The sequence below is a fragment of the Perna viridis genome, chromosome 4, assembly GCF_037379345.1.
Source record: "Perna viridis isolate PV_CMFRI_1.1 ecotype Kerala chromosome 4, ASM3737934v1, whole genome shotgun sequence".
Taxonomy (NCBI): domain Eukaryota; kingdom Metazoa; phylum Mollusca; class Bivalvia; order Mytilida; family Mytilidae; genus Perna; species Perna viridis.
The window spans coordinates 21061054-21304846 of NC_142448.1; the positions used below are offsets into that span (position 1 = coordinate 21061054).

A 243793-nucleotide genomic window follows, 5' to 3' on the forward strand; every position below is an offset into this window, starting at 1 on the left:
TGTAGTTGAAGCGACCTTCTTTGGGGGTTCCTTTTTCTTTTCTGAGGTTTCATGATGTGGATGTTTCGTCAAACTTCAGAATGTCGACGATTTTTCGATATGATTTGAATCAATGAACAAGTGTTTGCTTTGGCGAAACGCTAAATGACGTCACGCTTTGTGACGTATAAATTTAGGGGTTTGGAATCAATCCAGAAGAGAAACGAATTTCCGTAACGTTAGCTTTCATTAAATTGGTTTATCTAAAATAGTGATAAACCGTATTAAATTATAAATATTGACGAAAAGGAATGCTTAGTTAGACTGGTCTTCCGTATTAGCGGAGATTAACATTGTTGATCATCATAACACTCATATCAAAATGATGCCTCTTTGACCAGGAGCCGTTGATACGTATTTTGCATTCGATTTGCATTATCTACTGCGCGAAAGATGAGTACACGACTGATTAATTACACAAGAAACATTTCCCATAATTCAATATTCAAGTGATTCCAAAAAGTATGCGTTAACACGACTGTAGAGTGTGCATTCCTCAAGGAAGGATAATCAATGGAACCAAGTTTCGAACGGTAATAAAAAAAACATTAAACTGTGAGCTTGAACCAGGTGCACCGGTAGGGTAAGAGTGATCTGCTTTTTTTTAGAAACACCCGCCGAGTTGCTCATGAAATGTCACGTCCGGGGTAAAAGAATAAGCAAAGAAAAACTATGACACGATAAACAATTCGGTCATCTTGGTGCAGATGGATACACCATATCTATCCACGAGTTTATGGCCGTATAACTTCTGTAGTGATGATTTCGATCCTGTGGCAGTATAACCCCGTACCTGAAGCCTTATTGTAAGAAGTCTTGCAAGTCCGCATAGTTACAGCAATCTCTTGTCAAATGAAAACTACATGCGAAGTTACTGAAGGGATGTTTTCACAGATGAAAAGTAAAGTTGACGATACAGAACTAGAAGTCACCGCGTTTGTCGTATGGTTCGGTCGTGAATTTTCCCTTTAAACGGATTCCTACGGTTAGGTCAAGATATGAGGTTGAATTCATAGTGTCTTGAGTGTCCTTTACCTCAATTTTTCTTTACTGTGGTAGATGCGATGTATAAAGTCCCTGAATCTAGGATTGTTTAAAGGCTAGAAACCACTAATTCCACTTCCCATAGGCTTCTATGCTAATTTCACAATATTCAGTGGCTTCTCTGGACTTTACCTTAACTTTAACCTGCAGAGGACTATATATCAGCATGATTCTACATATGTCAGCTCACAATCCTCAGAATGGCATGTGGGGTTAGCAGACTTGCAGTGCAGTACTGGTCACCAGAAGTAAAGAGTCTATAAATAGCATGGGAAATCCCAGTGTTTTCACAAGATAGGGGTATATTTAGAAATCATTATGGAGATTAGGCTTCACATTACAAGAAGCAAAATGCACCTATAAAATGTACAGAAATGTTTTCCCTTTCAGAAACTGTTCAAATTTTTTAAATGAGATGAAAACTTTTTTCACAGCACTATGAGGAACAGGGGTAATTTCTTCGTAGGACTATTTTTGCGTACGTTCCAAATGCTCATTGGTTGAATTGGTGGTCTGTAACCTAAAGCCAAAACGTCATCATTAAGTAAAGAACAAAATGGTAAATGATGAAGAAATATATGGACAAGGAGTTACCAATTTTTTAAGAAAAATAAATCGGGTGGGAAACAAGGCAAATGACGAAATGGATTGTTAGATTTTAACCTAAATTGCTTAAAGACGATGCTATTAAAGAATGGCTTGGATTGTTTTTCTTCATATTTGATTACTCGTATCAAAATTGCAATACGTAATACGTCCGTGTGACTTAGGGTCGGAATTGTGTCTAAGATAGGTTATGTAGGGTTATATAGAAAGGATTGATATTCAAGATATACATGTTACAAGGTCATAGAATAAGAAAAAACAGAAAATATAACAACATTTAAGGGGAGGAACTAGTAAACAAATTACACAAGGACATCTCACACAAATTGAAACGTTACATTCTTCCCAAGCGAGTGACGGATAAAAAACTCTTTAAAGAATTAATCTTCACACTGGTCATTACTGAGAATGCAAAGAATACTACCATCAAAAACATATTTCTTTAGATGCAGTTAGAGAAAATATTGTTTTAAAAATGTAAAAAAAAACTATGAAAATTATGTGGTTGATTTAATATTTTTGAATAAAAACTTTGAGAGAAAGAAAAAGGTAAAATGTTAGATTGTAAAAAAAATATAACGCTGTGCAAGATAAGATTTTATGATCTCTGGAAAATTTTATTTATGACGACACAATGAATTTTATATGCAACTGTCAAAGAAGATCGTGTTTTCTATGTATAGTGCAATATTGCATTTTAAACTTGCGTTCCCACATTTAGATCGATTTTTGGAATTCAAATATTTATTTTTAATTTTATCTATACCGCAATGTTTCTGGAAATTTTTCATCTACCTAGAAATATAAAAGTGTCAGAAGTTCAAATTCTATTTAAAGAATGAAATAAGTGACAAATTAAATCCCTGATATTTGAAGGTAACGGATAAGTAATATCAAAATGGTAAGATTGTAAATTTCTAATGGGCGTGAAGAGGAAATGTTTTTTTTTGTTTTGTTTTGTATTGTTTGTTTTGTTTTTTTTTTTTAATTAAAATCACATTTAACTTGATTCTGTCTGAATATTTAAAACCACTACAATAGAAAACAATTGCAGAGTAATTTTGTAAAACAAGAGTGAAAAATATAGATTGTTTTCGCTTCGTTAATTCATTTTTGAAATTAACAAGAGGTTACAATCTTAATTCAATTAACATCATTAGTCATCAAATTTCTATTTCTTATACCTACGCACAAAAAAAATTGACAATTTGTCTATATAAAACATTTTTATGTGATTGTACAGATGTTTAAGGTCGAACTTAATTATTCTTACTGTAGTCTTACAGCACCTACAGGGATAGGATCAGTCATATGACAATTAATGATATTATAAGAGATTACAGACACACTTTAGACAATACCTACCGACGTAAGCTGCGTGAAGTCCGGAACCATATTGATGGCTATCTTGATGGAGAAACCAATGTTGAAGTCGTTATTCAAATCCCTGACTTATTATGTGAGCCGATTCGGTACCGTTCAGGAAGTGGAGAAAACCGATTAACTATAGATATTGGGCGTTACTATGTCGATTATACTTGGACCCGTCGTACTTTCACAAAAAGAGCAAAGGACTTTTTCGGGGGTGTTGTAAAAAAAGTCGCTGGATTTTTTGGATCATTGTGGGGTGGCATCAAGTCCATTGGGAGCTCAATGACGAAAGCGATAGGATGGTATTAAATGTAAAACCATGTCAATTTTGAATATATATTATTTTTTTCAATACTGCTCAGCTATACGCAATGTAGAATAACTTTGTTCAGACCGACTGTATATCAGGAGAAAAAAGTCTGTTTAGATGGAATAATAAATGAATTAAGGAACATAGTAGTGTTTGACAGTAATTTTGTACAGTTTAAGCAATGAAATATACTTTAATTAACTTCTTTACTGGTAAAATATTTTCATATGATTTTCCCATGATTTAATGATTTTCACTAGAATTAAACAATTAACATTTAAAGTTTTGTGTTAGAGTTAACATGCAGTTGATATGAATAAAGTCTTCAAATTAATTTTTGCATGAGTGTTTTACATAACCATAATGTTAGTGAGGTTAATGTGAACGCGCATTACTTTCATTTTAAATCCGTACAAATTGTAGTTAGGCTCGGTTGTAGGATAATATTATGTTTTAATATGATATTCATATTTTATCTAGCCAACATTTACATATGAGAATCATATGACTATTCATATGTGAATCAACACATGTAATTATCATATGTGGACCTTTTTGTTTAGTTAAAAGGAAAGAACGAAAAAGTATTGTTTTAATTTTTTTTTTCAACATTGCAGACGAACATGCACGGAAGGTTCAAAAAGTAATCAAGGGAACCTAGATTCTAGCGGAAATCAAAAGAATGTAGTCTAGGGACAAAGACCAGACATGGCAAAACAAACAAACACAACGAAGAGCATAAATCAACCAAAATAATATATACATAGTAACAGAAAGATAAGTACATTGTTTAAATACCCCCCAAAATATCATTCCACCACAAACAAGCATATTCGGAGCAAGAAATCAGTATTATAATGTAAACGTTCTCTTAATTCGATAATTGTTTGTTTGTTTGTTTGTTGGGGTTTAACGTCCGAGCAGCAATATTTCAGCTATATTCAGACAATGAACATGAAATGAAAAAAAAGGATGGGTCACAAGGATAATAGGGTCGACAAATTTTGATTTCCACTGGAGAAAGGGGGGATGGGTAAGGTCGGGCAATTTAGCCTCCTGTGGCGGAGCGCAAAGGTTCCTACTCCTATCGAATACCACAGCAGGGTTCTTTAACGTGCGAGGAACGTGGCATCTTTCCCAACACGGTTCACCACTATGGTTTGCGGTCAGGTTTTCCGTATTATAGCCTGACAACCCCAGCATGTAACACGCCAGGGGTACCCCATTCCACCACCTGGGACACACATCCCAGTTGCTCTGTGGGCAGAGCGCCCTAGCCCCCGGCAAGCGTTCTGAGCACTATTTAGTCGCCTTTTACGACAAGCTTAGCGCTGCTGCAGGCCTATTCTTTTAACACCCGGACCTGCACGGGGCTTAATTCGATAATTAGGTGAAACGTTTTGTTAAAGAGATGGTCCATGAAAGACCCAGGCAATAGGTGGTACATGCAAAATGTTGATTTTAAACACTTGCCACGAATTTAAAAATAAAAGTGCTGTTTGGTAATTTTCAGAAATGGCAGGTATGAAAATTAATTACATAGGGAGCAATAGAGACTTTAAAATAAATGAAAAAATATTTCTTTGAACTGTTTATTATTTAGTGGACAGTCTTTTAAAAAATTGGCCAAATTCTTGCAATTTAAATGGTAAATACCAGCAGATACCAAGTTAATTGATATAGGATTGAGAGAGCATGTAGGTCGTACGAAACATTTTATAAACATTTGCATGTTTTATTCAAAGCAAATTATCAAGTTAGTTAACATTTATTTAAAAAAAGTATTTGAAGATTAAAACAAGTGAGACAACCTCACACAATAAATTTCTAAATTATTTCGCTCTTGATTTTAAATTATATCTTTGCCTTTAAATGGAATCATGAATATGTTGGTCATTCAATTTCTGAATTTCGATTCTGTTCAGCAACATATAAATTGAAACTAAAAAAAAAAGAGAGCAATGCCCTCTTCTTAATTGATACCCCGCTCCTGCATTTAATAACATTCACTTTTTGACTCATGGCCTTAAAAACAAGAAATGAAGATCTTTATAAGGACTACCTTTGAACCAACTATACTTGATTGTTTTTAAAGAATATTGATTCTAGCGAGCCATCAAGCATATAATATTGAGTATAAAATTAACTATTCCTTACCAAATTGGTGGTACCTTATATCAAAGAATCCCAAAGATCTAAACCAAAAATAGAAGGTTCACATATTTGATATTTGATTATTATTATGTGAAAGTGCCACCTCAAAATTCCACTTAATGGTGTTGAGGGTGCTCCGAATATGCGATGGATACCCTATATTTACAAAAAAAGCCAGCCAAGCTAATGTTTTGCCATTGAGAAACCCTAAAAAGCGTTCTGATAAAATCTGAAATAGCAAGTGAACGTCTTCAATATATGATAAATAATTTGTGCCTTCAAATTCCATGAAGTGGTATTGTATGAGTTGCGGATAAGAGATATGTACTATTTATTCATAAAATTCTTAGTTCATGTTTTGTTTTAGACCTCCTCACCCACAACCCCCCAAAAATCATAAAAGCTCGGGAATACACTCACTATGTTATTTAGTTTTATTCTTTCATCCGTTTTCTTTAACGGGTCTGCAAACATGATTTTTACTGATGATGTAGAGTCAAACTCATTTTTTAACGTTTTCAATAATTTATTTGACATACACTTTCGGAAAGATAATTCAGTTTTGTTTTAAAGATTTGAAATAGGATTATAATGTTTCCTTTTGAAGAGTTTGAATTTTTCCTTGGTTACTTACGTTTTCAATATTTACAATATTTAATCAAATAACGCCATAAAGGCTATCAGTTAAATGTTTGCGATGATATGTTGCCAATATTGACAACAATCAATTTAAATTTCAAACTGTATCGAAAATCAAAAACTATTTAAAGTATCCATATATCTGTTCAATACTTGAATACGTTCTTTGTGTAAATTCGGAGAAATTGTCATAAATTTCTAATACATATAACTTGTTTCGCGGAATTATCTAGAAGGAAGTATCAGAACTTTGATTTTTCATTTGCTGTCAGAAGTTATTTGCTGATTGAAATGATTACGGAAGCCGAAAAAGGACCATTCAAAATTCAGGATTCAAAGTTCAGAATCCAAAATTCAGGACTCAAGAAATTAATGACTGGTAACTTTCCCGTGTTCTGTTTTTACAATTTTCAGAATTCAAAAATCGGAACTTGAGAAAACTGGTACTTTCCCGCTTGTTTCAACACGCCATGACTCTTCACATAAAAAATCAAATTTTCTTGTCTTAAATGACTTGCTCAACAAACCATTTAAACGTAAACAACATCTTCTAGCAACCCGATCACTGTAAACATGGCCGACTTTTTACAATGTAAATATTGGCACCGAGAATATAAATCTGAGCAAGTCATTTAAGACAATTTAAACGACGGTAGGTGTCAATAAAGTCGTAGAAAATATTTTTATTCAAATTTTAACAGTATATTATTTATGTGACGCCGAGTATAGTCAACATTAAGAATGAAAAGTGCACGCATTTTAAGAAAATTGTGTTTGTTTCTTTAGTTAATGATGATAACTAATATACTTCAAACTAAAAACGTTTTATTCCTTTGCAAATACGGTGTCATATCTATTTTGTCATTTCTTTTCATAACTGGTTGTTGTTTATCTTATGCGCAGTGTTTGGTTCGTCACACAATCATTTGTCCAATTTAAAGAACATTTTGATTCGCACTCTTGTACTTCCTTATTCTTTATTTAGTTGTTCCACGAAATGATAAAATCAATACCTCATTCCAATCTTTTTTTTCATTGTGATTCCATATTGTATTTCGTCATACATATGTATAGACATACTTTATGCAATGGAAGTTTTCAATAATGTTTCAAACTCAACTAATCAACTATAAAATTACAAACAGTTATTAGTTAAAGAACTGTTCTGTAACAAAATGGTAGATCTTATGTTTTAATCAGAGACAAAACTTTACTCATCATACAGAAACCCCTTCTTTGATGTTCCAGATTATAAACTTGAAAGAAAAGATAGAAATTGGAATGGTGGATGTATTGCAGCACTTATAAGATCTGAAATACCAGCTAGAAGAAGGTGTGACTTAGTAAATAAAACTTTTGAAAATATTATTTTTGAAGTTATATTAAACAAAACAAAATTGGCAATCATATGTATTTATAGACCACCTTGTATGAAAGACTCAGTATTTAGTAAAGAGTTTTCTAATACACTAGACCAATGTATTACAAAATATGATCATTATATAGTTATTGGAGATCTGATAACTGATCCACCTGCGTATAGAGTGTTCATATCTCAACTCATACGTAATGCCAGAGCTTACCGAGACTACGCAGACTTTTTGTACCGCGCTAGAATTCTAACAAATAGGATTCTGGAGCAGGGTTATGTTGCTACAAGATTGAAGTCATCACTACAAAAGTTTTATGTCCGTCATCATGAACTCGTGGATCGTTTCGGTGTAACCATCCGCGCCATGAAAACTGATTTGTTCAATGTGTCATAGTTTTCCTTTCCTCTTTCGTCTACCCCGGACTTGACTTTTTATGAGCAATTTGGGGGATGTTTCTAGAAAAGCAGAGGACGCTTACCCTACCGGTGCACCTGGTCCATTCTTCCAGTTTTTAGTGGAGTCTGAGTTGCTCATTTGCTTTTGTTACTTTGTATGTATGATTTTAGTTACTCTATGTTCTTTGTTGTGTATGTCTGTTTTCTTGGATTGCATTCTTTTGATTAGCTTGGTTCCCTTGATTACTCTGAATTATGATTTATCGAATGATTCAAAAGGGAAGACACTAGCAGATTTAATTGATATATTTGACCTAAAAAATTGATAAAAGAGTCAGCCTGTCATATGAAAAACTTTTAGATGTTATCTTGACCAACTCCAAAAATTTATGCATGAAAACATTAAATGTTGCAAATGGTATAAAATGTAAAACCATTTATTCCTTCATCTGCAAGTCATGGTTCAGATTCTATTGAAACACAAGTAAACCAGACTTAGTTTGAATAAGATATTTGCAATATCTTTGATCAACATGTACCAATCAAAGAGATGTATGTTAAAAACAATCAGTTACCCTATATGAATAGAGAATTACGAAAAGCAATCTATGAAAAGAAAATGCTTTATAATAAATATCTCAATGTAAAAAATGCAAAAAAATGGGGAAAAATATAGAACAAAAGGAAAACCATTAAGCCATATTCTCCAAAAATCAAAAGGTACACAAACAAAATTATATTACAAGAAGAAAATGAGATAATAACAATTTTTTTTGTAAATGTCGCCAAAGAAATAGGTAAAGATTATAAATTTGATAAGAGTAACCACCCAAGCCTTCAGAAGATTGAAGAAAAGGGTTTTAAACAGAATAACTGTTGTTCCAACAAGTGAATCTTTTGTATCAAAGGTCATAGACAGATTTAATGTGAAGAAACAACAGCAGTTGATAAAATGTCAGTTAAACTCATGAAATATGGCAAACCATCTTTATGGCCAACAATAACTAAACTAGTTAACCATTCAATAAGTCACTCATCCAGTCACTCCATTATTTACAAAGAGCAACTACAGACCAGTCAATTTACTACCTATTCCATCAAAAATATTCTAAAAAGTTTTAGCTGAACAGTTGTCTACTTTCTTTGATTTGCTATTTTTCATAATTTTTTATATGCATTTCGAAAAGGCCATGGTTGCCAAACAACATTATAAAGTTTATTAGAAGACTGGAAACAGGTGTTAGATAATAATGAATATGTGGCAGCCATTCTTATGGACATGTCAAAGGCATTTGACTGTCTGCCACATGATATTTTAATTTGTAAGTTATCAGCATATGGTCTCAACAAAAAGTCTACTGACATGTTATTATCATATTTGTCATGGCGTAAGCAACAAATAAAGATTGGCTCTTGTGTCAGCAGCTGGGCAGAAATTCAGAAGGGGGTTCCGCAAGGATCAATTTTGGGTCCTTTGATGTTCAACGTGTTTATAAATGACATTTTCTATTTATTTCAAAAAAGAGATTTATTCAACTATGCTGATGGCAACACATTTTCGTTCGCCAAATTTTAATGAAGTATTAGATGTACTACAATCAGAAAGTACAATTTTGATAAAGTGGTTTCACTTTATTTGTATGCAGGCAAATCCTGAAAAGTTTCAGCCCATAGCTGTTGGCAAAAAGACCTTTGATAAAACACCTACTTTGGCCAAATACTGACAACTTAGTGGCGTTCGAAAAAAAAGCTGTATCGAAATTTGAAATTGCGTGTCATGTGTTATTTCCTGAATGAAATGCAGAAAATTTTAAGTTAAAAGAAAAACATTACTGCGTCGGCTATCTTTCTGTAACTAGTTGTTTATGATTTATTTTAAATGACATTGGATCTGAATTATTTAGTGTGTGTCTGTTATTGAAACTTAAATATATTAAACATATATATATATATATATATATATATATATATATATATATATATATATATTATACGTGTATGTTAATTATTAATGTGGGTGTGTGTTACAGTGGTTGAAACCTAGTCATAAAGTTGATATTAGTCGAAAACATAAGATGTTTATAGTCAAAGGCAATCGTTCAAAAGCCAAGTATTTCGTCTTAAGAAACCATAGGAAACAAAATTTCCGCTTGTTGGTACCTTTGATGTAGCTAAATTCTCTATCTTAACGTGGGAAAGTATTACTCTGGACGATTTTAAATCATTGTTTTTATATTACTGTATTCACAGTTATGATTGGTTTTACTTTCGTGATGGAAGCGTTTAAGAAAATTAAGGTAGCTAAATGTTAAATGTATTTTTTTTTCAATTTCAAGCATATAAATGAAAATCAAATAACAAAACTTTCAAAACTTTTAAAGGAAAATGCATTATCTGACATGAAAAACCATTCCTTAATAAAATACATGCCAAATATTCATATTTCGGAAATTTACCAGAATCGCGATGCATGTACTTTAAGTTATTAAACTGTTTTTCTTAAAAGAAAGATGACATGAAAGACGCTCGAAATAAAAATCAATTGTTGACAGTTTGTTTAAAAGCATTTCGCTGAGACGGGTCGCTTTCAGACGAGCAAATTCCGGAAATATTGTCACAATGGTATTTTATTTAAAAACAAGTTCATCATATACTGTATACATGCATACATGTATATTCCATATATTAATAATTGCCAATTTACTCTCTATTTCATAACTTAATGGTCATATCCATAGATCTACCTATCAAACAATGAATGTATAAATAATGTACATTTATACCATGCAATGCAACATGTTTCTCGTAGATGAATAGAGTCCTACCAAATGCCTATTTACTTTTAGACTTACCACATTGTGGACCTAAATAAAAGTTTACATATTTATCATTATTATTGCAAGACCTACAAGTACGTTATTAATTAGGTTCGAATGATGAAGAGTATAAAATATAGCGAGAAATTATAGCAATCTTACATGACAACTACCTTGTGCTATTGCTTTAGTTCCATGTTTAAATGTAAGAAGATTTTTTTTTCCTTTTTTTTTTTTCTTTTTTCTTTTTTTTTTTTTTTTTCTTCTTTTATATATCTCTGATTGAAGAAAGGCTCAACGTAGTTTTCCTTTCCTCTTTACGTGACATTTTATGTGCAATTCTGCAGTTGTTTCTAGAAAAGCAGAGAATGCTTACCGTACCTGAATACATCGTCTATGCTTTCAGCTTTTAGTGGAGTTCGAGTTTACTTCTATTTCTTTGTACGCGTTGTTATAGTTATTTCATCTTCTTACTGTTTGTGTCTACTTTCATTGTCTAGTTGTAATCCTTTATTACCATTCGAATCCTGGTTCCTTTATTTTCCTTTCATATTTATGAACATGTACATTAATAGTGGCAAACGTGTATGATTATAGAATATTTTCTGTGTTTGCTTAATTCGTTTTTAAATAGTGAAACCTTGCCATAAAGTTGAGGAGAAGAGGAAAACATGAGATGTCGATAGTCAAAGGCATTGGCCATAGATCAATTGTATAATTGTTTTAAGAAACCAAATGTTTAACAGAAATAAACATGTTTTGTCAAGGAATAATAGTCTAAAAAGGTTACGACAGCACTTGAAAACAAGTAATATCTTTAAAAAAAAAGATAGCTGATGCAGTTAATTTTTTTTCTAAGTTTCTACATTTCTTACAAGAAAATAAAACATGACACGCAATTTCAAATTTTCGATACAGTTTTTTCGAACACAACTTAAAATTTCCTATTCTGTATTTTGAACGCCACCAAGTTATCAGTATTTGACCAATCGGGAAACATAATTGCTATCAGGTGACTTGCGTTTCCATAGAAGATCTTTAAGGTTAAAGTAAAAAGCGAAACTATACCGACTGCGTCGGAAAAAACATACAACAATGTGTCGCATCATGTACATTTATTTCATATTAGTATGAATTGTGTAAAAATTAATCTGGTTGGCCATCAATTTGATATGTGATTGTCATTAAGTTAAGATTGTTACAATGAATGTGAATATTATTTATGGATGTCAAATTTTAACTAGCACACTTATGTTGTTTAATTACATTAACAAACCAATAAGAGGGCTTTATTTTTTGGTTTGATGCCGATTCCATTCTTCTTCTGGGTGTCTAGTTTTTTTTAATCCCACTGTAACGAACAAAAGTGAAGTGAATATTTTCGTCATTGACTAAAATAACTAAAAAGTTTTAACCACAAAAATAGCACGTAAAAATGTTTAATGAATCCTACAGGTGGCTTACATGTTTGGCGGTTTCTACTAGAATCATTATCCAAACCATGTAATAGCCTTCATGGCAGTTCCAGCAATACTTTTTACGTGTCCCCATAATTCACTAAGACCTTTAAGAATTTTTTCTGCCGCTTCTTTAAAGAAGTCTTTAGTTTTTTTCCACCATGTCTTCTTTGTCCAAACAACTTCAATGCCTTCTTCTTCTATATCTATAAGCAGTTCATTATCTCCAGCTCCTGTCTGCAGCTTTATGGGTTCGTCCAGCTCGTCTGATATATATATGTAGACTGTAAGATTTTCTTCTCCTTCCACTGCCTTATCTATTATTGTTCTAAGTTTTCTTAAATTCGATCTAACTGGAACTGACAAATTTCCTTTGTTTTGTTGAATAATTCTGTTGATGTCTTGATGTGAGACACGCCCATTAATTGTGTCTGTCTTTAACGAAATAAAATTAGATAAGTTAAAAAAAATTGGTTGAATTGTTTGTAATTGTTGAATTTCAGTTGTATATAAATCGTGTTAATTTGGAATATTCAGTAATATTAATTAATCCATCTATTACTTCTAAACAACCCTCCTTGTTGAAGATTTGATCGCAGATCTTGGCAGATTTGTTCTTGTCATTAGTTGTTGGAAACTATTTCAACTTGCGAATCTTTTCTTACAAATGAACAATAATCTAAGGTAAAGAATATGCTTACATTGTACATACATGTACATTATTTTTTTTTATTATATTTGAAAGTAGGATGCAGATTTCATCTTAAAAGAGAGCATTTTTTTTATATCCGGAATAAATTATCACTCGGCCTGCCGGGTATATAAGGAATATCATTTGCTAGTGGAATACCAATGTTCGGTATTTTCGTGGTTCGGTGAAAACATGAATTTCTTAATTCACAACGAAATATAAAATTAATTTCCATCGAAAACTAAGTCTTATTCAAATACCCAAGAACAGACGTAATTGTGTCGCACAATGCAAGTTAATACTTAATTTTATTATGTAAGGGTTGATTTTGTGTTTTAAAAAAAATTAAGAGGACTAGAGGACTAGACTTTCGGAAAATTATGTTTATCATATAGACAAGCCATTTAGCAACAAATTGAATGAACACCTTTCTAATTTTACAGAACTTCATTAGATAACGAATTTTACTGTAATACAGTAATCTCAACAAAAGACAAGTCTATATTTTGACAATACTCACCATTTTGGCACTGCTTTCCTTCTTGTAACTTAATAGAATCCCGTAAGAAACTATACAGAAAGTAAAAGTACATATATTTGGTCTATTTTAAGAGCATATGAAATTTAAAGTTCTACGAATTATAGAAAAATCCCAATTCAAATGAATATGTATGTATATCTGGAAAATTTATTCTTCTCGATATTATTATAATTTATCAATTAGAGTTGCCAAGTTCAAACAGGGAAGGAGCAGCCCAGACAGACCTGTTAAGCAATGGCACATTTAAGTCCGGTAAGACATTATTGATATTTAATCTTTAAACTATTAGATTATAAGAAATTTACAGTTAAATTTGTGAATATTTTTAGACAAATTCAGAATGAAATTCAACCGCATCGTTTTCCGTTATTGCCTTTTCTTTAGTAGACTTTTTTTACTAAACTGTTAATTTAGTGTAACTTCAATTGTAATTTGAAAAGTAGTTTGAATACTACAAAATCAAAGTAACTGTTTGCATCTTTCAACCGACAAGTTTCTTAATATATCGTTTTAGAGGCATGGCATGGCTGAGAATAACTATGATGAAATCGACAAAGAGGTAAGATATAAGTATCGAGTGTCATCAAAAATTCTTCGGCATTCTAAAGTGTATAAATTCTCTAGTATACCATTTGTTTTTCAAAATACAACGCGTGCCATTAAATTCAAAGCTTTTATGATACAGACTATTTGATATATTATATGTAATCTATACTTAACTACTTTCCTTGTAAGATATATGCTGCTCACCGGAAGAGACAACAGAAAGTCGGGAAAACTGTTGAAAGTGAGGTAAGAGGTTAAATTAAATTAATTCGACTATTATAATATTATTTTGGGGGGAGGGGATCTCACGTTTATTTTCATTTCTCTAAGATGTAAAAAGAAGTTATTTATTATTCTTTCATTTTGTGACTTTAAACTTATGAAAATCTACTCAAACTGGTATATTTATTCTGAACTTTTTACATTGATACAATTTTTACATCGTATTCCTCATCAATCAATCCACCATTCTGATTCAACAAAATTTGTAAAAGCTTTGAGATGTAGGATCTTTTTCATATTGCTCAACCATTGAACGAAACTCGTCTAAAATCGCTTGACAGATTTCTGCCAAATTTGGTAGATTATTTTTTTCCGACGCAGTCGGTATAGTTTCGTTTTTTTACTCTTGACTTTAAAGACGTTCCTCCATGGAAACACAAGTCACCTGATCGCAAGTCTGCTTCCCGATTGGCCAAATACTGAGAACTCAGTGGCGTTCGGAAAAAAACTGTACCGAAAATTGAAATTACGTGCAATGTCTTTTTTTCCTGAATGAAATACAGAAAATTATAAGTTAAAAGAACAAATTTTACTCCGTCGGCTATCTTTTTTAAAGATAGGGCTTGTTTCAGTTCTCTAGATTTGCATACTCTATCACCATTTTTAACGGACTTGTCTAGTTTTTTTTTAACATTTCTTTCTCAATCGTAAAAAATGTTTTATGACGCTTCTCCTTCGAAACTTTAGTGTGTAAAATGTATTAAAGTGTAGATGTAATTATTGATCACTTTTTCTATTAAACAAATTTTGTACGGGTATTGAAACAAAGACAACTTTAAATCTCATTAAAAGCTGGGTCATTCGGTGACGTGCAACAATCTCATTTTTATATTTTTATTCGAAATATAAGATAGTAGCATTTTAATAATCAACTTATGCATTACAGTTTCTGGATGAGATCATAAAAGCCAATGATATCAATAAGAGAGTGATAGGGAAGGTCATGGTGACGTACTGTGGCAACGAAGGGGCAGAACACGATGAGAGGACGGCGTCACTGCGTAAACTCCTTCAAGCAGTTATTGATTATATTCAAGTTAATCCAAAGGTGAACTGGCATAATGCTGAGATTACTGTCTATGATCTTGATGATAACTCTTTCAGAATAATTAGTGGACTTGGGAAACACCAGTATGTTGTTAGTGATGATGGTTCTGGAAAAGCAGACATTATGAATACATCCAACAAAATACAAAAAGCTCCAAAAACTCCGACAAAAGAAAAACAATCGAGAGATCATCCATATGGTTTCCAACATGGGACGCATTCAGCGAAATACCCCGGTCGGCACGACGGGTTTCCTCATCATCCAGGACAGCATGGGAAGCATCATGACCCTCGTGGTCACCATCACAACGGACAAGAAGATTCTAGCTGTGTTCTATGTTAAGCCAATGTTATTTGACTACTTGATTTTGTTTTATAATTAACTCCTTTCGAAACATTATCTGAATTAAGTTACTTAAACTATTATGGTATTGCTGTAACTTGTTGAACATTTGATAATTTTTTTTCCATATGTTGTCATTTGTATACATTTTGTAGCTTGTCAATGAAATTGATAATGCATCAGTATTGATAATTGAGAATAAATAAATAAGAGGAAGTTCGAACATCAAAAGAAACGGCGTCTCTCCTGTAAGGTACGCTTTTTTACCTTTAATATCACAAATTTTAAAAAAATCGTAAACCCACAATGAATTATGGCTTAAATGAGCAACAATTTTTGTAAGAAAGAAAATTGAAGGAACGAGGAAAGCCTACTGACAAGGAAGGTTAACATAAACCCATTGTTCACTTTATGGGTAAATTGCTTTCACATATAGAGATATTCGATCCCCAAGTTATTTTTTTTATATCATAATACATCAATTCTTTCCCATTTAGTGCTTGGCGTTGCTATTTTAAACCCAGCCAGAATTGAAGTGCCTGATTTCTTTTAATGCTGGTAGTGTTTATGGTTTCATCACTTTTTAATACTTTCTGAGCTACCTTTCAGAAACTCAAATGCTGGTAGTGTTTATGGGTTTCTTTAATACCTTCTGAGCTATCTTTCAGATACTGCGAGCATTAAATTCTTTCTCTTATATGTCGAGATATCCTCGAAGAGAACTGATGGAATTTCATTGTTTTTTTTTTTTTTTTTTGTTTTTTTTTTTTTGTTTTTTTTTAATTTTTTATTATTATTTCATTTTTACCTTACTTTGAAAGAGAATGTTTAATGCCTAATAAAACTAGTTAAACTCCATCACAGGTTTCATTCGTCTGTCCACAGTCAAAAATGTGGTCGTTTTTGTCGTTAAATTACCGGGTTTATTACAGTAACTCCTGTTTTCTGGGCATTTCAGAGCTCCTGTTGTCTGGGCCTTTCAGAGCTCCTGTTGTCTGGGCCTTTCAGAGTTTGCCTTAAGATGTGTTTATACCAGTTAAAGACCTTAATGTAACCTCTGAAGATATTTACTGTTAAATTTACCTTATGAGCCCATATATTTGTGTGTTTCACCATATCCGGGCTTTTTTCAATTTTATGTCGTAAAAATGGTATACTGTAACTGCACTTAATTAAAATACAAATGTATGGCTCATAGTCCATGGAAAGTTGGATGCAGTATCAAAAAAAGTCATGTCAACAAATGAAAGCAACTAAATAAAAATACACAAAAAAAATCTTCAATTGCTTTTAAGACTATAGCAAACAGGGATTAGATAAACATCAGGTGCATTTCAAAAACACAGAGAATAGTTTTGTCATATGTGGTTTTAAACGAAAGAGGAAACAAATTAAAAATAGAATCTACCTACCAGCTGTTCTTAAAGTGGCGTGATCATGAATTTCGATTACAGGAAATCGCTCTACGAATGTTGTCCATTATTTCGGTTTAAATGGGTGTCCCGATCTCAGTACATTGACTTGACAAAAATATGGTCATATCATTCTCTACAGCTTTACTTAAAAGGTCTGTAGGTCTTCTGGTAATAATCACCGCTTTAGGGTTTGTTTTTACCATGTCATGCAAAAAAATAAACAAAATGCAGGAAAAGTATAGAAGCATAATCTGTTCCAAATTTGGTAACAAATTACCCTAGCTGATATTTTCAATCAATAGGAGTTTTCAAAATCAAAATCATTATATTGTTTTGCATTGGGCTATTTGAATCCAGGTTTTATTTATTTAATTATTTATTTTTTTGTTTGTTTTGTTTTGTTTTTGTTTTTGTTTATTTGTTTTTTTTTTATTTTGGCTTTTTGTTTGTTTGGTTTTTTTTCTTTTTAAAGTTTAAACCGTAATTTATGTTATAATTGCATGAGCGCAACAATACATAATATTCCAATAAGAATTAAGAAACAAGTTTTCGAATATAAAATCTGTATGTTAGTTTACATGATTAAAGTATTAACAGCATCAGTAAAATTGATTAATATTTGCCTAGTGAAAGGAAGATAACTCGTATTGAAAATACTTAAGACATATACTTTGAACAACTTTTGAACAACTTTATTCAGAAAAACACTCAGCCGTAGTTCATGCTACGGAACAGGAGCGAATATATATATACAGTTTACAATGGAAACGAAATGAGTAGACAACAGACAATATTTTTAAATACACAAAAACAAAATACACTAATTCATTGTCACACAAATGTATTGAAATTCAAAAGTACATTTAGCCTTATCATCACCGGAAATTATATCACGTGGTTTGTATTTTACAACACGTTTATAAAAGAAAGTCAGACTCTCATATAGGTTTAACGGATTAATGTGACAATATGTGTACTAGTATACAATTTAAAAAAATATATGTATATATGGGATTACTGTGTGCCTACAAAAGTTTTGCAACTTTTGCGATGAAGATAGAAAGGTTAGTCAATACATTTGTGTTACAATACATTATCATTCCATACAATTTATTAACATTCGGATTGGCTGTATAGTAACCTGGAATATACTTATTTCTAAGTTCGGTTACAAGATCATGATTGCACAAAGCAACATAATGAAACTCATCCCCCAGACCTGTTCGACATAAAGTGCAGACCCGTTCATGTTGTGGTGTTCCGTACCATCTTCCTGTTTCCATAGGAAATTTTATATTGCATGTTCGAAGTTTACATATAACTGTTCTGTGATATTTTTTGAGTCTCAGTAAGTATGGCTCGAGACGAAACTCAATTTTAAACTTCGAATAAAAATTTCCTCTGGACGAAGCATCAATATCAGAATACCATTTCTGTATGAACTGGTCTTGTAAGATCTGTTTCACAAGAAGTTTAAGAAAATTGATATTAACATTCCCTTGTATATTCCAAATTTCACTACATCCAATATCATCAAAAACTGATTTTATGTAACATATCCATTTGAAAGATCGATCACCGTTTTCATACATATTGAACATAAGATTATACAATTTACCAGATAATTTATCTGTGTTATTTACAAGTTTAAACCAGAAACATATCATTTTAAGCTTGATGCTGATTTCAATAGGGTATCGTCCTAACTCTCCATACACCATAAAATTTGGAGTAGATGAACGCAGATTTAGGATTTTCTTGCAAAATTGAAGTTGAATTTTTTCTATATTTGACTTATTTTCAAAGCCCCATATTTCTGAAGAATAGGTTAAAATAGGGGCTACTAATGAGTCAAATAATTTCAATTGCAAATCTATGGGAATACTTATGTTATTTACCTTGTAATAAAGAGCATAAAGAGCTTTTTGTGCCTGCTCTACGAGTTTGTTTCTGGACTTATAAAAATTACCATTATAATTGAATATAAGACCCAGATATGTATACGAATCACATATTTCTATATTCTGCTCAAAAATATTAAAATGTACCCTTCTAGTAGATTTCCGCTTAGAAAAAATTATAATTTTTGTTTTTGAAACGTTCACAGTCAGCTTCCAAGTTGCACAATATTGTTCAAATACATCTAAAGCAGTTTGTAATTCCTCAGGTGTATCCGCAAAAATTACAGTGTCATCTGCATATAGAAGCATAAACAATTTAATATAAAATCCTATATTTTCTAAACTTTTTGTATCTAGATATTGTAAACTTGAAATAGAGTTTTCGGTAAAAAACTCTTCCAGATCGTTTAGATACAAGGCAAACAGAAAAGGAGAGAGTTTTTCCCCTTGACGGACCCCTATTTCACATGGGAAATATTCTGTTTTGAGTTCTCCCATTTTAACACATGATTTAATATTAGTGTACATGTTCAAAATAACATTAAACACTTTCCCACTAATATTATTTTTTAATAATTTTTGAAATAATCCAACTCTCCAAACTGTGTCAAAAGCTTTCCTGAAATCAATGAAAGCACAGTACAATTTTTTACCTGATGAAAGATATAGAGAAATGAGGGAGTGAAGAATAAATATATTGTCCTGTGCACTATAACCTTTCCTGAAACCACCTTGAGAGTCAGATATAAGTCGAAATTCATCAGACATCTTATTGAGTCTAGTGTTTATCACAGAGGTAAACACTTTACCCAAGTTGGATGTAAGACAAATTGCTCTATAATTATCTAAATCATCCCGATCACCTTTGTTTTTGTATATGGGTTTAATAATTCCAGACAACCAAGTATCAGGTATCAAGCCCGTATCTAAAACAATATTGAACAATTTTACATATATTGGCAACATATTGGCAATAGAACTTTTTATAAATTCATTGACAATTTCATCGTCACCTGACGCTTTACCATTTTTTAAAGATTTAATTGCCAACTTGATTTCATCTTCAGTAATAGGACAATCCAAAATGGCAATCACATCTTCATCAACATTAAAACTATCAGCATCAGGATCAAACTCCGTATCATCGTCATTTTTATTTAACGATTTAAAGTATTCGTACAACTGCTCAATAGTGATTTTATTATGAGCATTTGTTCCTCCTTTTCTTACTCGATTCAAAATTTTCCAAAGTTTTTTTGAATCTTTCTTGGAGGTTAGACGTAAATCTTGTTCGAATCTGTGCTGATAATTTTTGTAACTCGTATTCATTTGCGATTTGTACTGTTTACTCGCATTTTTAAGAGCCTCCCAGTTTTCTCTATTCTTAATAAAACTATACCGATTCCGTGCCTTATGAAATTTTGCACGTGATTCGGCACACTTTTTATCGAACCAAACTTTACGATTTTCTTTTTCGGTACTACGGCGCTTTGGTTTGCCAAATGAAGACAATGCCGATTTTTTAAACAAAGCAGCAATTTGACGGACAACTTCGTTTAAACTATCAACGGACACTTCACCTTGACCCTGTGACCGAATTTCTTCCAATTTTGTTTGTAACTCAGTTAGACATGTGACGTCATTATTAATCGATTCAATAAACCGGTTCTCCTTATAACTCACCCATCTAGGGACATGCGTAGGTGAGTTATAAGGTGGAGGCGTGGGATTTATAGTAACTGTGCTCACTGAAGCATTGAGACAAAACGTAATACAATTATGTACGTCAGAAAATAACGGATCAAAGTCATTCACATTAAAAAAACTAAACAATTCAAAACAATGCGAAGACAATAATACATAGTCAATTAATGAAACATTTTTACAAGTTTTAATACCGACTTGGTAGTCATTTCCTGGTAATCTACCATTACCTATATACAAATTATTTCTTTTACAAAACTCAATCAATTTATACCCAAAATTATTTGGAGCTGACTGATCTGTAGAATACCTTTGTAAAGGAATATTATTTTGTACTAACACCTGATAATCATATACATAAGACAATAGGTCATCATCATCTACAATTTCATCTAATATTTCAAAGAGAGAGTCTTCTGGTATAACCACATCATTCAGAAGCTTAGTTTTAGCATTAAAATCACCAACAAGACAGACATTACAATCTGTTTTACTGTTTAACACCAACATTTCATTTTCTATATCTGTAAATGCTTCATTAGAAGCATACTTAGTATTTTCAGGAGGTATATAAATTCCACCCAATAATAAATTTTTGTCAGTACTCAAAATTTCTGATTGGATTTCCACCCACTGAACAAAATCACAATTTGTAATATGAAATTTTAAAAAATCTTTTAGCCCTTCTCGATAAACAATTACAATTCCACCTGATTTCTTTACAAATTTCGACCTATATTTTGAAAAACATAAATAACCATTTGGCAAATTGCCTTCAATATCATCATAACTATCAGTTTTTGTTTCTACAAAAATTAAAATGTCATTTGTCTTTATTAAATTACAAAATTCTGGACACAACAATTTGGACTTGAGCCCACAGACATTTAAACACGATACGTGTATGTTTTTTAACACATCACTACCAACGTTCACAGTTCGACTCCTGTTAGCGAGTTCCTAGCTGCCCCCAGCGGGAGGGGGGATGCAAAAGTCACCACGTTGGTTTCCGGGCTGACCAAAGAATTGCGGAGGTGGTTCCCTGGACACTTGAGTTGGAGGAGGTATAGTAGGTTGTCTACCAGTAGATGGACGTTGATTGTCCATAGGAAATGCCTGTTCATTAAGGGGGTTGTTGACTAACTGGTTCCCAACGTACAGTTTATCCAATACTAGTCGTACATTACGATTACCCTGCTGCTTAAGCTCAATCATTTTCGGGATAAGTTCTTTTCTCCTGTTGCTTATTTCAGTGGGGTATTGTTGGAAAACTGCAACGCCCCTTCTCCCTTTGAGTTTATCGATGGCAGCTGACCTTACCCGTTCATGGTCACTATACTTAGAAAACTTGGCAATAATGTTCCTGGGCTTTCTGTCAACCCTTTGTCTAAGCCTATGAACATTACAGAATTCAATATTTTGAGCATTGTTAATACCAAGTTCAGTATGTATAAAGTTTTTAACAACTTCTTCTGCATTTTCATTTTCAGGATCTCGAGACTCCTCAATGCCATTAAAAATGAGGTTATATTTCATTGAGTGAGCCTGCATTTCAAGAAGTTTTTCCTGTAGCATACCATTTTCAAACACAAGTTTATCTCTTTCAGTTTCTAAGCCAGACACCCTGTTTTCAACTAAATTATAATGGAATTCCTCATTAGTTAATCTATCTGATTGCTGTTTTAAATCATGCCTTATATCTTTTATTTCACAGTTCATTTTGGTAAAATGTGATTCCATAGCTGACACTCTGGCAATAAGTTCATCTAGCTTATCAAGTTTATTCAACCTTGTATTCATGAAGTTTATGGTTTCTAGAATTGTTTGTAGTGTGGAACTATCACATGTAGATATGGGTTGCTGATGAGTAGGTTGTGGAACTTGAAGAGAGTTATGTATAGGCAAATTTGGTACACTTGGGCCTGGCAGATGTTGAGTCATGTTGAACATGGGTGTAGTAGAAAAATTGCTTATAGGTGTGCTATGTTGCTGTTGTTGAATGGAGGGATGAAACATGGTTGGATTGGTACTTCTAACACCGTAAATAGACTCATTTGCATTCGCAATGACTTGAGATAGCTCGGGTGAACTAATGTTTACATTCGGTATGGGCGCCGCCATATTGCTATCGGGTGGGGTCTGAGTACTTTTTGATTTCCTTTTTCTCTTACGTGCCATAGAATAAATCCACAAAAATGTCTCATTTGATATTCATATTGATAACAAAAGCACATAATGTTATAAGATAATAGATATCTAACCAAAAAAGTCTGATATATAAAACATATTGACGGAGATCTAACTCGTCCGTCCACTCACTTCGCCTCCATTTCTCCTCTCTAAAAATATCTGATAATGTTTGTTTTACTCAAAAGGTCATTTCCATGTAGGGCAGCTAAAAGATCAAAATTATTAAGCCTTCCTAAAGTTTCATTTCTAATAAACTCCTGATTTGGTCATGAAAACGGGAAATGTGAAGTGGTTTCTATCTGACCATGTGTGCAATAGATTAGAGTTTACAATATTTGTGCGTGTATATGTACATTTAATAAACTACACTCCATTCGTAATCGCAATAGTTTAATTTGGTCTTTCCGAGAACCAAAATGATAGTAGTCAGATATTTTCTTAACGTTGCTAGAGAGGTGTTTTTTCATTTCGGACTTAAAATGGTTGTTACGTATCTCACTGGGTAAGCTATTCCATCGCTGAATTGTTGATGGTTAAAACGACCCCTGGTAACAGCTGGTTCTGCAACGGACGGCTTGTAAATTAGACGCATTACTAGTTCTATGTTCATGTAAATTGAACCGTTTTGAGGTAACTAGGGAGGATAAATATTCAAAGCTATGATTATGAAACTGCTCATTATATTTTATCAGTTTATTGTTGTTACGGCGGGTTTGTAGGGTTTCCCATCCCGTTTCGGTAAGCAGCAACCGTAACGATCCGGGCAGCTTTGTACTGTAAGTTTTCTAATCGATTGTTTTAAAAGTCAGCCACATCATCCCATATGACATCCGCACATCCATTAATGGCTGGCCTAATAAAAGAAAAATATAGTTTTCAGGTGCTACCTTTAAAGCTCAAATTTCATTTCTGTTAAATGGTCATCTCAGCTGAAACTTTTTCAATCATTGTTTCTACATGGATATTCTAACTTCCATCCTCAGAAATTACGACCCCAAGATGTTTATGATTTTCAACCTCTTTGAGCTTAATACTATTCATATAAATTGGTGGATAGTATGGTTTCGCAATTTGTTTTAGATGGTCATAGCTTCGGTCTTGTTTGGATTGAAATTGACGAGCCAATTATTTTACCAAGAATAAATTTTATCGATATCATGGTTCAGCAATTCAGTTGCCTCATACTCGTCTTCGATCTACAAAAAAGTTTAATTTGGCATTCAGTGTCTTGAACAATATTGTTAAACTAAATTTGAAAAGAGGACCCAAGATTGATCCCCGAGGAACCCCAGTTGAGATTCCAATAGAATTTAAATTTACGCCATCTAATACATCTTATTGTTTTCTGTCGGAGAGATAACTTCCAAACCAATTTGACAAATGACCCTGAATTCCAACATCTCTTAATTTATGCCAAAAAAAAACTTAATGCCAAACTCGATGACATCACTGTACACCACCCATCACGGAAAAAAGACGTCACAGAAGAAAATATATATGTACAAATAAGATCTTGCCCGATGTAAACAAACCAATCAGATGGTGTATTGAACTATTTTCCATTAACACTATTCTCCGTCGCATCTATCCTGAAAACTAATATGAAAAATACTTTGTTTTCTTCCGGAGATGACCCTTTTCGAGTTCAACCTGACACATTACACTCTCGGCACAACCGCACGACCGACATCAGTAGGACTGGGAAGAAAACTCGTGAACGTTACGCGTACTTTTTGTACATGCTTTAGTAAACCTCTTATTAAAGTTTTTTTTTGTGGGGGGGGTATGCTTTTTTTAGGTTTATCATTATACTACTGATGATAATAATAATTATTATTACTATTATTACTATTATTATTATTATTATTATTATTATTAATTCTATTATTTTATTATTATTCATTGATTTTTCATATCACCTTTCTAGATGAAAACAAACGCACAGAAGAAATCAACACCTAATGTAAATCTAACTACATGGTATTGTACAACTGGTTCGTGTTTGTAAATATTGAGATAATAGATTTAACAAAAGTAATGTTTTATAACCAATTAGATTTGCATAATTGTAAATTTACAATAAAATTATTGTTATCTTTAGGTTCAAAGCGAAATAACCGTGTTGGTTTTGTTTACACGACGTAATAACGATGAAGTTAAATACCTTAATGGCTTTCAATGTACAGAAAACAAACTAGGTAACATGAATGCCGCTATTGAGTCTTGTCTTGTCTTTCTGGTTCCTCTATTCATCCTATTTTTGTTTTTGTTTTGTTTTTTGTGTGTGTGTGTGTGTGTGTTCATTTATTTATTTATTTATTTATTTATTTATTTTTTGTTCACTAACATGCAACACTAGGAATTATAGAAATTAGTCTTGAACGGTATTTATAACGCTTTTTATCATTATCATTTTGTACAACGAAAAGAAAATGTTGCATGTGCATATTTTAGATGACAGGATGTTTGATGAAATGATAACCATCGCAAAATAATAGAAATGTCATTAAAGCTTTTTTCCTAATTTTACCAATTTTAAACACGTACATCAACTATGATAGTAAAACTGAAGTAACGTGTCACTGCTTCATCTAACAGATTGGTTGTAATAATTTGTAGAAACTCTACTCATGTTACTTAAAGTCACATCAAAATGTCCTAAATAACATTGGGTTTTTTTTATGGTTTTTTTTCCTTTTTTTTTATTTTTAGACGCATGTGTATGACAGCAAAAAAAAACCAGATTATTTATCATAATTCCGTTTTGATCTTAGAACGCCCCTTATCTTTGATATTTTTCTGAGTATTTTGTTTATTTGAGAGAATGGTATTTGATCTAAATGTCTAGAATAATTTTTAATTAGTGGATGGTGACGAACAGGTGATTTCCTGCATAAGAACTTTCGTACTTCGCTCTTCCCTTGCTTTATACACTTTTATTTTCATTTACAAGCGGAAAACTGAGCTAAAGACGATACAGTGACAAACGGAATATTTTCGGTTGAGAATCGCACATCGGCCTTGATATACAGTGAAACTTATCGTTCACAAAAAAATAATATATAAAAAATTACAACACTCCGTCGCTAAGTAGACATTCTCAATCTTCTTTGCTGGCCCTATGACAAGTCGTCATTTTTATAGATAACTTACTGGTACGAGAACACAATTAATTCCCCTTGATTTTTCGTTGTATTTACGAATATAGTTCCAACTTTGGTAGTAGGTACCTTCCACATTTTTTCATATTTTTACTGGAAACTTATTTGCTGAAGTTTTGCCTCTAATTGGTAGAAAATAGGTTAAAATTACATGGGATTCTTTTCCATTAATCAATTCTGACTAAAAGTTGTGATTTGGTTCAGTGGAAGAAGGTTAAAATTTAGGACTTTTAACTCAGTTCATTTGTCATGTTTACCCCATCTCCAAATTATATGTATTAATTTCAGAAAATGATGCCAAAATTTTCTACAATTTATATATAAAATCCTGTTTGTACATATCTTTAGGCCAGAGAAGTTTTATTCAGTTTGCGCCGGTGGAATTTTTTTAATCTGCTCAAATGTGTATATTGAAATGCACTTGAAAATTAATTGCGGTCTCGTGCCTACTACCATTCCTTAATAAAATCTTTAATGAGGTTTTAGTATAAATTTCTCGATATTTGACAAATTACTTTTAGCTACTTCTGTCATCACTTTTTCTCTTAATCTCTTGCAACACCAGTTCCTGTCTAATACATTTTCATTCATCTGTACGCTATACACGATGTTGCTGAAATAATGCGGATTATGCCTTTTAGACCATGATTTTTTTTCTTTAAAACAACGTTCACTCAATTAAGTTCAAGTTTCAAGTTTCACTGATACACCTGACAGTAATTAGTGTGACAAGAGGCTGATCAACGATCGCATTTAAATATAGTTTAAGTCTGACGAAGTAGGTAGACAAATAAACAAAAATAAACAGTATGTAACATAAGTAAGTGATCATCCTTTTTATTCCCCGCCACACGAAGTGGTGAGGAATTATGTAATACCTCTGAAAAATTGCGTGTCCGTCCGCCTGTTCATCCGCCGACAGTTTGCAGATGATAACTTAAGAACGGATCATTTTTTTAAACTTTGTACAGTTGTTTAGTACCCTAAAAATACAAGCAAAATCCAAAATGCAGTTTTCGAGTTAGGCCATTTCGAACATATGATTAGACAATTAATCAAATCTCTTCTAATTTCGACTGGTCTTTCCCGAAACCTTTACCTCACCGATGCATTTTTATATATAGAAAGTGCACTATATTTTTATAGCATCCATGTTTTGACGTACACCTGCTCAGGGATATGCAATACGATACTGGTACCTATTACTAATAAACATTTCAATATAATCATAAAAGTTGTTGTTTTTCTGCTAGAGTATTCATTTTCATACTGAAAATTCAGAATATCATTGCCCTGCTATAAACATGAGTTTTCTATTAAAATTTTTATATAGGTACCCTATTCCAGGCATGAGACTAATATCTCAATGTTAGCCAGAAAATATTACTTTTGATAAAAAGCTGCTGCATTAGTCAAACTAAGCAAATTTGTGGTTTATTCTGACATGGTAGATACATGAGCTGTACTATGAGTTCCAAATCATTATTTAATCCCCCCTTGTGAGTTCCATATATGGAAATATTAATATCCGAACCTCCTTTTTTGTCTTTAACTCAAGGGAGCCTCTTGTTTAAAGTAAAGTATAATGACCGGTACAACCAACTGTTTTAAACTATAGATATGGTCATTTCAATTATAATAAATCCAAAAAAAATTATACCAATATTATAGTTTTAAAAAAATATAGCTTTTCATATGCAGAAAATACAGAATTTAAGCCATTTTGGTACCCCAGGCAGATACAAATGGACCTCAATATGACAGGAAAAGGACTTTTTCTTTAAAACAGATAGCTATGATGCAAGAAAAATAGTTTATTGGTATAAATATTATAATAACAACTGTCTGCTTTAGATACTTTTTTGAAAAAAATCAGTTTTTATATGAAAAAACACTTTTATTTTTCTTGCCGCATTAGAATCTGTCCATTTGAACCACTAAAAAAAGTCCACTAAAAAATTGGCTGTTGACTTTTGTGACATTTCTGTGTTTAAATCAACCACACAGTTATATGGCAACTCATTTGAGCTATTTATTTGAAAGAAAAACAAAAAATTAAAAAAATATTCATTTTTTCATATATAAGAGGCAATGTATGGAAAATGACTATTTTCAAGTCCTAACCACATACTTAAATTGTGTTGTAACTTGAAAACTATCCTTTATGCAGGAGTATTACTTGCTTTAGGTTACATGAATATAGATATGCTCATCATAAACAGTCAAGATAATAATTTTATTGAACTGATATTATACAAATTCATGAAAACAAAATGCATTTCCAAATTTGGTAAAGATTAACCATAAATGCAAAAAACCAGAGCTACCATAAAAGGTTCAAAAGTTGGCTAATTCATCTTAAAAGTGTTACCTGCATTGGGGTACTACTTTTTTCAGCTGGTAAAGACCACTTGCTGAATATCCAACTTTACTTGAAAAACTGGCCTCAGAATCGTATTAATTTTCCCATAGACTTCTATAGTGAAGTGCATATTTTTAAGATTTTTAAAAAAATATGTAAATTGATTCAATAAAACTTTCACTTATGTAGCATTTCTAAGGACATGTGAAAAAATAATTTCCCACAAAGCAAATACGGTGAGTCCACGAAGATCGGGCAGAAAAGTAGTCTCGAACTATAAATAGCCATTTTCCCTACTTTCACTTTCGTTTTGCACTCACCAAACCAACCTTTTCAGTGGAACATTTTTATGATATTATGTTATATTTTCTTTTAAAAAAGTTCTTCATTTTACAGTGTGATGTTTGCTCTATTTTATAAGTCTTTGTTCATATCTTTTGACAAAATATTAGTTTGTAGAGAGGCAAAAAGAAAATGCACTAATTTTTTATAGCATCCATGTTTTGACGTACATCTGCTCAGGGATATGCAATACGATACTGGTACCTAAAATGTGATTCATGTTTGGAAGGCCTACACATTTTTATTTTTGATACTTTGTTAAAATGTTATTGTAAACAGAAATTAACACGTGGCTTTTCATATAACCCTTGTTCTTACGATATAAATATAATATACAATGTATATTATATAGAGAGTACTGTATAATTCAAAATTAAGGGAGATAACTCTGTAAATGACACTAAAATACTATAGAAACTGTTGGATTTTCAATGTGGATTATCTCCTAAGAGTAGACAGATTGGAATGAATAATTGTAAATTTCATCATAAAGACTTATAAAGCAACTTAATAATAAAAATAATAATGTGTAGTCTTTTTGGGGTGTATCACATATTACAGAATTTACATGATCCTTACAAAGACTGCTACTTAATAACACAATGTATAATCTGTAACTAAACGCTGTCTCTGTCGAGGGTATATTAATACATATAATATTTTAGTTATACTTAATAAATTTATTGGTAATGGAAGCATAAAATAAAAAGCGTCTTTAGACCGCGCAAAATTGATCACTTGTACGAATAACTTTCTGCACCTCCACGACCAAAACCTGAAATAAACAAGTCTTAAAGTGACATAATTTAAGAGGTTTTTGTAGTACGTTTTGTAGTAGGTTTTTGAGAATGTCAAAAAATCAAGAAACTCATTCAGAGAATTGTATTTCGATTACAATAAACTCAGTTTTTAATAATTATCCTAGCAATTTCTTGCACTTATAAGCAAGGATATTTTTGGTTATGCATTGTCTACAAATAGAAAATACAAAATTCTAATGTTCACATGGCACTAGACGCTAGATCAGACATTTCTAATGTTCACATGGCACTAGACGCTAGATCAGACATTTCTAATGTTCACATGGCACTAGACGCTAGATCAGACGTTTCTAATGTTCACATGGCACTAGACGCTAGATCAGACATTCCTAAATTACAATATAACATAACTGCTACAGAAACTTAAGGGGATTATTTTCACGTGATTAATGTCAGTGCTTTTCCACTACGACAAGTAAATAACAAGTAAATAAGTTACCAATGCTCCATTAAATTAATGACAAAACAAACATGATATAACATTTAACTAAAGGCTCTAAAGAGCCTGAATCGCTCACCCGACAATCTGTGCCAAATCAGTAGGTAATCATTTTCATCATTATCGTTTAACTCAGAATACCGTTTATATAATATTAAATCCCAGGCAAGTAAAAAATTGGCGAAAAAATGGCAGCCATTTAAAAAATAAATGGTTATCTTGACGAAATTTCGCCATCACTGTTCAACTCAGTATATCATGTTTTCTACGGAAACCAAATATCATTTAAATCTGACCAAGTAAAAAATTGGCGGAGAAAAGGGCAGCCATTTTGAAAATTGCTTCATAAGTTTCATATAACTGAGAGAAGATTTTTTGAAAAATTGTCAACGGACGACGACGACGGACGCCAATTGATGGTCAATTGAGCTAAAAACACAGAGGGTAAATTTATTCATTGCCCAATGGAAAATCCAAAATGTTGGTTATACATTCACGAAAAAAAAATCAGTCGTATATCACAACTTTCAATGCATTTATTGTACTCTTACATAGTTGTAGTAATTCAGAAATATAAAGACTGATCATTTTTATTTAGGTTTATAATGTTTTTTATAATACAGTAAACCTGCCTAAACCGAACCCTGAATAATCCGAAAACCTGTGTAAACCAGGCACATATTAAAGTCCCTTTATATCAATTTAAATGCATTTAAACCTTTGTAAAATAAATACCTGTGTACACCGAAACACTTTCAATGGCCAAAAGAGGTTCAGTTTAGACGGGTTTCACTATGTAACTGAATAAAACGACAATACGTTTATATGAAATAATCTTACCTCCAGGTCCGAACATAGCTGAGTAACAAGGATTGTTACAATAAGGCTTTCCATCATGCTACAATTCAAAACGATACAAATGCATTTAAGATTGTCTATATTCTAGATTTAAGCGACCAATGAAAACTTTGCATAGAGGGATCCAAGTGACGGGGTCATGGTCCGTCCCGTATAGGGTCGAAATATTTTTAGATAAAACAAAATGGAACTCACTGGCGCACCCTCACCTAAGAGGCCAGTTGGCGCCCCACATTTTCGGAATTTCTGGATCCGCCACTGTTTTACTTTTGTTGAATAAAATGACTACTTTATTTTAAGTTAAGTTTGTACATAACAGTCTCTAGGCGTTCCACTGGCCCTCCTTAGAAAATTGCAATTTTTCAAAATTGTTGAAAAATTGTTCAAGATACCCTCAGAATGCAGGATTTAAGGTTTAGTATTTCAAAATTTTTGGGGGGCATGCCCCCATACCCCCTACCGAATTCGGATCACTTCGTGATCCTTACCGGTGATCCTGTCAAGAATTTTTTTCGGCCCTCCTTACCTAAAATCCGCCACTGTTTTCGTATTAGGTGCGTGGCATTGCAAGCTCGAGTATTTAGCACCAATAAAGATATGGACCTCCGGAAAAATGTAAAAAGTTACAGTTAACAATTGATAGTGATTAAGGATACAGGGATGTTAATTCTGAATAGAAGAATACCTCAGCATGGCTTCCAGCTGCCAGTGTTTTCTTGCATTTCTCACATCTCAGACATGGACGATGCCAATCCTTACCAAGAGAAGTAACTTTCTCGGCTGAAAAATGATACTATAAAAGTGAAGGGCTTTATACTTAGTCATTTGTTGAATCTGTAATATTAGAAACTGGAAGTCAAGTATAACGCTTAATTTCAAAATTAAAACAAAATGAAATACATATTTTTTTTAAAAAAAAACGTTCAAATATATACGGAAGCGTATAAGAGCCATCCTATTTTTTAATTTTGTTCAAATTGTCGACTTTAATCTTGAAATTATCAATATTAATCTTGGAATTATCAATATTAATCTTGGAATTATCAACATTAAACTTGGAAATTCCTACTTTAATCTTGGAATTATCATCATTAATCTTGGAATTTCCAATGAGCGTCGGACGAATGAGTGTCGGATTTATGACGTTATTAATCTCGGTTTCCTTTACTTTAGGCTAGAAACCACTAATTCCACTTCCCATAGGCTTCTATGCTAATTTCACAATATTCAATGGCCTCTCTGGACTTTACCTTAACTTTAACCTGCAGAGGACTATATATCAGCATGATTCTACATATGTCAGCTCACAATCCTCAGAATGGCATTTGGGGTTAGCAGACTTGCAGTGCAGTACTGGTCACCGGAAGTGAAGTGTCTATAAATAGCATGGGAAATCCCAGTGTTTTCACAAGATAGGGGTATATTTAGAAATCATTATGGAGATTAAGCTTCACATCACAAGAAGCAAAATGCACATATAAAATGTACAGAAATGTTTTTCCTTTCAGAAACTGTTTAAATTTTTTAAATGAGGTGAGAACTTTTTCACAGAACTATGAGGAACAGGGGTAATTTCTGCGTAGGACTATTTTTGTGTACGTTCCAAATGCTCACTGGTTGAATTGGTGGTCTGTAACCTTTATATTATACAAAGGTTTCCGTCACTGGATAGCTGAATATTATGACGATTCAACCATACCTATGTATTCAGGGGCGGATCCAGGACTGTAAGGGGGGTATAATTGACCGGGGGGAGGGGTTAGTTTATCCTTGACCTAAAAATAGGAAGAATAGGCAATAAATAATAAATCGCCTGTAAAAATATTGATAACTTAAAACATATAAAAATCTGCATGCCATTCGGTACATCTGTTTTAAAAAGAAATGAAGTATAATTGACGGCAAAACGTTTTTTCGCGCTTGTTTTCGTCATGAAGATATTGATGTAATATATATGTTTTATCATGACAAGTTTGAATTTTGTTCCGGTTTGATTATGTTATGGAAAACATCAATAGTCTAACACTCATAAGTCCGACGCTCATTGGTCCGACATTCATAAGTCCGACATTCACTGGTCCGACGCTCATTGGATATTCCAAGATTAAAGAGTAATCAAGGGAACCAAGGTTATAGCGGTAATCAAAAGAATGTAATCCAGGGACAAAGACCCGACATGGAAAACAGACATACACAACAAAGAACATAAAGTAACTAAAATCATACATACAAAGTAACAAAAGTAAATGAGCAACTTGGACTCCACTAAAAACTGGGAGCATGGACTAGGTGCACCGGTAGGGTTAGCGTCCTCTGCTTTTCTAGAAACACCCGCCGAGATGCTCATAAAAAGTCAAGTCCGGGGTAGACAAACGAGGAAAGGAAAACCATGACCCGTTGAATAAATCAGTTTTCATGGTGCTGATGGATACACCATAACGATCCACGAGTTCATGATGACGACCATAAAACTTCCGTAATGATGACTTCAATCTCGTAGCAACATAACCCTGTTCCAGAAGCCTATTTGTTGGAGTTCTAGCGCGATACAAAAAGTCTGATAATTCCAAGATTAATTTGAAAACAAAAGGGATGGCCTTTATACGTTTCCGTACATACCGTACATATCCTTTAAACAACCTACGTTAAAGACTTGTTTAGTCATGTTTTTCACTACATGCTCAAGTCTGAATAAATATATGGGTGTATAAAATCTGGAGTTATTTCCGGTGGTTTATAGGCGTTCCCGTGATGTAATGTAAATTCGATTAAATCAGTATTTACAGCGATTTATTCAAGTTATCTAAAATAATAGTAAAATGAAATCATGCGACGGAATGCAATAATTTCTACATATATTGATCCGTGTAACACCTGAGATGTATAGCGTGTTATAACTGCACCATGGTATTTTGTTTCCGTGGGAAGTATCCGGTATTATATAACTTGTTTAGTTGGTTTCCTATAGATATGAACAGAAAATCGTATCAGTTTATAAATAGCTGTAATATATGGGTTATACATCAGATAGTTTACGCTTATTTGCACACAATTCAGGCCTTGTCAACATAGCATTCACCGGTACATTAATCAACCGTCTTAATCCTCTTTTCAATTTGAATATTAGGTAAAAAGTACATTACACTTTCAAAATTTTATTCTTTTATGACTGAACCATTTTCTCCTCTGGATGTAGTCAACAGACCTAAGTTATTATCTCATGTAGATGACTCTTCCGACCCTATCGTAAATGTAACGCTATTGACAAAACAAATAAAAAGGTCTTAAGTAAACAGGGTGTGAGGGTAGTTGTCATATATAGGTAAGGTAAAATTAGACTTGTTCCAACGACAGGGGTACCACCCACACATTTGGATATTGACTGTTATCGTAAGATATTTGAAAAAGTACATAAACTTTTTTATGTAGTATCTAAATTAAAAACAGGATTAAGACGGTTGATGTCTGTACCCGTGAATGATATGTTGATAAGCCCTGAATTGTGTGCAAATAAGTTTAGACAGATTATGTTGTTTTGACCAAATAAAGAAAAAAAGTAAACAACAACGGCAACTTGTAAGTTCAGAAAATTGTTCATTTTTACAAGAAATCAAAAGCAGCGATGCGATGTTCAATTATTCATATTATATAAACCACCGTTGAATTCAATCATGATTAAGATGCTTCGCTGCAAAGGTAAAAAAGGGAAATCAAGGTAGGATTCGAATGGTAACAGAATATAATAAAAACTCAAGGTTAACCACACAGACACAGCGAAGGACATGAAATAACCAAAATAACAAGTACAAAGAAACAAAAGTAAATGAGCAACCCAGCCTGGGTTTCATAACAAAAATTTCAACTTGAGAATTTCTTCAAGTCCTGTGTTTTCCTCAAATCTTCGATTTCAAGTAATCTGGTTGGTCGAAATATGAGTGGAGGGAAGTTATGAGGAAAATCTAAAACTGTAAATGTCGCCTCCGGAGTAGAAAGAGGAAAGGAAAATTCTAACACGGTGAACAAATCGGTTTTCATGGTATAAATAATGAAAGCCATGGCTCAGTTCGTCAAACAGCACAAAAATATTGAAACTACAACCGCAAATAACTTCCGATTACTAGTATACACTTATAACCACAATATTCCCCTTAAATAACCCCATGACTAATTAATATATTTGTTTTGATGACATTATCCTGTCGTAATTCTTTTCCTATTACGTTAGCCTTTGTAAAATGCAAATTTAAATACAACAAAGTTTCGAGCAAGTCAGATAGGATGCGTCCTGTTAAACAAAACAAAACATTAGAACTCTTTTAGATATTAGTCAAGTTATCCATGTTTAAGTAAGTACAGTAGTAAATCGTCACTGAACTGCCTACAGTTTCTAGCCGGCCGTTCGATGTTATACAGTGATGTAAAGTAACACACGATACATATATTACTATGGATAGCGAATAAAATACTTACCAAAGTATACTTCTTTATTGCAGTTAGGACACTTCGGCATGTTTTAAAGATTTCTTGGGTATCAGATCACGACTTCTACTAGGTTGTATAGCCTCTTCTTCCTTATACGGTGAATATGTATATGTTCATAGTTTGCACACGACACCAAAGGAACCCTCCCATTTTAATAACATTATCGATTTCATATCTAAAAGCTACATTCTTTAGACAGGTATGTTAATGTTACCGGCTAATAAGGACATTTTTCCGTAATTAGTGTCTTGCATTAATTTAATTGTATGGGCGCATATATAAATACAAAATACAAGTACAAGCTCAAAAAATGTGACAATTATTTAGTTTGTAAATTTACTGTTGATATTATATGTTACTATATATGTTGAATGTAAAAAAATTGTATTGTAATCATGCCCTTTATTGGCCCTTTATTGGTGAATAAACAGTTCTTTTTCTTCTTCTTCTTTTTCTTTTTCTTCTATATATGTATGCTTCGTCTTCAAAATAAAACGTTACCTACATGTTACACTATTGTGAATTTTTAGTTGAATAAAAAGAGAAAAATGCAAATCAAAATTGTTTAACAAAACCTTAAAAATTTATAGTTTTTATGTGTATAGGCTAAAAACCACTAATTCCACTTCCCATAGGCTTCTATGCTAATTTCACAATATTCAATGGCTTCTCTGGACTTTACCTTAATTTAACCTGCAGAGGACTATATATCAGCATGATTCTACATATGTCAGCTCACAATCCTCAGAATGGCATGTGGGGTTAGCAGACTTGCAGTGCAGTACTGGTCACCGGAAGTGAAGTGTCTATAAATAGCATGGGAAATCCCAGTGTTTTCACAAGATAGGGGTATATTTAGAAATCATTATGGAGATTAGGCTTCACATCACAAGAAGCAAAATGCACCTATAAAATGTACAGAAATGTTTTTCCTTTCAGAAACTGTTTAAATTTTTTAAATGAGATGAGAACTTTGTTCACAGCACTATGAGGAACAGGGGTAATTTCTGCGTAAGACTATTTTTGCGTACGTTCCAAATGCTCATTGGTTGAATTGGTGGTCTGTAACCTAAACTCGACGTCAAATTTTGCTCGATATTGTGTTGAATTTCTAGTTTCGTAACACTTGCGATTCGCAACTAAAGTTGTCTTTCTTACAACTCATATTGTGTTATCTGACCTATGTCGAATAGTGGGCGGTACTCACGGAACGTTTCTGCACTCTAATCAGCCGATAAAAATCCTTACGGGAAAATCCTATACAAAAAATCCGCCATATTGTTTTCTACAGGATCTATTTGTTGACAAACAATGTTCGTAACTTTTCAGAGATCTCCGGTGAAAACCGTCAGTTTTCCCGCGGAATCGGATTCGTATGTGACAAACGGGTAATACGTCCGAGAAGGCACGGAAGTGCATGCTGGAATCATTGGTCTTTAGACAAACAACATAAAATAAACAACATCTCCGTAGCAACCAATCCGAACGAAAATGGCCGACTTTTTCAATGTAAATATTAATCTGGTTCCATGGTCAATATCATAAGCGACCCTAGGATCGCTAAAATAAATTTGAGAGAAACTTATGATATGAAAATATTACCCGGGCTGCCAGGTTATGTAAATATTGCCCAATCGGAAGTACTCGGCCATTCCCGCTACACTAAAAATAACGTTGGATGCAGAAAGGAGAATTTCATCTTGAAATATTGCCGGAATCGCAGTCATGCACGACTCGAATTAGTTCCATCCTCCAGTTGGAGCTAAAAAAAAATTAAATATCACTAGAATTAAAGAACGATAACTCTGTCAAGAATTTTGGCGAAGTTTGTTTATAATTTTAGAATTGGATAGGTCAAATTCAGGACAGATTCTTCCGCCTAGTGCCTCCGAGGTTTTTCTTTTATGTAACTAGAAAGGCTGAGGAGTTCCGATTGAATATTGCCATTCAAATTTACCAACTCGACGGATTCGGATGATTGACTTCATAGGGAGATACTATATCGTTATTTCAATTGTGTCATATAAAATGAACATTTAAAACACAAGTAGGTGACAATAAACATGTTTCTTAGCCTTTTTGAATTATTTTTTTTTATGGTTGCAGCTGGGCAGATGTCGAGTATAGTACAATATGATTTGTGAGATATGTAAGTTGTGGCTTTCGCTTCCGATGCTGTAAAAGCTGCTGAAGTAATCTGTAGTCAACACTTTTAATTCTCTTTTGATATCTTCCAAATTACATCACAGTCTTAGTGCTCTCTCTTCGAGTGCGAAATGTTGTGAGATCCACAGTCGGTTCCATGCCGAATAGTTTGAAATTAGTAGTCACTGCTCCGCCAACCACGTCAAAACAAAGTATCAGATTAAGGTGGCACGTCTAAACCTGGGAGCTGTGGCTTCTGGGAGTAGCACAGTAAATGTAAAAGCTGTCTGTGATATTTTCAAATTAGTGCTTATAAATTGACAACAAAATAAAAATTTACAGTAATTAATGGATTATGAAATATACTTAAATGGGTACGTTTGGACTAAGTCTTCGTCATGACAATGGGGTAAAATATCTTACTTAAGAATCAAGTAATCAGATGTCTAAATAAAAGATCTATGTAACTCACAGTAGATCTGTATTAGTTTTATAAAGTCATTCTCTAACCAATAAATATATTTGTGTACCGAATGTGTTTTCTTCGGCAGTTTTTTATCGTTTGCAATATCGGCAAAAGACTTCAGAAGCATCAAAATGGAAGGACAGCTCAGAATCTTTAAAATTCAAATACATGACCAAAACAGAAATAGGATACTGTCAAATAGCTTCAAAGCATATCTGAAATGAATGAGCAAGTTATTCAACAAATTTTAAATATCGGTAAGTGTCAATAAAACTGTAGATCATTATTATATTTACAAATATGTGGATTTCTAAGATATTACCGTCGACAAAAGTCAAATTGTTGATATTTAAGCTATAATAACATACTTTAAGTGTCGCAACATCTCTTCTTTTTTTTGCAATTTGAAAAAAAGAAAAAGAAAAATTGATAATGTCACTCGTAGCCATTTTTAATAGTGTTTCAAGAACAATCTAAAATTTCCACTACAAGGACTGGCACTGAAAGTACGTTTCAATAAAATTCAATTAGTTGGATAATGTCCACGTTTTCTAAAATTGAACACTTTGTGACGTCATATTTACGAGATGGCTAATTACCGTGTATTTGTTTAAACAAAGCATACGTGCAAGTACATTACTAAATTATAAGATCTAAATGGATTGCAAATTGTAAGTCTTATCATCGCTTTAATCAATTATTTTGAACGACCTCGTTTCTGGTTGTAAGTTACTTGGTTTGGAATCAGAAAAGATTTTGGGTTTTACTAGAGATAGTGGTACAGTGAATTGATGTTGGGAGTTAATTAATGAATGGACGATACACCACATGGAATATGTTTATAATAATTCAGTAATTAAAACAGAGGATTGAAAGAATGTATATATATGTATCAGTTGCATGTAATGTTGCTTTGATAAACAAGGCAGTGGAATAAAAATTATCATTATGATTACTCTGGCGTTCTGCTGATGAAGCAGATATACATCTCAGTTCAGAGAATCTTGAATCTCGCTGGTAAATATTCATAAAAATGCTTGAACTGCTTTAAGATACAATATTTAAAATTGTATAGCTTAACCAAAGTACTTTCGAAAAAAGATGTGGTGTCATTATTGCTATTTTTTAAAGAATGCAGTATTTGTCTTACTCCTGCATAGGTGTGATTTTCTATGAGATTCTTTTTTAAATAAAATTCCAAATAGAACTCTAGAGAAATGTTTTTAGTGAAAACTATTTTCATTATGGTACCGTAAGAGTTGATTTATAGTCAGCACCATCAATAAAAGATGGCAAATTTAACCGAGGAACAGTTTTGGAATTACATTTCTAACCTTACCGATCCTGGTGACATATTACCCGAAGATTTGGACGAGGGATGGAAAACCTCTTTGTTGGTAACCTATACTATCATTATGATAGGAGGAATAATAGGAAATATATTAGTTATAGCAGTCATACTACTGAACAAGACAATGAGGTCAGTGACAAATGTATTACTGGTGTCTCTAGCTATAAGTGATACTCTGATAGCCTCGTGGAATATCCCAATTCAACTCGTCTATTACACTAAAAACGAATGGACCATGGGGGAGACTCTATGTAAGAGTGCCAGCTTCCTACAGAATGTTAGTGTTGTGGCCAGTATAACTACTCTGACGGCTGTCTCTGTTGAAAGGTATGTATGTTAGTGTATGTTTCGTTATTTCAGATTTGAGTGATCGCAAGTACACTCTACAAACATGCAAACAAAATAAATACTATTTTGAATAATAATAATAAATTATTTTTCCTATTCGCAGTCAGTTATCGAATATTCGAGAGAACTCTAAATTATGTCCAACTCCCTTTTAATGATTAGTCTCACAAGCCAGGTTATACTAAGTGTATTCTGGTATCGTTCTCTTTCCAATAGGGTATGTAAGTCTCGTCATGCGACCCCATGATTTCACGAGAATGGGTCCTAGTCTACCATTCAAAAGCATGGATATTTGTCATTTAGAGAGCGTTGAGTTCAGTGTTAAGGGCAAAACATCTTTTTGTATAAAATACCGGTAAAAAATGACAAATATCTATTTCTACATGATAAAGGTATTAAGAAAAAATAATAAACTAGAAGATTTTACATTATAATACAATGTTTCGAGTACCCGGAAGTAAACAATAAAATGCAGGTCGGTCTTCGGTTTTCAATACTTTCTACGTCAGAAATTCCGGTAAAGAAAATGAAACTAGAACGAGACTTACATACCCTGTTAGAGGCAAGTAAGCACTATCGTCATTTTCCAAAGGCCTCAATGAGTTTTTTTAATGCAATGTGCAATGGAATTTATTCCTTAAGTTTAATCTGAAAGGGGACTATAATTTATAACCTATAAATACAGCATAAAAATCTTATGAGGTTTACTACATTTCAGTGCGACAATGAATTCAGTAGGTTAATGGGCTAAATATGGACATTGAACCACTGACATTTTAAAGAAAGGGGGTCTCATGGGACCCATTCAGAATTAATCCGTCCGAACGCTGCTTAACAAGTTGGAATTCGGTTATCACTGTATAACCAGCTATAGTTTATGACAGGGAGAACATTTTTAGAGAAAACGGACACACCAGACGCAAGAATAAAAATTAAAGGGGATTACAATGTTGATGCTGATAAATAAGTAAACAATACATACTAATAATCAAATCAATGAAACAGTAAATGGGATTGAAATTAATATGAGCAAATATAAATTAATCATTTTGTGTTTTGCCGGATGGAATGTCAGAATTGCTGGTTATATAAATACACGAGCTACTCAGAGTACATGGATAACGTGCAGTTTTCAACATAACATCCTTATTCAATTTAGATTCTCTCTGAAATCCATTTTCCCGATCACCTGTCACGACCGTTCTACATTGATATGAAATGTATTTTCATATATCATATGATATAACATGATAAGTAGTCACAGTTCCCCTGTTAAGGGTAGCTTCATTTTTCTCCTGCTTCACCCAGTAATGCAGGTGGTTTATGTGATAAGTAAAGAACGCCTTTGTTTATCATACAGAGTGTATCTAACAATATCGCTATGTCTGGGTTTATTTAAACACAAAAGCTAATTTCCGTTGTATATATGAGGAATTCAAATACAGCCAAGGTGCCAAATCATCTTTGTAATTAAACTTAGATTAGTACGGAGGCTCATATCTGTCACAACTGCACTGAAAAAAAAAATATATATACAATGAATGGCTGATATCGGCTTCCGTAGATTAGGATACATGTGCATGCTTCTTCTGAGTAAAAGTTGTTTTTACCGCCTTTTGGAACGGAAATAATCCATTGAAATGATATACAAGTATTAATTATAATTATTTTACATATACAATTACGTAGTCAGCTTTTTCAATTGTCACTTCGTATATATTTTTATTTTTTATCTTTTGATAGATATTATGCCATATGCCATCCCCTGAAATCACGATACATTAGAACACCGAAAAGAGCAGCATTTCTAATCGTTGTCATCTGGATAATAGCCCTGGTAGTCTCAATCCCGATGCTCTTGGTACAAAGAATTGAAGCTAGGCTAGAAATATTCTACCCAGACATACGCATTGTGTACGTCTGTGCAGAATACTATTCGGAACAAATATATGACATTCTGCATACCACATTCACCTTCGTAGTTTTTTATGCTATACCAATGATCGTCATGTTTTGTGCATACGGCAGGATAGCTTACCAGTTATGGATACGGAAACCAATCGGAGACTCTTTAGGTTCACCACAGTATGTAATAAAAACCCGCCAACAGAAGAGAAAGATTATCCGAATGTTAATAACCGTTGTGGTTCTTTTCGGTATATGTTGGCTTCCTTTTTTCGCTATTCAGCTTCATCATTTACATAATGAGATAGATTCATCATATAGATCTGCACAAACCGTCGTACACATAGTAGGATATCTCAATAGCCTGTTAAACCCCATAGTGTATGGTATAATGAATGAAAAATTTAAACAGTGTCTAAAATCCGCCATTTTAAAATGTCGCGGTATGTTTCATAATACGAAAAGACCGTCAATCCATGCCGTCAGTATAACAGTAGAAAGTGCGATATGACAGTCTTAGACTCTTTATCTCGCAGTCTCGCAGTACCATATTTTTTTTTCTAAAAGATGTAGTCTATTAAGTACACAATTTCGAATGACAAACATAGTGGCCTGTAAACAAGACAATTATTTATGAATTTTAGTACAATATAATACAAACACTTCTTAGAGCTCTAAGATCATTTCTTTTTGGGGCATTTTGTGTTGCTTATTAGTTCCATAATGTCGATTTCTTGCTCCGCTATTTAATATATAAAGAATTTGGATAGATAATGACTCCCATCCCCGGAAAGATAGAAATTGTTTAAGAAATAAATCACAGAAACTCCAGTTTATCATTGTTTTACCACGGACTGACCATCTATGCCGCATCATTTTACCCCGAACGATATGTTGTCCTGTATAAGATGGGATGTGTTGTATTTTTCATTATTGATATAATTATGCACTAATTTGTTATAATACATAGTTCTAAATGTTGTTCTTTGCATTTCTGAAAAGGGAGTCATCTAAATGATATACCTAAAACTACGTATCCTATGCAAATGAGTACATCTTTGAATGTCAAAGTTTTGTTGAAATTATCCAAAAAGTCAGTGACAAAATTTGTGTTAACGATCGTGAACTTGCTCCATTATAACGATCAAGCTACAATATTTAACATATACATGTATCATCGATCAGTGACCGATCATGATGTACCGTTTCTTCAATATTTAATATGCCACTGATAATCAAGATAACAGAGACCAAGTCAACTGTGTTACCTACAGTTTATTCGAAATCATCGTCACCAATGTTGTTATTTTTCTGATTTGATGGGTAATGATTTAATCTATTCATTTATATATTTGCAAATTACACCCATTATAGGTCAAAGAAAAACCAAATGTACAAAATAAAAATACATGTTTAACATGTCGTCGGCATATAAATGTAGCAACCAATCAATTTTACTATTTTAGCGGTGTGATTCCTAGTTCAATTGTCATGATCGGAGTTAGAATCTATTTTAATTTTTCAAACGAAAACATTTTCAAAATATGAAATTATATATTTACATAACTCAAAAAGTTCAGCTTGATAATGTTGCTACAAAATTGAAGTACAGAAGTTTTATGGTCGTGATCATGAACTCGCGGGTCTTTACGGTGTATCCATCTGCACCATGACAACGTGTCATAGTTTTCCTTTCCTCTTCAAATATTCAACATCAATTGAATCATGCAGTACTTTGGTTTTACTTCTCTCCTAGCTATATAAACCAGTTTGAAGTTTTTCATGGACGATTTAGCGGCGAGTCCAGAGAATATGCTAAAGTTTCGGAACAAAACCTGCCTAAAAAAGGTGGCGGGCAATCCAATGATAATTGTTTTGATTTTCGAGTATTTATAAGCCCCGTCGCCAACAGTTGGATCAGCCTATGTAGTTTAGTATTTATTATTTCTAATGATTGCCTAACAAAATGACAATGTATTTGTCTGTCCCATTACCCTGAAGCTTTATTTTCTGATGTTGGCATATTGAATCAGTTTTAAAAAAATCTGGCCGGTTTTGGTTTCATAAAAAATCCTATTCCAACTAATGTCAGTGTTGTCAATATTTGTACTGTGTACACGTCAGGGAAATATATACACAGTGCATAGGTAGAGCTGCTGTTCATAGTAAAAACTTTGGAAATGTGTTACTGTACTTATACTGACAAACGTAGTACTGAAACGATACTGTAAAACATTAAACATGTACTGAAAAGCTTCTGATACAAACAGTAATGAAATGTATTGTACAACACAATACTGAAAACGTACTGTAAAATTCAGTAATGGAGCAGCACTGTAAAATTCAGTAAAGAAACGGTACTGTAGGAAACAGCACTGTAACGTTACTGTTAATGACATAACTGTGACGTCACTCAAATACAGCTCTGTTTCAGTAGTCATTACAACAGCACAGTTACAGTACAAAATAGAAATGTAATAAGCAGAACGTTTGTAAATTATTGGTAGTGTAGGAGATAATTCACATTGAATATTCGATATTTTCAGTGTTATTTACAGCTTTCTCCCTTGATTTTGAATTTATAGTACATTCTTTATAATTCATAACTCCTAGGAACAGGGGCAATATGGAAAGCCACCTGTTAATTTATGTTTATTATAACATTTTCAACAAAATATCAAAAATAAAAAAATCTGAAGGTTGTCCAACTATGTATCAGATTTTGCATGATTATTAGCTAGTGAGCTACTTCTTAATATTCGACTTCTTTTCGGGTGAAATATTTACTGCACGTGTTATTTTGATGTAATTTCTACAGGCACTATAAGAACACGTTGGTTTTAGTGTTAAATGTATTATTGTTAATTAGCACACTCAGGATAAAAATCATCTATAGCTTGCGTATGCTACATAAGAAAGGGTATAAAGTAAAAGATGTAATATCAATTCATTACTTCCTTTGATACAAACAATGCTCATTTTGTTGGACTGCGAACTGGTTAGGTGTTTAAATCCTGGCTGCAAGAAAAACAGCCTTTTCAAGGAAACAAGTTGAACCTTAAAATACATATGATGCTTTTCGATTCTTTTGCCTTCACAAGATATCATAACGTTGTATTAAAATGTATGCTTGAATTTTAGACCTGTAAGGAGGCGATTCTCTGTGCATTTAGTAGAAATAATGATTGATGATTTTAAATAATGATTTCCAAAAAGTTCTAAAGCCAGGAATGTACTCTCTAGTGAACATACAGATTTTACAACATTACCTTAAATAGATATTGTTTTTTTGTTTTTGTTTTTTCATGCATGTTTTTTTTTTCAAAGTTCGAAATATATATATAACACAATGTTGTGCGTTGAGAAATATTACATCATCATCCTGGAAAGACTGCAAAATTCATATCACAAGCTATTATAAAGAGAAAACTTTTTCTTTATGTAAATAATAGTAACTATAATTTTCTTGCTGTTAACTGATTTGATCTTTTTGATATACTAGTTTTGGTGACTTATAGGTCAAAGGGCCGGATGTTATAAATCTGAATATTTCTTAATTGATGTACAAATGTTAAAACACGTGTCACTATAATAAGCAATTTAGTTAGTTAATTAGTTATACTAGATGTAAGTACAAATACCAGGTAATAAAAATACTGTATAACTAGAGTTATCTTTCTTTTTCTGATATATGTGGAACAAGGATTTTACTATTAAATCATTTTTATCAATTTAGATCGAAGATCAGAATTGATATGGCAGTCGCCAGAGCCTTCGGATTTGTAAAGCCTGTTGGCATCTGCAATTATCTTACACTACCACAGGTAAATAGTCCCATTAGCATACCCCATTAAGGTTTAAATGCAGATAGTTAGATCCACTTCAAGGGTCTTTCTAATGTATCATATTTAATTCTATGGTATTTACGCCAATAAACAATCCCAATAACTATTACTGCGAACTAAATATGCTGATTAATCAACGATCCAATTAAAAATAGTTTACCTCTAACTTCATAGCAGTACTTGTTTATTTCTATGCATTTACCCGTATAAAGCCAGTCGTTCACTATATCATATTTTATATATCTCTATATACAAGTTGCCTACAAATGCTTTATTCTTAGACGCATAATTAATCATGTGATGTTGTCAGAATGATGAAATTCAATAAATCAAAGCGTTCAATATCAACAATTTACAACAATAAGCTTGTGTTTAGATTCATTTGAATTCCATTCCCGTACTTGCCTTTTATCCCTGCTTTTAGCCCATACTTTTACAATTTGACGATTATTTGAAGCGTAAAAATTCAAACGATCGATATAAATTGATTCAGTACATGAGTACTTTGATTATTATTGTTACCGCCTCGTGACATCGGAGGCCCGGAGATGACAAATAAAAATGAAACTTTACTTATAGACGATAGAATAGGAATTTCGGTAATGCATTTCTCAAGAATTGTGTCAGTCTGTGGTCTGGTGATATTGTATTTTTGTAATACTAGTAATAATTCTATTCGGCTATATGGCCATGTGCTATTATAATAGAGCTGTAGGTGCTACAGGGCCTTGAAAGTGTATGGCAAGTTTTTCTGCTTCAGGCATCACTGTTGAAATTATATTCTAAGACTTTGGCGTTTATGTAATGTATATGTGTCTGGAACTAGGATTCCCAGTAACTGAGCGCTTAAAATGACACATACGTGTCTATGCGATAATTGTAGCACTTGAGTAATACAGCTTATCAACCGAAGAGTGTAGGTAGTTTAGAGGGGCATGTATCTTTTAGGACATGATTTATTACAATGACTGTTTAAATGATTTGACTGACAGTTGAATTTTTACTTGAAAATTTCAAACTGAGAAAGGCCAACTAGTGGATAGTAGTTTAATTACGCTGTATGTCGGATAGTTTTTTGTTCATTCATCTAAGTGTTCCACGTAAACTGACATCGAATTTGAATATTATGCAAACTGGCACACTGCTGCGATGCATCATGAATTTGATGTGTTTTTAATGTCCTTCGTAATCCCCCTTTTTGTAATTTGACGATCATTTTAGGGGTACAGATTCAAAAGATCGATATAAGTTTATTTAGTACATGAGTTCTTTGATTATTCTCATCGCCACACGTCTCTTCTATCACTACTTTATCTACGCATCGAACAGCACTTGTTTCAGAAATAAAATATTAACCATGTTCATTGGTACAAGTAAATGTAAGTAAGAGAATTTAACGTTTCCATTCTCTTTAGAATGTTAAGATTAACTAATAAACAGCATTGACCCTTGCTCAGCTTATCCTAAAAAATTAATTCTATGTTAAAGACTGAGCTTAAAATCGAATTAAACTGTCATGCTCATGATTAAGTGAGAACACATTTATATGAATAATTTCAAGATAGTTACAAATTTTTGGTAATACAAATGCATATCACACTTGACGGGATTAAGCTATTTTTCATAAATTATTTGATCTTGAATCAAGTAAATTAATTACGGACTTAAAAGTGTATGTGTATTATACTAGTAACGTTATAACAGTATGAAATGCTATAATTTGTTCACATTTTCGAGATTTCATAATTGTCACGTGCATCAAGGTTATCTTAGGTACAGCCATGGAAGTATCAAGAGTCTGATTTCAGTCTCACAGGATGTTAATATACATACGTCTCGTGGAACTCTTTGGATTTCTGAATTAACTGTAGCCAATAGAGCCAATTAGTTTTGAAAATACACGATTTTAAAGTTTCGTATCTTAATCATTAAAACAAAACGTTTATAAAAGTTTTGACTGTTGTCTTAAAGTATGACGACATCTATTTTCATTTTAAAAAATAACCCCAGCTACTTCATTCATTATTTACATTGGAATACAGCTGTTTCAAGAAATAACATCACGACTTGTCAGACATATGGAATAACTTGGTTCACAAGCATTTAAGATCCGAAGACACGTTCATCATCTTCAGCTTAAAACTTTGTCCTCTTACAGATTTCAACTGCCCCATATTACGTGTAACAAGAATTGTACAGGGCATAACATATTTTGTTTATTTTTTAACGAGATGAAACGACCACGATTGTATATTACAGCAAAAAAATCTTTAAATTACTGAACAGTCTCATCTTCCGCAGAACTGTCGTGTCGAGATTTGGAGACCTGAATCAGCACAACACTTTGTTCTGAGGTTTTTTAGAATGTTCAAAAGAATTCCAGAAAGAAGTACGTTAAAATATGTTAGTAACTTTTTCCGCTTGCATATTTGTTGATCATATAGCAAATAGTTTGATAAGTGAAGTGGATCATTTATAATTTATCAAAAGTACTCATTTGTACCTCAAACTAGTCTTCAAAAGATTCACTGACGACGGTTAGAGTCTGAACGATATTTAAACTCAACTCTCATGGTATAGGCTAAGCATAATGTAAATGGCAAATAAAACCTGAAATAAGAAGAGAGTATAAAAATTATACCCCTGCTTCCGAAATGAGCATAGTACTTTTGACGTATAAAAGACGGGAAACGGAAATATTATACTAGTAATGCTTCCTTCACACGGACCCACGGAAGAGACTGGCTTACCCTAATCCTTATTTTGATGGCTGTGCCTTCAATTCATATTAATTGATCCCTGTAAAATTCTTGATTACAGAATGCTGTTGCGGTTATTCATACATTTGTATCAAACTTTTGACAGCTTTTGTTGAGAAAAAAGTAACTACGGGAAGCAAATTAGACTTGTTCATGAATTAGGCTGTATTTAAATCATTACAGTTGACCCATTTGTAAAAGTTCATAAAAACTGTCATTAGGTTTTATTACACGCCCACAGGAAAGTTCCTTTGCATTGTTAACTAAAATTAACTTTGTTATAAGATAAGACTGAAAACTCAACACGCGTCAAAGAGCAATTTTTGTTTCATGGACGATTCTAGAGCTATAGTCATAGAATGATTGAACTGCCATGGGGCAAGAATTTTTAATAAAGTAACGGATCTATGAATTCCCGGTTTTATGCTATTCTCTTCTCTTGTAATTTAGTGACAAAACTGACATTTGGTTCAAATAAAACAGAATATGAACATACTTGAAGAAAACTCATATGGAAAATCGTTTCTTCTGACCTCGACCCCTAAACATCTACATTAATATATTACCATTAAGATAGAATAAAAAACAGACTTTAAAACAAAGATCAGATGGTCTCTAGTGTCCGGTATAGTATTCGCTAATACAGTGTCACAAATAGTTTTCACCAGTACAGTGTCACGTATGGTATTCACCAGTACAGTGTCATGTATGGCATTCACCAGTACCGTGTCACGTACGGTATTCGCTAGTACAGTGTCGCGTATGGTATTCACCAGTACAGTGTCACGTATGGTATTCGCTAGTGCAGTGTCACGAAAGGATTCACCAGTACAGTGTCACGTATGGTATTCACCAGTACAATGTTACGTATGATATTCACCATAACAGTGCCATGTATGGTATTCGCTAGTAGAGTGTTCACTAGTACATTATCACGATGACATTCACTAGTAAAATGTCAGCGTATGGCAAGCCTAAGTGGACAAAAATCAATATTTTGTAATATTAGAAAATGAATTTTTAATATTACAAAATCATTTTTTTTAATATTAGAAAAGATTTTTTAATATTAGAAATTCATTTTGTAATATTAAAAATTCATTCTCTAATATTACAAATTCATTTTTTAATATTAAAAATTCATTTTCTAATATTAAAAATTGATTTTCTAATATTACAAATTCCTGATTTAGTAATATTATAAAATATCACACATTTTCTAATATTACAAATTGAATTTGTAATATTAGAAAATGCTCATTTTTGTCCACTTTGGCTTGCCATACAAGTGTTTGGTATTCAGCAGCACAGTGTTATGCGTGGTATTAAGTGTCATGTATGGTGTTCACAAGTACATTGTCACGCATGGTGTTCATTAGTACAGTGTCAAGTATACGGATTTCACTAGTAGTGCATTGTCACGTATGGCATTCACTAGTACAGTGTTACATATATGGCAGTAACTAGTACAACGCCAATTATATGGTATTCACTAGTATAGTGTCTCATATATGGCAGTCACTGGTACAGTGTCGTGTTAAGTACAGCGTCCCGTATAGTATTCGATAGTACAGTGTTACGTATGGTATTCGCTAGCGCTGTGTCAGGTATGGGTCCGTATCCGACTTGTAAAGAGTATCTAACTACCAATTGGTATAAGTCTACACAGTATTTAGATAAATAACTTTGTAGCTTGTTGTACATAGTAATATTATAGCGAGCGCCGCGAAGCGGTGTGAGCTCTACCGTTATTACGTGTACATTCTAAATTTTCCTTAAGATTCCCCAATATACTAACGAAAAAAAAGTAATGTCCCGGAAGTAACAAAAAGTGACTGTCCTTACGGAAAAAAATCATTTCCTTCAGTCAAACAAATAAAAAAATATAGGTTAAGATTACGTATCAGTAAAAATAGATTCATCTTTTCTGATAGTTTTCAAGTCTTTTCTAATTTGTTTTACTCATTTAAAGAAGTGAATGTTATGTTTATGAAACACTTCGGGAAAAACCACGTGGATGCACCTACGTGTATCTCCGCTGTTGTCAAGAACCTAACCCACCTCGGAAAAAAATATAACTCCAATTATTTTAACAAAATCGAAGCATAGCTTTTCTAAGATAGGAAAGGCAATCATTTTCTTGTGTGGAATTTGCAGCTGTCGTCTGAATTTTGTTTATGTCACATGATATGTGTAAAATATTCCCACCATCCGTGGAAAACTGTAATATTTCCGTTATCTGTACAGATTGATCTGACAGGCCAAAAGTAAATGGATGTTGCTAGAGATGCCCTTAAGGGATAAAAAATGTAAAGCATTGCGAAGTGCTATAAAGTTATTGACCATTTTGAAAGCGAGGGGAAAGGGGGGTATGGGGTTGGAATATTGGGGCAAAAATTGTTCAAGTTATTCATTTATTGAAAAGAACTCTCCTATCAATTAACAAGACATATCTTCAAATAGAAATATTGATTTTAAATATAAATTAAAATATTGCACTTGCGAAGCAAAAATTTTCTTCCGGGTCGCCCCCTTCCTTTGTAATGTCCATTATTGTTTTTACGAGTCTCCGAGACGGTACATGTATAGTAAAGCTCACGGTGCTCGCTGGTTTAGGCAATGCCTACGCCATATTAATGAATTTGATTAAGGGTGCAGCTGTATTTTTACAAGGTTGTTCCTTCCTTGTTTATATTAAGGTTTGACTAAGTGATGATGGGACTTATGATGGATATAGGCAGTATTGGAATGGAAAGATAAGTGGGTGTATAATAAATATATAGTAATGTACTTTATTCTGATTTAAAAATATTGAACTTGCACGTATAAGAGAGTAATCAAGGGAACCAAGGTTAAAGCGGTTATAAAATATGTATATAACTTAAGTATAAACTAGTAACTATACTTACGTGCTGAAAAAAAAATGTTACAAAAGCCTGCTCTTTAACAACATAAGTAACGCTTTAAGTAGCAGTCTTTTTAAGAATCATGCAAATTCTGTAAAATGTGATACATCTGAAAAAAAGACTACATATTTTTATTTTCTTTAATTAGTTGCTTTATAGGTCTATATGATGAAATGTATAATTATTCATTCCAATCTATCTGCTTATAGGAAATAACCCACATGGAAAATCTAATAGTTTCTATTGTATTTTAGTGTCATTTATCAGAGTTATCTCCCATAATTTTGAATTCTACAGTCTATTCTATATAAATTTTATCTCCTATGGATATATACCACGTTACTTTTGTTTACTATGAAATTTTAAACAAAATATCAAAAATAAAAATATGTAGGCTTTCCAGTCATTAATCACATTTTGCATGATTCGTATGTGGGATGATACTTAAATGTCATGTTAAGTAAAGTTTTCCTTATTAAAGCAATTCTTTGAAGAAATATCACTTGCACAGTCATTGGAGAGATACATTGAACACTTACATCAATATTTTAGAACACATATCGAACATGGACATCGCCTTGAACTTAATATTTTCATAGTCACGAAAATATAATGGTTCTAAATTCAAATTTATCATTGAAATCTACTGATTCACCTGTTTATCAGATGGTATTTCTTAAAAAAATATATCAAATTGTCAAATTATCCAAAATATGAGTCATTTCTAAAACTAATCGCCCATAAAATTATTAATCAATTTTCGTGTAACTTCATGCCTTTAACTTCAAATCGGCTATGTTATCATAATTTTCTTGTAGTAGATTTCACACTTTTGGAGATAAAGAGATAAAATACTTCAAAGAATTATTACAATATTTGGTGTCTAATATAATATAGATTTAAATCTTGGCCTTAAGGAGTTGTTAATTTTAAATCTCCTGCAGGTTTTAAAAGAATTATCTTTATCTTGTCATTTTTTAACGTTGGCGGTTGGAAATATATAATAAAGCAATTACGATTTTTAAAAGTGCAATATAATTAAAAATATTAGCTTCATTCACAAATCCATCAAAGGATATCGTTTGATACCCTTTAAGCTGTCAGTTTGATTTTATAATTTGGAAAATTTATTACTTGTTGGTTTTTATGAAAAAAATGGTGCAATTTATATGAAATCAAATAGCAGCACCTGGACGACGATAATGACATCTAGAGTCACACAGTACTTAGGTTTTCAGTGGCGGATCGGGGGACCAGCGATTGGACCCTTTTTGTTTTTGGAATTTTTTTTAAAATTTTGTTGATTTAGGCAAAAATCAGCAAATAATAGCCTTGACCCCCCTCTTTTGTCTGCAACTCCCTTTTATAACCTCTGTACCCGTTCCTGCCTTTAAACAACAGTCTAGCTATCAGAAATATTTAACTAATTGTACACATTTAATAATTCCTTCCAAATACGTCAACAAATTTTAACTAATGATGAAAATAATATCCTAACATATAAATGAAATTTGTTAATTTTTTAAAAAGGTGCTACTAATAGGAAACTTACAAATGGTCTGAATAGTGTTATTCTACAATCTTGACAAGCATTAGAACCATATATACAAATCACAATTGTATGAAGGGTTATAAGACGGATTGATTGTATGGTCGTAATTAAGAAATACTCTAGGACTTATTAACCCAGACTAACAGATTGGTACTCTGGTCCACATAGATCGTCTTACTCAATGGAAAGTAAATACCCCATACACCTGCCCCGGGTCACTTAGACTGCATTGTTTTACATGCACAAAATGACAGAAAAAATTAAAATAAAACTGCCATAGTTAAAAACGAACATCTTTATCAATGAAATTGACATCAATTATACCCCTAACGGTCAGGATAAATTTCACAGACATTTTAACTGCTCGTTCATTCGACACATTTTATGAATGAAATGTTCAATGATCTGATTTGAATAAAACATGGTCTTTAAAATGCATTAAATCTTGCGCTTCTTCAATTGTCATAATCTAACCCCTGTGTTTCCCGAGGCGAATCTTCATTCAATAAAGACCGACACATTATCCAGTACTAATTATTCTAATATTCTATTCTGTCAGATAAACAACCTATATCAGGAATGATGACTTTATATTATGTGTGGATTTATTTTTCATATTTGTTTCTTTGTAAAATAGAAATATCAAACGCATGGTAAGCCATATTAAAAGTTATTATCGTAATTATTATCCTTCTATTTTTATGATAAAAAATAATTATCGTTATCATCATCATTATTATTCATAATGCAATCATCATCATCTGTCACTATTTTTAATGCTAATTCCCTGTCAAAGGAACAGCTTTTCCGATTAAAAACAAATAAACTAGCAGTACGTAATGATTTTCTTGGTTTTATTCATTAAACAGATAATAAATTAAAAAAAAAACAATCGTTTGGAAAAAAGGAAAACTGTGGATTAGTGACGATAATATTTATATCATAACAGATGATTCAAAAGTTATCCAATATTTTATACATAACAAAAAAAACAACACATTTGCACATAGCTTATTAACTTTCAAACCAAAATGATTTAGGGGAAAGTATACTTTCGAGGAGGAATAATATAAAGCAATACTTGGGATGTTAATATCGACCCAAAGCTGACAAATTTTATGTTTTAGCTGAATACAATTCGTCTGTAGTTCGTTATATCTCTTCGATGTTTCCAATGCAATTTGCAAATAATTACAGTTCTAAAAAATTTTTTTCATTTTTACTTTTAGTATTATTTTCATTATTATTATTATTTTTTGGTAAATTAACATATTGCCGTTTTTGCGAATCATTCAAGTGATGGTGTAAATGTTTCACAGGAGATAAGTTCAGTGAATGATTTAAACAATTTGCATGTCTACAGAAGTTATCTTGTGCGAATAAATTTCTACTATTTATCATTATGAGAAATCTTGGACGATACATATCACTTGAAAAATACACGCAAATGCCTTATACCGTCAGTTTAAAGCCAGATGGACGGCCATGATAATGAACCCTTCACAGTCTTGCCACTCCTGGGCTTCCATAACATATTTAGAGGACGGGTATCTCAAACATTTCGCGTGTTCAAAACATTTATGCAATCTAAAGAATTTGCAGCTATTGTGTCATGTATAAAAGTTGTGATTTTATCTATTTCAACTTGCAACAGTTCTGTATTCATAATAATTGTTTTATTCATTTGAATTATCATCAATTAATAGGTTATTTTCACGCCACCGACCGTGTTTGAGATATTGACGTGACATTACATGCATAAGGGCATCGGATTTATCTGACTCCTGCTACATGACACGATTGTCAAATATATCTCTGTTGTTGAAGACAAAGACAAACTGATAACATCACAAACATACGTGCCAACAAATGTACTTATGCTATAAAGTATAAAAACTTCTGTAAAATGTGCACGATATTACATCGTCTATTTTGTCAAATCATTGCCCATCAGACATGATAAAATTTCAAGTTTTGAGAGAATTCATTTTTACGCTGCTCTCCGTACTTGGATGAACTTAGATTGAACAAAAAATTCTTCTTCAACAATAAGATTAAATGGCTCCATTTGATCTTTACGTTCAAAGGTTATACCAAACATCTTGTAATTAATAGATTTATTAATTTCTATCCTTACAGGATTTTGAATGAAATTCTAATAGCAGGTCCTAAGGTCGGACTAACGGCGACTAACTATACCCGTAATTCTGACTTCATTGAACAAGATCCGGTAAGCTTTGATCTATTAAAGAGATAATCTTAAAATGTTGAAACGTCAGTTCTTTAAATCTCTGTCTAACGATCACGTGATATCATAAGAAGGGCTTAGCCCCTATGGGATTGGTTTTGGTTACGACTTTTACATTCTTAAACGTTGTGTTAAAGAAGCCAAGAGGAGACGAAAATAAATATAATCAAATCTATTGTTATATCAATTATCACTACCTCAATAAAATCATATCGAGATAACGATAAAATGAACATATTTGTCATATCAAAATAACGCTTAACAATTTAGTTACGATATAACTGCGTGGAAAAAAAGACGAAAAGATGATATAAATTGGTGTAAATGTTATCTGGGACTCCGTATTATAATGTAATGTACGTAGATCATTTACCCGATTTTCAATCCTTTGCTTTCACATAGTCACAATTTTGGATATTTGCTAATATCAGAACATCCTTGTAAGCGAAATAATTCACATGGTTTATGCCTGTGCCCAACATAAGCATTAATAAACCATTATCCTTGTTCTCAAGATTAAAGCACAGATACTGTCAAGTGTTCGGAAAGGGACACTCAAGGCACAAAAGGAATGTCAGCACCAGTTTAAATGGGACCGTTGGAACTGTCCAACAGAAACGACACCATTTGACCAGAGATTCGGTGAGTATTTCTTCCGCAATCAATATTGAGACGGTAAGGTTTTGATACAGCAAGGTATACCGTATAAATCAACTAGGAGTTGTAAGTAAACAAGACATTGACTGGAAGAGTCATGCTTAATTGTTATAAAAGTACGAGCTGTCATGCACAACGCTAGCAGTTTATGTTGAGTATTGTTTTATTTCGTTGTCATAAACAATTTACTATTTTGTACTTGTGCAGGATATTTCGGAAACCCAACTTCATCATTGTCTTTTGTATTATTTTGCGAAAATTGTATTCTCATTACTTCTTTATTACTTTGCCCTCGGCTTTGATATCGAACTAGAATAAGGAAATACTATCAGGGAACTGAAATAAGATTTCCATGATGTTAAAGAAGTTGATATTACCTTAGGCTGTGGTCAAATCAGATAAAAATGGTACATTCATCGATAGATATGCTACGTTGACTGCTAGGTAATTTGTTAAAAGACTATGGGGTTGATTTTATACAAACTGTACATGTGCCATTCGACACGTATAGTTTATGGAAATGTATTTATGGACTAAAGAGGTTCATGATTTATTTATTAACATGATGACAGGATATAGTACACGAAAATTAGGAGGAACAATTGTATATCACAAATCGACTTGTCCCTTGTGCAAATCCCGCTCTCTGTTAAAGGCAATTTTTGATATATGCAAATCAATTATTTATCCTGTTTTATCTTTGACCTTGATTTTATATACCCCTTCCGGGTGAGAACAGAACTGCCAGATGCACTGTAAATTATTGATATGCTGACAAAACATACACAGGATGTCCGCCATACCGGAAGTGGCCGTCAGTCCAAATTCGGATTTCTTTTTTATCTTTCCAGAACATGGATCATGGGTCTCTGTAATTTAGAGAGTGCAATAGTATTTTAGAAAATCTTTGTTCCCATCGTAAACAAAGATCAATTGTGTATACATTGTATTATGATTACTTTAGAATGAATTATTAAAATTTGAAACCTGTATATATTTGATATTAAATTCGATTTCACATTCTAAGAGGAAACTTTAAACAGTTCAAAACTGGGTATATTTATATTCGTACGTACCTCCTCCGTCGTCAAATGACAACATCGGCATCAAATCGGGGTCACAATCTACATCCTGTGGTGTTTGTGGGTATTGTTGTATAAGGTATCCCTTCTGTGGTAAATATATTTTGAACTGCCTATTAGCATCATCCGATGTGTATCCTGTCTTGAAATACAACACGGGGATCGCATGGACTTTTTGAGGAGAGTTGTGGTCTACCACTGGTATGGCGCCATATCGCGGATCCCATAAGAACTGGCGCCCATACTGATCCCTGAATAGATGTTTCTGATATTTAAGTCTTGCTCTACTGTCCTCAATGCCAGGCATCATAGCCTGAGGATTTTGTTTGAAAGCAGTGGCAAGACTATTCCAATATACGTTTTCGCTAACATGGTGCACTTTCCCTATAAAATAAAATAGCATTTTTGTAAAGTATTGAGTTATTGGAATACTAGCTGCAAAAACATACTTGATCTCACAGAGAATGGGTACTAAATTTCCAAATTTAAATATAGGGGGAAAAGAACAATCCGTTTCCGTCTTCTTGAATATAAAGAAGTATCAAGTTTATACCAGTTTTGTTACTTAGCTAGTTTTTGGCCTGAAGATTAGGACGATTTACAAGGATGTTACTCACCATTGGTAGGAATATCCCTGTTGTATATCCCATAAACAGGAAGGTCAAATGTAGTCATTGTTGTTTGTTGCGCCAAACATATCTGAACGTAAAGCAAGATACAACACAAACATCCAAGTTTCAGTCCGAAACACATGCTAAATTTCATTTAGAATGTCCGGAACAACAGAGAAAATTCACAGATAACGGGTAGATCATTTCCCATGAAATATATCAGAACTCTGATGTCAACAACATACTACTAGTAGCCCGGAGGATATTTTTCTCGAAGTTTGTAGATATATATTTACGATTCACCTGATGGATTGTAAGTCTGAGAAGTGAATGGAATTTTGATACAAGTAAATTGGTGTACTTTATTGCTGTTAAGTGAACGCATCTCAGACCATATAGGTAGTGCCCATTCGTTTTACCCACGATGTGGAATAAGCAATTGCTTCTTGAAAATATATTTGTATAGACTAAATATCAGGGCACAGTTTCAAAAAAAATCTTTTATTTCAGCAACGCGAGAGGCTGCTTTTGTGCAATCAATAAGTGCTGCTGGAATCATGTACAGTATAACACAACACTGCAGTTCTGGTGAAGAGACATTTTGTACGTGTGACAAAACAAGAAATGGACGATCAGGTACATAATTACTTAAAGCTTGTGGAGAATTCATTTTAAAACTACTTCATGTTTGCTGTGAATACTTATAATAATACTCGCGCAGAGAAAAGAACTGTTGAATCTTTATATCTTTTTTTTTTTTTTTCCATTTTACTAGTGTTTTATCTTGATAATACTGGTTTATTGATGTGTTATGTACAGTGAATTATGATCAGTGACGGTTTTAGTTTTGACAAGTATTAATCTTTTATAATGAAAGATATTGTTTTGTAAGACTATGTATTACGTTTGGGGATGGATTCTAAATAAATATATATAAAACAAATTAAAATAATACGCATAATTGAAATCGCATCTGGATATGTTTTCGTTCTTACGAATTCAATAATGCGCATTTAATTCGCATTCAAATGCGGTATGAACGGACTATTTTGGCCAATGCGAATACTAAAAAAAAAACAAAGAAACAGATAAATATGACGGCGTTACGTCTCATTACAAAATTGCGAATTAAACGTTATTCCATATCAGAGTAGAATAAGATATATATATATAAACATCGACAATGTTGCACTAAAAATGTAGCCCTTTTTAGGTCTTAAGTGTGTTTGTTCTGCATGTAATACCTTGTTTTTCTTTAGGTGGCTACAACTGGAGATGGGGAGGATGTAGTGATAATATCAGATTTGGTGACAAGTTTACTAACGAGTTCCTGAAAGGCCTGACTTCCGGTAAAGAACCAGCTTATGCTGCGATGCAGCTGCAGAACTTCGGAGCTGGCCGAAAGGTTATTATTCCATTTAAAATTATACTTTATAGATTTTCATATGTAGAGTCACTTAAATCCACATACATGATTGACTTTGATGATAAATGTCAAACCATATTTTGTTTTTATTCTTATAAAACTTGACGACAACTATCCAGAATTTAAAGAAGCTTGTTCGTGAATCAGGTTAGCGTTATCTTTTGCTTCCATATCTGTTAGCTAAGGTCGATGATCTTTGACTTGTGATTTTTAGGCTGTCGGGAGGAACACAAAAATGGTGTGTAAATGCCATGGATTGTCGGGTGATTGTTCTATTCGGACATGCTGGCAGCAGGTCACAGGATTCAGGGACATTGGGAAATATTTGAAACAACGCTACAGACGGGCCAAATTTGTAAATTATTTTGACGGGGAACTACGACAAGGGAACACCGCCCGGGCCCGAGAATTAAACATTATTTCCAAAAAACAATTGGCGTATCTCCAAAAGTCTCCAAATTACTGTAAAAAAGACTCATCGTTAAATATTCAAGGAACCGAAGGGCGAGAATGCGTTCGGAGCAGAAACAAAAAGGGACTTTCTATTTCTGAACGAAAGAGTTGTCGTTCTTTGTGTAAATCTTGTGGACTGAAGGTTCGAAAAGTAACGGCGGAAGTCAGCGGTACTTGCAACTGTAAATTTCGATGGTGCTGCAATGTACAGTGTGATAAATGCGTTACGAAGCAAAATAATTATTTCTGTGTTAAGTAAAGGCACTCAAACGTTCATTATCTTTTCATTTGTTGATCTCACGTGGTGCATACCCCAATTTGCCTTTTTTTGGAGGGAGATAAATTGTACGAGACTTATGTATTTAAGACCATTTTATACATTTTTAAAACTTAATACCTAAGAACATCTGTTTAAGCAATTAACATACTAACTTGTCACTTACAATTATAAATACAGGCGAAGCATGATCAATTTTTATCTTATCACCACGAAGACATTAGCGCATTTGCAGACAAGATATGTTAAGAAAAAATGAGTTCTATGTGTATCATAGTTACGTGTCAGAACTTCAATGACAGGTGGTTTATTATAAATATCCATGTTCAATAATATTTGTTGTAATGTTTATATTTTGCTATTACTTTGTTGTTTATATTTTGTTGTTATTTATTTTATACTTTTTAACTAATTAAACAAAAGAAATCTACAAAATAGAGTGAATTCTTTAATGTCCATATTACAATGTATGTTCACCAAAAACGTCAATCATTCCTACTTGCTATTACTTCTTTATAAAAGCAACGACAGTGACTGTTCATTTCCCATATTTACAGGACGGAAATGGAAGGACGAAAAATCCAAAATTACCAATGAAAACAGCCAATGGCGTAATGCTAACCGTTTACTTCTCCGTCAACATTAGTTAATACTTCATAACTAATTTCTAATGCTATTCATGGTATTGAATTCCTGGGACAGTACGGCAGTTTACTGTTGTGAGTTATATATTTGAACGTTCCAGGTTGTTCTTCGGCGAGGCCCTCTAAAGCAGACGTTTTAGATCCTCTTCTGGACTCCATTACAATGCTTACTGTTTCTGTTTTGTTACGCTTTCTTTGTCTGGTTTCATTAGGCTGTGGTTGTCTTTTAAACAAAGTTTTCATGGCACTGCGGAAGTTACCTCTAAAGTTTTCATTTAACCCACTGTACAGAATAGGATTCAAAGCACTGTTAGTGTATAGCAGTGTTACAGCTACAAAGTAGAGTGGATTATACCAGTCTGGAAGCTACAAAAACATCGTAACAGTAATAATAAAATACATTATAACAAAGAGTTCATTTAATAATCTAGAAATTTGTTTTATGTTTAGGACGTACCCGCTGTGATAGAAATTACATAAAAAAGCATGTACCATCGAGTCCGTTATCAAATTACCAATGATATGTTTTATTCAATTATATAATAGAAATGAAGGTCATAAGTTGACTGAAAATTTTGCTCCTTTATACAATCTTATAACATACAATCCTTTAGACATGTACATAAATATATATATATATAAATTTATGAACTTTTAACGCAGTCAATACGTTACATATGGACCTGTTTATATTATATAGACCAAGGGCGAAGTCCGAAAGTCCGAGGTCAATATAATCTAACATGTCCATATTTAAGGTATTTATTGAAAGTCCTTTATTAATATATTACATATGTTACAGTAGATTATGTATTTTCTTTTTGTCTGCTTCGTCTGCAGCGCTTCCGCCGTGATTGGCTGGAAGTAATTACGGAACCTAACTGTTTATATCCGGGTCTAAATTGAGAAGTATATCGTCAATATACATATAAATAGAAACATAGCGTCAATATATTTAAAAATAGAAAAAAAGGCTTCATGTACGTGGAATGTCGTTTGCATGACGTGATCATAATAACCAATGATCAAAGAAGACTGTTACACCATACGTAATATATATATGTATGGTTTTAGTTTATATCGTCATGGTATTTTTTATTTAAAGACCAAGATTTTTCTACTTACACTCTTACTCTTATCCTTTCTAAACAGTTCAAACAACTTTGTGACTTGGAATGGAACAGCACAGACTATGAAGGCAATTAAGATAGCAAACAACATCATAACAACCTATAAAATGACGGGTATCATAATTAAACTAATGATACATTGATCGATGCTTGTTATGATTTACATGTTTTATCTGTACCTTTTTAAGTTGCTAATATTGTTAGCAATTTCTTGCATTCGTAAATTCAGTACTGTGCATTCGTATATGATTTGCATAAATATATATTACTACACCACCTTATGCTGCTGATCGGTGCCATTGAACCGTCAATGTTAGTTTAATACGAGATCAAAATGTACCTCTTAAATACTATACGTGTACATGTGTTCTACTTATGTTTTTACTTGTATGAGAGCGAGGTTTTAAATCAAAAGATGAAATGATCGATTAGCATTGAACTCTCTGTAATATAGCTGAGAAACTCCTAGTCTCCGAGTTGTTTTGATTGAGAAACATTGGGGTCATCACGGTAAATGGGTTGTACAGTCACCCGATTAGTTTAAATAGAGCATATAACAACTTCGCTTGAAGTTCCGAGTGACGAACTGTTGCGTTACACAGCAAAGTTCAAAGTCCCAAAGCAAAGTTGGTACATATAAAACACAATCTCTAATGAGCTTTTAAAACCAACATAACCTTTGAAACGTTCTTAAATGTCAAGTATAATTATATCATTTTCGAAAAAGGAATATAATTATTTTACTAGTGATGTACAAATGTGCGATTTGTCAAAAGATGTGAAATGGAAAAGAGCATGAATTAAGTTATCAATCGACCTAAAATCTTTAAGTTTCAACTTATTAAATTTTTTCTTTTATTTTTTTTTTAATCTGTACCAAATCCATACATTAAGAACATCACTGACTGCGGGAGTTAAGTTCAGTAGACCAGTGAATTGAAAACAAGCCAAAATCAGTGGCATAGAATATTCAATGATTAGCCACTTTGAATACTTCAGTCTTTGATATAAGTAGTAAATACTTCTGATAAATAAAATAAGGATTGTAATGAAAAGTGAGCAACAATATCTTTTAACGAGTACGCAAACTTAATATAGACTACTATATAACACTCTTTCGTATCAAAACGGTGCGGTTTTGTTAAACATGCCTTTTGTTTAGATCTTTGTTGAATCGCCGAAGAAGACAAAGCTCCAGAACTAGGTATGATCCTTTTCTTTCCAAGTCTAACCAATATTATGGTGTAGACAACCAGCATGATAACCATCGGGAACCAGTTGAGAACAACCAGAACAAAGATCCAGTACGTACTCTTGGACATGTAACCCTCGTCACAATCTCCGTCTGAATCCCGTGTCTGCGGCCATACATCCGAACAAAATCTTTCCCTAAAGTCTTTCCATTGGCGTTCTGTGTATTTATAAAAGAACAAAGCAGGAGTACCAATAGCTGCTGAACTTGCCCAAATTATACACATGATTAGGCTAACTCGTCTTTGAGTAATACGTGATTTCAAAGGAAACATGATGGCATAGAATCGATCACTTGCTATTGCAACCAAGGTAAATATACTGGCACACATGGCAGTTACTGGAAAAGAAGTGCTAGAAATTAACCTTAAAGTTTTTCATGCGATTTGTTTATTTTCTAGTTCTAGTAATTTGGTAAATGTTTAAGTAGAGGACTATTGTTTATTTGAAAACTGATATTTCTTATACAGCAATGAAGTTTGCTATGGAAAAATGAAAGTTAGTAAAAAAAGAACTTGCAGGTTTTATATGGAATAATACACAAGAAGTCGGTTTTGACTTTTTATATATAATATTTAATTTCTTACTTCAAATATTTCTCAAAAGTGACAAGCTGACTTTGAGTTTGAATTAAGTATTCTTATAAAAAAATGGAAGTTATAATACTTTGTACGCTCTATTATATGTACTTACTTTGGATAAATGGATTGAATTTACAAAAGTATGCTCCAACAACCCATCCCTCCGTGACGTCATCCACCAAGTGTATCCAAATTGGGAAACATGCTACCAATAGGTCTGCTATAGACAGATTCATAATATAGAAGTTCGTAACCGTCCTCATCTTTTTAGAGTGACCAACGATAAAAATGACCAAAATATTGCCAACTATAGCAACCAGATCAACAATAACGACTACGGTGATCTTCACGGCCATTTCCCATGCTTCGATATGTTTTAACTCTCCCGGAAATTTGGTGTTTGACAGGTCAACGTTTTCTAGTGCAGAACTGCTATCACAACTCCCAGTCATTTTTAAATGAACGGCAAAAAATAAGAACAAACTTTGCTTTAGAATGAAGTTATTGGAACCGGATGTTGATTGTGAAAGGGAAACAATGACAGGCTATTCAACGAGCAAGTCAAATATTTGTAAATTTCGTAATGGTTAAAATCTGGTCAAGTCTCATCTTTTATCTTCAGTAATGACGTTATGGGTCGCATTCGTTACATTTGATATGATATATTGGTTTATTTGGAAGATAGAAAAAGTCAATAAAAGGCAAAAATAGGATTGCATGGAATAGTTTTGTTTCATACGACAATGTTTTCAAATCTATATGAATGCACATCGGCCTTAAGTTATTGTATTCCATTCATACTATATGTATATATTTTATGATGCCATTGCTTTTAGGCAATGCATGACACGAGCGATATGTGCTACAGAACTCCGTCCCACGTAATCATTTATTTTTTGTCAACAATCAAAGTGTGAACTTATTTCCATAGTTTTTCCGTTTTTGTGCATTTCTCAGGCAATTATCGGAACGTATACATCGAACCGACCTGGTTAATGTTGATTTGGAATCGAGATTGGAATTCGGAATGATAACATCAGTTTGAAAATGGTCACTTTTTCGACAGTTGTTTGAAAAAGCCCATTTATACGGAAATATTTAAGACCCTAGATATCGAATGATTAATTGTTACCCGAACAGCGTTCTACAATCTTGATGTAGTGAACCGTGCGTAGATGCTATGAAACACGAACGGCTACAATCGTTCTGTCGGAAGTGACGCATATCGGAAACTGATTTTGGTACCCCCCTTTCATAGTTTATCGGTCAGGAAAGGTTTGTTAAGTCCCGGCCGGGTGAACAGACGGACGGACGTACAACTTGGTCATCTTTTCCATCCTGGCACGATTAAAGCGTGGTAGTATACAAAAACACGATTGTAAAATATCGGGCATTGTTAGCAAAGAGTACATGTAATCATTGGAACCAAGATTGTGTGGAAATCAAAAGAATATATTCCAACGTTAAAGACAAGACAAAGAAAACAGACACACTAAACAAAGAACATGAAATAACAAAAATAATCTAATGAGACCAACTTTAAACTGCTAAGGGTGCACTATACAGTTTAGGCGCACTGGTAATTTCGTAAACAAAATTTTGTAAAACTTAAAATTAAAAGTTGGAGTTTAGTGAATATATTAATTAAAGGTAGTAAAGTATTTATTTAACCATGGACAAATGTGTAGTAAACAGATGTAGTTAAAATGAAGAAATGTATCTGGAATGTTCAGTCCATTGTCTTATAAGGTTCTATAACCCTATGGTTTTATGTGCAATGCTTTATTTTTAGTTTCATTACGTTTCCAGTGTGTTTCATAAATATTCGTAGAAAAGAAACAAATGGCGGATTTCCTGTTTCAGTCTGTAGAGAACGATGAACTTACAAAATCAGTGAGCAGTTGTAAAGATGGTTTGGTGTACCAGGACCTTCGAAGAGTGAAATCACATAGCAAAAACTTGCAGAAGGAAATACAAAATATGAAATCGCAACAATTAAGTACTGAACCACTGAAATCGGTCAACACGGAATTATTAGACGATCTGAATAGACTAAAATTTGTATGTCGGAGACTAAAGACAATGTTAGATGAAAAAAAAGGATTACACTATTCGAAAATTCGTGTCCGAACAAAAGGGAATACCAATTTCTGAAAGAGGAAATGTACTTATGAATTACTTGAACCTCCACACACAAAGGATTAGAAAAATATGCACTTTTTAATGAAAAAAAAATACTGGAGTATTTATGTTAAATCAGTAAGGGCTAGACATTGATTTATATAATCAGTATAGTAACCGTACGAACCATTTTTTAACTGCTATTTGATATTAATGCAATTTTATTTTCTGTAATTGAATTAAAATTTGATTTGATATGCTATTTTTTTTTAAATTTTATTAATCAACTCACGTCTAAACCGTTTGAATGAGAAAAAAAAATGGACTTCATCTTCAATTTGATTTGTATTGCATAATTTGCAGCTTCTGTCATTTACTGGCAGGGATATCTTTATACCACCCTCTCTTAATTGCAAGAGAATGGGCACTTATTCTGAATTTACAGAATGTGGATCTATCTGATTTGTATTTACAAGCATCTACAGCTAAGAAGGTTTATGGTTTAACTTTAAAATTTTATTAAACAATATAAGTTTTCTGCTTCCATTTAAATTGCTGTATTGAATTTTAGTATTGGCGTAACTCCTTAGCTAATTATACAATTTTCTACAAATTCGAAACTAATATCAAAGCACTTGTAATAGTTCAAAGTATAAAAGCGTGGAAACATGGGTTAAAAACAACGAAAAGGAGGTTAATGGAGATGCATTACAAAATTTAAATGGCATTAAATAAGCAGAGTTACCTCCCTTTCAAAACACTGGAGAGAATGGCGTCCCCCATGATCAAAGATGTAAAAGTTGAAATAGATGAATTGTTGAAATGTACAATTTGTTTTAAGACACTTAAGGATCCAAAGTGTCTCCCGTGTTTACATACATTTTGTGAATCATGTATAAATCGGCATATAGTTTCCCCAGTCGTCAAACAGGAGAAGAAGAAGACGAATGGTGGATTTAATTGCCCACTTTGTCAACAGTTTGTTAAAATGGAAGACCCGACAGCTTCAAACAACTGGGCTGACTCATTGCCGAACAATCACTTCATTAACTCTATGCTAGACTTAAAAGACAGAAGGGGGAGGAAGAGAGTATGTACACCATGTCAAGCTAACGATTCTGTTAAAGATGCAATGTCTTGGTGTACAGTGTGTTCTGAGGCTTATTGTGAACAATGTGATAGCTGCCATAAGAAGTTTCGTATGTCATCCGATCATGAAATAATCCCAATAAAGGAGTTAGAAAATTATAAACCTGTCTCAACAGACGCCACCTACGTGAGGTGTGACAAACATCCAGATAAAACTGTAGATGTATACTGTGTCGATCATGAGGACCCATGCTGTACAGTTTGTGCCACGGTTGACCATAGGAAATGTGACAGTATTATAGCAGTCAAGGAGGCGGCCCTGAATGCAAAAGAATCTACCAAGACTTTAGACTTCTTTCAAGTACTAAAGAAATACATGGAACAAATAAACAGTACAATTAAAACTAACAATGAAAATAGGAAATCGCTGGAATCCCAGGCACAGGACATTTCTAAGCAAATATCTGACTTCAAAGCTATATTTATTGGACATTTAGACAATATGGAGAAAGAGGCTAATAATGAACTAAAAGCATTGATGAATTACACATTAAATGAACTAGGACAGGAAGAGACCGAATGGTTTAGAATCAATTCAACCCTAACCAACTGGAAACGACTCTTGGATGCACTTGTAGAGCATGGTTCTGATGTTCAAGTTCTTGTTGAAGTGGACAAAATGATTGCCAAAAAAGTGCAAATTGATGAGCACATACGGTCTAATTTTCCTAAGATAAGAAGTATTCAGTATAAACCATCAAATGCGATCAAGTATTTCCGAGAAAGTGTTCCAACATTTGGGAAGATGATCGTAAATAGTTGGCGCGCCGGAATGCCTCGAGTTGATATGCGTACAGGCACTATAAAAGTCATCCATACACTTGATATAGGCGATGGAACTATGGGGATGTCTTATGGCAGTGGTGTATTCTTGGAGAACACTATTGTGTTGACTCATTATGCCAGTCAAAGATTATTGAAGTACAATCAAGATGGCTCTCTAAAAGATCAAATGAAGCTAGCATGTCGCCTTTTCGATGTTGCTCGCGCCGAGGATACTAAGGTGGCAGTGTCAACGGAGAATCGAATAATTTACTTAGTTGACATTGATCATATGTTAGTGAGCTCTATAATCACATCTGAAGAACCCTTACTAGGCATACAGTCTTCTTATCGAGAATTTATTGTAGCATACAATACCTCATTGTCATGGCTTGACTCTTCTACGGGCAGCAAGAAAGAAAGCGTGACAACAAAGGGAGACACTTATTTTGTTCACGCTACAGGAAGAAAAGATTACATATATGCTGATGGCAAAAATGCGGTGTCTCGGGTAGTCAACGGGAAAAAAACCTTGACTTATAGACATGAACAGTTGATAAACCCTCGAGGGATTGATACAGACTTTGAAGGAAACATATACATCTCTTGTCTAAGCTCCAAAAACATTCATCAACTGTCTGAAGATGGACTGCTAATCAGAATTTTCTCAGCCAAGAACATCGGAATACAAGCTCCGTGGGTAATAAGGTTTCAGGAAAGGAGGAATCGGTTTCTTTTTACAGACTTCAATCAACCAAAGGTTCTGATATGTGAAATTGAGTAGTTGTAATACTTTGTGAATTATAGTTTCACAGTTTGTGTATACATGCACATACATGTATAAACCATCCCCGTGCAGGTCCGGGTGTTAAAAGAATAGGCCTGCAACAGCGCTAGGCTTGTCGTAAAAGGCGACTAAATAGTGCTCAGAACCCTAGCCGGGGGCTAGGGCGCTTTGCCCACAGAGCAACTGGGATGTGTGCCCCAGGTGGTGGAATGGGGTACCCCTGGCGTGTTACATGCTGGGGTTGTCAGGCTATAATACGGAAAACCTGACCGCAAACCATAGTGGTGCACCGTGTTGGGAAAGATGCCACGTTCCTCGCACGTTAAAGAACCCTACTGTGGTATTCTCCCGGAGTAGGAACCATAGGGCTCCGCCACAGGAGGCTAAATTGCCCGACCCTACCCACCTCTCAGTATCTCCAGTGGCAATCAAAATTTGTCGACCCCATTGTCCTTGTGTCCCATCCGTTTTTCATTTTATCATCATTTCATGTTCATTTTATCATCAATTTCATGTTCATCGTCTGAATATAGCTGAAATATTGCTGCTCGGACGTTAAACCCCAACAAACAAACAAACATGTATAAACCATAAAAATGATACAGAAATAAACCTGCATGTATACAGTGTTCTATCTAGGATTTGAAAATAGAGGGGCACAAGGAAGAGGGCACTTTAACGCGTAGCATTTTGTTTTTCAACAAAAAAGGGACATTGATTTTGTATGTTTGCGTTAAGTCAGTAATTTGTATTCTTATTGCTTACCTACCAACTTTCGAAAATGAAGGTCGCGTCATAATTTGCAAACTGAGTAAATTTGACTGCATGATTAATATATGCATGTTACTGATTTTGACAAAGCATTGATGGGACAGTTCAAAATTTTGTCTTTCTCATGAGTAACCCATTATTTTTAGTGTATGGCCATGGGTTGCTATAAAACCTTACTTCTGAGGACATTTTTGCAATGTTAGTTAATTGACTAGGCCCCATCAGAGTGTCCCGCCCAACTGATCAAAATTGTCGGTTACTAACATAAAATGTCATGACAAGATTTATAATCAGTCAGAAGCTTACAGTGTTAGTATTAAGTAAACCCGCTGTACAAGATTTAAAATTTAAAAAGTCGAACAATTTATAACACGAATTGCAATATAAAATGAATAAAACTTAACGGGAACAACAACCATAAAGCACATAAACCTGGCAAGCATGATCTGTGAGGTTTCAGAATATCACATTGACGTAGCTAGAAAAAAAATAACTACTTTGAAACAAGTAATGAATACGAAAAAAGCTCACTACAACAAAGCTTTGGAAGAAATTAAAGAATACTGGTATAAATTCACTGTTCAAAATATAGCCAACCCAACCGAAGTACACCATTACTTTGCCGTCTCAGTAAACCTTTTTGCACGTCTAGTACAGCTGTAACATGCATGTAAGCCTCCCGTAAACACTTGAAAATTGAGATCAACGAACGACATGTATTAGAAATCTTTCGTAAGTTGGAAATACATTTAATCTGACTACGTCGAGAAGTCGTTGCCTTTTTAGCTCACCTGGTCGTAGGCCAGGTCAGCTTATGCCATCGCTTGGCATCCGTCGTCGTCGTCGTCGTGGACAAATTTTAAAAAAATCTGCTCTGAAACTACTGGACTGACAGGTTTTAAACTTTGAATGATTGTTCCTTAGGGTGTACTATGCAGTTACATTAAGGCGCACTGTTTCGAACACCAAGTTACCCCGGTCAAATTTTGTAAAACTTAAAATTAAAAGTTGAAATTTGGTGGATATATTGTTTAAATGTAGATAAACATTTATACATAGACAGGTGTAATATATGTTATGGTAAACAGGTGTAATTTAAATGAAAAATGGTATCCGGAACGTTTCAGTCCCGTGTCGTATTAGGTTCTTTCCTCAGCATCAGAAGGCTGATTTCCAAAATACCTAATTTCGCATGAACGTTTGGGACTAAAATTATGAGAGAATGACTCGAGAAGGGTCAATTTATTTTTACCGTTTTTTTTTTCACCTACTCCATGCATGCTTTCATCGTGTGGTAGTGTCTAAGTGCCTGATATTTTATAAAACATAGTATTTGGCTGTTAGTTTTGGAAAGGCACCCCTGATTAGTACTATAACTTGGTAATATTTTTTTCAGTATATTACTATGGAACGCCTAAACTGTCTGATGAGATACACATTTGTTTACGTGTTGTCAATTTTATATTACTTGTTGTGGTTTTATAATTACATGTGGTCATTTTGTATTTACGTTATGTAGGGACATCTTTACATTATGTCGTTTTGTCTTTATGTTCTGCCATTTCGTCTTTACGTTCGTCGTTTTATGATTACGTGATGTCAACATATATTTACGTTATGTGGATTTATCTTTACGTTTTGTGGATTTATCTTTACGTGCAGTGGTTTTCTTATAACGTGGGGTCGTTTCATCTTTACGTTATGTCGATCTCTAAATACTTCATGTGCATTTTCTTTTCTTTACGTGCAGTGATTTCTTCTTTACGTGATGTGGACAAAAATTTCATGATGACGTGTGACCCCGGAACTTTTCGATCCGGTGTAACTTCAAATCAGTCCGTAAAAGGCAAAACAGACGTCACAACGCTGATTAGAAAAATGCTGAACGAAATATACTTGGGCAGTCTATCCAGTCATCCTAGAGTGTTTATTCTATAGTAAAAATAGCTTATTTGTTATTTACGTTCAATATTATCACAATTGATACACCTGGGACTCTGTTGGTGACTTTTGGCGATTTTCGTAGTCAGAATATATTTTTTTAAATCACTGCACGTAAAGAAAAGAAATTGCACATAAAGTATTTAGAGATCGACATAACGTAAAGATGAAACGACCTAACGTTATAAGAAAACCACTGCACGTAAAGATAAATCCACATAACGTAAATATATGTTGACATAACGTATTCATAAAACGACAGAACGTAAAGACAAAACGACATAATGTAAAGAAGTTCCTACATAACGTAAATACAGAATGACCCCATGTAATTATAAAACCAGAAGAAGTAATATAAAATTGACAACACGTAAATAAATGTGTATCTCATCAGACAGTTTGGGCGTTCCATATATTACCATGGCTACTGTATTTTATAAGAATAATAACTAAATTACTTATAAATGACTTGAAACTCAACACACCAATGATTTAAAATTATGCACTTTTTATGACAAAACACTAGAAATTTCAGTGTGGACTGCCTCAAAACAGCTTTATTTCAACAAAATGAGACCAAATTTTCAGAAATGACCTAACTATATCGTACTACCTTCGGGTGTTCTGCACAAAATGACCGTTGGGATTTTTTATCCATGAAGAAACATGGCCGCTGTTACTAAAAATAGAACATAAGGGGTCAGATTGCTGTTTTTTGCAATTAACTCAACAACCGTTGCATTTAGCAAATTTCTGGCATGAGTAAAATTGTTAAGCGTCGTGAGAAGGACCAATGCCGAACTTTTCAGAACCATGCATTGACTAATGTAGGAGTTACGACCCCTGAAACAGTTTTGTTGTTGTTGTTGTTTTTTCACATGTAAAACTTTGAAAATCTTCACTAAAACCATTTAATATCATTGAAGAAAATAAGCATAATAGTTCTTTAGTGTATTGTGCTCGAAATGACTGTTGTAATTTTTATTCGGTGAAAAGATATGGCTGCCTATACTAAAAATGGAACTTAGGGGTCATAAGACAGGTTTTTGAAAAAAATTCAAAAATTGTTGCCTTTAGCAAAATTCAGGTTCAGGTAATGAAAATGCAAAAGCATTTCTTGCATTTGACAATTTGGCTGATATAACTTAACCTGTCTCATTCCTCAAGTTTTTCAAATAAGCAAATGGTTAACCAGGTGAGCGATTCAGACTCTCTTGAGCCTTTAGTTTCTTGTTCGTATAGATGTTTCTTTGTTACAAACGGGCCTGTACTATGTTCCAGTTCCTTGGGCGCTCTGCCCACAGAGCAGTTGGGTTGTGTGCCTCAGGTGGTGGAAAGGGGTACCCCTGGCATGTTAAATGCTGGGGTTGTCAGGCTATAAAACCATACCATAGTGGTGCACCGTGTTGGGAAAGATGCCACGTTCCTCGCACGTTATAAAACCCTACTGTGGTATTCTCCCGGAGTAGGAACCATGGGGCTCCACCACAGGAGGCTAAATTGCCCGATCCTACCCACCTCTCTATTTCCAGTGGCAATCAAAATTTCTCGACCCCATTATCCTTGTGTCTCATCCCATTTTTAGTTCACCTTGCCAAAGGCCAAGTGAGCTTATGCTATCACTTGGCGTCCGTCGTCGTCGTCGTGGACAAATGTTAAAAACTCTTCTCCTCTGAAACTACTGGACTGACAGGTTTTAAACTTGGTATGATTGTTCTTTAGGGTATCCCACACAAATTGACAGTTGGCATTGTTGATTCATGAAAAACATGGCCGCCGTTACTAAAAAATAGAACATAAGGGTCAGATGGCAGTTTTTTTTTTGCAAATAACTCAAAAACCGTTGCCTTTAGCAAATTTCTGTCAGGGTAATATTGTTCAGCATCATGAGACGGACTTATGCCGAAATTTTCAAAACGATTGGTGAACTGATGTAGAAGTTACGGCCCTTGAAACAGTTTTTTTTTGCATTTTTCGCATGTGCAACTTTGAAAATCTTCTCAAAATCCATTGCACAGAATTCATTGAAAGTTGGCATTTATGTTCCTAAGGGTATCCCACGCAAAATGGCCATTGGGATTGTTGATTCATGAAAAAAACAATGCCATCGTTACTAAAAATAGAGGTCAGATGGCAGTTTTTTGCAGATAATTCAAAAACCGTTGCCTTTAGCAAATTTCTGGCAGATGGTAAAATTGTTAAGCATCACGAGACGGACCAATGCCGAAATTTTCAAAACCATTCATTGACTAATGTAGGAGTTACGACCCCTGAAACAGTTTTTTTCACATGTACAACTTTGAAAATCTTCTTCTCTAAAACCATTTAAGATCATTGAATGAAAATAAGCATAATAGTTCTTTAGTGTATTGTGCTTGAAATGACTGTTGTAATTTTTATTCGGTGAATAGATATGGCTGCCTATACTAAAAATGGAACTTAGGGGTCATAAGACAAGTTTTTGAAAAAGAATTGTTGCCTTTAGCAAAATTCTGATTCAGGTAATGAAAATGCTATGAAAAGCATTTCTTGCATTTGACAATTTAGCTGATTTTAACTTAGCCTGTCTTATTCCTCAAGTTTTTCAAAAAAGCAAATGGTTAACTAGGTGAGCGATTCAGGCTCTCTTGAGCCTCTAGTTAATTTCATCATCATTTCATGTTCATTTTATCATCCACTTCATGTTCATCGCCTGAATATAGCTGAAATATTGCTGTTCGGGCGTTAAACCCCAACAAACTAACAAACTGACCAGCATGAAAAGCAAGGCTGTACTTTCCAAGGAATGTTCACATCGAAACTAAATTTTTTCAGTGCATAGCCAACCTTTCGTTTATCACGTAAGCTGCACATGTTCACATGTGTACGACTCAAACCAGAGTTGTTGTGCGTGTTATACAACTTCTTCAACTGAAATCCCTGTCTATTCTGTGCTGAAAGAGCACACTTTACTTATTGTTTTCAACTGATGTTCCGTGACCGAATGTTCTAAAATGACATCAGACACTCTAACAACTAAGGTTTTCTTTTGCATACAATACCATGGAATGGGGTTTTCTTTTGTTTGAAAAGTTGGAAGGCGATTCGTCCATCAAAGACTTCAGATTTACTTTGCAAAGACTTAATTCAATACCCGTTTTCGGTATTTTTCATAAGATATTGTTTTGCATGGCAGCTAAGTGAGTGTGGTTGTTTACGTTCTTGGTGTTGAATCAATTATAGAGCCATCACAAAATGTGGTTGAAAACAAATTTTCCAACTCTTCTTTTCTGATCGATGAAGAAAATTTCATCCTTTAAAAAAGCTATTAATTATATAACAATGTAGAGGTGCCTATATCAACAAAGTCAAATAAAATTATTAAAGTGCAAATAGCTCCGTGTAGACAAAGCCTTAACTCCTATTAGTTCTAAATATGAACGGAGTAATAAACATATAGTTCACATCACTCAGGGCATTATCAAAATAATATTGTCAATTTGTAGAAATTGGTCTAAAAGTTTGTTAAATAGTTGAGTGTAACCATGATATACTGGGGTAATCTTGATTAGTAAAACAAAATGCATTTAAATTTTATTATCTAGATCCTATAACGTTTTACATTTTTCCCAAATTCACAGTCAGATGGAAACTGGTTAGATCAGGTCCGTACGTATTTGCCAAAAGGTAATCGATGATTTTTAATCAGGAATACATTTTGGACCACATATATTATTGTTGGTCATAGAAGTTTCAAACTGTTTAGACACAAAGAAAGTTGTGCATGAGATAAGCTTCTACCTGTGTGGCAAGCCAAAGTAGACAAAAATCAATATTTTGTAATGTTATAAAATATCACACATTTTGTAATATTACAAATTGAATTTATAATATTAGAAAATGAATTTGTAATATTAAAAAATCGTAACTGAATACGACAAATCCATTTTCTAATATCAGAAAATCAATTTCTTATATTAAAAAATCGTTTTTAATGGTAGAAATTAAAATGAATTTTTAATATTAAAGAAGTGTTTTGTGATTTTAGAAATTTAATTTGTAGTATAAGAAAATGAATTTGTAACATTAAAAAAATCATTTTTTAATATTAGAAAACACTTATTTTCTAATATTACAAATTTATTTTCTAATATTACAAAATCATTTTCTAATATTAAAAATTCCTTTTCTTATATTACAAATTCCTGATTTAGTAATATTATAAAATATCACACATTATGTTGAATTTGTAATATTACAAAATCACTTTGTAATATTAGAAAATCACTTTGCAATATTGCAAAATCAGTCACATTACAAAATGATTTTCTAATATTAAAAAATCGTAATTGAATACGACAAATCCATTTTATTGTATTAGAAAATCAATTTCTAATATTAAAAAATAGGTTTTTTTTAATATTAGAAATTCAAATGAATTTTTAATATTAAAAAATGATTTTGTAATATTAAAAAAGTGTTTTGTGATATAAGAAATCTAATTTGTAATATTAGAAAATCATTTTTTAATATTAGAAAATGCTCATTTTTGTTCACTTTGGCTTGCCATATACCTGTCCAATGCCAAAGAAGCTTGAATACCATTTCCATCGGTATCAAGTAATTTTGACCATTACTGTAACTTATGTTAAAAATCAATCGGTGCACAATATTAGTGTCCAAGTAATTCAAATAGCAAATACGTGTTTAAATTCACTGGATGCAGTAGAGGACTGTACTAGAGTATTGATCAAATGAGAGCAAGAAGAGACTCTATACGAGAGGATAAAATGTTGTAGATCGCTGATTCAAATGAATAAATGTTCTTCCAAAGTCAACTATCTAATATTTATGAAAAATATGCTGCTCTCCTTGCAGATAAAGCACCCATTTCCAAGGTCGACTATCTCAAAAGAAACGCCAGAATATATGTTCTTCCAAGGTCAACTTTTTCAAGAGAAAGGTCAAGGTGTTGCTTGAACACCTAGTCTACTACTATTATTTATGAAAAATGTGCTGCTTTCCCTGCAGATAAAGCACCCAATAACATTATGGGGTGTCTTGAAAGATGCACTAATTACTGACCCTCCGGAGAACCTGGTCATCCCCGGGTTTTGATGCGGTTCGTTCTGTTCGTCTCTGTACATGTGTATTTTTATCTTTATCTATTTTTTCCCTGTTTATATAGTCTCGAACATGTTACCTTCTTCAATATCCTCCATTCTCATTAGCATTTCAGTATTTTTATAAGCCAAGGATAAGAACTTTGCTTGTATGAAAGTTAAATTTCACGATCGCCTCTGTTTCCTGGTTTCACGATTTGGCCTTGTTACTTGGGTTTTGATGTCTCTGAATTGTCCTCCTATTTTAATGTTTTGGTATGTTTTTGCCGATACCTATATTGTGAGCACGCTATCACATCTGATTTTATATGACCATTTAAGCTGTATTTGGAAATCAATTTAAGTTGAAGAATTTCCAATTTACGCATGACCACGTATAAAGCATGCTTTCTTTATTTTATCTGGATGAAAACCAAGTAAGAATATGACTCATTCGCTATTCCGAATACCTCAATATAGCAAAAAAAAAAATGAAAAAAAAATACTCTCGCAATTGCAGTTCATTTTTTAAATGGCACTTTTATTGCTGTCTTTTTTTTCTGTCTTTTTTTAAAATACAGCTCTATATTACATAATCTTTTTTCTAATAATTTTAAAAGTGGTTTGCACAAACAGTTTAAGTTATAACTTTATTATTGTATGCCAAGACGTTAGGATAATTACCCTTTGCGTGTCCTGTAGTGTTGAAATAAAAGATTTCCCTGTAGATCATTAGCTTTTTGTTGACTTGTATAATGATAAGTAATACAAAAGGTACACATTAGTTGTTCTGTGGGGAGGAGTTATCATTGTTTTATTGTCATATTCTTGTCATAGTCGTTATTTTTACACAATGTATAAAGAATATAGGTATATTTATTGATGATAACTGCGATGTAAATACTAGAGACGGGTCAAAGGTTAGCAGTGATAATCAGTGTACTACTCGGAGACGAATTTCACACTTTTCTGCATTGAAAATCTCGTTGTTTTTGGATAGAATAAGGAATTTAATGAAATATGGAACATACTTTAATTGTAATGGAACTGCTTAGACATACGTAATGGAATCTTCAGGGTTAAGATCGGTTGATCGTCAGCAATTTGAGAATGAGTTAATAAGAATCAGAGAACCCAGTGCAGACTTATTTGGAGTTCAGTTAGAGGTTAGTAACAACTATGTTAAATAAACAATATAGACATATAATTGAGTAAAATCAGTGTGCACCAGGTGTGCATTTCTCTATGATTCATTCCAATAATTAGTATACCAGGTAAATTGATTAGAAATGTGTATTGACACTTGTATATGTATATTGACTACTATGTCATATTTGATATATTGATGATATCCCTTACTAAATAGATAAAACATACCATTGAACCTCCCTAAAGATATTTAAACCGATTAAAACTTCCCTTTAATTGAATTCTCATTCACTTTTTGAGAAGTAAGAAAAATATCTAAATTTGAAAGGGCAACCTTCCGCTAAGTCAAGTAGGATTATACCCTATATATTTTAAATAGTTCTTAAAATCTCATAAGCGCCGACCATAAATGACCCCGTGAAGTTAAAGTATAAATCGGGCCAAATTCGTAAAACAGAAGTGAAATGTAAAAAAAAAAGTGTATTCGGAGATAAATATAATACTTGTCATTAAGAAGAATCATATCAGCAATAAATACGCGGAGTTGTGATGTTTTTATGTGAAGTATTTTGTAGCGAAATAATCTATTCTTTGGTCGAAATGTCAAGATTTGGACACATGAATAATTATCTTATGGACTATGGTCATCTTAGAAGCCATCTATCAAAGGATGTCGACTTTAGTCGAAAATATATATCAAATCCCCATGGCCCAAATCCCAAGCAACATTCGCATTAAATACAAAGCTTGAATTCGCTTTGAAAGGGATAAATGTGGCAAATTGGGACAGAAACATACAAGATCACCACTGTGAATATCACAACCAGTCATGTAGTTACAAAGATGCAACAAGAAAAACTCATTTAGATGTCAAAGTTGTCTGCAGTTGAATAATGGCATCTAACTGGATTTCCTCTGTCGAAATTGTGTTTTTGGTAAATGATGCATGGAAATCGATTTAACAATGCATAAATAAAAATCTAATTTTCAAGGCGGACCCGCCCCGTGCAGGTCCGGGTGTTAAAAGAATAGGCCTGCAGCAGCGCTAAGCTTGTCGTAAAAGGCGACTATATAGTGCTCAGAAACCTAGCCGCGGTCTAGGCGCTCTGCCCACAGAGTGTGTCCCAGGTGGTGGAATGAGGTACTCCTGGCGTGTTACATGCTGGGGTTGTCAGGCTGTAATACGGAAAACCTGACTGCAAACTATAGTGGTGCACCGTGTTGGGAAAGATGCCACGTTCCTCGCACGTTAAAGAACCCTGCTGTGGTATTCTCCCGGAGTCGGAACCTTTGCGCTCCGCCACAGGAGGCTAAATTGCGCGACCTTACCCATCCCTCCCTTTTATCTTGTGGCAATCAAAATTTATCGACCCTATTATCCTTGTGTCACATCCCTTTTTTTCATTTCATCATCATCATTTCATATTAATTTTATCATTTCTTTCATGTTCATCGCCTGAATATATCTGAAATATTGCCGCTCGGGCGTTAAACCCCAACAATCAATCATTCAAGGCGGATCCAGGATTCAGTGCCAAGCGAAGAAAGGCAAAACAATTTTTGGAGGAAGAATTTGTGAAAAATCAAGATTTCAAGCAAAAAAAAGAGAATTTCATCTAATTTTAGGGGCATGTTTGTACTTGAATCTGTGCCTGTGTTTGTTAAACGTATATATTTTGTTAAACGGTCGGATTTATTCCGGGTCCCATCCGTTTATCATTTATACAGGACAGAGTGCTGTTTAGTGTCAAACCCGATAGTGCTGGATAAATAACGAAGAGTTTTGTTGGTACCAGAAGACATTAGGACTATCACTGCACAAAAACTTGTAGTTTTTTGCATGAACAGGAACTTTATATCCCTTTTCGTGATTGACGTTTGCTTTTAGCTTACTTGTATTTCATTTGTGTAATTTTACAGAGTTTTTAACGAAATTAAAAATAAACCAACCATGTTGATACAGCAAATAACTATTTTACAAGACTGTCACTATCAGGAATGCCCCCAAAGGATTTTGCTTGGATTTTTTTTTTATGACCGGGTAGTCTTCTGCTTCCCTGCAGTGGCACTTGTTCATTGCCAGAAACCCTTTTCCAACCAATCATGCAGAACTTTTTGGGACCTATATTTACAAAAGAACCATAATTTTTAATTGACTGTTTCGTACTTACCATATAACTCCATATGGAAAGAAACAGTCATATTTTTCACAGTTGCCCTTATCAAAGCTGTAGAATGTGTTTTTTTCCAGTGTTGAATCCTATCACCATATTTATAGAAAGTGTCCATACCCTGTAGGATGCAACTATAATGTTGACTTAATACAAAAGTGTGATAATAATAAAAAAGTAGATAAATAAATTGAGGCAAGTATTTATCTTTTCAAGTGCAGTTTTTTTTTTTTGCTTTTGACAATATTAAATTTTACGTTGATATGGTGATCAAACTCATTCTTAACCTTGGCAGATATGTACAGTTCCTCTGGTTGCTCCCTTACTCAGTTTTTTTACATAACTTTCCTTGCTATGTTGATTTCTGTATTCATTTTTAGGTCACATGGCCTATTGTCATCACTTGGTGTCCATTGTCCGTCATAGTTTACAATTTTTCAAAACTCTTCTCCTCTGACACTACTTGACCAATTGGAACTGAAGTTGGTATAAATGTTCCTTGTGGTATCCTGCATAGAACTGATGTGGGGATTTTTGATCTGTCGAAAAGCATGGCAGTTGTTACCAAAAATAGAACACAGGGGTCAGACAGTAGTTTTTTGCATATATCTCCAAATTTGAGGTTTAGCCAAATTCTGACGTATGATTAAAGTGTTCAGCAGAATTCAGAAATTATGATACCAGTTAGGTTTTTGATATGTCTTTTGCGTCCATATTATTTTTCAGGTTACATTCAAGTTGTTGGAGGCTGAGAAGAGAAAATTGTCTGTGCTTCAGAAAGAACTTGGTCAGCTAAATAACAATGATTATGGACACGATATAGCTCAGGTAAGTTTGTCTTTATATTAGGCCTATGACAAGAGCTTCAACTCTAATATGAAAATGGAGAAGGTCTCACTATGAAAGGCAAGGTCTTTTTGTTGCTATGTATAAGGTAAAAAAAATGTGATAAACTGTAGTACAATAGTAGTGTAAGTCAATATTCATGCAGCCACAAATTGTTTAGTTTCATGGGGCAGTAACCCACTAATATGGTAGCACAACTTAACTTTCCTATAATATTTGAAAGAAATACTAAAGTGAAATCATTTTAACACCTAAATACACTCAGTGGCTGGGTAATGGGATCAACCCTTAATAGAAATAGCATAGGCATCAGGTGGACCCTCTTTTCTAATCGGAAGATCTTGACTATGCCTATGATCTGGCTTTATCATCAAATCTTGAAGCACATATGCAGAATAAGACATCAAAACTATGGCACAATGCCAGCAAGGCCTGACTAAATATTATCTTGAATGGAACTGAAGTCATCTCACTGAATGCAAAACATCCACACAGGAAGCGGTTTGATGGGAAAAGCCTAGTGAATGCAAGATCCTTCAAATATCTTGGAAGCATTGTTACATCTGATAGTGGTGCAGAAGATGATATCATGGTAAGAGAAGTGCCTTTATTAACCTTCTAGGTGTCTGAAAGTCCACCAGCATAAGTAGGAACACAAAGACCAGGCTATACAACAGTTGTGACCTATCAATAATGTTCTATGGAGCCGAAAGTTGGAGGATGACCCAGAGAGACATCAGCAAACTCTCTAGTTTTCGTAATGATGCCTAAGAAAGATCTTGAGGATATTCTGGCCTGCGAAAATTACAAACCAAATTTGCACGAGAGAACAAACTGCTCTGACATAGGCACCATACTTAAGAAATATAGATGGAGATGGATTGGGCATGTTTTGAGGACACCAACAGCATCATCAGAGTGCCTCTTAGATGGACTCCAGTAGATGAACAGAATCAGGGTTTTCCAAAGACCACCTGGAGGCAGAAATGAAAGATGTGAGAATGAACTGGAGTGAGAAGGAAAAAAAGCAAAGAATAGATTAGAGTGGAAAAGGCTAGTTCTTTCCCTGTGTGCCTTCGGGTGCAACAAGAAGTAGGTAAGTAGGTAGGATACTCAGTGAAATAATGGGGGAATTTTACCTTTCTTTACAATAACTTCATTATTTTTTTTTTTCAGAAACGAGCTGCTGTTAGCCAAGTGAAGTCTAGTGTCACGTAAGATATATATTATTTATTGTACTGTTATTGGCTACCCTATATGCATTTTCTTGGTATAGTCGTTTTCCATATTTATGGAATGCAAGCCATTTCAGTTAGTTTTTCAAAGGGATGTCACCCACCAACACCCGACAATCTGGTTGGCAGTCTCATTGGGGAAAGGGAAAACTGTAAACATTTTTCTTGGTAACTATTTTCACTTCGCTAGGTACCTGAATGGTTTGAAGTTATTTAAAAGTATCCAAGTACTTACCAGGGCTCTAATAAATTGAGTATTTGAATTTGAAGTCTACTGCTGTCCATTGCTCCAATTGTACAGTAAATCAATCTGTCGGATGACAAATTTGTAGAAAGTTACTCCCCTTTGTTTGAAATCTTAACAAACGAAGCCAAAGTCGGGATATGTAAAAGGACTATTGAATTGCTATAGTATCAGTCCTTCCTTCTGTTCTCTTTTCTATTTATTTTTTTGTGAATTTGTTCAGACCTATAGCTATCAATGGAAGACTTCATGCTATATTATAGTAGTACAAAATAATGGAAACTACACATCATTTAGCTAGCCAAAATCTTGTTTTACTAGACCTGGGGTATTAGCTAGCTGCTTGAAGAAAGCACTATATTTCACTTTAAATGTATATCAAGGATTATTCAAGCTGGAGACAGGAATGGCTAGCTTGTGTTTCCCAAAAATTGTCATAGCCTAAGTTGAAGCAATGCACAAATTGATTTAAATGATACATTTAGTTAGCTAAACATGCATGAATGAACACCCATACTTTTACAAAGTTAATCAAGTTAAGAAATCCTCTTCAAAGAGTTTTGCCTTGTTTTGTTCTGCAGTCACAAAAAATCTCCTGTTAGCCTGTGCCAACAATATTTTTAAAAATTTCTAACTTTGAAAATATAACAAGTATTGCCATGTGAATTGGAGGTAGCACCCTATTGATAAATCAATCTTTGTAAAGCAATGCCATGTAAAATTTACAAGAACACTTGTGAAAATAAGAAAAATATATTTTTTAATACTATATATACATTTTTACATTTATAAAGTGAAAACCATTAGTATCAATTATTTCAATGCATATTTTAGGGGCATACCCAGGATTTCAGGTTAGTGGCAGGCAGAATAGAATTAAAGGCCCTTCTGTAAAGGGGAAGAATTAATAAAAAAAATCAAGATTTCAAGCAAATAAAAGTTTGTTAGCTTGAAATCCTGATTCCCATTTTCAGAGGAAAGGGGATCCGCATCTGTGTTAGGAAAAGTTTAATCTCCTTACAGTTCAAAAGTTCAATACACAGAAAATGTTATTGATTTCACTAATAGCATCAGCTGTCAGAAAGGGTTTGCTTCATTGAATTATAGCCATGTCTTTACAAGGTCAAAGCATTTTTATATGATTAAATCATTTTTGTTATATTGTTGATTGTTTTATGAAGTTAAAAAGTGATTTTTATTAATGTGTTGTGTTCTGAAGACAAAGGTTTTTTTTATAAGTTGATTTATTATATGATATTTTTATTATTAATAATGTGGATGTTTTGCAATGATATATTATGAATTATGAACATATGACTTTTCTCTTTTTGAACAAAAAACCACATGACTGGTTGGATTGACTATTTCAGCTATTACTCACATTTTTCAAGTCTTCTTCTGTTCTACTTAGTACCATCTTATGTATATAATTTAGAATAGATCTTAAGTGTTGAAAGGCTTTTTTTTCTGAGACTCACCACAATATTAATCGTAGGTTTGAATAAAAAATATTGTTTTAAATTAAAGAACATATAAACTTGTAAAACTTGTAAAGCAACAAATGGTACTTACTTTATTGAAGGGACCTTGACCTGTTAGATAATTATCCACTGCTTCTCCACCAAGCAGGAGATAGTGTGAAGATTGGTTAGCTTGTAATCAGAATAATGTGTATGAATGGGGTGGCATGCCTGCCTTCAGGATGTTGCATCTGTGAGCTACACTTTAAAGATCAAGCTCAATCATTCTCATCCTGAAATGTATGAAATGTCAGCCATTGGACTTGAAACCATAATCAATCAATTATTCAATCAGTCAATCAATCAATCATATAATAATAATAAGTATGCTTATATCATGATGTTTAAGTGTCTGTTACCTCATAGAAGTATTATTTTCTACAGGCGATTCCAGTTGAACTATAACAGGTTAGAGCAAGAATACAAGTGTGCAGCTATGGGTGTTATAAGAAGGCAACATAAAAAAGGGGTAAGCTCATATCACTGTTCTTCAGGGTTAACAATGTGTCTTACAAATAAAATAGACTGTGGATACATTATATTGCATTATTCTTGAAAAAATCATTCTGGCTGGTATATGTACAAATATTTTACACAGACTTTACCATTTTAATTTACTAGTCTGAATAATTGGTTTTACAAAGTTTTCCTATTCAATTTTACAGGTTTATACATTGTCTGTCTGTTGACCACACATTGATTCCTCAAATATATCTGTATGGGTGAAATGTTTGTCTATATATTAAAAAAATCTGTTCTTTGTCATTTCTTTTTTTTAGAATTTTGGTTTGTAAGACTAATCACATAAAAGAGGGACATGCATACATAGATCAGAACAGTTTCTTGTACAAAAATACAAATTGCTTGTTCACTTCTTTATCTTTGTGAAGGTTTTCTTAATGTATTTCTTGTTACTTTCTGACTTATCTTTTTTTAACTGTTGATTCGACCAATTTTTTTTTTTTATAATTTCAATGATTACTAGTCATGACTTCTAGTGTTTGTGTAAAAAATCAACTAAATTCTTTGATTTTTTCTCTACATTTAGTAAAACTTAGTAGTGTAAGATTCCATTGATTTAGAAAATTATTGGACTCATGAGTTATCTCTCTTAGATTACTTATACAATTGAACTCAAATTTATTGAAATTAAGTTTAAAAGAATTCATAGCATTTCTTTAGTAGTCCATTTATTTATTTGTTCTCCCATTATTTTCATTCTGGTTTGTTTCCTTGCTATGCAGTACACCTTTTTACCTATATCTATATATTGTTAACCCTTATTAAAGATTTTTCATAGTGATATGGTTCTTTCTTACTGAGTTAAAAAATATTATTGCAGTGTACAGCAAAACCTGTCTAGGCCAAACCTTGAATTAACTGTAAACCTGCCTCAACCAGACAACTTTTAAAGTCCCACTGTGTTATTTTAAATGTATTTTGAACCTGGATAAATTGTACACCTGTCCAAACTGACCGAATTCTACAGTCCAAAAGTGGTTTGGTTTGGAGAGGTTTGACTGTAAATGCATGTCCTTCATTTTCATATGGAACTAGAAAGGTTTCAGTTTTATTTCATCTACCATTGTTTCAGACTACAAAATGTATCTACTTTTCAATGCAAAAATTGTGAACTATCACCTTCTTTAAAAATTACCATTAAATACTTATTGCAATACCATTGGTTTTAAAAAAAAAGACATTAAAAATTTTTAAATCATTTCAAAATTATCTTATTTTTTCTATTAAACTGTTTTAGGAATAGCTTTTAGATCAAGGTTGTTTTTCAATTTTAAAAGTCCTTTGTGAAATAAATCAATCTAGATGATGATGAACAGACATTAATAATGACAACGTCCATCCCCTGGCAAAAGTTTTAATGAGAGAGGACTTAACAAAGTGTAAAATTAATGTTATCCTAGATCATATCTCCACTATAGCCCCTGGGACCTGTGTAACAACAGGCCGTGCTCAGAGTTTTTTTATACTTGGATGGGGTTATAATTATAATTTTTTTACATAAGGCCATCATAAAAAATTCTTATATTCTCATCCAACATTTTGTTAAAATTGGGGCAGGCAGGTGAATTTATTTTATATCAATTTAAGTGAAAATTATTGTCAGTTTGAAAGATATTGAACCTAAATTGGGGAAAAAATCTAAATTAAATTTTTAGGGAAGGTGAAAAAAATTTGGACAGGAGGAGAGGAAAAACAAATATGATTTTTTATTTTGGCCTTATGGAATATTTTTACCTCTGGATTTGATTGATTTGGGGGTAAATTGTATATTTGTCTAATGTTTACTTTATTTAACATATAGTAGCCTGATACTGTTCCACTGTTATGTAGCTCAGGTAAAATAGTTAATAGATGAACAACTGTGTCCCATAGATTTCAGGTCTGATTATTATCTCATAGTTTTATACATGTACTAGTAGATGAATCAAAATCTTATACCATAACTGAAATTTCCTTTGTCTACTGAGCTTTACATGAAATTCACATGAATAGAACACATATTTTATGTGGTTTTTACATGAAATTCATTTCACATGAATATTATTCGAAAATTTTATATGACACATTTGAAGGCTGCCATCACAATGTGTACCACTGTTTATTACTACTTAATATGTCCAACCTAAAAAAAAAATACTGTATTTGAAAAATAAGTTCGGTTTTTTTTTATTGACATTACCTTCTATTATTGTTTCAGTTTTAGTATTTGCTTTATTTTGTCAATATCATTATAATCTTTTTAAATAACACCAAATAGATTTTATATGTTATTCTATTGTTCACTAAGTAAATTTATTGGTAGAATTACAAACAGTTTAATCAATTTTGTTTAGGATTAGAACCATGGGCATACTGTGATATTCTCACTAGTGACATAAAGATAATTAAGTCCAACTGAGCTTGATGGATATTTAATAACCATAATATTTTGTTTGTAAACATTTGTAATTGGGGTCAGTTTTGATCAAGGGGAGTAAAAAATCAACTTAAATTTGATTTAAGTTATAGAAAAATGATAAATATATATATATATGATAGATTTTAATAGGAACTTATTATTGTACAATAATTGTAATAATCAAGATAAATGAAATGTAAATGAAATTTTACATCACTGGTGGATATTAAGTTAAAATTAGAAATAAAAGAAGTCAGAAAATAAGAACTAGATCAGTTAGGTTTATTGGCATTTCTGTTACCTAGTATGTTATTGTATCAATAAATTATATTATCATGTAGCCATAATGTTAATCATATTATCAATTTGTAAGGTACATGTTACCATATTTAACCATTATCCTATAATAGCCAAGCCAACTAGAGAGCAGGAACTCCCTTTAGGCACCCCAGTATATCCCTAACTAATCAGGGATCAATAAAATCCCATGTATCTGGTCTGGCGGACTTTTTAAACTTGACAAGATATAGATCTCTTTGTTTTATGTTTGTGTATACGCTTGTTTAATCGATTGATGATGTTTGTCAGTTTTATATAAAGTGAACAGATTTTAATAAAGTGGATTGTTCATTAAGATAAATTATTGGATTGTGTTTGAAGCATGAGCTCTTCTTTTTCCTCAACTTATAAGAAACTAAGAAGAAGTTTAAGAGGGGTGAGTTTTTAAAGCATCACAATTCATTCTGTTTATATACATATTTTATGTTGGTTTTTTTGGTGTCTTGTTCAAAGCACAGGTTTGTTGAGAACAATATCAATGGCAACTTTTGAGGTCACATTCAATTTTATAACTGTTCAATTGATTAAAGACCAGTCAATGATGTTGTCAATATACATGTATTTTAGAGACCAATTTATTTTTATAATACTCATATAAATATATGGTAAGTACATATGGGAAAAAGGCAAAATTCATTGAGAAAAAGGAAACATGTTTTATTGATATTAATATTTGAGTTATCTCCCCTAATAGTACTGGTATATTCAGGTTTATAGTGGTATGCCATGTCTCCAGGCATAGATGAAAACAATCTTTCTTCTCAAATCAATATAAACATGTACATAGAATGTTTCACAATGTTTTTTAAAGCGTAGGATCTGACGCATATGGATATTAAATATTGCTTTTTTTCAATTAGAAAATATGAACATGTACCAGTACAATACCTACAGAATATGTGATGAACTGAAATAATTTTCAAAAAGCAAAAAAGTGGTATTTTAAAACTCTTTTTAGAATTGATGACCTAAATAAAACTAATTTTTGCTTTTTTGAAAAAATTTTGTTTGTTTTTTTTGGTGTGTAATAGGATGCTAACACTGTGGATATTATTTGATACCCTTTCCCTTCACTGTGAGATTATGATGTCTTTTATTTTCAGTTGTTTGTAAAATGGAGGATTTGTCTTATTTTTCAAAATGAAGAACACCTAGAACTTATGTAGGTGGATCTTAACATGCCTGAGGAACTTTTAACGTTTGTGGAATTTAATTACTTGAGAGTACTTCAAAGTCAAACCCTTCTGTCCAATTACACACCCAATTTATAGAAAATCAAGTAAATAATGGATGGTTTGGACAAAAATAGGTGCCCAGAACCCACACTTTTGTTGTAAAAATTGAAAAACAGGATTTTGTCAATAAAAAACTATTGAAGGGTAAATGTAGATGGTTTTGTGTAAGTTGAGCTGGTTGAAGCTCATAATTAGGGGTGGCTTTTCTAAATGATACAATCTTCAGAATTTGTCAAAATAAATTTCAATTGTTATTCTTGTGACTCCCACTTCTGAGTCAACTTAAACCACAGGTGTTTTACTTTGCCCCAAAAAGCATTTTAAAGTTTACTATAAAAATCTTTGCCCCATTGAATGCTTTTTTTTGTGAGATTGAACTTGTTTTTATACTTCCCCCTCCCCAAACAAAGTTTTGGGAACATTTAGGAATCACCATGTCTGTCCGTCCGTCTGTCTGTCTGCATTACTTGTAAGCACAACTTCTCCTAAACCACTCACAGGATTTTGATGAAATTTAATAGGAAGGTTGGGTATCATATGTAGATGTGCATGAAGGAATATAATTACTGTCTGAGGACTCCAAAGGGAGATGATTCAGATTAAGGGTTTTACATGTTAATACCTCGTAAGTGCAACCAACTCCTGCTAAACTGCTCAAGGGATTTTGATTAAATTGTACAGGAATTTTGAGTATCATATTTAGATGTGCATGAAGGAGTATGGTTACTTTCAGAAGACTCCAAGGAGAGATCATCCAAATTATGGGTTTTACAAGTTAAAATCTCGTTAAGTGTAACTCCTCCTTTATCTCTCAAGAGATTTTGATGAAATTTTATAGAAAAGTTTGATATCATTTGAAGATATGCATTAAGGTATGTGATTAGAGGACCCCAAAGGGAGATAATCCAAATTAAAGGTTTAACATGTTAAAACCTTGTAAGTGCAATCAACTCCTAAACCACTCAATGGATTTTGATGAAATTGTATAGGAATTTTGAGTATCATTTGTAGATGGGTATGAAGGAATATAATAAATGTCGGAGGACTCCAAGGGGAAATAACCTGAATTATGTTTTTTTCATGTTAAAACCTTAGATTATGGGTTTTTTCATGTCAAAACCTTGTAGGTGCAGCTCCTCCTAAACCACTCAAGGGATTTTGATGAAATTTTATAGGAAGTTTTAGTATCATATACAGATGTGCATCATGGAATATGATTACTGTCAGAGGACTTCAAAGGGAGAAAACCTTGTAATTAAACTCCTTCTATATACTGTTCAAGGGATTTTGATGAAATATTATAAGAAGGTTGGGTACCATATGTAGATATGCATGAAGGAATATAATTACTGTTGGGTGATGCCAAAAGAAAAAACCATCATGGTTTTTTATTTAAGTTCATTTGAAGCAGGGGTGTATTCTCTTTGTGAACTTGCTCACAGTATTTCTAGTTTACTTTGTCCAATGTGAACCATACACCTTTGGCACTGTTTAGGTGCAAATTTTAACATCTTTATAAAGAAAAGGTAAATCAGAAATCCTAGCATGACTTTGACATGTTTTATAATTCATCACTGAGCTGTTTATTGTCCTTCACATGATGATATGAAGAGTTACTAGTATGAATACAAGTATGGTCATTCATCTTCTGCGTGATCAGTGTCAAGTTTGAGGAAATTTTTAAAAATAAGTATCACACATTATTACAAGTCATGTCTTTCATTCAGAACAACAAGTAATTGTACATGCAGCAATATTTTATGTTGTCTGCCTGTCTGTCTGTTTTGAAAAAATTTGTCTCTAGTTGATAATTTGAGATTTTTGTATCTTTATATTATATACATGTAATTATAGTGCATGATTGATTACTCTCTTTTTGCTAGAATTTTGGTTCCCTTGATTACTCTTTGACATTTAGAAAATGCTCATGTAATTTGTTATTGATTTAAGGGTCTGTGAAGTTGCTCTTTTTTTCTTTGTGTACAGTTTGTTTGACATTTGTTTAGTAGAGATCAGTAAACAGTGGCAGATCTAGAAATTAGGAGACATCTACTTGCCTAAGATTGGGTTTGCCATCAGTGTTTTGAAGTTTTTTCTATATAAACAAACTTTCCGTGCATCAGGAAGGACCACAACCCCTCCCTCCCTCATCCATCTATGGTTAAATGGGAGATTCAAGGCTGTATGTCACTAGATATTGCAAGGTACCAGTACATTTAAGAACTCTGTATTTCCAGGCCTGAGCTAACATACATGTACTAGTATTGATAATATAAGATGCATTGTAATGATAATGATAAAACACCTGTTAAGTTGAAGATATTCTTGTCAAACTGTGATTTTATCCACCTTAGATATGAATAGTTTCCAGGATAAAATCTCTGATAACAACACCTGAAGACAATATATCATGGCATGCTTTGATAAAGACATGTGTATTGTAGAGAAAAAGTATGATAGAAAACATGTAGGTCATTCATGTTAAGTGTAAAGTATTGTATATATGTTATATATCAGATTTGTAAAATGTATCCCATCAAGGAGCGACTATGATGTATGGCCAGATTAAAACCATATGGAAAGATGCTTGAATATCTTAACGTATTAGGTTTTTCATGAAAACATTATTTGCTGTGCATTACTTATCATCTAAAGTTATTATGAAATTGGTTACTTAAAAATTGAAACAATCATCACAGATAATAGAGATTGTAACTATTTTAACAACTATTCTTGTCCTAAACACCCTCCTCAAGATATGAATACATTGTATAAAATCAGGGTTACTGTTCAAATTTTGCTTACAAATTTATCATGTTCTTATTTCTCACCTCTTTTGGATATTACTTGTACTTGTTATGATAAGCTGCTTATATACATGTACAATTATAATATTTGTTTCTGTATCAGTATGATATCTAGTACAATATAATTTTATTTGTTGATGTATTGTATGTGTGGTACTGTTTGTCTACCTTAATGTCTGAAGACATACTTTTACTTATTATAATCTCTGTTTATTTACTATGAGGATCTGAGGGTTTGTATCTCATATTTGTGTATATTTACATTTAAATTGTTTTTCTTTAGTTATACATATACACAAAGTATATCATAGTCAGTTTATAGAGCTTTTAATCTTTTTTTTCCATATTTACTGTGGTATTTAGTGATTTTCAATAGAATTTTTGGCAGCGGCATAAAATCTTCCTATCAGTAGTAAGTTTATTTACTAAGCTATCAGAAAACATGATTTGCATATTATATTTTATGAATTTAGGATTTTACCGTCTTGTTTTGGTATTGAAATCAAGGGTTTTAAAATTCTCACATATTTAATCAGGAATCTTTTTGTATTAAGCTGTGGGAAAATTTCAAAACCTATCTGCCCATGTTTACTGGGGTGGAACTTAAAAGAGACCTCATCACCTAACACATGTAATTGACCCTCCATAGTGTTAGGTTGTGTAAGTTAAATCAAATCAAATGCCTATAAATATAATTTGATGACACTTGTAGTTTTATTTGAAGATCATTTCCCCACTTAGGTAAAAATTTTGAGATATCAATACTATGAAGGACTATTAAAAGGTATTTAGATTCCAATTTAAGAATTTTTACTCTTTTTAAAAAAATTTCACCTGTTTTGACCCATGACTCTAGACACTTCAGAGGAATGTGAAGATTTGTGATGAAAGACAAATAAATTTGGTAAGGGGTACATTTGCTTTTACTGTTTCTTACCCAGTTATAAATGAAAATTTTTAATTGATTCATTAAAAGGTCTTCTTGGAATATTTTGAATATTTTTGTGTGAGAAATAAAGATAACTGACCTGCAATGGACAAGATTTATGATCTTACATTGTAACCATGTCAAATATTATTGTTTCTTTGAAATGTTTATTGATATCTTATGAAAGAGAATTTTGTGGGTAATTTATATGCAAAAGTATCGGCTGCATGCTTCGACAACTTACATACATTTGCTTACATATATTGTCAAAAGTTGTCTTGGTACACTAGATATATATGGTTAGAATACAGTAGTTAAGAATATATACAATATTTACCTCATAGAATTATGTCATTAAGGCAAATATTGTTTTGGTAATTCGGTCAGGTTTACACATTTTTGTTTTATTTTGCTCTTTAGTTTCTGTGTTATTCTTGTATTAACTGTAAACAATATCATGTTAGCAAAGTGAACACACATTATAACAGATATAATGCAAAACACACTATTTTCTTTCCAGACCAAATATAATACTAACCAAAACTGTCCCCAATAGTTTCTAAATCGTTAGTCTGATTTTGAACTTGGAATTTCCAAAAGTGTCAATGCCAAAACTAGCATCAAATTAATTTGCTTATGTGTAATCACCTAAATTAGATCAGGCCATACCTCAGAAGTGATTACTAAAATACCGTATAACTCCTGGTACCAAATTGTAATAATGTGCATGTTTGCCTGCTTGTAACTAGGTGTTTTATCAAATAAATAAAAAAAAGAACATTATATAGATTTATTCTATAGGTCATGATTTGAGGTCAGTCTCATAGATTTATCTCTATCAATTGCACTAACTTAATCCTGATGGTATATAGTAGGAACTATATTTTCTTCATTCTACAAGGCCATTAAACTCAGTGCAATGTATACTCAATATACTACATATAAAAGCTATCTTGATTTATCTTGCAAAGCTCAAGTCAATTTTTATTAAAAATTTTTTCAGTTTTTATATCTTATTTTCTGTAAAGCAGTCCCATGTTCTGTTAAAGCAGACCTTGGTTCATGTTCCTCATGTCGAAAATTTCACAGGGCCTTGTTTAGTTTGAAACCCAATTTAAAATCTGATAGAATTTGTCACTGGTAGAAGAAATTTGTCATGAATCACAAAAGGTTGTTAAATTTTTCTGTATTTTAATTTTTCACAAATATTTGTTTGAATTGACTTGAGTGAATCACTCAACAAATTTTTGTACAATGGCTGGAGATTTAACAATAATTGAAATTCAGAATAAATTAAAGGTTACAAATTCTGTAGGTTAATCATGAATTAACTTGCTTGAATGCAGCTTTCTTTGATAGAATGTCCATCACACCAGTGTCACAAAGTATAGTTTATTCCAAAATGTCTTCAGGTAGATGCTATGATCACACAATTTGACCTCCATTTAAACTTTAGTCTTTGCATAGCAGTAAAATATAATAATTCATTCTTTTTTTTTGTAATACCAACCTAAGATACAAGTCAATGGATTTCATATTGTTCCTTATTTTTTTGTATTTTTATATTTAAATCGTTGATGTCTACCTGAAAAATTACCTGTAAGATGTTTACCTGTAAATGTGAAATAAACTATAGGTAAGAGGAATGTAAAGAAATATTTGATCAAACTATGTAGTAGTAACCTGGACCTGGGACATCATCGTTAAAACTGTCAGTTTGTAGGTGACAACTGTAATAATCTGTCACATTAAGTGATCAGTATTGTTTAGGAGTACATCATTGTGAAACTTCTTGGACGTCAATGTTTATCTGATCAGAAAAGTTATTGTAAAATGGATGCGTAAGTCATTGTTAAAGTTTTTATTATTTACAAATGGTATTGTAATGGCTTATAGAAATTTTACCCAAAAAATTTTTGCAATATGACTATTTTAAGTTAGTTTTCTGTGTTAGAGATTTTGATTTTTATTTCTGCATGTATGTTATGCATATTTTGTACTGGAATATTTAAGGAGTATATAATTTTTTTGAAAATCCAGGTTAAAAGAACTCGTTTCTAATATATAATATTGAGCATGTGTACAAGGACATGTCTGAAATGTATATCGTATTACATAGAAATGCCATTTTTTTAGCATTCAACATTCAATATATTGACATTCTAATGAAATAAGATTGTGTATTGCCATGCTTCAAGAGTGTATATTTGTTAATTAATGCATCTTCAGGGACATGTATTCTTGCACATGATTTTGTAATGTTATTTGTTGATGCAACTGATACTTAAAGTGTTTGTCACCTAGTGGTACTTCACTAAAGTGGTATCATTGCATGGACTGCCATTTATCTAACTAGCATTATATTCTGTTTATAAAAGTCATATGGTTAAGGAGTACATGTAAGTGTAATAATAAGATTTGGCTCAGTCCAATTATCTCATCAATTATTATCAAAGACTTGATTGGTATCAACTGGAAACAATACAGTTTGACATATTCTGATACACCTTACTGATATTCCGGTTGAGGTATTTAAACTATGGATTGGAGATAAAATGTTTTAGATTTCTGTGGATCTAATTCTTATTGATGGTAGAACTATGCTGTGGTCCCCTAGACAGATAGGATTTCTGCTAATTATATGTCCCTAGTATCACTTGTTTTATAATTTCAGTCTTCTAGAAGTCAGCCTGCCATTGGATTAAAGCAGACTTCTAAGAAAAGGGTAAGTCTTTATTAGATATAATAATGTAGTCTTTGATGTGTCTGTAAGTAAAATTGTGTAGTAATTGGCCTTAGCAGAAAAGACAGAATACTCTCTTTAGTTCTTATATGGTTATTAAGTTTGGTAAATATGATAGAAAATTGAACTGTGTCTTTTTTAGTGATTATTCTTGTTAATTCTGCAAGGACAATTTGAAATATAGGTGTAACAATGAAGTGATGTTTCAGTTTTTCTTTAAATTTGTTCTTTTAGAAGTACATACATCTTTTATTTAAAAACCAAATAGGAAGTACTAGTCTATATAACACTTTTTAACTAGAACAAACATATTTTTGTTTGTCCTTATTTAGAGCAAGTTACCATTAAAGTTTCATGGCCGAATTATGGTATACCCCTGAGAGGCTGACATAACATATTACAATTGAAGATCTCTCATGTGAAAATGAATTATAATAGTCTCCATTAGGTGTCATTTTAGACAACAAAATTATCTATTTCATATTATAAACATTTCAAGCATAAGTAAACAATATGACTATTATAGTACTAAAGTGTTCTGGTATGACAATTGATGTTTAACATATGGCTATGGACTAAAGTGTTAAAGTCTAATTTTGGACCTGTGAATCTCTAAAACAATTTGTTGAAGCTTGAATAAGCAGTGCTATGTTTACGAACATATGTATTATAATGTAAAAATTGACATATAGTCTTGTGAATCTGAAAAACAGTTTGTTGGACCTCAAATTGCTATATTTAAGTAATCATCGCTTTATTAAAAGAAAAACATTTTTTACAGAAATGCTTATAGCAAGAAAAGGAGCATAAGTATACATTAGTTATCATAAGGGTCTCAGTATTGTATTAAATTTCCCATAGTCCTCTATAGTGAAGTGCATATTTTTAGGATTTTAAAAAAAATATGTAAATTGATTCAATAAAACTGTCACTTATGTAGCATTTCTAAGGACATGTGAAAAATAATTTCCCGCAAAGAAAATAGGGTGAGTCCACAAAGATCGGACAGAAAAGTAGTCTTGAACTATAAATAGCCATTTTCTCTACTTTCACTTTCGTTTTGCACTCACCAAACCAACGTTTTCAGTGGAACATTTTTATGTTATTATGTTAGATTTTCTTTTAAAAAAGTTTGTCATCTTATAGTGTGATATTTTCTCTATTTTATAAGTCATTGTTAATATCTTTTGACAAAACATTAGTTTGTAGAGAGGCAAAATGGACTATATTTTTATAGCATCCAAGTTTTGATGTACACCCGCTCAGGGATATTCAATGCATACATGCCAACCTTTTTGGATCCAAAAGTAGTAGGGGGTCAGGGGGGGATTTGCCCTCCCAGAAAATTTTTTTTTCCCTGGAAGCAAAATGCTGCATCTTGGGCACATTTTGGAGGATGAAAGACACCTGATAAGGGGAGTGAAAGAGTAATCAAGGGAACCAAGGTTATAGCGATAATAAAAAGAATGTAATCCAGGGACAAAGACCAGACATGGAAAACAGACATACAAACAAAGAACATAAAGTAACTAAAATCATATATACAAAGTAACAAATGTAAATGAGCAACTCGGACTCCACTAAAAACTGGGAGCATGGACCAGGTGCACTGGTAGGGTAAGCATCCTCTGCTTTTCTAGAAACACCCGCCGAGTTGCTCATAAAAAGTCAAGTCCGGGGTAGACAAATGAGAAAAAGAAAACTATGACCCGTTGAATAAATCAGTTTTCATGGTGCTGATGGATACACCATAACGATCCACGAGTTCATGAAAACTTACCATTTTGTTCATAATATTTGCCCATCTCCCCGAATTTTTTTACGATGAAGAAAAATGCTGCATCCTGCTGGGCTTCATCCCCAATCTTTGTATTGTATCAGGGATTTTCCCAAGTTCAAAATCTAGCACGCCAATAAACTTTTTTAATCGGTGCATATGTATTTAAATAGCCAATGAAAAGGTCGGGGTATATACTATGTCGGACATGCGTTTCACTCCCCTTTATTAAACTCCGCTAGTAATGGCAAAGTCGTCACATTATGGACTCAACCATAACGTAGAGTTGAATTAAATAAAGATGAAAAAAAAATCAGTAATCATTTTTGAAATCGGTAGAAAAGTTTCTGAAGTCGGTAGGCAGTAGAAACACCAGAAAATCGGTAGACTGCCGCCTTAAGCGGTAGGGTTGGCACGTATGGCAATGCAATACTGGTACCTTAGGGTCTATGATAGATCTCTTATGTTATCTTTATAGACAACCAGTAAATCTCAATAATGATGCAGTTGTGATCACTTTGTTTTTTTCAATAGAATCTAAAATCATTATATTTTTGACTTGTGACTTGTTTTTGAAAATTTTAAAGGCATTCCAGGTCACAATAACACTTTTAAAATTATCTACTTAAGAGAGTATTCGCCTTTTTTCAACTCTCCACGGGAGAGATAATCCATGGGACAATTGTCTTTGTTAAGTTAGATAAGCTACAGTTAATGAAGCCTTAAATATTTATCCTTCAGTCCAGTTGCTGGGATAAGCTCTCATATTCATGTAATATTTAACTGAGGTGGGTTATTTTAAGTGGATACAAGTAGGCTTGAGAGACATAAGTTTGAAATCCCATGCTAGTACACATTTTTGTCTTTCCTTATTGTTCGTAAAGTTTTTGGTGCTTGTTTCTTCTCCATCATGTATTTTGTAGACTATATTATCCACATACTATGGATGGGACGTATTCATTTAATAAAAGTACTGAAATTTTTGTTACTGATTCCAAAAAAAAAAACATATTGTATTTGGTTAGATTAGCTGGTAACCAAATATTTTTACCCAAATAAAAGTTTAATACTTCAAAGTGTTCTATAAATGGAACTTCTATGTTTGAGGATATTATTACCATGTCATAGACTCTGTAAAGTTTTAAATTACAATAAAAAATTGTTTATCAGTTTTGTGGTCAGGTTGTATAACTGCCATTGAAAGACTATATCTTTTAAACCACCTTTAATTTTTACCTATGTATTATATAACTGCCATAGCAGGTGCCCCTTACACAAGATTTATCTGGCTGTAATCTTTATACCTTATTACAATATCAAACCATAGCATGACAATTGTCATTTATATTTATCATAATTATCGAGGATTAAAATAGTATTTTATTAAGTGGAAATTATATGATAAACTCTTATTTAATTTCTGTAGATAATTGGTTGCCATTAAAGTATTACCTGAAGAAAATGTCATTTTTAATTGGAAATTATCCTGTAAAACTTTATTAATGTTATATCATCAATCATACCCTGATATCCTGTCCCACCTACAGATAAAAATGGGTTTTACAAGATAGTAAAAATTGACTTGTGGTGAACAAACACCATTCAAATTGTCAAGTAAACATTATTTTTAAAAAGTATAATTGTGACTCATATGTTGTTTGATCTTGTGATTGTGGTTGCCAAGTGTTATCAATATTTTCAAATTTATGCTTCTATGTGTATTTCTACAATATCTTGATTTGTGTATGGAGTTTAATCTACTTGGTAGATAGAAAACTTTTCTTAATTTCATTAGAATTGTCATACATATTTTATTTGACCGTATAAATGTCCAACGAATCACGTCTAGTATTCAAGTTTTGTAGTAACAAATATCTGTGAACTTACAATATTCAATGACTGCCTAATATTTCATTAACTAACCATGCAATAATTGGAATTTTTTGACACTCAGACTCATTGCAAACTCCTTATAGAGTAAAAACAAATATGTTCTTTAGAAAAGTTCATGGCAATATTTTATTTATAGTAGGCCATTTCATGAGTTATGTGGGTTAAAGTTCATGGATTCTAGTTTATAACCAGATCTGCTCAGTAAATATTCTAGTAATGTGTCCATTACTTTTTCTGCAGTGTTGCCTGAGGTTCTTTTACTGTATTATCATTCTCTTCAATCAGATAACTAATTAAAAAAAATATATCTTTACTTTATGGAAGGAAGTTGATGAATTCAATCATCTTTAACAGCCCTTTGGCCTTGATGTATTATTATAATACATCTCTGTTTTGAAATGAAATACTGTGAAGTTTAAAAAGATTTTAAAGAAGAGGTCTTTGGTTCAAGCTAAGAAAATTAGATTCTGGTGCCAATCTTCTTACTGTAAATCAGACAGAAAATTGGAAAAAAAGAGACACTAATTTGGAAAATTCTTGCAGACATAATTTATAATGTTGAATTTCAAAACAGTTTCAAGTTTGATAATTTACAAAGTATGGGTTGGTTATGAGTTTTAACATATAATGAATAAAAAAGGTGTGTGAAGTTGTATAAATTTCTGTATATCTGCGAAGATTTCAGGCATGTTGCCATTATGTTTGCATGATTAAAATCAGAATTCTATTCTGGTTAAGCCAAAGTTGACTCTAAGTTTTAAATTTATGAATGTACATATTGAAAAATCTTTTCTTAGTGGCATATAAATTTCAGTAGCATTGAAATACTTTCCTATTACAATATGATGATTTTGAGCATTTTCCGACATTTAGGTTTACTTGACTGAGATATATTTTCACTATTAAAATTTGATTCTAAAAATTTCTTTAGCTTCAGTAGAGCTATACCTCCAAGTTAATTAGTCTTTTACACTGGGAGGATCCATGCTACACAGATATTTAGTAATCAATATCTGGGAAGCTCTTAAGCTCTTAAGTTAAATAGTTGATCTATTTTTAGATTTCCTATAAAATAATTTCTAAATGCCTTTAATTTTGTGGATATTTTCTATATCCAAAACTTCTGATTCAGAAACTCATGTTCTAAATGAATTATAATGCTGTGTTTATTGTAAGGCCAATTTGATCACTGAGTCAGTTTAACCTGATTGAGATCCTTAATGAAACAGCAAAATGGTGAAAACAAAACTAATTGTCAGTTCATTGTGATGGGCATGTCCTCTGACACATCCTTAAGAAAATCATTCTCCAAGGTTTAGATGATCTGTCCTGGAAGGTATGGGGCATTGACAAAATTGATTTTTTTTTGTGTGTATTTATGAAAAATCAATTTGCTGTTAAACAATTTTTTTTAATTTAAAGGAGGGGAGCATAGTGGGTCTTTTCCTCTATAAAACTAGTCCTGTTCAGTCATCACAAATGTCCAACTGGTTGTAAAATAAAAGTGCCTAGATAACTGTATTGCTATGAAAACCAGCTGTAAAACACCCCTTTTCATCTGAGATGGAACTGTCTGAATTCAAAAGATGGAACCATCCTAACCCTGTAAACATTAAGGAAAAAGTGATTCTCAGAAAATGTGATCTGCAAAATATTATATCAATGGATTTTATGTGATTGTTTTTATTTGTTTTTGGATATAAGGAGAAAGCAACAATTAGTAAATTTGAGGTATGTTATATTCACCAGTAAATCATATGCATATGAGAGGAAGTTCTATGTGAAGGGAATAATATATACATTTAAAGTTCACTTGAAAATCACTAAAGTAGTTCTCTATGTCAATGCATTACCTAAAGGTTTGAATATACATAGCTTATGTTTTTTTTATTTTTTTTTCTCACCCTTGTAGTACCAAGTAGGATTGATATTATTAAACATACAAATTTTCTAGGGGCTCTGGCACTGTTGATTTAATGTCCAGATTGTTGGACTACTTTTTCTTTCATTCTTTAATTTTTAAACAAAAGCTATTAATCATGAAGACAAAAATGTATACACCTGTCCATTAATCTCTTACTTTAGTATACTGTAAGTGTTGTAATGATAGGCCTGATCAGTAGTGAAAATATCACAGGCATCATATAGTTCTATGTTTGGAAAATCAAATTTTGCTAATACACATGTAAATTACCTCAAGCTTTGGTAATATATCAGATTTGTTCTAAAAAATATATGGTAAATACTCAGTGTTTTTACATTGATGTTTTACCACCTGTAGAGAGTTTGGACAATCATATAATCTCTTCTTTGATGTTACATAGAATCAATTGTCCTTGACCAAATCCCCCTAATTAGTACCAGATGTACCTGTTAGATAGCTAATTAGATTATAGGTAATTACGCCTTATCTCACAATTGTTAATCTTCTTTGATGTCTACCTGTATTTTATTTATTTGTTTACCTTAAGCGAAAGTTATACCTGGATATTATCATACCTGTAATCAGTTAAACTCTATAATTATCTACTAATTTATTACCCTAAAGTTTAAATCGCCCAATGAAAAGTTCAGTGATTCCAATTCAGAACTTATTGGTTGATAATATATCCATTTTTGTTTATTCAGAAAAGGGAAGTTATTAATTTTTCAATAAACTATATGTAGAGTAAGTCTATCAAATTTCATCCAATCATACATTCCATAACTTTATCAAATGTTAAAAGAAAACAAAATACATTAAGGGGTACAATTATTTATTATTTCTGTGGTTCCTAAACAACACTATTGACTTTTAGTCTGAAAATTACTGTAGAAATGATTTTTTACAGCATAATTTTTGTATTACATGTATTTTGTATAATTCTGTTTCATTTCAGCCGTCCATATTTGGAACCATTGCTAAAGAAAATCCAAAGAAAAAAGAACATAGACTGGTAAGTTTAACATCTATGTTACACATATGACGAAATTAACTTTGGATTGGACCCAGAAACCTAAGAAAAGTGTCAAGTACGGAAGAGTTAATGTCATTTGAACCATCTTAAGATGTGGTTAATAGCTTATCTTCATCATCATCAAATCTTGACTGAAATTTAGGTCAGTAAGGAATTGAATAACGCAGAAGATGAATTTTTTACGGATAAAAGGGGGCAGGGATAACAGAATAGGTATTTCCATGTTTTCAACATCAAAATTTGCTTTTTAAAGTCATTTATTGTTGGTCAAAGGTTGTTTTTAGTTCCAACTGATGTAGTATTCTTTAAGTCAGTGTAAAGTTCAAATACAATACTTGAACGATATGTAAGATTTTACTCTATATTTTACTGCATAATCATCTCATGTGAGATATGTTTTTGTCCATTTGCTTTGAAATATTGATATAATAAATTACCAATGTTTTTATAAATCCTGTTCAAGTGGTCTCTGAAACTAATCTGTTTTTAAAGGACTTGAATTTTACAAATTTTATTAAATTTTTGACTTGATTCGTTTATGTTGATTGTTTTTGCCAGTACATAAATCCTAACATTGAAGTATAATATCAAAACAAGTATGGACACAGTTTTTGAATTGAAAAAAAATCCAATATAATACTGGTATAGATTTGTTGTTCTCTAGATATGGATAATATTAATGCATGGTCAGGGCATAAATCAGAATCTAATGTGAGATTGTGACAGTAGGAATAATTTATCTCTTCATTACCATAATATGTCAGATCTTCTGTACTTTTCCTATAAACTATCCTCATAGATATATTTGATCCATTTATGTCCTATCTTTATGTAGGTGAATTACATGTTAAAATGCACCCACTGATCAAGTATAAACAATTTGTTATAGAAAGACTTATTTCAGAATAATGATCCTACTAGACTGATTATTATAAAACTTTGTAATATGCTGAAGAATACAAATCTGTTGTTCTATAAAGTAGATACATGAAAATGTAATATCTAGAATCCCTGAAGGAGATTCACAAATATTGCATTTTTTTTATGTCTTACACATGTATTTTTAACAATCGTGTTCTTTTCATCTCATTTTGCAACTCCTCTTGCTGCATGTGGGCTCCTGATTTGGAAATAAAAGATATGCTATGCTATACATGTTATTTTGGCTGTAATAAGATGTGTTCATCCGTAAGTCACATGCTCTGAAACACTAAGTAATGTTTGATGTAAACATTATATGTATATGTTACTTAATAGAAGGATGTATTGTATTTAATTTGAATCTCAGCTGATAATAAGATTATTTTCTGTAGTTGTTAAGCTTAGGTCACTGTCCTATACATGTATTATTGAAGGCCACTTGTCAGAGTTTGGCAATCTACCAGCCACCTTTTATGCAAGAGATAAGATTGTTTTGACTGAAGGAATAAACAGACTGAAGAGTTTTTTTCATCATGTAAAACTAGGTTAAATAAAACAGTGGGTTGGAAAAGATATTTATCTATGGTTTGTTTAAATTTTTATTTTAGATATATTTCCACCCGTGTGTGTCAAATCTCTACAGGTTTCAGAACATAACCATAACACATACTTTGTTATCCATTATATTATCCAGATGGTATCACCATAGTGTGGTCATTAGGGAGGGACATTGCAGACCCTCAATAGAATATACACTCAATACATCTCAATCCGTCTGTTTGCTTGGTCCTTCTCATGTTCTAATTGCTGATGGTTTTTGTTTCTAATTGCTACACCAAAGAATTTAAGATTTGGGAAGAAGTTTACTAATCAGTATTGATATATACTAGGATCTTGAGCTTTTCTTTTGCAATTTGGTGTGTGTCTGAGAATGGGCTGAAGACAGAAGATTAAATGAAATCAGATTAGAAGCCTATAGTGGGAAAGGCAATTTGTGTAAATCTCTTGGTTTAGTAGACATTGAGGCTGCAGTTCAGCTTGGAACTGATGAATTCTTTCTGCCCCTTAAGTCTGTATATTACTGGCTAATGAGGAGAAAAAGTGTCCTTGGTAAACAGCTATTTAGGAAGTGACTTCTCGAGGTGAAAAGTCCAACAGGAAACCAGTTGTACATCACTGTTGACGCCTTCCGATATATATATTTAAACTTTTAAATTTGAAAAATATTCTCAAAACATCTTGAGAAATCTGACAAGATTTTTAAGATGTGGGAGAGTGTGGATGCTAATTGCAACCCAACAAATTCAGGAGCGGAATATGCATTTGATAAAAACTTAAACATGAAAATGTCAAATGTGGACCATTTGGATAATGCTTTCAAGCATAGTTCTAATGATAGGAAAGGAAATATGAATTTGGTTTATTTTCTGCAACAACTACGGGTAGGTGTAAATGTCAGACACAAATCAATCTTTAAATTGTTATTTGATTACTCGACTGACGTATTTTAGTCTGAAAATGGAGATGTTACATGGTAAATGGAAGGATTTGGGTTGATCAATACTCCTTATGGAGTACAGGTTTTCATATGATCCAGCTCTATCTTTGTAAAAATCAATACATATTGCATAATTATAAACATTTGAATGATTTTCATTAAAAATGTCATGCTGATCTTTGTGCAACTTCTATATTTGTCAATATTGTTGCTTGCATTTCATTCTGCTTGATTTCTACATTTTATCGGGTGAGTGAAATCAATGAAATTTTCAATTTTTTCTTATATTTTTCTTTTCTTTTATAAATGATCTCTTGAAAATTAGTATACTTAAGCTATTTAAAAGGTATTATATGTGTAAGTGCATTTGAAAATATTTATTTAAGGCAGTTTCGTTTGTTTTTTTTACATCTATTTCTTTTGTATAATCTATTAACAAAGCAGATCATTTGTATAATCTATTAACAAAGCAGATCATATGATGATTTGTCTGTACCTTTTCTTGAATAAATGTCATGTTTGTACTCAAAATTTGTTTATCTTCAATTGTTTAGTCACCCTTTTACCAACCATAGCCCTCTTTTATTTCATCTGTAGATTGTTGATACTGACGTTTTAGCTTTATGGAAATTGACAATTGCTACATGTTTGGAATTTTGAGTTATACGTAATGCCACTTTAAGATAATACCAAATGAAACCTAAATAATCTTACTCATGATTCTGATTGTAATATAAATTTTGTCCTATAATTACTTTTCAATAGTTAAATTGATTAATTTTCATCAAATTTCCATATATCATGATTGGTTGATTGTATTATTTCACATGACCAAAAAAAGCCAAGCATATATTTTGTCACTTATATTTTTCAAAAATAAATAGGGGAAGTTAAGTCATAAGTTTTAAGTGTGCAGAAAAAATTTCCTCAAAATCTAAATTTGTACAAAATTTACAGTACATCTATTAATAGATTTTAAGTTATAAAAAGGCAACAATGAATAATTATTGTTATATTTTTGTTATCATTGAATGGTTAATAGACATCATACTTGTGGTCAGTATTCAGACAGCTAAGAAAATGTATAATTGATGTGTGTTACATTCAAGTTTTTGGTCAAGGAAACTGTTGATATTGTTATTGGTAATATTGTAATATGCAAGTGTTGCATCTTATTTTCTACTCTAACTTGTAATTGTTTTTATCAAAACTAATTTTATTTTTCAGAGTGTTGGGCCACAGATGATAAGTCTTTCTCACATGTTTGATCTGCGACCATCAGGATACGACAGCCAAGTTCCAAGCCATTACACTGAAGACGAGGTAAGTTTTTCATTGGCTCTACTAACCTGATTCAAAACATGCTTTTGTGCTTGGTCTTTTTAAGACTATGTTGTCCTTGAGGGTGTACAGAACTCAGTTGAATTCTGTGTGTTTTTGTATAGGTGAATCCAAGTTCTCCATCTTCATGCTGAAAAACTTTGATTGTCAATGGAATAAACTGGAGCGGTCCCATCTTTGGCCAGTCACTGCTCCCTCATTTTAGAATTCTTGGTCTGCCATTGTTGTTTGCCTTGAAGCATGTTACTTTGTCATCTCGTCATTGTGGAATTTAATACTTATGTGCATATTAAATGAATTCATTCTTGTTTTTTTCCAAAAGTTGCACAGATTGAACCAGTTTATCCAACATGTTCATCTCACCAGTTTTGATAAGACATGTTATTTCTGGCATAGAACCCTAAAATCTTTGCTCTTTGCTCTTGTTTATGGATAATGCCCCATCATAAATAGCATTTCTATTTTCTTCCCTGATACTAAGAAAAACTTGGCATCATTCATGAAGTCCTAATTCTTTGTAAATTGAAGTAATTTCTTGAATGAAAATAATATATAAGAGGCGGACATAAATTCTTCTCTCTCAGGAAAGATCTCCTTCACAGTGGCAGGGGGTTGGACTATTTCCTCCTTGTAATTGCTTACTTTCACATCTGATGGAGAAAAAAAACAAGGGCTGATGTGAACTTGAATGTGTAAAATTTCATCAAAACAATTTAATTAGACCATCTAATGTATAAATATCAAGGAAATATTGCCAAGTTTTTTTTAGACATACATGTTCAGTTGTTGAAGTAAACAGCCTTAGAAAGAATCTATTTACGTCAGTTGCCAGTAGGTACAGTGATATACCTGTAGCTGGTAGTAAAGTCATGTCAATTTATTGATTGTTTTTCTCATTTAATCAGAAGTAGACTGCTATTAGTCAAGAATATTGGAAAAATCAGGATAACTTTTAATAAGTCCCTGGACATTGAATCCTGTTGATATTATTGGATCATTTATGATTCATCAGATGATGTGTAATAACTTCATCATGTAAACGTATTTAGATCAACAGAAACTGAAAAAAGATCTGTTTATATGGGTGTTTTATAGATGACATTGATGTAAACCTGGATTTATAGTTGACATTTTACAAACTGTTTAAAAAGGTGTTGTGTGTCAAAATTTGGATTGAAAGGACATTTGATTTATAATTCTAGTAACCTATATACATTCTGGAATTCACAGGCTTTAATCTTTGAAGAGGGAAATCTAATGGCAGGGTCATTGGAAGCCTTGATCCAACATCTCGTACCAACGACAGAATATCATCCTGATGTAAGTAGATTCATATAATAGAGGGGGGACATCAGTAAGATCTAATTCTAAAGAATTTAAGTTTATCCAGTAACCTTTGTTCTGAGTTATTATTATAAGTTACGTTACCTGCATAAAATATGATATTCATACTACAGCCAAGTAAAATTTAGTTCCTCAGATTTTTTTATATCTACTGAAATTACTATATAGTCATAAAGGAACAATTTAACGGCTTAGTTTTTTAACGAAAAGGAAAACATTCAAGCTCTGAATATTAAATCATTCAAATATCAAAACCCAGTGTCAGGGATATTCATAGTATTTCAGGTGCCGATCAGGTGACAGGCGTATGTCCCCTCCCCCACTGATATTGGGAATTTCATTTTGCATGAAATCTTGATTTTTCACAAATACCACTCCCAAAGTCTTTTATTGCCTTGCTTTTCCCAGAATTTAATTCTTTATAGGCTCCCCTTAACCTGAAATTCTTGATCTCCCCTTGTAGCTGGCTTCATTGATGGAATGTAAATGATTTAAAAGTATGATTTTCTATGTTGTTGGAAGTCATTAAATAACACTATATAAAACATTTAAAACATTAGCTAACAGAAAATAGCTGCATAGATTATAATGTTGTCCATTTATAAAAGGATGAGAATTGATATGGCATAATATTCTTCAGACACATCTATATTTGTTTTCTATTGATTAGATATCTTGAATATCAGGATTTTCTCTGCTAATGGTAGAAATGATATGGCACACTGTATAGAAACACCAGACATTTCATCAGATATATTACTATGACCAGTAGAGTGGCCTTTTGTCAATGTCTGTTTGAATCTATTAGGAAATGTTTTTTTCCATTTCTTTGTAGTGTTTACTTAATCATTTATCATGGAAGATGCTAGATTATATCAATCACCTTGTCAAGTTAGGTTTTAGGGAATTCAACCTGATTTTTTAGATGGGAAAAACAAACCCTAACGTGTTTCGTGAAGAATCTCCATCAGTGCCAAAGAGACATTTGCCAAGATTGTATTTGGGTTGGAACTAATAGGTTTTCCAAAATCACAATGATGAGAGTCCCATATGATCTTATTAGGGTTAATTGAGATCTGTAGGACAGAAATCCTATTATAACAAAGAGCTTCATGTTGAAATACAATTAGCCCTTTGAGAATTTCATTACTTATCATATTATGCATTGATTGACAAAGCAACTGTAGTTTGTTTACCAAAATGTTGATGTTAATTTATGTCTGACTTAAGATGTTTTCTGGCAATAGTTTTGTCTCTGTAGACAACAGTATTATACATATTATTCATGTTTAAATATTTCAAAAATAAATTGAACAGGAAATGGAACTTATTAGTTCAGCATGTAAGCCTGATGCTAGTGAAGAAGAAAGGAAGTGTCCCTTTTCATCGTATCAGATAAATACATTCTGCTACTTGAATTGAAGTTGTTTAATTTTTTTTGTAGAGAACCTATGTGTTTGCTTTCTTGCTGAGTTCTAGACTGTACATAAAGCCACACATCCTACTGAAAGAGGTTTGCCAGGTTAGTACACCTACCCTCTTCTGGTCAGAAGAATCTAGAGATATGATACAGATGTTATAATATTTATTCAGATGTAGGAGTATCTCTGTATTGCTCTGTCCATCATTTTAAGATGTAGGAGTAGCTCTGTATAACTCTGTCCATCATTCTATTGGTTTAACATTGTTTCACATAATATGTGGTATTGCTTTTCATAACACTTTGGGTTCCCTGTTCTTGCTTTATCAACTTTAAATTGTGGGCTGGCAAAACATCAAATACTTTAAAGTAACCAAACATGTCCTTAAAGTACTGCTTATCAAATGTTCAAGAGTTCTGAAACAAGTCCAAAAAGTGGAGTTCAAGGTGATCCCTTCAGTGTTTTATTCTTCTTTGTCTGTAGAGTACAGATATTTTGCCGAAGTGAATTCAAAAACAATCTATTTTTAGTTAATGTTTAAGTTAATTACTTCAATAAACTATTTACAAAGCATGAAAAAGACAGATCTGTTTATGTTCCATTTGACTTTTATATTAATTACATGTTTATTTCCTGTTTGTAGATATGTGTTTTCCAACAGAATTTGGCAGAAGATGAAGTGAAACGAGAACAGCTGGGGAAATTTGGTCCAAACATTCTGCAGCTGCTTAGGTATGCTCTATTGAATGTTTGTGTCAGTTTTGCTCAACATGAAATAACTCTTTTATTAAACTTAAATTCACACAGCGGGGAAGTCATTTTTATATTTCTTTGTGCAAATTTGTCTCCTTTTTTTTTTATTTTAATATCCTATTGGCAGTTTTCATTATTTGTGACCCCTGTTTTAGCCATAAGTTATCCTTGATAGCCAACATAATACCCTTCACTGTTTGGCTGGTTGACCCTCAATTATTGTGGATTTAGCTTTTGACGACCTGTAAAATCACTAGGTGTACTATTCTTAAAAGTGCAGGTGTTAAAACACCTACTCTTGTATCCTGCCAGTTAATGAAACATGTGACAGTAGTTTAGAACTTGTGATTTGTGTCATATGTATGTGGTTAAAATTGAAAATAGATTTTCCCTGAACAAGTGTTCTTAAAAATATCCTCATTCTTATACATGTGACTAATCCAAGCCAAGGACATCTTTCACTTTCATATGTTTCCCCAAATAAATAGCTCCCTTTATCTTTTGTGATTAAGTTTGAGTCATTTCTTTTTGTGGAGGAGTTATAAGTAGAGTAAAATTTTCCCTCCACCCCAGAATAGTACTGGTATATATTTGTCCCACCACTTCTCAGTCAGGAGATGGGTACTTATGTCAATTGATCGTCAGGTTTTATCGTGGGATAATGTTACTGATCAATGCAGGTATTTGTTGTGCAGTATTAGCCCTGATGATTTCTCCTGCAGTTGTCAGTCTTGATAAATAACACTAACTGTCTGGTTAAGATTAGGCTGACATGTCCATTTCATTATTTATTGTTTCTAATTAAGGGAATTGTTGTCTACTCTTTAGTTACCAAATAACTAAACAGGAATCCAGAGAAGACATTGATGGTTTTAAAATAAGTAAAAGGGAAACATCTACTGATACACAGAAAAAAAAATCTTTTGAGTTACATAAACAAGAGAAAGACATATTGTTCAGTTTGTTATTTTATGAAAGTTGAAGCATGCTCCTCCACTTCAATTTTCTTCTTATTTCAGTGAATGGACAGAAATGTTCCCTTACGATTTCCGAGATGACAGAATGATGAAACAGTTAAAGGAAATTACCCAAAGAATTATCAGCATTTATCCTGAACTTCATACAGATGTTGCTAGTCTTACTCATAATCTAATTAACAAGGTAATTAACAATCTTAATAATAAAACCAGCCAATTTAGTAAGAAATTCCTACCCATAGCAATTGATACTTTAGTTTTCAATATGATTGTACATGTAACCCAGGATCTAACAGCTACATGTAGTAGCAGGTGCTGAAATTTGTTATAAGAAATAATTTGTGTGGCCAAAATCATAAGTAAATCGTGAGCCATTGTGTAAAACACTTACATGTTTAATACTTTAAATAGTTTAACAAACGTTGTGGTCAAGTGTCTAGGACTTGGTCTGTCCGATAAAACTTAATTTGGAATCTCTCTTGTGGTTGTGGTGTAACTAAAGTGCACAAAGATTGGTTTAGTAGAGTGAAATCTGCTTAAATACACCACAAACATGTCTTTGATAAAATAAACACTCAGTTCATAGATGGAGCTTCTTATCAGTAAACAGAGAACTCCATTCATAAAGACTAAGTACTAAAACACAGTTAATGTTTATTTTATCAGTGTACGTGGATAATGTTTAGTGTCTGAAATCAAGGACGACTTCTTGATGTTGTTTATTATTACACAAGAAGCAGTGAATGTAAATTCATGTTTAGGGATCACTTCCTATCAGTTACCACACCTTGTGTGAAAGTGTCTTTTTGATAATGGATGATTCCCCTTTAGTTATTGTTTTTTTAATAATGTCACTTACTATAGGGGTCAATGGCTGGAGATATGTTTTAAAATCCTCTCCTATTACACCAGAGATTTTTATATATTAAACAGCATGGGCTTCCCTTGAAGTTATGATAAATTGTGTAGGTGTGTTTACCTAGGACCTTGATGTACTTTGAGTTGTACCATTTGTATAAACAAAAGCCAGAATGAATGAGCCACTTCCTGTATCATCATTAAACTGTTCGGTTTATTAACTAATTAAAGGTGCACCTGATTTCTACTTTAATTTGTTTTATAGCACAAGTGTCTGATGTTAGGAAGAAGTGGTTTATTGTTGAAGTTTGGCATTTTTACTAGATCTGACATTTATTTGAACTGGTTCCAGATAATCTAATATAACTGCCAATAATACAGTTTTCTGATAATCTGACATTCCAAAAATCTTGAAATGAAGAACAGCTAAGTTCATTCATTTTAACTTTGATAATGTTCCTGTTTTCTTCAGCTATTTTAATTAAATTCTCTCATGTAGTTATTTTAGTTTTGAACATTATACTTTCAGTTGTCTTCATTACATAAATATGAAGAAGAGTTATCTAAGATTAACACAGAGGCAGTCAGAAAATCCAGTGTACAGGAAGTACCCACAGTAAGTTATAAAGATGTCAAACTAACTTGTTTATATATTGTGGAATTAATTCCAGACATGAACCTTTCAAAAATTCTCAAGTACATGTACATGTATTTGCAATATCCTGAAGACCTAACTTAAATGAACATTTAAGTACACAATGTGAACTGTACCTTTGTACTAGTTATCAGTCAATACTGTCCACTTAGGAAATGTAGAATAAAGCACTTGGTTTTTGATCGTTGTTTTTGAAATCTGTTGTTTTTTTATAACCACCACACTTAGTGGCGAGGTATTATTTGATACCTTCCGAAAAGTTGCATGCCCATCAGTCTGTCCATCATTGGTTTCCAGATGATAACTTGAGTACATGTATGGATTGATGCATTTTTTTAAAAACTTTGCACAGTTGTTAAGTACCATAAAATAATGTTCAAGTTCAATTCTGAAAGTAGTTTTTGAGTTAATCCATTTTGAACATTTTGCCATCCTCCTTTTCCTCCATTTTGTGGTAGAGTAACACTAAATGTTTCATTAATGCTCTATTTCTTTTTTTTTTCAGACTGACATTACAGAAATTTGTCCCAGTCCTCTGGAGTGTGCTCAACAGCTTACACATATTGAACTGGTAAGAATTATAACCATTTAAAAATACTGAGAAGAAAATCATAGAAGACAGAAAGTAATACTTATATTTTGAATGATAAATTCAGGAAAGTTTCTATTAAATTGTGATATAAAGCTGTATTAAGATTTCAGTTCCAAAACTATTCTAAGGATTACTGTGAAAGTGTTATTGCTTGTCGAGTACTAATTTTCATGGCTTTCATTGGGTGGGGGAAATCTGATCCCAGTGAAAAGAAAATTTCCCATTCATTTGTATGACAGTATTGTCAAATCCACAAATTTAAGAATCTACTAACTGACAGTTTTCCCCTAAACCATGAAAATTGATACCCACAAATAAAAGTACATTCACAGTTTTTTTTCTTATATATTTAAACATTCTTTTTATTTTATTTTAAAATTGCTTTTTTTCTGCAGGAGAGGTTAGGTCAGATTGGTCCGGAAGAATTTGTCCAAGCCTTTGCTAAAGAAAATGTTGGAACAGAGGTAAATTTCTTCATAGTTAATAAGGGATCAACAAACTTTGAGTCGAAGTTAACAACAAATTGAAATTTATTTTTGTGATATGATAATTTTTAATAATTTATTTGTAGATGTGCAAGACCAGTGTTTTATAAAAGAAAATAAAATACAAAGAAACAGCAGTCTGAGAATTAATGCCCCTCCCCCTAGTTTAATATTGACAAGAACCAAACAGTATGGTAATGAAAGTAAATGCCCCCATAAAAATTGGGTGATATTTTTTGAAACTTTTCTGACACTGTCATACAATTTTACTCAAGGTAAATCATTGTTCAATAATTCAAATGCTGAAAATTTAAATTTTAAGTGTACACGTAATAATTGTCTTTTTTCCAGACTTCTTTCAAAGACATGAAGAAAACCTCCAATTTAGAGGCCTATGTTCAATGGTTTAACAGACTAAGTTATCTAGTCACAACCGAGATTTGTTCAGTAAGTGGAATTCTCTAATAACAATACTGTTAATTTTACAAGAAAGGAATCAATTTGTTTAAATATTGAGAATAAACTGCTTAGAATCACCATTTAAACATCAGAGATCTTTTAAATCTGTTCTTTGTGCTTTATGATATCTGCATTAATTTTTCTACACAAGGCGGTGCTTTATCAGTTCTTACTGTTAAAAAGAATTTGTCTGTACAAGAATGTTTCATAAGAGTTTTCTCTTTTTTTTTAGCATTTGAAGAAGAAGAATCGTGTGAAAGTGATAGAATATTTCCTGGATGTTGGTAAAGAATGTATCAACATTGGAAACTTCAACTCACTGATAGCAATCATTGCTGGTTTAAACATGAGCCAAGTATCAAGGTTGAAGAAAACGGTAAGTTCAATTAATGATCAAAACAGTAATCCATCGCTGAAGCAATCAAGATTCCTTATCATTAGATGTAAAATCAGTTCTGGTAAATATTTGAATAAAACAGTATTATTTCATTCCAAATGGCATTAGCAAGACTTCAATATTTTGTGATCTAAGGAGGATAACTCTGTTTGTTGATTCCAAACTATAATATTTATAATATTTATTTACAGTGGGCCAAGGTCAATACAACAAAGTTTGAGATTTTAGAACACCAGATGGACCCATCAAACAACTTTGGAAGTTACAGATCTTGTTTGAAAGCTGCTCAATGGAGGTCAGAAGGTGCAAGCAATGAAAGGGAGAAGGTATGACATCTGACAAGTTTGTTATGACTCCAATCGATGGGGACACAAAAACATTAAAAATATTGTTAGAAAAAATGCTTAGATGAAAATTGGTTAATCAAAGCATAAAAGTGAGTAAATATTATTACAATTAATTCTGATCCCTAAAAAATATCCAAAGTGGGTTATTAATTGGATGAATATGGTATTGCCAATTATTATTTCCCCATTTATTTTATTTTTTCAGATAGTCATTCCATTTTTTAGTTTGTTTGTGAAGGACCTATACTTCTTAAATGAAGGTCGCTCGAGCAAGTAAGTTTACTTTGATACTTAAGATAGTTTGATAACTAAGTTAAATGATTCCTTAATCATCTTTATGTTAATGATGTTAAATGATTCCTTAGTCATCTTTATGTTAATGATGTTAAATGATTCCTTAGTCATCTTTATGTTAATGATGTTAAATGATTCCTTAGTCATCTTAAATTAACCAACTACTTCCTTTATCTTATTGCATATTTACCAGGATATAATACTTGCTGAAACTTTATAACTTTAAATAAACACATATGTGGAAAACTTGGTGTTTTTACCAAATAGTATTTCTTATATGATCATATTATTATCAGGTTGGAGAATGGGAACATTAATTTTGAGAAGTTTTGGCAGCTAGCCAAACAGATTTCTGAATTAGTCACATGGCAACAGGTCCAGTGTCCTTTTGAGAAGAAGTCTGGTGTTGTCCATTACATTTTAACAAATCCAGTATTCTCTGAATCAAGTAAGTTCATATACTGCTGACTTATAAGCTACAATGACTTTATAGGAAGGTTAAAGTATTTAAAAAATATAATGAAATAAATTTTAGCTTTGTTTATCTTGCTAGTATGACTTCATGTTATAAAATAGAGAAATTGTACAAATTTTCTTTTGAATTAATGATTGCAGGAATATAGATATTTCTCTTTTTTGTGTAGATTTAAGTCTAGCATCCTTTGAGTGTGAAGCTCCAGTCACAAAAATGGAAAAAGAAAGACACAAAGAACTGAAGTAAGTTGTTTAATGGCTGATGAATAGTAATGTGGTCAAGGGGAGTTAATAATTTCTTTTCCCCCGGACTTGACTTTTTATGAGCAACTCGGCAGGCGTTTCTAGAAAAGCAGAGGATGCTTACTACCGGTGCACCTGGTCCATGCTCCCAGTTTTTAGTGGAGTCCGAGTTGCTCATTTACTTTTGTTACTTTGTATGTATGATTTTAGTTACTTTATGTTCTTTGTTGTGAATGTCTGTTTTCCATGTCTGGTCTTTTTCCCTGGATTACATTCTTTTGATTACTGCTATAACCTTGGTTCCCTTGATTACTCTTTTCCAATAATCATACAATAATATACCTTTTGTTTAACGACCAATGCTGACGAACTTCTTCATATATACCACCTCTCTTGAAAAAAATGCAAATTGACAGAAATGATTTACCAATGATTTTAAATAAAGGATGGGTGACATGAAATTGTGTAAATTGCAGCAGTTTTAGTTAGTATAAATCTTTAAATTGGTTTGGTTTTTTTTTAGGTCAAAAGTTGGTGTTTCTTGACAGAATTGACAGGAAAATGTAAATAGAATGGTACCCCTTGCCAAGTATTGATTGAGGAGAGCTGTGCCTTGTAATGATCAGTACCAGAAAATGGACTTTAAACTGGTTTATGATGTGAACAATTCTACAAGGTTTAGTTCGAGCCGTAAAATCAGACAAAACAATGTTGACATTCCAGTCATGACTTGTCATATGCTTGTCATGTGACTGAACCTAGTGCTATATTTTGTCTAGTGCAATGTTTTTCATTTCATTTTTCTTATTCACATTTTACATGACAACGAAATATGCAGGACATACATATTTTTATAGATTTTATTAATTAGGAAATAGATTATCATATCTTTGTTGAATTGGTGATTAAATATTAATTTTATTTCAACTACCAGTACATTTGATTGGGTCTAAACTCTTGGGTATTGTAATCCTTAGTAAAGTATTTTTTTCATTTTTTCTTTGGATATATTATAATATGATATAGAGAAATTATTGGATAGAATCATCTTTGCACCTGCTATTTAAGAAATAAACCTCTCGTTTAAGAATAATGCATTCCAGTTATTCCTTCATAGAATTCATATTTCATGAACATTGTAAAGACTATAAAAATGGCATTAAATTATGAAAGTGGTTTGTCAGTCAACTGTAGGTTGTATTGTGTATCAGAGTGACCAAGCTAGACAATTTCTTATTGTTTTGATGTCTCAAAATTCAAATTGTTTGTTTTTGATATTTAAAAGAATGGACTATTCTGTTCTGCTTGTTCGATTTTATTAATTCTATTTGAGCTTCTAGTATGATTTGTTATTGTGTTGAAAGTCTGTTATTGTTTTAACCCTGTCTGTTAGTCACATATCAGTGTATTACCAATAGATATATATGATTTTTTTTAATACCAAGGGTAATTTCAGTGGTTCTAATTCACTTTCAAGTTTGGAGCATCCTGGACCTTTCCAAGTGTCAAATCAATGGTCCAGGACCCTTAATGGAATTTTAGAAGTCCTAGGTCAGAAATATAGGGTATCAGACCACCACTAATTTGAACCTCTGAATTTTATACAGAGTTGACTTGACTGTAAAGAGAAGGCACTTACTCAATTTATGTTATCAAAACTTAATTTATTATAATACTCAAGTAGATATATTTCTTTTATGTCTCAGCCATAGTAAATGTTTATGGTAGTGATTACAGATTTATCTTATGAAGTATTGAAACATTTTTGTATACACTTCTTTACGTGATGTATTAATGTTTTGGTTTTTAATAAATTTCAACTAATTTTCTTAATATATTAAATGTATTAATTTGGCATTCAATTGAGTTTTTAATGAAATTGTCATTAATAAATAAGTTGCAAACTTTATTCATTTTTTTTAACTGAAACTGTATTTGATTTGTTTAATGAGTTTTTTTTTAATTCCTCCACACTTGTTATTTTAAAGAAAACATTGTAATAAATCTTCACTTGTTCATTCATACCATTCTATCATATCTTTGTTTTCATCCTTCAGCCAGGATCTATTTACTGTTTAAACATAGCAATCATTTCTACATTTCTCATTTGTTTGAACTGCTAGTTCATAATCAACTTGGTGTAAAATTGTGAAGACTTCTTAGTTATAAGTACAGATAAAAGAGTTAATATGAAAGATCTCTAATTTAAATTAAAAAATGATGCAAAATGGATATTTACTCAATAAGTAATTTATATGTTCTTCATTTTTTTTCATTTGGCATTTACAGATTTTTTTGCTAATAGAATTTTTTTTAATTCCCATCCTCCATGTATTTGAAGTTTTGGCAACATCTCACTGAATCTTACTTTTTCCTGATTACAGTTTTGTATGAGGTTGATTTTGACAAGTCAGTTCAGTTGTTACCATGGTTACATCTTATTGTTATAGCTGAAGGTTGAGATTTGTTATACCTACTCTGTAAATATTTTGCTATCAATGATTTATATGGACTTGTTGAATCTCTCAATGAATAAAACATTGAAGAAATATTTTAGTTTTATTTTCTTGCTTGCAGCTTATTTCCTTTGAGTGCCAAGAATCATCATTTTGGTTACAGTACCAGTTTTGTCACTTTCTTCTGAATCTTGACTGAAAGTATTTACTATATTGGATTTAGGTTATACACTGGTTCATATGTTGCATTTTACTATGTTCATCCTTTGTTCCACTAAAGAATAAATCCATGTTAAGAAATTCAGAAGTATGCTTTGTGATATGTCCTCTTTTCTTTCCTTTACATAGTCTAATTTCATTTTTTAATTTTATGCACTCACTGTAAAAAAAATGTGGTTGTATGATGTCATAGCTTTGTCATTGTGGACCATAGACATTAAGCGGCTGCACAATAACTTGGTTATAAATGTATAGATCTCTGTAAAATCGTATCACTAGGTTCCATACCACAAAATTCAAGTTGGGATTGATTTTGGTTTTCTTTTTTTATCTTTGGGAAAAAATCTGTTTTCTGCACAGTAACTTAAGTGGAATGGTGCTCTATGATATTGTACTACACTGTTTCATATCAAAAAAGAAAGGCTATATTTGACATAGTAGTAATAAAAGTTATTGACCCTTTGGAACTGGATTAAGACGAATTGAACGAAGACTAAAAAATCATATGGTGCTTACAAGATACACTGCCAGATGAATCGATAAATCAACATATTTTTTTTTTATTTCCCACCTGTGGGGTATATAGTGACAGGATGTCTGTCCCTCCTTTTGTTACACAGGGGACCCATCTCTTATCTGTTACTCTTATACCACTGAATGGATTGAATAAAACTCCCATTGTGCACCTTTTATTTTAGATTTTGATTCAAATCAAAATGGAGGTTAAAATGTGCATGTTATCAAATGGGGGAGTGGGCATATCCAAATAGTGAGTATTGCTCAGTTCTTCTGGTTTCATATTCTGCCCAATAATTAAAGTGGATGGAGCTCTTTGAACTTGTACCATAAGTTTAAATATCACAAATTTTGAGCTGGGATTTAAAGTTGGCATTGTGGCCTTAATTGTTTAGAAATCAATGGTGAAAATGGATTCAAACACAAACATATTTCAGGTTTATAGAGAATATCTTTAGTAAAAGTAGATGGATCTCTATGAGATTTAAGTATTAAGTAGCTGTCTAATAATTAATTTTAAAGTTCTTTGACCATTTTCGTTTTTTATGCTGTGTTATACACTGTATTACAGTCCAAACTAAACTTGAATGTTGTGTCCATACTGCAGAGGGGCTCTCTGCAGTTGTATCAATCTGTGCTCTGCAAAGTATTTTAATAGGGGTTTGTGAAAGATCAGAACATAGTCATGACTGATAACGTATTATGAACTTGACGGTTTGAACAATAAACCTATTTTTTTTTTTTAAATTCTAGTGTATGGTGAATCCCTTGGAATTGTCCTTCATTCAAGTGTTAAAAGAGAAAACTGTGACTGCCTTGTCAAATAACAGCTAGAATATATATAAATTAGACCTAGACAGGTTTTGAAACACAAAGAGTAATTTACAACCAAATCATATTTCAGTTTTAGCAACTATCCAGTTTTTAAACAGGCCTGATGTTATACAAAAAATTTCAAAATATGAATTCAAATTTTCTCAGTAAAGAAAACAGCTCAAATATTTCTGAATTTATAGATATTGGTGAAAGCAAAGTCTGTTTACCAATAATGGCAAAAGAATAATCTGTTTCCAGAGTGGCATCATGGCTGTAGCTGGTCATTAATTTCTAGCAATGCAAGCCCTATCTGAAAGGATATAGGGGTCTGACTTGCCTCATTTAGTGGCATGAACATTCATTTGTAGCACTTTCCTGCATGTTAAAAAAAACAAAACTTTCTAGATATTTTCAGTAGTCATCTATTAATTAAGATGGTTCATGGTTTCAAATCTGGAACACCATAGTTCTCGAGGTCGATAGGTATATGTAATTAAAAAAAATTTGCTGTTCATGGGTTTCAAAGAGTTGACATATCTGTTTATGTTTTATTAGAGGACAAAATCCAAATAAAGTAATCCATACTAAATTAACCTTAGAACTTTCAATCATCATGAGAGGAAATGAATAAAATAAATCACTTACAAATATGTAGGGATATGAAAACCCACACTGAGTAGATTAATACAAAATGACAAATGAGTATCAGCTGGAGTATAGTAGAAAACAAATTTCTAGTATCAGGATGCCACATGATTTGACTAGGAGTCAGATTTTGTTCACATCTTGATAACAATGTTGACATTAAAAAAACAGCCGCTTTTTTTTTTTATTTTACTAAACAGCCGTAGTTTTTTTTCTACTTCTACTTGTTCTAGCTTCCTACCAGTTCTCAGCAGTTGCATCATTCTTAGTCCTTACTTTAATTAACGTTACTCACTGAGTCACTCTGTGAAAAATTAAAAGTATGAAAATAATATATGTTGAACATAGGTTCGAGCGATAATCAAAAGAATGTATTCGTCGAAGTAATATTTTTTTTTTATTTGAATTTTCCGCCTTATAACTTTTCAAGCACCTGCATAAATTGACGTCTCGTTGGCGTTTTTAAATTTGATTAACCAATCAAATTGTACAATTTTCCTAGCAACAAATATCCCGGATGCTGCTTATGAAAATGGCGGACAGAGAAACATAACATAGCAAGTGTCGAAATGTGTTATTTTCATCCGTAGAAGAGATATTTGCAAACCTATCTCATTGGCATATAAGGACGAGCCAGGAACACCGTCTTTGATAACGCTTTACTGTATTTGCCTGTGATCATTAGGCGTACAGATACATAATGGCACTCGAAAGAGCGAAGGTAAACAAAATCACGACCCACATATTTCAAATCAGTGTTATGTTTGTATAATATGACACTGATTTTTCTTTTAAAACAAATAATTTTCACGGTGTTTAATTTAATTATTTAATGTCAACATATTAGACTTGCTATGTAATATTAATAACATTTTAGGTTGTTATCTTGTGTCCTTCAAAGACCTGACAGGGCAAGAAATATTATTGTACTTGGATTTTCTCCAAAATGAATAAGAATAAGACAGGTCAGACCTGAAATGCTTTTGACAGAAATCCTTTAGAAACTACATTGATCTGACAGGTCTTTCTCCCTTCACTTCTTTGGCCAATTGCATCAACAGAATTGAAATGGTACAGAGAAGAACTGCAACGTGTTACAAACAACCACCAAAACAAGGAAATTAGGCTTATATGATGTACAGTACCACACAAGAAAAAGATGCCGTTAGTCATGAAGGACTTTTAACATTGTCACAATTTGTCTAATACCACCTAGATGACTAATATGAAACATGAATCCCTTCAGCTTCAAATGATGATAGGAAAATTTCATTGTTCCTCCAACAATCAGGGACTCAGAGGATCTTCCTGCAGTTGTTTTGTCAGCATTGTCAGTTAAGGCATTGAAAGCCTCTCTGGCAAAGCCGAACTAAATTATCATTGAAAGGGGGTGTCATGTGTACTAAATCATTGCAGTATAATCAATGTGTTGACCGGGGCCATTATTTCGCTGAAGCAGACAAAGCGAATTCTCATACCTTGATTACATCATACATGAGAAAATATATTCACTCTTTTGGACATCATTTGAGGAAAATGATGTATTTCCCTGTTGTTTACACAATGGATTCTCATTCAACTGAAAGATCAATGACATCACAATGTAAAATTACATTTGTTGCTTTGAAATGTTATTTGGAGGTGAATTTGGTGTTGTTCAGAGAACAGTTACAAGTGTGACTTTATGTACTGATGTCCAATAAAAAAACTTCCATTGTTTTTCTGCTATATTGGATAGGAAAGGATTTATTAGTTTGAGTGGAAAACAGAAGAAAGTTCAGGAACTTTATACATGTTTCTAAGGAATTGTACTGTTTCAAAGTAGTTTCCAGGATAAATCTAGAGGGAAAAATTGGCAAAAACTTCTTGTTTGTGTTCACTTCTCCCATTTGGCAAGAAGTAGTTTTTGTAATAGATTAACGGTACAAAGACAAAAAATATCAATATTGTTATTTTTCAACAGAATTTACTGAAACTTCTCCTTGTCATCAAATTTATTCAATGTCTAGATTAAGCCCTGTTTTTTCCAATATTTTCAGCTCCACTCTAAAAACTAGTTAGAATTTCCTCTGACCCTGCAACCCTCCTCTTTTTTATTTGGATATTGATATCTCAGGTTGGAGCTTGTTACTTTTGGAAGGGAAAGGAGCAGAAACAATTTTTAAAACCAGAATCTAACAGAATATTTCAAAATTCTGCTGAAAAATTACGTGTCTGCTACCCTTCCTTTCCAAAAGTAACAAGCTCCGCCTACTTTCTATTATGGTTCAAAATGTCAACAAAACATGGAAAATGAACAAAACTTCAATAAAAATGTAATTTTTGTAGCAAATTTGGTATAGGCATACAGGAAAATGATTCCAAAATCAAACTAGGTAGGTATGACATACACAATTTCAACTTTGAAAGTCGTTACAAGCGGTTGAAGAGTGGTACTCCGCGGTACCGCTGAATCTCCAACTTTTTGTATGGCACACAGTTCTGACCCCAACCCAACATATCAATATCCAAATAAAAAAAAAGGAAGGTTGTAGGGTCAGAGGAAATTCAGAATATCTAATAACTTGGTTCAATGTGACTGCAATAACTTTGAGAGGATCTATTGAAAACGAGCGTGAAAACGTGTGGAACCAGAGTTGTTACTTTTGGACCTAAACAGTTGTAGACATATTTTTTAGGATTGATATCTAATAGAATTTTTCATAAAATCAGGGGGAAATTCCTGTTACATATTTCTGCTTCAGGAAAATTATCCTTAAATCGTAATATATGAAGGGACAGTATGTCAGGTTTATGGTTTTCATGATACAAACAGAAAGTGCATCAGAAATTCAGAATTAATTAGAGCACTACAGTTTAGCAAGATGCCAACTGAATGGCACATCATTCTGAGCCTAATTTTACAAGGTTAACTTTATAAAAATAACCTTGCAACATCTGCTGCTGTTCTACATATAATTAGCTTGACAATCTTTTGGTATTTTGCTACTAGCCCAAATTGATCATTAAGTAATAACATGAGACAGATCATTTAAGACCAAAGTACATGTACTGTAAATGTCAGTTAAACTTCTGCTTGTTTCTTTTGATATTTTATTGCTCCCTCAGATATCTTTCATGCTTGGAGTTGTGCATGGGAGTTACAAATGATTTTAAAAAGATGAATCATTTGAAATTGATTTAGTTCATGAAATTTAATCTTGTTAGCTTTTTAAAAAAAAGTGCGGACTTTTTTTTAACCTTTACCTGCAAAGAAGGTGTATATGCGATAAGGTAATAAGTCCTTAATTTCTTTTCACAAATAGGTACCTTTCTTCTATCAGTTACTCCTTCTTCACCAAAGAATGGAATTTAATGAAACTTTCATCTGTTTTTTTTTTTTAATTACGATAGACCCATCTATAAATTTCAAACCCCTGGCTGTGATTGTTATTTTATGAAATGACAGTTGATTGAATTGAAACTGCTGGTATATTTCCAGATCCCTTGTCACAACCCAAAATGTGCTTTGCATTTGTATTCATTGATAACATAAATTCTTTTTGTTAAAATATATAAACTACCATTTACAACTGTCAAGTAGGGTGCCTACAAAGGAAAAGGTTAAAAGGAGTTAAATGAATAGGAATTTAGGTTGGAAACAACTTGTATAAAAAGAGCTTAATATTTGCACTTTATTAATAAATATTGATGTTTGTTTATCTTTTTAAATGTAAATGGAAAACCTTTTTTATACCCACCCCATGTTCCTCAGTTCCGGTTCCCTGTCACCCAAGACAAGGGAAAGCGAAAAGTTTGTGCAAATTTACCCTTAGAAACTGACTAACAAGAAGATGAAGCTTAGTAAGAAAACTTTCTATAATTAACTCTTTTCCTCTACTTGCAGTCTGGGCCCTTAATCAAGTAAATGTAGGCACTTACAGGTAGGGCCCACACCATTTTTGCGAATGTGCAAGAGTGATGGAACAATGCAAATACATTGTAATTCCAGTTGGTTCTAGCCATGCTACAAGTGAATTATTGTGGCATTATTTGAGTTGCATAATGATATTCAAAGTCAAACACAGACGCCAAAAACCATATTATATCAATCACAAAGAAGTAATAGATCTAGATGCAAGAAAATTGTAGGAAACTAAGAATTTATTCTTCGCAAGTACATTACAGACTGCAGCTTTCATTTTTTACCTGAGAAAACAAACAGGTTGCAAAATGATAAAACAGAACAAAATAAATGCATTTGATTCTACAGTATCTTATCTGAAGTAACAAAACACAATTTAATGTTAACTGGTAAGCATATATGCATAGGTTATAAAGTAATGACTTAGATTCCTTTGTCCTATGAAGTTCTTATTATATAGTACTTAATTAAGATTGGCTACACAACACTTTTTTAAGTCAGAGGTGTAGATAAATTTTATTATTATGGTTAAGTCCAACTACTGGTAGTATTTAAAGGATAATTTGAAGATCATGTAAAGTCTAACCATTAATGTGTTTAATCACATTGTATAATTTTCTTTGAAAATTAATGTTTCTGTGTTATATTTCCACAGTATGTTGAAACTCCAGTACAGAGTTGCAGCAAGACAAGGGGTCTTCCAGGATTACCTCCCCTTCCAACACATTCTAAAGAACAATCTGATTTGTACAAGGTAAACACAATATGAATTAACCAGCTTGATTGGTCACAATTATTTGTTAAGATTCTGTTTATTTTCTATTGTATAAAGAAGCCCCACTTTTGTAAACTTATTTGATAAGAACTTAATAAATTTTTGCAATATAAATAACTTATAATTTGCCATTTGTTGTGTAAAATTATAGATGTTGTCTTTTTAGATTGTTCTCCGAAACAGTGAACATCCTCCTATAATGAAAGGTACATCATGGACTCTTGCTGCACCATTCAAAGAAGAGAGACACCACCGTACACCTAGTGAATCAATTGGAAATAATTTTACACCATCTGCCAGTGATTTAAAGATGAAAGACATACCAAAAATGCAAAGACAGAAAACTAAATGTAATTATTCACTTGTGACTTCATTTTGGAATCTTTATAATTCAATTTTGTAATTTTGCGCATGAAATAAATTTCTGCAGTTACAAATTTAATTAAGTTTCAAAATAAAAACTAGTAATTATAGTAGTTGCTTACAATATACCATGACATTTTTTGTTAAACATATACTGTACATTACAAATAGACAACTTGAGCTTTATACCAATATATACATGTTCCCTCTTTTTTAACTTTTTTTTTTATTACACTGCATGGAATTTCAGATTTAGTAGATCAGTTTAACTCTGGTCTTTTGACAAAGAGAGAGTTACCGCCTATAGATGAGGGTAAATTAAAGCAATGTTTATGTTGAGTGATGTAGAGGCTATGATTTATTTTGAGTGTTGCACAAGAATGTAGTTTATAATTAATTTTGATGAAATTTTGTTCTCCAGAGCAATATTTATTGACAGAAACATGCCATTTGAATATGTTTTTAGGACAGTTTTAGTTGCTTAATAGTAAAAAAAGGTGATGGTAGTAGCTAGTTTGTTGTGTGATATGTTGTTTATTTTACAGACTATGAACATTCATCTTTTTAATTTTCTGCTTTAGAGCCTATTGTGTATACAATATTTTATAAATTTTACAGTGAAATGATAAAATGGAAGATTAGTAGAATTACTATAAGCATTGTATAATTTGTAAGAATTTTAGATGTAATTGTTTTTATTATTCACACATTCGCAAAAAAAAGGAGGAGTTGAAATATTCTGCTTTTTATGTTTCCTCAATGTATTAGTCAAAAGTCACTTTAATTGTTATAGATAGAGGCATGGACTTGATCTGATCTAGTAACTTCTTTGATTTAATTATTTGAATTTATTCTTTCAGTGGTTGGCAAGAAAAGTCCTAGGAAATCAAAAAGTCCAACTTTTGCAAATGGGTAAGTCAGTTATTGGAGATCTTTAATATCACAGTTATGATAAATACATTGAATATTCATATTAGCAATACATCATAATAGTCGATTTTCCTAAGGCATTTGGTCCAACAACCTAACAAAATCTGCTAGACTGAACAATTATCTGCCGGAGCGAAATCATTTCTCTGATCCAATTTAAATTTGCCTCAATTCGGACACTATCTTTAAACTGGAAGTTGCAGTTGAGGCGTGTCTATTAAAAAAAACGTACCAGACATCTGGTGCAGAAATCACACAAATTTTACTGGACCGGTGGCTAAAAGTACTGGTCATGTCCGACGAATTTCACCATGACTGAGAGACCTTACATTGATTAGCCAGTCCTACAACAAATCATGTCATGGCTGTTTTCAATTGTTTTGTCTTTCAAGATAGGCTTTCTAAATGTAGCATGTGAGTTGACAACTTTTAAGATGATGTGTCACATACCAGAGGTGGTGTCTCTCAACCTTTGGGTGAAATTATGCATGGTTTTGCCTTTTTTTATTTAATGAAACATGTGATATCCTGCTGTTTTTTGTTTTGTTTTTTGTTTTGGTAAATCAAAAGTAAGCTTTTGATTTTTTTAATAATGATAGACCACACAAGACAATGTTGCATGTTCCATGTTCAGTGAATTTTGACATTTAACTTTGCAATAAAACAATATTGTAACATAAAAGTTTCAAAGCATGATGAAAACACAACTATATTGTAATTTTTACAGGGCCACTAATGGTGTGAATGGAGTTAATGGTATGAATGGTCATAATGTTTTACCTGATATAAGTACAGACATACCACCAAGTAGACCTTTTACACCTAGTGAACAGATGGATATTATGAGGGCATTTGAAGACCATGAACTATCTGAAACTGGAGAACCTTCAAACCGAGATGAAGAGGTTTGAGTATAGTTTAAATTTGTTTTTGGTTCCTGGAATATGTGATTTGTTGACACACCAAAGAGTCATATTTCTTCAATATTTTTCCTTTGAAAATTATTATCTACAATGAAAAGGAAAAAATTAAGAACTATTACTGTAAAGTGTACAATATTAAAAGGGTTAAAATTTGTATTCTAACAAAACTACATACAATTTTTTATGACAGAATACATACACATGCAGTGTCCAATCTAGAGCATGCCATTTTGGGATTCCAACCATTTTTGTCATTCTGGTGCAATGGAAATTGTAACCTGGTCCAAATTGGATGTATTGAATTTTCAACTTTTGAAGTTGTCCATTTCATGATTACCAGAAATAGGTCGCATAGTGCATTGGATTTTAGATAACCATTGAGTCTGAGTCAGTATTGCACTTGAAGACATGTCATTTTCTATTTTCCCTCCTTCTAAGTCAACCAAACGCTTTGAGTATAGTTCTGAAATAAAAGAGAAATTATCTTCATATTACTGACCGTGAGGGAGAAGCGAGTAAAGGCCATGAATACTGAAAAGAACCCTGAAGGAAATATTGACAGTATAATTGAAATCTGATAGGTGTTGGAAATTTGTCAATCGTACCTGTCAGCAAGTTTTGTCAGAGACACAGCCATCACTGGCATCTATTTTCATCTATGGTTGGTGACTATCAAATATAAATTCATATTTGATAGTCACGACCATTGATATATACCAGTGCCTGTGACAGCCATGTCCAAATTAAATTTCTTCAAAATATCTGTTAGTTATCTTGTTATTTATTACCACCAATTAAATTATGTTTTTGTAGACAGCTTTTATGATATAGGTTATTTTGGATAGATCTAATTTCTTTTCATAGATTGAACACTGCATATATATATTAACTTATTTTATATGGAAAGAAATACAAGTTTTTATCTTTCCACTACAAATGTAGTAGATTTCGTACATGAAAAGATGAAATAGATTTGAAAAAATTGAAGTTTTTTTTTCATATTCACTAAATGATATAAAACCGTATGATTTATTATTGGTACAGACAGAGAACAATAATTAACAACATGTAATTTAATTTTGTAGAGATATTACTACTACATACAAAAGGGTGTAAAGAGGCAGATGTTGGCTCCTGCAAACCCAGACACAATGAAGAAAATTAAATCTCTAGTCCCTCAGCCTTTACTCTCTAGTACAGCTTTGTCTCCTATGGTGGAGAATCTTTCTGATGAAATACAGAATGATTATGAATTTAGTTTAAGGAAAGCTATTGGTAAGAAGTTTGAATAATATCTCAAAGCAGACAAATATTTGACTTAACTCATATGCTTGTCATTTTTATTTGAAAAATTGCAGCAACCCCACCCTTTGCGTTATGCATGTGATTTTAAACTCTATGTTGATTTCTTAAATAATAATTCAGTAAAGTTTTGCCTTTGTTGTAGACATTGTAAATGATAAATGAAATATGTTGTCTTTGGTTACCACAGGATTCTCCTTGTACACAAAAAAATAATGACTTTTTATTAATTGTTTTAGTTGACTACATTTTGAAAGACCCAACTGAGAAAGACAGATTACATATAGCATGGACACCTAAACCTTTTCCTCACAGGTAACATTTGAATACTATTATAACTATTTTGTACTAAAGTGTAATAAAAACTACGATTTTGTAATGTTATATACTTATGTTTAAGTAATTTTAAGAAAGGAAAAAATAACTATTACACAAAAATGTGGTAGTAAGATGAATGATTTTTGAAAAAAAGAGTTTTTACACAACTTAAACCTACCTTTTATTAGCAGAACCATCAGATTTTAGACCTAAATACAACGGAACTGGAATAGAGAGATAATTTTTTTTCAGTTTTTTTATTTGCTACTTTTCTATATTGGATCAAACATTTTATTCTGTTTTATAATTCTTCAGGGTAATTCGTGCTCCTGTTCCATGGCATGACAGCTATAGAAACATGAAAGACTTAAACAAAATACATTTGTTTATTACCAACCCAATCATGTTGCAGCTACAGAATATCTGGTTTGACCGGTAAGTTTTTACCAATGTTTACCAATTGTTATATATAAGCCATGTCACCTTTTACTGTATAATTTTATTTAAAACCTATATTATTATGACATCTGTAAGAATCAAGTGACTGGGATTAAAATTTTGAGAATGAACTATTTTTGGTGATAACCAGAATATTTTTAGTTAAAAATCTGATTAAAATGGGACATTTTCAGCTGGAATGTGACAAATTGTGCAATGAAAATATTTTTATTATTTTCTTCTTTTTTTGTTGATGAGTGTGGAAGAAAACTCCTTTTTGTTTTTTATGGCTTTCCATATTTTTCTTGTGGACTGTATATTCTGAAATAAGAGGGACAAATGTATTGTGTGCAAACAGAGGCCTGGTTGTTTTTAACTTCATTCATTCAAGATATATTTATCCACTGGATAACTTGTATTTGACCCAGAGGATAACTATTGTCCAGCTAGATAAAAAAAATCTTTTTGTTGATCAGTTGTAACTGAGTGTTTAAACGAGGAATAAAATGTGTTTAAGAAAGACTTGTTTAAAATACTTTTGTAATGTTTAAAAAAAAAATCTGATGACTGAGGAGTATTAAAGTGTCAAATGCATAAATTATCTATTACAGGTTCAATGACCTGAGATTCGTGAACCTGAATGAATTAAATGCTGCAGATTTACCATTGTTACCGGCAGAGTTTGAATCTTTGGTGAAGAAACAGTGCTGGGAGGCTCACGAAGTACTCAGGAAAAAGTAATGACTTCCATTTATCTATGTTTCGACAAAAAGTCCTTAACTTTGGTTTTACTTTTCTTTATTTTCTGCTACTTTTTCTGGTCAAGTAAAATGTATTTTTTATTGAAAATCCCTTTTTTATTGTTTTAAGATTTTTAAAGATGTGTGTGATAAGAGATAGGATTATTCTTATGTATATTTTTATGTAGGAGAGCTGATGGATATTACTATTAGTACATTTTTGTATTATCTATTTGAAACTATTCACAAATAATCAATAAGATATTCATATCTAATTTCTTTAAGAGAATTTCTAATTAATTTTCAGTATAAAGTTGGAATTATTATTTTATCTGTGGATTACAACTGAAAAACAGTATTATTTATGAAAGGTTTATAACCATTGAGTAAACATTATATAAAGTATTTATAAATACTATTTTCAGTTGGATACCAAGTTGTGCCAAATTGTTTGTTGACAACAATGAGTTATGGGAACACCTAGTCCCTCCTGAAGATGATGATTCTACAGAACTAGTTGAAGAATTCTTTGCTTGTGTTGCTGCTCTCATGTCCATACAACTCAGGGGCATGGTTATCAATTCTCTGTCAGACTTCCTTCGTTTCTTCCAAACTCACAAGGTATAAACATAAGTTTTAAAGCATTGTGTTCTGAGAGATATCTTATACACCGTTTGACAAGTAAAGTACTTCTCAATGATTTTGATGATATAGCATCTACACCATTTCAATATTTTATACACAAAAAAAACGATAAATTATGTAGGAGTTTAAAAAAGTTTAATAAATAATGCTACCTCTGCAATGTGCCGTATGCTTTAAATTGTTATCAGTTTTTTGTTTTGCTGTCTTGATGTCTACTTTCCAGAAACACATAGCAGTCTCTCTACATTTATAATTTATTTTTTTTACTTTAGTTGTTTGATTTTTGTGAATTCAACACATAGCTTTTGCAATGTAAATTCTTTATCTACTGGAAAATTTTCAGGTTTGCACTGTTACTGCATACCTTCAATTCATTCAATGCAATGTCTTTCTGTGTTTGAGTTTATCATGATTTAATTTAATTGTAGGCAGGGAATGACTTTGAAGAACCATTTGATGAACTGAAATACCTTGAGACTTCCATCATGATAATCAAACTGAAAGTAGAAGAACCCAAAATAGTGTTTGACCCATTGTTTAAAGAAATCAGAGATATTATCCTGAGATGTTTCTCTGAAATTGTTGCCAGTGGTGATGGCCTTACAAGGGTAGGTTTTTAGTTAGGTGATGGTCTTACAAGAGTAGGTTTAGTTATGTGATGGTTTTACAAGAGAAGGCTTTTAGTTCATTTTAACATCTCTAGCATATAAATATGATTTTCTTAAATATGTAAGTAAACAAAATGTGTAATATAGTACAAATTGTTAAAAAAAATTCTATTTAAATATCAGTTCATATAAAATTCAGGCACTGCCAATGATTAAATGATTCATGGCGAAGAAAAACAAACAGAACAAACGATGCTTTTTCGGTCTACATGTGCTATATTTTCACTTAAAAATAGTCCTTTCTGTACTTAGATTTGTATTTTTGAAAAAAAAAACATCAACCAAATCAAACTGAAACAAAAACAGTAACTCTTGCAAAGTGCCAATTTCATAATTTTAAGACCAGTTTTGTGGTCTGTAGCCAGTACTAAATTAGAAATAAAATTGAGTTTAGTGGATTTTTGACATGCATGAATCACCTCCTGTTTGATTTTTTATAAAGACTACTACTTAAACAACCATCAACAACTTAGATATTTGAACTATGGAAGCCTATTATATAGACAACTGTTAATATAATTGGTGGAACCATGCAGCAAATATTTCTTGATAAGAAAATACCTTCAAAGTTCCCAGTTTTACAAAAGAAATTGAAAATTGCATAAAAATTTATTATGTCATTTTGACATACAAATGCTGTTACAAATCCAAGCCACATTTGTTTGGGTTAAGTCATTCTTTTTGATATAAATATATGCTAGTATTGAAGTGTTTTTGGGTTAGCTTAATAAAAATACTTATTAACCAGACCATCAATTGATTTAAGCAAAATATTCATTTTTTTCCCCTGATATTTAATTTGATCAAATTTTTTAAAGAAACAAAGTACAAAATGTTCATTGCAATTACTAATCCATTACAATGAGAGATAGACTTCCATTTTGAATTATTTAAATTAACATTTTGATAAATATATTGGTGTGTATTTTAGGTTGAATGTGAGTTATTCCCAGACATGAGGAGTAAGAAGTTACTACTGAGAACAGTGAAGATAGAAGAATCACTGGTGGTAGAATATGTAGATAAAGCCATGGATATCTTTAAGCATAATACAGTTGGACCACAAAAGTAAGTGCTCTGTTACTTTTAATTTTTAAAACACTATTTCTATTATAACAATTGAATAACAGGAAAGCTTGCATATCGAAAATTACCTCAGTGCAAACTTACGTATGAACATTTAATGATGATATGAAAAAGTAGAATAAATACTGATAACAAGATACTGAAAAATCAATCCAATGTAATTATTATATTTTAGTTAAGTAACAGTAGTAAAACATCTAATACAGTGCATGTTAATCTTTATATCTTTATGTGTGACTCTACATAACTGCATCTATTTTGTAGGTATCTCAATACTTACAAGAAATATGCCAATCTACTGAATAATGAGGCAGAACAGGAGGTAGCAGCCTTCCTCAGGGAGGACCACTCTATTGAGGCTTATAAACAGGTTTGTTTCACAATTAGTGTTCTATAGATTTATAAATGAATCATTTTAAGGATTTCGGTTACAAACATACCAACTATAGTATAAGGTTAAAGAAATTACTAATAGCCTATCACATGCATTCTACTGACTCTAATTTTAAACAACTCTCAAATTCAGTTAAGTGAAACGTCTTTTTGCATAAGAATAAAATGAAATATATTATGTTTTTAGCAATACATGTATTGTAGTCTGCATTTAATCATATTCAATTGTTTTTCACAGAAAATCATAGCATTCAACAAGCTGAAGGAAGAGATAGCACTGCTAAGAATCACAGTACCACTGAGTATGTTCTGTTTGGATTGTGTTAACCTAAATGATGATCTGTGTGGCAGAGCTGAGAGACTGAAAGATAAACTAGTTACAAGACAGATTGATGACAACAGAGATTTAAACAGAGCGTATGTAGTGTGAACTGATTGATAAACAATATAAAGAACTTTTTCTCAGGGAGATTTCTAGAGAAAAGGGGTATCTTTTTTTCAGAAGGAACAAACATTAGGTCAGTTGTGAGATTTTAATGAATAAGTTGCCTACTAACATTTTCTTTGACGGAAATGAATTGCTTCACTGGACAAATATTATTAAATCAATACCTCTTTTTCAGTTTGTGTGAAAAATATGACAAGATGGCAGACAAAGTAAATGAAACCCCTAAAACAACACAGGAATTAGTAGAAATACAAGAGTACTTGAAAACAGTGAGTATTATACAATGTAATGTTGGTAACAAAGGCTAAAGTGAAATGTATCTCCACATCAGCCGTTGATTATGTCAAGTACTTGTCTTCACTCAACAACAAAGAATAGTCCTAGATAAAAAACTTTATTTAGGGTGTTTAAAAAAACTTATATATTTCAGTCACAAGAAGTAACAGTATACAAGCTGAAGGATGATATAGAGGATGCCAAGGATCGGCTGATGTTTCTTTTAGATTATGCTATTTATCCAAGTAAGCTAACCAAGTCATATAGATATCATTTAAGAAAGCTGAAGGTTGTAAGTAAAATAACTGACTTTTGAAATATAGAACTAAATATCTCAGAAATATAGAATGAATTACAATTTTTGATAGTTTAATTTAACAAGATGAATTTGGCTGATATTGTATTATGCATGATATGTTTTTTTATGTTGTTTGTCAATAATTGATCAATAAATATGACAATAATCTAAGAAAGAAATTGTGTGCTAATTTGGTTGAATGTTATTTTAGCTGAGGATCAGAAACTGAACACCCATGTATTCCACTGGCCAGAACATATCAAGAATGTGTTTGAGATTGCCCAAAAGATTATTATTAGTAAGAGAGATTCCATTGAAGATGAACTTAGAAGCAGGACTGCTAAGTTTGAAGAGAAACTCAATGACATGATGAAAGAAGTTGAATCATTCAAGAAAAAAGAAGTAATACTGAATATTCATATGTGTTCTATTAAATAGTAACTTTGGGCTCTAAGTTAAAATATAAGTGTTTTATACAAGTAAAACCTTCTGTAGACTCTGATACTTAAATACTGCATTTAATTACCTACAAGATTTGACACAGTCACATAGAACTATTTGGTATCAGTATCATATCTCATTTGTGGAAATGTGTAGTTGATTCAAGTTTTTTATTGCAGTACCTTTTTTGCAGTACATACGTGTAGTTAGATTCTATCTTCAATAAGCTTTGTCCATTGCAGTTTTTGAGTGAAGATGCCATGAGGAACAACACGGAACAGCTGGCTGCTTTGGATACCAGTCTTGTAGCTGCTAGGGATGAACTTGAGGGTATCAACCAGGAGGAAACCTTGTTAGAATGGGAACAGAGTTTCTTCCCTCAGCTACAACAAATGTTCACCATGAAAGAACCGTATGAAAAACTCTGGAACACAGCTTATTCCTTCCATCAGAAACATGAGAAATGGCTGAATGGTAAAATTTCAAATAGTAGTTTCTGAAAGGCATTTTTAAGTTTTAAAATGCCTGTACCTTGTTTTTTTTTTTTTTTAAGAACACTTGATGTGGTTTACTTCTAACTTTACACTGTCCTTTTGTTAGTTTCTAAACTTAATGTAAGAAATTGTCATTTTTCCATGTTGCACTATTTCTTGTAACCAGTTGGTACAATCAGTCTTGTATTAGCTTTTTGGTGAAATTTCAATTTCCTTCTGAGAATTTTGTTTTGTCTTAATTACTGAAAGGTGTTTCATGGGCTTATGCAGAGTATATCTGCTTCAAAATATACACAATATAGTGATTTTGATGATCTAAGATATTTAACTATATATCATTTTATTTCAAGGAGCATTCCAAGATTTGAATGCTGAGAATATAGAGAATGATGTAGGTGACATGTGGAGAATAATGTACAAATTGACAAAGACTTTCAATGACCAGGCTGGACCTCGTAGGATTGCTGATAATGTTAGAGGCAAAATTGACAAGTTCAAGCAACACCTACCTATTCTACACACAATTTGTAATCCTGGTATTAGGGACAGACATTGGCAGAGGGTAAATACCAAAATAATCTTCAAGATATTTATTTTAACTTTTAAGTGTTGTTTCAAAGAAATCTTTTAACTAAGAAGCACTACTCACCGTTCACATTTAATGAAAGTACAGTGTATGATATAAGTAGGTTTTCATTTGTTCAAATTTGAACAAATTAGAAATGGCAAGTTATATATAAGAAATGTATTAATAGAATTTCATATTAGACTTTGATATATTTTGTAGATGAGTGACATTGTAGGACAAGATATTAAACCTGTGGAAGGTACATCTCTCAGTAACATGTTGGAGTTTGGACTCACTAAATTCCTACCACAGTAAGTACTTTACAATTGGAAGGGTTTTCCTGTATGATTCTATTACTTATATACACTGACAGATTTTAATGATGCCAGGTTTTTTGCCATTTTATCATGTAAGCAGGGACTTGCCACACATGTTTTGCTAAATTATCTAGAAAAGATCCATTTTTAGTCTTAATTACAGTTTTTATCATTACAGAAAGACTTGTGTATAATTTTTTTTTATTAAGTTGCCTGATAATACTACATTTTCATTTTTCAGACTGGAGGATATTGGAGCAGCAGCTGCCAAGGAATTCTCACTTGAGAAGGCTTTGGAGAAGATGAAGTTTGAATGGAAAGATATGGCATTTGAGTTGATTCCATACAGAGAAACAGTAAGTTTACCATGAATGAACTTTTTATAAGATTTGTTCTCAGCACTAACATACTGTTTTATTTATAAATATATTGGCAAGAACCACAAAACTTGAAATTATAATTATGAATAACTTTATTCTCCAAAGAGTACTGTAACAATCATTGTATAAATTACAGGGTGTGAATATCTTGGCAGCACCTGATGATATCCAGGTTTTGTTAGATGACCACATTGTAAAGGCCCAGACCATGAGGGGATCTCCATTTATCAAACCATTCGAGATTGAGATGAAGGAATGGGAAGAGAAACTTGTCATGATGCAGGATATTCTTGATGAATGGCTCAAGGTAAATGTTACCTAATCAGATATTATTATGTATGTTATAGCAAAATATCTTGATAATTGATAAAATAAAACAATTCACTATTGTACTGTTTATTGCCTTATTGTTAGGAGGTGGAAACTGTACTGCAATTGTCATGTTGAGTTATGAAACTGATAATAATTAGTCTGGAAGTTTCTATTCTTCAATATATAGAGATTGATGCTGATTAAGGTGGTTTTGATAATATTGTTATGGAAGGGTGATTAATGCTATATTCTTATTTAATAATATCCAATTTTGTTTTTCAGTGCCAAGCTACATGGTTGTATTTGGAGCCTATTTTCAGCTCAGAAGATATTTTGGCCCAGATGCCTGAAGAGGGTCGTAAGTTTGGTATTGTAGACAGTGTGTGGAGAGACATTATGACAGAGTCTGTTAAAGATCCTAACTGTTTAGTAGCTACCTCACAAAACAACATGTTAGGACGTCTAAGAGATGCCAACAATCTACTGGAAGAAATTCAGAAGGGATTGAATGCCTACCTTGAGAAAAAGAGATTGTACTTTGCCAGGTAGACACCTATATGCGTATTTCATATGCTTAAAAGTCAAATATTGTGTGCTCTAATTTGAACCCTCTTTTTATACTATTCATGTATTAAGTATCATTCACTGTTTAATGCTTGAATGTCTTATTGTCATAATTAAGTAAATTTTCAGATCATATTTTGATATTTTATTCTTCTGAAGTTTTACATGTAGAATTCCTATTTATTTGATAACTTTACCCAACTTGTTAGATATTTTGATAAATATGAGTCATTCTTTTTGTAGATTTTTCTTCTTGTCTAATGATGAGTTGTTGGAAATTCTATCAGAAACCAAAGATCCACTTCGTGTGCAGCCCCATCTAAAGAAATGTTTTGAAGGTATTGCCAAACTGGAGTTCACAGAAAACCAAGAGATTGTAGGCATGATTTCTGCTGAAAAGGAAACTGTACCATATTCCACAAAGATTGTACCAGCAAAAGCCAATGTAAGTAATGCATGTAGAAATATGTTATTGTCATAAACTTGAAGGTAAAATTCATGTATCTTATATTGAAGAATAGCTTAAACTTTGTTTTTTTCCCTTTAATTATTGTCTCTTGTTTTCTGTAAGTTTTGACAAACAATTGATTATGTTTCATTTTTTAACCTGTAGTGAATGACATGAAAATTAATTTCTAAAATTTAATCAATAAAATAGTGTAAGCTCTTAAAAGAATCAGTAGTTGAAATTCAGTAATTATAATTTAATGAATCTGTAGGGTATGGTAGAGAAATGGTTATTATAATTTAATGAATCTGTAGGGTATGGTAGAGAAATGGTTATTATAATTTAATGAATCTGTAGGGTATGGTAGAGAAATGGTTATTATAATTTAATGAATCTGTAGGGTATGGTAGAGAAATGGTTATTATAATTTAATGAATCTGTAGGGTATGGTAGAGAAATGGTTATTATAATTTAATGAATCTGTAGGGTATGGTAGAGAAATGGTTATTATAATTTAATGAATCTGTAGGGTATGGTAGAGAAATGGTTATTATAATTTAATGAATCTGTAGGGTATGGTAGAGAAATGGTTATTATAATTTAATGAATCTGTAGGGTATGGTAGAGAAATGGTTATTATAATTTAATGAATCTGTAGGGTATGGTAGAGAAATGGTTATTATAATTTAATGAATCTGTAGGGTATGGTAGAGAAATGGTTATTATAATTTAATGAATCTGTAGGGTATGGTAGAGAAATGGTTATTATAATTTAATGAATCTGTAGGGTATGGTAGAGAAATGGTTATTATAATTTAATGAATCTGTAGGGTATGGTAGAGAAATGGTTATTATAATTTAATGAATCTGTAGGGTATGGTAGAGAAATGGTTATTATAATTTAATGAATCTGTAGGGTATGGTAGAGAAATGGTTATTATAATTGAATGAATCTGTAGGGTATGGTAGAGAAATGGTTATTATAATTGAATGAATCTGTAGGGTATGGTAGAGAAATGGTTATTATAATTGAATGAATCTGTAGGGTATGGTAGAGAAATGGTTATTATAATTGAATGAATCTGTAGGGTATGGTAGAGAAATGGTTATTATAATTTAATGAATCTGTAGGGTATGGTAGAGAAATGGTTATTATAATTGAATGAATCTGTAGGGTATGGTAGAGAAATGGTTATTATAATTGAATGAATCTGTAGGGTATGGTAGAGAAATGGTTATTATAATTGAATGAATCTGTAGGGTATGGTAGAGAAATGGTTATTATAATTTAATGAATCTGTAGGGTATGGTAGAGAAATGGTTATTATAATTGAATGAATCTGTAGGGTATGGTAGAGAAATGGTTATTATAATTGAATGAATCTGTAGGGTATGGTAGAGAAATGGTTATTATAATTTAATGAATCTGTAGGGTATGGTAGAGAAATGGTTATTATAATTGAATGAATCTGTAGGGTATGGTAGAGAAATGGTTATTATAATTGAATGAATCTGTAGGGTATGGTAGAGAAATGGTTATTATAATTGAATGAATCTGTAGGGTATGGTAGAGAAATGGTTATTATAATTGAATGAATCTGTAGGGTATGGTAGAGAAATGGTTATTATAATTGAATGAATCTGTAGGGTATGGTAGAGAAATGGTTATTATAATTGAATGAATCTGTAGGGTATGGTAGAGAAATGGTTATTATAATTGAATGAATCTGTAGGGTATGGTAGAGAAATGGTTATTATAATTTAATGAATCTGTAGGGTATGGTAGAGAAATGGTTATTATAATTGAATGAATCTGTAGGGTATGGTAGAGAAATGGTTATTATAATTTAATGAATCTGTAGGGTATGGTAGAGAAATGGTTATTATAATTTAATGAATCTGTAGGGTATGGTAGAGAAATGGTTATTATAATTTAATGAATCTGTAGGGTATGGTAGAGAAATGGTTATTATAATTTAATGAATCTGTAGGGTATGGTAGAGAAATGGTTATTATAATTTAATGAATCTGTAGGGTATGGTAGAGAAATGGTTATTATAATTGAATGAATCTGTAGGGTATGGTAGAGAAATGGTTATTATAATTGAATGAATCTGTAGGGTATGGTAGAGAAATGGTTATTATAATTGAATGAATCTGTAGGGTATGGTAGAGAAATGGTTATTATAATTGAATGAATCTGTAGGGTATGGTAGAGAAATGGTTATTATAATTGAATGAATCTGTAGGGTATGGTAGAGAAATGGTTATTATAATTGAATGAATCTGTAGGGTATGGTAGAGAAATGGTTATTATAATTGAATGAATCTGTAGGGTATGGTAGAGAAATGGTTATTATAATTGAATGAATCTGTAGGGTATGGTAGAGAAATGGTTATTATAATTGAATGAATCTGTAGGGTATGGTAGAGAAATGGTTATTATAATTGAATGAATCTGTAGGGTATGGTAGAGAAATGGTTATTATAATTGAATGAATCTGTAGGGTATGGTAGAGAAATGGTTATTATAATTGAATGAATCTGTAGGGTATGGTAGAGAAATGGTTATTATAATTGAATGAATCTGTAGGGTATGGTAGAGAAATGGTTATTATAATTGAATGAATCTGTAGGGTATGGTAGAGAAATGGTTATTATAATTGAATGAATCTGTAGGGTATGGTAGAGAAATGGTTATTATAATTGAATGAATCTGTAGGGTATGGTAGAGAAATGGTTATTATAATTGAATGAATCTGTAGGGTATGGTAGAGAAATGGTTATTATAATTGAATGAATCTGTAGGGTATGGTAGAGAAATGGTTATTATAATTGAATGAATCTGTAGGGTATGGTAGAGAAATGGTTATTATAATTGAATGAATCTGTAGGGTATGGTAGAGAAATGGTTATTATAATTTAATGAATCTGTAGGGTATGGTAGAGAAATGGTTATTATAATTGAATGAATCTGTAGGGTATGGTAGAGAAATGGTTATTATAATTGAATGAATCTGTAGGGTATGGTAGAGAAATGGTTATTATAATTGAATGAATCTGTAGGGTATGGTAGAGAAATGGTTATTATAATTGAATGAATCTGTAGGGTATGGTAGAGAAATGGTTATTATAATTGAATGAATCTGTAGGGTATGGTAGAGAAATGGTTATTATAATTGAATGAATCTGTAGGGTATGGTAGAGAAATGGTTATTATAATTTAATGAATCTGTAGGGTATGGTAGAGAAATGGTTATTATAATTGAATGAATCTGTAGGGTATGGTAGAGAAATGGTTATTGCAAGTAGAAGACATAATGATCAGTAGTTTACGTAAAGTTATCATGGATTCAAATGCTGCATATGGTACAACACCTCGTAATCAATGGGTCATAGACTGGCCTGGACAAGTTGTCATTTGTGTAGGCTCCATATGGTGGACAACAGAGGTTACAGAGTCTATGCAAAGACCTAATGGAATGAAGGTAAGATAATTTTTGTTTCCTCTAGTTTTTATACCTGCTGCAAACAAAGTTTGAGGGTATATAGGAATCACCCTGTATGTCTGTCTGTCTGTCTTTACACATTCCTTGTAAGCACAAATCCCCCTAAACTACTCAAGGAATTTTGATGAAATTTCATAGGAAGGTTAAGTGCCATGTGTAGTTGTGCATGATGGAACTTTAAAATTGTCGGCGTACTCAAAAGGGAGATAATCCAAGGTTTTACATATCAAAATCTCGTAAGCACAACCACTCCTAAACCGCTCTAGGGATTTTAATGAATTTTTATAGGAAGGTTTGACATCATATGTTGATGTGCATTAAGGAACAAAATTACTGCCAACGGACTCCAAAGGGAGGTAATCCATATTATTGGCTTTACATGTTTAATCCTTGTAAGCACAGCTCCTCCTAAACTGCTCAAGAAATTTTAATTTTATTTTATAAGAATGTTGGGTATCAGATGTAGATGTGCATGAAAGAATATAGTTGCTGTTTGATGATATCAAAGGGAGATAAATCAATATTAAAGGTTTTATATATTTGAGTCTATTCGAAGTTGAGGGTATATCTCTGTGATCTTCCTCATGGTATTTCTAGTTTGTTTTGGTAAGATAGATATCTCAGTCTTAATAAAGCAAGAAAAATATATATGCTCATCACAGTAAATTGCTTTTTTTCAAGTTTAATGTTTCTGAAGTCCATTGAAAACATTAATATGTATTGCTCTAAATGTGTTCATATTTTTTTAACAATCAAATTTTCTTGGCTGTGTTGAAGGACCTGAATAATAGTTCTTTTTAGAAATAATATGGCAGCCTATGTGCATTACAGGAATATCATCAGAAATGTAATGGTCAGATAGATCAGATTGTCAAGTTAGTAAGAGGAAAACTAGAACCAGGACACAGAATTACTCTTGGAGCATTAACTGTCATTGATGTACATGGTATGTAGCACCAACACACACTATTATAAACTTTGTAGTATACTTTGTAACTAACAGAATGATTGTAAAAAAAAACATGCAATTCCAGAAACATCAAAAGCACATTGTATATTCATCAGAAATGAATTAAAGAAAGGAAACATCCCAATAATCAAAGTCAACATTGAGGATCTTAATAAATCATGTGCACATCTTATGGTAAGCAACTCTTGCATAATGGTTTTTATGTCATATCATCAGAAATAAGTGAAACGCTAATACAAGTTAGAATTGATGACAGTTAAATATATAAGATGAGACATTTCATAATAATCTATCAGTTCTTTGTTGTTCATTAAAGACCCATGGGTGACCTTGAGTTGACATTTTTCATTCCAATGCGATTGTTGTCTCACATATTCAATTTCCTTATATCAGGTGATGTACACTGTGACTAATTATGGAGCATGGAGTATAAATAAAATTTAGATTATTTGTTTTTATGATTTTTTCAAGCTCGTGATGTTGTTGCTCAAATGGCAAAAGATGGAGTCAGCAGTCCATTTGATTTTGATTGGCTGTCACAGTTACGTTACTACTGGGAAGATGATGTAATTGTCAGAATGATCACCACTGATATCAAATATGGTTATGAGTACCTGGGAAATTCAGGACGTCTTGTTATTACACCTCTTACTGACAGATGTTACAGGTGAACAACTTAATAGGAAATCAGATTTATATTAATGCAATCTTAAAATATAGCTAATGAAATGCGGATTTAAGTATCAGTGGCAATATAGACTCAGAATTGGTGCTGATCTTCGTTAAATATAAGCTTAATTATTCTCTAAAGGAGTGATCTCTCACCCATTTATTTATTTATTTTTTTAATAGAATTTAATAAAACATTTTATAACAACTGAAAATATTTTTCTGAGGATAATAGTATGTGTATTGTATATTTCAGAACTTTAATGGGAGCTTTGAAGTTGTTCCTTGGTGGGGCTCCTGAAGGACCTGCTGGAACTGGAAAGACTGAAACCTGTAAAGATTTAGCAAAAGCTGTCGCTAAACAGGTAATATACCTCTTATCCACCTGTCACCCTCCTTTTTTTTTTTCTTAATTTCCAATCAGAGGGATCTTGCAATTAGCTAAACCTAAACAGTAAATCTTAGTTGTTTCTATAGTTTATTATGAAATTTATACCTTCACAACAGATAAAAAACAACTACCTTCTTATACAGTTAGCATTTTAAAGAATAACTAAATCATATTCTTTTTCCTTTATTACATTTATTTCATTTGGTTGATATGATAATACAAGCTAAAAAAAAAACAAATTTGTGCTAATATTTGCATATTTTCATTAATTGTACAATTACTACTATCAATATCTACATTTTTTCTTAGCATTTTAAATCTTGGTTTTGTTTCAGTGTGTTGTATTTAACTGCTCCGATGGTCTGGATTACAAAGCCATGGGTAAATTCTTCAAAGGTCTGGCACAGGCTGGTGCTTGGGCTTGTTTTGATGAGTTTAATCGTATAGAACTGGAAGTGTTATCTGTCGTAGCTCAACAGATTCTTAGTATCCAACAAGCTGTAGCAGCTGGACTGAAAAGATTTATGTTTGAGGGTACAGAACTGACCCTTGACCCTGCATGTACCTGCTTTATTACTATGAATCCTGGATACGCTGGTAGACAAGAGTTACCTGACAACCTTAAGGTATAAATGCAGATTTAATCTAATTAAGTGTTGCTTTATAGAAGACACAAGTTTCATGTGAAACTTCATGTGAAACTTTTTTCAAAACTATTATTTGCTGATGACTTAAAATACCGTAGGAGATGAGCAATTAAATTGAGTGGATGTGTAATATGAAGATCTGCAAGTTAATTTTTTTTTTTTTTTTTCAGACAGTATTATGTTAGATTTAAAATCTCATGTTATTGCTATGATACAGAAATATATTTGTTAATGTTAATGGCAATGTTGAATCTTAATTTATTATCAAAGTGATGATTCATACAATAACGATAGTTTAAATTGTCTACATCAGAATAAATATGAATGACACAATTCTGACACTCTTAATTGTTTTTGATAATGATAATTTCTCTAACAACCCTAAAAACATATTCTACATACCTCAGTTAAAGTATATATAGCTGTACATATATAATTATTATAGGTATTGTTTAGAACAGTAGCTATGATGGTACCAGATTATGGAATGATTGGTGAAATCTCCCTCTACTCTATGGGATTCGTTGATGCTAGAAGGTTAGGTCATTACAACATAAAACCAAGTATAAGGAATCTACATATTTAAAAGACAAAAAATATGCATAATTATTAGTATAAGATAGATAAACATAGCTTTTTAAAAAAAGAACAGCAGTTCTTCTTGACTGAAATGTATTAGTTATATGCTATTGAATTAAAAACAATATTCAGTCGATCTATTTAACTGTTTGATGAACTCATTTCCAACCTTTTTTTCAGTCTGGCCAACAAGATTGTAGCTGTATACAAACTGTGTTCAGAACAGTTGTCATCCCAGCACCATTATGATTATGGTATGAGAGCCGTAAAGTCTGTATTGACTGCTGCTGGTAACCTTAAACTTAAACATTTAGAAGAAAAGGAACCAGTTTTACTTCTGAAAGCTATAATGGATGTCAATCTTCCTAAATTCTTGGCTCAAGATGTGCCTCTGTTTGAGGGTATTATTTCTGACTTGTTTCCTGGTGTTGAATGTCCTAAACCAGATTATGGTGTATTCATGGAAGCTCTGAAGGATAATACAATCAAGAGGAAGCTACAGCCTCACCCATGGTTCTTAGATAAAATTATACAAGTATGTAAAAATAGAATTGATTGTGATACTGACAATATTATGTTGAATATCTTGATGACCGAGTGATAAATACTGATAATAAATTTATTACCAGTCATGTAGCTTATAGTACTACTATAGGAAGCAAATTTGTATTTTGTGTATGTTGTTATTGTATCAGTAATGTTCCAGTTCTAGCATTCAAATTGTGCAAACTTATGTAAGGTAAAATGTTTAAAATTCATTTTTATTGAACAGGTATATGAAATGATATTGGTTAGACATGGTTTGATGGTGGTAGGAGAACCACTAGGTGGTAAGACATGTGGTTGGCAGGTACTAGCTGATGCCCTGTCAGATTTACATGCCTCTGGTGCCTATCCAGAATCTAAAACAGTATATAGAATTATCAACCCTAAAGCTATTACCATGGGACAGCTATATGGATGCTTTGATCCTGTATCTCATGAGTGGACTGATGGTAAGACTCAGATATTCTCAGTCATGGTTATTATATACATACTGCCTTCAGTTCAGGGTGGTATACTAGATTACCTTCAACATAAATATTGTATTTTAGGATCCTGTGTTAAAACATATTGTATGATAGATGTAATACATTTACATGTATTCAAATAAATTATTCAAATGAACCAGAAAAATTTGAACATGTGATGGATTTAGTTTTGACAAGTCCTAGTTTTATGATACCACTGTGTGTTTATGGTAACATATGCCAGTGTCTTTTTGATTGAGTTTTATTGGTTTTTACTATTTCTAGGTGTTCTGGCTAACACATTCAGAGAGTATGCTAGTAATCCAAATGAAGACAGGAAATGGATCTTATTTGATGGTCCTGTTGATGCAGTGTGGATTGAAAACATGAATACTGTATTGGATGATAACAAAAAGGTTAGACGAACTTCTCAAATACACTTACATGTACTTCTCAGTGGGTAGTTAAGATGGAAATGAGATAGCTTACTTCTGTGTTCTGATTTAGTTTTGATTTTCTGATATTTTCTCTGCATGACTTTTTGATTAACACTACTGTGTCAGTCACAGCTTTGTTAAAGATTTGTCTAAAGGCATGAGAGGTGTTTACTTATAAGAATTATATGGATTTTACGCTCAACAGATTGTGAATGACTCCATAGTACTGATGTTAAAATTTCATTAAGTTGAGGATTTTACGGATGATTTCCATGGAAACACAGGGAAAATATGGATTGTGATCAAGTAGTATAAACAAGTCTGGTTTCTATGACGACGGGGTCACATTAGTATCCACTATAAAGCACTGTTTGGAATTTCTTAAAATATCACCTTAAAGTGTTTAGTGGAAAATCAGTGTTGTGCAGACACTTTCACTTGTTTTAAAGTGACATATGTTTGATTTCTATATTTTCAGTTGTGTTTGATGAGTGGTGAAATTATCCAGATGAGCAATGTAATGAACTTGATATTTGAGCCTGCAGATTTAGAGCAAGCTTCACCAGCCACTGTTAGTAGATGTGGTATGATTTACCTCGAACCCCATCAGCTAGGCTGGAGACCATTTAAAGACTCCTATATGATGTATGAACTCCCAGAAAACCTGTCTCAGGAAGATAAAGATCTTGTCAATGATTTGTTTGATTGGCTGATTGATCCTTGCTTAAACTTTATTCATAAGAAATGTAAAACCTTCATGACCACTTCAGACATGCATTTAGTACAGTCTCTGATGAGGTTATATACATGTCTGATGGATGAGATTAAAGATACATGTGCTAAGATGGCTAAAGGAGATGATATGGAAGATCAACAGGGAGTTCTTACTAAACAACAGGTAAATAATTCACTGTTCTTTCTTTTTCATACAGGCAGTATTATGAAATTTGAACAACATGGGTCATCAAACCACTATTGTGGGTAATGACTCAACAATATCCAAATTTCTCTTTATAATTGGTCAAACACTGCATCAAATTTGTAGGGTTTCTATAACTCTTTTATTTGGAAGTAAATAAAAGGTGGTGATAAATGCATTGGGATCACTTTATTGATTCCTTCCTGTTATCAATAAGTTTTTTTCTCTATTCACTGATTAAACCGAAAGTGAAGGCTCAGATATTGGAGACATGTCTGTGAGACATCTATGTAATCAGTCATATTCAAATTAAAAATGTTTAACCCTTATAAACTTTACTTTTAGAGAAGTAAATACTTATCTATTGTATTCCTATAGAATTATAACTCAATACTTGTTGAATGCTATTCTTTCAATATATCAAAATAAGTTGATCTGTCTGATTATATGAAAAATTGTACTTTGTATCCCAATTAATTTTTCAGATAACCCTATGGTTACAAGGCCTGTTTTTATTCTCCCTGATCTGGACAGTAGGAGGTACTATAGCTGATGATGGACGTAAGCTGTTTGATCAGTTCTTCAGGAATATTGTAGGGGGTACAGATCCTGACCATCCCAAACCTAAATCTATCAAGATAACCAAGGTTGGTTATATTCTATATAGACTTCATATCTACTCCTAAAATCTTTTAAAAGTTGTAGCTCAACACATATTTTTTGTCCAGATGTGAAATATATACAAACAAATTAAGTGATAAAAATGCATCCCAATTGAGCAATGCATATACAAACAATGATAGATGAGACTAGTGCTATAAATTCCCTAACTAGGATTGTTTCATGGAGTATGTAAGGGTTTTGAATTTGCAAGTGATAAACATTAAACACCTATTTAGTTTTGATTGAAATATTCACTTATTATATTGTATTTTTTTAGAGTAACATGATTCCAGAGAGAGCTACTATTTATGACTTTTGTTTTGAGAAAAAGGCCAGTGGTAACTGGATAGAATGGATGGATACTTTAGACAGATCTAAACTGACTATTCCTAAAGATGCTAAGGTAATCCATGTTTCATTTTTTGGCATTAAGTTTTGGTCAAGAAATAGGAACAAGTATGTATATTTTTTTTACATTTTATATTTATGAAAATATAATTTAATTTCAGAAGTAACATGGTTTCTGATTGGATCAAAAATTGTGTCTATCATCTAATAGACCAATTTTTAATAACTGTGATGTCATCAAACTTTTTAATGATTTACTCGTTGAATCTTGGTACTTATAAGGAATGACTTAAAATTTTTCAATCTATTTGAAATAACCTCAATGCCCATGTTGCACACTTGAGAATGACATGCTATGCAGGTTATTTAATATTCACCACAAGATTGAGGTTATTTCTTCAAAGACCAAAAAAATATAACAGTCACTCCCTAAGTATAAACATGTATATATTTAACAACAAATGAATCCATTCATTTTATATATCAATGCCATCATTTTGTGGGATTTCAATTGTTCATGTGATGTGATAAGCACCACTTTGTGTAAGAATCAGGCAATGGGTGAAACATAATTTTTCTCAATTTGGTCTTTTTTGCCTCAAATATTCAATACATCTAGGAAACAACTTAAAAGCTATTTAAAGTAACATTGAAGCATCTGTGAAGTAGATATTTTTACTACTTAAACAGGAAAATTTCCTGCCATTTTGCCATAGTGCATTTCAACTAAATTAGACCTATATTATCATAAAAGGCAAACTTTACAAACACTTTGATAGTTATTTCTGGATGTTTTGAGGTATTAATACTTGGAGAATGCAATAAAATCTCTGTTTTTTACTTCACATACCATGTCTTATGCACATTTTTCCTGATTCTTAGACAGAGAACTACTTAAAACTTGTATCTTCTTATTTGTAGATCAATGAACTGATTATCCAGACTACAGATACAGCCAGACAGGCTTATTTCCTCAGTACATACTTGTTACATGAACAACCAATGTTGTTTGTTGGACCTACTGGTACAGGCAAATCTGCATTGACCAATGGATACCTTATGAGTCTACCCAAGGAAACGTTAGTTGTTTTTTTCTTTAATAACAACTAATTTTTGCACTTGTACATATATATATATATATATTTAGATTTCAAAATCCTCATCATGAGATTTATGTTAGTTCTGCTGAAGATTTCTATTTGCATATTGAGATTATATTTGTTTGAAATACAAATATTTTCAGATCCTTGGATCATTCTAACCTCTTCTGTGTACTAAATGTATCAATTTTTTATCATTTATATTTACCAATATCTATTTAAAAAAAATGTTTTCCTATTTTTTAGGTATATTCCAAACTGTATTAACTTTTCTGCCAGAACCTCTGCCAATCAGACACAGGACATTGTCATGTCTAAACTTGACAGGTAATGTTATTCTAAAACATCAAATGGGAAAATGTAGGGATTGCAATGTAAGGAAGTTTCAATATTTATAATATCAAATGAGAAAATGTAGGGATTCCAATGTAAGGAAGTTTCAATATTTATATATCAAATGGGAACATGTAGGGATTCCAATGTAAGGCAGTTTCAATGTTTATGTACATGTAAATACAACTTCAATACATTTTGATTTAAAAATAAGATAGCACATGATAAATTCTTGGAAGCTTATATTACTCTAGGTCACTTGATAAAATGAGAGATTTCATCATCTTTTGAAAGCAATACTTTTATACATGTTAATAATGTACTGATTGCAGGAGAAGAAAGGGTGTGTATGGTCCTCCCATGGGTAAGAAGTCAGTGACATTTGTTGATGACTTGAACATGCCAGCAAAGGAAAAGTATGGTGCCCAACCACCTATAGAGTTACTGAGACAGTGGTTAGACCATGGTCATTGGTATGACAAGAAGGATACTACTAAAGTTTTCTTAACAGATGTTGTGAGTTTTCTGTTTATGTGAAGGGTTATTGTATTTGAAGATTTGCTTGATTAAATTTTACCACAAATTTATGATTTGAGTAATCTTAGGAAAAAGTGAGCTTCATTTAGATGAAAAGTTTTCCATTTAAATGACTACTTGATTCTCTCTCCTTTCACTAAATATCCAAATTTAAGCTGTGTATTCTATTACTTGTCTCATACCTGAGATTATTATCATCTATAAATGAATTAAACTACATTTCAGCTGTTTGTGTCAGCCATGGGACCACCTGGTGGAGGCAGGAATGATATTACCAGCCGATTTACTAGACATCTGAATGTTGTATCTATCAATGAATTTGATGACACCACACTGACCAGGATTTTCACATCTATTACTGACTGGCATTTTGCCAACTTTGAAGGAGCTTTTGTCAGGAATGGAAAGGTTGGTTTCTTATTTTCAGGCATTTAAATAATAATATCAAGAATGACTATCAGAGAAAATTCTGATGTTTAAAAATTCAGAAGTAAAAGGATTTTTAAGTGTGGTGCCTTTTCAAACAAATAACTCTCTGAAATAAAATTTTTAACATCAAAATTCGAATCTTAACTTACTGTTTCATACTTTCCTTTCCATTACGGATATTTTGCCAGAATTCACTTATATTTAACTGCTTATAAGATGTTATATGTACATTTTTCATTACAGCTTTTAGTTGCAGCTACCATGGCAGTATACAAAGAAGCAGTAGCTAATTTCCTACCCACTCCAGCTAAGAGTCATTATGTGTTCAATCTGAGAGACTTTGCTCGTGTAATCAGAGGTGTTCTACTGGTACCATCTACACATTTAACGGAAACAGACAAACTATTACGTCTATGGGTTCATGAAGTATACAGAGTATTTTATGACCGTCTCATAGATCAAGAAGATAGGTATGTATATTTTAGTCATCAGGTTAATGAATAAACCATCTTGATGCACATTTCAGTTTTATTAGCATTAAAAATATGTACACCAGCTTTTTTAATTGAAATTATCTCATAAGCAGGTTGAAAAGTGGATACATTCCTGTAACTGATTTAATCTTAGGATTGTTATAGTACACGTTTCAGAGTTTTATGTCCAAATTTCTTATATTTTCAGAGAAATGTTCTTCAAGATTGTAAAAGAACAGTGTTCAAACAACTTTAAAATGAACATTGATAAAATTCTTGGCCACTTATCAGCAAGTGGTAGTGTAGTAGATGATAATATCCGTAATTTGTTCTTTGGAGATTATGTGGTACAGGAAAATAAAGTATATGATGAGGTGACAGATCTTAAACAGCTGACAGAAGTCATGGAGAAGTAAGTTTTAGATTTGATAGAATCAAACTGGCATGTCAATGTTGTACTATTGTATACTAATGAGCTTCAAAAGAGGTCTGGCAAAGCCTTCGAAAACTATAGGACCCTTCTCTATGTCCCTAGGAACAATGTTAAAATTTCAGAAAGATTGGATAAGTTATACTCACAGGGTTTTCTTAAGAAGTGACTGGAGGCTAAATTGCATGGTTCAAGCACAGTTTTGACCTGTTCAAACTGAGTTTTTTCATTACAACTATAGGCAAAATTATTAAGTTTTGACCTGTTCATAACTGTTTTGGCCATTTCCAGCAAAAATTAAGGAAAACCCTGTACTCAAGTAGTCGTATAGAAACGAAAGTTAAGAGATGCCAGCAAGGCAGATGAGAATAATGTCAACATTATACGCCCAAAAATTGCATGGATAATCAAATTAATAACTTGCATGTCATTTAATACAATACATTTCTCACATAAAAGTCTCATTATTTACAAGAAGGGATAATTGAGATGTACCAATATTTATAAACTGTAAATTTTGAACTTTTATATTAACCTATTAGTTATGTGTATGTAATTGTTTTGTTTCTTCACATTTGATTATATCCGACAAGACACTGATGTTCACATAGTTTTGATACAACTTTATTTTTGTCACTTGCATGTGTGTTTCTTTTGTGTTTTGACAGTTATTTAGATGAATACAACTTGATCAGTAAAACACCAATGAGTCTAGTCATGTTTAAGTTTGCCATAGAACATATATCTCGTGTCTGTCGAGTCTTACTGCAGGATAATGGTCACATGTTACTTGTAGGTAGGTACAGTTATGTCAAGTTGAGTTGTAAAACAACGAATTTATGTAAACAAAGTGAATGTCATAGTTATCTACATAAAAAGTGCACTAAACATTATTGCCTTCATATAAGATTTACAGAAATCATAAATAATGGATATTAACATGTGGTGTTGCATTTAGTTTGAACAAAGTAATGCATTAACAAGTGAACCAAGTTTCAAAACCAAAAAGCCTTGCATGGCCTCTTGTTTTGTGGCATATAACAAAAATACCGTAATAGGTTTGTTAAAGCCAGACTATGCTAAATAACCTTACTATGTCTTTGTTTCAGGTATTGGAGGTAGTGGAAGACAGAGTGCAGCCAAATTATCCACCTTCATGGCAGATTTTGATATGTTCCAGATTGAAATCACTAAAAATTATACCATGAATGAATGGAGAGAGGACATTAAAAGGGTAATTCTAAAAAATAATTGTGTGTTAGGGGTTTGTAGTCCTACAGCTGTATAGAAATAGGCCTGGGTTTATACAAAAAATTTCAAGTTGAGAACTTCCTCATATCCTGAGTTTTTCCTCAAATTATCAATTTCAAGTGATCTGATTGGTTGAAATTTAAGTTTAGGAAGGATTTTAGGAAAATCTGAATTTGAGAGATTTTTTTATGTGAAACTGGGCACTGAACAGATCTTATTTGTATGGTAATTGGAGCAAAGATACATGGCCAATAATTATCATAATCCATACGATACAAGCTAGATTGAATGTGTTGCTTTCGGAAGTCACTGAATACATTATTTTGAACTTTGTATGTGATATTTAATATTATGATATTGTTTTTAAAGTTTATATCTTTACTTAAGTAGCTGTCTTTGTAAGAATCATGCAAGATTTGAAATAAGTGATACACCCTAAAAAGGCTACATATTTTTATTTTTGTAATTAAGTTGTTTTATGGGTCTATACTATGGAATGTGTAATTATTCATTCAAATCTGCCTGCTCTTAGGAGATAATCCACATTGAAAATCCAGTAGATTCTGTTGTATTTGAGTGCCATTTACAGAGTTATCTCCCTTAATTTTGAAATCTACAGTGCATTCTATATAATTTTTATCTCCTAAGAGCACGGGTTATATGAAAAACCACATGTTAATTTCTGTTTACAATGACATTTCAAACAAAATGTCAAAAATAAAAATATGTAGGCTTTTTACCCATGAATCACATTTTGCGTGAACCTTAGCTGGAGTCCTACTTAAAAAAATAAAATAAACAAAGAGACCGTATTTAATATGTTTTTTACAGTTGTTGTTAAAGGCAGGTGTAGAAGGGAAACAGATTGTATTCCTGTTTTCTGACACTCAGATTAAAGATGAAGCCTTCATGGAAGATATAAGTATGATTCTTAATACTGGAGATGTACCTAATATATTTGCCTCAGATGAGAAAGCTGATCTGATTGAGAAAATGCAGGCTGTTGCCAGACAAGAGGTAATATATTGAATATCTGATTTAATGGTCAATCTTGTAAAAATAGTTTGTTACAGTAAACCTTGGTTATTATGAAATTCAAGGGATCATAGAATTTGAATTTAGTTTAGCGTATTCTGTCCTATACTACAAGGAATTCATGGTAAAGATTTCTGCTGGACTAGTTTGATATTGAATATACATGTACTGGATAAGCTAAACTTTATTGCATAGTTTTGATGAAGCTGATTATATTCAGAAATTTTTGTTTACACCAAAGTATTTGTTCAATTTTGAAGGTTCTGCAAATAATCTCTCATTGACTTTTGCCTTTTATCTTGGTTTCTTGAACTCAGGGAACTGAACTAAGTCCTCTGATTATGCTTAATAGAGCAATCCACTGATAGGATTTTAACTTTGGGAATTTGGCACTTTAATATTGGGTTGCTTCTTTAATTTGTAATGCTTATTGCTAGGATAATTCATTATAGCAGAAAATTTTCTGTATCCAGATTATTTCACATGAATTATCAAAGATTTGGTCTGGGTATATTGACATAATTTAAGTGTAAATGTTCTTTGTAACTGGGTTTTATGGTTTTGTACTAATCTCTGTTTTAAATATTAGTAAAAACAAATTATCTTTATTTTTATAATAGTATTCTTGTTACAGTCTGTTTTTCACTTCTCTCTTTATGTTGATATTCAAGTGTTTATGGCTGGGCCGTAATGGCTTTTTCCAGATTTTTTATCGGTAAATTATTTTTTAATTTGTTATTCTGCGATACACAATGTATTAATTTGTTGACACAGACTTGGATAAAAATGATAAGTAGCTGAGTTTATTGGTATATGTTACATCTAGGAAGCTGCAGCCAAGGCAAAGGAAGGAGAGGACAAGAAAACAACTGATCAGGCTTCTAAGGCATTTAATTTATTATCATGCTTTATTATCCATTTTGTTTCCATGTTGCTATTTTTGTTACAGTTTTTTCGAATCTTGACATTGTTGCATTCATTTATTAATTGTTTCTTTTACCAATTAAAAATGAAATCCGTTTTAAGTTACATGGTTGGTTGGTTGTACTGAAAAACTGTTTTTATTAATAAAAATGTTTTTGGTATTCCTTTTGTACTGATTAATACAAATATTATTATTCTTGTTATTTTAAAATGAACATCCACTTTGGAATTAATGGAATATGGAAGTTCCTTGCTATCAATGACGGAAAGGTATTTTGACATTTTGCCTCAGAAAAAATATACCTAAGTAAAGTCATTAGTTTATCTCTGATTTATGGAACCAATTACAAGGTCTTCAGTGATGGTTTCATTTGCAGTCTTAAATGTAAAATAAGATTAATGTTTGGGAATAATTTTTTTATCTAGATTTTCTCAGTATTTTGCCATCCTTATAATCTCCAATCAGTATTCTTTATATTCAGTTTCTATGTTACCATGGTAACAAGGGACTCAGGTCTTTTTGAACTCACTTTTAGGTGTGTTTAATTTTGTAATATTTATTCCACAGTGGCCAGATTTTAAAGAGTGGGGGTTGTAATCACGCCAAAGTACCTTAACTCTGCCACATTTTTTGTGCCTGTTCCAAGTCAGGAAGTTCTGACCCCTGTACGTCTTGTTTCATTTTTACCAATTATTTATTTTTTTATGTTACTTGAGTATATACTGGTAGGGGCAGCTTTTCCGATGTACCTGTGTATAATGATGTTTTGTGGCCAGTTGCAGCCTGCCCTGTGGTATGAAGATTTCCTCATTCATTCATTGAAGACCAATGGGTGGCCTTTGGCTGACATTTTCCTTCCTGTTGGGGTTATTGTCATATACACCTATACCTATTCTTGTTATATTTGTACAGCTAACTGCCTTATTTCGAAGTTATGGTTAAAAAAAATTATTAATTTAATTTTAGTTTCAATTCCTCTGTATGATGAGCTGATGTTGTACATATATTCCTTTTCAGTTGGATTTCTGTTGACTATATTATGATATATGTGTATAATGAATGTTGTGAGATGAGATATACATCATTGTCTGAAGTGAATTTACTCATCTTTTTAAAAAGACTTTTAATATATGTGAAAACTTGTAAATTAAAAAAATTGAAAGCAATACAGAATATGCACCGATATCAGTATAGATTTAGAACTAGTCCTAATAACTATGCTGTCTTGGGAGACTAATTTTTATTTTGCTGGTTTGCCTCCCTGCAACTGAGGCATGAACGTCAGATTAAAAAAATGCTTCAATGAATGTCATGATTGTCTGGACTTATCTAGAACTACTACCAGTACTAGGATCCTCATTAACAAATACTTTTATATTGTAACAAATTGCCCAATTGTCTGTTCACAATGCACTTCTATAAGTTATTATTATGCTTATTTATCTTGAGTGTTTTACGTGATACATAATTTTATAAATATAACAAAAATTTCAGGAGAAAGTATCAGTAAGTAAGGCAGTTGCCATGACAATGAGATATATGATATGTTAGTCATATTACTGCATGACTGTAGATCACAGTCCTACTATATATCTACATGATGTATTAGCTTAGAATATTGGAAAATTTAAATTGAAATTTTTAGTTCACTGTTATTTTGACCCATAGTAATTTTATTCATTTGAAGAGAAGATTTTTTTTTGTCTAAACTTTTATAACATAAGGAAATGAACTAACTGAGTCAAATTATAAACTTAAAAATTTTGTAGCTTTCATTTTTCAGAAGTATATGAAATTACAAAATAAATATGGGTCAAAGTAGTGAACAGTTTCATTTTAGAATTTCTCTAAATTCTATAAGTATAAAGAAATCTTTTCACCAATATGCATGAATCTTTCTGCTTCTTCTATGTATATAGAAAGCGAAGCATGATATAAACTTTGTAATATTTTAGAGGCAGATATGTAGATATGATATGAATTTTTACTCAGTCACGATAAATATATCAAAATCATAGGTGACTGTGCATGCTGTAGTATATACAAACATGACTAAGTCAGCTTGTACTTACACTTTTATTTTCTTTTTACATTTGTGTTAATAAGATTTTGCCATTCTGATTTGTGACTTGAATCCACAAACATTAGTAATCAATTATTTTAACATGAATTTGGATAGGGAGTAGTAGGAGATATCGACTTTGACTTCAGAATTATTGTCAATGTTTGAAGACTGAAAAATAATCATTAGAATTGGTATTATTCAAAGTATAGATAAATGCATGAAGTTCAATAGGAACTTCCTTCTAATGCTTGCATGTTAAAAGCATATTTGTATATGTAATATTAAGACTTGATCTCTACATTGAAAAACTACACAATAGATAGACTAGTATATTGTATAGCCATTATTGTATGATAAATTTTGTTAACCATTAATGACACCATACTGTGATTTATCATATTTTACTTTGTTTGGGTTTTGTATGTAAATTGTGTTGGTTTTTTTTTTTTTTTTTGTAATTCATATACTCTCTGTGTTTTATTAGACCGACTACTTCTAAGTGTACCACTAGCTGTTTAGAGATTTTTTTTTTATCTCATAGAGGTACAAATGATAAGAACTAATGGTCAAAATTCCATTGCTATGTTAAAGGTATTACCAGGTAAAAACATATTTACTAAAATATTGATATTTGTTATTAACAGGGAAAGAAGATGGATGCTACACCCTTGGCAATGTATAACTATTTTATAGACAGAGTAAAGAAGAACTTACATATTGTTCTTGCTATGAGTCCCATTGGTGATGCATTCAGAAATAGACTAAGAATGTTCCCTTCACTCATCAACTGTTGTACAATTGATTGGTTCCAGGTAAGTCTTTAAATAAGTAATAATTAGAATTACATCAATGAGTTCTAGGGACGAAACATCAGGGATGTTCATAAATGTAGGGGGACACAGAATGTCAGCAATGTCTATATATGTTGGGGTCTGAGTTGAAGGAATGGAACTTCAGGGATGTCCTATATATGTAGAGGATCTGAATTATATGGATGGAACATCATTGATATCCTATTTGTAGGCGATCTGTCTCTACTTGTGTGTAATGTAGACTCATAATCAAAGGGTATGCATGCTGTTACTGTTATGTTTAAGGGAGAAAAAAGAAACAAAGTAAATACATATAAATCAATACTAAGATTTAAGATTTTGATTGAGTTCAACTGCTAACTGGAATTGATGATCTTGTAGACATGGCCATCAGATGCATTGGAAATGGTAGCCAATAAGTTCTTAGAGGAGGTAGACTTAGACGATGCCATCAGAAAAGAAAGTGTTGTCATGTGTAAAATGTTCCATGAAAGTGTACGAGAGTTATCTGTAGAGTGAGTATTAAGTTTTCGAGGTTTAATATTTTTGCAGAGATGAAGGAGACCATATAGATTATTGCTTTTACATATAACCCTATACCAAACTATTGTCTCTTAACAAATTTATGTATTAACTCTTAAAATTTCATTTCCAAGCATGATAATATTGCTGTTTTTCTTTATTGTGCAGTTGTGAGATGAATGTTTGCTCAATGAATAATAAGAATCATCTTTATTTTATAGATTCTTGGAGCAGCTAAGGAGACACAATTATGTAACACCTACTTCATACTTAGAATTGATCATGACATTTAAGTCACTTCTTGGTGTTAAACGTGATGAGATTCTCACATTGAGAAATAGATACTTGGTTGGTTTAGAGAAATTAGAGTTTGCTGCTTCTCAAGTGTCAATTATGCAGGCTGAACTTCAAGCTTTACAACCCGAGCTGATTAAAACCTCTGCTGAAACTGAAAAACTTATGATAAAAATTGAACAAGACACTGTAGAAGTTGAGGCTAAAAAGGAGGTTGTTGCTGCAGATGAAGCTGTGGCTAATGCTGCTGCTGCTGAAGCTCAGGGTATTAAAGATGAATGTGAGAGTGAACTGGCTGAGGCTATTCCTGCTTTGGAGGCTGCCATATCTGCCCTAAATACATTGAAACCTTCTGATATTACACTGGTCAAGTCAATGAAGGTAGGTTAATGAATGTTTTAATAGCAACATATATATTTGAAATTCTGCTTTCATGTCTGTTGCAAAGGGGTCAATGTTTCATTATATTACTGTTTGATTATGTAACTTTCAGGGTAAGCAATGGTTCAGCGGTACTGTTATCAAATACCAAAAAATGGTAACCAGTTACCTATTAACATATGTACCTTTGTAGTTGGTTTTACTTGAGTTTTCAACAGACTTAATTCTAAGGAAAACTCTGGAACAGAAAACAATGCAGTAAAAATCAAGAACTATTTTCTGGAAACCTAATTGACTCTAAATCAGATCCTGTTCTTGTCCATGTTGATTACATGTATGGTATAAATGTACACATTTGAATTAACATATTGATAGTTTGAGTTAATAAGATAAGTTGCATTTATCTTAAGGTCAATCCAAATTGAAAATGAAATGGAAATTTCACAAATGTAATTGTTTCTTGAGAATTATATTCTGGTTAACCGGTTAAACCTGTAAAAATTGCAACAGTTAACAAGATAGTAATTTCAAGTGGATTTGAATTTTTTGATATAGAAATTGTCTTTTATTTATCACTGGACTGGGATTTTCTTTAATAGCTTTGATATTTTTTCTACTTAGAACCCACCACCAGCTGTTAAACTTGTGATGGAGTCAATCTGTGTCATGTTGAGTATGAAATCAGAGAGAAAACCTGATCCTGGAGGTTCTGGTAAGATGATAGAAGATTACTGGGGACCATCTCAAAAGTTACTTGGTGATTTCAAATTCTTAGACAGGCTGAAATCTTATGACAAAGATAACATCCCAGCAGCTACTATAAAGAAAATAAGAGAAAAGTAAGTTTTTGATTGTTGTTAGGTGACAATGTAAAAAATATGTGGTTTATTAAAGGCTTAAGAAATATGATTAATGCTAATCAAGCTTCCTAGAATATTTATGATATACCTTTGTGTGTAAAGCTTATTGTACCCACTGGCATACAGCAAGTGGGTAGTATATAGTGATAGGGGTTCCATCCTTCCTTCCGTCCGTACTTCCTTCCAATACCCAGAGGGGTACACTTTTATCTGTTAATCCTCCTACACCATTAAATGGAATTGTTTCATCTGTTTTTAGCCTTTTTTCCCCATCTGAATATAGCTGAAATATTGCTGCTTGGACGTTAAACCCCAACAAACAAAATCTTTTTCCCAAATTGTAGAATTATAATTACATTATGAAAATGATTTTTAAACTTTCTATTTACAGGTACATTTCTAATCCTGAGTTTGATCCAGCCTTAATAAAGAATGCCTCTACAGCTTGTGAAGGTCTGTGTAAATGGGTGAAGGCCATGGATATTTATGATAAAGTAGCTAAAGTGGTTGCTCCAAAGAAAATCAAACTGGCTGAAGCTGAGTCCGACTTGGCCATTCAAATGGAGAAACTCAATGCTAAGAGAGCTCAGCTGAAAGAGGTACTTACTAGAAATGAATACTTACTATTTCAGCAGTGAAGAAATTACTTTGAATCAGAATATTTTGTTATTGTTTTTAGATGTGGACTTTTATCACTGTTTGACAATGTATTGCAGGTATAGTGATGCCTTAATATAGACATGTTTAAGTCACTGTGTATATTTACTTTTTTAAATATTTTTAGTGTGCCTTCTTTAGATGAAAAGCAAACTTTTTGTCAATTTTAAGTTTGACATCAAAATGGTGAAAGGAATATCTGTTAAAATTCAAAAGTTTTTTCGTTAAAAAAAACAGTTATTGGTACCTTGTTCAAACCAAATCTTAAGTTTTAAAAGGTCATAATATGTAACATTTATAGGTAACAGACAGACTACAAGCCCTTAATGATGAATTTGAAGCGATGACACAAAAGAAGAAAGAATTGGAAAATAACATAGATATTTGTGAGAAGAAGTTGGACAGAGCTGAGAAACTGATAGGTGGACTAGGTGGTGAGAAAGATAGATGGACAGAAGCAGCCAGGGTGCTTGGAGATAAATATATCAATATTACTGGTGATGTACTTCTGTCTTCTGGTCTGGTTGCTTATCTTGGAGCTTTCACTGTTGACTATAGACAGGTAAATACCCTTACTTCTGCTGTATGGCACAGGCAGATAAATCTTTTGCTACAATATGTTCCATGTAACTATTGTCTATGATTTTATGTATCATTGATTATCCCTCATACAAAGTCAAGAAACATTTTGAAATTTTTCTGCTCCAAAAATCTATTTTTGTTTGGTAACTCTTTTTAAATTAGTTTAAGTTAATAAAGTTTTGCACAGACACCCAAAACTTCATACAAAAGGCAAAAGTTCATTATCTTGGAGATCATAACATTACTTAAAATTTTGAAACTGGTATAGTAAATGTGGTGAGGGTATACAAGAAATCTGAAGTATTATGTCGTCTTTGGCAACATAAGCTATTGCTTGCCATTACAACCCAGTACATTTTGTTATTACATGTATACTTCTTTTCCAGAAAATTATATCACAATGGCATAAAGCATCAATAGAAAGAAACATTCCATGTTCAGAGAATTTCTCCTTGAACTCAACTCTTGGCGAGCCTGTAAAGATTCGAGCCTGGAATATTGCTGGGTTGCCTGTTGATGCCTTCAGTGTAGATAATGGTATTGTTGTATCAAAATCACGAAGATGGCCACTTATGATTGATCCACAAGGTAAAAGCTTGTTACATTTATAGGACTAACAAACGTGATATTCTTCTGATTTGTATTTTACTCAATAATATCCAATACTAAATAATGATGTCAGATTTGTTTTAAGAATTATTTGTTGTTATATCATCTGTATCCAAACATTTATTATTATTGGAACTTTTTCTACATGATTTTTAGTAGTTATAAAAATTTCCAGATAGGGAAGGCTTTGAGTGACAAGTTTCTATTTAACTGTACAGAGGTATTGAAACTTTTTAAAATGCCCCTTTCTATTTCAGGACAGGCAAACAAGTGGGTTAAGAACATGGAAAGAGAAAACAAACTTGGTGTAATCAAACTGTCTGATGCTAACTATTTGAGAACTCTAGAAAACTCTATACAGTTTGGTACCCCTGTACTGCTAGAGAATGTAGGAGAGGAATTAGATCCTATTTTGGAGCCTATTCTTCAGAAACTGACTTTCAAACAACAGGGTGTAGAGTACATTAGACTTGGAGATAATGTGATTGAATATTCTAAAGACTTTAAATTATACATTACAACAAGACTGAGGAACCCACATTATCTTCCTGAGATCTCTGTCAAGGTAAGTACATCTTTAACAATTGAGTATAAACCCATTTTTACCATGAAAAGAGCTGCACTGGGGACTTCCAATAGAAAAGACATACAACTTGCTTTAAATATTCTATCACTATACCATTCAAATGAGCAAAATTGTCAACATCCAAAATTCAGTACATTGTAAAATATAATAACATCTCATGCTCTGAAGGATACAAAAATATTGGATTGTTTTGGTGTCAATATTATGACTAATTTTTTTAAAGAATTATTACACTTTCAGCTGATATTGGTTATATTAGATGGTATCATAAATAGCTTAAGCAAAGAAATTATTAAAGTTCCAGCATCTTTGTTGTACTATTTTGACAATTTTTTTTAAATATCAAATGTTTGAATTTCAGGTGTGTCTGGTAAACTTCATGATTACACCACAAGGTTTAGAGGACCAGTTGTTAGGTATTGTTGCTGCTAAAGAGAAACCAGAGTTAGAAGAGAAGAAGAACCAACTTATCATTGAAAGTGCTTCTAATAAGAAACAATTGAAGGAGATTGAAGATAAGATCCTAGAAGTCCTGTCGTCTTCAGAGGTAAAAACATTGGTTATTGGTACATCATTAAGGAGAGATTTTGTTGATTTAAAAATAGATACCACACTTATTTTATGTATGGCTAGGTAAACTTATCAAGATTTATTGTCAAGGAAGAAACTACTGCATGTTGTTACTTGGTGTCATTAGAAAATCATAAATGATAATTACAGATAAAAAAATGTGGATTATGTTGATGTAACATAGCTTTCATTATGTCAGGAATTTGATTTCTGTATTCCTATTACTTTTCAGGGCAACATTTTGGAGGATGAAACTGCCATCAAAATCTTGTCTTCATCTAAAGTTCTATCAGAGGAGATCTCAGCAAAACAGGAGATAGCTGCTGAAACAGAGAAGGAGATTGATGAGACAAGGAATGGATACAAACCTGTGGCTATTCACTCTTCTATACTGTTTTTCTGTATCTCAGACCTGGCTAACATTGAACCAATGTACCAGTATTCTCTTACATGGTTCATTAATCTGTATCTACAGGTACAGTGTTAGAAAAATATCTTCATTTTCATGATGAGATTTACTAGTCATAACAATAAAAACAGATAACAAACTGCTATTGATGATGATAATACCTTGCATAATGTTAGCTTTTTATTAATTTATTCTACAACTAAACTCTCTAGAAATTACAACATTAAAACTAAAATGACACATAAAAATCTGGTAATTACATACAAAATGATACTGCAGTGATTACTTTGTTACCAGAACTAAAACTACTCAAGATTAAAGTTCTATATTCTGAACGCAGGGCAATGACCAGATATGTATATTATTTTCCAGTCCATATTGAACAGTAGTCCATCCAAAGTTCTGGAGGAGAGAATATTCAATCTGAATGACCATTTTACCAACAGTATCTACAGAAATGTTTGTCGTTCTCTGTTTGAGAAGGACAAACTATTATTCTCCTTCCTGTTGTGTATTGGCATACTTAAAGGAATGTAAGTACAATATATGCATTATGCATGTCCTTTCCAAATTAACCACCTAACAGTATGTTCCCATGTACACTGTCTGATCCCTAGCTAAATATTAAAGGTTACTCTGTACATGTAAAATGTGCCTTCATCATAAAGCAAACATGTTATTCATGGATGGACATAGAGGCATCATTCAGATTATGAAACTGTTTTACTGGCAGTTTAAAAGTTGTGAGTAGCATGATATTATGTTAGTTTTTGTTTTAGTGTTAACAGAAGTCAGAACAAGAAGTTTCTGTGTAAACTTGATTAACCTTTACAGGGTATAAAACATGAAAAAAAATATGTATGAGAATAATATCTTTACTGGCACATATACTATACATGTACATTGCTTGAAAATCTTGAAAATATAAATTTATTTGCATGAGCTTTCAAAACAGATAGATTAAGACGGTTCTTGTGATTCTGTTTTGCGGCAAGTATAAATAAATTTTATATTATGTGGTAAGGTCTTGTATTGTTTTTATCCTGCAACTGTATTTCATTGTGAATTTCACAGGAAAATCTTTAATAGACATTAAATTGTATTATTGATGTCATCCCTTTAACACAGATGTATGGCAGAAACACTATATCCATGATAAAAACATGAACATGTTTTTTGTTTTTTTATTTTGGGTTTCCATATTTGTTTATGCTTTCTAGACCCTTTTACAAACAGCAAAATTAAAAACATTCAGTAATTGTAGAATTGCTTGCTTTATGAAAAAAATATACTTAAACATTTGTTATTCGATTGAGAAAGAATTGTTTATGTGTGAAATAAGAAGCATTATATTTTATTGACTGTTTGTTAGGAGTAATCCTAATACTTCAGCGTAAGTATAAACAAAGAACCAGACTATTGGTTCCAGTATGTACTGTAGTTTGTAATGGGAGCACATGTCTAGTGCTATTTCTATCTTCATACCAGTCATAGAATCCTAGTTATTGTAGCATATCTTTATTGGTTTAAGTTTTTAGAACAAACATTTCTTTAGGACCTATTTTTTAAATTCTTATATGTTTTGGTCAAATTTCTGATTTAATCTGACAATAATTTTATTTGTATTCATGGTGTTGTTGACTTGATCATTTTATTTGTAATAAATTTTCTTTTCTTCCCCTTCTATTTCTTATTTCAAAAGCCATTGATCTCAACTTTTCCTATATAAAACTAGAGAGTATTATACTTTAACATGTTAAAAACCTGACTGCGTATATCTTTTCACAAGCTAGCATGGTATAAAGGAAATAACAATTTATCAAGGAAAAACTCACTATGGTCCTGGTGTTGACATTTTTACATGGTTTCATCAGTCCATTTATACTGTTAAATGAGGAAAAATTGTTGATTTTTTATGAACAAATTATCCTAGAAACCATCATTCCAGAGATTTAATTATCCTAGAAACCATAATTCCAGAGATTTACTTATCTCGTGTTGTTTAATAATTTGTTTGAACTACTTTTAAAATTTAACTTCTTTGAAATGAAACAGATAAAGTAATAGCTTCAACAGTAGTAGTGGACTGATCTGCATGTACATATATTCCCTATGATTGATGTGTTTAAAAACCTGTACTCATAGTATATATTTATGGTAATGATGCTAATCAGTATGTATTGATAATGAGCATAGATCATGGCTTGCTTTATGTACCCACACTTGCAGTATAATGTGCTAGACTTAATAGAGAAAAAATTAATTGATTCACATGTAGATGGGATGAAATTTTATTGCTTATTTTTGCACTTTGGACAATATTTAAGTATTGTGTTTCACTTTAATTAAAGAATACCATTTTAGGTTGTAATTTACAGAAAATTTTTAAAAATTAAAAATGATTTGGCACTCATATGGCATAAATATGTAAACATTCAGAGATTCTAAAGTTCTAGGCATGAAGATCCATATTGTTTCAAGGATGAGTTATTTAAAACTTGAGTAACACTTGGAAATGTTTACCATCAAAAGTAGATAAATAAAGAGGTCTTTTATAGTTTTGCATGATCATTGTAACATTTGTTACTATCAAAAATAGACAAACTAAGGTGTCTTTCATAGATTTTCTTCATTATTTAAATGTTTGTGATGTTTTGTGACAAGTACCTGTATTTTATATGCTGGTCTTTGTAGATGGGATATATTATAATATACCATTGTGTGTCATTCACACTGTCCATATTAACTCAAAATGCTTCCACCAATTTTCATGAAACTTTGGGAAACTGTTTTTTATGTATTGATGTAAGCTCCTTTTGGGTTTTTATGAATTTTTCAGTTTTATTACTTTTCAAGCTCTTGAATTTCATTAATAGAAATGGGGATTCAAATGTACTTCTAACAATTTATATGAAGCTTTGGTTAATTGTTTATTTCTTATAATGCAAGGTCCCTTTAAATTATTCCAGATTTCATATTTTATGTTTTAGAGTAATTGAACTTTATTCATAAAAAAAATGGGTGTGTTCCCTGTTGGTTTATTATTTCATGTCCATACTTTCCATATTGTGTACATGGATCAGTGCATATAGTGGGAGCATTTTGATTTTCTTTTTTTCAGATGGGGTACAGTCAAATCTGTACTTATATTAACATTTTTTTAATATTTTAATCAGTAACTGCTTTCATGTTTCCATTGGATTTACGCAATCACAACACATTTGTGACCCATTATTTTGATGAATACATGTTGCTTATTTTTGTTTACTTTATGTACTGCTTTGCTGTTTTAACTTTTAGAATAAACTTAGAAACAATTATGTTTTAGTTGATTACTAGTGCTTTTAATTAATTGTATTCATGCTTGGTTTTCCCAGGGGCAGAGTAGATGACACAATTTGGCGCTTCCTGTTAACTGGAGGTGTTGCCCTTGAGAATCCACATGCAAATCCAGCTCCAGAATGGCTCAGTGAAAAATCCTGGGGAGAAATCGTTAGAGCCTCATCCCTTCCCAATCTTAAAGGATTCTTTGAACGTAAGTAGGAAGAGCCACATCCCTTCCCATTTCAAAAGGATTTTTTTAACATAAGTAGAGGAGAAATTGTAAGAGCCTTATCCCTTCTCATTCATGAAAGATGTTTTTAACATAAGTAATGGGGCCTTCTCACATCTTATTGAACCAGAATTACTGAGTATTGATTTATTTTGGAAATGCTGGTATTGTTTTACCTTGTATAATTTTTCAAAGTAGGCAATGAAATGTTTATGAATGGTATGATGCATAATCAAAAAACATTGCACTTTCAGGGTTGATAAAACACACTCAAACTTCATCTTAAATATGGTTTCAATTTTACATTGCATCATATATGATTGAATATGTGTTTAGTAAAGTTACTATTGTTTCCTGTAATTCATAGTTATATTAAGAAATTGTAAATCAGCAGTTAATACAAGTATGTTGATGTTTATAATTTTTGCTACTGTCATCTGCAATTTCTGTTCCTTGTGCAGAATTCATTTTATATTTCTGTAATATTTACAAATGATCTTCCATTTCAGATGTGAGAGACAATATTGACAAGTGGAAACCATTGTATGATTCTTCAATGCCACAAGATTTTAAACTTCCTAGTCCTTTTAATATCCTGACTGGTTTGGATAAGATGATTGTTCTACGATGCTTCAGACCTGACAAGATGGTTCCTGCTGTACAAGACTTTATCATTGATAATCTTGGACAATCCTACATTGAACCTCCAACCTTTGACCTTGCAGGATCATTTGCCGATTCAAACTGTTGTTCACCATTAATTTTTGTGTTGTCTCCTGGTGCTGATCCCATGATGGCCTTACTGAAGTTTGGTGAAGACAGAGGTTACACTCAAGCAGGAGGAACAATTCAGACCATTTCACTGGGTCAAGGACAGGTAAGCATATCCTCAGGTAGAAGGAAAAATATGGGCAATCACATTGGGGTAAGGACAGATAAGGATACTGATATGGTGGAGAACAATGAAGATCATTTCACTGGGTCAAGACATATAAAGATTTTTACAGGAAGGATTCATCCAGACTGTCTCAGTGGGTTCAATTAATGATACTCATAGACAAGGAAATCTACTCACTGCATTGGGTCAAGAACAAGAGAAGGAAATTTTCAGGCATTTTATATTATTTAAACTATCTCACAGTTTGATAAGGGTGCACTTCATCGGCACTTAACTTAAGAAACCAGGAAATTACATTAGAACAACCAAAATCATGACTGAAATAGTTCTAGCAGTTATAGTAACCATAACTCTTCCTTTTTGAATTAGGTAATAAAACAGCATTCATGCTGGTTACCACTAACTTTTATTTAACACAATATTTATATTAATTATTATAAAGATGACACAATTGTTTTATATACCCGTACAAATAACAATGACGCATTAAGAATAAATGACATTGTATTGTTTTAGGGACCTATTGCTGCCAAGATGATTGACAAAGCTATTAAGGATGGTACTTGGGTAGTACTACAGAATTGTCATTTAGCCACAAGCTGGATGCCTACATTGGAGAAGATCTGTGAGGAAGTGATCAGACCAGATAGTACACATGAGAACTTCAGACTTTGGCTTACTAGTTATCCATCAGACAAGTTTCCGGTCTCTATCTTACAGAATGGTTTGTATTCCTATTCATATCTTATTTTACACAGTTGACTATTAACTTATAATAGTAATTATGAAAATATTTTAAATGCTAAATGTGTTCATGATTGCTTGATTATTTTTTCTTGTTTTCCATTGTAAATACCACTGTCTTTTGTTTTACCAGGTGTCAAGATGACCAATGAACCACCAAAAGGAATGAAGAACAATCTACTGAGATCTTACATGAATGATCCAATCTCTGATGCTAACTACTTTGGAGGATGTAACAAACCAGTAAAGTTCCACAAGATGTTGTTTGGTCTATGTTTCTTCCATGCTATGGTCCAGGAGAGAAGAAAGTTTGGACCACTTGGATGGAATATTCCATACGAGTTTAACGAATCTGATTTACGTATTAGCTTGCGGCAAATGTTGGTAAGAATTTGATATGAGTTAGCTTGGTTATATTTTGTCCTATAAAGTAATAACAATCATTTTCATTAGCTTCTTATGCTTAACATGTTATATAATGCTCAATATATACCTAAGTTGTTGATAGAAAAGAATTAATTCTCTATACATATTGAGTAACTATTCTATTTGTTGGAATTTTCCTCCTACATTAATCATGTTGGTATTCCATAGATGTTCCTGAATGACTATGAAGAATTACCACTACCTGCACTAACATACCTGACAGGTGAATGTAATTACGGTGGTCGTGTCACTGACGACAAAGACAGACGTCTACTAATGTCTCTTCTGTCAATTGTTTATGTGGAAGATATTATAAAAAATGCTGATTACAAGTAAGTATAGAGCAATATCTTCAGTAATGTTTTGACTGAAAAGTTTTACCATACCTACACTTTCCTTTTGTAGATTAAAAAATAATGTCTGCTTTTAATATTGTGATTCTGTTATGTCAAGAATATTTCTTTCATCTTAAAGTTCTTTAAATTACATAATACAAGTTAATAAACAAGATGCATATTTTACAAATTTACTAATTGTCACAATTTTACCACTTTGTTTTTTTTGTGGTTGTAGCTTTACTTGTTAATTCATAGCTTTATACTGCCCCTTACAAAAAGTTGCCAGTGGATTTAAGATCAAATAGTTATTATTTGTCACTGGTACTGCCATTAATGGTTTGTTTTTCTCATGTCAATAGTTTTGACTTTTTTCTCTTCCCAGGTTTTCTGACAGTGGAAAGTATTATGCTCCTGAAGAAGGGCCCCATTCAAAGTATGTAGAATATATCAAATCATTACCAATTAATGCTTCACCAGAAGTATTTGGTCTCCATGAGAATGCTGACATTACTAAAGACAACAAGGAAACCAATCTGGTAAGTGTTATCAACCTGTCTCAAACTTTTTTCTGATCTTTACTTCAACAATATTAATCTTACTACAGTGAAGTCTTTCTAAACACAGCCAATGATAAACCAATAACCTGTATAAACCAGATATCTCCTGAAGTCCATTCATATCTGTTTTAATACTTTATTACCTGTGCAATCTGAAGAACAGATCTATCAGTCTGAAACAGGGTTGGATCAGACAATTTTCACTGCATAATATACATCATTACAATACATTTTACATATGAAGATGTGACCTAGTCGATTTTTTTTTCACTAAAAATAAACATACAGGGATTTTGTGTAAAATGATGAACAGATAATTGCATTGAGTATTTGTGTTACAGCTGTTTGAAAACATTCTGATGACTTTACCAAGACAGTCGGGAGGAGGAGGCAAGTCAACCTCTGATGTTATCAAAGATCTGGCTGCTGATATTCTCAGTAAACTTCCTAAACCCTTTGATATGGAACAGGTGAGTATCACCCCACCCTCCGATAACATTTACTCAAGTAGCATGGGTATCAAGTAATGGAATTGATTGGTAGTAATGTGATCTCCCCATGCTTTCACTGCATTTGTGACTTGGTTACTTAAACTAGTTTTGGATATGGTTCATTTTGTAAAATCTGCTTTTTGATTAGTTTAGATATTTATTTTTTTATTTCAATTCTAATGCTTAACATGTGTTTCTGAAATAAAATTTTCTTGTAATCACTGTGAACTGTCAGTTTTCTTCAGAATTTAGGAATTACTGCATGTTTTTGTGGTTTTATTTTGTATACAGATTATGAAGAAATATCCTGTTGTATACAATGAATCTATGAACACTGTGTTGCGTCAGGAGTTGATCAGATTCAACAGACTTACACATGTGGTACGTGTGTCACTAATCAATCTTCAGAAAGCTATCAAAGGATTAGTGGTGATGTCCTCTGATCTGGAGGAAGTGTTCGAGAGTATGTTGAATGGAAAGGTACCAGCAGTCTGGGCATCAAAGTCCTACCCGTCACTCAAACCTCTTGGAAGCTATATCAATGATCTACTTGCAAGGTTAGTGAATCTTATGAAAAAAAATTCAGCAAAATATTTGCTAAACAGTTTTTGTTTTGCTGAAACAATTTCCTTTTCCTATCTAATATAGTTATTTAACAAATAATTGATGATGGTGAGGGTCTTATGGCAATATATGATCTGTCGGTTTCTTAATATCATATTTTTGGGCAACCAACTGTTCCATATATTGCAATTTGACCCAAAGTATCATAAACTGTTTTTATGTATTATACTTTTCAAATATAGTTTACTCAGGAAAATTCATGTAGAAGAAAAAAAGAATAACATTTATAACTTTTCAACTTTTCAAATTATAATGTCACATTCTTAATTTGAAAGCCAGGAGGTGTATATAATTTCCTAGTGATCCAAATAATATAGCATGAGCCAGCAGATATATCTTAGAACAGAAACAAATAAAAATTTTGAAATACGAAATCCCATATTTTTTAAAGTCCAAAGTTGAAATTTTTGAATTACCTTAGAATCTGTTGGGGTTTTTTTGTGATGGATGAAAAGCTTTAGTCTGTATTTTCCTCATTTAATCCCTATGATTAAATTATTTTTTACAGATTAAAATTCTTTAATGACTGGATTGATAATGGTGCTCCGCCAACATTCTGGCTGTCAGGATTTTACTTCACTCAGTCTTTCTTGACAGGTAAGTTATTGTCACTGTAGGAAATTTATTTCATGAAAAACTCTTTAAAGCTTACATGTATAATATACTTGTTGACCCTCTAAACAGCAGCAGCATTGTTTAGTTTTTAATGTTATATGACAAAAAACAATTTTTGACAGGCTCCATAATAAAAATTCAGATTTGAAATTTCCTTAACTCTTTAAAGAAGAAATAGTAAAAATCTACTAACTAAATTACAGTTGTAACCAGGAAGAAATATTTGTGTAAAATATATGCATGAATCACCTATTGTATTATTCTTACGTGGAACCTTTCTTGACTGATTTATTGAAAACTATTGAGACTTTTGTTGATATTATAGGTGTGTCTCAGAACTTTGCCAGAAGATATACAATCCCTATTGATACCATAGGATTTGAGTTCCAGGTGGTACTGGAAGGAGATGTAGATACATCAGTTAAACCTGATGATGGAGCATATGTATATGTAAGTCCTATCAAGACTCTTTGGTAACACAGAATTTCAAGCTCCAAGCAGTGGCAGTGGTTTGTTTCCTCTCTTACAAACCGCTGTAGACAGGCCTTACAAATCAAACATTGTTTGACAAAGGGAAAACATTTCCTTGTTGTTCATTGAAAACCCATGGGTAATCTTTAGCTGACATTTTTCATCCAGGTGGGGTTGTTGTCTCTTTGACATATTTACCATATTCATTCTCCTTATATAGTGTAACATCATTCACATTTTCCTGAATTTGCAAGATTTTGGACTGGCTGTAGCTGTCTAGAGTAAATTATGAATGTCAGACACTGTTTTGGAGGTTGACAATTATATGTTATCGGTTATGATTTACTATTTTGATGATGTATAAGGAATAATATTAATTGTAGTTAATTCTAAAAGTCAATTTTCAAATTTGTCAATTACAGCATGAATAATTCTCACTCCTATACTTAAAAGTCAAGTGTTCTGTTTGTAAAGTGACAAAATATTTTAGACCTTTTTACTTTTAAAGAGGAGTTTATACATAAATGATCATTTCCTCTGATACTTAAAAAATAAAATGGTTTCAGATGCTTGGCTGGAATATCTAAAGTTTAATTGTGCATATCTCTGTTCAATAATGAATTCAGTTTCCGTATTAAATTTTTGATGTGTTGCAGGGACTGTTCATAGAGGGTGCCAGATTTGACAAGGATACCAGATACCTGGGAGAATCCTTACCCAAGATATTGTTTGAGTCACTACCTATTGTATCCTTTCTGTATTGACTAGAATATTAAATTTTTGGAAGTTTACTGTTCTGTTTCTAAAAGTCTGATTATTATTTGGTGAAAAAGTATATCAGTGAAAGCTAAAACCTTAAGATATAAATTATGTATTAAATTTACTGCTATTATTAGATTGCCAGTAATGAAACTATATTTCGGTTAGAATTAAGTTTGGAATTTCTATCATTTTTCCATGTTACCAAAATTAATATATTTCTAGAAAAAATGCCTACAAAAACAAAGATAATAATTCAGGTTTACACTACAAAAGTGCTTTAAAACCAATCATAAAGGAGAGCGTGTATGCTTTATTAACTATGTCCACCTGTATGCCTGATACTCATACATGTATTTACTATGCACTTTTCTCAGCAAATGCAGGTTACAGCCACTTCATAATTCATATACAACCTAAGCTAGGGGTCCTATATCACACTTATCAAATTCAGACCATTCATAAACCTACTTCCTATTTACCAAAATAGTATTTTCAAGCATTTATGACAGCATCTGGGATGTGTGCACCAGGTGATGGAATGGGGTACCCCTGGCGTGTTACATGCTGGGGTTGTCAGGCTATAATACGGAAAATCTGACCACAAACCATAGCGGTGTACCATTGTTGGGAAAGATGCCATGTTCCTCACTCGTTAAAGAACCCTGCTGTGGTATTCGATAGGAGTAGGAACCTTTGTGCTCCGCCACAGGAGGCTTAATTGCCCGACCCTACCCATCCCCTATTTCTAGTGGCAATCAAAGTTTGTCGGCCCTATTATCCTTGTGTCCCATCCCTTGTTTCATTTCATCATCATTCATGTTCATTGTATCATCCATTTCATGTTCATTGCCTGAATATAGCTGAAATATTGCTGCTCAGGCATTAAACTCCAACAATCAATCAATCAACTGTCTAGTTATTTTATATTTCTCTGATCTGATTCTCAGGTTAAGGCGACTACCACTTTCTGTTTGCATTTTCATTATGTGGTTATGATGCACTGGGCTGCAGGTTTATTAAGAGTGGGCTATTAGTTTTCATAGATTTCTTGTTTTAACATATTTTACCAGTTTAATATAAACATTTTTGAGGCATTCAGTCTATCAAGCTCATTTAGTACTTTATTGATAATTTGCCCAAAAGAAAAAAAAAGAGATACCAATTCGCTTTAATGATGGGTGTTACTTCTGTTATAGAATGGTTAACTCCATAATTTTATTATAAATGGTATAAAAAAAAGCATAATTTGTGTTACTCTTTTTTTTTCTTTTTTATTGATGTGCTGGAATGTAAAAAAACATTTCTTCCTTAACACACTACTAGATCTGGCTAAGGCCAAATGAAGAATCCAAGTTTACTGTGCTGCCTCATTACAACTGTCCTGTATACAAGACAACAGCCAGAAGAGGAGTATTGTCAACCACTGGACATTCTACTAACTTTGTCATGTTTATGAAGTTACCATCTGACAAACCACAGAAACAATGGATAAACCGTGGTGTGGCTGGCTTATGTCAGTTAGATGACTAGTGACCACAGACGTTGTTATTGTTATTGTTCCGTCCGATATATTTAAGTCTTATAATGTGATATTTTGTTATCATTTATAATGACACTGCTGAGGAATCAAAGTATTTATAATTGTTAATGTTGATTTTTTACACAATTTAATATTTTTTGTACACTGGTTCTAATATGACATACATGTATTTCTTTGTACATGTAACTAATTTTTTTCCGTCCAAACTTTTTAAACATTCCTAAGAAAAACTGCTGACCTTTGTAATGGTGCATTTATTTGTCCAGATGTAGTGTGATAAATTTAAGTCATTAGTTTAGAGTTGTCATTTGATTTCAGTTCCCCTTTTGTTAAATGTATTTTTTTGTTACAGGGTGTGCCAGTTCATTTTCTAGCATTAGTTGCCAAACATTTTACCTGTATACAGGGTTTTATATCTGGCTTTCACCAGCTTGGCCTTTTAACAGTTTATATACAGTAAACAGATTTCACTGTGTGTTCTGACTGTGATCAATTTTTTGTGCTATCTCTTTTTTACATTTTGCCATTCCTACTGATATTTTGTCAGTATCATATTTAGATTTATTTTTTGTTTGTTATGTTCAGGAGGTTCACTCAGTAGCTATGTTGGATTGGTCTCGGTTAATCAATTGAAGGACTGGCATTAATAAGAATTGTAGAGACTGTGTACAGAGATGAGTTTGGTGAACATTTTATTCTGTGATATTTATTGATTTATTTTAATAATTTGTATCTTTTATTTATACATATGAAATTCAGTGTGAAATTAAATATATATTTTTATTATTTTTCAACTTTCTCTATAAATAGCTGCTGACTTCATGTATATGTAAATAAACCATAGGACTGTATAAAGGATAGATTTTACATTGTTAGATAATGATTATGTAGCTTTTGGCAGTAGTAGAAAGTTCTGCAGAATTTATTCTTTATACAAGACTTCTTTTTTTGTTGTGCCAAGTCTGTTTACATGAAGTATTTTGGTTTGACTAATCCATCTCATATGTTTATAGTGGAAATAAAAGTTATTTCTTGTGAAAACCTTCTGCTCTTATCAGCCAACTCGGCCCTATATTCTTTGTTGTAAATACCCATAAACCAATCAGTTGCCCTCTGATATTCTTGGTGACTACCCTTACCACCCAAAGAAATGTCCATGATTATACTACAAAAGTAGCCATGCTTTCAGCATGAAATGCACAAAAAAAAATTGGAAAATTTTATATGCAATAGCATCACCTAGATAATATAATTTAGAACTAAGGTCATCACAAACCTTAAACAGTATTGTGTGTTTACCTATTCATTTTCCAATATTATGTAAAATAACCCTCAGTTCGCCAACATGCAAAGGATTTTTAACCTCTTGTTGGAGGCATGGACTTCATATTATCAATAGGAGGTGTTTTTGACATTTTATCACACCAGACTGTTTTAAATATAGATTTTTGAAAAAAAAAAAAACATCAGAAAATGAATAGAACATTTTTATAACATTGTAGTATCTGTATCTAGGTGCTGCTTATATTATTTTGGGAATAGACATGCCAAATGTAATTGTCATTGATTTTTATCAAATTCTATTTAGAAGTTTCAGAGCAGATCTTTAAAGAGAAGTTAACAACACATGACGTTGCAGACAGATCCATAGTGATGACAATAGCTCACATGGCATATAGGCCAGGTCTACTAAAAAGTGGTAATAAAATGGCAAATCTGTCGAAAAATATTAAATATTAAAGATTGTTATCCAAGTAACGCAGCATTTCACATGAGACCTTCAATTAATCAACTGTGCTTCTATATTCTACATGTACAGCTTAAATATATCTATATTGATATAAATTCTGTATCCTATCTTTTTTTTGACAAAATATTTGTCCAGAATGTAGTTGACAATTTGACATTCCAATAGAAACAGTTTCCAACTTGTTAACAGTTTCTCCAAACTATAGCAGTCATTCTACACGAGAACATTTGGACAGGCCCTTTATCACCCAGATCATGTACATTGTATTGTTGTTGAACATTCCAATGAATTCAGTTCATGACAGACTGAGCTTTTTCCATTTGAAATCTTACACTTAGAAATCAAAGAAAGAAGAAAATCTCAGGGCTAGGACAAATGTTATACCATCTATCCATGATCTCTTACCTAACATGTTAATCCAGTTCCCTGGTCAGTATCATAAGTGGCCCATGGATCGCTTAGTATAAAGACTCGGGTCACCATCGATGGATATGCACAATATAAGAATAAATTGCCCCTTATGAAATAAAATAAAAACAAAGAAGATATTATCTAAATTAACTTAAATATTGTGCATTTATATCGAAAGATAATGTACTGTAAAAATACTTACATTTGTGGGATACAAATTTTTGTGCATTTCGTGTCGACTCAAACCACAAAATTAAATTCCTGACAAAATACATATTTTCCGTTTATATGTACTGTGAAATATATCAAACCACGATTTTAAGGAACCAACGAATTGTCTGCAATCCAGAAAAATATTTTTTTTTAGGTTTGAAAAAAAGTAAAAAAAAAATATTCTAAGCCATTCAAAAGATGGAAGATGTCACTGGTGACCCACAGTTATATTTAAGTGAAACTTGTGGAATGAAGATATTACCTGGGCTGCCAGGTTATCTAACATGTCAGCTTGCTTAACTTGAAAAAGTTTCAGTGTAGGGTAATATACAACACAACTACTAGTATATCTACAAATACTTTTATTTAGTATGAATTTATAAATCTAGCCTATATAAATCATGTACAATTAACACAAACATTTCGTGGAATGATGGCAAAATCACAACCAGTGTAGTAAATGGAATTCATCAAAGCTATTTTACATTTAAAATGAAGCATGTTCTAAAAACAAAGTGCACATAATTTGGGAACAACTCAAAAACATTTTGCCAATTAAAAGTGCAAAAAACTATAACTTTAATTATATTATAAACAGGATATGTTACAGGTTTTCACAACCATATTAGGATATGTAATTTTCACCTGGATCACACTGATATGGTTTGCTCTATTAAAATAGCTTACAATCTCTGATCAACAGAGCCAATGTGTATTTTAGATACTTATGTTCAAATCTGTCAGAAATAAGATTAGATATGCATCAAATACTTCCAAATCATTTAAGTTCACTGACTATTGAAAAGATATTATCTTTATAAAATCTAAATGCAGAATTGATTAAGTGACATTTGTTCTTTTAGATATAAGTACACTGATGTAGAAATATATTCTGTAAATAACAGGCTTACACAAACATTCATCATTTAAACAAATACTCACATACTATTTACAATTATATAAACAATTTATCTAAATATACAATCTCTACTAAAAATTATGTACATCTGATATGTTTGATATGGGTGGGGGTTAAATTACCTCCCTTTATCACACAACAATCGTTGACAATGTCACAACCAACACACATATAGAAAATATCAAAATATAAACTGTTCTATTTACGTCACAACACATGTGAGCTCAATAGGAGCTGAGGGCTGGAATAGATATGGAATGGTTCTAACATAAGTTTTCTTTTTGTTTTACCTGATTTTCTCTTTACCAAAATCATTTAATCGTATGTGAAAATATAATACCAATATACCTGACAGTCTCTTTCAAAAATATTACAAATAAATACAAGTGTGTAATTTGAACAACAAAATTCCAAAAAATATTTGGGATTATTTTTCTGATAAAACTGTGGAATTAAAAAAAATAGCAATTTTTATTGATATGTGTCACCAATATAACAACATTACCTTATAAAACACTGGCAAACCTCTCTCACCTTACACACTGATTCATCCAATCATAACAATCATCATTTTATACACAGCAAAATTTGAAGGTCTATACGGTTTCTTTATATAGTAGCCTAAACTTGTTTTATGATAAAACTAATCACAGTATAAGGCCATGTATGTTATTTTTTCACAATCCTCCTTGTACTTTACCAAATTTTATTTTGTGTCCTTAAAATTTACTTCTGAATTTAACTATTTTGCTTATTCAATACGTCTGGTCAAACAAACATTAACTTAAATATACATTGGAGAATAAAAAGCATAAAACAAAGTGATAAAAAATGGCACTAAAAACTAACCCCAATATTTACACAGAGTTGCATAGAACAAAGTGACATGATCTAATTGAACTAAAGCTGGTCACTATAATATATCAGCATCCATCATTTCTACAGCATAGCATTGATTGGAAGTTTCAGACATGTATCTCCTTTTAAACTTATTCAAACAAAGAGTCTTCAAATATATTCAAACCTAAGTTTTTTTTCATCAGAAATTGACCTTTTAACATTTCCAATAATCAAGTTCTGTTTTTTTTTGTTTTTTTTTGTTGTTGTTTTCATTTCATTCAAATGAAATTTTATGAATGAGAAGAAAAGGACTGATTGTAGGGCCGCCCAGCTTGCTGGTTACAGATGAGGGAAATTAGGCAAAAATTTAAAAATCAAAGGGAAAAATCAATAGAACAAAGAAAATACTGCCAAAATGTGTGAGAGTTGTGATTGCTTATGGTTTAACACCCTATGGCAGATACATTGCAGAACAAAAAGATGTTAAATCAAACATATGCCAGCATAATGTAGTGATCCATTATCAATGCTATCCTAGAAACAATAGTTTTAATAATGCAAGCTAAAATTTCCAAGCCAAAAAAATATACATGGTATACATATAAAAAAAAGTAACTGGTTATAACTTACAAATACACAATTATAGCACTCCTGGTATTAAAGACTTTCCCTTCTACTGTTTTATATTGTTATTAATAAAAAAGAAACTGATTTATATCAGGAAAAACTGTTTTCAATTCAATATGGTCAAAATAAGATCCACAAAGTACCAAAGCTTTCTTGTTTCAGGTCTATAATTTCTACATTTACTTCAGGAGACATGAATGTGTATAATTTAAAAGAAATAAAAAAAAAGATCATCAATATAGCATTCAAAAGTCCCCTAAAAAAACATAACACAGGTATTTTGCCTTGTTTATCTACACGTGGTGATAAATGAACTGATTTTATACAAATGATAGTTTGGAAGATGTTTTTCTATTGTGTCTTTCATAAGAACTTGATAAGATAAGATGTTATGACTACTGCAACAGCCGATATAATACTGATGTGTAATCCTGCAGCACCATTACATCTGTTCTGTTCACAATAACAGATCTCTCTAAACACACCAACTGTGTCCCAGGACCATAAACAGCCCCAAGCAACACCTAGAAGGAGAGTTGATAAATTACATGATGCAAGAGAAAATGTTAACAACTTTTAAAGTTATTTTTACATATATTTGCATATACATATATTTTTTTCAATTACTTGTCAACACAAAAGTACATCAGTCCATACATGATGCACAACAATTCAATACCAAGTTAGTAGATTCAATAATTGGTTGCATGGACTTATAATACAATAATAATACTACTAGTGACAACACGGAGCAACAGACTATTTCATTTTTGAGCTTGATTTCATGAAGAAAAGATTAAAAATGAATTAAAGTATTGTCAGACCTGAGTCAGTTCTGGAACCACATCTTCTGGTCACTTTTTTCCAGCCTCCCCCTGAAAGAAATTCAGATCATATATTTAACAAAATGCCTAAAGGAGGTAGACCTAGGGTAAGGGATGTAACTCTCAAAATCAGTAATATGTTAGTATCATAATCAATTTCACCAACGCCTATCGAACTTTCACAGAATGGAATCAATCCAAGTTACTTTGATGCTTACATGTTTGATGCAAAATGCTGAATACAAGCACTCCAATGATTTGTAAGAGTTGGGTCCCTTTCCTTAGGTTTTCCTTCTTCAATAAATAGTAACTGATTAATAAAATGGATTTATGTTGAATTATGATAACAGTTCAGAGCATATATTTTTTTAGAAATAACAATCATTTCAGAGTCTTCTCAGTTTTAAAATATAAGTACTAGTACCAACACTTAAAGAAAATCAATTATGAGAATTAAGTTAAACATGCTTTATTTAATTCAATAACAGTATTTACAGAAATCTGACGTTTGTCACAACAAGACATGGAAGACCAATTTAAAAAATAGGCAACTTTCGACTTTCACTTAGTGTGAGTGCTAAATTTGGGGAACAGACTATTCATGGTTTAAAATGTATCATTTTGAGGTAAAACATGAAAATTTAGCATATACAATTGGAATAGAAACAACAAATAGCATACAGAAAATCTGGAGAGAAAAAAACGCAGAAAACACAAGTGAACAACCATGTTCATGGGACTCAATTATGCAAACAATGTTCAGATTTCAAACACTGAAAAAAAGGGGAAACAATGTGTGTGAGAAGGCACCACTACTTTCAAACTTACATCCAGGACTTTCTTGTGTGATCTTCATACAGAATTGTCCTGGTGTATGGGCCTCAAAACCATTACAATCTACTGGAGCATTTATATGGGTATCAAACTTTTCTCCAGCAGGACATTGGATTCCATCTTCATTACTGTCACACTGGTAACATTCAACACAATCGCCTGTAAAGTATCAATCAATTTAAACCATAATAAACTACACAATCAAAGACAAAAACTTCATACACAATATGAACATACATGTACATTTGTAATGAATTAAGTAATATGCATGTTTCATGCAGTTAGGCTATTACAGTCTCTAGACCGATCCATGCAACTATTTGAAAGATTGATAACCACTGAATGATTGATCGCTGACAGTTCGATAACCAATGACCAATCTGATCGCAGCATTGTTATGTAAAGTGACAGATGATCACTTCATGTAAATTTAAGAATTTCCATTTAAACGAATCCAATATACTAGCATATTAAATTCACCTTAAGAAATTTAAGAATTTAAGAAATAAAATCCACATATTGTATTTTTTTAAAAATAAAACCAAGGTAAAATAAAAGAAACTGATGTTTAAATCTATTGCATTAAGTAATTATTTATAAAAATTGACAAACAAAACAACGGAATCCTTAAAATATACTGACCACTCTGTGGTCCTGTGATGCGATCACCAATTTAATGGATCGGTCTGACAGATGGACGACTGAATGGAAACTGATTGATGATCGATGACATATCACAATTTTAGTTGCAGGGATCCATTCAGGTACTGTATCTATATGATTACGAGGTGTAAATGGTGTCAAAAATTTCAAAGTGATATCTATACTGTAGCTGAACATTATTTAAGTTCTGCTAGAGTTTCCTACTGATGGGTTCGGGAAGACACAAGGATTTTAACCAATTCTGACCCAAGTACAAATATTTTCTATAAAACTGGGAAGGAATTGTGACGGCTAAGCTTTACCACGGGTTCAAATTTACTTCGTAGAGTTCAAGGACTTAGCCCCAGTGCTGCTAAACTTGAAAATTTACCTTAGTCTGAATTTTTTTTAATTGGTTGTAACATCATATATTTCGAAGACTTAGTTCAGACTGAAGTACTTTTTAAGTTTTGTTGTGCTAAGGCTAGGACTTTTGAAAGTTTCAAATCCAAGGTCTGACTTTTTTTTATTTATAGTAATTTAATATGTAGTAGAAATCCTGAAGTACCAAAAATTTTCAATTAATTTTAACACAATAGCAGACAGTTAGGAAGAATTAATTAATGATGAATATTTTACAATTCTCTTTTCTTCTTGAAACGAAATCAAATGATTATGAATGTCTTCAATTCTACTCATGATCTGGGGTCAAAGGTCACTAAAAAATGACTACCCAGCAGTAAGATATCACACAGCAACTGCTTACAGAGTGCAACATTCTACAGTTGGCTATGCCAATGTGGCCAACCTCCTTTGAATCTGTCTAGTTTCTGTGTTGTGTTATCTTCTGGTGACTGAGAGGGGTTTTAGTAGGTACTATCTGATCAAGACCTATCTTAGGAACAGGCTCAAGGTTTCATCAATCAATTCTCTTCTAAAGATCTGTCTCTATCCTTCTGTTTTGAGGAGTTTTAGGTTGAAGAGAGCTTTTGAGGTGTGGTGTTTGGCAAAGGACAGGAGAATTTTCTCTTATTAGTTGAGTGTCAGGTCATATTTTAATAGTAGCTTTTGTCAAATAGTAGCTATTTTTAGACTGAATACATCAAGGCTTTGTCATGATGTAAAAAAAAAAATCTAAAATACTATTTTTCTAATAGTAACTATTTTATTTTATTAAGTAACACATGTTTTCTTATAGAAAATAATAGTTATTTTGTTGTAACGTTTATTGTATTTATTGTTAAGCCTGTATCTGTAAACTTAAAATGAATATATTAAGAGTGTTTATGTCTTTAGTTTACAAAATTCTGCTGCCCATAATATGTCATTCGTGCTTTACGCAAAAGTGACTAAAACCCTCAAAATGCTAGCTAAAACCCTGCAAAATGACAATGCCATTGGATGTTTTTCAGCATGCAAGTCTTCAAGAACAAGATCTATCAACAATTTCATAATTCATTCAATTCATTGATATCAATAAATGATTTATCAATATGTTAGTAAATAGTTATTCACATGTTATTAATTTCTCCATTTATAGACATCAATAATTGAATTATTCACATGTCATTAAATTTTTTTTTATATCATATATTTGGATTAAAATATAAATTTTTTGTATATGAATTGCAAGTGTTTGTTTAAACCCTATATCATACACCATTTATCACAACTCTAGACCTATATCGCATACCCTATATCACACCCTAGACCTTTATCACAAACCCTACATTACATCCCTTTACAGACCATACTTAAAGTTGGTTAAAATATATGACATAATGAATAGAATAAGACATGTTAAAATCTGTATCACATGTGGTATCAACCATGGATCTGGAAACAGGCAAAAAGCCGGTCATTGACCAACAAATTTTGCAAATGACCGACGAAAATTTTCCAATATCGGACATAAAAAAATTGTCAATCCTTATAAATTAGAGTCTGTGTGGTTTTATTAGTGTATAAACATCCAGTCTACCAGTCTCCTAATTGTTTATTGGAAATTAATTGACAGGTGTGTGTCAATTTTAGACGATTTGCAGCCACCTGTGACTGTGATTTACCTGTAACTGATTAGTTGATTGCATTATTGAATTAACAGTACACGTACAGCCCCATTGCCTATACCAATTAATTGAAATAACTCGGAGAATCATCATACATTTATTAATTAAGAAAAAAGATTGACAAGTCCACCATTTTCCCGCCGATCTTTCAGAGGTAACGAAAGCACATGGAACTGAAACTTCGAATCAGTCGTACATGTAGTTTGTAATTATTAATCATTCGGTTGAAAGGTTTAACACAGAAGTCAACAGACCATTAAAATCAACTGACAAAATGTGTTCATGATTTTCTTTTATAAATAATCAACATTTTTTTCATCACTTGGAAGTTTTCGGCTGTTTGCCTATGTGGTGAAAAAGTCCAAGAGATACGATGTTTTGTTTACATGTTGGAACATTTACGTGTGGTCGAAACGAAACTCGTTTACTTGCTCTGATATTTTGTAAAAGACAGAGTATGTGATGAAATAACACACTTTCCAATATTTATCTTAAAACAACTACATACAAAGTTTATTTTCGATCTGAGCATGTAAAAAGACTGACAAAAAATGTCAGCTGAAGTTCTGATTTTGACATGTAATATTCAGTTGATATCAATTAATGAGGAATTCATTCAACAATGACTTTCCACAGATTATTTTTGTATCATTACTGACTTCTATCATAACATCTGCAACTACACCTGCCCCGTGCAGGTCCGGGTGTCAAAAGAATAGGCCTGCAACAGTGCCAAGCTTATCGTAAAGGCGACTAGACAGTGCTCAGAAACCTAGCCTGGGGCTCGGCACTCTGCCCACAGAGCAATTGGGATGTGTGCCCCAAGTGGTGGAATGGAGAAAATCTGACCGCAAACCATAGTGGTGCACCGTGTTGGGAAAGATGCCACATTTCTCGTACATTAAAGAACCCTGCTGTGGTATTCAATAGGAGTAGGAAACTTTGTGCTCCACCATAGGAGGCTAAATTGCCCAACCTTACCCATCCCCCCTTTTTCTAGTGGCAATCAAAATTTGTCAACCCTATTATCCTTGTGTCCCATCCTTTTTTCTTCATTTCGTATTCATTTTATCATCCATTTTATGTTCATCGTCTGAATATAGCTGAAATATTGCTGCTCGGACGTTAAACCCCAACAAACGAACAAGCAACTACACCTAAAAATCTACAGACTAAAGTTGGAAAAGGAACTGAATAGTTTAATCTATCAAATAAGTTCCTATACATTGGTCAATTGCGTTTGTTTCCTATCATTAACAGTACTAATGTCACTTGTCCATTCGTAACACAAAAACTGACACTGTCAAGGATTTCTTACAAATATATGACATTTGTGAGAATAATCATCAACATGAAATAATCATAACAATAAACAGTTGAAGATGAGTGGAAAAGTGCGGAAGTGACCATTTTACAGGTAAACAAACCAAATTCAGAAGTAAATTTAGGGGAAATGAAAGAACCCAGGTAAACAAAATCGGGTCAATCAGATTTCAAGTTCAATCTTTACACCTAAAACAAAGGATAATCGTCATTACCTGTTTTAATTAACGCTAAAAATGTTATTAGGATGGCACAGGTTATCGTCAACCTGTCCATCATGGCGGTCTTCGCTATCATGACGCCATCTACCTTATTTGCATATTTACTTCATATCACCTGTCATTTAAAAAAGTGAAATAAGCGCCAATTTTAAACGGAACAGTCTAGCTGATTTTCTTTGTCTTTGTGAGTCATAATTTGTCACTCATTTAGTCATTTTGTTCATTTAAATCATAGGTCTGTGTTTAAATACAATACGGACTTTAGATTACTAATGGTTTTTACTATATAGTCCCCGATTCAACATACAGTTTGAATTATCTTAGGCTCAAAATTTGGACATATGAAGACTTACTTTACTATTCAAGTAGGTCCTTAAATAATAATAAAAAGGGTGACAGTAATTCTGTGCAGTGACTTTTATATACACTCCCTGTTATGAGGTGGCTCAAGTTTAGCTCAAAGTATGTTTTTGAAGATTTCGTGTTGGTTGTTTGTATTCACGTCTTTTTTTTTTTTTTTTTTTCTTGATTTTGCCCATTCTAACCCCGTTAACCATTCACATTGCGCACTGGACCACATAGAATGATTTTTTTTTCTTCAAAATATACCTTAATATTTCTCAAAGTATTCTTAATATAATATAAATATGTTTAAAAAAAAAAACGACACCCCAGTGTGATCTAGACACACTAAAAGTTCTTAAAGCTTCAAGGAAACAAAGTTGATCAAATTAATGCAACCTGGCAATTTCAATTATATTTTTAGCATAAATAGCTATAGTTTTTCCGAGTATCCAGATTTTTATAAAGGTTCTCTAGAGAATGAGTGTTGAAATATTGAACACGATTTTCCTCATATGTTACTTCAAAGTCGGTTCTTTTTTAATTTTTGATATAAGAAAACGCGTCGAATCTTTTTAGACATAAAAAATGAAACCCATAAACTATTTACCATTTTACCCTAGAAATGTAATGCAGTGTTGGTAGACAGTCTGACCAAGAATCTCTTGTGGTTCGACTCTTCTTGTAATTTCATTATTATTTACAATATTCGTTTTTGTCTTATTTTTTTAATGGACAGTGTTTATAAATCGTGTACAATAACAAGCAATGTGTAGGGGGATCCCTTTTGATCACATATATAAGCCATTTGTGTCCAACTCGAGTGTTCTTTTTTTTTTCGACTTTATGAATTTCATACAATAATTAGTTACTGTTTATTTCTAATCTGACTGCATTTATACAATTGTCCTGTAGTATCAGAGGAGAAGAGTTAAAAAAAATAACGACAACGGATGCCAAGTGATGGCATTAGCTCACATGGCCCAAAGCCTGGTGAGCTAAAAATTGACGGGAAAATAGAAGCCAATTTTGAAAATGGCCACCAAGAACAAACTTGCGTCATCGCCATTTAATGTAGGATGCCATTTTCCTACGGAACCAAAAATCATTAAAGCTGCATTAGCTGCCAAATTTGTTCAGTTTTAATTCTACTGAATTTTGCTGATTCAATGAAATACGTTTGTAGTAATGAAATTTAATCAATAAGTGTCGTTAATACCTACAGAATATTGTGAAAACAACGTTTTTTTCATCAGAGAAGATCGAAAGCTCTGGTCTAATTATTTTCCGCCATTATTTCCGAAGACTGCCGACAGGACATTCACCTGGGTTACTTTAACCTTACTTAAAAATAACAATAACGGATACACCGGTAAGCACGTGTCTTGTTCCTACTTCCTATTACAGTTGCCCATCCCACCTAAGTAGACATCTCCAGAGGACAGCTTTCACAAGCTAATTTTTTTCATTTGATTATGCTTTATCTCCTCTACTACTGATCTTTGCACAATTTTTCATTTGACTCTGAATAGTAGTTTCAGAGAAGATTTTTGATTTAATAACAAAATGTCGAAAAGGGGCAATAACTCAAATATCAGTTGACATATTTTCACAAAATTTGGCACACAGGTAGTTCTCACCATACTAAACACTTTTACCTTACTACATTTTGCCTTAATCAAATGATTTTTGAGATATTTGCACAAGCTGCTGTTTGACCCCAATGTTCTATTTTCAGTATGTCCGTGTTTTTCGGTGGATCAAAAATCGAAGCATACAATTTGTGCAGGATACCCTAAAGAACAATCACGCTAACATTCATCCAAACCCATTTAGTATTTTCAGAGGTGTTTGAAAAAATGTTAACAAGATGACGGACGCCAAGTGATGGCAATAGCTCACATGGCCTTCTGCCAAGTGAGCCAATATAGGTTTAAATCATTTGAAGATGAGTCTTTAGAAAAACAATGGGAGACCACCAAACAAGTTAGTTTACCAACAGACTGCTGACCATTGGATTCCGTAGCCGACATGACAAACAGTGGCTAACACATGACACCTTGAAAATTATTGAGGAAGGAAGAAAACTCAAAGAAAAAGTCATCAAAACCAAATCACCAAGACTTAAAGAATGGCTAATGAAAGAATATAGTGAAAAAGACAAAGACGTGGCAAGATCTACAAGGAAGGACAAAAGAAACTTTATTGAGGCACGTGCTGGAGAAGAAGCCATGAGAGGTGACTTTAACACCGTTCACAAAACAACAAAAGTACCATGCAATAAAGGACAAAAACAGTGAAACCATATCACCAGAAGAAGTCTGAAGATCAGTCTGCATGATGGCTTGAGTACTTCAAAACTGTTCTAATATAGGCCAGAACCAACAGTAGCTTTTGGAGGAGCGCATCAACATGATGAACTTAGAGTAAGTAGTGGTCCTCAATCTAGGGAAGAAATAGCATTTGCAGTTAAGACCATATCTCTTTGTTACAATTTGGGAAGAAGACAAGAAAGATTGGGCTCAAGATTTCATAGTGAGATGATCTTGGAAATTGTAACAATTGTAGAGGCGTCATCCTGTACTCTCAAGTACTTTCTTTTGTCGTGTACTTTTTAAGAGTTGATAAAATCTAGACATCATCTCAAGTTTAGAAAAGAACAAGCGGGATTTAGGAAAGGTTACATAGACCGGACCTTTACCCTGAATAATATTATTAAAAGGTCAGTAGAATGGAAAACACCACTAATAGTCAATGTCATTGACTACCAGAAGGCCTTTGACAACACCCATAGACACATTCTAGCAAATTGTGAGGTCGTATGGAGTACCAATTAAATGTTTTTATAAACAGTTTGAATGTTCTTCTTTGTTTAATAACAAAGAGGCAGGTTGGTTTGCAGTTATCTATCTCGGAATTAAGACAAGGCTGTATCATCTCGCCTATCTTATTCGCGATGGTCATAGATTCGGTAATGAGGAAGATCTAAAGTGATGAAAAATGAGAAATTAACTATGGTCTATATTCACAACACTAGAATACCTTGATTTTTGCAGATGATATTACCCTAATATCGTCTAGACATGATGATACTATGTAAGAAAGGACAAGCAGACTCGATAAGTCAAGCTGGACTACAATTCAATGCAAAGAAAACAGAAGAAATACTGTTTTAACACCTCATCTTGTAGGGAACTTAAGGTAGATGGGAATGAAATAAAGCAAGTGGACAAATTTATTTACTAAGGGAGACAATAGTAATGAAGACTCCTCCTCGGAAGATATTAAAGACGGACTGGTAAAAGCAGGGACTTTATATTAAAAAGCAAAAACAGTATTTTATAAGGTAAATATTTGTAAACCAAAATACTACAGTAGGAAACCTAAGTAAAACTATATAATGGTATCAGTTCTACTATATGGTTCCGAATGTTGGAGAACAACATTAAGTCACTATCCAGTTTTTACCACCGACAGACTTGCAGAATATTTTACTAATTACGATTTCAAATAACATCCTACTTAGAATTACAGAATACATAATAGACCAAATCTAACAAAAGCGCTTCCGATGATTAAAGCATGTTTGCAGAATGCAAGGTTCAGACATCACGAAACAGTCCTTGGTTAAGTACCGGAAGGTAAAAGACCTAGAGGTGGACCAAAAAAACAAATTTGCGAGGGATTGTGAAAATGACATTGGGTGAAGCAGAAGTTAAGGAAAAGAAACGTGCTGAATGACCAGGTCTTGTGTTGACGTTATGCTCCAATGGGAACAAAAAGAATAGGTAGGTTCGGAGGTAGGCACAATGCCAATGAGAATATTTAATAAAAATTCTTTTTAAAGTTTCATCAAGTCCTGAGAAAGTTTGATTAAATTCCATTCAGCAATGTCGGAGTAACGGAGATAAGAGATGGACCCCACCATGTCACCATATTCATAAATGACAAAGTCCTTGTTTTGCAATGTGAAACCCTGCATTGTTCCAGATCTAAAATAGGAGGTACACTATGGGATTATGTAATAAAGATTCTGTCAAAAATTCATAAAAGTCCATTCTGCAATGTAGGAGTAACGAATACGAGATGGAGATGGACCCACCATGTCACCATATTAATATTTGACAAAGTCCTTGTTTTGCTACGTGAAACCCCTGGTTCCAATCAAAACCTAAAATAGGAGGTGCGCAATTAAAATATGTAATAAAGATTCTGTGAAAGTTTCATTAAATTCCATTAAGTGTTATAGGAGGAGTAAAGGATAAGATATGGGCTCACTTGTGTAGCCTAAGGACAGGACAGAAGGATGGACACCCCTATCACTATATACCCCCACTTGCAATAAACGTATATAATAATCAAGTTCCACTGTAGAAATACATATTTATTTACATATGATACATTATTATAAAACCAACAAGATAATGAAATGGCACAAGATTATTTATAATAATATACATTTTTCACCATATAAATGTCCTTTTAAAATGAAATGATGCCTTGGATAAAAATCTGCAATATAAAAAGTATAAGCAATATAAAAGCAGACAAGGCGTGACTTAAAATTTTCCAAAACCCTCATCAAATTAGGAAACTTCTATAAAATACATTAAAAAAATAGATTTTATAGTTCTAAGGAAGACTTTGTGTGGAATGTCTCTAGTATTAAAATTTAACTATATGAAATAATAAAACATACATGTACATACTTAGAATGACTTTTATTATCTAAACAAAGTTTCCATGTTGTGAATCAAGAAATCAAGAAGAACCACATATAGTTTTGACTCAGTTATACATACAATGTAAATGGTATGATAAACATATTTAATGAATTTGTACAGATGGAATGTCTTTTGTACATAATGATATATGTTTATTGCTAAAGAATGAATGTTCTGAATATACTAAACAAAACAAAAATTACTGACATCACAAAGACAGTCAATTTTCCATTTAAACTTGTAGCTGTGTTGCATCCTTCCTGGTTATCACAGTGACAAATACGAACTTTGACCTTATAAGTTCCTGTTTTTTCTATGCAGTGACGGCCTTCATCACCTCCGACCTCTCCACTTGCAGCACACTGACGAATGTATCGAAGGTTCCATTGATCGTTGTAATAAACTAAAAGACAAAAAATCACATCGAAATTTTATTGAAAAGAAAAAGAAGAGTTTTTTAATCTTTTATATCAGTTTTGTTTGTGAAATAAATATATTTTACCATCAAGTTAAAGACCAAGTTAAGTATCTCTTGTCATCCCCTGTGTTGGGATAACCCACTTCTCTTTAATACTACACTTCATAAAATGTAAAATGATTATTTTCAGGTATAATTCATATTACCTGTATTTTCTCACCTAACTTTCTAGCTGAGGACTTGTGTTCTATTATTTTAAGTGACTTAGAATAAACTTAATCAAAGCCACACTCTTTTACCATGCCTTAGAAACATGAATTAAAAAATGGGCATCAAAAAGGTTCACATGAATGATTATGGATATTAAGTGAAATTATTTCAAAAAGTAATTATTTGAATTTGAAATTATTTTTTTAATACAGAAAATAAAAATAATAATAAGTAAAGCTAACCCATACTTAAGGAGAAGTCATGTGAGCATGGCTAAGGAGTTAAGTTAGTTCGATAACAAAAGGTAAGGAAAACTTTCTAACTATATTAGTCATGATGGTAAAAACAACCTCCTCCCTCAAATGATACTTGTACTCATTTTCTTGAAAACAAAATAATTTCAAATGATTCACTGATTCTGCATGTCTATTAATTATTGCTAGTCTACATTAAATTGCTTATTTTTTATTTTTGAAAAGAGCACATGATTGGTAAATTAAGACCTTTGTTGAGTGCAGCATGATACGTCTGTAGTGGTCGAATCCTGAACAGTTGAGGCTATTAGTTTTTGATACACTTAAGCAAAGGGACTTATAGTTTACTACTGGTTTGGACACAATAAAGCACCTAATTTGAAAATTAATTAAAAAAATTTCAAAATCAGACCAAAAATACAAGTTTTTTTGGGGGGGATGTATAAGTTGATTTTTTTGGTGTGTGGCCTCTTTGACCGCTTTAGAATTCGAAAAGTGTAAAAGATATCTGAAATCTGACTGAAAACATGCAGGCACAGATTTTCATATGTAATCAATAAAAAACTGGACAAACAAATTTGGGATGTGGCCCAAAAGATAAGCCTACCCTGTAAAAAGTTCTCAAAACAGAATTTCAAAAGGAACAGATTGACATCTGAATCATAAAAATCAGATCAACAATAAGCATCTTTTATCAATTCTAATGATAACAACTATTTTTTGGCTTTTAGCAGCATATTTTTAAAAGGGGAGGGGCAAAAACCTCCAAAAATTATAGAACTCTCCATCATATTCCTAGCAACAATGTGTTAAAATTTCAAGACGATTGGATATGTTTCCATAAATTTTTTGTAAATTAAAGTAAACGTATCCTAACACCAATATCTCGGAAGTCATGAGATATTTATAAGTGTTTTATTGTTTGTTTGTTTGTTGGGGTTTAACGTCCGAGCAGCAATATTTCAGCTATATTCAGACGATGAACATGAAATTGATGATAAAATGAACATGAAATGATTAAAAGAAAACGGGACGGGACACAATGACAATGGGGTCAACAAACTTTTCGATTGCCACTGGAAATAGGGAGGGATGGGTAGGGTTGGGCAATTTGGCCTCCTGTGGCGGAGCCCTATGGTTCCTACTCCAAAAGACTACCACAGTAGGGTTCTTTAACGTGCGAGGAACGTGGCATCTTTCCCAACACGGTGCACCATTATGGTTTGCGGTTAGGTTTTCCGTATTATAGCCTGACAACCCCAGCATGGAACACGCCAGGGGTACCCCATTCCACCACCTGGGGCACACATCCCAGTTGCTCTGTGGGCAGAGCACCCTAGCCCCCGGCTAGGGTTCTGAGCACTAAACTTATACAGATACTAATCATAATCCGCTGATGGTAATTTGTTATTTCTGTATTTCCAAAAAGATTAATTATTTACAGCAGGATAAGTACTTTAACCACTACTAAAATCACACATCCACACAATACGTGATGATTCAAAATTCTATTTAAATTTTGTTTCCAATTTTATGTTTCATTTTTATTTTATTTTTCAATGTGTTATTTGAAAACCTATTTTTAGGTTTAAAAGTATAGTCAATCACATGGAATCCATACATGGATATCAAAGGCATTGATAAAATATAGTTCAAACTTCTATATGTGTATTTGGATTTTTTTTTACAATCAATTATTATGGTAAAGATAATTCCAATCATATACTGTAAAAATGGGCAGTATATTAATTTATAATCAATTGATACATTTTAATATTAATACACTAGACCTATTTCACAGTGAAGTGCTTTTAAGGCAGTTATCAAACGGATGTCCTTTTGATGTTAGATGATTATAAGACTCAGAAGTCATGAGTAAAAATTACATAGTGATACATTCAAAGAACTAAATCATGCATATTTAATAACCTTCTTGGACAATTTTCCTGCACATGGTTACATTATCTGGACATTCTGTTAGATGCCATGTTTGATTGTTAAAATGGTCTGCACAATCATCCTGCATGTAGGAGTTACACTGGTAACATCTAAACTTTTGTACTACAAAATAGCAATGATAAAATGTGGTCATTTATAATAAAAAAAAACAATGGGGTGTTACTGTGTAAACAATAGAATACCAGTTTGGACAGCATATGCAGATCCAAGGGAAAGCTGTGCCCCCTTATGCTTGCAAAGTAGAATATAGAGGCTCTAAAGACCTCAGGTCCTGAATTGCTCACCTGGCTTAATGAGCCATGTTCTATTTTTGTAAAAGAAGCCATTTAGAATGTAATTACTTAAAAATGGTAAAAAACATTGTAAAAGGGCAATAACTCCTACATGGCTTAAAAGGTTCTTCACGAAAATTTGACCAGATAGTTCTAATTATCTTGAACAATTTTATCCAGTCTGAATTTGGCTAAACGGTAAAACCTAATGGTTTTGGAAATATTCCGAAAAAATACATGTTTAAAACTGCAGTGTGACCCCTATACTCAACGTTTAGTAATGGAGACCTTCTTCATTGTCAGATAAAAAACACCCACATCTCTTCTAAGCAGAATGCCCTTAGGAACATTCATTTCAAGTTTGGTTCTAATTGGTCCACTAGTATTAGAGAAGAGATTTGAAATATTGTTGATGATTGGCAATACCTCACATGGTCCTTTGGGCCAGGAGATACAAGCTAAGTAATAAATCAAAGACTGAAGTATTCAAAGTTGCTAATATTCCATGTCACTGATTTCAGCTTACTTTCAACATCCAAAATGGCATGAATGGGAAATGCTCTAAAATTGAGTGACTTCTGTTATAATCTTGGGTCCCTAGAAATGATTACTCTTTCATAACCATGATGACCCGAATGTTTTCAATCAAAACAATTAGTTACCAGGAACCAGATTAAACAGCTGGCAATGACTATAAAAAATATCAGGGCCCTGAAAACATATATGACCTATATAATCAATTGTAATGAGCCCCTCTGTCTGAATCGGAAACTGGATAATGTTCAATGCTAACCGATCATTTCACCTTTTATTGTAAACTTTTCACTTCTCATACAAACAAAAAACACACATAGACCACAGGTGTATGATATTTAAGAGGTACATGTTAATCTTGTATGAAGCTTGAACTACAAAGCTATGACAGTAAACACGGCACTGATCTGCAGCTTAATGTTGAGTACATCACTACATGTAGTAATATATGATTATGCAAATTATATGCGAATGTAAAGTACTGAAATTACAAGTGCATGAAGTCACTAACAATATCAGCAACTTAAAAAGAGGAGTGTTATTGGTGCAGAGAAAATTCAGACTATGCCAAACTGTGACTGATTTTATCATTTTGAGGACATTAAACATTTAATTACATTTAGGTAATCCAGAACAGGGTTCAAATTAGTGTTTGTCTGAGGTCCACAACCACTAATCTCTGACCTTTGAAATTAAACATTTACCTGGGTCCTGAGCATTCAACCTTTTTCATTTAACTTTTGTTGTCTTTAAGTGGATCATTGCCTTCAAATTTTCCATTATTTGGAAAGGTACAGGACCTTCTACTCTTGAAAGTAAATTTGAACATCTGTAATATCAGGAGCTTACGTCGAATTACAATAGTTCTTATTCCTTCTGACAAAATTCATACTGATGCTGCATGTGAAAATATATGTAAACAAAACTTCGAAATGCGGAAGTGACTGATTTGTTTATATCACACCTGTAATGACAGGTATTTAATTATTCTTGTAGGTAGTAAACCCGATAATTCAGCAGTAACTTAAATGAAATTATCGCATAAATATTTATACCTCCTTGTGTCAGAACTACAGCAACCAAACCAAGCAGCACAAGAACTAACGTTATCCACCTGTCCATAATGGCGGTACGATACAACACTGGTTTTCTGTTACAGGTAAGGTACCAGATAACAGATTCACCTGTGTGTGACATTCGGAACTCTCTAAAAGTAGGTATGGCACCTGCCCGACTTGAAAACATTATATATTGCTGTTTTTTCCAAAAAAGATGGTACACCTAGATACAAATATATAGTTCTTGGTAGAGATTCCTCATACTTTGTAAGAAATAATTCCAAATCATCTTCCAAATATACAGAGGAAGATGTTTACAAAATGCTGGAATTTTTAATTGACAACATATTTGTCCAGTGTGGTGGACGTGTTTTCAACAAACGGTCAGCATTCCAATGGGAACAAATTGTGCTCCTTTACTTGCTGACCTATTCCTTCACTCTTATGAGGCTGACTTTATAGCTGATCTGATCAGAAAGAAAGAATATCGTTTGGCTAGATCCTTCAATCTCGGTTTCCGCTATATAGATGACGTATTATCTTTAAACAATCCTAATTTCGGAGATTAGATACATCGCATCTACCCAAAAGAACTTGAGATGAAGGATACTACAGACACTGTGAAGTCAGCCTCATATCTTGACCTACACTTAGAAATCGATGGTAAAGGAAAACTATTGACCAAACTTTACGACAAACGTGATGACTTTTCATTCAGAATTGTCAACTTTCCTTTCATTTGTGGCAACATCCCAATAATCAAGGGAACGAAGGTTATAGGTTAATCAAAAGAATGTAATCCAGGGACAAAGACCAGACTTGGAAAAACACGTCCACCACACTGGACAAATATGTTGTCGATTAAAAATTCCAGCATTTTGTAAACATCTTCCTCTGTATATTTGGAAGATGATTTGGAAATATTTCTTACTAAGTACGAGGAAATTCTACCAAGAACTATATATTTGTATCTAGGTGTACCATCTTTTTGGAAAAACAACTATGTATAATGTTTTTAAGTCGGGATTTTAACTGAGTATGGGGAATAGAAGTATACAGTGTTGAAAAATCATAGGTTTTAATGCTATTATGTTCAGGTAATAGTCTTGAACTGATTGTCTCCAAAGGATCTTTCGAATTTTTCAGGATCCACATTGAATTAATACCACTACGGGAGTAACAAGTGTTGTGGTTGGACTGCAGACCCTCTTTGACAGTTAAGAATATAGAAGTTTAAAGTTTTGAAAGAGGTTTAGTGGTACATTTTGCAGATCCAGCTATGAAACGTTGTTTGTATGGATTCTTGTGGAGTTCAGGAATCCAGTACATAGACGGTAAATCACAATCATCGTCCTTGGTAGAGAGACCAAAAGAGGATAGCACAGATTTATAGTTTTCCACAATCTCTTCTTTAGAGAGTGTGGTAGCAGTATAGGTCTTATCACTGCTAATATTTTCTACGTCTACCTCTGATAATAAACATTGGATGTAAAACGTTTTGCAGACAAAAACAATGTTGTTTTGGGCTTTGTCTGCTGGTACGACAACATATTTGTCATGTATAGTAGACAATGTTTTTGCTATATCGGGGTCTTTGAAAACTGATGTAGCCTTGGCACTCATTGACCTACTGAAAACTCTCATTCGTTTCAAAATGAAAGTCTTAAAGGCCTTTAACCACTCTGACAAAGAATCAAAGTCTTCATGTTCTCGTTTTATCCATTTTCTTGCATAGTCTTCGACGGCATCCATAAGAACTTTAAAGTTATAATTCCAATTTATGGAGCTGGTTCACGGTACTTGGGACCTTTAGAAAGGATATTACGCAGAGATTTGTTTTCGTTGATGGTTAAATCTCCCGTAACCAGAAGGATCATATTTGAATGGAGAGTTGGGTGGTTTAGCCTTGAAGTCCTCAATCTCCAGGTTCTGCAATAGCCTTTTATAATTGAAAATTTTAGATGCCATGGGTGAAATATAGGAATATGAAATAATTGGTATGGATTTGTCTTTGAAATATGGGGGAATTTTGTTGGTAACGTTTTTGTGATTTAGGATTTTAGCCAAATGAATTACATCTATACCTTTGTTGACAAACGGTAGTGAAAGAAATGATCGTAAAAGTAGGTATCTGGTTGTGGCAATGCCTGAGTATTACTGATTCCTGTCTGTGCAAAGTTGATCCATTCATTTTCACTCAAGCTGTTGTCCGAAAATAAGGAAAATGCTTGTTTCAGGCCCTTATTCGTTAAAAATCGAGTCTTAGCCCCAAAATAAATCTCAATACACAATATAAAGTGATCCATTCATTTTCACTCAAGCTGTTGTCCGAAAATAAGGAAAATGCTTGTTTCAGGCCCTTATTTGTTAAAAATCGAGTCTTAACCCCAAAATAAATCTCAATACACAATATAAAGTGATCCATTCAGTCAAACTTTTGTCTGGACACCAAGAAAACTGATGTTACTGGCCCCCTTCATAAAACGTCCAAATCAATCAATTACAGTCTGGCTATTGTGGGATAGAACAACATCAAATACATTCCCATGCTTTTCCGGATATATATGTATATAAATTGATCGTCTAAATAAAAGTCGCCTATCACTTTTACGGGGTGATGGATCGTTAAAAACGATGCGGAACTTGACAATAAAATTTAATAAACGTCTAAACATTTTAAACATCACCAAATGATGGTAAAATTTACATTGAATATTTCGGATAACCGATATCCTTCTTCAGCATAAAACTAAAAAAAGTTAAAGATCAATACATATAGATTCCGAAGTTGATTCACGCACACTATGAGTGATTGTACCTTTATCAAAGGCACACACAAGCAAAGGATAAGGAATCTGAATGAAAACGAGAAAGGGTGTGTTTAATCAAAAATTAGAAATGAATTAACTGTGGAAAACAATTGAGAAAAGTCAAAATGTAGTACGGCGTATTGATGTATAGCATGTACCAGTCTTAGACCATACCTAAAAATGAATTATTTTTTTTCTCGTTTATTCAATCTGGAGAGGTTGTTTGTAATTTTTCATCCAAAAGCTTTCCCGAGACACTCTTACATTTTGACCAGTTGTTATTGTGTTCTATGATCGTAACAAGAATGTTGTGGAGATTCTCCTGGGTGTGTCCGGCAGACCTAAGATGGCGACTTAGAGGGAGGTCTGGTTTACATTTGTAGTCACTACGATGACCATTCATACGCCTGTTGAAAGGTTGTTCTGTTTCGTCAACGTACTGCATACCACATCGGCACTGGAGAAGGTATATTGTGTTTTCGGTTTTGCAAGTCACGTTGCAAAATTGGTAATTCCTTTCCACTGCACTAGCTTTTAAACGTTTGGATGTGCAGTATCTGGGTACAGGTCTTACATCTTTTATCTCCACAGGGTTGACACCGGCCCGTTGGGATTTTTTCAGACCTTACTATGCTTTCATTATCTTCCCTGTAAAACTATGACACGCTGAACAAATCAGTTTTCATGGTGCAGATAGATACACCGTAACGATCAATGAGTCCATGATGACGACCATAAAATTTCTGTATTGATGGCTTCAATCTTGTAACAACATAACCCTGTTCCAGAAGCCTCATTGTAAAAAGTCGGCATAAGATGAAAGGAAAGTTGACAATACGAATTGAAAAGTCATTGCGCTTGTCGTATAGTTTGTGCCTTGATGAAGATATGGTTTGAATTTGTAACAGTTCTTAAAAAGTAGTTGACATCTTTTCTGGAGTCATTAAACAATTCATTTCATGTTGCTGTCATTTTTTCATTATGACTTTTTATACGCTCGTCTAAGACGAGACGTATTGTGGTATACCGTTGTCCGTCTGTCCGTCGTCAACACTTCGGACGATAACTCAAAATCCCTTTCACCAACTTTCATAAAACTTTGGAGAATTGTTCATATCTATTGACGTAAGCTCCCTTCCGATTTTTATAAATTTCAGATTTTTCGTTTCCGTGAATTTTTAAACTTAAAAAAAGGCGGAAACGGCCAAGGAAATTTATTCGTTGAAAAATTGTTGAAAACGGACCATTTGCTATGATGTTCGACTAATAAAATATAGAAGGTACTTGGTAACCTTGTCAGAAAAGTGTGTTTTTAACAAGATAGAAATGTGTGGGTGAAAAATCAAGACAACAAACTTATAGCGTTGATAGTTCCAAATTTTTTGTGCATTTTTTATTTACTTTATTGGAGGGGGGAGATATTTTGCAGGGCTCACATTATTTCTAGTTGATCATATAAATTCATTAAAAGCCCAAGGACAATTTAAAAGGGCGACGGGCGTATCATGCTCTTTAATCGCAGCTCTTTATTTTAACATATTTTAATGCAGCGATACCAGGAGTTAACTCCCTCTGTATCTAATGTTTTTAGATAAAGACAACGGTTCTTCTGATAACCTAGTTTAATCCAATACCTCATCATAAGAGTTATCACACTAAAATAGCGGAAAGCTACAGATCTCAGCCATTAGGACAACATTAATACTCCGTCAACTTACACCAAGAGTATGGTTACTAGCTTTTATACGAAGTTTTTCTGTCTTACTATTATTACAAAGTTAATAAAACGTTATAGGAGATTTCAGTTTATACTTATTGAAACAGTTCCATATTTCTTAACCATATAATAATACATATTTAACAGTATGGTCAAATATATGTAAAAATGTATGTACCTCCGGCCTATCATCTACAAAGAGTTTGAAACTTAAAATATGCTTCAAGACCATTGTTGATATGGCAAAGGAAAACGCCCCTGATGTAAAAAAATAAAATAATTACTCCTAGATAACAATAAGTTCAAGCATTTTCTGTTTGATAATCATTTATGAAAAATTGTGAGGCCAATTTTCTGCCATCAGAATTGAATGCTAAACACGTCTTTTTAGGGTTAATAATGCTTCACAAATTTTTGTCTGATCTACATCATTTTAAATCGCTTATATTGTTAGCGACTTCTTGCACTTGTAATTTCAGTACTTTATATTCGCATATGATTTGCATAATTATATATTTATACTCCACGTAATGCTGCATATCTGTACCGTGTTTACCGCCATAGTTCAAGCTTCATACGAGATAAAAATGTACCTCACGTGTGATCTAAGTGTGCTTCTTGCTCATATGAGAACGGGAAGTTTACATGAAATGATTGATTAGCATTGAACATTACCCAGTTTCCGATTCTGGCACAGGGCTCGTTACAAGACTATATAGGTCATATACATTAGCACGGCCCCGATATCTATAATTTTTCATAGCAGTTGTTTAATCTGGTTCACTGATCAATATCATAAGCGACCCAACGATCGATATAACGCACCTCTTTTTGAAGTATATCATACACATGTCAGTTTTTTTTTTTTTTTTTTGCTTGTATCAGAACGGGAAGTTTACATTAAAAGATTAAATGATCGGTAAGCATTGAATTTATGTAACATAACCCAGTTTCAGATTCAAATACAGGGGCTCATCACATTTGACTATTTATAGGTCATATATATTATCAGGACCCCAATAGACATTGCCAGTTGTTTAATCTCGTTCCAGGGAATTGAAAACTTTCGTCATCACGGTCACGAAAGAATACACAATCATACCAAGGAAACCAAGATTTTGGCTGAAGTCACCCGATTTTAGAGCATATTGCATTTTGCCATTTTGGATGTTGAAAGCCAAAATCAGTAACAGAGAATACAAGACGAGTAATGACTTTGAAGACTTCACTCCTTGATTGTCCTTGTGGTGTAAGCTTTTGATATTTGGGTAAAGATGTTTCACACCAGGGTTGGTAACATTTGACCTTGAACTTCAAGAGGTCAGATGTCAGACAGTTATGTGTACATTCATCTGAGTGTTTTATGTAAACAAAGAAACCTGAACACTACGTGGTGCACTGCTATGCTGTCATATGTAACTCAACCCAAACCTGTCTATCATGGTGTGAACCATTATTATGAAATTTTATCAAGATCAACCACTTTATCTTAAAAGTGATAACAAAGTGTCAAAGACTAATAACCATTCTACCACAAGAATTTTCTGGTTCTCTATATACAACATCTCTTGCTTCTATAATTAATGATAGAAGATTCAATTCAAAATTTATTAAGAATTTATTTTGATACCAAAGGGGTATGAATAAAATTACTTGTAATTAAGCAGTAAAATTTAAAAATCAAATTTACCATAACATCTAACATTTAAGTCTTTATAAAACAAACTGAATTTAAAACAAAATGAAAGATTCAGAAATGTGATCCCTATTAGAACGGAAGTTCCAAAATCAATGCAAACTCTTAAGATTATGCCCCAAAATATAAGCCAAATAATATTCCAAAAAGGTAAAATCCCAGATGATAAGAAATGATTAGTTGTAAAATGCAGCTACAATTCCAGTTATATTTTTTTCTGTTTGATGTTTCATATGTTTCGCACTGGTTCCTTATATTATAATAACTGGAGTCATTTCTGAATTAAACAACTTGAAAAATGAGGAATGATGACATGCATGTAAAAATATAAAAACAAAACAAAATAGGAAACAATCTGACAAACAATAACTTGTCATTTTATGTTTCTTCTTAATATTCTGATGTTAATTTGTTTTGCACTGGTTCCTTGTTAATGACAGCTATTATTTGAAAGATTGTTTTTAACAAAAAGTCTGTTTTGGTAGCTTACTTCTGACCACACCAGACTAGCTCTCACACCTGCACCAACTTTCAATTATTAAAATTGGATTTCTCCAAAATTACACAATCAACTCTCTCGACCAGCTCATTAAGCACATGAAGTGCTCTCCCAGTCTAGCTCTCGGAGGGAGTGTTGTTGCATAATATCAACAGTCAATGAAGTACCCGTGGTTTACTAAATTTTTGAACATCCATTCATCACAACTTCTTAAAAGCTGTAAACACAGCAACAAAGAGTGGTACAACAAGAGTCATCAGACTGATCTGTGTGTTGACTGCACTGTTACATCCTGGCTCTCCACACTGACAGTATTTCACCTTGACCTTGTATGTTCCGGTTCTTTCCTTGCAATCATCACTTGCTTCACCAGAGACAGCACATTCTCTGATAACACGAGTGTTCCAATCCTTATCATAATAAACTAAAACAAAAATACTAGAAATGAGACACTCGTGAAAACAATGTCATATGACAAATATGTAAACAAACATTATATTTCTGTAAATCATGGTAAACTAATCCTTCAACCATTACCTATTCTAGGTCCTGTTCCCAAATTAGAGCTTGGAAAATTTAACAGGAGTGTCATTAAATAAAGATTTGTAACAAATAAGTAATTAAGGGCAATTCATCACTAGGGGTCACTTCAAATAGCTTTATTCATAAACAATGCAACCCCTGGATCTTGGTAAAAAAGAGTTGGAACACTTAAATATTAAAGACTTATTTTTGCAAAATAGTCAACCACTTAAAAAACTAGTTGGTAAAAAAAATGTTGATAGCTTGAGATTGACTATACTAGAGTACTGCAAGCTTTAAAAGCATGAAATGCTGATCTCCCAAAAATATTGATAAAACACATCTCTCTATAACTATTCTCGAGTTCAAATGAAGTAATAATTAATAAAGACGTAATAGTGTTAAGAAACAAACCTTGCTGTACAATCTTTCTACACATGGTGCTATTAGTAGGACAGTCTTTCAGAAACATAGGATCTTTCGCAAACTCATCACTACATGCTTGTTGTGAAAATGAGTTACACTGATAGCACTGTATCTTTTGAGAAATTGCTGAAAATAATAAAACAAAAAACACCAATAAGCGTGTATTTAAATACTTTTAAACATAACCATTAATAAAATAAAAATATAATATGCATACGAGTATGAATATTGAATGCACAATTAATCATGACAAAATCTTACCAATGGGGAATAAGAACACTATATTTTTATTTTTTATGCTTGCTCACTATTTATTAGTTTGAACCAGGAATTTATATAGAGTTGCAATTATCATAGTTTTCTCATTAACTTGGTTTGAAACTATAAAACAACAATGGCTATTTGAGTGTATGAACATGTGATTTTCTAGTTACTTATTTTTTTTTTTATTTAAAACTACTGTAATGTAGGGACTTCATGTTACACATTTCGTTGCCATGTGTAGTGTGGGTACACCAAGAAGAAATAAAATTCATCCTCTATGTCCCCACTGTGTCACAAGATTTACATAAATGTTCCCTTCTTTTAAAATTACGGTACATTTAATAAGCTAACAGCATTCTGTTCAAATTGATCATCAGTTCTTTGACTTATTTTATTGATGAATAGGAGATTATTTAAGTTTAGTTTAAAATGGCTATATCCAATTTTTAATATTTGATAGCAATACACTGTTTTCTTTAGTACCAGTGAATTAAGCAAAAGCTAAGAAATCTGGAGAGTTTAACATATGATTAAGAAATTTAATAATCTTCAGTTGTATCTGTAGGTGTAGGGGCTTTCTGTAAGCATCGGCCAAGCAAGCAATATTTGGTGCTTTACTATAGACATTAAACACTATAAATTTCTTCTACAAATTTTACATGTAAATATTCATGAGGATCTGAATCATTGGGACATTTTCCAAGAGCTCCTCAAACCAAACTTCCATATAAAATGATTGGTGTTACTAGGGTGTCAAATAGTTTTTCTAGCAAATTGCAAGGGCGGTCTAACGATACATGTATAATATAGATCATATGACCGTGCACACATACATATTTTTATATTTCTAGTCCGATTTTGTAATGGTCTATTTGTTTTGGTCCAAATCATTCTGTCACCTGAATATTCATCAGACTAAGAAAATTCCTTTTACATCTAAAACCATAATTAGCCCAAGGGAAACACTACCATGCAAAGATAACCAACAGACAGTTTTTACATGTACTTAGTCAATACAAAGGACAACAAAAGACTGTCAGTAATTATGTAAGGTTACATAATCTTACATTACCTTATGACATTAAAGGCTATTGTAAAATCATAAAGAAATCAATTACAAACATTATTTATTGTCTATTGACACTACCCCAGGTTAGTAAATGAGAATATGCAATTAAGTGTTAATCCCTGTAAGAATCAGGCAGTTGGTGAAACAAGGTATGAAAAAATCCACCATTTTGGAAGTTTAATTTGATTGTCGCACCACCAGAATGAAAGGAATAGTCAAGTTTTCCATATCATTTTGGTAAATTGAGTAATTTCATTGAAATGCACTGAAAGTGATCATTTAAATGGCAAATGTCTGTTTAAAACCTCCTTTTTCTAACAAAAGTAACAATCTATTGAAAAATTTCTGAAAATATCAAGATATTAAAAAATGGTCTTTTCAAATAAAACATTCTTGAGTGAAATTACATCGTGTAATCATTGGGGTTTAGACATGGAAGTTTTTGCCTGAACATTTTTTATGAAGTAATTTACAAAATTGTTCCAAAATTAGTGTTACAAAGGATATTGTTTTCTTCCAATTTACAGTTACAAGTTAGCATATTCACAAGTTGCTGAACATAAATTATGCTATCTTTACTTAGATAGAAATTATTGTTTATGAGATTTAGGAAGATATTGTTAATTAACAGAAGTTCCTTAATCATAAATGCTTGGATTCCACTTATACTAAATATTTAAGTCGAGAGTTCGGGCTCAACATGTCATCAATATTCGCATATTTTAAAACACAACGGCCACTATAAAAATCGTTCTTTAACTGATGACATTTGAAAATTAAGGTGACTTTCAACCATGCCATTAAAGGCAATAAATACATGTAAAATTGACCTCTACACAGGTGCAAGGGGAACTCAAGGACGCTTTGCCTCTGCAAGAACACAACGTACCATTTTAAGGACAAATACGCTACAAATCATTAACTTTAACCTTATAACATACTACTGCTTACCGTTATCAACAAAAAGCGCAATACTAATTAAGGAAACCACTGTAAACTGCAGGTACTTCATTGTCGTTGCTTCCCGTGTCCTCTCTTGACGGATGTTAATGACAAGAAGAACGCTTTCCAGGCATGCGCAAGCATTGACTACGTCATGGGGCACTAAAGGGGACAAACGTTGCGAAATGCTACAAGAAAATTTCGAAAGGTATACTTGGGATATCGACAGAGACAAAAAAAAAAAAAGAAATAATACAGTTACTCAATAAACTAACAACCGGTGGGTAACTAACTAAACAAACACAAGTCCCGTTACTAATCAAATAAAAGCGTCCAGAGTCAAGTGGGGGGACTATTATTAACCTGAATTTCATGTTTTGGGGAATAAAAAAAACTTTTACTCATAGAAGAATAAACCTGATTCTTGTGGATTGACTTCTATAGTTAATTTCATATTTTTTTTAATAGTTTGTAAAATGACAACCGGGGCCGGGGGGTTAACTCCATTTGCTAAAAACTGGTTATATCTAGAGAAATGTGCCGACAGAGACCTATTTGGTATATGGTGCTGATTATGGTGGTCATACCGACCAGAATCTGTTCATGACCCTGAAATTTGGGAACCATACCCTGTCAGTAACATTCATTGTTCAAAGGTGTTTATAAAAAAAATGTAATACTAAGTTGAGACTTGGCAGTCATATAAGCCGTAGAATGTGATAGTTTTTTTTCTTTTTTTTTTTCTTGTTTTTTTTTATTTGTCATTTGAAGAAATAACAGTATATTTCGTAAACATAGCACTGAGGATGAGATGTATTTTGTATTGATATGTCGTAAGTACAAAGGCTTCCGTTCCTATTGCATAAAACTTATTACTGAATTTTTTTTCACGACTGTGACACCTTCTGCTTCAGCCATAGGCACCCGTTTCAGACAGAGCCTTGTGGTAGTACTTAAGGGCAAGACTCTGTCTGAAACGGGTGAAATGGCTTTACCCTTGAAAAGTTTATAAATACTACTTGTAATTGTGTGTCAAATTGTAATATAATTATGTAACTTATAGTTAAAATATCCCTTTGGCAAATGAAGAATATGAACAGTGCTCGACGATTAACCATCATTCGAATTAAGCAATTTGAAAACAAAATTCGAAATAACTTGTAAATTTAAATACACTTTTATGCTGATCAGAATTGACTACACTGTCGGGTCTCGCACGGACGGCCCAATTTGGTGGGCTTTAAATAATTTTGCTATTTATTTAAATTGTATTTAAAAAGAAAAAGAAGAATAAGTTCAAAAAGGTAATATACTAGTAAATTATGAATAGCTCAAATGTAAGAAATTAAATAGTAAATAGTGAAAATGAAATTTGAAAATGGACCATGTAAAGGAGTAAAATGCCAAGTTGGATGGAGAAGAGTCGAGGACCACCAGTCGGACCCAGACGGTAGAATCCCGGATTTTACCGTGCTAGCACACGATGTTAGTACGCAGTTTTACTAACGCCAGACGAGACCGGCTATCGGCGCGGTAGATATATTTCATAAGCATATGTGTACATGATTAACAAAAGTAAAAAAATAATAATAATAAATAATAATAGTAAAAAATAAATAAATAAAATGAGAGACTATGTGTATAAATATATTGCATTGTGGAACCCAATATCAGGTGATTAATTTTATTTTAATTCAATTATGTATTATTTTGTTTTTTATTGAAAAATGGAAGATGATATTATTTAAGATAAATGGTACTGTATGAGTATGTTGGTTATGGTTTTATTACGTTAGATATTGACCTAACATATTTATAAGTGTGTCGCACGACCACCTGAAACTGCTCGGCTGAAACCAGTGCAACTACACTTAATATATAGGGTGTGGATTCTCCAACTTGAAATGAAAAATACACACACATATATATATATATATATATATATATATATTTCATTCATATATATATAATGGTCTGAAAAATTCCCAACGATGTTAGAACTGTCAAATTTGCGAAGCAAATTTTTGGTCGTTCCCTCCGCGGGACTCAAACTCGTACCGCTGTGACATCTATGGCAACACCGCCTGCACTAAGTCCAGCGCCCTAGACCACTTGGCCAGCTAGGCTATATAAGAATATAGCTTTCGCTAGCCGGGTCATTCCTCCTCGTAGGATTAATCTAGGGCTGTAACTTAGTACATGATGTATGGTAGTACAGGACAGTTCATCTAGGTGTTATTATGTAGGATAGAGGATCAAATTAATGATGCATGTCACAACAAATCAATATTATACAACGTCTCAGAATGTGACGACTATATTCTCTACACTGCTCCATCGGATCAAATTGATACAGGGAAGATAACGTAAACTTATAGAAGGGTCTGAAAAATTCCCAACGATGTTAGAACTGTCAAATTTGCGAAGCAAATTTTTGGTCGTTCCCAAACGCTTCTCAAATTTGACAGCCATATATATATGGCTTTTAAGTTATTTAAGGACAATTACCGTAATTTAAACAAAAGTATGCTATATTTTACTATAATAACCAATAAATGAAATAAATTGCGCTAATGCTGACCAGACTTGTTGCTGAACTAATTTTGGTGGGTTAAGAAGGTTTAGTTCCGAAAGAGTGTGGAGACCCATTTTGTGGATTTTTTCTTTAAGTTCCAAACGTGCTTGATGGTGTTCTAATCAGTTTATAAGGACGTGCTTAATGTCCTCTGAAACTCCACATTTTTGGCATAAAGGCGATATATTTTAACATATTTTCCTATTTGACCTGGTAGCATGGTTGTGCCTAGTCTGAGTCCGGTAATTGTTTTTGCGTGATACCTTTTACCACTGTAAAATGCTGGTTTTACATTAACATTAGGTTTTAGCTGTTTATGCCAAATGTGATTCGAATTTTCCCAGCTTGTCTGCCATTTTTGTTCAAAGATTTTGGAAATAATAGCAATAAATTCTTTTGCACTGAACCCAATTTTGACACCAATAGTAGGGTTTGATAGAGATTGTTTTGCCAATCTGTTGCTAATTTCATTACCCGGAATACCGACATGTGCCGGAATCCATTCTATAGTTACACTTATATATTTCTATATTTTTTCATCTGTAATTTGCATAACAGCTGATTTAATCAAATGCGGATTGTCTTTTTTGTCCACCTGTTTTTTAATAAACTCGTATGTGTTAGCCGTACCAATTATCCAGGGAGCATGTTTTGGTTGTTTGTTTTGAACGATATTTATAGTGTCTAAATCATTCTCTGACAGAAATTGACGTACTCTGAGACCATATGAGCAGTCATTTTTCCACTTATGTGAATATCTTTTAGTATATTCCGAGCATTGTTCGGTTAACTTACTTGCTGGATTTGAAAAATTTTGTTTACATCTAGCATAATATTTAAGACTCAGTTGATCTCTTCTGAGCTGTAAAGGGAGTTCACCTGCTTCTGCTAGAACTTTTTCTAAAGGTGTTGATTTGATTGCCCCTAGAACAATTTTAAGTCCCCTAGATTGAATGCGGTCTAGTTTTTCTTTAACATTTGGAAGGGCAGAATTAAATGCTTGACACCCGTAGTCTAAAATTGATCTTAATAGAGACCGGTAAACAATAGTAAGGACTCTGTTCCCATGCCAAAATTATTTTCTTTAACATATGTCAGTAAGTTCAAAATTGTTTTGATCTTTCTTCTAAATATTGCACATGCTTATTCCATGTAAGACGTTTGTCAAAAATGAGACCTAAAAATTTGACGTGTTTGAAATGAGATTGGTTTATTGTCTAAAAATAAGCTGACAGGGTTCTGTTTTTATCGCTAAAAATAATTCCCTCTGTTTTGCTTTGGGATATTTTAAAGCCCAATTTTTTACCACTTACTAATGCTGTTAAGGGTTAGCTGCATTTTTCCAGTAAGAGCTTTTAAGATCATAACCCCTTACCCACACGACACTGTCGTCTGAAAATTGTGATAAAGTGACGTTTTGAGATTGGGAAACCGTATTCTTATTATTCTTTAAGTCCTAATATATAGCTGGCCGAGTGGTCTAGGGCGCTGGACCTTGTGCAGGCGGTGTTGTCATAGATGTCACAGGCGTACGAATTCGAGTCCCGCGGAGGGAACGACCAAAAATTTGCAACGCAAATTTGACAGTTCTAACATCGTTGGGAATTTTTCAGACCTGTATATATATGTTTAACATCACCAGAAGATGGTAAACTTTAAATTGAATATCCTTCTACAGCATAAAACTCATAAAATTATATGAAAATAAAACTCACAAATATTCACGAGCATAAAACTCACAAAGTTCAAGAACAGATTCAGAAGCTGAATCGTGTACGCTGTGGGTGATTGTACCTTTATCATATATATATAAAACTGTAAAAAGAAACGAAAATTATTTTGTCAAAATATCAATTTGATTTCGTCTTTTAATATGTTACACCTGATGTGGTCGCTTAGACCATGGACCAGAATAACTTCCTTTATCAAAGAGATTTTTGAAGACCTATATAGGATTCATTATTGATATATTTGAAACACGTTTCTGCCTGCTTGCCAAAATATAAGTGCTAACTCGGTTTTTAATTAAATAATGAAGGCCGTGAGCAGTGAAGTACCAAATATCCACAAAACCGAGTTTTCAATTACCAAAAATGTTAGTTTTCAAGCTTTGGAATTAGTGTATGGTTTATAGTTTTTATTAAAAACATATTGCCCAAAAATATTTAAAAAAAAACCCTCCCCCGAATTTGGAGATAATCTCGTAACATCGAGTATAGACCGGAAACCTCATTGAGGATTTTTGTTGCAAACAGGCATAGCTTTAAAGCCTGGTATTAATGGATCATAATTCTGCTTGTTTTCCAATTGTAACTGCAGTGTTGTTGAACTTTTAGAACTTTTAGATTGAATGAATAGTGACCCCTCTCCATTTCAGACAATATTTAAAGGTATTTAACCATTAATTTGTATGTTGACCATGAAAAAGACTATAAACTTATTTCAGAGGTACAATGGTACATATGAATAATCATTCAAAGAAGCTTGTGGTTTTTTGCAAGGAAAAATGCGCTAAAGGTACATATAATACAATACAGGTATATGATCTTACACATTTCCATTCAAATGGAGATTTGTTTTACTGAGCTAACTGGTTATATCGACTCAGCTAAGTGGTTATATCCACTTAACTAAGTGGTTATATTGACTTTGGTAACTAGTTATATCGACTTAGCTAAGTGGATAAAACCAATTAGTAATTTGATATAACCAGTTAGCTAAGTTGGTATAACCAGTTAGTTCATTAAAAAATCTCTACCTGACACTAATCGGCTTCCGTACATAACTGTATAGCAACCAGCAAAAAGAGTAACAAGAGGCTACCAGAAGCGTGAAACGCTCACCTGGCTGAATTTTGCATTTCAAGGGCAATAAATTTAACAAGAAGTTGTCCAACAATTTTAACTCGAGAAGACTTTGGTAGGACTTATCATAAGGATCATTTCACTTATTGGAATTTTCTTTCTATCTATCATAGTTTTCAAGATTTTGGCTCTGTAAAAACTGTAAAAAAAACGTCATTTTTTCTCTTTCAAGGACTCTTACAAGGACTCGTCTGACAACTTTTTTCCCTGGAGACTTTTGTAGGCCTTATAATAAGGATCAATTTAAGCAATTAAAAGAAGTTGGCTAAACCTAACCGTTTTGGAGATATATGTGATAACTACTGTCTGACCCCTATGTTCTATTTTTAGTAACAGCTGTCATGTTTTTCGACGAACCAAATATCCCCACATCAATTCTATGCAGGATACCTCAAGGACCTTTCATACCAAGTTTGGTTCCATTGGTCAAGTAGTGTCAGAGGAGAAGAGTTTTTAAAAATTGTTAACGACGGACGACGACGGCGGACGCCAAGTGATGGTAATAGCTCACATTGCCTTTCGTCAGGTCAGCTAATAAGGATGATATAATTATATTAAAGCTAACATTTAATTAGAATTTGGAGTCAGGTGATCAAAGAGGGAACAATGGGAATTTACATATCTGTATAATTTCGTTTTTTGTTTAGTTCAGTTCAGTTCTGATTTTGCAGACCAGATGTATTAGTCATGAATGACAATACCTTTTCTTGAAATATACACAGGATTGCTGGTATTGAGATATTTCAAGTAGGTTACTATTCATTAATGAAGATGAAAAGATACAAGTGAATTTTTTTTTCATTAGTACTTCATTTTACTTAAATTGGAATTCCATTAGCCCTTAATTGGATATAGATCGACCTTTACCCTTTGTTATTCTCATATAATCATAATCATTTGAAACTGAACCAAGAGAAAATACATAGCAAATACTTACAATGAAAGTGATCAAATGTATACATTTTTTTTATTTTAAAGTTCAGTAACTAGAATTCATTTGTGCTATGGTTAAATACATTTCAGTGCCAAGATATTCTGATTTTGTACTGAAATGACATCCTGATAAACTGCTACACTAAGTTATTAAAAAAAATGTTTCCCAATCTTGATCAACAGCTTATTTATTTATTTTTTTTGTTTTGTTTTGTTTTTGTTGTGGTTGATCCAAATACTTTCAGTTTATTCACAATTGTAAATTGTAGACAAATGTTCTTTCAGCGATAAAGCCTCCACTTTTCTTCTGCGCTATTACATGCAAGTACAGTGCATAAAAAAATCGTGATATCCTTATTTTTCAGACATTTTCAATTTGTAATAAAGGGTTTTTTTTTTGGCAATTTTGTCTATGGAGATGAACACCATTTAAATCATTGGAAAAACCAAAAAAGCTAATATATACATGTATATACATTTTTATTCTTAGCATTTTATTGTTTTCATATAAAAAGCGTTATTGCATCTACTATAGATTTAAGTTCTACTTATATAACAGCCAGACAAAGGTCGGAAGAATATTGTTTTTTGTAATTGTTTGTGCTTTTTTATGCTTTATGTTAATGTTTGTGCGTGTTATTCTCTGAAAAGTGGGGGAGAATGATAATGATGATGACTAATTAATACTTTAAATATTTCATATAAGTGTAATATAGGTCTATCCTGGTTACTAGTATACATAATTGTGATTAGTTCAAAAGTAACTCAACTGAATTTCGGAAGTAGTATAAGAAGACAAATCAGTTCCATGAACATCCTTTAAACAAGTCACATTTAAAATAAATATCATGCCATCCTCATGTCCGAAGAAAAGAATTTTCATGTGCTGTATATGCTAAAGATTATTTTTGCATAAAATCTTTATTTTTTTTACGAATTCTACCCCCCCCCCAAAAAAAAAAAAAAAAAAAAAAAAAATTAAATAAATAAATTCTTGCCACAGTCGCTCAGCATTCACTGCTTTTTAAGCCCTCTAACCTGAGATCCTGGATCAGCCCCTGTATTATAATTTAGAAGAAAAAAATTTTTTTTCACTAACAGGGAAACGATCAATCTCAATCGGAGTTTCAAGTGTTAACGCAATTAATTTCTCAACTCACTATACAGCGTCTCAGATATGGACTCATTGACATGCACAGACAATACATGAATGGTATTCTATTCCATCCCGCTTTATTTTATTTTTTTTGTTTTTTCTCTCGTGTTTTTCGTTGAAACTAAATTATACAATCTAAATATATAATGAAACCAGTATTCTAACTGACGAGAAGACTCGTCTTCTTTCGGTAAACTTCGGCTTCCGAGTAAAACACATGAACTGCAGTACAAATATTAAAGTTATTCATACTATTTAGAGTAACCAGCGGTGCATGAAAGCTTTACATAAAGCTTTAAACTGTAGTGTAAAGAATGGGGGACAGACGGTGTCAAATTGTGCTATATTAAACATGGAATATTAAAATCTCACTTCCTAGTAGTATAAAAGCCGGATTTTCGGACTGAATATGACACTTTACATACTACTGACCAGCGTCCTTTGCTTAATACCTGGTAAGACATCATATAACTTACATCAGGAATAAACTTGTCATGTATTCTTTTTTGAATATATTAAGGAAATAATCCGTTCACCTGTTAGACAAGGTGAATAATAAACTATTTTTATAACCAGCAAAATTTGTAATTGATTTGTTGTACGTTTCAGCTTCGTAATTATGAATTATTTACAATCAATAAGAAGTGATCAATATACATACTATGGTTTATTGTTCAAAATGAAAATGGAAAACCGGTAACTGGTGCTATTTTCAAAAGGAACTTTAAATGGGTGTGGCTCTTTCATGAAAAGATCACAAACTTTAAATGATAAAGAATATGGTCAATATAGACCCAAATTTTCATTTACACAAAACCTTACAGTGGTACAGAGCAACCCTAATACTTAACAGGACTGCTAATACTACGACTGATATGCCTGTTTTCATTTTCATATGTTTTAAAAATATGAATGGCATAAAACAGTTTCATGTTATATGTATTTTACTTGCTATGCTGACAGTCGGTATTGGCGTAAAATTCAAGACATTATTCACTTATCACGAGTCTGGATCTTTGTACGACGAATTCGATGTTATGGATGACTTGTAAACCCTGTTTGAATAGTCTGAAATGAAAAATTGAGTTTCACAATCGGAATTTATTCCAACTTGAGTAAGAAGGATTTAGGGTGAAGAGAAAACCACCTCTGGAACTCCTGCCTAGATCTGACCTCGGTGAAATAACATCATTACATGAAATATTTAAGGGGGTTTAAATGGTTTCTGACATAAGAGTTTTAACACTTTAATTCTCATGGTTTTTACTGGTCGTTTGGTTTCTGCAGTTGTTTTTTCCTTCCTACAAGTCTATCCGAATTCAATCTCGGTTTGAGAAACTGGTAAATGTAGACGAGTAGAAAACAAACAGGATCCAATTATATTTTATAAGAATCATTTGAATCATGACAAATTGTAATTGAAGACTTGGGTAACGCCTCATTGTACTCTCTTTGTATACAAAAGTGGCGAGGTATTTATAACGTAAAATAACCAAACAATCCTGTTTGTAAGAGTGGTCAATCGTCGGGTTTAATAATGACCTATCCCGGTCTTTGTTAAACAGTAATAGATTAAAATCTACATTGATCACTAGAAGGCCGTGTTAGTTAAACTATTTAAAGTCATCTACGCCAGCATAGAAATTAATCTCAAAGTACTTTCAGTAGATGATTGCAACGCATAGATTACATCTTACCAATATTGCGTTAAAGGTATTTTCGGTCGATGGTATTGCACCGTAGATGATATCTTACCAAAATTACTTCGAAGGGATTGATTGAATATGAGAATATTTGCAATTTTATTTCGTTTTAGTACAGCATATGTGATGCAAATGTTTGCATGACAACTTACATACATCGTAAGTGGGTTTAAACTCCCAAAACTCCTAACAGCATCTGAATCATATCTGAACCCCTCTCTTCACTATACAACTGTTTAAAAATCAACAGAATACCTAAGTTTCATTCGGACAGATATGATACGATATAAATTAGAATATAGTAATTATAACTTTAAATTTTTAGATTGTTATTTCATAATGTGCAATATGAATTAAAGTATACAAAACTATAGTATTGGATACGGTGACTTTTCATTGTATTTATGCATTTCAGGGACTTCTGCTTTAACAGACAGTGACGTGGGAGTGGTGGTTGCAGGAGTCGTTTCCGGTTTAATATTGATAGCACTGGTTGTTGGTGTTCCACTATTTATCTACATCTGGTGAGTTAAATGAAAAAAAGTACTGAGAATTACACGAGTCAAGTCTATAATCAATTCATGTATGATGCCTTTATGGAAATGCAGTCATACAAATTATTCTGCTTTTTAATTTAATTCCTTTTTATCCATCGATATATTGAGTACCTATAAAACATTATAGACACTGCCACTGGTCATACAAGGTGCAGAAAACGATACTTTTTTCGGTCTACATACGTAGTATTTATACGTAAGTATAATGGTAAGTGGATCGCAGGGGCGGATCCAGGAAATCAAGTAAAGGGGGGAGGTAATAGATTTAAACGAAAGAGTTCAATATATCTTAGTTTGATCAATGACTTAACTAACGACTTGTTATACAACGATAACATCTTGGCCTTTGTCCTCTTTTTTTTTTTGGAACGATACCTACTTCTTCTATTTGTTATATCATTCGTTCCTTTCTTTCCCTACACAAACCTCGTATCGTTTGTTGTACCCATATCTTACGGCTAAACTTGTAACATTCTCCGACAATAGTTTTCCTTTCTTCTTTCGTCTACCCCGGACTCGACTTTTTATGAGCAACTCGGCGGGTGTTTCTAGAAAAGCAGAGGACGCTTACCCTTCCGGTGCACCTGGTCCATGCTCCCAGTTTTCAGTGGTGTACGAGTTGCTCTTTAACGTTTGTTATTTTATATGTATTATTTTGCTTATTTTATGGTTTTGTTGTGTTTGTCTGTTTTCCATGTCTTGTCTTTGTCCCTGGATTACATTCTTTTGAATTCTGCTAGAATCTTTGTTCCCTTGATTGCTCTCTCCTACATAAGTTTTATCTCAAAATTGTTCCACATTCGAATGACAAAACTTCAGATTGGTGTTGTGCTTCATTACTGTTTTTGATTAGAAATAAAAGTTATTATGTGGATACTTTCGTGTATGCATCACCTCTATCTGATATTAAAAAATATGGTACTTAAAAACTATAGTTAGTGTTTGTCTTACCGCCCACAAAAAAAGCTGTAAGACGAGACGTTCGGTTTATATTATCACAAATGTAGTACATTTAAATGAATTTTATGCAAATTTAAATATCAAATGTTACCACATCGGGATATCGAATAACTTCCCAGTTGAAAGCACAAAATCATTTAGATATTTAGTTCTTTGCATGGTAATAGATTATGACATCTTCTTTAGGAGAAAACGCCGGGAGCCGGTACCAACGAAGAGAGCTGAACCAAAACATTTCGCAAATGGTCATTCCGGAAAACCAAACGGCTACCCAACACCAAATGGCTACCCTAAACCTCATCCATACGTGTCACACCATCCTCCGCCGTCACGATCACGCCCTCGACATCCTCATGCCCAACCAATGGGGACATTCCGAGGCGTTCCAGTCGTTAATATGTCACCACATGGATCACAACGAGGCACTCCACGAGGATCGAGGACAACAACGCCCCATGGTTCCGTCAGAGGACACCCACGGATAGTCTTTACTCCAGGAAGGGGTCGTCCAATGATGTTTCCTATGGGTACTGTTGGTCCGCGTGGTCCATTCCCGATGCCGGGACCCAGGGTACATCATGGACCTCCACCATGGATGCCTCCGGGACCATTTCCTTACGCAGATCCCATGATGTACCCATACTTCTTCCCTCCACCATTCCCGATGTATGACGATGAGTCTGGGGAAGATTCTGGTTCAGATGACGGAAGAGGATCGACTCGTTCTACCATGAGGGAAAGAAAAATGAGGTACCGACGTTCATTTCTCCCCGATAGACAATCAAAGCTTGTTATCAAGTAAGTCTACAAGATGTCTAGAAGCATTATGCGTATCTAAAATAAGCAAATTATATTTAATATATCATAGAAAAAGTATACCATTCTGTAAAAACAATATTATAAGAGCCAATCATGTTTATTTTACAGCAGGTTCTATCTGTCATAAGATACCGATGTTTCTAGGTGTTTTCAGACTGACCAAATCTTCAATACACTTTGAAATGCCTTTGTTTGAGTTGGGATTTTGTTTCTCTTCTGTCTCATTTTTATCCACTGAGGTATATGGACACATTTTTTTTAAATGAAAGATAAGTTCTCAAGTCTTTATTTCATAAAATTATCAAAAAGTATCGTATTACCTATTTATACCCTATAAGTTTGATAAATGTACTCTGAAAATACAATGAACACCAACTAAGCGTATCTGTAGTAACACACACACGCACGTATATAAAGAGAGAAAGATCAGCTACTGAAATTTTTACTACCGTGTTAGTGTAGAAGAACTCAGAATCCCGATCTTATATATATGTAGTTTATTAACCTCCTGGAGGAAAGCACATTGATCAAGTAAACATTAGGTTTAGAATAAATGAATGAATGTTATGAGATTATAAGGCAAGGTAAAGACATTTAAATTATATCAAGAAGGGAATAGATACTATAAACTGAAATGTTAGATTTGACCTTCTTAAAAACTGAGTAAAATGTGTTTTTATATAAAAATATCCTCCAATATTGTGCATGAATAGTCCCGACATCATGTATTAAAATTTATGATAATATGACGACAAACTAAGCTTATTTCACAGTGTTTAGGTGCAGTCCCTTATAGCTATTGTCAAACTGTTTGCCGTAACTACGTATATTTATAAATATAACACCGTATAGTCTATGTGTTAACATACTATATTGTGCTTGTTGCATGTTGCTTCAAATATATATGCTATGGAGTTTTTTTTATTTAGGAATAAAAAGTTTGTTTCTTGAAAATATGAAAAAAAATAATTTGACTATTCACTTCACAGAAAAAAGTGCGTTTAAAAAAGTGTGACAAAAAAAAAAATAAATCATGCTGTCTACGTGAATGGTGCTTTACACTAGTGATGTGACCAAAAAAAAAGATTGTTTTCAGTAGATGGTAATAAAAAAAATAGTTGTTTTTTTTTAATTGGCCCTGGATAAATTTTCTTTTGCTCAAGGGAAAAAAGTTTGTCCATAAAAAAATCCATAGCCCCCCAGAGAACCAAATAGTTGCTGCTTAATACGAAACTCTGTATTCACCACATTCGGTACTTCTCAGACTTTTTCGTTGCACAGAAGATTTTTCGTGTAATGGAAATGACCGAGTAGTTTCTGAGTCCGATTTTTATCATTTTTTAAAATTTTTAAACAATCCTAGATTCGGGAATTTTATACATCGGATCTGTCCTAAAAGAACAAAAACAGACACAATGAAATCAGCCTTCTATCTCTGACTACTCTTAGAGGTCGATGGAAAGGGTAAACTCATGACCAAACTATACGAAAAACACGATGACTTCACATTACAAATCGTCAATTTTCCTTTTGTCTGTTGCAACATCCCTTCAGCACCTGTGTAAAGAGTTTTCATACAATATGCATTGCTCATATGTTATGCCAGAGCTTGCTGTAACTAGCATTTCCATTTAGCCTGCCCCTGACAAAAACTTGTCTAAAAGTGAATGAATCTCTTTGAAGTAGTACCACATACCGTAAATAATTTAGAAGGTTGTGACCTTAAATGTATTGGAATTTTAGCTTTTTTTTATTTCCGGGTAATAACTTGACTATAAGTAAATTAATCTCTCTTCATAATTGTACCACAAGGTCCTATACATCCCCAAAGGAGGGCTAGGATTGATATTGGGGTTGTGATTAGAACCATTCACGAATAAGGAACCAAATAGGGGGCACTTTGATTCTGGTAAATCTTTTCCAGTGTCAGATATTTGATCCCGGTGAAAATTCGGGACTATATACTAGTATCACATTTGGTTTCCTAAAACAATCTAGACGATGAAAGTCGCGTGACTACTACCTTGTACCCCTAAAGACGATTTTGATCACATGTAAAATGTAAGTTCACACATGCAACATTTAGATGGTTTGGCTTTATTATGGCAGAATTCATGTTACAACTTCACAAGAACAAAATGACATTCTCTGTCAGAGTGATGTCTTTAATTTTGAAACGAATGAAGATTTTAAGTATGTCAATGAGTGCCAATGCTGCGTCATTTTTCAAAAACATTGTCTACTATACATGACAAATATGTTGTCGTACCAGCAGACAATGCCCAAAACAACATTGTTTTTGTCTGCAAAACGTTTCACATCCAATGTTTATTATCAGAGGTAGACGTAGAAAATAATAACAGTGATAAGACCTATACTGCTACCACACTTTCTAAAGAAGAGATTGTGGAAAACCATAAATCTGTGCTATCTTCTTTTGGTCACTCTACGAAGGACGATGATTGTTATTTACTGTCTATGTACTGGATTCCTAAACTCCACAAGAATCCATACAAACAACGTTTCATAGCTGGATCTTCAAAATGTACCACCAAACCTCTTTCAAAACTGTTAATTTCTATACTCACAGCTGTCAAAGAGGGTCTGCAGTCCTACCACAACACTTGTTACTCCCGTAGTGGTATTAATTCAATGTGGATCCTGAAAAATTCGAAAGATCTTTTGGGGACAATCAGTTCAAGACTATTATCAAAATATAAAAGCATTAAAACCTGTGATTTTTCAACACTGTATACTTCTATTCCTCATACTCAGTTAAAATCCCGATTTAAAAACATTATCCATCGTTGTTTTTTCCAAAAAAGATGGTACATATATAGTTCTTGGTAGAGGTTCCTCATACATTGTAAGAAATAATTCCAAATCATCTTCCAAATATACAGAAGACGATGTTCACAAAATGGTGGAATTTTTAATCGACAACATATTTGTCCAGTGTGGTGGACGCGTTTTTCAACAAACGGTCGGTATTCCAATGGGAACAAATTGTGCTCCTCTATTTGCTGACCTATTCCTTCACTATTATTAGGCTGACTTTATACCTGATCTGATCCAAAAGAAAGAATTTCGTTTAGCCAGATCCTTTAATCTCAGTTTGCGCTATATAGATGACGTATTATATTTAAACAATCCTAATTTTGGGGATTTGATACATCGCATCTACCCCAAAGAACTTGAGATAAGGGATACTACAGACACTGTGAAGTCATCCTCATATCTTGACCTACACTTAGAAATCGATGGTAAAGGAAATATATTGACCAAACTCTACGACAAACGTGATGACTTTCCATTCAAAATTGTCAACTTTCCTTTCATCTGTAGCAACATACCTTCAGCACCTGCGTATGGAGTGTTCATATCACAACTTATATGTTATGTCAGAGCCTGTCGAAGCTACGCAGACTTTGTTTCGCGCTAGAATTCTAACAAATAGGCTACTGGAACATGGTTATGTTGCTACAAGATTGAAGTAATCACAACAGAAGTTTTATGGTCGTCATTATGAACTCGTGGATCGTTATGGTGTATCCATCTGCGCCATGAAAGCTGGTTTGTTCAACGTGTCATAGTTTTCCATTCCTCTTTCGTCTACCCTGGACTTGACTTTTTATGAGAAACTGAGCGGGTGTTTCTAGAAAAGCAGAGGACGCTTACCCTACCGGTGCACCTGGTCCATGCTCCCAGCTTTTAGTGGAGTCCGAGTTGCTCGTTTGCTTTTGTTGCTTTATGTATATGATTTTAGTTACTTTGTGTTCTTTGTTGTGTATGTCTGTTTACCATGTCTGGTCTTTGTTCCTGGATTACATTCTTTTGAACATAAACTTGGTTACATGAAGCATCTAAAATACATCTGGCTGATTGAAACTGGCTTAAGACTTTTTTCACGGAGAACAAAATAGCCAACAGATAATGACAAAAGACATGCGAGAACTTAAACGTAGACGAAACTAGTATAATGTTGGCTTAACATAAGCGTAATTTTCCTTTTGTTGCAACTGGTATTCCGATCTTTTTTAAGTGTTGAGCGCGTACCGTGAATTCGGTACTGTCAATTTAGTATAAAACGAAAATCTTGTTTGTTCTTATGTCTACTTATTTAATTTACCTTGGACTTAGATTGAAATTAAACAAAATAGTGCAAGATGCAGATGTCAATACACTTTTGGATAGCACTTTTTTTCTATTGAACCCATTTATATGGGCTTGCTACGGCTGTCAAATATGCAGCCCTACTAGCACATAAACTTTAGGTTGCACATCGCTTATTTAACGATTAAGATTTTGGAACGTAGGCAAATATAGTTCTACACAATTTTTAGTTCACTTGTGTTATGCCACTATGGAAAAAGTGCACATCAAATCTTCACAAGTGAACCTGTTTTTTGAAGAGAATCATATTATCTTTATTTGTACATAAAATGGTCACCATGAAGACCCATTTTTCGTGGGATGTATGGAGATTCCCGTTCTATTTTAGCTAATTGACTTCTAGGAGACTATGTCGCACTGCAAGGTAGAAAACCTATGAAATGTTCAGAACTGTTAGTGTGAACATGGATGCAGCATTTAGGTGATATATAGTCTTCTTCAGGTTAAACTGAAAGTAGACGCTCGATAACACATTAAACGTTATGAAATTAGCATTGGAGCCTACAGAAAGTGAAAGTAGTGGTCTGTAGCCTTAACACTAAACTTCATCCTACTATCAAATAGATTCAGCAGGAGTAGAAATTCTGCTGGTCGGGCTGCATGTTTGATATTGTAAGCAAACCCATGTAATATTTTCTACTTCAATAGTCCCTTGAATAAAGTATGTTAGTTAAGCTGTTAGGTCGGATGGAACTATAAATCAACAAATCGGATATTCCTGAATTCCATTAAAAAGAAGGTACAAACCGGTTGAATTGGGTGCAAAATATTTTTGCAAACTGGATAGAACGGTCATCGACTCTTAAATACTAAGTTTTTTTTTTTTCAGAGAGATAGACAGCGACGAAGAAAAGGTAAATAAATGAAGAACTTAAGCAAACATTTTATTCATGGAAATGTACTCATGAGCTGTAATTGGGCTGGTTTGATATGTCACGGTTCGATTTTAAGTTTTTTGCCCATTAGAGAGCAACGGGAAATAGGCATTGTAAAAATAAATTAAAGAAAATACGAATTTCTCCTTCAAATACTCAGAATGAACGATAATTGGAACTAAGATATGACGTTATGAAATTTATAATTTGAAAGTATGAAATTTAAACTAGAAAAGTAGGACTACAATAGTTTCTTTTGAAGGTATACAACTCTAGTCACTTTGGCTACGGATGTTACCGTGATAATTAGATACATAAGGTATACTGTTCGTGTGTTTCATTGTTGATAAAGAGTTCCACTATCATAAAAAGGCACCTTTATATATGAACCAAAGTAAAAGGAATTTGCAAAATAAACTTTACACGAATGACTCAAAGAAAGGTTTTGCTTGACCAATTCAAAATAGCACGAATACATTTTTCTTCCAGAAAATAAAAAATGAAGAAAAAAAGCGGAGGAGTCGACCCTCTAAATCAAGGAGCCGATCTCGAACTCCTGAAAGACGGCGCTCACCGTCACCCGTTCGAAGAAGATCACCATCACCAGAACGCTATAGAGCTTCAGCACAGCAAGATTTATACACTGAAGTAGGTAAATCATCGAAAAGAGCAAGTTCGATTGGAAGTGCTGGTGATACTAGTGCAAAAATAGATGAACTTTTCTCGTTTTCAGATGCAAATGCAAAACCTGGCGATGTTATTTTTGTACCACCAGGTCAACAAATTAACAAATCTCCTCGAAGACGAGAACCATCGCCGCCTCGAAGAGAACCAAGTCCGTCTCCTATTCGAGGACCGTCGCCGTTACCAAGACGAGAACCAACACCCCCTGTACCTGAGCGGAAACCACTGAATATGGAATCTGATTATCATTATGCTTCGGTCATACGTCCGTCAGAGCCACTAGTTCAACAGCCACAGACGGACCTTGGAAGGTCGTTGTCTGAAAGACTACAAAATATTGTGGAGAGTGGTCATTCTTCAGTTGAACAAGAACTAGAAAAACCGAAAACAGAAGAAATAGAATACCCACCAAAAGGAAACAATCTATCAAAATCTACTCGCTCATATTCAGCTGATAGTACTGACTATCCAGTACCAGCAAAAAGGTTATCGGCCACAGCAAAACCAGATATCTCTGGAAACAATAGGTACTCTCCTGTTGACTATCGGCGACCGGCAACTCCTCCAAATGACATTCCAAGCGAACCTCCCATACCGACTCCCCGACAGTCTATATCTCGTCGACCACCTACTCCACCAAATGATATACCAGAATCTGCAAGGTCGGCTAGACCACCAACACCACCTTTTGATGGCGATGACGTCAGAAAAACATCGACGCCTACAGTCGACCGAAGAACAACACAACCAACGCAACCAACTGATTTTAGAAATCCACCCAACTTAGGAAGTACACAACAAGCTAAATCCGCATTTTCTAATCTCGTTCTAGAGGAGTTGAAAGGGCGATATCGAAAGCCAGAAACTACTTTAGATGATGACGATGACAACGATTCAGCGAAAAATAGAGCAGTTAATTTTTCCGCTTCTCCCCCTGAAATCATACCAAGATCAGAACCAAACAGTCCCAGAACTTCCCAGAATCTGAGTCCTGATTATCCAGAGAATGACCAGGGCCAAGCTCCTGATTATCCTGGGAGTGTACAAGGTCCAGTACCGGTAGCGCCACCCCCACCCCCACCCCCTCCTCCACCTCCGCCCCTCCCTAAGTAGTTTGTACCCATTATATATGTAACGTCTTTTCTATAGACTTTTTACATGTTTATCGTACTGATCGTCAAAACAGTAAATTATAGAGTATTTTTTATTAAACTGGCAGTTACCCTCTAATAATAATTTTACAAAAAAGTTATGTGACAGCTGTGCAGTTAATAGAATTATCATTGCATATAACTGAAAATGGTAGGTTTTTTACAAGTGCTTTTATGTATAGAACGGTCGCTGTGATAATAAGGTGCTATTGCTTAGTAATGTCACCTCGAGAACGAAAAATCATTTTTATTTTAATTTAGACAATCATAGATATCAACTGCTGAATTGTCTCTCATTCTAGAATAGTTTTATGTTATACATATCTATAGTTTATGGAATATGTGGGTTATACATATGTACTAAAGGCTTGTGTTTTCAACATCATTTTGCTCATCATTGACAATGTATGTCATTTCAGTTTTACTGTCTCTATGCCGAATCTTTTAACTTTGCACATATAAGATATACATTCTATTCAAAATGAAAATGTTTACTCCAGTTATCGAAATGCACGTCATCTAAACCTTTAAAAGGCAATAGTAAAGCTTTAAGGAGTATGGCTTGTGTGGTTTATTTTGTTTATTTTTTTAATAATGTATCAGAACTATAAAATATTCCTTTCTGAACGTTCATCAGAAATTTAGTTGCAATATATAAATTCTAATATACATGTTCACTTTATTTCACTACTGTACACTCATATTATTTATACATGCAGTGTAACCTTTTTTAAAAATATACACGCCTAGTTTTATGCGATGATTTGAGGAATCATTTGAAACGGAATGTATTTTTAAAGAAAATTTATGATTCATCAAATGAATGAATAAAAGAGATTTATATTTGAGTTGTCGTTCTTGTGTTACATTTATTTAACAAACAATGCATTAAATTTTCTGTACTTATACGAAACTTGCATTTGTTACTGCATGGTGTTTTTCGAAATTTTTATCTGATCAGCCACAAACTTTTAGGGGAGACTACTAATTATAACGATATAGAAACCACTTTTCCACATCAATTACTGGGTGGAATATTTTTAAAGAAACACAATACAACGGGGCATTGTAATTCTGCACAGACAGGAGCCTCAGCTATGCAATGCCCGAGACGAGTTATTAGATTTACTTATTATTTATGTGTGAAGCAGAGAATGTGTTGTAAGTAGAATTATATGTAGTTGGTCCAATTGTCGCTTCACGATCAATCTGCAATACTTGACGATATATTATCGATCTGTTCACGGTCATTTTCCTCATTTGTCAGTGTGGCTGGTTGAAGCACATAAAACGCATATCCCTATAAGATTATCCCATAGTTGTGTAGAACATTTTTGTTAAGGCTTTAGTTTAAGTTTTAGAATAAACTTGGGACATGTGTCGAATATGAATATTTTTGGCATATGTCCTACTTTGATAAAAATACAATAAATCCCCTGCTTTACAAAAACAACAAAGTTAGAAGGGGAACACGCAGTTAATGCTATTTGATTAATTTTTGCAAATGTCATAAAAGTTTGCCTGTTTCTCTTACAAGTACTTTTTTTGTTTGCTGGTTTTGTGTGACTTGGTTTTTTTTCCCCTTTTTTTTGGTTTTCCGGTGTTGTTTTTACCTTCGTTGTTATTTTGTCTCAGGATTCCCCCCCTCCGTTTAACCTTGGGTGTCCCTCCTGTATTAATTTGTACGATGATTCCCCCTCGTTTTTACCTTCGTTGTTCCGTATGTTCATTTGTACGAGGATCCCCCCTCGTTTTTACCATCGATGTCCCCTGAGTTAATTTGTCTACGGATTTCCCCTCCTTTGTACCTTCTGTGTTCCCCCTGTGTTAATTTGTTCAAATATTCCCTTGTTTTTACCATCGGTGTTCCCTAAGTTAAGCTGTTTAAAGATTTCACCTAGTTTTATCTTCGGTGCTCCCCGTGTGTTGATTTGTTTAAGGATTTTACTTCGTTGTTACCTTCGGAGTCCCCCGTGTTAGTTTATCTAAGGATTTTCACATTTGGTGTTCCCTGAGTTAATTTGTCCAAGGATTTCCCCTCGTTTTTACCTTCGGTGTTCCCTGTGTCAATGTGTACGAGGATTTCCCTTCGTTTATACCTTCGGTATTATTATTTCGTCTCCTATTTCGGAGTTCGGAACATCAAAACACACCTACGATACAAGACACTTCATGATAAAGTACGATTAGAATAATATTGAAAGGTCGAATACCAATGGACACGGACAACAGACACCAAACTAGGTTGACCTGAGAAAACACACACTTTTATAGCAGAAATCGTACAGAAAGGGATATTTTTATCGTTGTGTAAGGACCCGTCGTATAATTTGCAACATATTTTTATTAATCTATACCAGAAACACAAAGTCGATTCCAATTACTTTTCAAGAACAAGGTCAAATACTGGTTTACAGAGAACCACGCCTAAAATGTAAACAATATTGATGATATCAACTACAAATCTCCTTCATAATTATTATTTTTTTGTAAAGAATTAAGTAAGATATTAATCATGTTATTTATTAGCTATATGATTGCAGTACAATTTAATACTTCCCCGACATCTCGTTGATAAGTGCGGTCCAGGGAAACGGTGTATATCGTTACTGAACTGGGCGATTTATGGTAAATTTAAAAAGCCCTAGAATACATATATCCTTAAAGATACTGCTAATTTTTTTTTTTCAAGAGAATGCCAAGACGTAAACGATAAGCAGATCGACCAAGGAATCCTTTTTTTTTCTTCTTTTTCTTTAACTCCGGTTGAAAGAAGAAAACTTTGTTCCTATCAGAATAATGGTACCCAACATGCTTAACTGCGTACATGTAAATATTAAAACGAAACATTTCGTCAATTTACGTGTATGTCATTGAAGATGAGAATATTTGTGAAAAATAAGACTAGATTTATGTTTTCACAACAAAACTCTAATGAAACACACATCGGCTCAAACTCTCATAAAATCGATTCATTCTGAGTAAGAGAAATTGAAAAACACCTCCGTTAATACGTCAGACAATGTCGACTACTTTGATGGGTAAGATCATTTTAATTGAATAAATAAATCATAAATACTACGAGACAGTTTGTGTTTACATGACGATGGGTTATCCTTACATCTGTGGAATTCTCCTTAAGCCACTAACACCCTACTACAAGCACATTGGTAAGATAACCTCAGTTTCTCATATACACCGGAGGTGATTAAACACAGAACAGGGTAAGTTATTCAACAAAACAACGCAAGTTCGATGTAGTCACATTAATTGTCGCGCACTTCCTCTTTATTTACTTATATTACATACAAAAGGTGGAATATATTAAAAAAATAAACATAGTACTTGCAATTTACCTGGGTAGAATCACAGTATCCAAAAACTAGCTATTTCTATATGGTGTCCGTTTTCTATGAGAGTTGATCATTTCCATGTATCTTTGTTAACCAACACGTTCAATTATTTTACTGCCACTTTCTGCTCATACAGTCTTATCTTCAATAACTGAGTGAAAATCCTCAGTTTGTTCATTAACATATATGTATTTCATGTTTAAAAGTTGAAACGAATCTGTATGTAATACTGACACCAGAAAAGTTGCTTTAGTTGTTGCTGGTGATCCCATTGTCTGTCAGTTTGAAAATTAGACCAATAGCGAAATAAGGGGGGGGGAGAGAAAAAGATTACAAGTAGACAGAGACGAAAAAAATAACATACAGAAACAAAACAAAAAAACACGAAACAATACAGAAAATTACCAATTAGGTATCCACAAAAAGTTGTCAAAGAACTGGTTTGCCGGTAAGATAAGCATTCTCTGCTTTTCTGGAAACACCCAAGGAGTTTTATAAAGCCTTGGTTGATATCATCACTACGCCATCACAATTTGACTGACCGATTTGAAGATGAGACCAGATATCTTCAGTTAGATTTCACGTCTTATCGGACCGACAACCAAACGGATGGTACTTGTAGTGTGACGGGTTCCGCTGTCGGATCAGGACATGCTTATCCAGGAACACGTAATGCTACTCCCGTGTTTTTGTTGTAGTTCATATTGCAAATGGTTTAGTTTTTTGTGTGCTGTCTATAATTTTTCATTTTAGCTTTTGTGTATTACTAGAATTGTGTTTCATTCTGTTATCTATGTTATGTATGTAAAGTGTATTTGATGTCTCTGAATAGTGGTTCTATTTTGGTACCTCGTTATATATAGATATGTTATATATACTTATTGAGATGGACACAACAAACCGGGCCTTAGTGGAGATAGAATTGTTTACTAAAACTATGCAGAGGCACGTATAATCAATATGTTTACTAAATAAATGGTAATAACAGAATTGCCGAACTGGATACAATTCTAGACAATAGTCAAAAGGAGTAGTCAAAAGACGGAAAGACCATAACAAATGGTAATATCAAAGTTCGAAAGCAATGGTGCTGACTAGTACAGGCATTTCCGTGGGTATATCAGATTTTAAAACACACTAAACCTCCTGTTTCAGTTACGGTTCATTGTTTCCGGTAAAAAAAGAAGGCAGCACAAAATCGCCACCGGGTAAAATTGCTAATATTAGCAGTCAAACAATACAGAAGATATATATATTATATTATGAAAATTCATCATCTAAAAAAATCTATTATCTTTTTGTATGAAACATAATATTTCTTGATAAGATCTAGATCGGAATTACAACCTGTCCAGGTAGCGCGTGAGACTCGTATTTGATCTTGGTCCAATATTATAGCCCGCCTCTCGGGCACTGATGACGCAATAAGAAGTCAGAATGATGGCTATTAGCTCTTCCTTGACAACTGAGAGAAATTTTTACACCAATGTGCTGGAGAAGCAGGTATATTACTGCACATGAAAGGGGAATGTATAATTTGAAAAGCAAAATGTCTCTTTTGTCATATTTTTTTTGTACCGAGATCAGTACTGTCGTCGAATTGATGTAAAGGTATAAAATGACGCGGAGGAAGCTGGTTGGTAGTGTCTTGTTAAATGAAAGAAAGTCATTCTCAGTATTCAGGATTATTAATGGAGAGAACATTTCTAATATATCGACTTGGGAAATCAAATATCTAGCTTCTTTAAACTTCTGATCTTTTGCAACATTTTGAATAAACTCCGATTCAGATGAATAAATGAACAGCTACGAGAGGTGCACATTTAGTGCCCATTGGATGCTGATAATTTGCTGAAAAGTATCCCCAAAATGACAAATAAGTTTTCAAGAAGAACCTCTAATATACCAATCATCTGCTGCTCGGTATAGCAGCTTTTGTCTTTTTGTTGTTTGCATGGAGTTGTATCCAAAAACGAAACAATTTGAAAGAATTGCCATTCTCGCAGTGAATTTATCATGATGTTAGGTGTAATGTAATATATAAATTTTAAAAATAAAAAATAAAAATAAATCATGGCATAGTGTAATCTAAGTAATAAATGATATGCTAAAGTTTAATCGAATTTTTAGGAGTCTGAGCACTTCGCTTATTATGCCCTTGCTTGAAAAGCTGGAGGTGTATATATATATATATATTGTTCAACATGATGGGATGGACCTACTCCAAAGTTTTCAGATAGATCTGTTGACGAATGCATGAGTTATTGGTCCGGAAATGGGCGTTTTTTTCCCGAATTTTACATTTCCATTTTTGAAAATCTTTTCATCTGAAACTACTTAATGGATTGAAACAACCTTAGGCTGAATATTCCTGAGGGTATTTTTAACAATCGATGCGTAGGGGATTTCGATCTTGCGAAAAGCATGGCCGCCTTTACTAAGACCACAGGGGTCTAATTGCAGAATTTTGCACATAACTTTGTACTTTTTTTCTTCTTTTGATACTAAGCCTCTTTCTTTCTCTACGATTTCCTTTGCTGTCTACGTTCCCTCTCACCCACTGTCCAACAGCGTTTTCTTTTGCAAACTACTCTATCAGCGATGTATTTCTGTCTTTCTTTTGAAAACACCCTTTCCTTCTTTTGTTGATACCGTCTCTGTTTGTTACTCAGCTGATGACATAGGTATGATTAACTTTAAAATACAAACAAATATTATAAATTGAATTAAACGATCAGCATTCTTGAACAAAATAGTGCAAAGCCTAAATGAACTGTCTCTAATGAACTGTTTCTATGTACCTATGTTCTTTTCGACTATGTTGGTTCGCCATATTCAACAATCATTTATGAGTATTTTTTTCTACCAATGTATGTAACAGAATTATCATCATTCTAGGAAAATGTATAGGGGTACATGTTCAGCAGATAGTTGCTGGAACCCGCCATCAAATTAACACACTTGTAAATGTGTTTAATTTTTTCCCCTCATGCATGTCACTAAAACACTGTCCTTGTTACTTTCCAACAGCGAATGCTGTTTAAAAGAGTGCTCTGCTGTGAATGGTTTTTATTTTGCGTGTAAATCTGTGAGGCCATGTTGGAGGTATTGCGCTTTTTTAAGGTATTTTATGCTATTTTTAATGTTATTACTTTAAAAAATCTTCTACTCTGATACTAAGGACCAAGTAGAACCAAGCTTGATATGAATGTTTCTTAGGGTCCTTGCATAGAATAAATGTAGGGATTTTTGATCCATTGAAAAAGATGGCTGCCATTACTAAAAATAGAACATAAGGGTTAGACTGAAGTTTTGCGCATTTATCTTCAAAACCATTTAGTGTAACCAAAAAATCTGACATGTGGTAAAATTGTTCAGCATGATAAAATCTATCTGTTCATGTTGGAGTAATTGCCATTTTTCAACATATTTTCGCAATTTTTAGTAGTATTACTTTAAAAAAATCTTCTCCTCTAAAACTACCGGACAGAATTTATTGAAAATTGATATGAGTGTTCTTTGGGTATAAGCGTTAGGAATTTATATCCAAGAAAAAAGCACGACCGCTTTTACAAATATATATATTTTAATCACCTAACTTGAGGTAATTTTAAAAACTGGCGGTTCGCCATATGAATATTCTTTTGCGCATGATCAAAGGGTAATCCAATATAACGCCGCGAGACGTACAGGATAAAGAAATGAATAGGTTCCGCGTGAATGATCCATAAAGTTTAACAAGGATACAGAAATATGACTAGTGTACTGCTCATTTGTTGTGTAAACTATTGTACTTATAGGGTGGAATTTAATCCCTTTTAAAGTCGCTTTTCAAATATCTCTGAACTTATTGGACCTATACACTAGTATAACAGGTATGGATTATTATTTCCAACTATATTTGTAACATAATTATATCTTAGAAAAATATTCAGCTAAAAATATGCTATAGCAAACCTTAGCCCAACTTAAAAGACACGTCTAGCCATTTGACATTGTGTCGACGTTCTTATAAAACGCATAGCGCTGGGTCATCGCATTTATTTGATACTTTAAGAAATGTCGATTCTACTTTGAGGAACGTTTTCATAGATGCTAGAAATATTTTCTTTAATCACAGTTATATCTGAATACCCGGTTTTGATACATTCGAACAAAGATTTTACATAATTTACTTTCAACTTCAAATGCCTTAACATGCAAACCCAGTCAATAGTGTATTGTTGTTCACTTTCAGTATTTTTTTATAGAAATCTTTGCGATTTAATATTGATTCTTTACCTATAACATTTCCATTTCTTTCATGGTAAAGAATTTTCTCATCAAGGATTTATAAAGGACCCAAAGTACTATACGCATATTACATCTCTCAAAAGTTTACATGAATGGAACAATTCATACGAACAAATATTTGAATGAATAGAGGTGTTTATCATTACATGTATACAAAGTCATCACGACCGAGAATCTAGAAGGATAGGTATAATCTCGAAGGGATTTGGATATACATAGGCACTTATTAATAACAAAAATATTCATCGACTAATCCTTTCCTTGTATGCGTATTACCTAAATATTCTAACCCGTTTTGGACCACTATGCTCTATATATGGTTCTGAAGTCAAATTGTTGAAAGATTATTCACTGTTTGAAAACAATTGAAATATTGTATTGGTTTTTAATTTGTCAAAATTTAGACTATGTTTGGACTAGAACGTCGAAGTGTTAGTTTACTTCCTTGCATTTCCTTTGGTATATTTTGGAAGTACGTAGTAGTCTTGTCCTTTACCCATCGTAACCATAGCATGCATAAGATATTTTTTTTGGTTATGATTGTTTCACTCGACTTTTTTGTACTCTGTAGTATTCTGCATGTACAGTGTTGTATGTTTAGACCGCTGTGGGTTTAGTAATTTATGTCCACGTTTAAAAGATTTTGTAACCTCATATATGGCCAATGTACGACTTGTACAGTAGCAGATGTTACAGGTGCTCACTTCTACATCAGCTGTCACTTTCTAATGCAATATAAAACTATCTGTCTTAATTCAAAGTTCTAGTAGTTGATTAAGCTAAATACATATTTCACATTTCTCTACTGGGGAAGTCATATTATAATATACGACTGTTAAGCAGTGTGAATCAAATTTAGGTTTATCATTTTAATATAATTCAGTATCTTGTCATGAATATTCTGTTCAATAGAGATCTTTTTATTTTTATTCTTTTAATAAGGTTGATATATTATTATCACGAGTGTTAATTTTATACGTACTTAAATTGGATATTACAATTTCTAAACTGCTAAATAACTTTGAAGGCACTGATTGAGAAGGTCCATAAAAAGATTTGTCAACTTTGTACTTTGAACCACTAAAACAACAGTTGCTTTCGGGTAAAAAAAATGCAGTTTAAGCCACATTATTAAAAATAAACATCTTCGTTATGCAAGTAATACATCACAAGAAACAATAAAAATGTCTGCCTGGCGGGAAAACATGTTAGTAATACATCAGCTTTAGGATTAACTTATACATTAACGTAGATGTTGGTTTTCGCTGTTGGCTCATCATACCATCATCTTACTCATACGGCATGCATATTGTCCCTCCTAGAATGTTATATGTTTTTTTTTAACAGTCAAATATTATACATCTCCATTAAGACTTGTAATTAACCAAGGACGGGGTAAAATATTAAACATGACTTGGTATATAGAAATCAGTATTATTTAAAAATCCAACTCTGATTGTATTGTTGAGTTTAAGTGTTTTAGGTGAGTAAACCTATGCGTACTCGAAAGTGATTGAAAAGTTTGTTTCAGTATCATCGAACCATAAGACTTCAGATTAAATTGATATAAAAACCATGATTCTGTGATGCAAAGCCGATTCGTTTATTTTTTAAAGCTACACATGTGAGGTTAAAAGTCACTAAAAAGTAAATACCACTGAAAGGGCTTGACCTAAATAATACCTATACCTAACCCTAATGGAACAGAGGATAGGGTTCATGTAATGTACAATCATGTTTTGTAACATGCTATAATATTGTACATGACATCCATTTTAGGTGAAATGTCAATGACATACAATCATGTAACTGACTTTTTATGTCGGTTTTGGCAACTTGTACTTCACAAATTTATATTACTTCAACAACAACTTTTACAAGACATTTATGTTTCTAGATATATGTTGCAACTTATCTATTTTGTTTGAAACTAATTTACTACAAGAAACAAAACATGAAAATAGTAAACAAAGACATTAAAATATTGTAATTTTTGTAAGATCTAAGTGTTGAATGACTGTGGAGGTTGGTCTATATCAAGATCATGACAATTCTTCGATGCCCTCCATTCATATTTTACATATTGCTTTTCAATACGTTTTGTTAAAAATATTTTTGGAAAAAAGAGATTATGTCATGTTTCTGGATTTATGCTTATAAAATTACTGCTTTTTTCTTGGTGTCCGACAGTAATTTGTAGTTCTTACTTGCATTAGCACATGAACATGTTATTAAAAGAACTGCCGTTAAATCCTAGTTTCAATATACTGACCAGGAAGTATGCGAAATAATTTATAAATAAATTGGAACTATTAAGTACCAGTCCATATAAAATTAAGACGCTGCCCATGCACGTTAAAGTGATTCACGGTGAAGGAAAACCAACCGAACAAGGGATTCTTTTTTTTCAGTCTACATATGATATAATCCATCCTGTATAGAATTCTGCGTTATGGAGAAGACCATAGATTCATTTCCCACTGATCAAACCAATTCAAGAACGGTCACTCTTGCAAAGTGTTAATCATAAATACAATCTATATACATTTTTATCTCAAAAGTACAAGAACCAAATGCCAGTCTAAGACTGGTTTTGTGTCTGTAACCGTTACTGAAATGTAAACAAAAGTGATTTTGGTGGGGTTATGGCATGCATGAATCAACCCCAGGCTATTTTTTATAAAGATTGCTACTTAATTATTTCGATTAGCATTTTGTAAAACTTAGTTCCACATGCAAACCTGTCATACCTGTACCGTCACACCTTTCTGTTACGTATCTATCCTAATCTCGGTGAAGTAGATTGAAACTGATAAAAGGTCGTGATTGGGTCAGCTGGTGGCAATAAGTAGCTTATTTGTCCATACCAGGAACCTTCTTTATCAATTTATTGGCAATCAGATAATAAAACATAGGCTAATCAAGTGTTATTGGAATGTTATGGCAAAAATTCTTTTCGAGACTCGCACCAGCAACTTCATTGAAAATTCCCCTTCTTATCTACATTGCCATCATTTAATATAAACTATACATCAATATAAAGAAAAAACATCAATTAGATTTTAAGAAAAGTAGGCTTCCTACTGAGTGGGAAAAAACTTACTCTTTAAGCATTTTGGATAAGGAGAATGGGTTCACACCCCTGTTGGCTAACCAGATACTTTTTGAGGGCAGTGTTTCATTGTTACCACTCTTTCAAACTCTACGTTGTAACCAAACATTCTAACACGCTCAGACTTGAAATACATGATATCGGTTTTGGTTTCAGCATTTGCATGGAAAACTGATAAATTTATTGAATTTCGTATGAAATTTCATCGGCAGCTGTTTTTTTTAAAGTTTTTAAAAATAAATAAATAGATTATGTTAGAATATTGCAAAATATATCTGCTATCGGGGAACCTAACTGGTCATCTAATAAGATTTTACGATAAATTAATTTTAAAAGCTTTTGTTACAGTAAAGTAAACCTAAGTATACACCCTAACCTGAATAAATTTGTTGCATAATGGCGAGATTAGAAGTTGGATAATCATGTTATTTTGTTGGGTTCACAGGGGCTTGCTCCCACTATCAAATATGCAGCAAGCCCCTGTGTTTCCAGTATAAAAGAACACTTTTCCCATTAGACCAAAGTAAATTAAGTAGCTGTCTTTGTAAGAATCATGCAAAATCTGAAAATTGTGATACACCCCCAAAAAGGCTACATATTTTTACTTTTGTAATTAAGTTGTTTTATGAGTCTATACTGTAAAATGTGTAATTATTCACTCAAATCTGTCTGCTCTTAGGAGATAATCAACATTAAAAATCTAATAGATTCTATTGTATTTGAGTGTCATTTACAGAGTTATCTCCCTTAATATTGAATTTTACAGTGCATTATATACAATTTTTATCTCCTATGAGCACGGTTTATACGAAAAACCAAATGTTAATTTCTGTTTACTGAAGCATTTTAAATAAAATATAAAAAATAAAAATATGTATGCTTTTCACCCATGTATCACTTTTTGCATGATTCTTAGCTGGAATGCTACTTAATAAGTAGATTTTCATCCCCGCCTCTAAAAAATGACAAAAATATAAAAAAGAAAATGGGGCGGGAATTTCAAAGTCAGGATTTTTTCCACGTCACTTTCTAGAACATATCTATACTTCAAATACATGTAGCTGAAATTAAGCTAGCAAATATCTGGTAAGGAATTTAAAAAATAAGAAATAAAATCACTCCACCCGCCCCATATATTTTTGTGAGGGTGGGTGAAAATCTACTTGTTAAGTTTATTTTGCCTTACATGTAACTATACATTGAACGCAACGTATAGATCTTCAATTATAATTGGTACTTGGTGGGATAGTTAAATACACATTTTGAGATGTAATCTACAAGGATATTTTGTCGGTTTATAGACTTTAGTACCACAACATTTAGCTGGAGGAATATAACATAAATCATGGGTGAAATAGCCGTGAAATTTTGACCTTATAACGACATATTTTTACTTAAAAGGGGCCTTAAGCAGTATTTTGAATGAATTAAATATTTCAAACATTACCATATTAAAGCAGGTGAGATCAATGTGTCATTTCTCTGGGGAAATATGGGGGATTCTTTCAACCCACATCTGTCTCAGTGATACCAATAACAGCATAACAGAGGTAAAATATAAGTTACAGTCTCTGATTTTCTATATATGGGAATTTAAGCATCCACTTTCTTAGTCAAAGTCAGAGCTTGCCCATCAAGAAATTGCAAAATACACGGTGTCCACATCTTACAAACGGATAGTAAGAAGATTCCCCTGTTACATCTGCTTCCAATTACTTCAGTGTAAGCCGACTTTTCATGACTATTCTCCAGTTTGGTAATATAAACTATCTTTGTTAAATGTCCGAGCATTTATATTTATCCATTGCAATCACATGCACAACATGGTTTTCATACAGCAAATACTTTACTTCGGTAATCTAACCACCACAAAGCTTTCTGGCTCGTTATAAGGTAAATGTTTTGGTCATATACTATACAATGAATCTAAGTGCTTTAAATAATATTCCAGTACTAGATCATAGTGATTAATTTGAGAGTAACTTAGACGACTAAAATTTTTACCTCTGGGCTTAGTGGACATTCGAATACATTCACACTTTAGTATGAAAAGAACCCAACGGTGTTATTTGGGACATTTTCCTCCAATTTTAACATTTTAATTTTTTATCTCAATTGGTCAAGTTATAATCTATAACATAAATGTTCATGGTTTCAAGTCTGTTATGACGATGTTTGTACTAGTTATGTAGTATAACATTAACCCAGATTTCGTGTTATGTCCCTCCCATTGCAAATGATTATCACTAATAAATGACAAGAAAGATATTACATGTATTTATCTGTTATCGATTAACCTCACAAAGGCGATGTCCTTTTATAATATTGATTATACATCTCTCTTTCGTCATAAAATGTCTTGGTGCGAATTTGTTGTATAAATGACATTTTCTTGGTTTTTGATGAATTAATTGGACCATTACATTTTTATCAACTATTTTCAAAACATTACACGGTAAGTAATTCCCCTCTCAGAGAAGTTCCAGTCGTTCGGGTAGTTATCCGATTTTTCCTCAGGTGATAGGCAAAACGTGACGATTATTAGTTGTTTACATTAGAGTTATGATGGTCAAACCGAGACTACATTTTAAATCAATTGTAGATTGTAAACATTTTAAAATTGGTTAAATACGTCGGGATTAGCTCATGGGAGAGACCTTTCTATGGTCAGCAAGTTTGGTATGTAATACTAATATGAGAGTTTAATTTGCGTTGTGTTTGAAGAATATCGATAAAATGCAGTTTTATTTTTTGACATATTTTCCTCTTTTGTTTTGACAACATCTGGGACAGAGTTCCCATTTAGAATACAATTAATAGCAGTTGCGTAATCAAACTATCTTGTGCGTTTGAAATGTACTTGACGATTAGAATGGCATCAGTTATGTGGCCACTGCCGCATCTTGCAGTCTTGTACTGAACGAATGTATTCGGGCATTAGTTTATATTCTATTGAAACTCAGAGTAATTATGATACTTGCCATTTACAACTGTTAAGCTTTATCATGTTTTATTGCAAATAAGGATGGTTATATCAACTTGATGATTCTTCTCACATGTATCATGATAGATGTTTGTATATTACTTTATTAGAAGGTCTACTCCTACAATGTAAGCGGTTGGAATTCAGTTCCTCCGTGATTGCACCAAATTAGAAAATAGCTTGCCAGACAATCTCTAGCACTACTGGAGCAACACTTATACATTGTAACAGAGAAATAGTTACATTTATCTCCTTTGCAGATAACACGACATGGTAAACCGAGAAGAGTTAATTGCAATAGTTGGTGGCTCTTTGGCTGGATTGGTGGTTTTAATGGTTACTATAGCAATATGCGTTTACTGCTGTTGTGGGTAAGTTATGTGAGTCTCCAAATTGTAGTTCATTGAAAAAAAAAATTAAATTGTATATGGTATTGTTAGTAAGCTTTCATAAGCGTTTAAACAGAATGAAAATATTTAGTATTTTACAAATAGTTCTTCTTTAAATATTTGCTCATAGGTCTAAATTACATAAAAGAAGTAATATCATGTGTAAAGTTCGTCTTGATATACATCCACAGCTGAGTTCTTTTCTGTTTGGATTTTGATATATGTGTGAACAGACAAACTCTGTCCAGTGTTTTCTTTTGAACATCGTTTTAACGACGTTAAATATATGTATATACCCCAAGGTAGCATATGAAACCTTTCATTTGCAACAGAAAAATGCAAGCCTCTATAAAATCAAATTTAGGATCATTCTTTAACCCTCATCAACTACACATACCTATAAATTTGTAACATTGATTTTAAAACCCTTAATTTTAACCATATCGCGACCTAAGACACACCTAAGGTATAATGCTTAAGGTATAGATACTTTAAATATTTGTCGACCTATCGATCAGCATGTAATATTAGTTTTTGTTGAATACAAAGGTTTTGATACAATGGAGAGGTTTATTGACCGAAAAACACTGACAATGGCAAAAGGATCAGATATCTCTTAGTCATAAAACATCTCGTCACACCCACTGCACGTATCATAGCACCTTATTACCATGTATTCCCGGATATAACTAACTCTTAGATCACCTGCGGGCTCGTGAACCTAAGTTATTTAATGCCGTCTCTATCATGACATTCCCAAAAATTCTTTATTAAGGTGTAGTATTGATTGAATTTCCTTAAAACTGGGAAGAGTAGTTTTTGGATATAATTTCATGAGTATTCTCAATACACCAGTAACATGTATCATGCCTCTCCATAAATGCATGTTCCCTTGGAGACCTCCAATCTGTGAAATACATTCATATAAAAAACGCGAAGGGTGGGAATAAAATCAAATACCTTATAATGCATATAAAATATAGTTAAAAGAAGTCTCCCCAGTCCTCTTTGGATGAGTATATTTCCTCTGGGAGGTCAATAAATTGTTGCCCCTTTTCTCTGTAATCTTTTGTAAAATATTCCATACATGTAGGTCTCCAGGTAAATATTTTTTTTCTATATAAAAATACCGAAACATCTGTTTATAATCTAATGACTATATTGTAGTCTGTAAGATACCTAACCTTGTACTGTGTTCTGGGGGAACAACGTAAGATTTATTTCTTCACGGTGCATTACAGTCGTAAATTACTATTAACAAACATAAATATCAAAAAGACATTCTTGCTTGAAGTTTTTAGAAATATGTTATGTGAAAATTTGTACAATGAAATATCTCGCACCAAGTAGAAATTGGAGATGTTAACCCAATTTGATATAATAAGTATATATGAATATGCTATTAATATCAGAATAAATCGGATGTTCTCAAGATATAAAATTTTATTTAGATGAACTGGTGTTTAAAACGAATTTTAAACTGGTGTAAAAATAACTATAAAAATACTGTACATGTTTAGGTTAGAAGTTGAAAAACCTTTTTAGGATGTATATATGTCATGTTTGCTTTCTTGCATATTTTGTTTTTTCTCAGGTTAAAGTGAACCAAAGTAAAATTAATATCACCTTCTTAAAGTCACATTCTTCGACGGATTTTCTCTCGTTTGGTCATAGTAACATACATGACAATGCAAATATCTCGTGTTAATCCGTGATATAGATCTTGGCTATGAATATAAAATGTATGATATGGATGCAAGTTGTTACGCCGTTCTGCGGTTTAAAAACTGTCTCCAATCACGCGAACATGTAAATAATCTGGGAATGTACACCATGCTTCTATTGTTACATTCAGGAAATAATAAATCTTATCAATCATTGAATGTTTCATGTTTCTGTACATATTTCATGTAATGAAAAATGAAAGTCTCTTGTAAGAGTAATCAAGAGAACCAAGGTTATAGCGGTAATCAAAGAGTAATCAAGGGAACCAGGGTTATAGCGGTAATCTAAAGAATGTAATCGAGGGGCAAAGACCAGACATGGAAAAACAGACATACACAACAAAGAACATAAAGTAACTAAAATCATACATACAAAGTAACAAAAGCAAATGTGCAACTCGACTCCATTAAAAACTGGGAGCATGGACCAGGTACACCAGTAGGGCAAGCGTCCTCTGCTTTTCTAGAAACAAAACATCATTATAAGCCACACTGCTTCTCTGCCAAAGACGCGGTATTCTTGGGGATAGAGTGACAACTACGTGTAGTTGCCTCGTAGTCAGAATAATGTGTCCGAATGGGGTGGCATATCTACTTGTGGGTTGTGGCCTCTGTAAGCTAGCACAACAAAAACCCGGATCAGCGTGTCGGACTATTACAAAGCATTGTCTGTTTGATTACTCAATCGTTTTCCTCTTGAAATGCATGACATATCTGCCTTCGGACGTTATACAATGACCATTTAATCATCATTATAAGACTAAAAAATTACAAAAAAGCCAAAGAAACAGTAACTGAATAACTAAGGCATTGGTCACAGTATTAATCTAATCAGGCGCAAACGTAGAAATTTTTGAATTTTAAGAAAAAATAAAAGAAATGTGCGATTAGATCTTAAAACGTGTATGGTATACCTGTAGTGTTGCTATTTCATTACGATATATTGTTATTAAGAGAATGAAAATTAAAACTACAGCGTGTTTAGAATTTCCACAAAATATTAGTGGAATTTAAAAAAAAACGTGTGTATTTATTAGGTAGGTTATGTTATAATTATACCAACCGTAAAACTTACAAAGGCTTTTTCTCAAGTGATTTAATAGTTCTCTACATTGGTAAGATTTTGCGTATTTACAGATGAGTAACTTTAATGTTGCAATTCATTTTAGAAGACTAATTGGTGTGAGATAAATCATTCATGTTAAAGTAAACTCGTGTATTGTAAGTCAGGATCTGTCGTTTTAAATTAGAAATTTGACATTAACATTTACAAATATTATTGATAGACCGTACATGAAATATTAAATATATCAATGGAAGATATAACAACGATATGCTAAACATTCTTATCGTATTTCTGGGCACGATTCATCTACTTCCCACAAAACATGTGATAAAAATCTTAAACAATACAAACAATTATTTGTTCATTAAAAAATTCCTAAAATATCATTTAGAAATTTAGGTTAAATTTTTTCGTGCCCACCCATCTATGGTCTCTCGAATTACCTATGTAACTCAGATGCGTCTAATACTTTACTATTTGCATCATGCATGGACACAAACTGAAGTATACTTTAATATTTTATGCCAACAAGATTTGATATTTGTTCACAAATGAAAACAATTACCTAACAAACAAAACAACAACCTCCTTGAGAAAACGTAGTTATGTCGTGGTAATATACTAGATGACTCGTCCTGAACATTTATGGAAACCTCTGGAAATATATAAAGAAAAAATATAATCGTTTTTACGTATATGCATCTGCTTGTAGGAGGAAACGAGAGTCCAAGAAGAATATGCGACGTTTCCAACCTCTGCCAACCGGCAACGATTCTAGCAAACAAAGCACCATGAATGGGATAGATCCTAGAATGGACCCTAGGTCTCCGGAAAATAGACTCCCTAAGGTTGGGAGTAGTGGTCTGTGGATGGGTGGAACGCCAAGTATGTATGCAGCCCCACCACCACCATCAAATTATCACTACGCTGAAAAAGACAGGCATGGGAAACGGAGTTCATCTCTGCAACGTGCTTCTTCTGAAGAGCGACTTCACCAGAGTACGTAAATTGAAATAAAATCGTTACTTCTCATTTTGGTACCGTGAAATTTATCACACTATCTATGATATTTTTAATACAGAAGATGAAATCCAAATAATTAAAACTTTAGATACTCAACTCTTCAAGAATGACCAACTTTATATTTATGTGGCCCTGTGAATTCTTCAAACTTGAATTTTTTTTATAAAATCTTGCAATCGAAAGAAATTGACCCTTATTTTAGCGTTTGTCTATAGTAAGCTCTACCTGTCATCGATCAACCTTTTCCCTTAAGTTTTTTTTTGAAGTGTGTTGCTATTGTTTTCAAATTGTTTAAAGATTAAATTTGTTATTTACGAACATGCAATACTTGCAGAGCTAAGACTGGTATTAATAACAAGATCCAAAAGTTATGGAACAGGCATAGAAGTTCTGGGTAAAATACTTTCTCAGTTCGTGTGCCTGGAATGTTTTGTTCTTGACGTAGTGTTTGGTTTATTTTTTATTGGTAGCACTTATGTTCTGTGTGGTTTTCTTAGATGTTGCATACACTTCAAAATATGTAAACATGATTAAACTTGTTTGACTTATGGAACAGTTGGATAGTAACGGGATTAAAAATATATGTCCCTGACATAACGATGTCAATTTATGACATTAAGAAAATGTCTTCTCCTCTAACCCATCTATTTACTAGTAATGCAGGTGGCACTCGTGGTCAAGAAGTAAATGTTAACGACCTCGTCCACAATAAATAGGACAATCAAATAGTGCTAGACCATAAATATCAAACTAAAGATGGTTTATTGCCCTCTACATACTTACACTTCCTTTATATCCTTTATTAAGGATCTAGAAACGGTGTCAACAGTGATTGTTAAGCATACCGCGAGTGTAAAGATGTGGAGGGTCCGGTCTTCACCGGCCGAGTTTGTTATGCATATGGTTGCTCCCAATGTGTGCACTTTATTTTTAATACCAAAATTACAAGTTGAACACACCCAAGACAATTTTTGAGTAAAAATAATTGGGTTAACCGTCATGTAAGTGTTGTCAGATGGTCAAGCAAATGTCACCCATAACATGTTGTAATCTATACGACAACATACAAGTCTGTGTTATGTGTCAACAGGGCAATATATATTTGAAGTCTATGTATTGTAATACTTGTGTTTAAAGTACATGTATATTAAATCATTCCATTGTTTGTTTTAACTTGCTTCAGAGTTGCTCATCTTTTACCAGACTACTTGTTTTGAAATTTAATTGCCATAACATTTAAAAAGAAATTGTAAGAAATTACTTGACACAGTTACAGCTTAAATAAACACCAAAGCTTGAATGATATGATGACATCTTTGAACATTTGCGATTGTATCAAATATAGCAAGAGTCTAAAGTTTTACACTAAATATAGAAATTTTAGAACTGTCTGCTTTAAATACAAAATTCACAACATTGAAGGCGCCACATCTCATTGTGTTAGCTTTTTCAATTTTTAAATCACGTAAATTAATTGAATAAAAATGAAATGATACAAAAAGAGAGAAACGGATATACTACTGTATGCAACAAGAATGGCATGTCTAATTTTTGTCTATTTTTGTAGGTAGAGGTCATCAGGTATATGGTGGAGGAAATCTACACCTTTACCACAGTAATCCGTATTTTTATGACCAATACCAAGGCATGCCACGAAGTAATAGCTACCTCAACATGTATGGAGGGTATCCTCCATATCCTTCCGGCAGCAATAGAGGTAAATAATAACCACATGACCCTACCTCAAATCAAACTAAAATGTAATAATCCGAATTAAAGTAGACATATCTGAAAAAAAAACAACATTTATAGCATTGTATACCACAATGCAGATCTATTTAATCGAGTGATAAAGTTTATACCAAAACATGTATTCGTTCTAAGCTCTTAATGAATCCTAAAATGGAAATTAAACAGACTTATTGATGATTTCTTTTACAGATTCACGTGCAATGTTAATGGATTACCCTGATGGTCATGATCACTACTACGACCCCTACAGAGATGTAGAGGACAGGCGACATGGTAAAAAAGTCAAACGAACGCACAGTGACCTGACGGGAACAAAACGAAAAAAGCGGGAAAAAAGGCGCGAATCTCCTAATTTTGAACCAAGGAAAAATAGAGATACAGAAATGTTAGATAAAGTTTCGGAGCGAGAAAGAGTTACTGTAGACGTTCATAGACAAACGAGCAAAAGTAAAGCTCCTGCTGCACCTGCTGTGGTACAAACCAAAGAGCAGAGACCAGCAAGACAAATAGTCGAACAGACCGCAACTATAGAAATTCATGACAATGAACTCTCTGAATGTGCTACTGATAGTGCTAAAATTAGAGCTATGCAAGGAAAAACATACGAACCTGAACCTATTTCTATGAAATGGGAAGGTAAAGAGGATTTACGATTAAATATTCCTAGTGATATAAATGACGATGCAACTGACGAATTACACATAAAACGGTACCAATATGATGGACATTATAATCCACCAAATAAATCACGTGATGAAAGAGCTGGTTATACAAATGAATCATTTGTTAAACATGACGAAGGAAGCAATCATCATAAGCGACTGGAGAAAAGAGAAAGCAATACAGATGGTAGGTATTCAGGGGCGGATTCAGGCGGGGCGTGGCGGGCGTGCGCCCCCCTAAAATTTGCAAAGCATGGGTTGTCAGGGGAAGATTTAGGCGGTTTTAGGTTGAAATTTAAGTAATTTCTAGCTAATTTTACCACTAAAGATATCTACATTGCACCCACTCTAGAAGAATATTTAAAAAAATTAACCTTACAAATTTTTTCGACTCGCTCCGCTCGGCGAAATTTCAACTGTGCGCGCCCCCACTAATCTAAAATCCTGCATCCTCCCTTAGTATTGTTCTAAAAATTTCGACACAAAATATGTATGATTAGTTAATTTCTGCTTCTGGAATCTGGGAAAGATTCTTGTCGGTTTTTTATGATGTAAGTTTAAACCAGCTTGTCCTATGCTTGGATATTTTTTGTTTTGGGTGTAATTTTGAAAACACAACAGAAATCTGTTCAGAAATTTTACTGACCTTGTCTGTTCTTACTACGTTTTAGTTTTGCTTACCGTATTTCGGTGTGAATAATACACATTTATGTGTTGGACGCAGTGGGTTTTTGAAGGTCAGCGCTGGAAAATGTGACAATTCTAGTTATTATTGTTACTTAAATCTTACGACATTTTATTTTAAAATATTCTGTTAGGAAGAATATTATTTGTAATCAAAATATATTTCAAAATATTCTCTTTCGGTTGCAAAAACACTTAACAAGGAAGATTTTACAAAAAGGACTTTGTTACGTTTTGGTTTTCAGTCATATCATTTAAATCTCTAATCTTGTTTTGTTGAAAAGAAAACCATACAACCTTTGTCCACAACACATTATTTAGACAATTAGTCATGATTTTAGAAAAGTATTATTAATCTTGAATCAAGTCACGTGCAATACAGAAAGTACCGGTAAACGTATATAGGCAAAGATAAATTCATGAAAACTAACACCGAGTTACATACGACAACAGACATGAAACACGGATAAAAATAGATCAATGCAGATTTTGACCATGTGATCAGCAAATGTCGAGCTTACCCTACCAGTGCACCTGGTCCATGCTCTCAGTTTTTAGTTGAGTCCAAGTTGCTCATTTGCTTTTGTTACATTGTACGTATTATTTTGGTTATTTTATGTTCTTTCTTATGTGTGTCTGTTTTCCTGGTCTGGTCTTTGTCCCTCGATTACATTCTTTTGATTTCCGTAGAATCTTGGTTCCCTTGATTACTCTTCTAAAAGTAGCGAATATACCCTCTGTGCAGGAGAATGCAATCTTACATTTCTCAATATTCTTGTATGTTGTTTTCTGTAGGTAAGCAGGTTACGGCGGCATTTGATTTCCTAAATAACTACATGTCAGATGATGAAGAAACTGTATTTACTGACAGCAGACGACAGTCGCCATTGCCTTTTGATACCTGAACAGTTCAGAGCTGATGTAGGTGATATCGTCCTTACAAATCTTTAAAACTTTAATGTGAAAGTACTATTGTTCTTGGGTTACCATTTTTGTGGTTGTCATAGGAAGGCCAAACCACGAAATTTTATTTCCAACGAAAAGAAGATTTCTTTTGATGTGTATACTGAATACAACAAAACCACGAATTCAAGAATCCACGAAATTGTGTTTCTTCCCTAACCCACGAAAATTGGTATCCACGAATTAAAGTATTTTCACAGTATGTAAAGTTGCACCGTTGATGCACTTAAATATTACACTTCTTGTATTATTTATCATGATTGTTTTTTAAACCACGGAAAACCAAAAAAGAAAATATAAGAACAACTGTGTTTTAAATCTTGCAACAAATACATGTGAGTAAAATGAGGGGAAACAATTTCGAGTATGTAATACATTCAGCTCAAGGTGATTGTTTCATGCTGCAATGTGGGTTAACTTGAAATTTTGTACACTTTTTTTTTAAATCTTTGTGAAGGAGCAGGTTACTATCTTTGAATATCTCTTGTACCCACTTGATAGAATTTTGTTATGTTGTTTCTTGTACCATTCAGCTGAGATTTTTATGTAATAATTTTGTTTCAGACATATGAGTTGTTTGACTCTGCAGTACATTATGGTGACTCATCTCATCCAATCTGACCAGGTGTAATCCAGCAAGTCTCTAGGTGCTTCTAGTGCTATATTATACTTATAGGAATTGTGTTATACGGGTATTGCAATAAAGAACACAAAACGTCATTTAGTACCAAAGAAAATCCTTTATCATGACTGGACAAGAATATCAATATTGAAAGCTGATATGGATTCAGAACAGACATAAAAATTTCGCATGAAATTGAAATCTCCGGGTTTACCAGAGTATTCAATTGACTACTTTAAAGTGCCATATGAGTATTTATTTTATTATCTGTTTTCCATCAATTCATGTGCAATTTAAGAACAGAAATAGATTAAACATTATTGATAGAAATGTTATGTTAAACTTTGTTTGACATTGAAGTGAATTATTTTGATTTTTTTTAATTGTTATAATGATTTATTTATTTTCAGTGGCCAGATAATATGTCCTCCATAGTATTATAACTTTGTTTTCGACATGATATTGATAAGCTGTTGTCATAATCTTTATAAACATTTTATATTTGACGGGTATCAGTTAATTTCTGTATTTTGTCAAATTGCTGAATCAAAAATGGATTTAATACTCTATTATTTTCAATAAAAATATATTCTTACCTATCACATTGATATATATTATTAATAAAAAATATAATAATAAAGTTGTTCAGTTGTTCTTTTCTACGTTTTTGTCATTATGAAATGCACTTGCTGTATATTTAATATAATTTTTCTATCGTAACTAGAACACGCACCTATGCTCAGGTGGGTGGTACAAGACCCAAAGTTGGATTTATTTCATGCAAAAAAAACTATTAGTAAAACGACACTACTTATGGGTGTGCCCTCTTTTCCTAATCCTCGTTCACCACCTACACCACCTCTGGATGATCTTTTCCCTAATATTCGTTAACAATCTACACTACTGGATGGTCTTTTGCCTAATCATCGTTAACCACCTACGCTACTGTTAGATGTTTTTTTTACTAATCCTCGTTAAACACCTACATTACCTCTGGATGGTCTTTTTACTAATATTCGTTAACCATCTACACTACTGGATGGTCTTTTGCCTAATCATCGTTAACCACCTTCGTTACTGCTGGGTGTGTTTTTTTCCTAATCCTCGTTAACCACCCGCACTACCTCTGTATTGTCCTTTTCCTAATCCTCATTAACCACATATACTTCTCGTTTGCCATCTATGTACATTGTACATTGTACTTTAGTTTTTTATAGCAATTA

At 32.7% G+C, this 243793-nt stretch overlaps 15 protein-coding genes and 1 long non-coding RNA gene across 28 annotated transcripts; 9 read left to right on the forward strand and 7 right to left on the reverse strand.

Annotated features, from left to right (window-relative positions):
- The first annotated feature begins 3364 nt into the window (after window positions 1-3364).
- Window positions 3365-7531, forward strand: LOC148619283 (uncharacterized). Its single transcript, XR_015921564.1, has 2 exons — window positions 3365-6815; window positions 7412-7531. It is a non-coding gene; the product is annotated as an uncharacterized LOC148619283 (long non-coding RNA).
- Window positions 7532-11845: 4314 nt separating this feature from the next.
- Window positions 11846-13550, reverse strand: LOC148619284 (uncharacterized). The gene is made up of 2 exons (XM_088578999.1): window positions 13416-13550; window positions 11846-12639 (listed from the first exon to the last, which is right to left on the reverse strand). Exons 1-2 carry the CDS (start codon window positions 13416-13418, stop codon window positions 12238-12240), a joined length of 405 nt encoding a protein of 134 aa, XP_088435125.1. The 5' UTR covers window positions 13419-13550; the 3' UTR covers window positions 11846-12237.
- On the forward strand, window positions 13551-16512 carry LOC148619285 (uncharacterized). Its single transcript, XM_088578998.1, has 4 exons — window positions 13551-13688; window positions 13951-13995; window positions 14172-14228; window positions 15151-16512. The coding sequence occupies exons 1-4, from the start codon at window positions 13671-13673 to the stop codon at window positions 15652-15654; spliced, it is 624 nt and encodes a 207-aa protein (XP_088435124.1). The 5' UTR covers window positions 13551-13670; the 3' UTR covers window positions 15655-16512.
- A 12876-nt stretch (window positions 16513-29388) lies between these two features.
- On the reverse strand, window positions 29389-35479 carry LOC148619286 (cysteine-rich protein 1). Its single transcript, XM_088579000.1, has 4 exons — window positions 35318-35479; window positions 31533-31627; window positions 30830-30887; window positions 29389-29504 (listed from the first exon to the last, which is right to left on the reverse strand). Exons 1-4 carry the CDS (start codon window positions 35355-35357, stop codon window positions 29464-29466), a joined length of 234 nt encoding a protein of 77 aa, XP_088435126.1. The 5' UTR covers window positions 35358-35479; the 3' UTR covers window positions 29389-29463.
- A 255-nt stretch (window positions 35480-35734) lies between these two features.
- Window positions 35735-42525, forward strand: LOC148619287 (QRFP-like peptide receptor). Its single transcript, XM_088578997.1, has 3 exons — window positions 35735-38197; window positions 39198-39618; window positions 41383-42525. Exons 2-3 carry the CDS (start codon window positions 39230-39232, stop codon window positions 42053-42055), a joined length of 1062 nt encoding a protein of 353 aa, XP_088435123.1. The 5' UTR covers window positions 35735-38197; window positions 39198-39229; the 3' UTR covers window positions 42056-42525.
- A 10576-nt stretch (window positions 42526-53101) lies between these two features.
- Window positions 53102-59795, forward strand: LOC148619288 (protein Wnt-8a-like). Its single transcript, XM_088579001.1, has 6 exons — window positions 53102-53259; window positions 54746-54836; window positions 55370-55496; window positions 57715-57840; window positions 58464-58609; window positions 58845-59795. Exons 1-6 carry the CDS (start codon window positions 53186-53188, stop codon window positions 59340-59342), a joined length of 1062 nt encoding a protein of 353 aa, XP_088435127.1. The 5' UTR covers window positions 53102-53185; the 3' UTR covers window positions 59343-59795.
- On the reverse strand, window positions 56062-57515 carry LOC148619289 (uncharacterized). The gene is made up of 3 exons (XM_088579002.1): window positions 57211-57515; window positions 56588-56977; window positions 56062-56380 (listed from the first exon to the last, which is right to left on the reverse strand). Exons 1-3 carry the CDS (start codon window positions 57356-57358, stop codon window positions 56196-56198), a joined length of 723 nt encoding a protein of 240 aa, XP_088435128.1. The 5' UTR covers window positions 57359-57515; the 3' UTR covers window positions 56062-56195.
- Window positions 59796-59880: 85 nt separating the features above from the next.
- Window positions 59881-63418, reverse strand: LOC148619290 (QRFP-like peptide receptor). Its single transcript, XM_088577031.1, has 4 exons — window positions 63079-63418; window positions 62286-62725; window positions 61130-61234; window positions 59881-60370 (listed from the first exon to the last, which is right to left on the reverse strand). Exons 1-4 carry the CDS (start codon window positions 63416-63418, stop codon window positions 60038-60040), a joined length of 1218 nt encoding a protein of 405 aa, XP_088433157.1. The 3' UTR covers window positions 59881-60037.
- Window positions 63419-65847: 2429 nt separating this feature from the next.
- LOC148619291 (E3 ubiquitin-protein ligase TRIM45-like) lies at window positions 65848-68411 on the forward strand. The gene has a single exon (XM_088579003.1). The coding sequence runs from the start codon at window positions 65857-65859 to the stop codon at window positions 67780-67782; it is 1926 nt and encodes a 641-aa protein (XP_088435129.1). The 5' UTR covers window positions 65848-65856; the 3' UTR covers window positions 67783-68411.
- An 8066-nt stretch (window positions 68412-76477) lies between these two features.
- Window positions 76478-115952, forward strand: LOC148619292 (ras-GEF domain-containing family member 1B-like). 3 transcript variants are annotated; one of them, XM_088579005.1, is made up of 21 exons: window positions 76478-76744; window positions 79625-79726; window positions 80921-80958; window positions 83128-83212; window positions 93647-93697; window positions 100265-100321; window positions 103989-104084; window positions 105333-105422; window positions 106891-106968; window positions 107511-107599; window positions 108640-108781; window positions 109985-110071; window positions 110616-110681; window positions 111098-111166; window positions 111539-111634; window positions 111879-112022; window positions 112235-112369; window positions 112596-112663; window positions 112981-113132; window positions 113329-113401; window positions 113925-115952. In XM_088579005.1, the coding sequence occupies exons 1-21, from the start codon at window positions 76643-76645 to the stop codon at window positions 113944-113946; spliced, it is 1842 nt and encodes a 613-aa protein (XP_088435131.1). In that variant the 5' UTR covers window positions 76478-76642; the 3' UTR covers window positions 113947-115952. The 3 variants fall into 3 exon arrangements, with proteins under 3 accessions (XP_088435131.1, XP_088435133.1, XP_088435132.1); XM_088579007.1 differs by lacking the exons at window positions 76478-76744; window positions 79625-79726; window positions 80921-80958; window positions 83128-83212 and adding an exon at window positions 86310-86378; XM_088579006.1 differs by lacking the exons at window positions 76478-76744; window positions 79625-79726; window positions 80921-80958; ... (1 more) ...; window positions 93647-93697; window positions 100265-100321 and adding an exon at window positions 102480-102705.
- Window positions 115953-118570: 2618 nt separating this feature from the next.
- Window positions 118571-172146, forward strand: LOC148619293 (dynein axonemal heavy chain 3-like). Of its 6 annotated transcripts, none has more exons than XM_088579008.1 (71): window positions 118571-118774; window positions 122613-122711; window positions 122899-123082; window positions 123346-123408; window positions 123956-124007; window positions 124753-124930; window positions 126034-126223; window positions 126490-126565; window positions 126884-127003; window positions 127618-127743; window positions 128172-128367; window positions 128820-128999; window positions 129991-130127; window positions 130410-130515; window positions 130777-130955; window positions 131162-131255; window positions 131417-131507; window positions 131772-131962; window positions 132244-132475; window positions 132846-133057; window positions 133283-133374; window positions 133622-133736; window positions 133897-134067; window positions 134355-134617; window positions 134880-135081; window positions 138366-138572; window positions 139425-139539; window positions 140035-140230; window positions 140489-140597; window positions 140959-141249; window positions 141716-141807; window positions 142030-142384; window positions 142622-142844; window positions 143145-143275; window positions 143775-144194; window positions 144701-144862; window positions 145156-145281; window positions 146148-146305; window positions 146573-146653; window positions 146992-147175; window positions 147422-147604; window positions 147869-148095; window positions 148307-148510; window positions 149197-149324; window positions 149638-149762; window positions 150611-150796; window positions 151641-151700; window positions 154449-154616; window positions 154998-155131; window positions 155360-155813; window positions 156435-156652; window positions 157065-157272; window positions 157632-157892; window positions 158299-158500; window positions 158779-159086; window positions 159469-159654; window positions 159910-160152; window positions 160459-160619; window positions 161459-161479; window positions 163464-163621; window positions 164149-164516; window positions 165054-165261; window positions 165415-165665; window positions 165876-166039; window positions 166428-166581; window positions 166944-167072; window positions 167385-167650; window positions 168226-168314; window positions 168658-168782; window positions 169460-169549; window positions 170889-172146. In XM_088579008.1, exons 1-71 carry the CDS (start codon window positions 118754-118756, stop codon window positions 171093-171095), a joined length of 12306 nt encoding a protein of 4101 aa, XP_088435134.1. In that variant the 5' UTR covers window positions 118571-118753; the 3' UTR covers window positions 171096-172146. The 6 variants fall into 6 exon arrangements, with proteins under 6 accessions (XP_088435134.1, XP_088435136.1, XP_088435135.1 ...); XM_088579010.1 differs by lacking the exon at window positions 151641-151700 and adding an exon at window positions 153234-153245; XM_088579009.1 differs by lacking the exon at window positions 161459-161479.
- Window positions 172147-173824: 1678 nt separating this feature from the next.
- Window positions 173825-181868, reverse strand: LOC148619294 (uncharacterized). Its single transcript, XM_088579015.1, has 4 exons — window positions 181773-181868; window positions 177518-177682; window positions 176690-176740; window positions 173825-176389 (listed from the first exon to the last, which is right to left on the reverse strand). The coding sequence occupies exons 1-4, from the start codon at window positions 181852-181854 to the stop codon at window positions 176229-176231; spliced, it is 459 nt and encodes a 152-aa protein (XP_088435141.1). The 5' UTR covers window positions 181855-181868; the 3' UTR covers window positions 173825-176228.
- A 4615-nt stretch (window positions 181869-186483) lies between these two features.
- Window positions 186484-191705, reverse strand: LOC148619295 (UPAR/Ly6 domain-containing protein crok-like). Its single transcript, XM_088579016.1, has 3 exons — window positions 191547-191705; window positions 189656-189787; window positions 186484-187247 (listed from the first exon to the last, which is right to left on the reverse strand). Exons 1-3 carry the CDS (start codon window positions 191686-191688, stop codon window positions 187003-187005), a joined length of 519 nt encoding a protein of 172 aa, XP_088435142.1. The 5' UTR covers window positions 191689-191705; the 3' UTR covers window positions 186484-187002.
- Window positions 191706-197670: 5965 nt separating this feature from the next.
- On the reverse strand, window positions 197671-201612 carry LOC148619296 (uncharacterized). Its single transcript, XM_088579017.1, has 3 exons — window positions 201504-201612; window positions 199208-199345; window positions 197671-198695 (listed from the first exon to the last, which is right to left on the reverse strand). The coding sequence occupies exons 1-3, from the start codon at window positions 201562-201564 to the stop codon at window positions 198472-198474; spliced, it is 423 nt and encodes a 140-aa protein (XP_088435143.1). The 5' UTR covers window positions 201565-201612; the 3' UTR covers window positions 197671-198471.
- Window positions 201613-209272: 7660 nt separating this feature from the next.
- On the forward strand, window positions 209273-220792 carry LOC148619297 (uncharacterized). 2 transcript variants are annotated; one of them, XM_088579018.1, is made up of 5 exons: window positions 209273-209477; window positions 211141-211249; window positions 212429-213040; window positions 218064-218088; window positions 218599-220792. In XM_088579018.1, the coding sequence occupies exons 1-5, from the start codon at window positions 209432-209434 to the stop codon at window positions 219904-219906; spliced, it is 2100 nt and encodes a 699-aa protein (XP_088435144.1). In that variant the 5' UTR covers window positions 209273-209431; the 3' UTR covers window positions 219907-220792. The 2 variants fall into 2 exon arrangements, with proteins under 2 accessions (XP_088435144.1, XP_088435145.1); XM_088579019.1 differs by having other exon boundaries at window positions 212429-212992.
- A 6218-nt stretch (window positions 220793-227010) lies between these two features.
- LOC148619298 (uncharacterized) lies at window positions 227011-243214 on the forward strand. Of its 5 annotated transcripts, none has more exons than XM_088579020.1 (8): window positions 227011-227172; window positions 233946-234056; window positions 237577-237863; window positions 238222-238281; window positions 239455-239604; window positions 239829-240488; window positions 241781-241906; window positions 242513-243214. In XM_088579020.1, exons 2-7 carry the CDS (start codon window positions 233956-233958, stop codon window positions 241888-241890), a joined length of 1368 nt encoding a protein of 455 aa, XP_088435146.1. In that variant the 5' UTR covers window positions 227011-227172; window positions 233946-233955; the 3' UTR covers window positions 241891-241906; window positions 242513-243214. The 5 variants fall into 5 exon arrangements, with proteins under 5 accessions (XP_088435146.1, XP_088435150.1, XP_088435148.1 ...); XM_088579022.1 differs by lacking the exon at window positions 227011-227172 and adding an exon at window positions 233007-233157; XM_088579021.1 differs by lacking the exon at window positions 227011-227172 and adding an exon at window positions 233232-233381.
- Window positions 243215-243793: the final 579 nt, after the last annotated feature.

Coding starts and splice junctions, on each gene's coding strand:
- LOC148619296 (XM_088579017.1), bottom strand. CDS start 201,564: ATGAAGTACCTGCAGTTTACAGTGGTTTCCTTAATTAGTATTGCGCTT. Junction 199,346..201,503: donor TGCGCTTTTTGTTGATAACG/GTAAGCAGTAGT, acceptor TATTATTTTCAG/CAATTTCTCAAAAGATACAG. Junction 198,696..199,207: donor TAGAAAGATTGTACAGCAAG/GTTTGTTTCTTA, acceptor TTTTTGTTTTAG/TTTATTATGATAAGGATTGG.
- LOC148619295 (XM_088579016.1), bottom strand. CDS start 191,688: ATGTCACACACAGGTGAATCTGTTATCTGGTACCTTACCTGTAACAGA. Junction 189,788..191,546: donor TGTAGTTCTGACACAAGGAG/GTATAAATATTT, acceptor GCTATTTTGTAG/TACAAAAGTTTAGATGTTAC. Junction 187,248..189,655: donor CAGGAAAATTGTCCAAGAAG/GTTATTAAATAT, acceptor TTTGTCTTTTAG/TTTATTACAACGATCAATGG.
- LOC148619291 (XM_088579003.1), top strand. CDS start 65,857: ATGGCGTCCCCCATGATCAAAGATGTAAAAGTTGAAATAGATGAATTG.
- LOC148619298 (XM_088579020.1), top strand. CDS start 233,956: ATGGTAAACCGAGAAGAGTTAATTGCAATAGTTGGTGGCTCTTTGGCT. Junction 234,057..237,576: donor TGCGTTTACTGCTGTTGTGG/GTAAGTTATGTG, acceptor ATCTGCTTGTAG/GAGGAAACGAGAGTCCAAGA. Junction 238,282..239,454: donor AACAGGCATAGAAGTTCTGG/GTAAAATACTTT, acceptor CTATTTTTGTAG/GTAGAGGTCATCAGGTATAT.
- LOC148619288 (XM_088579001.1), top strand. CDS start 53,186: ATGATGACTTTATATTATGTGTGGATTTATTTTTCATATTTGTTTCTT. Junction 54,837..55,369: donor ACTTCATTGAACAAGATCCG/GTAAGCTTTGAT, acceptor CTTGTTCTCAAG/ATTAAAGCACAGATACTGTC. Junction 57,841..58,463: donor AACAAGAAATGGACGATCAG/GTACATAATTAC, acceptor GTTTTTCTTTAG/GTGGCTACAACTGGAGATGG.
- LOC148619292 (XM_088579005.1), top strand. CDS start 76,643: ATGGAATCTTCAGGGTTAAGATCGGTTGATCGTCAGCAATTTGAGAAT. Junction 110,072..110,615: donor GTGTACAGGAAGTACCCACA/GTAAGTTATAAA, acceptor TTTTTTTTTCAG/ACTGACATTACAGAAATTTG. Junction 112,023..112,234: donor TATCAAGGTTGAAGAAAACG/GTAAGTTCAATT, acceptor ATTTATTTACAG/TGGGCCAAGGTCAATACAAC.
- LOC148619287 (XM_088578997.1), top strand. CDS start 39,230: ATGGCAAATTTAACCGAGGAACAGTTTTGGAATTACATTTCTAACCTT. Junction 39,619..41,382: donor ACGGCTGTCTCTGTTGAAAG/GTATGTATGTTA, acceptor ATCTTTTGATAG/ATATTATGCCATATGCCATC.
- LOC148619289 (XM_088579002.1), bottom strand. CDS start 57,358: ATGAAATTTAGCATGTGTTTCGGACTGAAACTTGGATGTTTGTGTTGT. Junction 56,978..57,210: donor CAGGGATATTCCTACCAATG/GTGAGTAACATC, acceptor TTTATTTTATAG/GGAAAGTGCACCATGTTAGC. Junction 56,381..56,587: donor GTCATTTGACGACGGAGGAG/GTACGTACGAAT, acceptor TCTAAATTACAG/AGACCCATGATCCATGTTCT.
- LOC148619293 (XM_088579008.1), top strand. CDS start 118,754: ATGGCACTCGAAAGAGCGAAG. Junction 128,368..128,819: donor GTTTCTTCCAAACTCACAAG/GTATAAACATAA, acceptor ATTTAATTGTAG/GCAGGGAATGACTTTGAAGA. Junction 129,000..129,990: donor GTGGTGATGGCCTTACAAGG/GTAGGTTTTTAG, acceptor TGTGTATTTTAG/GTTGAATGTGAGTTATTCCC.
- LOC148619290 (XM_088577031.1), bottom strand. CDS start 63,418: ATGACTGGGAGTTGTGATAGCAGTTCTGCACTAGAAAACGTTGACCTG. Junction 62,726..63,078: donor ATTCAATCCATTTATCCAAA/GTAAGTACATAT, acceptor CTTCTTTTCCAG/TAACTGCCATGTGTGCCAGT. Junction 60,371..61,129: donor GAAAGGATAAGAGTAAGAGT/GTAAGTAGAAAA, acceptor ATGTTTTTGTAG/CTTCCAGACTGGTATAATCC.
- LOC148619294 (XM_088579015.1), bottom strand. CDS start 181,854: ATGATAGCGAAGACCGCCATGATGGACAGGTTGACGATAACCTGTGCC. Junction 176,741..177,517: donor CACACAAGAAAGTCCTGGAT/GTAAGTTTGAAA, acceptor AATTTCTTTCAG/GGGGAGGCTGGAAAAAAGTG. Junction 176,390..176,689: donor TGGTTCCAGAACTGACTCAG/GTCTGACAATAC, acceptor CTCTCCTTCTAG/GTGTTGCTTGGGGCTGTTTA.
- LOC148619297 (XM_088579018.1), top strand. CDS start 209,432: ATGACACTTTACATACTACTGACCAGCGTCCTTTGCTTAATACCTG. Junction 209,478..211,140: donor CGTCCTTTGCTTAATACCTG/GTAAGACATCAT, acceptor TATGCATTTCAG/GGACTTCTGCTTTAACAGAC. Junction 213,041..218,063: donor CAATCAAAGCTTGTTATCAA/GTAAGTCTACAA, acceptor TTTTTTTTTCAG/AGAGATAGACAGCGACGAAG.
- LOC148619285 (XM_088578998.1), top strand. Junction 13,996..14,171: donor ATGATGAAATCGACAAAGAG/GTAAGATATAAG, acceptor TTTCCTTGTAAG/ATATATGCTGCTCACCGGAA. Junction 14,229..15,150: donor GGAAAACTGTTGAAAGTGAG/GTAAGAGGTTAA, acceptor TATGCATTACAG/TTTCTGGATGAGATCATAAA.
- LOC148619286 (XM_088579000.1), bottom strand. CDS start 35,357: ATGCCGAAGTGTCCTAACTGCAATAAAGAAGTATACTTTG. Junction 31,628..35,317: donor CAATAAAGAAGTATACTTTG/GTAAGTATTTTA, acceptor ATCATTTTTCAG/CCGAGAAAGTTACTTCTCTT. Junction 29,505..30,829: donor AGCTATGTTCGGACCTGGAG/GTAAGATTATTT, acceptor TGTTTATTTCAG/GTTTTGGTCGTGGAGGTGCA.